Raw genomic sequence first — 261672 nt, 5'->3', positions numbered from 1 at the left:
GCTTCAAATATTCTAGTTCACTATGCCAACAACACATGTATGCACGTTTCTCAGGGGAAAAAAATGGGTGATCCTCATAATACTCTGCAAAGATTAAAAAAAAAATAAATACAAATGTGCGCTATACGCGAAGATAGCGCAACGCAAGGAATAGACATTGTTTGGCGCAGCTAGTGAACATATAACACGAGCATTTCCATGGCGACCATGGCGACCATGGCCATATATCATATGTCAATATCGTACAAGAAATTAATGAAAGAAGCACTACGCGTACACCACGTAAAAGAAATTAAGTAGCACAACGCTAAAGAATTAATCGACACCACCGCGCTGCGCGCACACCTAACAGCAACAATCAGTGAACTTATATATACCTCCACATATGATGCACATTTCAGAGTCAGCTGGATCATTTTCATCAGCTTGCGACTGCAAACAAAAAATAAAGTTAAGGGCATGCTTGTGTTGCTGATAATTTTTAATTTAAAAACTTCTAGCTCTCTGCCACCTTTGTGCAAACATATATGCAAAATGCTGCGGAAATGCACAATTCCTTTCCTACCGCGCGTAGTTAACACGCGTCAAACCTAATCTTTAGAACAGTTGAACAAGCCACATCCGAAGCCTTGAGTGAGCTCAAGTGTAGCACCGTCATTTTTTACTGTAGGTATAGTATTTAGAAACGGGCATACCAAGCTCCTAAAGAATCCATTTGCGGGTGGAGGTGGTGGTAGTCAGTGTATATGTTAAATAGGGCGAGCCTAAAGGTCATATTCTTCAATCGTGTTGTGGAGGCCTACATAGAGCTAAGAGTGTCTCCAATTGATATGCATCTCTTGTTGTCCCCTCGGATTAGGCAGTGAAGTTGGTTGAGGTTGAGCAGGACGAAGGTTTAAACACGGTTGCGAGACTATAATGTCCCGCAATATGACCATGCGCTTCTGCGCTTTAGTTTCACATTTACATAACAGTTCCAGTCGCGAAATACAAACCGTGCATTGACTGGTATGCCGACTTATAGAACTGGTTATGCTCAGCTTTTCCTGTACCATACATTTGCTGAATTTGTCAAAAGTGTGGGACGCGGAGGTCGCTGGGGCTTCTGGCCGCCTGATTCACCATCCATACTTTAATTGCTAATACTGAAGCCTTCATCAATCAACAAATCAGTCTGAACAAAAAACAAATTCTCTAAAGCCATATGGCGCGAAGAAATATAGGGATTTTTTTTTTTTCTGCGCACAAAGCAAACGCGAAGAGAGCTGGGAGGAAATGTCATGTCTGCTGACGTTATAGTGGTTACGGCATCTACTCTGCTGTGCTATGCATTTAGTTTTGCTCCGTAGCTGTAAAGAAAATAAAATGACAGACAAGCATGCTGCTGGCAATTACTGCTGTTTTCCTTTGCTATAAGCTACAAGGCAAAAGAGTGAACATGACGTGGCACGATAGCTCAGCCAATTCTAATTGGACGCCGTATATAGACAATATGGCACGTCATCAGCGGAATCGTGTTTCCGCCAAGCTTCCTCTGCCACAGAGAGTGTATGGTATAACCACTCCTGCCACGCGCATTCACTAGTTTTCAAACCCTACACATAAATTTGGGTGATCCCGCGCTTTCCACCAAAGAAGCTGCAGATAAACAGCAGCGTTTATTGTCAACAATAAACGGCCCTTCACCACGGAATAATAATAATAATAATAATAATTATTATTATTATTATTATTATTATTATTATTATTATTATTATTATTATTATTATTATTATTATTATTATTATTATTATTATTATTATTATTGGTTCACAGGAAGGGAAAGGCGGAGGGGATGAAGGGTGGCACTTCCTGGCCCTACGGGGTTGGGACGGTAGGTCAACGCCGCTTGCGGCGGGGGCTAGCCAGCCACCGAATATTTATCTGTTGTAGGCCGTCATTGCACTCGCCACCGCTTAGGTGGTGGACGACGGCTGTTGCGGCGCGCGTCTTCCTCCCTCTTCTTTTTCTTTCTTCTCTATTTTATCTTCTGTCCGCACGAGGCAGCGGAGGTGGCTCAGCTACATGAGCCAGTAGCAGGCCCGTGCATTTTATTTTCCTTCTTCCTACAGCCACAACAACAACAACTGACATCGCACAGCACACGGACGCCTCTTCGTTTCACCTCCATCGAAACGCAGTCGCCGAGGTCGGGTTTAAACCCGGGTATTTCGGACAGTAGTCGGGCGTCTTGGAAGGCCTCCGGAAATTTCGATCTCCTGGGGTTCTTCAACGCGCACTGACATCGCACAGCCCGTGGGCGCGCCTTAATTTCCGTCTTCATCGAAAAGCGGCCGCATCCTTGGGCAAACCGCGCCCTAACCTTTTCATTACCGCGCCGGGGCTTTTCTGAAAGCTAACAGTTGTAACCGAAGCGGCAAAGGCGCATCTGCAGGCCGATGTACCTAAATCAGTGAGTGGTCGGAAATCGGTACGCGTTAGAAATTTTGTAAGGTGCACTACGCTATTCGGTGAAGCTACCCCACATTGAAAAATGTGCTGAATAGAGAAATGTCCGTCAAGCCTCCTCCGATTTGCTTTCCTCAGCAAGCCGTTCGCGCCGTCCCTGCTTACGTTTGACTGCCGCAGGCATTGGTCAGTCGACAACATACTGTCACGTCGTATTGACAAGGCCGTAGCAACAGTTGAAGACGCTAGTATTTCATTGAAATAAACTTTTTATTGGGGCTGTCTTGCGCCCGTAAAAGAACTAAGCAATTCGGCGTCGCTGATAGCAGGAAGAGGGCTTGCCGGTCATCGAAGTACATATTTCCTTTGTCGCTGTATGGCTATGCTCGAATGGATGTTAATCAGTAATTACTTCCTTATTACAAATTTAATCCACCCTGGGGGATTCCTCTAAATATTCGGCCAGCACGAATGCCCGTTGCACTTGTCAGTGCTCAATTTTAAAGCCGTCGCAGAAACGTCTGGATAAAGACGCAAGAGAGGACTAGCACAACTTAGAACATTGCGGAAACAGACGCGAGTGGCTTAAACCTTTCGGGATACATATATCGGCGCATCTTGCGTGATAAAAAAAAAAAAAAAAAAAAAAAAAAGAAATTATAAAAGCAACATCTCGGCGGCACTGAGCTAGACGAATAATCCCAATATATTTATGCGCTGTACACACAAAGTGGTAAGGATTCACGCAGGCTACTGCCAGTAGCAATAAATAAAGATTAGAAACGGAAGAACCGGGAATGGACATGGAAAAGTCCTAACGGAGAGACTAAAAATGAAATCGACTTCATAATGTGTTCAACCCCCGCCATTATCAAGATGTAGAGGTAATCGGGAAAGTGCGATGCAGTGACCACAGGATGGTGAGGTCTCGAATCAGCCTAAATCTGAAGAAGGAACGCAACAGATTAGTAAGAAAGAAACCCATCAACGAATTAGCGGTGAGGGGAAGGGCAGAAGAGTTCAGGATCTCGCTACAGAATAGGTTTTCAGCTCTAACTGAGGATGGCGACATTACCCTAGAGGCAAGGAACAATAATTTCAAAGATATCATTACTGAGTGCGCGGTAGAAGTAGGCGGTAGGATAGTTAGAGAGGATACCGGCAAGCTGTCTAAGGAGACGAAAGATTTGATTAAGAAACGCCAAAGTATGAAAGCTTCCAATCCGACAGACCAGATCGAATTGGCCGAGATATCAAAGCTAATCAATAAGCGCAAGGTGGCCGATATAAGGAAGTATAACATGGAGAAAATTGAGCATGCTGTAAAGAACGGGGGAAGCCTTAAATCGGTAAAGAAGGAATTGGGCATAGGCAAAAACCAGATGTATGCGATAAGGGACAAGGCGGGCAACGTCATCACTAATATGGAAAAGATAGTCAAAGTAGCCGAGGAGTTACAGATCTCTGCAGTAGCCAAAGTAGTCAGGATCGTAATGAGATTGGCGGTAGGGAAAAACAGTCGGACGTTCCACCAGTGACGAAGGACGAGGTCAAGAAAGCACTAGAAAATATGAAAAGGGGGAAATCAGCTGGAGAGGATCAGATAGCTACAGATTTGCTGAAGGACGGGGAGGATATCGTGCTAGAAAAACTGGCCACCCTGTATACGCAGTGCCTGGTGTCATCAACGGTACTGGAACCATGGAAGAAAGCAAACATTATCCTCATTCACAAGAAAGGGGACTCTAAGGACCTTAAAAATTACAGACCAATCAGCTTACTGTCTGTTACGTATAAGGTATTTACTAAGGTAATCGCTTATAGACAACCTTAGACTGCAATCAAGCAAAGGATCAAGCAGGGTTTCGGAAACGGTACTCTACTATCGATCATATCCATACCATCAATCAGGTGATAGAAAAATGCTCGGAATATAACCAGCCCTTATACATAGCATTCATTGATTACGAAAAAGCATTTGACTCTGTTGAAACCTCGGCGGTGATGCAGGCGTTGCGAAATCAGGGGGTAGACGAGCCGTACGTGAAAGCGCTGGAAGATATATATATATATATATATATATATATATATATATATATATATATATATATATATATATATATATATATATATATATATATATATATATATATATATATATATATATATATATATATATAGTGGCTGCACAGCAACCATAGTTCTGCATAAAGAAAGTAACAAAATTCCCATAAAGAAAGGTGTTAGGCAAGGAGACACAATCTCCCCAGTACTATTCACAGCTTGTTTAGAGGAAGTATTCAGAGACTTGGGATGGGAGCAGTTAGAAATAAGGGTAGATGGAGAATACCTCAGTAATCTGCGATTTGCTGATGACATTGCCTTGCTAAGCATTTCGGGGGATGAACTGCAAATAATGATTGATGACCTAGACAGGAAAAGTAGAAAGGTAGGCTAGAAAATCAATATGCAGAAGACTAAGGTAATGTTCAACAGCCTCGGGAAGGAACAGCAGTTTACATTAGGTAGCGAAATACTGGAAGTAGTAGGCGAATATGTCTACTTAGGACAGGTAGTAACCGCAGATCCGGACCACGAAAAGGAAATAACAAGAAGAATACAATTGGGATGGAGCGCATTTGGCAAGCACTCGCAGATTATGACTAGCAGCTTACCGGTATCGCTCAAGAGGAAAGTATACAACAGTTGCATCTTTCCTGTACTCACCTATGGGGCTGAAACGTGGAGGCTAACCAAGAGAGTTCTACTTAAGTTGAGGATAACCCAGAGGGCTATGGAACGAAAAATGGTAGGGGTAACATTGAGATAGAAAGCGTGCAGAGTGGGTCAGAGAAATAACTCAAGTTACCGACATTCTAGTGGAAATTAAGAAGAAGAAATGGACATGGGCAGGACATGTAGTGCGAAGAGAGGATAACCGATGGTCGCTGAGGGTAACAAACTGGATTCCAAGGGAAGGAAAGCGTAGCAGGGGGCGGCAGAAAGTTAGGTGGGCGGATGAGATTAAGAAGTTCGCAGGGGTCAAGTGGATGCAACTAGCACAGAACCGGGTGAAGTGGAGAAATATGGGAGAGGCCTTCGCCCTGCAGTGGGTATAATCAGGCGGATGATGATGATGATGAGAAGGTTCGTGGCAGTATACATGCCTCCCTGGTTTCAGTTCCTTGGTTTTGTGGGGTTTAACGTCCCAAAGCACCTCGGGCTATGAGAGACGCCGTTGTGGAGGACTCCGGAGATTTCGACCACCTGGGGTTCTTTAACGCGTGCACTGTCATCGCACAGCACACGGGCGTCTTGCTTTTCGCCTCCATCGAAAAGATGCCGCCGAGGCCGGGATTCGATCCCGCGCCCTTGGGAACGGTGGTCGGGCGCCGTAACCACTGCGCCACCCCGTCTTTTTTTTTTTTTTTTCTTTATTGCCGGTCATCGCCAACACAAAACAAAACCAACAAAAACGCGCTACAAACAGAATGCTCACAGCAGAGCGGTTACCACAAGCATGACACTGTGAATACAGAAGCCGGCCGGCAGGCTCATACAAGTCGCCTTTGTCAAGTTAAAATTCCTTCTGCTCGCATAGTGGTTCGACTCTTGAAATCCAGTCTGGCACAGTGGTCTTCAATTTGTGTATTTCAACCAATGCGTGTATACTCTCGCGAAAGTAGAGCCTTGCAGGGCGGGCGTCAGGGTCACAGTGAAAACCCGCCATTCTGGACCGCCATAGACTGTGCAGGCCTATTAGCATAACCGTATCAAGTGGAATCCCATCATTATTTTCAGTTGGCAGGAATCTAATCCCGTATGAGTCTAATGGTAATTCTTTCTTAAAAGTTCGTTGCAGCACATCCCAAAAATAGACGCCCTCCCAACGTGCAGAAATACATTTGTCTCTGGCTGTTTACATATTAAGCAAAGTGAACCCCATGGCAGATAAAAGCCCTTGCTTTCAAAAAACGTTTGTACCGATAATGTTCCTGTATGTAACTTAAAGAAAAACGTCTTTACCCCAGGAGAAACTGGCATTCTTTTGACACGCTTCAGTACGTCTTGACCTAGACGGCCGCTATACAAGGCTCTGTACACAGGAACAGAGAAGTCGTCACAAACAGCTTTATACAGGTTCTTCTTTTTCACTGAACTTAAGTATTCTGTCGAGAAGCGAGCTGACAGAATTCGAACACTGCAGACAACCTCTTTGAAAAAACTAGAAAGACGCCCTGGCATGCTTTCCGTGGCAACCACGAAATTGGGCAATGCCCGCGCGAGCCTCACTTGGCACACAGTGCGCAAAAAGGGGTCGGTAACGTCGCGAAAGAAAATAAATCTGTTTACAAGCTGGCGCACGAATAAGTGAGCAAGCCCGAGACCTCCGTCTTTAATTGGCCGGAACAGGTTATCACGACTACATCTTTCCCAGCTTGATACCCATACAAACACAGCAAAGATTCGGTGTAGCTTGAACACTCAACCTAGAACAATGAAGTGCTTGCATGACGTACCACCCCTTGGCAACAAAAAATAGATTACACACAGTGGCTCGTGCAAAGATAGACAGTGGCACTCCTTTCCACTTGTCAGCCTTCTCCCGTATTTCCTGAACTTGGGCGCGCCAAAATGGCTTGCTCTCTTCATAGAATTCTAGAGGTACGCCCAAATACTTCACGGGTGTTGTAACCCATGTAGCGCTGGCAAAAAAGTCAGACGTTGATGTCCACGCCCCGTGCCAGAAGCCAAGACATTTTCCTTACTGGACTTCCTGTGGTCGCACTAAAATCTTTCACAACTTCAACTGCGGCGCGAATACTTTCTTTGTTCGCACAAAACACAGCTACATCATCAGCGTACGCCAAAAGTTTGACCTCAGACATGTACAGTTGAAAGCCCTGAACAGATGGATTTTGCATAATAGACAGGCATAAAGTTTCGATATAAATGCAGAATAGAAGAGGGCTGAGGGGACAACCCTGACGTACCGAACGCCGCACATTTATGGGTTCCCCTAGTACTTTATTAACAATCAATCGCGTTGTGCAGTTTCGGCACTGACCTGCGCCACCCCGGCGGGGTGGTTTCAGTTTCTCGCGCCTTGACATTGCTCGGTGCTGATACGGAGCCGCGTCCTGTGTAACATTCAAGATCATATTAAATTATGTTCCATGCACTTAATGAGTGCGATTAAAACACACTATAAGGCACATCCTTGCGCCACGAAATGGAAAAAAAAAAAATTCTCAAAACGTCGAGGACTCGGCAACAGCTTTAAACATCTTACGTCCGCCTTTGAAAGCTTGCATGCGACTGCTGGAGGCAAGAACGATAAACGCGCGCACCTGCATGACACAGGCACGACGAAGCGAAGCGCGTATCAAAAGCACGATCGTAAGCAAGATCTTGGTATTGCTTAGTCGCGCCACGCAAGAAACAGACAAAAAAAGCATCGTCTGGCCCTTGGAAACGCGACTGCGGCCGTCTGTTCACAGGAGCAGCGGCGTGGCGATGTGCACTGTCACTGTAGCGGCCAGCGCCAATGTCGGCTGCTGATAACGCAGAAGAGACTGCCATCCTTAAAAAAGAAAAAAAAAGACATGTCTGAATCTGTCTGTTACAGCAACACGCATGCGCAAGTGGCCGGGCTTGGCGGGAAAGGCAGCATTCCCGCTCAGAAGCCGCGCTGACCGTTGCAGTGGTGGACGAAGAGCCGGGAGGACTGATCGTCGCCATTATGCTAGCGGCAGCGCGTCAAAAGTAGGCTACTGCGCACTTGGACTGGAGGGGAACTGATGTTCAGGAATAATTATTTCCTGTGCGTATATATGCAGTGCTAGACACTGCGGAGGTTTTGGAATTGCCGGAGAGACCAGGAAATGACGCTGCACTGTTTTCGCTGAAGTTGGTTAGACTGTTGAAAGCTGAAGTAGTATTTTTCTTCCCTGTTGGATACCGCTGCCCTGAAAACAATGAGCTCCAGTCGGCCTTGCTTCGGCCGCTATGAGAGGAATTTGCACTGCCGTTTGAATTGACTGGGCAGCGGCTATATACGCGGAAGTTTTCGACCGGTGACTGCGTCTGCACCTTTGTGGTGGTGGTGTGCCAAACTTTGTAGTGTAGTGCTTAACGTGGTAGTGAACCTAACTTTGTGGCCGTGCTCCCGAGTCGCCTCAATGCCTTTCAACCCTGACTGACGGACTGGCCTGCGACTACCGAGGAATATCTGCTAGCCAGGCTCGTCGGCATCGAAGGTGAGCGCGAGCGAGGGCGACTTGTGTTCGTGGAAACCTCTTTTCGGCTATTGGTGCAAATTTAGCTCAATTTACGCGAGCATTGCATAAAAGTGAACCAGTAACAACACACAGAGGTTTCCTGGACCAGCGCCATCGGGTTTTTTCCTCCGTGACGGAAGCGCGGTGAGCAAGCATACTTGGTGCGCAATAGCTTTAGGCTTAGCTCGCACTGTAGGCAGGAAAGTGTAGGCATTGAGGCAGCTAGCAAAATGGGACCTGTAGTGACTTTGGGATCAATACAAAAGTGCGAAATTCTATTAAAGCTGAGCTGAACTAGCTTATTCTCTCCGTGCACGACTCCCCGAGTGACGTCCTCAGGTGCGCCGCTTGTGTGTTGACTTTGCAACTGCCTCCTCTGTCAATTTTCGTATTTGCTTCAAGACCGTCGCTGTATCTGATTAGGGTTAGAGCCCCCATCTCTTCTGCTTCTTGGATGGCTTTCGCTATTACTACCATTGAGTATTGGCTTAGCCGTGAGCCCTGCTTGGACTTTATGATGAATTTGATGTCGCTCTTCGGTAGAGGTTTTTTTTTTTTTTTTTTTTTTTTTGCTCGGCCTTCCTGTTGTATATTCTCGGCCCCCATCCACGGTGCGACTTTTTTCAAGCTGTCACCTCTCTTGCTTCTCCGGCTGTCAGCTTATCCATTCTGGCCTTTTGTATTTTTTCGTTTTTACTCTTTTACTCGTGTCTTCTGCATAACGGGTATTCGGTTGCCAACGTTTCGACTGCCTAGAACTTTGTCTCTCTCCATAGCGCCGGATCCTTGCTCCCAGATGCCATTTGCGGCGACGAAGTCGTCACAGTCTCCACCCTCGTTTGATCCCGCTTGGATATTGTTCCACATCTGTTAGGACTTGCGAGCAATTTATCAGTCGATTTGGTCTCGGCCTGGTAGCCGATGCATTCGCGTTCATGACCCTTCATGGCTTTCATGGCCGCCTTTTGGTCTATCCACTTCGCAGCGGCGTGGTTGCTCCGGAAATTTCTAACTCCGTAATAGGTCGAAGAATTGGCCTACCGTTGGAGATTGTATAGCACACAGGTGTTCCGGTCGTTGAGTTGTTCATAAAACTTGCCAAAATTTCGAGAGTCGGCGTTTCATGATGCGAACGCTATGGAGCACTCTCAAGTACCCTGCATAGACAGGAGGACTAATCGAGTTGTCACTCTAAAAGTGGCATTGTTGTCGGTTACCGTCAGCTCTTGACGAATCTGGGGAAAGGCTTCAGAGCACTCTTCCACCGTGCTTCAGAGTAGGTGTTTGTTATATTTTGTCTGGTGGCTTCTTGTCTTCCTCCTGGGCGGCACTTTTTATTTTAGCTGCTGCATCAGCGCGTCATCCTCGTAGGCCTTTTCTACTTCATTGTCATGACTTTGGGTATCTGACATGCTGAAAACAGTGCATACTCTTGAGTGGATTTACAGCCTGTTTTTTGGGGCTGGTATTTTTTACATGCCTTGAAAATATGCTGCCGGGCTGTCTTATCCTGGTATGAGCTCCACTTTGTAGGCAGTCTGGCTGATAGTTTTTCGCTAGAGTTTTGAAGGGTGGAGACGAGCATTTTGCGGTTCGTCTAAAATGTAAAAGCTTCGCCAGCTGGGTACAATAATAAAAAAAAATGCTTCGGCGCCAACACCATGGCCAGCATTTACTTATCCATTTGAGGATAGCACCTTTCTGTAGGTGTCAACGCTCTACTGTAACATGACAGTATACTTTTTTTTTTATTCTTTTGAATCAGCACTGAAACTATTCCTCTGGCTCTGCATCTGTAATAAGGCATGTTTCTTTGTCGCAGTAGTTGAGAGAATGGCTGGCAGCCAATTCTTGCTTGACATTATTCAAAGCCTCACCCTCTTTGGCGGTCCATTGAAATGTATTCTCTTCTCGATTGAGCTCCCGAAGCGGTTCCACGATCTGATCCAATTGTGGGATGAATCGGCAACAGTAGTTCACCATCCTCAAGCTTCGAACTTCAGGCTAGTCAAGGCCAGCTGCCTCACTTGAAGAATGTGTGTTCGAAACACTTTGCTGTAGTTGTCGCGATCGCCCACTTGTCCAAAGTCAGTCCGGCTTCTTTGAATGATATTATAGCACAAGTAGTTTTCTATAGAACGTCCGGACACTAAAGTATCATCGCTTATATTGATTCCCTCTTCGTCAGGTGGAATCTGTCGGTGGCGTCTTGGAAACTTTCCGCTGCTGCGTTTACCTCAAAGGGAACTGTTGCACCTTCTCAGTTTGCTGTGAGTTCCGAACGCTGTTATCTCTCGCGATGTCTCTTGAAGCTCTAGCTGGTGGTTGCCCTCATTCGGCAGTGACTTCGAGAGGCCCTTTGCATCATAGAGGTTTATGATGCCTTCCGCCGTCGGCGTGACGCGTATTTCTCGTTTTATGACAACTTTTGGCTCCAGCATGTCCATGCTAATCCTAACTGCACCCGGATCACTTTGTTTTGAGACTACCACCATTGGAGAAACCCACGTGGTCGGTCACGTTGCTGCATTATGTCGAGTTGTTCTAGCCTCTAGACCTTTCTTCACTCAATTTCGAATTTTGAAATCGATGCTTCTGTGTGGGCGGGCTACATGGTCTCAAGCCTGCCTCGATTTCGAGCTTATGCATGTTTTCAGTTTTTCCGATACCTTGAAGAGGTTTGGGAATTCTTTCTCAGAGTTCACACGAGAGTTGTTGACAACTCCGTTTAGGACTCGTATGAAACGGGTCCTATGAAGTTTCGCAGCTCACTGCTTGCTCCCTTTGGATGACGTAAAGGTTTATTTCAACCTGCTGCTCTCTGGCTTTCAAATTTTGCTCTGAAGACTCTTTACACCGTAAGGACTGCACTCACTCCGTATGACACGAGGTGCATGCTCGTACCTTGCAAGGGTGCTTTCAGGAGGTCCCTCCAAGCATTTCCGCCAATCACACTTATTCCGGCTCCCGAGTCTAGGCAGAATTCCACCTAGACTCCATCGAGTCCTATGCAGTACTGTCGTAGGAAACTTGCACTTCTTGCCCTTTCTCAGTGGATCTCGTTTTCAGGAAGTCTGTGGTCTGCTCCAGTTATTGGAGTCTTCGCTCTATAACCTCTGCGATGTACTCAATTGAGCACAATGATTTTTCTTCCTGTGTTGGTAGGCGGATTCCCATGCTGGACATTTATATTTTACTCCAGCATGTGATCTCTGTCTTTTACGTCACAATAAGGGTTTGTTCTGTGCATTTTCTTTTTCTGCTGGTGGTTGTGCCAGTTGCTTCTTATTTGGTACTACCTACCTTAACGCTACTGTTGTATGTTTCTCTGTACCGGTAGCTTTTCTTTTGGCATTCTCTAGGCTGCGTCTCTCGCTAAGCAAAGCGGTTCAGTGCGAGTCTCCTGCTCTCGAAGGGTGATTCTCCTCAACCTCGATCATGCTGTGCCACGTCTAATTTTTGATAGACTTTCTACATTTTGCTCAACAAAACAGCACGTGGTTGCCATCTGTCCTACACGTACGTGAAGCTGATCGATTGTTTCGTTTTCCTCCTGCTTCGCTTAGTGGAACACTAGACGCTCGAAGTCTTCTCTGGTGAAAAATGATCGTTTAGTCTTTGAATGGCTGTTTCGTACAAAAGACTCGCGTCTTAGAGCGGCAGAAAGATGTTGAAGAGAATCTTCCGGGCAAGAAGCAGCAACATCGTTCTCCTTCTATTGACAGCAGTGGGGTGATTCTCGAATGACACCACTTCCAACGCTGGGTCGGTGACGCGGAGTCTGCGTGCGGATCAAAAGCAGTAATGCACCTCCATGCCTATATTGGTCTGACCTGAGAAGCAGGAGCTTTGTTCCATGTCGGATGCGTCACAACGCCGAGACCTCTGTCTTCTTCAAGTGTGGTGCTGACGTTGCTCTGCTGCGTCGTTATTGGTTCACTTTGGGTATCCCATATTTGTTCCAAGTTTGTGTCGTCTTCAGAGTTAATCCATAAAGACGACACTCTGTTAAATCCGAGCTGTTATATTCTCTGGAATCCGCATTTACAAAGACTCCACTCGCGTCGCGCATCCAGCTCTTCCTTTTTATCTTCCTCCGGCTGGCCACTCCTTTGTGTTTACAAACTCCCGGGCCTCGGGTTTTAGGCAGAGCGGCTCAGGGCATCTTTGGAGGTCGAACGTCGCCGGGGGTTTTGTCGTGTCATTTGTACGATTGGCGCAAAACACTACAGGGCCTACACCCAGCTTTGCTAACTGCCTCAATGGGGGGTTATGCGAGCCCGCTGCCGCTTGCGTCACTGAACAAAGAAACTCGTTCCGAACGCCGTTGCAAATGGTTTGCGCTGCACACGGCGCTCGGAAATTCTCGCCACCCCGTCCAGCAACTCTGAAGAACGGACGCTGCCTGCGGTCTGCGGCACAGCGTGTTTCCGCCGCAGCCAAGGTGGGTAGACACGTTTTCTTTTCCAACTTAGCTGCGTCAGGCTTGTCTCCCGAGCTTCTCGGGAGTCCGGCGAGCTTACTTTGCTGCCACGGTGAGTATGCAAGAATGCGGTACTCTTGTGTGTGCAGCTGGTTGCCTATATCCTTTCTCTCTCTCTCTCTCTTTGCAGGTGCGCTTGCACTTGCAGTAGTTCATTCGGCTGGCGATGACATCTGGAATGATGTCAGTTAAGTGTCGTGCAAAATGTATTTCTTGCACACTGTATATATTTTGCCAGCCACACTGTAACTGTCGGAAGTTTCGACTGCGCTGCATCGCAGCGTCAAGTTTTCTGCGTTTTCGATAGACCTATCGAAACGAGAAGACTTGACACGGCTGCCGTAACCCTAACTCGTCACTAAGTGTGGCTGTAGTGGGGTGGAGGATGTAGCTTGGTCGAAGACGTGGCAAACGCCGCATTTGCTTCCGACAGTGCTGCAAGTGTACAGCGGGACCAAACACACCTCAGCCTTCACTCAAGTATAAACGTGTGCTTTCTTCCACGCTTGTCCTCATCTCTTCATTACTAAACATTTTGCCACTATTTAGCGATGCTTATTATCACTTCCAATAATCGGAACACTGAAAAGTAGTCACATGCCGAACAATCTGTGCATAGCAGATGTTTAAATACTCATCACCGACGGTTTAAAATGAGACATTTACGGACACAAACAATTGCATATCCAGTTCCATCAACGAAATTACGCACCATGCTTGAGAGATAATGTATTTTGGTATTCTTTTTCGTCATTGCCTTTTTTTTTTTTATTTGCTCTCCAACGTTCTGCTACTCTGTGTGAAAGGAAGCCAGAGCACCGCACACTTCTTTTATAGCTTTTTACCTGGCCTACACGCCTTTCTTCTTGCAGAATAAATTTCTTTCAATTCGCAATAGTTTCTAAAGTTCGTGAGTAGCTTTTTTTTTTTTAATTTCGCTCGTGCCAAAGAATCTTGCTCGACAGCTGTTTATTATTCCAGCATGCAACTGGAACTCTTTTGGAGAGCTTACAACTTATTTAGAACCTTCAAGGTACATTTCCTCCACACCTACTACTACACTTCACCATGAATTCCTGCATGGTCTTCGTTGCAATAAAACAGATACCCAGACAATTAGAATGGAAAAAAACTTGTTCCTCTTTCAAGCAGATTTTTGCTTTACACAACATTATCGGCACTTGCGGAGTGATCCTGCCGACTTGTGTGTCGCTAGTGCACTTGAGTACAGCTACATGCCCCAGTTGTTTATACTACAGAAAAATCACATATGCATCGTGTTGCATACCACGTGCATACTCTTCATTCATAAGTCTATAGAAAGTCTATAGCCATCAAGGCTATAGAAAACAATAAAAGAAACGTGACTTCCATATGAAGGCTTGAACAGAACCGCAAACAAGATAATGCTAGTATTTCCATCACAAAAACGATTTTATGAAGCCGTATACAGTCACGATCACGAAGTGGGCACACACATCTAACACACACCTACTTGCTTTCAGGGACACAGACATCGCACTACGAGCACTGTAGGGTCCCATTTTCAGGGGACCATATTCGCTGAACATGCCTATTTATAAAAATCATCGTCGCACTCATTTCAAAAAATTTATTGACTATCGCACACTATTTCATCACCACGTTTTATTAGGGAAAGAGAGCCTTGACCGCCTAGTAAAGAGCAGAGACATTAGTCTGCCAACCAAGATCCGTATAACTCGTGCTATGGTCTTTCCAGTTGTGATGTATGGATGCGAGAGTTGGACTGTGAAAAAGGCTGACCGCCGAAGAATTGACGCGTTTGAATTGTGGTGCTGGCGAAGACTCTTGAGAGTTCCTTGGACTGCCAGAAGATCAAATCAGTCGATATTGTCGACCATAAACCCTGACTGCTCATTGGAGGGTCAAATTCTAAAGTTAAAACTCAGCTACTTTGGTCATCTGATCAGAAGAGAGGAGTCGCTGGAGAAAGATTTGATGTTGGGAAAGGTTGACGGTCGCCGGAGAAGGGGTAGGCAGCGAACGCGATGGTTAGATGGCATCCTCGAGGCACTGCAGATGAAGTTATGTGATGTTAGGAAGATAGTGAGAGACCGGAAAGCGTGGCGTGAAATGGTCCATAGGGTCACGAAGAGTCGGACACGACTGAACGACTGAACTGAACTGAACTGATCTGATGACGGCTTACGTAATTTACATGCAACCGGAATTTTAATGAGTATATAAAGTTTTAATACTTTCATTCTGGGTAATTGAAAAGGGTAACCTGGCACTGACAAGAGCGCGTCGTAACCAAGCACGGTATAGGAGGAAACTCCTCGCCCTCTTGTTCGTGCCAAATTACATCTGCTAGCTTCCATTTGAAGTTTATGATGTCAGTTGCATCCGTTTATTTACACTGGATTTTTGTTGTCGGTATTGACACACAGCGAATCAATCTTCCATCACATCTAGCACATCACGCTCGAGCTAAACATCGTTTTGGAGCTATTTGGGCTTTGTTGCCCTTGCGCCATTAAACTCCCAACTAAACACACAAACAAGGGGCCCCTTTCAACTATTATACGTTTCGCGTCCCAGCCTTTTTTTGTTCTGCATGATCAACTTATCTGGAAGTTCGCAATTCCTTAAAACGCAGTCCATCAATGCCATTAAAGCAACTCAGTTATTCAGTCATTTCGCATGATAGACTCCTTTGTCTGTTTAATTCTACATTGCAGAGTCCTCATCAATGCAGTCATCTGGGATCATCTGTATACTGCTTAATGATTGATTAGTCAGCCTTACACTATCAAGTGCAGTTCTTGGCCAAGAAATGTGAACGTCAGTTCAGCTCTTTTGTGGTGCGCAAGGCTGTTTTCCTCATCAATACACTGTTGTCGTTGTTTGTCAACTCTGCTTCTTTGCTATCATTTCTTGTTCCGTAGCTATATTTATCATATATGTGCGCTTTTATTTCTGCCTTTTCAATTGTACTGTGCTCCAGTATATAGAGATATTGGCTGCGCATTTTTCCGTCGTCAGTTATACCTCAAGATTGACCTATCAGGTTAGGGTATGGTGGAAGACAGGTTGTGAAAGCCCAAGATCACATTGATGATATACGATAACGATGAGGAGAAGAGAGATAAACGAGTGACATTTTTATGCAGTGGTTGCAAGAGAGACAAAGGGAGGAAAATGAGAAAAAAAGGCCGATCTACCTCGAAGGCCCCATCCGTCGGTGGTATAAACATGGCGACCTGCCTTGCCGGCTCCCCGAGGCGGCGGTAATATCCATCACAGACTTTCACGCAGCTTATTCCCGTCAAAGTAACGCGGGCTCGCATGCAGCGCCTTTGGACGCAGTGCATCCTTGACAAAGCACAAGCTGCGTGCACTTAAAAGGTGTCTCAGTAACTTCCCTCTAGTGCATCTACTACCCAACAACTTTGCATGTTGACAAAGCAGACCTAGCAAGGTTGACAGCTCCTGAAGTTAGGGCTATCATCAGCACAATCTTCTTAATTGCATTAATAGCTTGTCAGGTATGCAACAAATATTAAATGTCATGAGTGCGCAAGTGGCACTATGGACACTTAAAGTGCCACCGGTTCCAGCTTGAGAGCGACCTTAAGTATCTTCTGTAATTGGTCATCAGCCCTTTGAAAGCATTATGTCCCATTGTTATAATCCCCGGTTATTATGGACAACTCGAACAATGCACGGCTTTTCTGAGAGGGAAGCGGTGTTGATGTTTTGCGCCGTTTTAATGTGATAACTGGCTGGTTGGATAATGGACTGGGAGAAAGTGCACGCAGCCCATCGGTGCTAATATATTTTTACATCGTTGTTGTGGACAGCGAAGAGAAGGAAAAAATTGCTAAGGCCTCAAATATTTTCCCGTGTTGGCTGCAGGACATCCGCAAATGCAACGCGGAAGTGCATGTGAAATACGTGATGGCTATTTTCTCTGGGGTGTCATGCTCTATAGTGTCATGATTGCAAGTAAATCAGCTGACCATTTGTCACAATGCGTGAATATCTGAAATAATTCAAAGGACGATTACGCTGCTACATGTTGCGAAATCCGAGAGCAAGTGATGCACAGTCAGTCGGGTAGATATATTGAATTATTGCTTCTATCGAACTGTCTGAACACACCCTTAAAAACCCGTTAAAAAGTATAGTAGTGTTCGTGTTTATCGAACTCCCGTTAATGGGGCATTTGATGTATCTGTGTGTGCACCGTCCCCCTGCGAGGGAAGCTTACCCTAATGTCGCCTCATGATCACTCTGCACACGCTGATCCGTCTTAGGCACCTGTTCATAGCGGAGGCGGCGCTAATGCTGTAAAACCGCGTGATGTGGTGATCGTCGAGTCCGCTTGAAATTGGCCTTTAGTCTGCTGTGCTTGCTTTCAACGCGACACTACTGCAATGCGAGGAAGCCAGTATTCGATGCACTCGTTGTTGTGCGGTGAAGCCAGTCTAACTGACCGAAATCTAGAGACGGCTCTCATGTGGCTTTCTTCGCTGCTGAAGGCGACGCAAAGATCAGCAGTAACCAATTGTAACTGATATATTATTGCATTTATAGCGTGCCAGTACTTAAGCTTTTAAAGTCGGCGATTGCGTTTTCCAAAGCACTACCCGACTTTCGACTGTAACGACAATTGTGCCAGGCGGCGTGAGACGCGAGCAGCGCTTGCTCCGATCTGGCTGTCACCCGTTAACAATGTTATTAACTATAAGCCGCTATTGGTGCGCACACTCCCAGACCCTTAGAGTAAGGTTGAGGGGGGCAGCTGTTCCGGTCTCAAGGGAGATGCCCTCGACGTGGAAAGTTCAACCGGAATTCAGCAACCTGTAGTGACAGAAAGGAGTGGCCGTTTCGTGCTCAGCTTTCAAGCCAGAGTAAGGGTCGAAGTCAGAAATAACAAACGAAACAGGCTTTTATATAGAGCAGGACATGATATAGAGGAATTCACACGAGCACTTCAAATACACAGACAAGAGGTTCGCAGAAAGACTCTGCAAGGCATGAAACTAAATAGGCTTTCAATAACACAGAGGCTCTGCAACACTGAATAATACACGAGAGAATCAGACAAACGCCAAATTGTTCACCGAGCACTGTCGCAGTCTGGACAGTCCGGACGTGGTCGTCCTGCAGACGAGCACCGCTCCCTCGCAGATCTCGCGGGCTTTCCAAACAGCTGGTTGACCCTTTGATTGACCGCAACAATCGCTTTAACACTTTCTCTCGCCAACTACCTGGTCGCCTGGCACAAGCGACGGGACCTCAATAAGTAGGGCCCACCGCGTCTGTCTGTTAGAACGCGCCAAGGCCGGCGCGCACTTACACGTAACTTTCGCCCTTAACCGCCCTCTCTTCTTCCCGCCGAGCCGCACATCGTGATTGGTTAGTGGCGGCAGAACCTTCTCGGGAGGTCTAGCACATTATCGGTCGATTGAGTCACCGTTGCCGCCGGGTGATGAGGTGGGGTAATGCCGATGCGCGCAAGGCTGCCTCTTCTCGCGCGGGGGAGGAGACGTTTCTGCAGCATTCTATAACTCTCTATGTGACACCGCGCTGACTCGATAAAAATGTGCGCAGATTTCGTGACACTGGCCTAGGGAGAGAAACGTGAGGGTTAGTCACAGGATAATTTCGAAAATTATCAAATGGCTCAGTGAGGGTGCGCTCAACGCGCACTCTTCTTCGACGCCTGCCTCGAGGTGCTGCTCGAAGCCCATGCAGGACGGGGGGCCCCTAGCCTGGGTGGGTGTATCGTATCTGCAGTGTATGCAACCCATAGCCCAATGTGGAAGTTTTGTCGACAACAATGTAGAGCAATGTAGACATGGTGGTTTAACCAACAAGCCCGTTATCATCGGCGTCTCGCTAACTCCAATCATGCTGTGTCAGCCGCGGCGGCCGTAAAGGCAGTCAGTTGTCAAGAGTTCATGTCGATAGGTGGTGTTTGGTGGGTGAGCACCGTATATATGCGCTTGGTTCAGGTGGTCAGATATCCCAATAATCTAGTACAGACAGATACAGAAGTACGGGTACAATGCATAAAACAGAAACCGGAAGTGGACAAAACCGAAAGTTAAACAGATAAGACAGTACATATTCGATATAACATCTCACTTCGTTGGGGTGAAACAGAAGAATAACAGGCACGCTGACAATTTTTCTTAACACAAGTACAAGAAAAAGACTTAATAATTTAGAAATGCATTTCAATTTAGAATTCGGAAAATAAATCAATTATTTTTCCACATGAAATACACAAGTTTAAACATGGTACATTCTCTTTCTTTGTGTACACTGAAAAGTATTTAAATTTGTTCAACAATTTATGCAATTATACCTATTCGTGACAGCAGAATTATCAAGCTGTAGTAATACATTCTCACTCACATAGCATGAGTGGGTACACAGGCGACGGCCACGGAAGACGGCACACGACGGTCGAGTTAGTGGAGTTAGTGCGAAAGGTGAATGACCTTTGTTATTGCTGGCTAGTGGTCTGCTGAGAATCCGACCCTTTAGACACTGCAATCACTACTTACTATTGGAAGCACTTTGTACTGCTCACTGAAAAAGAAAAAATGACGTGTGTATTAGATGTAGTTTCAATAGCATCACTGCACTGTGGCAACAGTGTTTAAATCTCTGTGGAATATCTTAAAAGGAAGGTAGAAGGGCGTTGTTCCTGTCTGATGTCCATCGAGCCTGCTTCGGTAGTCCGAAGGGAAAAGTAGGATTCGGTCTTGCTAGTCTCCACGAGGCTCTGGTTGCCTCCTTGGCTGTCATTTGTAAGAGATGCGAGCACAGGGTGCTAAACAAATTGTCCGCTGGTTCCCTACTACGAGTAGACAGTATACAGTCTGCATCTCATGAAAGCTGTTTTGTGTTTTGTCATTGAATCGAATTTCTTTGCACTGATATGTTCTTGCCCTGTATCTCTCGAACTACTTGGTGTTGTTTGCATGCAGAGGTCAAATGCCCTATTTTCCCGTAGAATAACATGTCTTGCCTTATGTAGGGCAAGTTAATGCGGCAGCTCTGTCTGTTTGACCCGTATATGTACCAGTGGGTCTGTCGTGAACTCTGTTCTGGACATTTTAAAGGCATTGCACTTAGCGTTTTTGTCAGTGTCGGACTTGCATTATAAGCAACGCTTGGAGCAGGCGGTCTTGCGGGTTGTTGTGCCTTTGAGACGAGTCCAGTTGACAAAAACTACAGAAATGTGTCAAAAATATGACAAGATATCCTGTAGTTCTGTCGTAACCATCAGACTTTTCTGTAGTTCTGTAGTTCTTCTGTAGTATATTTCTGTTATCTGTAGTTCTGTTGCACTTTTCTGTTGTAACTACAGAATGTTCTGTTGTCACAACAGGTTTCCCGTCAAAAACCGCACAGCAATTCTGTCGTAACATAGAAAATTTTCTCTACTTTTTCCGACTAGGGTACTACATTTTGACGCGGACAATAACACGGGGAGGCTTGTCGCGAGTTGTACGGTCTTGGCGTACAGTCTTCGAATCTTGGTATTTTTGATGCAGGCTGCCGTTGGTAAATGAGTTCTTGCGGAGGGAAGTGAGGGCGAAATTGCTTTGGCATAGCCTTATGGGGTGAGACTGGATGAGTTGACATAGCTCTTGCTTTACAGGTTGAACAGATGTTAGAAATTCCCGTACGTCATGGACAGCCTGTTCATATTGCAAAGCAATGTCAGACGCAGTCGCAGAAGTGACATTGACATTCTTTGCTTGTACTATGGCTGCTTGTACGTCTTCTTGTATCTATATGTTCGAGCGTTCCCAAAGCACTTTTTCTTGAGTGCTTGCATCAGTTCTTCTATCCCTGGGAAAGTATTCACCAGCTTTTCTACGGCTTTGCTACTCTAGCTGTCATGGCTCAGATGTTCTATGTCCGGGCCGTACTTAATGTTCCACTCAGGGACTCGGTGAAATATTCCTAGTTTTGCTTTGCTGTTTGATACAGATATTCAGCCGGTTTTCTCGTGACTAGGGTTAATTTTAGTCAACGCTGTGTTATATTGTCCTCACCATCTTAAGACTTGGTCATGCTGCTCGAAGATACAGTAGGTATCTACTTAACGCTGAATTGTGCGGCTGATAGGCTTAGTATGACTCTTTTTCAGAATCTTTTGGCTCTATTCCCAAAAGTTTTAGGTGGGTCGCGTTGCTTCTTTGCGACTTTTATAATGAGAATAAAGCGTTCGCTTCCCAGTTCTTTCATGGTTTTTCCCATGGCGCTTCCGCGCAGCCGTTCACAAAGGTGAGGTCTGGCGTTCTTGGTTACATTATTCAGATCCTTGTTCGGTTGGCTGTGTTTGTGATTGAGTACAGATTAAGCATTTCGGCTCCTTTTGCCACGAGTCTTAATGTCACTTCTTGTTTTCGATAGCCACAGCTAGAGTTAATACGCTTGAAGTCCCCCAGAACCATGAGCGGGTTTTTTCTGATCATATTGCTAACTCATTTGATCAGTTCTGTTAATTTCAATTTCTTTTGTATTGAAGGCCTGTAGACACCATGAATATGCCGCCTGTGCCTTTCATATTTTAGAGGCACGATTTGTACAGCTGTATGACGTCCATGGCTTTGACGCTAGTTTTCTTTATTGCGACGAGCACATTATTTACGATGGTGGCTGCTTTGCCCGTTTGCCTTTCTTCGCATCTCTCGTATCCCGCGATATTTACTCTCCACTGGGGCCTTATCCCTGTATGACAATTACAACTGTTAGCATTGCTTGTTTGTTTAAGCGGTACATTACCTGAATTTTCCCCTAGAAGTTTTCTGCAATTCCACTGCCATATTTCGTGAGTTACCTTTTGTTCTTGCCTAGCTTTTATGATGCTACCCTTCTGTCGGGGCTGTCATTCTATTGTAAATCTTTAGAACGCCCTGTACAGGCCCGGTCTGTGCCTCGACAATATTTTGTCTTTGGCGGTGTCATTGATGCCTTCTGGCTGTTGTAAATTGTGTTCTTAAAACATGTGTATTGTGCTTGCATTTGTTGGAGTTGCCCTTATATCTGGCAATGGAACTATCCTGCATCATGTTTCATTTTATGCTCCCATGCGCCTTTTCCTGCATTCTCTTCGGTTGGCATTCCCTCCTCCACCCTCGGGAGCTCTGCATCCGTTTTTAGGGCTGCCGTAAAGCTCTTGTTTTGTTTCTCAAGCTGTAGGTTGTTTTGTTTTTGTTTTTTCGCACGTACAGGATGTTTCTTTGGCCGTGTATGAGTTTCGCTGGGGTTTCACATTTTTTTTTCTAGCTGATAAGATCCGAACGCGACACAGCGTTGAAAAAGCTTTGGCAGTACAAGCTCACCTTGTTCTTTTCTTGTTCTTGAGGGTTGCGTTCTCTTCTTTCCTCCTTGTTTATTCCCTCTGTCTGCAGGCTTGGGTAGTAGGCTGCCTTTGCATTGTTCCGGTCACTGACTAGTATCCGTGTCTGGCTCTCGACCTTACATTGGTTTGGCTTTCGTTGCCTTCATGTCGATTGGAGCCGAGCCATCTTTTCATCTTGGAAGAGTTGTCTTTTGCTCTTGTTGGCTTTTTATTTTTTTCTTGGTCTTCCCCTGTCTCCTGTCACCGTTTTTGTTGCTTTCTGGTTACATTGCAGTGTCTGGTATTTGGTCATTTTCCATATTTGTTTGCGACCTCTGTCCGGTTGAGGTTGCCTTTTTCGAAAATTGATCATTTGCTATTAGTGCAATCGTGCATTCGGGATCACATTAATTTCGAGGTTCTGGGTGCCGCATTCTGCAAAGACCTTTGTTCCCGAGCATTGGCATAAGTCCCAACTTTGTCCCGGTTGCAGCCAGACCTGGGAGAACTGCCCTTTCACCTGCATTCCGTTCCAGCATATCTGAATTTCTGGGGAAAATATTGATGAGAAAACTGATCATGTCTGTGGTTAACCCGCCGAGCATTTATGAACCGACAATATCTACTCCTTGCTTTGGAGCCTTCGTGGTGTCGCTCGTTGGTAGAGGGTAATTGCTGTTATTGTTCCTTTGCTCTACCTTCTTCCTATCACTCCGAATCTTTCCTTGGTCCAGCCTTTACCAAGCTGCCGCGCCCTGACGTCCCCGGATGCTTGCTTGACCATTGTGGCCTTTTCGGGTTTTTCTTTTTGTTTTCTCGCGCTCGTATATAGCGGGCACCCAGTAGTCCACGTCTTGACTTGGTAGGCCTTCGTCCCCTTCGCTCATCCCGGCTCCTTGCTCTCTGCTGTTAGAAGCGACGAAGTCCACGCAATCTTTAGAATCGTCGATTTCAATTTCCGAATCCTCATTTGATCATATCCCAGTAATGTTTCTACTATCGACGGAGCTTGCAAGCAATTCGTCAGTCGCTTCGCGCCTCGGCACGGCCACAGAGGTAATCGTTTGGTAGCGTCACAATTAGCAACGGTGAGGCCGCTGCGGATGTTTTCTGCTGGATAATGTGCCAACATATTGGCCCACCGACGAGAAGTTTTTATTCGGATGTGTCGGTCATCGAGTTCTTTCAGTTTACCAAAAATGCAATGGCCAGACAAAAGCTTTCTTGCCCTTTGCCGTAGATTGTGCTGGTGTGTGTCACATCCTTGCGCTGCTGGGTATTTTGCTTTTCAGTTTGATTTTTTTATTTTCTCCTTTTTCAGCATTTCCTTCGTTGGATTATCCTTCTTCGTACTGTTTATTTGTTGCCGGTTGCACTGTTCGCGGTTCTTCCTCGGAACGCTATATGCTACGCTGACCACGTATGATCTGTAATCGACTTTTTTTTTGTCCCGGTTGCTTTAGACCGTGGTCTGCTCCGAGTAGGTCGGACAGTATCTTGCCCTTAGTTTAGGGCTGAGAATGTTTGGTATGTTTGTCATCGTAGAAGATTCTTTGCCTCTTGCCCATCCCTCACTGGTCACGTTTATTGTTTTTGCTTGCAATAGGAAATGTCGTCCTTGTGCGGCGATCAATGAGAAGTTGTGCGTTCAATCACGGCAGTGGTGTGTTTCGGAAGTGATATTTCTCTCGTTTCACAGCGCTTCATTTAGCGCTTGTGATTGAATTGATGTCAATCTCTGCCAAGATTTCATCGAGAAATATCAACGCGTGGTTCTCTCGTTTCAAAGCGCTTCATTTAGCGCTTGTGATTGAATTATTGGCTTCGCAATCGAGAAATATCAACGTTTAGTTCTCTCGGTTCACTGCGCCTCAGTTAGCGCTTGTGATCTCTGACAAGACATCATCGAGAAATATTAACGTGTGGCTCTCTCGTTTCACTGCGCTTCATTTAGCGTTTGTGATTTGATTGATATTGGCTTCCCAATCTCTGCCAAGATATCATCGAGAAATACCAACTTGTGGTTCCCTTCTTTCACAGCGCTTCATTTAGCGCTTGCGATTGAATCAATATTGGTTTCGCAATCTCTACTAAGACATCGTCGAGAAATATCAACGTGTTTTTTTCGTTTCACTGCGCTTCATTTAGCGCTTGAGAGTGAATCAATATTGGCTTCGCAATTTCTGCCAAAACATCGTCGGAAACATCCGTGTGGTTCTCTCGTTTCACTGCTCTTCATTTAGCGCTTGCGATTGAATTGATATTGACTTCGCAATCTCTGCCAAGACATCATCGAGAAGTATCAACGTGTGGTTCTCTCGTTTCACAGCGATTCATTTAGCGCTTGTGGTTTTGATATTGGCTTCGCAATCTCTGCCAATACATCATCGAGAAATATCAACGTGTGGTTCTCTCGTTTCACAGCGCTTCATTTAGCGCTTGCAATTTAATTGATGTCAATCTCTGCCAAGACATCACCGAGAAATATCAACGTGTGGTTCTCTCGTTTCACAGCGCTTCATTTAGCGCCTGTGGTTGAATTGATATTGGCTTCGCAGTCTCTGTCAATACATCATCGAGAAATATCAACGTGTGGTTCTCTCGTTTCATAGCGCTTCATATAGCGCTTGTGATTTAATTTTTATTGGCTTCGCAATCGAGAAATATCAACCTTTAGCTCTCCCGTTTCACTACGCCTCATTCAGCGCTGGTGATAGAATTTTTATTGGCTTCGCAATCTCTGACAAGACATCATCGAGAAATATCAACGTGTGGTTCTCCCGTTTCACTGCGCTGCATTAAGCGCTTGTGATTGAATTTTTATTGGCTTCGCAATCTCTGACAAGACATCATCGCGAAATATCAATATGTGGTTCTCTCATTTCACAGCGCTTCATTTAGCGTTTGTGATTTGATTGATATTGGCTTCCCAATCTCTGACAAGACATCATCGAGAAATACCAACCTGTGGTTCCCTCGTTACACAGCGCTTCATTTAGCGCTTGTGATTGAATCGATATTGGTTTCGCAATCTCTACTAAGACATCGTCGAGAAATATTAACGTTTGGTTCTCTCGTCTCAGCGCGCTTCCCTTAGCGCTTGTGAAATATTGGCTTCGCAATCTCTGCCAATACATCATCGAGAAATATCAACGTGTGGTTCTTTCGTTTCACTGCGCTTCATTTAGCGCTTGAGAGTGAATCGATATTGGCTTCGCAATTTCTGCTAAAACATCGTCGGAAAACATCCAACGTGTGGTTCTCTCGTTTCACTGCTCTTCATTTAGCGCTTGCGATTGAATTGATATTGACTTCGTAATCTCTGCCAAGACATCATCGAGAAGTATCAACGTGTGGTTCTCTCGTTTCACAGCGCTTCATTAAGCGCTTGTGGTTTTGATATTGGCTTCGCAATCTCTGCCAATACATCATCGAGAAATATCAATGTGTGGTTCTCTCGTTTCACAACGCTTCATTTAGCGCTTGTGATTGAATTGATACCAATCTATGCCAAGACATCATCGAGAAATATCAACATGTGGTTCTCTCCTTTCACAGCGCTTCATTTAGTGTCAGTGGTTGAATTGATACTGGCTTCGCAGTCTCTGCCAATACATCATCAAGAAATATCAACGTGTGGTTCTCTCGTTTCACAGCGCCTCATTTAGCGCTTGTGATTGAATTGATGTCAATCTCTGCCAAGACTTCACCAAAAAATATCAAAGTGTGGTTCTCTCGTTTCATAGCGCTTCATTTAGCGCTTGATTATTTTTATTGGCTTCGCAATCGAGAAATATCAACGTTTAGTTCTCTCGTTTCACTACGCCTCATTTAGCGCTGGTGATTGAATTTTTATTGGCTTCGCAACCTTTCAAACAACATCGAGAAATATCAACATGTGGTTCTCTCGTTTCACTGCGCTACATTAGGCGCTTGTGATTGAATTTTTATTGGCTTCACAATCTCTGACAAGACATCATCGAGAAATATCAGTGTGGTTCGTTTCAAAGGGCTTCATTTAGCGTTTGTGATTTGATTGATATTGGCTTCCCAATCTCGGCCAAAACATCGTCGAGAAATACCAACCTGTGGTTCCCTCGTTTCACAGCGCTTCATTTAGCGCTTGTGATTGAATCGATATTGGTTTCGCAATCTCTACTAAGACATCGTCGAGAAATATTAACGTTTGGTTCTCTCGTTTCACCGCGCTTCATTTAGCGCTTGTGAGTGAAATATTGGCTTCGCAATTTCTGCCAAAACATCGTCGGGAAACATCCAACGTGTGGTTCTCTCGTTTCACTGCTCTTCATTTAGCGCTTGCGATTGAATTGATATTGGCTTCGCAATCTCTTTTAAGACATCGAGAAATATCATCGTGTGGTTCTCTCATTTCACAGCGCTTCATTTAGCGCTTGTGATGGAATTGATTTTGGATTCGCAATCTGCCAAGACATCATCGAGAAATATCGTGTGGTTCTCTCGTTTCACAGTGCTTCATTTAGCGCTTGTGATTGAATTATTGGCTTCGCAATCGAGAAATATCAACGTTTAGTTCTCTCGTTTCACTGCGCTTCATTTAGCGCTTGTGATTTAATTTTTATTGGCTTCGCAATCTCTGACAAAACGTCATCGAGAAATATCAACGTGTGGTTCTCTCGTTTCACAGCGCTTCATTTAGCGTTTGTGATTTGATTCATATTGGCTTCCCAATCTCTGCCAAGACATCATCGAGAAATACCAACTTGTGGTTCCCTTGTTTCACAGCGCTTCATTTAGCGCTTGCGATTGAATCGATATTGGTTTCGCAATCTCTACTAAGACATCGTCGAGAAATATCAACGTGTGTTTTTTTCGTTTCACTGCGCTTCATTTAGCGCTTGAGAGTGAATCAATATTGGCTTCGCAATTTCTGCCAAAACATCGTCGGAAAACATCCGTGTGGTTCTCTCGTTTCACTGCTCTTCATTTAGCGCTTGCGATTGAATTGATATTGACTTCGCAATCTCTGCCAAGACATCATCGAGAAGTATCAACGTGTGGTCCTCTCGTTTCACAGCGATTCATTTAGCGCTTGTGGTTTTGATATTGGCTTCGCAATCTCTGCCAATACATCATCGAGAAATACCAACGTGTGGTTCTCTCGTTTCACAGCGCTTCATTTAGCGCTTGCAATTTAATTGATGTCAATCTCTGCCAAGACATCACCGAGAAATATCAACGTGTGGTTCTCCCGTTTCACAGCGCTTCATTTAGCGCCTGTGGTTGAATTGATATTGGCTTCGCAGTCTCTGTCAATACATCATCAAGAAATATCAACGTGTGGTTCTCTCGTTTCATAGCGCTTAATTTAGCGCTTGTGATTTATTTTTTATTGGCTTCGCAATCGAGAAATATCAACCTTTAGTTCTCCCGTTTCACTACGCCTCATTCAGCGCTGGTGATAGAATTTTTATTGGCTTCGCAATCTCTGACAAGACATCATCGAGAAATATCAACGTGTGGTTCTCCCGTTTCACAGCGCTTCATTTAGCGCTTGCAATTTAATTGATGTCAATCTCTGCCAAGACATCATCGAGAAATATCAACGTGTGGTTCTCTCGTTTCACAGCGCTTCATTTAGCGCCTGTGGTTGAATTGATATTGGCGTCGCAGTCTCTGTCAATACATCATCGAGAAATATCAACGTGTGGTTCTCTCGTTTCATAGCGCTTCATTTAGCGCTTGTGATTTATTTTTATTGGCTTCGCAATCGAGAAATATCAACCTTTAGTTCTCCCGTTTCACTACGCCTCATTCAGCGCTGGTGATAGAATTTTTATTGGCTTCGCAATCTCTGACAAGACATCATCGAGAAATACCAACGTGTGGTTCTCTCGTTTCACAGCGCTTCATTTAGCGCTTGCAATTTAATTGATGTCAATCTCTGCCAAGACATCATCGAGAAATATCAACGTGTGGTTCTCTCGTTTCACAGCGCTTCATTTAGCGCCTGTGGTTGAATTGATATTGGCTTCGCAGTCTCTGTCAATACATCATCGAGAAATATCAACGTGTGGTTCTCTCGTTTCATAGCGCTTCATTTAGCGCTTGTGATTTATTTTTTATTGGCTTCGCAATCGAGAAATATCAACCTTTAGTTCTCCCGTTTCACTACGCCTCATTCAGCGCTGGTGATAGAATTTTTATTGGCTTCGCAATCTCTGACAAGACATCATCGAGAAATATCAACGTGTGGTTCTCCCGTTTCACTGCGCTGCATTAAGCGCTTGTGATTGAATTTTTATTGGCTTCGCAATCTCTGACAAGACATCATCGCGAAATATCAATGTGTGGTTCTCTCATTTCACAGCGCTTCATTTAGCGTTTGTGATTTGATTGATATTGGCTTCCCAATCTCTGACAAGACATCATCGAGAAATACCAACCTGTGGTTCCCTCGTTACACAGCGCTTCATTTAGCGCTTGTGATTGAATCGATATTGGTTTCGCAATTTCTGCTAAAACATCGTCGGAAAACATCCAACGTGTGGTTCTCTCGTTTCACTGCTCTTCATTTAGCGCTTGCGATTGAATTGATATTGACTTCGTAATCTCTGCCAAGGCATCATCGAGAAATATCAACATGTGGTTCTCTCCTTTCACAGCGCTTCATTTAGTGTCAGTGGTTGAATTGATACTGGCTTCGCAGTCTCTGCCAATACATCATCGAGAAATATCAACGTGTGGTTCTCTCGTTTCACAGCGCCTCATTTAGCGCTTGTGATTGAATTGATGTCAATCTCTGCCAAGACTTCATCGAGAAATATCAAAGTGTGGTTCTCTCGTTTCATAGCGCTTCATTTAGCGCTTGATTATTTTTATTGGCTTCGCAATCGAGAAATATCAACGTTTAGTTCTCGTTTCACTACGCCTCATTTAGCGCTGGTGATTGAATTTTTATTGGCTTCGCAACCTTTCACAAAACATCGAGAAATATCAACATGTGGTTCTCTCGTTTCACTGCGTTACATTAGGCGCTTGTGATTGAATTTTTATTGGCTTCGCAATCTCTGACAAGACATCATCGAGAAATATCAGTGTGGTTCTCTCGCTTCAAAGGGCTTCATTTAGCGTTTGTGATTTGATTGATATTGGTTGCCACAATCTCGGCCAAAACATCGTCGAGAAATACCAACCTGTGGTTCCCTCGTTTCACAGCGCTTCATTTAGCGCTTGTGATTGAATCGATATTGGTTTCGCAATCTCTACTAAGACATCGTCGAGAGATATTAACGTTTGGTTCTCTCGTTTCACCGCGCTTCATTTAGCGCTTGTGAGTGAAATATTGGCTTCGCAATTTCTGCCAAAACATCGTCGGGAAACATCCGTGTGGTTCTCTCGTTTCACTGCTCTTCATTTAGCGCTTGCGATTGAATTGATATTGGCTTCGCAATCTCTGCCAAGACATCGAGAAATATCATCGTGTGGTTCTCTCATTTCACAGCGCTTCATTTAGCGCTTGTGATGGAATTGATTTTGGATTCGCAATCTGCCAAGACATCATCGAGAAATATCGTGTGGTTCTCTCGTTTCACAGTGCTTCATTTAGCGCTTGTGATTGAATTGATATTAGCTTCGCAATCTCTGACAAGACATCATCGAGCAATATCAATGTGTGGTTCTCTCGTTTCACCGCGCTTCATTTAGCGCTCTTAAGTGAAATATTGGCTTCGCAATCTCTGCCAATAATTCATCGAGAAATATCAACGTGTGGTTCTCGTTTCACTGCGCTTCATTTAGCGCTTCAGAGTGAACCAATATTGGCTTCGCAATTTCTGCCAAAACATCGTCGGGAAACATCCAACGTGTGGTTCCCTCGTTTCACTGCTCTTCATTTAGCGCTTGCGATTGAATTGATATTGGCTTCGCAATCTGCGCCAAGACATCGAGAAATATCAACGTGTGTTTCTCTCGTTTCACAGCGCTTCATTTAGCGCTTGTGATGGAATTGATATTGGCTTCGCAATCTCTGCCAAGACATCGTCGAGAAATATCAACGTGTGTTTCTCTCGTTTTACAGTGCTTCATTTAGCGCTTGTGATTGAATTGATATTGGCTTCGCAACCTCTGCCAAGACATCATCGTAAAATATCAACATGTGGTTCTCTCGTTTCACAGCGCTTACTTAGCGCTTGTGATTGGATTGATGTTGGCTTCGCAATCTCTGCCGAGACATCATCGACAAATATCAACGTGTGGTTCTCTCACAGCACTTCATTTTGCGCTTGTGATTGAATTGAGATTGGTTTCGCAATCTCTGCCAAGACGCCATCATGAAATATCAATGCGTGGTTCTCTCGTTTCACAGCGCTTCATTTAGCGTTTAAAAGTGAATTGATATTTGTTTCGCAATGCGCTGCCGAGACATCATCGAGAAATATAATGTGTTGTTCTCTCGTTTCACAGTGCTTGATTTAGCGCTTGTGATTGAATTGATACTGGCTTCGCAATCGCTGCTAATACATCATCGAGAAATATCAATGTATGGTTCTCTCGTTTCACAGCGCTTCATTTAGCGCTTGTGATGGAATTGATATTGGCTTCGCAATCTCTGCCAAGACATCGTCGAGAAATATCAACGTGTGTTTCTCTCGTTTTACAGTGCTTCATTTAGCGCTTGTGATTGAATTGATATTGGCTTCGCAACCTCTGCCAAGACATCATCGTAAAATATCAACATGTGGTTCTCTCGTTTCACAGCGCTTACTTAGCGCTTGTGATTGGATTGATGTTGGCTTCGCAATCTCTGCCGAGACATCATCGACAAATATCAACGTGTGGTTCTCTCACAGCACTTCATTTTGCGCTTGTGATTGAATTGAGATTGGTTTCGCAATCTCTGCCAAGACGCCATCATGAAATATCAATGCGTGGTTCTCTCGTTTCACAGCGCTTCATTTAGCGTTTAAAAGTGAATTGATATTTGTTTCGCAATGCGCTGCCGAGACATCATCGAGAAATATAATGTGTTGTTCTCTCGTTTCACAGTGCTTGATTTAGCGCTTGTGATTGAATTGATACTGGCTTCGCAATCGCTGCTAATACATCATCGAGAAATATCAATGTATGGTTCTCTCGTTTCACAGCGCTTCATTTAGCGCTTGTGATGGAATTGATATTGGCTTCGCAATCTCTGCCAAGACATCGTCGAGAAATATCAACGTGTGTTTCTCTCGTTTTACAGTGCTTCATTTAGCGCTTGTGATTGAATTGATATTGGCTTCGCAACCTCTGCCAAGACATCATCGTAAAATATCAACATGTGGTTCTCTCGTTTCACAGCGCTTACTTAGCGCTTGTGATTGGATTGATGTTGGCTTCGCAATCTCTGCCGAGACATCATCGACAAATATCAACGTGTGGTTCTCTCACAGCACTTCATTTTGCGCTTGTGATTGAATTGAGATTGGTTTCGCAATCTCTGCCAAGACGCCATCATGAAATATCAATGCGTGGTTCTCTCGTTTCACAGCGCTTCATTTAGCGTTTAAAAGTGAATTGATATTTGTTTCGCAATGCGCTGCCGAGACATCATCGAGAAATATAATGTGTTGTTCTCTCGTTTCACAGTGCTTGATTTAGCGCTTGTGATTGAATTGATACTGGCTTCGCAATCGCTGCTAATACATCATCGAGAAATATCAATGTATGGTTCTCTCGTTTCACAGCGCTTCATTTAGCGCTTGTGATGGAATTGATATTGGCTTCGCAATCTCTGCCAAGACATCGTCGAGAAATATCAACGTGTGTTTCTCTCGTTTTACAGTGCTTCATTTAGCGCTTGTGATTGAATTGATATTGGCTTCGCAACCTCTGCCAAGACATCATCGTAAAATATCAACATGTGGTTCTCTCGTTTCACAGCGCTTACTTAGCGCTTGTGATTGGATTGATGTTGGCTTCGCAATCTCTGCCGAGACATCATCGACAAATATCAACGTGTGGTTCTCTCACAGCACTTCATTTTGCGCTTGTGATTGAATTGAGATTGGTTTCGCAATCTCTGCCAAGACGCCATCATGAAATATCAATGCGTGGTTCTCTCGTTTCACAGCGCTTCATTTAGCGTTTAAAAGTGAATTGATATTTGTTTCGCAATGCGCTGCCGAGACATCATCGAGAAATATAATGTGTTGTTCTCTCGTTTCACAGTGCTTGATTTAGCGCTTGTGATTGAATTGATACTGGCTTCGCAATCGCTGCTAATACATCATCGAGAAATATCAATGTATGGTTCTCTCGTTTCACAGCGCTTCATTTAGCGCTTGTGATTGGATTGATATTGGCTTCGCAATCTCTGCGAAGGCATCGAGAAATCTCAACGTGTAGTTCTCTCGTTTGACAGTGCTTCATTTAGCGCTTGTGATTGAATTGATATTGGCTTCGCAATCTCTGCCCAAGACATCATCGTGAAATATCAACGTGTGGTTCTCTCGTTTCACAGCGCTTCATTTAGTGTTTGTGAGTGAATTGATATTGGCTTCGCAATTTCTGCCAAAACATCGTCGGGAAATATCAACGTGTGGGTCTCTCGTTCCACTGCGCTTCATTCAGCGCTTGAGAGTGAATCGATATTGGCTTCGCAATTTCTGCCAAAACATTGTTGGGAAACATTCAACGTGTCGTTCTCTTGTTTCACTGCTCCTCATTTAGCGCTTGCGATTGAATCGATATCACCTTCGCAATCTGTGCCAAAATATCATCAAGAAATATTAACGTGTGATTGTCTCGTTTTACAGCGCTTCATTTAGCGCTTGTGATTGAATTTTTATTTGCTTCGCAATCTCTGACAAGACATCATCGAGAAATATCAACGTGTGGTTCTCTCGTTTCACAGCGCTTCATTTAGCGCTTGTGATTGGATTGATATTACCTTCGCAATCTCTGCCAAGACATCGAGAAATATTAACGTGTGGTTCTCTCGTTTCACAGCGCTTCATTTAGCGCTTGTGATTGAATTGATATTGGCTGTACAATCTCTGCCAAGACATCATCGAGAAATTTCAATGTGTGGTTTTCTAGTTTCACAGCGCTTCATTTATCGCTTGTGATTGAATTGATATTGGCTTCGCAAACATATGCCCAGGCGTCGTCGAGGATGGGCAACGATTGGTGCTCTCGTTTCTCTGCGCTTCATTTAGCGCTTGTGAGTGAATAGATCTCGTCTTCGTATCTCTGCCTACTTCGGAATCTCTGCCAAAACGTCGTCGAGAATTATCAATGTGTGGTGCTCTCGTTTCTCTGCGCTTCATTTCGCGCTTGTGAGTGAATGCATCTCGTCTTCGCATCTCTGCCTACTTCGCAATCTCTGCCAAAACGTCGTCGAGAATTAACAATGTGTGGTGCTCTGGTTTCTCTGCGCTTCATTTAGCGCTTGTGAGTGAATGGATCTCGTCTTCGCATCTCTGCCTACTTCGCAATCTCTGCCAAAGCGTCGTCGAGAACTATTTCAACGTGGGATGCTCTCCTTTCACTGCTTCATTTAGCGCTTGAGTGAATGGATCTTGGCTTCGCAGACATGCCACGACGTCGTCGAGATCGGGCAACGTGGTCGTTTTCGTTTCATATCTTCATTTAGCGCTTGTGAGTGAATGCACACTCATGTTTTTATTTCTGTTCATTGCCAGTACAAATAGGCGCGCCCACTGGGTTGGGTTGGTGACATTTGTAGCGAAAGCTGCATTATGGTATGTTTTCAAAGAGTCAGCGTGGCACGGTGGCACTGTGGAAGGCGAAGAAAAAAGAAAAGAACGCTAAGTCACCCACTGCTAATGATTTCGCTCCACATTCGGTTCAGCAGCGTTTAGCCCTACTCACGTTTTCTTTACGACTGTGCTGCCATTGCTTTTCAAGTTTCCTTCCAGTTGGATTTTTATGCTTGTAGGATCTCTGCATCTTTTATTGCTTTCAAGAATACGTCTTGTTTAGTTACCAGATACGCTCTTCCAGGTAGTGTCCCTGAGGCTTTCCTAAAGACGTCTGGAAATGTTTTGCACTAGTCCCGCTGGGGTGGCGCAGTGTTTATGGCGCCCGGCTACTGTGCCCAAGGAAGCGGGATCGAATCCCGGCTTCGGCGGCTGCGTTTCGATGGAGTCGAAACGGTGTGGCGTCCGTGTACTGTGCGATGTCAGTGCACGTTAAGGAGCCCCAGGTGGTCGAAATTTCCGGAGTCCTCCACTACGGCGTCTCTCATAGCCTGAATCGCTTTGGGACGTTAAACCCCACACACCAACCAATGTTTTGCACTAGGCGCGTGAGGCTTCCTTCTGGAGCTTGAAAGGTATAGCTTCCGGACCATAGTCGAGTGTTATTGGACCTAGTGTTTCTACTGTTTTCCTTCTAACTAGGGGTGCTATCTCGTCAAATACGAATTCCATGACAAGCGTTTCTCTGTCATTTTTGGTAGTGACCTAGAATTTGGCTTTCCCCTGCGAAAACTTTGCTTCCTTTCCACGTCCGGGGTGTCGTTGCGTTCGCTCTCAGCTGCTGCGGCTGGACTTGTTTTGCTCTGTAATCCCACTATCTGCCGCTACATGGTCTACTCGAAACCTTTCTTTGTTTCCGTTGGCCGGAACGTGCAGACTGTTGGGCTTTTCGCTGTGGATAATCAAAATCTCCTCTTCGTCTCTATCGACCTCCAGACTAGCCACTACCTTTGGAAACTGCTGCGAAGTGGTTCGGCTTCTTGCGCTTTATGCATACTTGCTTCCAAGCTGGGTAGGCTGTTATTTTGCGTTCGTTTCTTTTTCTGCAGTATTCTCTTTTTTGAGGGTTCGCCATCGACGCAAATTTTTTGCGTCTTCTAAGCTCTTACGGCCATAGGCGCGACGGTTGTGCTTTTTCACAGAGTGCACTTTGCTTTTTCTTGCAGCTGATGCCTGTATGTTTTTATTTGATGTTTTGTAGCTTTATGAGCAGGACACACTCTGACCACTCTCTCGGATTGGGTCATGGAGCTTTAGAATGTTAGCTCGCACTCTATGAATTCCGCAGACGACCAGGGCGCGCATCAAACTGTCTCCGTTCCCGAGCATACAGTCGTGCGCTTTCAGTTTCAGGTCGGTGAGAAAATAATCTAACCGCTCTTCCTGGTTCTGCATTCGTGAGCGGAAGACGTGTCGCAAGTTCCGTTCGCTATGCTTTGTTAAGAAGTATGTGTCAAGAAGGGTTATCACATCCATCTAGTCAAATTCTTGGCGTGGTATTTATTTCGTTGGTTTCCCGAAGTCTGAAGCGTTATAAATGTCAAGAAGTGTAGAGCCTCCGACTCGCAATGGGAGTGCTACTTGCCTGTCGGGTAGTGTTTTAATCGCTATGTTTGTTGCTTCGAGGTAGTTTGAATCTCTCCATTTTTCCACTGCGTTGCCAGGAGATTCGAATTTCGCATGTGATGGAATCTTATCCACAGCTGAGGCGCTGAGGGTAGTTTTACACTTATACTCTGTCCTGAAAATTTTTTCAGCGCCACTTCAACGCCCGTTTGAGTTGGCCCTCTGTGGCTATGTCGAAATTCATGAGGCAAATGAAAAGGGTAGTTGTGTTGACTGCGGGTTTTGTGGATTCGAAACGCAGTTTGTACGCCACATTCTGGTGCGAACTGAGGGCAACTTTTTCCCTCGTTCTCTATTTCATTCATTCGGTCACGCAAAGCTGTTCTGCTTTTGTGTCTCCAGAATGGTTTCCCGCATGTTTGCCAGCGTCCTTGATTCACTGGACAAACTTTGGTATAATGGCCCTTATGCGTTTTTACCCAAGGCCATCCAAGGTGCTCTTGCCATCTAGATATAAATCCTGGTATTTTTTTGGGTTGTCTCATCAGCATGCTGAGTAGTACATGCCGATGCTTTCTGCCCTTCCTTTTGCGGTGAATCAGATCAGCTTCCATATTTGTGTGCCACCATGTATTTGCCCTCTGCGGTTTAATACTAGTTTTAGGTAGTCTCTGCCGTTGTACTTTCTTAGTGTCACTATAGAGCCACCTCACAAAATCTTCATATGTTTCAGTGTATTTCCTTCGCCTCATGTTCACGTGTCGTCACCACTGTGTCCACTTCAGCATAATAGTGGACAGCCTGTCGGTTCGCTTGACTTTGGTACAAAGTGTGGATGAGGATCCAAACTGAAGTGGTCGATTCCAATGTTTTTCTCAGCATAAAGGTTTATTTTCATGTCTTCAGGTAGAGGGAGAATAGCAAGGAACCTGAGGCAGTAATCGATATAGGATGTTCGGTTTCAATCTTCCCGAGCGGTTATCAAGCGGAAATCAAGTACGAGCCTGTCTGATCTGTCAGTCAGCCCATCCAGATATGTGTGCATTGAAGTCGGCTTCAATGATAGATTTAGGCCTGGAATCTTTCTCCAGGCAAGCCATCGTCAATATGTTCTGTTGCCACGCATTATTCCATGGCCACAAGTACACACCTCCCCGTGCCACTCTCTACAAGTCAATCAGGCCCATCAACCACATATGCTCTACACATGGTATTTGGGCTTTTGCTCAATTTGCACCAGTTCTAATAAACAACCTATACCACCCCATTTCCTCTCACGTTCCCTACGGTGGAGGCTTTCCCAGACATAATTCTGGCATTGAGGGGTCTCGTATAGGCATCGTAAGTGCGCCTCGGGACTGTGAAACAGCTCTTCCCGTTTATCTTAACGTCGATCGCCAAAAATGTTGATGAAAACCTTTCTGCGATTTTTCCTTAATCTTTGGAGTCTTCGTTTTCTTTTAGTCTTCATATTTTCTCTCCTTTGTCTCTTCTATACCTGAAAACCATCTCATATGTGCAAAATTTGGGTTTGTAGCACAGTAATTATATCCAGAAAGTTTCTTTTTGCGTGCCTTGTTAATCAAAGTTGCGTGACTGGTTGAAGAAGAAAGTTCCCAGCATTCGGAGACAATTAATGCAGTTCGCTGCAGGCTGGCCAGCTGGCATGAATCGCGTTTCCATGCGGATTGTCTTCATGCTAGCTCCATCTTGTTGTGCTTCTTTCCCTGTTTGATGCTGATGTGCATGGCGAGTCATCTGGCGCATATCCAGCCCTAAAAAGCTGTCCACGTAATCAAAAAATCCTGCATCGGCTACTACGATCTTTTTCTCGGGCTACGTTATGCGGACACCTTCCTCCACTTCCGCCATGGCATCTCTAAATATTTCTATAGCTACTGTATTGAACATGACTCGGCTATCATTATCCACATAGCAAAGACAGCAGGCTTTAACTTGTAGGCTTTTAAGTCTCCCGCCACTAACTGTGCTGATGCTATATAGATTTATCCTTAATTACTTTGTAGCCTCTCACTAGGCATTGGCGGTTATGATTTCTTTCCTGTGGATGCCTCACGTTGAGTACGCTGAAACGTGGCACAGGTCGTCGCGTTTCTGGTTGCCCGGAGTTTCTTGTTAAAGCCTTCCGGCCACCAAAGTGGGGAAATCTTGATCTCGCTCACTTCGAGCCGCTGAGCCTCTCGGCGTTCTCCCGTAAGGCAGCACTCTCCGAAGACAGGGGAAGGGTGGGTGTCAGGTTTCACTTGATAGGAAGCAGTGTCGGTCCTGCCCGTCGTTCGATTCCTTCTCCCGTACAGTGCCGTGAAGCTTTACGTCGTGCTTCGGGACAGGACTCCTGTCCCTACCTGCCCGCCTGGGGCCTCGCGCATCTAGGGCCTCGCACAGGTTGTGTTCCACCTGTAGACTCTCTTCTAGCGCCTTTATAGCTTTTCCGCTTCTAAAATAGCCCTAATATTTTCAAGGGTGAGTTTACGTTCCTACAATATCTGTTTTATGCGCAGCCTGAACTCTTATCGGGAGATGGTATATTCTCTCACACGCTTGACATATAAATGACATTGATTAATCTGTCTCCTCCATCTACTCAAATGGGGTGTCGGTCTCCACACTATTAGTACGCTGTGCTCATGACTCAGGCCTCAACGGCAGCATCATCGTTCGCCGGCTTGCTGCTAGTCTTCACTCGCTGTGATCGCGTCATGAGTATATGCAAAAAACAAAAAAAATATTCTTTGCTACTCATAAAACCTCAAGACAACCATGTTTGTAAGATAAATAAAGGTCCGGTGTGCTTTTAATGTGCGTTTAATACATAAGTGAGCACTGAAATCAACCTAGAAAAAAAGTGGCATCAAAGGTCACCTGCGGTACTCCTACTTTCGAGAGTCCAGCATGCGGACAATCATAGCCAGTCTTTTTCTTTCTTGTTCGCTTTTTAAAAAAGGAATGAGGAAGAAGAAAAAGTGTGGGTATGTATTGTCCACGTTTAGACTGGTCTTTTTCTGCCCGGCTTCTGGACTTCACTCCAATTTTTGAAGCGGAGTTTCTGGCGGTGGTACTCGCTTTACGGAAACCAGACTCCTCTTTTTCTAAAGTGGCTGTAATTTCCGACTCTCTATCCTTGTGTTCATCTCTCTCTTCGCCGGTGGATTCTACAATAGTAAAAACCTTTGTCTCCTTGATTCCTAGACATTTGAAAATTGTACATATGGTATGGGTGCCAGGCCGCAGCAATGTGACTTTAAATGAATATGCTGACAATTTGGCAAAATAGTCCCTTAATGGCCCCGTATTATCTATCCTTCCGACGACAGCGTACATTACCGCAGCGAGGTTTCGAAGAAACGTTCTATTAAATATGAATGGACATCTTTTAAGATCTGATGACTACCTGCATCTAAATTATTCTTGGAATAGAAAACTATGTCATTCACGGCAACTTGAGATTTCTCTAAGGCTGAGATGCCGTATCCCACCTTTAAATTTCTATCTTTGCAGGTCTGGTTTGGCACTGTCATTTTGCGGTGAACAAGAAACATTAGATCACTTTTTATTGTTTTGCCGCCGTTTCACTACGTTGAGAAGACAGTTGATGGAAAGGCCATTGCAACCGCTTGGCCTTAGTTTAAGCAGCCCGACATCGTTATCATTTGGCGCCACCATCCTTGGGCACAGTCACAGGTCTGTTTTTACCGCCATGCAGAATTTTTTACTGCAATCAAATCGTTTGCCTTGTTAAATATTTAAACATCACTTGTTCTACAATTGTAGTGTCAATCTCCCGTGAGTGTTACCACTTTTCATTTTATATTTCACTTATTTCCCGTTTTGTTTCCTTTCCTCTACCCCTCAAATATTTTTTTATGCAAGTATGTACTTAAAAAAAATTTCTTTGCTACCCAATTCTTGGCCAATCCCTCTCTGTGGGTATGTGCCATAAGTTATTTGGACAACAACAACAACCGCTGTCACTGCGGTCGCTAGGATCTGTTGTAGCCGTTGAAGCTGTTCTCATTGCTTCGAAGTGCTCGGTTGCCCGAACGCGCGCCTATCACAGCCATTTCAACGCTCTTCTCTGCACATGGGGATGATTGTGCCTCAGATGAATCCAGTTGATAAGCCATGCACTTTCTTCTTCGTTCAGTAATTTATCTCAACGATAGCAGAATCTCGTTTTATGCGCTCTTGCTGCGTAAACCGTAGTTTGTCCAGAGGGCGTTGCTTTGCCTCTGACCGTGAAGCAACATGTTTTTCTTTATCTCGGCAATAATTCACAATTGTTATTGCGACAAATATTGTTATTTACGGTAGTGGTTGGGGGGGGGGGGGGGGGGGGGAATGAACATTTGGATGAACAGCGTGCGTTTTGGAGATTCAAGTGTGTGACCACTGACTGATCCTATATGTAAAGTCATAAACGAAGGCATGCTGCTATATCAGACCCGTGAACCGATATATGTAATGGTGAGCTAGACAAATACGTGCCAGAATATATGATGTATTTCTCTACTGGTTTAATACCTTTCATATGCAACACACAGATAAACTTTTTAAAATCAATGCCACTGCCTGTGGGACAATTATATGCAGTAGTCTGTCCTTCATTGGTCCCATACGAATTGCAGATACGGCCCAAATAAAACATACAGAGAATACGGGTTTTAATAGAGCCAATAATTTTCACTATTGCTTTTTTTGCTGATGCATTCACTTTCGCTATTGAGAGACTGCTGTCAGTAATCAGTTTTATATGCCAAATGTATGTGCGTGCAAAGATAAATACGAGTATCAATTGTCTGACTGCGCACAAAAATACACTGCCTGAAAAATCCTCTGATCAACAGCTGTATGAGAACTGTGAAGATACGTCCGAAATTCAGGTTCAGCAATAGGCAATTGCTTGTGGCTGCTTTCGTGTCGCTCTAAGCGAGCAGCTGGGGCCACCAAAGACTACTTGGATTTTCCATTTGAGGGCGGGAACTTGGTCGACAATCGTCAGCTTTGTGGGTGGCCGTAGCAGACCATCTTTAATTGGCTTCCAACTCTGCCCTGACCGCACGAACAGTCAGTCATGTTACGTGCAATCCACCCATGACATGCTTGTCGCCATCGCTACCAAGTAGAGTTGAGTTGGTTGTTGTATCCTACAGGTGGAATTAGCCTTGCTTATTTTGCCGGCATTTGCTCCACCGTAGCTTCACGATTCTGTGTTACAGTCCTAATATCTATGAACTCTGCCGCACCATGCGCACAGTCACTCATAACAGTACATAATCCACTCCAGAAGTCACCATCTATGCACACATTCACTCACAGTATAACATAGTCCACTCCAGACGTCACTATCTATGCACACATATTCACTCACAGTATAACATAGTCCACTCCAGAAGTCACCATCTATGCACACATTCACTCACAGTAAAACACAGTCCATTTCAGCTGCCACCATCTATGCACACATTCACTCACAGTAAAACACAGTCCATTCCAGCTGCCACCATCTATAAACACATTCACTCACAGTATACCATTATCCACTCCAGAAGTCACCATCTATGCACACATTCACTCAAAGTAGAACATAGTATATTCCAGCTGTCACCAATAGAGTTAAGTTTAGTGTCCTGCCGAAATTGTAATAGAAGGCGTGAATCCTGTATTCTGCATGTCTGGCTTCCACTCGGGTAGACAATGTCCTGAAGTGCACTTTGAAGGGCTCCTGTCTTGAAGGAAGCGAGCATCACAGACCTTTCCGCGTTGTACTCTGGACGGCACATAATATAATGTTATATATCTCCGCACACACGACACATAGAACATAGCGGAGACGATGCCATGCCCGTCTTATGCATCCATCGCTACCAACGCGGACACACCATGGCGCCAGTAACACAGCCTGTATCCTCGAAGCGGCCTATGGAACGCAACCATAGTGTGCTCTCTCTTCGATAAAATGTTTTGCAGCACAGGCTGCACTTTTTGGATTTTAAGGGAATGGGGCGGGTCTCCTTTTTGGTAAACCAGGAAAACGCTGGACACTATATAAATTATATATATAGGGCGAGCGTGAGCACTATACGTACAAGATGCTTGTCTTCATGGGCGAATTATTAGTACACTACATAATGAATTAGTCACTTTGTGGCCATGAGCGGGATTCGAAACCCGCAGCACCGTTCGCATTTCCTCTCCTTGATCTCACCTGGAGTGGACAGGCAGAGTTTCCTCTCCATTTGGCCTCCTCTCTCTCTCTCTCTCTCTCTCTCTCTATATATATATATATATATATATATATATATATATATATATATATATATATATATATATATATATATATATATTTCCACATTTCCTCTCCTTGATCTCACCTGGAGTGGACAGGCAGAGTTTCCTCTCCATTTGGCCTCCTCTCCACCTGGGGGTTCACATCAAAACGCCGGGAACATTCTGCGAAAGCAAGATAGCGCATTAAAACCATATTAAACAGGAGAAACGCAAGGATTTATTCAATATTCCACGCACGAAAGGGAAACTTTCTACAAAATATAAAGCAGTTTAAGCTACTCCTCTGTTGCACTAGCAGCTTCTGAACGCGCAGCTTCCCTTCCTGTCACGTACCGCAAATGAGCGCGTTGAACACGTACTTCTCTGGCTGCATTGCTTGCAGCCTGTAGACATTTTAACCCACAAAAAGATATCAAAGCGAAAAATCTGGACTCTCATGTGTGACACTTTTCGCCGAACCTTTTCTTGCTTACAAACGCTACAATTAGATGACTTGATGCGAATGAAAGTCCTTTTCATTCATCTTCTTTCTTCTTGCTTTTATCAGCACCTGACGCAGATGCTTCAGGCTACTGCTTCTCACTTGCAGGTGGCGCACAGGCTTCGATTGAAGCTGAATTTTGCTTTGCGGTTTATCATTCCCTCTCTTAGAGGTTCCGGGCTTGCTCGTCAGGCCTTCTTTCCGGCCTGCTGCATAGCTAAGTGGTCCCTGAATGTGCCGTGTTATAGATACCTCATGCACCTTCGCACTCTGACGCATATATGCGTCTTTCTGATATAGCATAGCGTGCATTACAATGGGATACCATACACCGCACGCAAAGCGTGCTTGAAAAAAAAAAGTGAATTCGTCTTGTACACAGCAAGGATGTTTCTTGGCACTTGTTGTGGGCGGAGAGCGTGATCCCCACCCCTGTCCGCAAATATCCTCTTGACGTTGTAGAACGTCCTTTGGCCATATGGAATGGCGGCTGTCTCGCCGTTCTCTTGATCTGGTTGCGTATTGTTTTTTTTTTTGCGACTTATTTTCGGCGAGATTCATAAAACATATTTGCAACTACCGCACGATTGCGCTTATTTCGCATGCTAGCAGAGTGATGTTGAAAATCCTCCAAGGTAGGCTGCAGCAGTATGTGGATCGGGAGCTTCCGGACGTGCAAGCTGGGTTTCGCAAGGGAAGAGGAACTAGAGACCAGATTGCCTACCTTCGCTGGATCATGGAAAAAGCAATAGTTCAGAAACCCATCTACTTCTCCTTTATTGATTACGCGAAAGCGTTTGACTGCATAGATCACAGCAGATTGTGGCAAGCTCTCCAAGAGATGAGTTCCAATTCACCTCATCTGTCTCCTCAGGAACCTGTATGAAGGGCAAGAGGCCACAGTCAGAACTGGGCATGGTCTTACTGATTGGTTTCCGATTGAGAAAGGAGTGAGACAAGGCTGCATACTGTCGCCCTGCCTATTGAACATAAATGCTGAGTGCATCATGAGGAAGGCCGGTCTGGACGAGTCTTCAGCTGGAGTGAAGATTGCTGGGAAACGTATCAACAACCTTAGACGTGCGGATGATACCACTTTAATGGCAGAAAGTGAAGCGGAACTCAAGAGACTTCTGATGCGCATACAAGAAGAGAGCGAGAAGTTTGGGCTTAAACTGAACATTAAAAAGACAAAGATCATGGCGTCTTGCCCTATCAAGTCCTGGAGCATCAAGGGACAAGACGTGGAAGCTGCGACCGATTTTCTCTTCTTGGGCTCCAAGATTACCCCGGAAGGAGACTGTAGCCATGAAATTAGGAGACACCTGCTTCTGGGAAAGAGAGCCATGGCTAGCCTTGACCGCCTAGTAAAGAGTAGAGACATTACACTGGCAACCAAGATCCGTATAACCCGTGTTATGGTATTTACAGTTGTGATGTATGGATGCGAGAGTTGGACTGTGAAGAAGGCTGACCGCCGAAGAATTGACGCGTTTGAATTGTGGTGCTGGCGGAGACTCTTGAGAGTTCCTTGTACTGCCAGAAGATCAAATCAGTCGATATTGTCGACCAGACCCTGACTGCTCATTGGAGGGTGAAATTCTAAAGTTAAAGCTCAGATACTTTGGTCAGCTGATGAGAAGAGAGGAGTCGCTGGAGAAAGATTTGATGTTAGGACAGGTTGAGGGTCACCGGAGAAGGGGTAGGCAGCGAACGCGATGGTTAGATGGCGTCCTCGAGGCGCTGCAGATGAAATTATGTGATGTTAGGACGATAGTGAGAGACCGGAAAGCGTGGCGTGATATGGTCCATATAGGGTCACGAAGAGTCGGACACGACTGAACTGAACTGAACTTGGAAAATCATTAGAAGTTATTTTAGCCGCTTCACATTTCACTAAGGTTTCCATGTTAAAATTACGTACGAAGCCAATTTCGGTAAAATTTAGGAGTCGAATTACGGAGGTCCGATAGGCCAAATTTTTAGAAGGTGGCTAACATAAATTTGAGTCGCCACTAAGTTGACAATACTCAAATTACGTTGACACCGATTTTGGTCTAATTCGGATGAGATATACTGAGTGATGTCAGCATGATACATTTTGTGCTCACCTTTCTGCGGACACCTTTTCTATCATGACCCGTTAAATGCAAGTGCGTATTAAAGAGCAGTTATGCTGCTAATTACAGCTTGTACGTTTAAGCAAGTGCATCTACCCGCATGGCCTTCACACAAAGCAGATTTTGCAGTGGTAGCTACTGACCAGTAGCCCAAATGCGAGGCAGGTAATAAAATATTCAACACAGAGCGTCAGCCGTGTTTAATCAAGCAGAAAGAATAGGGAGCCTTATAAACGGTCCCGTCACTTTTGGAGGTCAGCTCCCATCCGATATTCTTCCACGCTTTGATCCTTGGTGGGACCATCCCTTTTGGCCTTTTTTTTTTCTCTTCACCCGTCTTCTCCCTTATAAGTTTCCTTTTCAGTACTCTCTTCCCGGCCTTCATATTTTCACGGACGGTTCCTATACATCCCGCTCTGCGGGCGATGCCTTCGTTGCATTTTCATATTGTGGCGCGCTACGTAAAATAGCTCGGTTCCACCTTGAGACAGCCTTCAGTGCTTTCTGCGCAGAGGCTGTTGCGTTTCACAAGGCTTGTTGTTATGCCCGGCACGCCCCTTCTCCTTTACCCTTGCACATCTACTTTGTCTCCTTCAGGCAATCCATTCTCTTTCCACCCGAGATTTCCGTATCCGCGACATAACATTCACCCTTGCCACCATTTCTCTTCACCGTCCTGTATTTTTACATCATCTCCCAGCGCCTCTCTGGCGTCGGCGCATGGCCTCTTACTACCGTCGTCGCTATCACCTTTGTCTGTGAGCACTCGTATGCGCACTATTGTTCTAAAGCTGTGAGCATCCATCTGGACCGCAGATCACTCAGAAACTCTGTGTATTTTTGTCCCCTCCATTCTTCGTCTACCCCTCTTTCCCTCTGCCCCGTTATCTTGTTCCTCTCCTAACGGGCCACGACTGCTTTCCTTCGTACTTCCATCGCTTTGCACCTCTCTCTTCGCCTTCCTGTCCATGCGGTGAAGCTAAGGGTGACGTGATTCATTACTTACGCGCCTGTCCACTCACTGCGGATATAGCAAAGATGCTACTTGGGTATCCGAACTTTCTTTCCCCTCAAGACTTCCCATCTTTATCCTCCGCTCGTTCTCGCGTGCTGCTTCTTTGCTTCCACCTGTCAATCGCGTTCATTCCCGCCCGAATGGTTCTAGCCCTACCGGTCAATACAAAGCCTATAACATGTCTTGTGTGGTCGGGGGCGCCATATGGCCGATTTTGGTGGGCTGCGGCCCTGCCCCTGCCATGTGGACATGTGGCTTTCCTGTTTGATTGCCCCGAGTGCCCTCGTTAATTTTGATCTCTATTAATACATTCCGTAATGACTGTTAGCTGAACTTTTTTCGCTTTTTTTATCGCAAAGCTGCTATACCGTGACTGTAGGTTGAGAAGGGGAGGGAAGAATTTAACCATGAATTAACGATGATGAGCTCCTCGTCTGTCTACCAGGCGAGGGGCTCCTGGACCTTCCTCTACGAAGGCAAACCAGAGGCGACATAATATAAGAAACCTTGGGCATTACATGTCTTATGGGTAAACCTGCTAAAGGACATGATCGGTCCCTGATCGCACCGATATAAAGCAATTGATGCCGCAGAAACCATAAAACTTCCCAAAGTTTCTCATTACCACTTCCTTGACTGATGAGTCACTGTCAAACTTGTCCGCATTTGTCATTGCCAAAACCACCCAGAAATACGTTAGCCGACACTACAAATCCAAAAAACAAAGAACCGGAAACCTTCTCGAAATCTGCATCAAGGATCAAGCTACTAAGTTGCTATCCTTGCAAAATCTTGAACTGAATGGGAAGATGGCACCTCAACGCACCCTAAGCTACACAAAGAGCGTTATTTCCAAGCAACAATTGCTACAAAGCACTAATGGAGAACTGGAAGAACTAGCTGATCAAGGAGTAGTCGCTGCCCGCCCAATTACCATCAGGAGAAATAACACAAGATTCAAACAAAACATATTGACATTCAATAGCACAACTCTACAAAAATACATCCAAACTGCGTACCTTAATTACAAAGTCCGCCCTTACATACCGAACTCGATAAGATGTTTCAAGTGTCAGCGCTTCGGACACAACGCGTTAGCTTGCCGGGACACACACACTTATGTCACATATGGAAAAGACAAACATACCGACGAGAGATGCGAACATACATCAAAACGCATCAACTGCAGACATGGCGCATACTCTAGACAATGTCCAATACGGAAAACTGAAGAAGAAGCGATCCACTTGAAAACTCCCGAAAACCTGTCATACCTTGAGACAACAAAACATGTCTCCCTGCAACAGAAGCTAGGACACACACTCTGGCAACCACACTTAAATCAAAACCAATTGCTTTGTGCTGTATATATCTAGAACCACGCTATTTAGTTACGATCCATGATCTGGAAGAGAGTTTGAATGAACTTCCAGAGCCGTTCTCGGTAGCAGATTTTAACGCTCATTCATATTTCTGGGGAAGTGAGAAAACTGTCACTAGAGGGTAAGCCATTGAGGAGCTTATATCTAACAATAATCTTTGCTCACTGAACACATGTAGGCCTACCTACTGCTCACCGAGCTCAGGGAAAATGAATTGTTTAGATTTATCTCTAAGTTCACCCTCCATTTGTACTCATCTTAAATGGAATATTTTAGATAACCCTTAAGACAGCGACCACTTACCCGTGCTAATCAGCTCATATTCACCAAAATTAATCCCCACAAAACCACGCTGTTGGAAGCTGCATTTAATAGACTGGCCTTTCTTCCAAGAAAAAGCTAGCTTGGAAGAGGTTTTTTTCCGAGGACCTTAGTATCAATGGTCTAAATGAAATAACTGCTGCATGTCTCGTCACACCTCAGTCATATATAGTTGCAAGACAAAACAGGAACATTTCGTATACAAAAGAATGTAGACAAGCAAAAAAGGCTCAAAATAAGGCCTGGAGAATTTTTCGTAGACACCCTACGCGGGAGAACCTCCAAAACTTTAAAAAGGCTCGAGCCCAAGCAACGGCGCATCCGTCGCGATGCTGAAAAAGCTTCCTGCAGAGCTATGTATTCTCCATGAACAGTCCGGTCACATCAAAATAAATGTGGGAGCTAGTTGGAAAGCTAATCGACAGGTTCCCTCGTTCCCTCCTTTCAGAATCCCTTTCCTTGACAGCCTTTGGTAGACAGACAAGTATTCAGGAACAGGCAGATATATTGGGACAACATTTTCTGAAGTTTCTAGATTCGTAAAAGAAAACGTCCTACACAAACTATGATTTAAGTAAAAAAAGTATTTTAACACAACTCACTCAACCTTGTGTTTGTCGCATGATGACCTTAGATGCCTATGCACCATAAAAAAAAAAAAAACACAACACAAACATTTATCGTTTTCTGACACGCTTTATGTTAGTCTATGGCTGCATAGTATACGGTTCAGCAAGACAATCCTACTTGAAACGATTAGGTCCAGTTCATATTCTTGGTGTACGATTATCATCCGGTACATATAAAACATCCCCAATGAACCTGCCTTTATGTAGAGACCAATGAACCTGCCTTAAAATATCGTAGAACTGCACTAACTTGCACAAACGTCCTCAAAATCCGTTCGCAGCCTAAACATCTCTGTTATTGCGTAGTCACGAAATGTCTATCCCGAGTAATCTTCAACAACAAACCCCAGGCGATTAAACCACTGCTCTTACGGTTCGAGCAAAAAATATCAAGGGTTAGGTCAAATGAATGAAAGGCAAAGTATTGCCTCAACCCATACTGCCGTGATATAGTCTCCCCACAGTTAATGACCTCACGATAACACACTTTCGGAAAAATGCATACCACAGGAGCCTATACTACACGAATGCCTCACGCTGCAAGAAAAATAGAGATATTATATGGCATTTCACACTGATGGGTCAAAGACTGAAGCTAATGTCGCAAGTTCAATAATACAAGACAAAACTGAAATTGCTTAAAAAAAAAAAGGCAAATGAGAAAATCAGAAAGAGCATCGTTTATACAGACTCCCTGAGTGTACTCTCCGCTTTAAACCCAAAAACTGCTGTCAACTCCTCACTAGGAAGCATCATACGCAATATAGCAAAAGTCACGACAATGCGACATACCATAAAATTATACAATTCTGCTGGGTTCCCGGTCAAGTTGGAATCAACGGTGATGAGAGGGCAGATGCATGTGCCGCGCGATCCATAACGATAGAAATAACACGTAAGCATGCCACACAGATATTGCATTACGTCTGTGCGCTGCAAACTAAGAAGCAAATGGCAGGCTCCTTGGGAAAATGAAGCAAACAAAAAGCTTCGCTCCGTAAAGCGTGCTTCATATTAGGAAAATGGAAATCATGCCGCCATCAGGAACGTTCTATCGAAGTCATTTTATGCTGTCTACGCATAGGACAGCCGCATCACCCAGTTTAGTGCTGACAAAAAAAGAAAAAGACAAAACTGTTTGTGGAATGCGTGGCGATGAGCTCACATTTGATCACAATTTATTCTCACGCTTACATCTTGAAGCATTTAGGAAATATATCTTAATGTATTGTACAAAGAACACATTTCAGCATTGCTTTTGTGGGAAGAAGCACTCGGCGAGCTTTCTCCTGTTCGCACGTTTCTGGAGAAAACCAACGTTTTATATCAAATATAAGTATACGAAGCTAGCTAGAAAGCCTTAAATCCTCTCTAAAACTTAAAGAACAATTCTACAACTGATTTAGTTATCAAGCATACAGACAAAGGTGGCAGCATAGTGACTCTCCTAGTTGAAAATCTGCAAGTGACAGAAAATATAGAGGCATATCTAATCCATAAATTTAGAACATTGGAATCAGCAGGAATATATATCTCTAAAGAAACGTTAGAATCCCTTAAATATATTCCATCCGCACCGTAACTAGACGGGAAAACAATCTCATATAGCGTTAATTGTAGTTTTTTCACAGGGCGTGTACAATCTGTCCCCCCTCCGCAGTAGCATTAAGCTGTAGACGTTGCTCCAAATACGTTTCACTTCCTATTTTAGTTGGAACTTGAACTTTTTGTGGGTCATTGCCCTTTTATTATTTTCTTGCTTTGTCCTTCTTCCCCTCTTTGCAGAAAGCTTTTGAGAATTGTTCCCCTGTAGGTATAAGAACCCTTTGGAATGCCTGTTCCTCTTTAAGAAAGGTGTCTCTGCAGGTAACCTGCTTTAGGTGGTGACTGATCATCCACCCCGCATTGTTGTTTTTCCTGGTACTGCAGCGTTTATTTCTTTTCCAAGTCACAGGATCACCTTTTTCAGTCTTAGGAATACATACTGAAGAAACATTTTTATTCTTTTTTTTTTACCCCTTGACCTACCTACTATCTCTCTCTCTCTCTCTCTCTCTCTCTCTCTCTCTCTCTCTCTCTCTCTCTCTCTCTCTCCCCCCCCCTCCCAGCTTTTCTTCTTCGGAAGCAAAGGCGTATTTAAACCCCTGCCAGTGATGATCGCTCTGCCACGCCCACTTGTCGAAACGTTGGCTGGACCTGCGAACTGAGGCTTCCCCCTCTACCCTTGTTCTGTACTCTTTCATACCGTGTAAGCCATCTTCTCTCGTTCTACCCGTATCATAAGATCTAGGCCCTTAACAAATCATGTAACCTTGTGTTTGGTGCATTATAGCCGAAGTCGGTTATGCGCCATAAAGTCCATATAACTAATTAATTTACAAGCGTTGCCAGATTGGCCAGATTGAAGCCTAAGAAGAAATATAACGTTTACTCTTTGTACCGTCAAACGAATAACTGAGTGTACGCGAACTAACCATGGAAGGCAGATGCTTCGCCTTCCGGTTCCGTGTGTTTGTGACAAATACAGCAATGAAAACCACCTTTTTGGTCAAGTACTGTAAAGGCCAACTTCGTTCAAAAATCGGAGTGGCCATTGATATTCCTCCAGTTAACTCGGTCCTGTGATAGCTGTATCCACTTGACCCCAACAAATTTCTTAACCTCATCCGCCAAACTGACTTTCTGCCGCCCCCTGCTCCGCTTTCTTTCCCTTGGTATCGAATTTGTTACCCCTTTTGGACCATACATCTGTTATCCTCTGTTCGCACTACATGCCCTACCCATGCACACTTCTTGATTTCCACTAGAACGTCACTAACTCGAGTTATTTATCTGACCCACTCTGCACGATTCCTACCTTTTAACGTTACGCCTATTTTCTGTACCATAGCTCTCTTTGTTCTTAACCTAAGTAGAACCCCCTTTGTTAGCCTCCATGTTTCAGCCCCATAGGCGAGTACAGGTAAGATGCAACTGTTATATACTTTCCTCATGAGCGATACCGGTAAGCTGCTAGTCATAATCTGTGAGCGCTCGCCAAATTCGCTTCATCCCGGTCTTATTCTGCTAGTTATTTCCCTTTCATGGTCCGGATCTGCGGTTACTACCTGTCCTAAGTATACATATTCGCCTAGCAATTCCAGTGCTTCGCTACCTGTTGTAAGCTGCGGTTCCTTCCTGAGGCTGTTGAACATTACATATCGCCTTCTGCAGATGGAGTTTTAGCCCAGCCTTTCTGCCTTTTTTTTTTTTTTTTTTACCAATCATCCTTTGCCCTGTGCAACTTCGCGAGGCAATATGTCATCCGAATCGCAGTTTAGTTTTGTATTCTCCATCAACGCTTATACTATAACTGTTTTCATTCCAGGTCTGTGAATACTTCATCTAACGTAGATGATAACGCATATTAAGATAATGTTAGATTCCGGTACTGTCGATGTCACCAGACATTGCGTACACAGGGTTGCCGTTGACGCAGTTTTCCCCACCTCCACCACGAGCGTCCACATCATCGCCGCGCGCTAGTTTTTGGTCGTAATTTGTATTTTGGCCGTTTACTGTGCTACTCTGATCTTTGTATCCCTGAGAATGCAGGACTTGTTCACTTTACGCAAACAAAAAAAAGATAAGTCAATATTTCTAACATAAATGTACTGTACCGTTCTTGGAGTTGAACACTTGAATTTGAACTTTTTTGCGAATAAAAATGCCAACTAATCATGAGATTACAACTAAAGTAATTGTTCAAGGCAAGAACAGTGTCTTATTTATGTCGGGCTTTTACTAAGTCACGAACGAAAACAATGATTTACTTCCGAAGGCCGGGACCTGGCCTTCGTTTCCGTGACGAAAGCAGAGTCCCGGCCGAAACGTCGGAAATAAATCACAGTTTTCGTTTGTGCGCCCTTGCCTCTTCATATACATATTTCTGGAGTAATTTTATTTTTTATTTCAACCTGCTGTCAGCGTCGGCGTGGTTATTACAGGAGTAGGTTATTGCATTAGATTGGAATACATTGTAAAAGTATGGGAAACGTTGCATGGAGACATTGCCAGAAATAACCAAAACGAAAGACTGGATTTTCAGCAAGTTTAGCAAAACTGTCAAAAGATGCATGTGCAGTAATAGACGGATGCAATTCATCCCATTCTTGTATAGATTATGAAACATAGGAGTAGTCAAATTCGTCTGGTCTGTTCGAGAGTATCTGTCGTGTCGGGCGAGTACATTTGAGTTTAATAAATAGAAGATGCCGCCGTTGCTTCCGAAATTCAACGAGGGTTAACCAGAGCTATATACCACATCTAATTTTATTGCATTGATTTTCCTTCCTTATCTTCCAAGATTACAAAGTACCGATACTAATGTCCCTAAGATTGGTTTTGGTTTGGTTTTGTGGGGTTTAACGTCCCAAAGCGACTCAGGCTATGAGAGAAGCCGTAGTGGAGGACTGCGGAAATTTCGACCACCTGGGGTACTTTAGCGTAAACTGATATCGCACATACAGCACACGGGCGCCTTGGTTTTCGTCTCCATCGAAAAGCTGCCGCTGAGGCCCGGATTCGATCCCGCATCCTTGGGAACAGTATTCGAGCGCCGTTAACCACTGCGCCACCCCGACGAGGTCTAATGTCCCTAAGAGGCACATGCACTATGAGGGATGTAGTAGTAGTAGGCTCCGTATTAATTTACTCCACTGTGCTTTTTAATATGTGTCAACAGTTCGCACTTATACTGCATATTTATGCTACTGCTCCCTTGTGCGTATGTCAGTAATAATCTGACTAGCACCAAGCAGTTCCCTTATTCAACAGCAAGCTGCATTGTATGATAAGTGATCTTTCTGTCTAATAGCCCTTCCGAGCCAGCCAGCCCATTCCAGCCCAGCAGGCCTGTCGATACCGCCAACCCCGCCGAGCTCTCCGAGCCCACCAGACGTCCGCCACCAGGGCCACCATCCAGACGCAGTCAGAAGCCCGGTACCATAATTACTCAGCAACCATGACGACCGTAAGTTCATTTTTCTTTTTTTTTTTTTGCATTGATTTTTCTTCCCTTGCCAAATTTCAGAGTATAGGTATGTCCCAAGAGGTACATGCACTATGATGGATGCAGTGGAGTGGGCTCCGGATTAATTTACTCCACTGTGTTTTTAACATGTGTCAAAAGTTGGCACTTACATTACATATTTGTGTCACTGCTCCCTTGTGCGAATGTCAGTAATAATATCGCGTAGCAGCAAACAGTTCCCTTATTTAACAGCACGCTGCATTATATGATAAGCTCTGTTTCTCCTTTTATAGTCCCTCAGAGCCAGCCAGCCCCTTTGAGCCCACCAGACCCGTCGAGCCCACTAACCCTATCGTGCCCTCCGAGTTCGCCAGACCCTTCCAGCCCGCCACCAAGGCCACCACACACACAGTCAGCAGCACAGTAACAAAACATGTTCGATCTTATTTTTTTGCATTGATTTCCCTTGCTTTCTTCTGCAAGATTGCAAGTTACAGGTATTAATGTACCTAAGATGCACATGAACTGTTAAGCATGCAGTAGTAGTGGGCCCCGGATTAATTTACTGTTTTTTAACATGTATCAACGGTTCGCACTTACATTACATATTTGTGTTACTGCTTCCTTGTGTGAATGTCAGTAATAATCTCGCATAGCAGCAAACAGTTCCCTTATTTAACAGCACGCTGCATTATATTATAAGCGCTGTTTCCCCTTTTATATAGTCCCTCCGAGCCAGCCAGCCTCTTCGAGCCCACCAGACCAGTTGAGCCCGCTAACACCCATCGTGCCCTCCGAGTTCGCCAGACCCTCCCAGCCCGCCACCAAGACCACCACACAGACACAGTCAGCAGCACAGTAACATGTTCGATCTTATTTTTTGCATTGATTTTCCTTGCTTTCTTTTGCAAGATTGCAAGTTACGGTATTAATGTACCTAAGATGCACATGCACTATTAGGCATGCAGTAGTAGTGGGCTCCGGATTAATTTACTGTTTTTTAACATTTATCAACGGTTCGCACTTACATTACATATTTATGTCCCTGCTCCCTTGTGCGTATGTCAGTAATAACCTGATATGGCACCAAACAGTTCCCTTATTCAACAGCACGCTGCATTGTATGATAACTGCTGTTCCCCCTGATAGCCCCTCCGAGCCAGCCAGCCTCTTCGAGCCCATCAGGCCTGCCGATCCCGCTAACCCCGCCGAGCCCTCCGAGCGCGCCACTCTCCAAGCCTGCTACCAGGGCCACCACCCAGATGCAGTCAGCAGCCCAGTACCATGCTCATTTTTTTTTTGCATTGATTTTCCTTCCTTCCTTTGCAAGAGTGCAAAGTACGGGAAAGTAACCAGGCAGCATGCTTTGCTTCCCGCTTCAATACTAAAGTCAACATGGAATCCAACAGTATCAAAACTTGTTAAAAATTCAGGACAGGAGCTCGCCTTTACTTTGCATATGTTTAGAGCTTCAGAAGTAGTACGAATTCTCTACTACCAGACTGAGAAGCGGCGCACGTAGCCTGGTTACTTTTGGCAAAGAATGTACCTTAGAAACACATGCACTATGAGGGATGCAGTAATAGTGGGGTCCGGATTAATTTACCCCACTGTGTTTTTTAACATGTGTCAACAGTTCGTACTTGCATATTTATGTTAATGCTCCCTTGTGCGTATTTCAGTAATAATCTGACATAGCACCAGTTTCCTTATTTAACAGCACGCTGCATTGTATGATAAGTGCTGTTTCCCCTCCAATAGCCCCTCTGAGCAAGCCAGCCCCTTCCAGCCCACCATGCCTGTCGATCTCGCCAGACTTTCCAATCCCGCCAACAGGGCCACCAAGAGGCAGTCAGCAGCCAGTACCATGTTCATGTCTTTCTTTTTTGCATTGATTTCCCTTCCTTCCCGTGCAAAATTGCAAAGCACAGGTATTAATGCCCCTAAGAGGCACATACACTATTGTGGATGCAGTGTAAGGGGCCCCGGATTAATTTACTCCACTGTGTTTAACATGTATCAACAGTTGGCACCTACATTACATATTTTTGTTACTGCTCCCTTGTGAGAATATCAGTAGTAATATCAGATCTAGCACCAGTTTCCTTTTTCAGCAGCGCGCTGCATTGCATAATAAGTGCTGTTTCCCCTATAATAGCTCCTCCGAGCCAGCCAGCCCCTCTCGAGCCCACCAGGCTCGTCCTCTTAGTTAGCCAGATTCTCCAAGCCCGCCACCAAGGCTACCACCCAGACGCCGCCAGCAGCCCAGTACCATGTTCTTTCTTTTCTTTTTCTTTTTTTTTTTTTTCGAAAGCAACGCTATGCCAGCCAGCTCGGCTCGTCGCGTTTGCTCCTTTGCCGTTGCCGCAAATGGCAGGAGCTGGCAACTTGGGTCTCTTGTTTCACTTGGGAGGGTTATGTCACAATCAGTCTGCCAAGACCCTGTTTTTCATGTTACCCTTATTGGCCACTAAGGCACGTTCATACGGCATTGTTAAAGGCTTGGTTCCAGCACGCTGCATTTTATAAGTGCTGTTTCCCCTCTGATAGCGCCTCCTAGCCAGTCTGCCCTTTCGAACCCACCAGGCCGGTCGAGCCCTCCGAGTTCGCCAGATTCTCCAATCCGCTACCAGGGCCACCATCCAGACGCCTGCAGCGGGCAGTGGAGGGAGGACCAGTGCGTCAGCTGTTTAAAGGAAACGCAACGGCGCCAGCAGCAGGACGCCGCGTTTCGTCACCACCTCCTCAGCACTGTGGAGAAATTGTTTCATAGGGCTGGTAGGTATACGCGTAGGCAGCACCCATCAACATTGGCACAGCTGAACCTGCGCAATGCAACATGATGCAGCTGCATTAATTTTTGAGCATGTTTGCTTCAAATTTTTATTAATCCCTCTTATAGACGTGCTAACTCACATTTAACATGTTTGCTACCTCACATTTAACATGGAGGTAAAATGGTCCCTCTATATTTATTTTGCAGCAAAAAAAAATTTCGTTGATGCAGGACAGCGCAGAAGCAGCGGCGTCTACGCGGCGTCTTACCCTGACACTGCAGGGCATTGCAGCGGCAATGCGGGAGGTGGCTGCTGCCACAGAGCGCTTACGAGTTGGCTATTGAGTTGACAGGTTGACGGGCACTAACATCGCAGCGTACACGAGCCTCTACTATATTGCCTCCATCGAAATGACACCGCTGCGGTTGGCATCATACCCGCATCGTTCCGGTCAGCCGCCTAGTATCAAAGCCACTGAGCAACCATGTTGATCGCATGTTCATTTCTTTATTTTTACGCATTGTTTTTTGCTGCCTTCCCTTGCAAGTCTGCAAAGCACGGGGGTTAATGTCTCGAAGAGGCACATGCACTATGAGGAATGCAGTAGTAGTGGGCTCCGAATTAATTTACGCCATTGTGTTTTTTAACATGTGCCAGCAGTTAGCACTTATATGGGCATCTTTTTTGTTTCACCTCCATTGAAATGTTCCCACTGTGGTTGAGTGTAATGGGCCCTCCAGCTCGGTAACTAAGCACTCCAACTGGGCTTCTCATTTTATGGCCGCGATGTGCATTGTTATGCACTATGTATTATGTACAACGTGGCTTGTCTTGTACTCATGGTTACCTTTGCTCACATACCGTCTCCTTGATGTGTGTGTGGGATTTTTACAGTTCTCTGTGCATGTTTGAGGAGTTATTCCTGGCCATGTTACGATCATTGAATTGAAATATGTGTGATACACTTAGCTGCTCAGCGTTCTCTTCACAACTGCTACAGTGTTGTCCACCAATGAGCAAAGCTTGCATCCACGCACAGTGTAATCGAAATAAGTGAATAATTATGCATTACCATCCACCCAAGCGCAGCCATCTCTACAAGGCAAAGCTACACAACTTTCACAGAAACTTTGACATACTTTTTCCTGGTTAGCTCAGCTGGCAGAGCTACTGCTTCGGTGAAGCGGTGGTCCCGGGTTCGAACCCCGGACCAGGATGAATTTTCCTTTTACAACGAAGTTTTTTGTGCAAGTTATCTAGCTTTCCTTTGTAGCCGTATGGCTGGGCTCACATGGATACAGACTAACAATTCCCTTATTACAAAAACGAACTCCACGTTGGTTGATAACCTGGAATTTTGTACATGCTAAATGTTTTGTAGTCATGCGCAAAATATATTCGATATTAAGGCGAAATCCTTTAATGCCTCATTGTTGTCGACAGAAGGTTGTCACGAGAGTTAAAAAAACCGTGGCGGTCGATATCGAACCCGCATAGTCCGGCACAGTTGTTGGGGCACCTTATGCCCGCAGAAAAAAGTGAGATACTGTGCCTTTTTACTGTAAATCAATTATTAAATATTAAGGCCTAATTTGTTAATTAAGTAACAAAGTTAAGTAATGGTTAAATAACTACATACTTGATGGCCAATTAATATATTAATTACTAATTAGTGCCACTTGTGTAGCAGAATGCAGCACTCCGGCTTTCGCCTTTCATACAGTCGCTAAAGTCCCTCGTAACTTTTTTTAAATCACTCTTATGGCGGGCTGTCACGTAGGGCAGCGAATACGTGGTAACTGAAGACACCTATAGTTAATTGTAGTTGCATGTACGTGTCTTGTAAAAATTTATTCAGTACAAGATGCACTTCTGGTGGCTTGAAGTGGGTGACCCCGAGCATTGTGACCCCGATGCATGAGCACTGGCAACAACTGTGATTGGCGTCGACATTAAACTTGCCTCAGATGATAAGGGCTGCGTAGAATGTCCGCGTATTGCATTGGCCGCGTTTCGGTGGAGGCGAAACGCTAATACGTCCGTGCGCGTTAAAATAATAATTGGTTTACAGAAAAGGAAATAAGCAGTTTCTGTCACACTTGCTTTTGTGGACGCCTGACCTGCGCCGTAAGGGAAGAGGGGAAGATGGGAGTGAAAGAGCGCATAGACAGAGTTGTAGTGAATGGTTACGAGTAATCTCGTCCACCCGGGGATAGTTAACGTGCGCAGGCATCGCACAGCACACGGATACCTCTCCATTTCGCTCCAATCAAAAAGCAGTCATCGGAAGTCGGGATTGAACCTGGGTACCCCGGAACAGTAGTCGGGTCTCTACGGGAGGGAGGGGGGCTGAGAGTCGAAATTATCAGAGTCCTCCACTAGGGTGTTTCTTTCTCAGTTTGAATCCCACCTTCCTCCCTGCCTTTAGATCTCAGTTCAGGTGTCCACGATGATGTGTGACAGATACTGCGCCTTTCCTTTCTCGTAAACCAATTTACGGTTCTGGAACACATGCGTTCGATTCTTTCGGATTGTTCAGCCTATTACAATGTCGTAGTTGTTGGTAGCAATTAAAATATCCGTTCGTATACAGTTAGCGCACTTCACGCTATTTTTGAATTCAGGCTTTGAAAAACATCAAAGAGAATTTTAGAAATTTCTCCGAGCCTGACCAGGGCACTTATGGTTGTCCTGTAGCGTTTTGTCGACGGAATCCAAAGTTGGAAATGTAGCATTAAGCTGACTCTATATCATCCACACGCCCTATGTACCCAGCTTTGCAGAGGCTGCGCCTCGTCATCAGGAGGTATCTCTGGACGGTTAGAAACGGATGGCGAGACGCGGTTTCTGCGGCAGTTGGCACTTAACGCTTCTATGTTGTGCGGGGGAGCACACTTGAGATGCCTGTCGTGCTTTATTAGACCCCGCCCCCCCCCCCTCCTCCCGTTATTGTTTTTCCCTCTCTTGGGAATGTTGTTTTAACGCGTTAGCGTTAAGGGCCCCGTGTAGCAGAAAAGTCGCTGTCGTCGTCGCGGCCGCCGTCCCACGTTGGCCGTGAGCGAGAAATCCCAGAAGCATTAATAAATAAAAACGATTAGGAAAATTCGCCGACCTGAGGAATCGAACGTTGGCCTCCGGGGTGCGAGACGAGCACGCTAACCACTCGGCCACGCCAGACTTTTTTTATGCGAAGCATATTACTAGAGGTAAGCCCGAGCGCGATGGTGTCGCCACCATTAACCTTTCATGACCTACCACGTGATGCGTGACGTCACGACAGAAGAGACCGGGCTGCATCTCGCGCCGTCGATCGCGGCGTAGCCACCAAGGAGTACCCGTGATGCGTGACGTCAGAGCAGAGGATAGATGGGCTATAGTGCCTAGAATATAGATGGGCCGCCGGAGTTCCACGCCGACCAAGCTGGAGAGCGGACGTGCAAGCGATGGGCTTCATCGACCACGAACGTTTGCGCTCTATTTCGGCCACTGGATTTCGGAAATTTTCTGGGATTCGACTCTATTCAGAAAGCGCTCACCGCGGATTATCAAGACTCCAAGGTGGGCCGATTCTTTCGCACATTTTTGAGGCTTTGAAGAACTTCGCAAGCCACGGGGGACACTAGGCCTAGTTAGGCCTAGGCAAACAAAAGCACCCCCGGCCGTTTAGAATTTCGACGAAAATGATGGAAACCGTGGAGGGAACGAGCATAGACCCTGCGGAGCTGAAAGAACCTGGCCAGTGGTTTATTGCCAAGAAAAGAGGAAAGGCGGTGCCACTTGAGAACGAGGGACGCAGCGTCACCGATGATCAAGGGAGAGAGCGAGCCGCGTCCAAGCTCGCCGGAAAGTGATTGGCAGCAAAGTCGGTTGAAAGGCAATCGATCAAGATACCCGATGGAACTGACAAAATAATTCTCCGCCCACGGGGAGGAGTCAGCCGCCTACTTAAGTATGGCAACATTGAACTTGCGGAGTTGATCGCTCGCACCGCGAATATAAACATCAGAGAGGCCGCGGAAGACACCTTCTCGGTCAACACAAAACAGCAGTCTATCCTCATCGCAACAGACAGCGAAGACTGGAAAAGAAAATACGTCGCACTACGCGTCCTCGAATTCGAGGGCCAGAAAATTGAAATCACGGCGTACGTCGCTATGCCCGAAGACTGCAGTGGTACACGACATTCCCCTTCGCATCACCGAGGAAGAAATAGTGCAACGGCTACGCACGATCAAAGGCAACCCCCCCGTGCTAGGAGCCAGGCGCCTGGGCAGGAGCTCAACCACCGTGCTCATACTGTTTGAAAAACCAGAGGTGCCGAGGTGGGTGAAACTCTCACTTATGGCAAAGATGTGTATTATACATAAAGGAATACGAGGTTTGCAACGCATGCGGGCGCCTAGGGCACCGCGAAGATGTCTGCCCAGATCCGAATAACGCTAAGTGCAGAGGATGCGGAGAAGAGCGCCCAGATCAGGGACACACCTGCGAAATAAAATGTCAGCTGTGCGGTAAAGACCATCCGCTTGGCGACAAGAAGTGCAGAGAACTCTACAGGACTCCCTACCAGACCAAAAAACGTCAATGGGAGCAGAAAATTGCCGAACAGCAGCAGCACAACGAACAGCACCAATATCCCAACACCACACCTGAGAGCGGCCGCACAGGACGCTCGAAATTCAGAAGAGACCGCTTGGCGACAAGAAGTGCAGAGAACTCTACAGGACTCCCTACCAGACCAAAAAACGTCAATGGGAGCAGAAAATTGCCGAACAGCAGCAGCACAACGAACAGCACCAATATCCCAACACCACACCTGAGAGCGGCCGCACAGGACGCTCGAAATTCAGAAGAGACCGCCGTGACCAACGCGGATATTCTCAAGACAGGGACGGAGGCTTCCGGGCGCAGAGCGGGGACTTCCCGCAGTTGGAGGACGCCAACCGACGTCACCGTTCAAGCTCCCGCAGCAGCAGGGAGCGGTCCGGATCCAGGTCGGGGTCCAAATCCAGAGTCACGGCTAACTCCAGGGACCCAAGGAACCCGTCGGCCACCCAAAAGCGAAGCCTGAGCGGGGACAGTAAAACCGTGAGTTTCAGCAGTGGGGTTCCCCAGGCTAAAGATGAGCAAAACAAAGAAAAAGATAAAGAAATAGAAAAGTTAAGAAAGGAAGTTGAGGAACTGAGGGAGATAATTAAGAAACTCACCCAGGACCAATACCAATCCAAATCACAGCCAAATTCCGGGGCTCCCCCTCCTCCACAGGCTCTCCCCGCAAAACAAGTAGCCAAACCGACACCTCCACCTGAGACGCCAAAGGTGCGTAACACCACCCGCGGCGTCAGACACGGAGGAGGACGCAATGATCACTGAACAGTGCAGGCCACCTCCCCCGCAGAAACGAAGAGGCGGGGAAACGGATCCGCTGGCGGCAATAGAGCGTAGACTAGACGTCAAATACGGGGCGAGACTCGAGCGGCTCGAGACAGGCATGACCAATATCATAGGCGCCCTGAACCGAATTCAGGAACAATCTAAACAAACAAACGCGGCTCTTGCTGCTATGGCAGAAAGGCAAACAGTGAGAGAAGGGATACTTGACCAATTCCAACATGGGCAAAACGCAACCAAAGATTAATTCGACGGTATGGCAGTGGAACTGCCGCGGATTCCCGCGCAAGCAAGCGTTAGTGCAACATCTCGAGCAAATAGTTGAAAAACCTCTAGCCGTAGCCCTACAGGAAACTGGCAAAGGAGTAATTAAATTATCAGGATATCAAGCGTTTGCTAGTGGCCGGGGAGAAAAATCCCGGGTCACTACATTCGTCAAAAGGAACGTAGCGGTGATCGAACATGAAATAAGTTCTCGCGACATTGAGACGGTTTTCGTTGAAATCATCACGGGCAGGAAGAAGGAACCCAGTATTTTCGTCCTAAACATATATAGCCCTCCTCAGCAGCGCAAAGTTAGGTTCAAGACATTATTTCGCAAAGCAATGAAGGCAGCCGGAGCTAACCCCCTGCTAATTGTAGGAGACTTCAACGCCTGCCACCAAGAGTGGAGATATAATAGGCAAGATCCGAAGGGCAGGCAGTTATGGGAAGATTTTCACGAATTAAACCTCACCCTGCAGACAGACTCTGGCTGCCCGACGAGGGTGGGAAACAGTGTGAGCAAAGACACAACCCCAGACTTATCATTTACCAAAAACATAGAGGAGCTTAGGTGGAAGAACACAGAACTCAACTTTGGAAGCGATCATTACGTCCTCGAAATAACGCTTAAACGGGGAGTCAAAGTAAGACAAGAAAAGATCATCAGCGCAATCGAATGGGAGAAATTCAGACAAATCAGGGAATCTGCCAACATGGACCAAAATATTGAAAATATCGACGATTGGGCAGAAACCCTCATGCACCACGTTAAATCCGCTACCATTACCCTAGAGGGGGACGATGCACCGAAAACAGCCAACAGGAAACTCCTACACATGTGGGAAGCAAAAAAAGGTATGGAAAGACGCCTCCGGTGTCAGATATGGAACCGAAACCTAAGGTGAAAAAAAGCCAGGCACAATAAGGAAATTGAGGATTATGCAATTAAACTCTGCGAGCAAAACTGGTGTAACAGGTGCGATGAAATGGAGGGCAACATGAGCCTTTCAAAGACGTGGAGCCTGCTACGATATCTTCTTAATCCCGACTGTTCGAAAACACAGTCAAACACAACATAGCAAAGGCAAGACACGCGTTCGAGGGGACTGACGCGGAACTAATAACTAAACTCTTAGACACATATGTCGGCGATACAACATCCCTTCCTCTTAGGCAATACGCGGGCCCACCGAACGAGGCCCTCGACGCGCCCATCTCAGAAGCGGAAGTTAGAGCCGAAATCCTTAGCTTAAAGACGCGATCAGCTCCCGGCCCCGATGGAATAACAAATAAAATGCTACGAAACCTAGACGACGCTTCCATAACGGCACTCACCAACTACATGCAAGAAGTATGGAGTAGCGGTCGTCTTCCCCAGCAGTGGAAAACTGCAAACGTTGTGCTAATTCCAAAACCTGGCAAGCCCCCGAAATTGGAAAACCTCAGACCTATTTCTCTAACCTCATGCATTGGAAAGCTTATGGAACGCGTAATCCAAACAAGGCTAACTAATTTCATGGAGAAAAACGACCTGTGGCCGCATGAGATGGTCGGGTTCCGACCGGGCCTGTGCACACAGGATGTAATGCTCCGATTACAACATGACATAATTGACTCGAAATCCAGAGACGCGAAGGTAATTCTAGCACTAGATCTAACAAAAGCATTTGACAACGTAAAACACCAGGCAATTCTCGCGGGACTGCAGGAATTAGGAGTCGGCGAGAGGACATATAGTAATGGATTTTCTGACAAACAGGACGTTGAAACTAAAGTTTCAGGACCTAGAATCCCCCACTGTCCACCTGGGAAGTAAAGGAACTCCGCAAGGCTCGGTGCTCTCCCCCTTCCTTTTTAACGTGGTGATGAGAGGCCTTCCTGCCGCCCTTAAAGTCATAAAAGACCTGAAGTTCAGCATTTACGCGGACGACGTTAATCTCTGGATGAACAACGGCAGCTATGGCAGCATAGAGGAACGCCTACAGGCGGCGGCGGACACCATTGTGTCCTACGCGGCCGAAAGGGGTCTTTCGTGCTCTCCGCAAAAATCCGAACTTTTCATATATAATCCAAAATCAATGAGGTGCAAGGGCGACTTTAACGTAGAAATAAAGGTCGACGGCAAAACCGTACCAAGAGTCCAGAAAATCAGAATCCTCGGACTTTTTATTCAAGAGGACGGGTATAATGACGGAACGATAAAAAAACTCACTACCTACGCGACGCAAGTAACAGGAATATTTAGGAGGATTGCATTCAAAGGCAGAGGCCTCAAAGAGAGAAGCCTCTTGAGACTGATGCAGGCGTACATAATAAGTCGAATATGCTATGCCACACCGTTCCTCAACATCAGGACCAATGAAAAAGATAAGATAGACGCACTCATCAGGCGTTCCGTCAAGAGGGCGCTGGGTCTACCCATCTCCTCTTCTACGGAACGCCTGATAGAAATGGGAGTGCATAATAGCTGGACGGAACTTGCTGAAGCGGTGAGAATCGCCCAACATGAAAGATTAAGTAGGTCGAGCACGGGTCGAGCCATCTTAGAATGGGTGGGTCGAAAAATAGATAGGGGCACAGCCGACAAGGTTTCCCTACCAACACAATGTCGCGAGAACATCATTGTCCGTCCTCTCCCCCGCAACATGCACCCAGAATACCACAAGGAGAGACGGGAGAAGAGAGCAGAAGCACTGGTTAAAAGTGCAAAAGAATTCAGAGTAAAAGAAGTTGCCTACGTAGACGCTGCAAGCGGCCTATCAGGGGCGCCAGTCGCCGCGGTAGTCGATGGTAGCGGCGCACCAGTCGTCTCCGCCACCATCCGAAGTAGAAACATAGACACGGCTGAAGAGGTCGCAATAGCGCTCGCTTGCGTCGGAACGAAGGCTAGATTGATCTTTAGCGACAGTAAAACTGCTCTCTGGAATATCGGAAAAGGCAAGGTCTCGCAAGAAGCCGCCCGAATTCTAAAAGCTGCAACTAAAATTGATCGCAAAATCACCCTAATTTGGGTCCCAGCACACACGTCCGTCCCCGGCAACGAGGCGGCCCATGATTTAGCCCGAGATCTCTACTTCCGGGCAAACGCGGAGCCGCCCGACTGCCAGGCGATGGACGAACGTTTGCAAACCTATAAAGAAATAATCGAAAATTACAGATTAGGAAGACGTCTGATGCCGTCACCGGATCCTAGCTTAAATAATAAAGAGGCCATAGCCTGGCGGCGATTACAAGCCGGAAATTTCCCGAACCCTGTCTGGTTGTTTCACACCCAGATATAGGAGAGAAAAAACGATAAATGTAAAGCCTGCGAAGCGAGGGGGACCCTCGACCATATAATTTGGGAATGCCCTAAGTCTCCGGGCGCTAGGGACAACATTAAAAGTAGAGAAGCCTGGGTAACCCTGCTGCGAAGCGAAGTCCCCGCTGACCAGCAGAAAGCCGTCCGCCTGGCGGCTGAGGCCGCGAATAACCAATGTATATTCGCCAGTCCTTAGTCGCGGAGGTTCCAGCCCCCGTTCCTCAGGCCTGCGTGCCAGGAGCGGGGAGTAGGGGGCCTCCTAAATCGGTGGAAATTAAAGTTTTAATCAATCAATCAATCAATCAATCAATCAATCAATCAATCAATCAATCAATCAATAGATGGGCCGCCGGCTCGCGCGGTCGAGCGCGGCGTCGCCACCAAGGAGAACCACGTGATGTGTGACGTCAGAGCAGAGGAGAGATGGGCCGCCGGCTCGCGCGGTCGAGCGCGGCGTCGCTACCAAGAAGTACCACGTGATACGTGACGTCAGAGCAGAGGAGAGATGGGTAGCCGGCTCGCGCGGTCGAGCGCGGCGTCGCTACCAATGCGCCTCCCACTTCTACCGTTAGGTGCGCAGTAGTGAACACGTGATGAGAAATGGAACTTAGACAAAACGTAAACGCAAAATTAAACGACGATCAAATAGCGCAGATAGCAGCACACATAGAGGAAGCAATATAGAAAAGCCCCATGGAAGACTGGGATTATGAACAGGTAGAACTACTCATAAGGAGGAAAATTCAGGAGATTAACTAGCAAACCGCTGGAATGGAAAGAGGAAGCCACGGAGCTGGTGGAATAAGGAAATCAGGGAAGCTATTGAACAACGACGGGCTGCTTCAAGGGAACACCGAATGGCAAAGAAAGCACAGGTATCTCAGGAGGAAATCGACCAAAAATGGGAATCATATCGACAAAAGAAACTTCAGGTGCAGGCCCTCGTCCAAAGTAAAATAAGACAGTCCACCGATCGCTGGATGGCTGATATACACGATGCCTCTAGAGGCGGAGCAAGAAAATTGTGGAACCATATAAGCTGGCTAGGGAAGAAGAATCAAAGAAAGCAGGACCGGATTCAAGATAACGAGGTAAATTGTTTAAAGGGAGATAACGCAATGAACTACATTACATCAGTTATAGCCGAGTCATTTAAGAGCGACGATAGGGTAATCTCCGCAAATCAGGAAGCAACACAAGGTAGAATACAAAGCAGCTTAGAACTGGCCAATCTAAACTGAAAAAAGGCAGAAAAAAATATTCCTAAAAACACATCTACAGGAATAGATGGAATTCCGATCAAGCTGATTAATGAACTCGGTCCAAAAAGTAAGGAAACGTTGTTAAAAGCTCTGGAAACAGTCATAACGAATAAGCAAATTCCGGACAGCTGGCGGCAGAGTAAAATGAATTTGATTTAAAGGGAAAGGAGACAGGATGCACATAAAATCCTACAGGCCGATTACCATAACTTCTGTTATGTACAGGTTAGCCATGCAGGCGGTGAAATTAAAGGTGCAAGCATGGGTTGAAAGTAACAAGATACTCGGAGAACTTCAGAACGGCTTTAGAAATGGCAGGCGCTTAGATGATAGCCTGTTCGTGCTTACCCAATGCATCGAAATATCTAGAGTGGAAAATAGACCTTTGTATTTGGCCTTCCTGGACACAAACGGGGCGTACGACAACGTAAGCAGGGAACTCCTGTGGAACATATTAAAAGAAGGTATCGGTTATGAGATAATAGAGTTCCTACAGGAAATATACCGGGATAACAAAGTAGAAATTACGTGGGAAGGGATAAGAAGTACGGAGGATGTCAAAGTATGCAAAGGATTAAGACAAGGCTGTCCTCTATCACCGGTGCTGTTCATGCTTTATATGATAAACCTGGAACGGAGGATACAAGACAGTAACCTAGGTTTTAACCTGTCATATAGATTAGGTGGAAAGGCGGTAGAGCAGCGCCTCCCCGGTTTGATGTATGCAGACGATATTGTGCTGCTAGCTGAGAGTCTGGAAGAATTGCAAACTCTAGTTAAGTATTGCGGAGACGAAGGGGACGCTCTAGGCTTCAGTTTCAGCGCAGTTAAGTCGGGTCTGATGATTTTCAACGGCTCAACTGATCAGGGTCTTAAAATACAAGGCCTTGAAATACCTAGAGTAGCAGAATATAAATATTTGGGGGTATGGGTAAACGAAGGATTGGCATACATTGGAAAGCATGGGCAATCACTTAAGGCCAAAGGGCGAAGGAATGCCGGGATAATGAAGCATAAGGCATTGTGGGGATACAATAAGTATGAGGTTTTGAGGGGTATTTGGAAAGGAATTATGTATGGTGCCCGGACTTACTTTCGGAAATGCGGTTTTGTGCCTAAAATCAGAGGTACAGTCGACATTAGAAACAAATCAGAGATCCGTTGGACGATTAGCACTGGGTGCCCACGGCAAAACAACAAATGAGGCGGTACAGGGAGATATGGGCTGGGCATCTTTCGAAGTGCGGGAAGCTCAGAGTAAAATATTATATGAGGAACGCCTGAGGAAATTGGACAGTAACAGATGGGCAGCTAAGGTATTTAAATACCTGTACCTAAAAAGCGTTGACTCACAATGTAGGAAAAGAACTAGGAAACTAACTAGTAAGTATGCTAGTCACAAGGACAGAGAAATAAAGAGCATTAAGCAACAGGTGAAAAACACAGAACGTAAAAATTGGATAAATTCGATGGAAAAGAAACAGAGTGTGGAATTATACCGAAAGTGGAAAATGCAGATCAGGAAGGAAGATTTCTTTGATAACTCAAGAGGCAGTGCCCTACTTTTTGAAGCTAGATCAGGGTGCCTTAGAACACGCAGCTACAAAAAGAAATTTAACAATGGAGATGACGCATGTGCTGTATGTGGAAAGTCCAGTGAAACAATTGACCATATTATACTCGAATGTAATGGTATCCATCCGGAAGTTGGTGCAGGCGCAATCACTGTTCCTGAAGCTCTGGGGTTTAGATAACAGTGGCCGGGTGAATAAACCGGCGGTGGAAACCAGCAAAATATGACTGGAAGATTGGTGGCTTAAAAGCAGAGAAGTGACAAAATGTTAGTAATGTAGGAACAAAATTTAATAAATAGAATGCTGGTTTAGTTAACCATTCTAAATCAATAATTAAGATATAGGGAGAAAAAATGAGAATGATAGCTACTGCTACCACCCCGTTTCAAAGGGGACGCTCCTATATTCCATCCATCCATCGATGCCGGAGCGGCGGTATATAAGGGGGGTGCGTCTGCTTCTGCTAGGCACACACGGGGTTGAGATGCCTCCTGAAGACAGTGCTGCCCGTTGGAATGAGAAACGAAAGCTGCGGCGTGCTACAGAAACCGATGAAGAGCGTCAAGAACGTCTAGCCAAGCGGCGTGCTCAATATGCGGCTCGGCGACAACGTTCTACAACAACTGAAGAACAAAGCGAGGAACTTGTCAGCAATGCTTCCAATTATACTACCGTATTTTCGGGATGAACGAGTCATGCTATTGCCGAGTTTAACCAAGGAAAACCGTGTATTTCCGAGTTTAACCAAGGAAAAACCGTGCATTTCCAAGCCTAGCCACCAATATGCTTCGCATCTGACTGGGCTTAACCTGAGCTAAGCCTCAGCTATTTTTTTTTCTTTATTACCAATTTTTTTAAGCACACAGCATACACACAGGCAGAACGTGCCTAGTGCTTTTAGCATTTCTCGGCTACGCCAGATAGATGGTTTCAAATGGACAAAGGCGCGTCTATTGGTTGCGGTGTTGGCTCAGAAACGTCCCTTAGAGAAGTGTATTGTGGCGTATAATAATAATCATGAGCATGTAAATTACAGAATTACAGAACACGCAGTTAAGCGAGTGGCAAATTACTTTTCCGCTGTATTTCCCCTTCGCTTGGCGTGCACGTAGCGCCATCATGCGTGTGGCGCACGGAATAAGATAGGGCATGGCCTCAGAGATCTTCATCGCACCAGCTCGGATCGGCAATGATGTTGCCGACGAACTACGACTGCAACTTGAGGCCCGCGCGTTTCGGCAAGGTGGCTGGCAGCGCTTCTACATCCCAGAATCACGTTTCAGAAGAAGTAATAACAGTCATAACAGTCATGCTTTGGACAAGTTAACGTTGTTGGAGTTTATTTCTTTTTTTTTTTACAAGAAAGAGGAAGCCAAGGCAAAAGGCAACAACTGTGAACTACGTCTTTGTGTCACTCAAAAGCGCGATAAGCAAATGAGTAGACGGTGCGAACCAACACCACCTAGACTTGTGGTGTGGAGACTTAGTCTAGGTGGTGTTGTGCGAACGGGGCGCGATAATGCTATCGCGTTCCATTCTTAAAGGCGAAGCTTAAGCGTCCTCCAATTTTTTTTGTTTATTATGTATATGTACCCTATAGTGTTTTGTATAGTGCTTTGATGTGTAATTATTGTGCGTTTCTGTATGTATGTATGTATGTATGTATGTATGTATGTATGTATGTATGTATGTATGTATGTATGTGTGTATGTATGTATGTATGTATGTATGTATGTATGTATGTATGTATGTATGTATGTATGTATGTATGTATGTATGTATGTATGTATGTATGTATGTATGTATCCAATAAAGTCTCTATGTGTGACGTGCTGCCATGTTCTGCAGGTGCTCTCAATATGAGCGATCATTTGCCTGTGCTTGTAGCGCTGCAAGCAGCGCCTGGCCGCTCCAACAGACCCCTGGTGTGGCGGATGGACGCATCAGTACTGTACGATGAAGATTGTCAGAGAGAAATCCGCGCAGACCTAAAATCTGCAATTGCGGATATGACTTCGGTGGCAATTGTGGTGTGGAATGAATTTAAGATACACTACCTAGCTGAGATCCTTGCGCGCGCGGGGAAAGCACGGCGCGTTCGCATCATCACAGCGCTAAATGAAATTCTCCGGCGCATGCGCATAGTTCGCGACGGAGGACAGCTTACTTTCGCTATGCGCGAGTACGTCGACATGCTCCGCGTTCGGTACCACCGAATAATGGAGAATAGCTCGCGCGCGTCACTCACCGCGTGAGCGTACGGTCTGTCGCTCGAAGGTAGCGCCGATCTCGGACACGCGAGAGTTCTAAACTAAGTCAACGCAGCCGGAGGCCATGACGCAGCGACCGTCGCACTCGTGTAAAATCTGTCGCTCGTGAGGATGGCTTCACGTCCTCCTATCCTGCCGAGATCAGAAGCACTTTCAGCACGCATTTTGCACGCCTTTTTACATCCCAAGGTCTTGACCAATGCGAAGACTACGAGGAAGCTGTAGGGTCTTTATGTGGGCCCCTTCCTCAGCTTCCTGCTGACTCGATTAGGGAACTTTGCTCGCCAGCAACTTTGGAGGAGGTTCGGAGTGGATTAAGCGCCATGAACAGTTCCAGTTCGTCAGGCCCAGATGGCCTGCTGACGGGTTTCTACAAACCGTTTTACGACATCCTAGGTCCTCTCTTGCTCCAGATAGTAAATACCTTTCTGGAAAGCGGGACTAAACCACCCTCATTTAGCTCGGGACGCAATGTGTTGCTCCCAAAGGAGGGTATGACCGCAGCGAGTCAATCATCGTGGCGACCAATAACCCTTCTCAACACTGATTACAAGCTGGTGGCCACGATTCTTGTTCGGAGGCTACGGGTCCACTTGAAGGACCTGATAAGCCCGTACCAGTCCTGCTCGGTTCCTGGACGGTCCGTGTTTGCTGCACTAACTCTAACGAGAGATGTATTCTTTTACGCTTGCGCTAAAGGCCTGGCGGGAGTCTTCGTCGCTCTAGATCAGGCCAAGAGAGGGAGAGAGACTTTATTTGTCAGTGGTCGGTATTTGCCTTGGGCTGCATTCAGCTGCTCCAGGTGGCCAGCAGTCCAAGTCTGTCAGTGACCTCTTGCGCTCTTGCCGAGGCCCGGGACTGGACGTCTGGGTCCCGGCTGGCGAGAACAGCTTCCCAGTGTTCCAGTGAAGGAGATGGTACTAGATCTGCTGAAGGCGGATCCTCCGCGCAGTCCCAGATTATATGGTATAAGGGGGCAGGCTCGCCGCACAGTTGGCAGTACGGATTTACTATATCGGGAAAGATCGTGCAAAGTCCAAGGGGTCTGCAGCCGCCGCCACGTGGTAGCCTGATCTCGGCTGAGCGAAGCGTGCGGAGGAGGCAGGCTCGCCCTGAGCTCTTTGTAATAAGTGGTAATGGCCTGGTAGGTATCCAGAGTCTCAGGCCAAAGCCTTCGATAGCATACTGAGCACAGCTATGTTTGCTGTGCTGCGCTCCTTTGACCTGCGCGAAGAATTTATCCCCCTTGGCCGTTCGCTCTATGCGGATCTTACTAGTGAGCTCCTTCTAAGTGGCTGCATTGTAGGCAGATTTCCTGTTTTACGGGGAGTTCGGCAGGGGTGTCCGCTATCGCCGGCCCTCTTCATTCTTGCACTCGATCCGCTGTAGAGTTACAGCTGACAGGCGCATTCGTGGTTTTCCACTTGTTAGACAGGAGACTGCACGGCCATCTCATGCGTACGCGGATGACATTTCCCTTTTCTTGTGGGATGCTGATAGCTTCCTCATTTTCTTGAGATTGTTTTCCGAGTACGCGGCGGTGTCCGGAGCTCAGCTCAACACAAAAGTCACGCGCTCCGATTTGGGTCATTTCAGGGTTCACTGCCAGCCGAGGTCCCTTTTGTGAACGCAGACCACGTACTTGGAGTACTATTAGAATCAAGCGGAGTATTGGCTCGCGCGTGGGGCGCAGCAGTTTCACGCACAATCCGAATGCTCGCTGACGCCGCGCGCTTCGATTTGTCGCTCAACTCCAGGGTCGCGCTCTCGGGCGTGCGCATTCACCACGACGCTGGAAACTTCATATGGCAGACTGGGATCTTTTAAAATGGAAGCTAATTTAGACGAACTCTTTTCAGAAACTTATATTTATAATTATTATTTATAATTATAATTATATAATTATAATTGCATAATTATATTATATAATTATATATAAACTTTTTCAGAAACAAATTGTTCACAACTTGTATCAAAAATGCTGCCCGCCTGGCTATTCCACAATCCACAGGAATGGTAAAATGCCACCACAAAGTATGGTGGTCCAGCGAATGCAGATATGCAAATTAAAAAACTACAAAACAAAGCTTGGGGAATACTTCGAAGGTATCCGTCACATGAAAATCTAATACTTTTTTAAGAAGGCGAGAGCCAGGGCCCGGAATATTCGCCGAAATGCGGAAAAAGCATCCTGGAATAACTACATATCCTCTATAAATAGCTCAATCACTTCCAAAAAAATGTGGGAACAGCTACACAAACTAAACGGTACTTAATCTCCCTTCACAGTTCCGGTTTTAACACCCCCAGGAGTATCAACAAGTACAGAACAGGCGGATATACTAGGCCAGCACTTCTACAATATTTCCAGTTCTTCCAACTACCCAGAATCTTTTTTAAGGTAGAAAAGCACAGCTGAAAAACAAAGACTTCCAACAGACAGAGGTAAAAACAATAGTTTAGTCACACTTCAAGAGTTACAGGAATAATTTTTGACAGAAAACTCACATTTTGTACCTCGTATCAACAGACTGCGCCTGGCAAGGATGAAATACACTTCGAAATGCTTGCACATCTATCTGATTCCCCAGTGCACGTACTTTTAAAATTCTTCAAGATATGGATACATGGTGAAATGCCAGAAGCCTGGAAAGAGGCTCTTATTGTGCCTTTCCTGAAAACCAGAAAGCCACCAACCTCCCCCGGTAGCTACATGCCCATAGCTCTCACGAGCTGTCTGGCAAAATCTTTTGAAGTCATTTTAAACACCAGACTAACCTTCGTTTTATAGTCTCGCCAACTTCTCGATAATCATCAGTGCGGTTTTAAAAAAAACATTCTCAACTACAGATCACTTAGTCCTACTCGAAAATACAATTAGAGATGCATTCATGCACAAACAGCACTGTCTTGCTGTCTTTTTCGACTTAGAGAAGGCGCTCGACACCACGTGGAGATACGGAATACTGCGGGACCTCGGAGATTTAGGCATACATGGCAGGATGCTGAAAGTTTTGAGCGACTTTCTTTCCAACCGTAAATTTCAAGTTCGTCTTAGCTCAGTCCTGTCAAAAACCTTTACCCAGGAAAACGGTGTCCCTCAGGGCTGTATTTTAAGTCCCCCACTTTTCATTGTAAAAATGAGTTGAATTAACAGAGTAATACCTAAATCTATTATCTATTCAGCCTATGTCGATGATCTCCAGATAGCCAGCACGTCCTCAAATGTATCAACCTGTGAAAGACAAGTACAATTAGCAATAAATAAATTAGTGATATGGACAAACAAAAATGGGTTTCAGTTCTTTCCGCAGAAAACAGTGGCGGTTATGTTTTCGCTAAAACGAGGCAAAAACGTCAATCTCACTCTGCACATAAATGAGAATGAACTACCAGTTAAAAACAAACAGAAGTTTATAGGGATAATTTTTAACAGAAAATTCACATTTCTACCTGATATCAACGCCCTCAAAAAGAAAGCTTTAAAATCACTAAACATACTCAAAGTACTTTCACGAAAACACTGGGGGTCTGATAGGAAATCTCTGCTACTCATATACCGATCTGTTGTACGGTCTTGTTTGGACTATGGCTCTATGTAGTCAATGGGTCCGCAAGACCATCCTATTTGAAACGATTAGATCCGGTGCATAACCTAGGCTTGCGTCTGTCAACTGGCGCTTACCGCACATCTACTATAAACAATCTCTACGTAGATACAAATGAGCCTTCCCTCGAATACATCATCATCATCAGCAGCAGCAGCCTGACTATACCCACTGCAGGGCGAAGGCCTCTCCCATATTTCTCCAATTAGCCCTGTTCCGTGCTAGCTGCATCCACTTGACCCCTGCGAACTTCTTAACCTCATCCGTCCACCTAACTTTCTGCCGCCTCCTGCTACGCTTTCCTTCCCTCGAATACAGAAGATCGTAACTTACTTGCTCGCATGCTTTGAAAATACAATCCCTGCCAAATCATATATGCTACCCCATAGTTACAAAGTGCACCTCCAGAATATTGTTCCAAGACAAGCCACACTCAATCAAACCTTTATCTCTCCGTTTTGAAGAAAAATGCCTAGAACTAGGAATGCTGAAAAGCCTTCCAAACATCACCCTTAGGCAAGACCAATACCACCCTGGAACAGTCTTCCCTGTTTATGTGACTTCACATTTACAGTTTCAAAAAAACCTTTCTCCACATGAACACATGCTGCAAGAGTTCTTGGCTCTGGAGGAAAAATATAAAAATTACAGGGCTTTTTATACTGATGGTTCTAAGACAGCACATCATATGAGAAGCGCTATAGCGCAAGACAAATGAAAAAAAAAAAAACAGTAAGACTGCCTAAATGCTCATCAGTTTTCACTACTGAAAGTTATGCCATTTCCGTAGCCGTAAAACATATACTGAAGAAAAACATAGAAAAGAGCATAATCTTCACTGATTCCCTCAGTGCTATCATAGCCCTACATCCCAGTAAAGCAGTAGAGCCCTTAGTTGGAGACATAATACATACCATAATAGCAGCAGAAACACGGGGGCAGGAAATAAAGTTCTGCTGGATACCAAGCCACATAGGGATCAGAGGCAATGAGAGAGCCGATGCAATTGCTGTAGCTGTCTTCAATGTAGAAATTCAGAAAGAAAGTATACCATATCGGGATGCAAAAAAAATTGTACAAACAGAACTGAGAAGAAAATGGCAAGCTTCATGGGACAATGAAGCAAACAAAAAAACTGCGTGCATGATAGCCTGTATGACAAATGGCGCATGATAGCCTTAGTTGCTTATGTGCCGTTAAACCCAACCCAACACAACCGAGAAGCTTTCCGTTGCGGTTCCTCAAGACTACCATGCTCCGAGCTGCTTGTATTTTTCTCAGAAGGTAGTATTAATAAGCTGATTAGACCTGTCTTAATGATTGCTGAAAGAGCTGGAGAGCTCGGAACCACGCAACGCATAAAGAGTCAGATGGATCTTTCACCATGCTTTTTCGCAGTGTGTGTAAACACGTTAGGCGCCCAGTGGACCTAGGTCCCAAATGATGATCACATTTATCTCAAAGCCAAAAAATAATGAAATAAAATGTGCAATTATATTGCAACGTCAATTCCGGAAGAATTCATTCTTTGGTTGCATTTTAGCCTTGGGGACGCTTTTTCCCCAGTGGCCGCTTTTTCAGGTGTCTTTTCTTCCGGGGGCCTTTTTTTCCGGGGACGTTTTAATCTAGGCTGTGGCAAAAGGTTGTGGGGATTCACAATCCCCTTCTTCCATTATAGCGCCCGCGCGTAATTAACACGCGTGATTACGCGCGCTGGCAGAGAGGTTGGCGGAGGAGAGGGCATGCTGGCCACCCCCCGCCGCCTCCCGGGCCTGCGGCGACGCAGCCGCGGGCTTCCCTCTTTCCTGCCGGGGTAACCGGGAGACCTCCTCTCCCGTTCCGTGTCGAGAAGCGCGACTGTAGCAACTCGCTCGGGTTCTTCGGCGAATGGGCGCGCACGCGCGCGGTTCATGATTTCTGCCGAGGAGACCACCGCCGTCACCGAGAATCGCACACTGACCGTAGGCACTTACCGCAACGGGATGTGAGCGAGAAGCTGTGTCAGGTGAGCAGACACTTCCTCTCACCTAGTTGACGCGCTTCCCTATTAGGTGGTTGTTATTTCACCCCCGTACGCGGCGTTCGCTCGCTACACGGTGGTTGTTCTTCATTGCTATTCCTTTGCCGTGTACTCGAGCAGTGCAATAAACTCTGTTCGAGTACGGAACTCGGTGTTTGTCCCCTCTGGCCCGAACCCGCGCAGTGGCGATTTCTCGCACCGCGGGTTGGGGGTCACAGCTCTGTCTGCTAGGGCTGGCACGTCGGGGCTAGAAGGCGACTGTAGCGTCTAGCCCCCCCCCCCCCCCCCCCCCCCCCCCCCCCCTCTCCGTGGCGCATTTTCTCTGACGAGAATTAACCCCCATAAGGTACGTCGGTCGGACCCGATCAATGGTCTTAAAGGTACGTCCTACGGACCGGTGCGTTTTTCTTCGGGATACGTCAGACGAATCCGGGCTGTGGGTTCAAGTTTAACGTCCGACGGACACTGTGCATTTTTCTCCGGGATACGCAAGGCAGATGGCATTTGACATACAGGATACACACTTTGTACGGCCGAATGTTCTGCACGGCGAACTGTGTGTGTTGTGCCTGCGCTCGATCTTCGGAGGTCGATGCAGGATCTAAGACAGCGTAAATAGCTCGTTTGCATTACGGGTAGATCAAGGTGACAGTTTAGTTCGAAGCGAAAACTCGTGAATGTGCGTGTCTCGGTGCAAGCTGCGGTGGAGCTGGTGCAGGAGGTCGCATCGCCTGCAGCTATGTGCGTGACAAGCGATGCTTGCCGTACACAAACTGTGATGTATGTTAGAATGGGTAAACTGTTTGTAACATATCTCATCGAGAATCGCGGCTAGCTGGATCATAGTGTAGCAAGCGGAATGAGGACATACGCGTTCGACGTGTATAGCCGTGAGCCTGTATATCGACGTCCGCCGAATCTTTACGAGAGTCGAATGGGGGTACGTCGGACGTAGGGACGTATCTTTAGACACTTCGTTTTTTGATAAGTTGTAGTAGTAGTAGTAGTAGTAGTGTATAAAACATTCGAGACATCACGACATGCCTAAGAGAGAGAGAAAACTTTATTGTCGGGAGAGTGAAAGAGCCAAGTGACCGTTAGCTGATGGTTTGCAGCGACTTCTTCCAGGATACTAAAGTCACTGGAACTCTGAAAGTACCGCAATCAGCGGGCGGCACGTGGGCAACATTGGGTTGTTGTCTCCAGGAATGCTCCAGCGCGACGAACGTGTCGTCTGCTAGACCACGGCCGGTCTCGGGGGAGAGCGCGCGCCTCTCTCCCTCGAGACCGGCCGTGGCTAGACAAGTTTCCCCCCGCAAAGGCATCGTTGATTGATTTTGCGCTGAAAAATAACGAATGGTGGTATTAAAGAATGAAATCTTACATGGGACGAGAGTTTACGAAAGCATTTAAAGCGTCGCACGACTGCCATATGGTAGAAGCGACTGCTGCGCAGCCCCGATCGTGCACTTCACTCCTCATGCGCTCACAGCAAGATGCCAGCTTAAGCTTGTTCTATGGCGCCTCGTTTGTTGCAGAACAGGCTATTCTGCTTTATATAACGGAAACGAGTAATTCTAAAAGGCTCGCAAACGCATGTTTTTGAGACCAGGCAAACTGTTTATAGCAGTCATATATGCCGCGTTCACGTGATAGCTCGCCTGAAATGTGAGTTATTGTCTTTGCGCTTGCTGTCTCATTCCCGTCGTACTTCCCTTCGTCTTGTCGCGTGCTATTCGGAATGACATGTTATACGGCTCCAACCACGCTGACGCGCGAGACCAACGCTCTCAATTCGCGGCTAGATGGCCGCCTAATGAAACCTTTTCGCGACTACTTACAAGGGGTGGAGAAATGGGGAAGGCGCCGCTAGTAGTAAAGAATTAAAGCGCCAAACCAAAGAGATTATTTGGGCAAGCCTTGCCGTGCAGACAAGCTGTGCGAATGAAAACTGAAAGAACGGAATACTCCAGTAACCGCGATGATATGATGTGCTCTCAAAGTGACTCAAGATGCGCAACCCATGCTCGCCAGCATATTAGCTCATTCGTACCGCGCTCAAGCCGTCGTACTCGAAAAGTAATGTGATGCCCCCCCTCCCCTCCCCTGACCTTTCCTTGCTGTCGGCTCCTAATACATGTAAGTCGTTTTGAAGAGAGGGCGGTGTGGAGCCAGGATGTATGAAGAAGTCAAAAAGTGCAACCCATGCGTTCGAGCGCTGAATAAATACAGCTGGTCATCAGTAACCAATTATTAAGCCCAAAAATGGTATATATTCCGTTGATTGACATGCAAACCATGCCGACTACATTGCGTCACCTGAATCCACTTAGTCGGCATTGCAGATCGATTGAATTAAATATAGAGTACCCCGCTGAAGGTATATAGATGATAGCAAGGAGATGAAAAGCGAATGACAAGCAGGTAAACAGGCTATTGAATAACAGAACACAGTGGGTCTGGAAACGTGGAAGAAGTAGGAGGTAAAGAGTGCAAAAAAAAAAAAAAAAAAAAAAAAAGGTGTCGCCTAACAGGGAGAGAGAAAGGGGTGTGTAGGAGGCATGCGGCATCGTGAATAGAGCGACCGTGAAGGTGAAGAAAGGGTTGAAAGTTTTGTGCGGCACGGCAAACGTACGGCTCAGAAAGCGGACAATTAAAAATGGATATATGAAAGGCAATAAAGAAAAACGAAAACAGCCGAGCTTAAAAACCAATTGGAGGCATGGGAAGACGAAAGCAGTGCACAAACAATTAAGCTACTATTCGGGCGTGCAATCGAACGCGTGTAGAGGTATGACTGTCAATATTTAGGAGTCAACAACTTAGTGAAAGTGCACGTTAATCTAAAGACAATGTCGATATTTAGGAGTCAGCAACTTAGTGAAAGTGCACATTAATCAAACCTTTTTTTTTTTTTTTCTTTCAATAAACTAGATTTTCTTGTAACGGATGGCTTTAAATACCCTGAGATGAGTGATTACTTAAGACATTTAATCTCAGTGCGTTATAGCTTGACGGTAACTCAATTCTTCCAGAGAATGTTTTCTTTCTAAGTAGCTTTTTTTTATTCTGCGTGCTCAAGCAACAGGTAATATGCAAGTGATTCTTACCACTGGAAAATCGCTCTAGGGATGTTTTGGTGCACATACAAAATGAAAAACAAAAAGAATAGCTTTGAGAAAAAAAAAAAAAAAAAAACGATGCATAGAGGACGCAGAAGCTATAGTATGCGCCTAATTCGCTGCCGCTAGAACATTATTATAACGTCGAAATGTTTAGTTTACTATATGGTGGGATTTTCGATAAGCTCTTAACACGCTGCGAAAGAGAGGTTGTAAGGCCGGCACTCGGTTTCTCACCATGAACAAAAACTGCGCAATAGGCTCGAAGCTAGGTCACAGTCTGTCCAACAATTTGACTGCGCTTGTGTCTCGTCTCTTGTCCTTAGTGGTCGTGTGTGTTTGCGCTCTATCAAAGTTTTCCAAAAATGAACCAACTCGCCCAGAAAGAAGTGTTAATGAAATTTCATGTGCTTTTGCGGCTTCGCTTTTTGCGAAGTCAACGAACCGCGACAACAGTTCCCAAAGGAAAAAATAATTAAATTTCTTTGGAAATATTTCACGTGTAATATCAACCTTGTTATAATTTTCTTAGGGAAACAATTATAGCCTGATTAGTTCTGTAAAGAGTAGTCGGCAAGTCGCCCCATTATAGTCCTTTAACCAGTACATTCGATTACTCATATTTCGTACCACACACTCGAAAATAAACACGCATTAGTGTCCGGATTTGAATTTAGCATTATATTAATTACTGGCGTATTAGGTGCTCCTCATTTTTTTTTCGCATTTTTCCGTTTTCTCTCGGTGCGCGACAAGAACCGCAATACCTGCCATGACGACACGCAGTTATGTGTTTTTTTTTTATTTTGCTCTGTACATCTACCATTGATATGCTATTAAAGCGTCCGCACTCAAGTGCCCACTATAACCGCCTTTCCTCGTAAGTGACTGGTTTAATTTTTCGTATTTAATTTGAAGCCTTGCCCTAGCTGTACTTGACTTTTTTTTTTTTTTTTTTTTTTTTTTGGCATCTGTGGAAATGTTTCACCCTTTCGTGAGCGGCACGTAAACAAATGTCCGTGACATATGTATTTGTTAATCGCTAACAAAAAATAAATCCTTGAGTGGCGTATATACTCATTTATTTTTGCCGGTAAGCAGTGTAATGCTTCAATTTATATGGTTAAAAATATATATATTTTGCTCGCGCACTGTAATTTGTGTAAGCGGTGATTAGGGTGCAGAAAGAACACCAATTAAGGAAATGAATTAAATTGCTGATGATTTAAGATAAACGTTCAGTCATACATTGATTAGCGCAAGCTGCAAAATATAAGCAGGTGTTCGTAAAAGATTCGCAAAGAGCCCTCATAAAGCTCAATTAAGCTTTGATTCTCACGTATATTGTTTTCCTCCGCGTATAATACCGCTCCGTACGGGAAGAACAAATACAAAACACCACACTTCGTGGGAAACAATGCGTACAAATATCTCATCTAACGATTTGTGGCTGTCCGCAGGAATAAGAAGCGTTGAAAGAGTTTTAAATAGCGATGCAAACATCGCGCGCTGCTCTGAAGGAACATCAAAGCGTGCAAGGCGTCTCCAGAGAGATGTAAAGGAATTGCATGGATCAGTTTAAGCCCCTGGAATAAGTAGTCTCTTTATCAAATACTGCACCAATGGCGTAGCGTTAGAAAATAGCTCCAAACAGAACAGCGCCCGCTCATCTGTACCTCCGCTGTCCCCGCAGCGGCTACGCGCCAAGCGCCGAACGTGGCACCCCTGTTGCAGGTCGCGCCCTCTCGCGGAAGTCGGTGCCTGTCATCGCAAAAGCGGCCCGCTCTCCGGCGCCGGTCGTCACACTGCTCAATCTTTTAGAGCACTATACCACAGGATATGATTAGGGTCGGCTTTATTCCCGCACTTAGTACATGACGAGCTTATGCTGTCCGGAAACATGCCTAAATTTTCGCGAAACACTATCCCCCCCCCTCCCCGCCTCCCCCCCCTTTTTTTTTTGCTTTGCAGATTGTCGCGTCCTCTGTGGACTATGTATTCAACTAATAAATGATTGAGCATTCAAGCAATCAAAGTATCATAAGTTCTTGTTTTTTTGCTTACTTATATCGTGAAAAAAGAAAAGATTCGCAAAGGATACTTTGATTTCAAATACTATTTTGAACTGAAACAACGTTGTCCCACGTGACCTGTGGCGTCACGAATTTCCATGACGCAACTTTGACACGTGACGCAAACGCTGCTTTGCTGGAAAAGCGACCCTCTGTCGGCGGTAGATCATCTGTGCTGCATTCTGCCGTGTACGATAGGCGTTGATGGCTGCTTACACAGCTGTGCCGTGACAAAATCATCGCCGATAGCCTTCAATGTCAGCGGCAGGCGCCAGCGTTGGCGCTCGCTGAAGGCCCCCGACCACCCACGGGACCCGAAGATCAACTGCCGCTCAGCTGGGAACCTCAATCGGTGTCGCGGTAGGCCTACTTCGAACCTCTGTCTGACCGGTTGTTTTTGCTTTCTGTTGCGAGCATCCCGGCGTGATTCACCCCGCGACCCCGCCGACACCCGTGGCAACCAGATCACGAACACGCAATCTCGTAGCGGGGACGAGGTCGGTCATTCTCTCACCTGGATGGCACGGCTCCGGTCTGACATACGAAACGCCCATCCACCGTCTCGCGTGACTGTCCTGCGTCGCGGATTTTTGTTTTTGCGTGTGTTACTGGTTGAGAAGTAGCATGGGAGGGCGCGACGAATTCTTCCGCACCGGCGTTGCGCCCTTGGCTGCAACAGGACGCCGCCGAAATATCGCAGTGTACACAGACAGAAGTCAGTCATTTCGTTTCGTTTCAGTTTTGTCAGAATTCGATCATTGGCCTTTAGAAATGTTTGTTGTTTCCATAATATCTCCATCGCACGAACAATTAGACATTGCTATCGGCGACCAAGTGGTCTAACCTGATTATACGCCCGAAATGCCCATCTTGCAGCGAACGGAAGCAGGCTTCATTGAACATCCCAGCTTCCAGGCGCGTATCGGGTGTCATAGCTCGTATTGATTAAATGCCTGTGGTCCGGGCGCTGATTGTTATATTATTGCGTTAGACGGCATAAATCAGATTTACTATTGTATTTACCTTTGCTGCTGTACCGTTGGCAGCCCACTGTAGCCTAGCGCAGCACTTGCCCTGAAAAAAACTCCCAAAACTGTCACGTGCTTGGTAGTACAGCTGCCTTCACTCATCTGTTATAACCCTGTCACACTGGAACTTTTGATCCTAATTGCTCTCATCTTTATCAAAGATCTCAAGCATGACTGAAGCATCCGATGCTACACGGGAATTGTCAATAATAAGAATTGGTCCTCAGTTTATGTCATTGTGAAAATTATCTTCTTTTTTTCATGCTGACATACTTTTGCCGGCCGTGTGAGAAGACAGCTAAAACGGTCGCAGAGTTAGCTGACGAAATTTTTTGTGTGCACTGGTTGTAGACCCGGGTACTGCGATTATTTTTAAATACTTTGTATAAACAGCCTGGGTGCACTAAAAATAATCTGTCATGCATTTAAATTAATTCATAACATTGGTATTTGTATTTAATTAATTCAATTTCGCTTTTAAAGCTCGGAAAGAGCAATGGTTTTAACACCACATTCTGTTGTGCTTGAAAACCTCGTATGCTACATGGGAGTCGCAACTGAACCATGCAGGAATGGGCTTGAATGCACTTGAAAGCACTTGAAAGCGGTCATATTACAACCTCCTGACCTGCATTGAGTTTGATGACGATTGAACACACTGTGTGACAGGGGTAGTGTGACTCCTTCTCGTAAGTGTTGGTGCAGGAACTATACTCATGTGCCATTGTGCCATATAAATTTGTTCTTTCTTCATCTGTTCAGGATCACACCAAAAAGGACGACAGAAGGCTTTAAAATTGTAGCCGGTCAAGATTGCCAACTGCTACCATGACTGGGAGATACGCAAACTTCAGCACCGGATCCGGGAATGCCGGTATGAATGCAGATTTATTCTACGTAACACGGATCATTAAAATATTTCATGACCTCTGTAGCCTGTGCTGATCTGTGTCATTGACTAACCTAACCAACGCTCTCTTGCAGGCACATCAAACACAGATTTTCAGAGCTTGGCACAGACAATAGGGACGAATGTCCAGAAGATAACTCAGAATGGTGAGAACAGAGTCTCTCGGTGGAGGGTATTTTTGTGTTGCACATTGTCACCCGGTATAGTGCAGAAATAGTGGATGGTATGGTAAATGTAAAAGTAAATTCACTTTAATTTCTTTCAGTGGGGTCTATGAAGAAGATGGTTCAACAGCTGGGCACCTCTCAGGATTCTGAGACCTTAAGGTCGCAGCTGTAGGTACCACTTGACCAATTTTTCTTTCACTTTTGGTGTGCATATTTATCATGCTTATAGTTGGATGGTTGTTTGCTAAGACCTTTAAACTTGTAGTCAAAAACAATGAAAGATGTGAAAGATAATGGCGCTGTGCACAGAATTAAATAGGCAACTGCAGCTATTACCGTGGAGTTCATTTTGCACGGTATAGGTGACAGTTGAAAGTGCTCAGTTTTATTGAAGGGTAGTCATCTGCACATTCCTTTAGAGGTCAAGCACACACATAGCACGTGATATTGGGTGTGCCATACAAATATTTTCATTATCTAAGTGTACAACAGTACCTCAACATAGTGTTCATCCTGTCGGCTCACCTTGAAATTTAACGTCCTATTTTGTCTCTGTACCATATAACCTGAAATACAACTGACACACAATGGAGATAGTAATTTGTGTGCTTTATATAGTGTTTTAGAAAGAAAGAAAATGAATATTTTGGACGAGGATATTCAAATCACTGTTTTATACGTTCAAGGATACAGGGTTGATTAGTTTCACGGCAGAGCCAATGGGAATGCGGGCTTTGAACTGTGTTGTTGTAGATTTCCTCCTATATACTGCTATATAGGAAAGCGTAGCAGGGGGCGGCAGAAAGTTAGGTGGGTGGATGAGGTTAAGTTTGGAGGGGTCAAGTGGATGCAGCTAGCACAGGGCCCGGCTAATTGGAGGAATATAGAAGAGGCCTTCGCCCTGCATTGGATAATCCGGCTAATGATGATGATTAGTGCTCCTTAACAGCAGTGTCATCTACCCTATCATCTTCAGTGCTGACCAGACTTGTGAAGGATCTGGCCATACCACTACATGCAGTCACGTTGTGCCCGAGCGCAAGTCGAGAAACAAGACAGCATCTCTAAATCAATGCTTTGCCGCTGGAAGTGTTGCTGAGAGTGGCGAAACTGTCGAAAGGTATTGTGTGACAGTGTTGTCATTTCTGTGGCATATGGTGCAGGCACCAAATCCAGCAGTACACCAACCAGCTGGCCAAGGACACCAATGCCCAGCTCAAGTCCCTGGCAGCCATGCCCCATGGGGAGCAGGGCGCTGGAAGGCTGCTGCGCGAGAAGCTCACCAACGACTTTTCAGAAGCCCTGCACCACTTCCAACTGGTGCAACGCGCAGAGGCTGAGAAGGAGAAGGACTCGGTCAAGCGCGCCCGCGCTGCCTCCGGCATCGGGGTGCGTCCCCCATCTTCCCCTCTTTCCTCAGCATCTGTGTTTGTAATCCATTGCACGACATCTTGCACTCTAGTGTTCGACAGAACACCATCTAGTCTTGAGGGAAGTGTTCGCATAAGTCGAAGCTTGAACCACTTTAGTAAATTGGAAAATTGGGCAGTTTGGATTGGCTTGGTTTTAAGAGAAATGTGGAGTGGAAAGGCACACAAAGAAGGACAGTGCAATGCGAGCACTTCTCGCATTGTTTGAAGAACACAAACATAGGTAGATCACTCGGCAGAAATGTGAGTTCTGTTTACTCTGACCCAGTTAGAAACCACAATTTGATCATATGTAAAAATGTCTCGCAGTGTGCCTCGCAACCAGTATTTTTGGGAGAAAAAAAAATACTTTTGTCGAAATAAAATCCACAGTAACAATCTTGCTCATCGGTGCACACCTCAACCTTGCTGTGAGGGAAGGCAGGAAAGTGGGAATGGAAGAAATAAGGATGTGTGTTTGCGGAGCGCCCTAGAATAATTTAAACCACCTGGGCACATTTAGCATGCAACATTTTATACACCCCTAAGTGCTATGGTATTTTAGAGTGCTATGGGAAGAGAAAAAAACAAAAGGCATCAAAAGCAGGAAATCTACACGGTAAATGACATATTGGGTTTTGAAATAAAATTAGTAATGCGTGTCGGGAAATAGATTGTAATACAAATGCTAATAGAGGTAATGAAATAACTCGTCTCAAAATGTAAATGCTTGCAAAGCTAAACAACTCTGAGACTAGATGAGATAAAATGCTGCTAGGGAAAAAAACAGAATAGACTTATCGCTGTGTGAAATTGTATTCTTAAAACTGTAGTGTAGTGTGTGGAGATTTAAGGTTAGACGTTTCTGTGGTGATTCAAATGACCAAACGGCCTTTTAATGTGCGATTTGAATTGAGAGCCTCAGTTCTGACTGGGCTGCGTCAAGACTCCCTCCCCAGGTGGTCGAAATTTCTGGAGTCCTCCATGGAATCTCTCACAGCCTTAGTTTCTTGCGACATTGAACCATTATAAACCAAACCATACTTTTTGTTCTTTCAGTGAATAATTCATAGATGTAAATTTCTGTCCTTCTTTGCAAACTGACCTGGCTAATAGTGCTGTTTTCAACCAAACTGATGCCACAAATGGAAAGGCTCCTTTTCTTTTGCATTTGATCTGGTGCATTTGTTGGCAGAGTGAGTTTGGCCACTGTTTAGTATTGGATCCATTGTATGGATTATAATGTCTTTAGATAACAAGTATTGTAACACACTGGGAAGGGGCTGACAAGGATTGTGTCGGAGCCCATTTGTAGTAACCACTCCTGATGCCTTTTCTTTCCCCCGCATGGTGGTGCAGTTTGAGTCGTCGAGCGGCCGAAGCGGTGCGGGCAACCTGATTGAGTTGGCCTCGCCAGTGCAACCGCAAGAGCCCTCACGGCAGCAGCAGCAGGCGCAGAGCTTCGCGCAGATGGACGAACAGGTCAACCTGGAGATGCTGCGGGAACGGGAACAAGCCATCCGCAAACTGGAGGTAAGAGGTGCACGGCGCGTGGCTCTCCAAATGGAATAGGTGCCAGGGCAGGACATGACATATCACATGCAGTGCTTGCCCATTGCACGCCAGTTGTGTGTCATTAGGTCATTTTTACAACAAAGCTGTTAGTGTGTGACATGCAGCATGGGTGGTTTTACTGGCTCAGCACATTGCATAACCCTCTGACTGTGATGTCCTTATCGTAGAACCAGTGGCACCATTAGAATTAAGGAGCCATATAAACATACTTCAGATGGGTGTCTGTGGAGTCGCTTCATTTTAGTGCAGATTTTAACTTTGTTGGGGAGTTTGTCGGGCCAGTCGACAGAGTTAAACTTGTGTCGGGCCCGACACAGGTGTATCTTATTGGGCCCAACACCGGGCCCAACATGGTGCTTTAGATGCTCTGAATTCTTTGCACTACGCAAGAAGCTGGCGCTTCGTTTTGCCTGTACCCAGTTTCGTCTGTATCGTAAAGAATTCAGTGCGTCAAAAGCAGCAGTGTCTTGGCTGTTGCAACCACAATTTTGTTTGCAGCATTAAAATTAAACACTTGTATCGAATTGTTGGCAGTGCTTGAGCAAGGTACTTGGTGTCTCCATACAGAAGTCTGTGTGCGAGTATGCGAGAACTGAAGTTCATCATTGCAGTTTGCGTTTGGTTAATAGTGAAGAATAATGTTTGTGATAGTGAGGACCATCAGATACTGTGCAACTTTGTACAAATACAGTAAAGTTGGCAGATTTTTTACAGTTCACTCTGCACTTCCTTGATATGTATTTCTCTACGATTTTCTACATTTCTGTGTGTGCTTTTCTAGAGCTATGCTCTAGCCTTCCTCATTCTTGATGTGTACTTGAGTTACCACCCTAGAATATCATGTCAGATGCGTGAAAGGAAATTGGAGCTTGAAGTGGACAACTGAAACAGGGACACGGAAGCACGAAATGTTAGCTGTTGGTAAAGAAATACGAGCAGAAGGTCTGTTAACACTTCCATAGAGCAGTGTCCTCACCGTTACATAGAAAGTCTGCTTCACTAGTATTCAGTCCTAAAAGATCTCTTTTGTGCTTGCATTTCAGTTGTCTTGTTTTCATTTCTGTTGATGCTGATATTACATTAGTAAGCAAGTCTGCTTGTGTTAACCCAGGGATGATTTTGTTCACTGAAATGTACTGTGAGTAATTTAACCCTTTCACTGTCACGAACGTACCGGTACGTATTCGCGTTTCCTCCCCGCAGTGTCAATAACGTACCCGTACGTATTCTATCTTGCGTTCAAATCTTCGCGCCTCACCGTAAAGCTGCCGCGCTTGGACTTGCTCCGCCATCTGTTGAATCTTTCTACAAGCTGATATGCTCGCTCCGTGCCGATAAGACACATATATGGAAGAGTATGGTGCAACCGCGCCCGCCCGTTCTTTGCTCGTGGGAGGGGGCGTGGTCGCTCCGTGACACTACTCTCTCGAGCGAGCGATCCTTCGGCGCGCGCGTGCGTTTATGGGTTCAAAGTTTGTTCTGCCATCTGCGGCAGGTTTGGAGGTTTTTATTTTTATTCTTTGTCGCGCTTCCGCTACGGCGTGGCAAGTTCAGGGTCGCACGTGGTTGCCTCTCTCCGACTGACATATGACTCGATTGCTGCATTCGCTCTCTCCACGCGCCCTCGCTTGAGGACAGCTTGCCGTTAGCAGCAGCAGCACACGAGTGTTTTAGCCCCTTTCCATCTTTTTCTCTTTCGACTTCACTACGCGTCGTTTCTCTCCCTTGTGCTGGCCACTGAATGTGCGCCCTCCGCGCGCGCTTACTTTCGGATGGCGGACCGCGCGGGACCTTCGACGGCTGACTGGAGCGATGGCTCTTCGGGTTCTGATTACCAGCCAAGCTCGGATTCGGACTCAGGATCCACCACACTCTGAAGAAGTATTGAGCGTGTTTTTTTTTTTATTTTATCATATATCATTTATAGTCAGACTGATGATGATGATGTTTATTTAAACACCTGCAGAACACTGAAATGTGCAAATTGCATTGACTAATTTATTTGTATACCCACCATGATGCAAAATAAATCTTTATGCTCGTTCCCTGATATGCTCGTTCTCTGAAACCAAGCCGACACTGGGGGTGCGTCCCAGTCAGAAACAGCCGACAGTGAAAGGGTTAATTGACCAGTGTGTAGTTTGATGTCAGTGTGTAAACGTAACGTAAAATGCTGACAGTGCTGCCTTTGATCTGTTTCATGTCAGTGTCTTAATTACACTGTTTTTTTTTTCCCCTTGCATTGCATGTGCAGAATGACATTGTGGATGTGAATGCGATATTCAAAGATCTGGCAACGATGGTTCACGATCAAGGAGACATGATTGGTAAGTGTTAGTGAGCGATACATCATCTTTAGAAGTACACGTAAAGTCTAGCTTCCGGGCTTATTTTACTGCAGGTACGCTTATAATAATAACGGATAAAGTGCTGCTATTTCTTTAGTTGGTGCGATTCACTTTTAACGTTTATGTGAATGAGTTTGTCTTCACATCTAGTACTTCTCCAACCGGCTCTACTGTGCTGTACCTGGGCTTGGATGCTACTTAGCACAAAATAACTTCATGCATAATTTGGTGAATATGTATAAAACTAACATCAGCTGTTCCCGCCCAAAATGCAGACGCAGAAGCTACGTCCATTAAAGAGCCCCAGGTAGTCGAAATTTCCAGAGCAGTCCACTGCAGCGTTCTCTGTAGCCTGAGATAGTTTGTATCTTTTTAAACCAAGTCAGACCTGGAAAACTGTGTGCGCTGTCAGTTGGAAAACAAGACCCTTGTCCTGGAGACCTTTGACCTACGCTGCACCTAAGCCTGCCTGAATTGGACCATATCAGAAAAAGTCTTGGTATGAAAGTGAATCAGACCAGTGTCAAACTTGGGAGAGGGCAGAGTACTGTTCTTCCATAGGTCACCACAGGCAGTCTCCGACGGTTGAACTCTTCTCAGGGGCATTTCTTCAGTTCAGACTCATTGGCTATAACTAAAGGAGTGGGTTTCTTCACTGGGTGGCCACAGATAATATTTATGAGCGCAGCAACTTCTCTGTTGTGTTTGTAGGTCATGACATCATGCAAAGTTTTTGCGGGAGGTTGGGGAACTCTGATATTTTGCACATCCTTACATGCTGTTCAGCTTGGCGGCCTACTAAAAATACTATTGACCATTTCTTGCGCTCTCTTCTATCTTGTCTTGTTTTTGTTTGTTTGGCTGATGAGTGATACTTCAGTGCTGACATATGAACTGACATCTGACCCTCAAGTGTCCAGTGGAAAATTGCGAGGAAGACGACCCTCGCTATCAGCTTTTGGCACAGCGTAGATATGTTGTCTCTCCATTCCCTCCAAGGGTTATCTTTATATCTGACTCTACAAACTAAGAGAAAGGGAGGGGGGGGAGGGTATATATAAGCGGCCATTATGGAAGTGAACGGCTGACTTCTTCCTGCTTGAGCATGAGACAGAAATGTTTTCTGCAGCCTGCATCAGATAACATCAAACATTTCTTAACTTGCTTGTCTAGTCTGTTTGGCCCACACCAAACTAGATAAATTTGTCAACAAACCATTAATGTGTGTTGTGGCCTTAACATGTATTGGGGCCACTGGACTCGGTCGTAAGTGTTGCCATGGCAACAAAATAGCTTAGTTTCTATATTGTCTAAATATGTATGTGGATAGGAAAAAAAAAATCTTCCCTCACTCAGTTACTGCCGCCTACATTTAGTATTAGCAGTTTTTTGTTCTTAATTTCTTTTTTTTGGCATCGCAGATAGCACGCTGTTGTGTTCCACATTTGCTCACAAAATGACTGCACTTTTTATTTCCGTTAAGAAAAAATGGAAATTTAGGATCACATTCATCTTTCCAATGAATGCTTATATAAGCATGTCGCAAGTTGCGTGCAGTGGACTTGGGCACGAGTCGTTTTCAAAGTTATCAACCTTTGCACCCATCGGGGTGCACGTTTCTCATGAGCGTTTTGCACTGTGGGGCCAAATGAGTACTCTTATAGTTCAAGACTAATGTCTTCTCTCAGCATCTATTAAACTAGTACAGCTGTTAAAACACAGCGCTAGTTGTATCGGTGCCTGTTACTGCTTTTAAGCTTCCTTGGGCACCAACTTATAAAGCCTTTTTAAGCAGCATCGCTCGCACTGCATAGCATGTTCCTGAAAGAGTACAGTAAAACCCCGTTAATTTGAATTTCACGGGCTTGAAGGAAATGTCTGAATCAACCTAATGTTGAATTATCGAAAGGGGCGAGAAAAAAAATACGCTGCACATCGACATACCTTTATTTTTTGAAGAACACTCAGGGCCTCAACAGCTTTGGTCACAGTGTGGTGCGGCAGTTCATCACAAGCATCATCTACATCTTCGAAACTTGCCTGTTCAGTCCCTAAAGCTTGTTCAACGATTTCACTGTCGGTGAGATGGCCATTACTGTCGATTGCGACATAATCGCACAGTCATACATTCGATGGCAGAATGCTTGTATAGTCTCTTTCTTCCTCCTTGTTGGTGTCCAGGTCATCCACATCGGTGGTGTCAACACCCTCAGTGAAACCACAGTGTTTGAAGAAGTTTGCAATAACTGCAGGTAGTGTGTTGCTCTAAGCATGCACTAAAATGCGCATTGCACTAAGAAGAGAGATGTCATACTTGCGTCCTGCTTCCAAGCATGACAGCATCGTACGTTCAAGCATCTGCTTGCGGTACCGGGTTTTCAGGTACCGAATTATTTCCTGGTTCATAGGTTAGTTAGGTTAGTGGTATTAGGAGGCAGAAAAGGCAGCTCGTTGTTTTCCAGCCCCAACATGTTGTTGTGCGTGCTGCAATTGTCGAGGACAAGCAGTACCTTCCGTTTTTTCGCAGAAAAGCTACGGTCCAGTTGGCTTAGCCAAGCTTGAAATATTTCGGACGTCATCCAAGTCTTTTTGTTTGATTGTTATCCTACGGGTAGCTGTTTTATGTTCTTGAAGCGCCACGGTTTCTGCGACTTTCCAATAAGCAGCGGCAGCCGCAATGTGCCAGTCATATTCGCTCAGAGGAAAACAGTCACCCTATCTTTACTCCACTTGCCGCCAACTCAAGGGTCTCCTTTAAAAGCGAGTGTCTTATCTGGCAGATTCTTATCAGAGTCTTGCAGAAGAGCGCCGTCTCATCTGCATTAAACATTGCAGGGCTCATAGGTGCAGCCACGCGCCTCGGAAGCGCACTTCTCCAGTCGTTCTCGACGCTTACACCCATAACACCTTTGGCTGCAGACACTGCGGAAGACTAAATTATGCCTCTTCTTGAAGCAGTGAAACCAACCTTCTGATGCATTGAAACCTTCAATGTCTATCATTAGGGCATACCATTCTGCTTGTGTGAAGATTAGAGGTCTGCTAAAGTTGTGAACTTCACGAGTTTGCAATCCATTGAAGCAGCTTCTTCTAGCTTCGGATGTGCTGCCGTTCGGAGTCTCTTCCACTTATTAGAGAACTGTTGTCCATTGTAAGCCTCCAAAATTTGGGCTTCGATTTTTTTTTTATGTACGAGCTCAGCATGCTACTCTTCTCATTAAACTTTGTCATGATGGCCTGTTGCGGAATTCCTTCCTTTACAGCCTTCAGTATTTCTACTTTTTCTGCCAAGTCCTTGGCAACGTACTTCACCCGCTTTGCTAGGGCCACGGTGGCCATCGCAGGAGCCGAAGAATGCAGCGCTGTCGGTAGAACGCTGTCCACACGCGCGACAATCACACTCCATGCCACACATACGCAAACACACAAAAGAAAATGACGAGGCGCAGCCACGCAATAAAAAACGATCCATCCCATCATGCCTTCTTGGCTGATGTTACAACGATGAGAATGGCACCACCTTTCCATTTCGGTCGAACAGCAGCGCAGCTCCCGCTCTAATCGCCAGCATTATCACCTCATTTCTTCTACCCTTATGGCCGCCCTCTAGACATGCAAGCTCTGCGGCTTGTCCGAATTAACTGAAGGGCAGCCAAATTTGTCCAAATTAACGAGTTTCATGCCATAGAATAGTATATATGGCTGCCGGGACAGGGTGGGCTGTCCGAATGATGCAATTTTCTGAATTAACGAGGTTTTACCGTATATTGCACTGTTAATAGGACCATATTTGGAGGACGGTGTTAGTTGAGTATGAATAGAGAGTGCCGAACACACGTCTGGTGAAGTCTTGAGTTTGGGATCCTGCTCTCTTTGGACAGCGTTGCAATGCTCTTGATGTGCTGTGCATCTTCAGACATGGAGACAGACACCACATTTTTAGGGAGTGTGGGAACCGAGTCTCGGTGCATTCTGTTCTTGCCTTTTCTGCATCTTACAGACAGCATCGAGGCAAATGTGGAAAGCGCGGCAGTGCACGTCGAAGAAGGAGTCCAACAAGTCGCAAAGGCGAGACAGCATCAGGTGTGTTTTTGTTATCTTTAGAGAGTTAACGAACACTTGTCTTGCAGCTACGGCGCTCCCACTAAACATGAAGAATATCGGGGAGTTGTCCTGCTCTTGTAGGGCTGCCACCAAGGAGCAACAGAACAAATTTTCTGTTCTTTCGTCGCAGTGATTGAGGAGTCATAAAATAAAGACTAGCCAGCAGTAAGGAAGATAAGTGTTTGAGCATTTTTTTGAGGACAGTTTATAACATTTCTGTCATAGAGGCATTTCAAAAGCCAATAACTTGTCGGCTCATAGGCCACTGAACACTGTTAGAGGGGTGGTTTCGAGCCATTGATTCAACAGCCTGTCAAGTCAAATAGTGCAGAACTGTGCCAAGGTTTTGAAGACCTTCGTGTGACAGGAGCATGCCCTCTCGGATGCAAAGCACTTAAGTAACACGCTTGGTGGTGGAATCAGAGCAATAGAATTGCTGAAAAATTGTGGAACTTCAGAATGTAACTTGCACCTTGCTACTGTTAACAGGGATACAAAACAAAAACAATTGCTCGCTGAAAAGAGCATGAACGAATTTTGCTTTAGGAGGGCCTATCACCACTGTAACAAACGAACATCTAATTAAAAGCTTTTTCTTGGCTAAACTTTGTAGTCTTATTGTTTGCATGCCTGCAACGGTGATCAAGTTTGTTGTGTAGCAGTGGCGCAGTTTGTTAGACTCCGATAGCAATTGAGGATCTTCAAGGCTCTCAACTGCCTTTGAAGCTACCAGTGTCATGGAGGTATAAGCCATACATGGCACCAAAAGGCATACCTTTGCGTATCTCTGGCAGGTGCCCTAACCCACCAGTGAAGTCTTGATGGTAAAGATTTTATTACTACAAGTTTTTACAGTCAGCCATCAAGTTCGAACTTGATGGCTGACTGTAAAAATGTGTCGTAATAAAATCTTAAACTATTATGGAATGGCAGTGGCATGTTTTGTCTTCTGCTGTAGTAGCAGTTGTGAAAAGTAATGCACCTAACGTGCGAAGTACCCGCTTTGAAATGCAGTTAGTAGTTTGCAATGTTTTGTACTTGCTCTAAGTACCTAAATCACAGTTTGTTTCAAAATGCCCTTTTCTTTTTTTTCCTCTTTGCCTCTTCGGAGCAGGAAAAAGCGAGGAAGAAGATGTTCTGCCTGTTCCTTATTGCTGTTATCGTGCTGGCCACTCTGATAACCATCATTGTAGTGTCTGTGAAGAGATAACGGAAGACAGCATCACGGGAAGCCTGCTCATCTGGCCTTGCGTCTGTGCCAGTGAAAGAGGGAGGAGAGGATTGAGAGAAGGTGGAAAAAATGAAACCATCTTCATGTTGCCTGTTTGAAGATCTTTTTTTTGTTGACAACCCAACGAACTGGCTAGCAATCTGCCGGAACCTACGACAGAAGTTTTGGCCACTAGTTCTGAGAAACATTCCACACATATAGTTGTCCAAGGAGATCTAATGCTGAGTTGAAACAGGGATAGAATGTTAACACTGGTTAACATTCTTTAAGCGGCACGAGCAGATTTGCTTAGATGGCACTGGCACGCAATTTTCCCAGCTTTTTTTTTTTTTTTTTTTCTTCTTTCTTAAGGAGCCGGCTCAGTACTGGCACTGAACGAGGAAAGCTAACTGCGCATGTTCTACCTTCCCATCGGCATATTCGTTTTGTCGAGTCGTGTTCCATGTATTTTTTTTCCCCTGCCTTTTTGGCAACATAGCCAGTGATGTACATACACTAATATATTCTGGTTGCCCCGCTGTAAAAGCCTCGAGACAAGGGTATACCACAGTCCCATTGAGGTGATCAATAAACAGTATGCAAAAAAAAAAAAAGGCCTGCTGTTTTTTTTGTTAAATACCTAATTGGATAGTTTTGTCACGCTTTGACACTGTTTTTGGCATGCCACTTATCCAGCTCTCTAAGGCAATGTCACGAGAGTGCTTTCCTGTGCAGTAAACTGTGCTAAGCTTTCAAGGTTGTCTGCACAACATTCTTCATTGGTTTGGCTAAGTCCATTTTGCTGTACAAATTGGGAAGCTGATCTCAAGTGCTGCACTTGCACCTTTAGCCACACAATGGGGACCAGTGGCTGAAGTTAATGTTATGTGGAGTCGCTGTATGGCTGATTTTATTCTCTCAGCAGTAGCCGCCCAGGTAGATACTTGCGGCTAATCATTTGATGATGATAATGGTGTGGCAGTCCCTCTCAGTCTGGCACCAAAGGGATAAGGTGCAACATGATAAGAAAAACACTTCCATTGCTCTAAACAGCACCTCTTGGCAGCTAATGACAAAAATTTTACAGAATGAATGAGCACTTATGCCAATCTGTTATTAGGCATAACAAGTTAGCGCTGTGTTGTAGGGAATATTTTTCTTTTTTAATTTTAACACCAATGTATAGCAGTATGCAAATTGTCATCCTTCTGAATGGGCCGGGTGCATCGTCTTTTAGGTTTAACTTTGAGATGTTTCTGAGTAAAAAATGCCCTTTAAAACTGGTTGGACAATCCAGGATGTAATAAAGCATTTTTTTTTTTAATATTAGCAGCTAACAGCATGGAAATGATATGCTGCCTGCCCTGTGTGTGTCAGCTTTTTGGATACTTTCAGATATTCTTCGGTGTGAGAATCGCTGTTGAAAAATCTGACGAGCCATGAGGGTAGTCTGGTAGTGGGGGATCACGCTGATCAGAGAATGGATTTGTGCTCGTAAGGGCAGAGACTTTAGCAGTAGCATCATTATCCAGCTGCAGTGGATCTTTGGGGCAGCTTTGCGATAAAATTTGCTCTGCAAGTTACCTAGTTTAAACCAATCCAGGTTTTGGGGAAGGTTCCCATCAACCCTGAACTATGCTAGCTGGTACTGTGCTTCATTGCAGATCTCTATTTTGAGTAAGGGGCAAGTCTGAGTTTGTTTGATTTATGTATTGAATTACTACGGTATAAGAATTTATTATTATTATTATTATTATTATTATTATTATTATTATTATTATTATTATTATTATTATTATTATTATTATTATTATTATTAGTGTACTAATTCCTCGTATTTTGAACTATGTAGAGGTGTATTTGATATCACATATGTATAAGACCTAATATTTAATAGGTAGCTTTGTAGCATGAGTGACCAGCTGCATTAAAAGAGTTAATTGTGAACATGGTTTCGTTTAGTTTATGAGGTTTTAACATCCCAAAGCGACTCTGGCTATGAGAGACGCCGTAGTGGAGGGCTCCAAATATTTTGACCACCTGGGCTTCTTTGACATACTCTGACATCACAAAGCACACAGGCAACTTGCTTTTTGCCTCCATCGAAAAACGGCCGCCGCGGCAGGGATTCGAACATCATGTACATGAATAAAGGTTATAATAATAAATGGCTTTAACTGATGTACGATTGGTTCAGATTGTTCAAACGAAATGCTTTAGGACTTGCTGCAGCGGTAACTATATAGTATCAGGTTCGCTGTGATTTAGCTTGCTAGAGTTGAAGCATTTGTCAAATATATTCAAGTGCAAGCAGTTGGAGGCGAAGGGACCTGAAGTAAGGGAAGGTCGCAGTTCCCCCTGGAGAATTGATGGAGCAATCAGCCTTTTTGCATGCGCCCATTTCCGGAGACCGTTAATATATTCCGCGAGTGTCTTGTGTTAAACGAAATAAGTGATCTAAGCGAGTTCTGGTGCTGCGGCTTTAGTGCCTGTGCTAATTGAGAGACGGGAAAAATTGACCCCTTTGCATGCCGTGACAGACTGACTCGGGCAATAATGTGACTGCTCATGTTAATTGAGTAACAACTCCGCGCCATTTACAGGTAAATGTACGTAGCGCAACATTTTGCTGCGGAAAAGGATGTGAAAATATAAAACGATGACGCAAGTTGGAATTTTGTTCGAGGCAGATGAATGTGTCGTCGCGTTCATGACATGAACTCGACGACATCGCATCGCATCTCGCAATTAAAAAAAAAAAAAAATACACACTCTTGAGGACAATATGCAGCGTGTAACAGAGACGGGCACAGAGTAACGGTCGATACGTTTATGACCAGGAATGCCAACAAACACTAGCCACTATATAACAACACTCACGTTTATTGCATCAAGACGATTGCACACCGCAGGATTTAAGCGCGTGCGACGCGGTTTTCACTTTCGGTTTCGCTCCGTTTTCAAAAGGCCGCGTGATGTCGCGAGCGAATGTCTTGTGACTTCCTTGACGTCACATCCGTCAACAAAAAGCACGCACCAACAAACTGGCGGAGAGCGCGCAGCGCAGTTGACGGGGGTCCTGACGGCGCGGAGGTTTGCGCGAAGGGAACGACCAGTCGCCGTTTTATTATTTCAGTTCGCCTTCGTTCTTTATTTTCTTTTCTTTCTCTTCGCGAGGTGCCCGTCGGGTTTTCTTTGTTGCGAGTGTAGACTGGTTAGTGAGTCTGCTGTTGGCGGTGCGTCGTCTCTCCGTGCGAAAACGCCACGCGACAGTCGCTTAGACCCTGCTGTTTTCTGAACACGCTGTCGCACGGATCCATCGAACAGCAGCGGCGGCTTTTTCAGTTGTGCTTCACGCAACGGCGCGATGCCATTCATCGGCCGAGATTGGCGTTCTCCGGGAGAAGCTTGGGTGAAAACTGAAGAAGGCTGGGAAAAGAAGAAGATCCTTGAGTTCTACTGTTGCTCTGATGAGAGGTGAGAAAGAAAGAATAATATTGCGCCGCGCGTGCGATTTTGGCCTTGCGTTTTTTGCCTCTTATTTGCGTACGCGTGTGTGTAGTACGGAGCCGACGTCTGTCGCTGGGTCTCTGCCAAGGACGAGCAATAACGGGACAGGCCATGTATCGATTCAGACAGACATCCGAGATCGAGAGAGAGACGGCGAAGGAGAAAAAAAAAATGTCCAAAAATGTGGTTCGCTGTCTACCTTCGCTTTACAGGCTGTTATTATGCATAATTCTCGTTCGCGATAGTCTGGTAGTCGTCTTGCAATCGTTGTCCGCCTTTGTTTTGCTCAAGGTGTGCATTGGTTGAAACAGCTGTGAGTGCGAGGAGAGAGGGTTACGAGACAATGTATGGGAGCCTGGCGTGACTGGGTCCGTCGTGCGCACTTCACACCAGCGCGCAAACATCGCGACTCGACGTTAAACCCGACAAAAACAAAGGCAGCGCGCGATAGGCAGTCTCAAACGACTCGCTAGCGCGTTTCTAGCGGCTCTTCGCTATCCCCTCTCCTCAACCGTTGCGCCAGCCAGCTGATCCCGTCAAGATGGCGGCTTTCGGTGGGCGCCCCTGTCAGAAAGGCGAGCAGCGCTAAATAACGCTCCGGCGGCGGGTTATTCGCCTCTCCCTCGGCAAGCCGTCAGCTGAATGGCTCAGCTGTTGCTTAATGCGCACTAATGTAGCTCCAGCGCGTCGGGCAGAGCTTCTGCTTATGCAAAAAGTAGGCCAGTTCCTCGTTCGTGAAACGCGCAGCCCAGCCTAGCAGTATCAAGTGCTTTCTTTTTTCGCGCCGGCGCGCCTTATTCTAGAGCAATGACAAAGGCTGGCACGGTCTGTATGTATACAAGTGAACTGTCGCAGGCAGCGCCTGTCTGAAAGTGTGTTTGCAGAGATACCAGGCTTTCCTTTAATCGTTTTATATTACTCACTAGGTGTACATAAATGTGCGGGCCGCTAGCTTTCGTCCGCATTTTCTGTTCGTTTTCCTTTTTTTTTTTTTTTTTTTTTGTCCGAAGGCAGATATGCTGTTCTAACTACGGGCCTCTGTTCTTGATATATTTTTCACTTGGGCGGTCCTTCTGGCCTGTTTGTGCTTTCAACCGCGAGACCAGAGAAAAGAAGTTTTGGGATTAGCACCAAGTCGAGCGCAACGGCAACTGCTGCTGCATGGTAGGATGACAGCAGTCGAGTCGCTTGGCAACCGCTGTTTAACTTGGGAGGCGCAATCAGCGTTCTTCATGATCGAGCATGGCCAAAGGAAAAGAAAAAAAAAAAATGAGAATGAGGCGCGCATCCTCGTGGTCACGGTTGAAATCGTTGTATATATGTGCGGCAATTCGATGCGCATTCACCGACTTGGTCGACACGCAAATTTTTCGAGTTTAACTTTCCCCGTTTCTATGTTTTCCACGTTTTGCTTGATCGGCTGGACAATTTCGGGAACCTGCCATTCTGGTCATCATATTTAAAATAAATAAATAAACACGAAGTGCAGGTTCAAACATGTCACACGCGTCCGTACCTCTTTTTTGCTCTGCCACGCATGGAGGCATATATTTTCCGTCTTCGCAATCACTGTTTCCTGACTTTGACAAAAGTAGGTGAGTCGCTCATGGAACAATAGTGACGTAGGTTGTGGAGCAGCGTCAAGTTTTAAGAACGAGGATTTGAAATACTGTGTGTTCGACGCGCGTCGTCTGCTACTCGCGCTCTGTTCCGCGAACGCTCTCATGGGCGGTCGCGCACGAAGTCCACGTCCGTTTTCTTTCTCTTTCCCACAGCCCGCTTATTTCCCAAGTCCGTCACATCCGAGAGATCGCTGTTGTTAACCGTTTCCGCAGGTTCCCAGAGCCAAATGCGAGGTCCAACGGAGCGCAAAAGACGGAAAAAAATAAAATAACGCGCATCGTTAGCAAGGACGGGTTGCTCGCTTCCTGGCTGGCGGACCCAGTCCTGTTTCTACGGCGGGCACTGCTATAGTCGCTGACCTATTTAGCCGTGCACGAGGATTATTCACGCTTGCTTTCTTTCTTGGTGTTACTGGTTTTTATTCCTTTTTCGTTTTTCCCGACGCGGCAGTGCGCCAATGCATCGCCCAGCCAGGCGGACGCAATACCGGACGAGAGAGTCGCTGTACTATTATATGTATAAATATACAAGCCCGCCGCAACGTGTGTGGAGCTACGTTGCTACCGGAGCTCTTTTCCGCGGTCGAAGAACGCGCAAGCGTTTTCGATCGCTCGCATTTAATTATTTCCCTTTCCCACAGACGCGCGCGCAGTTCAGAAACGACTCTCGATTGCGACGAGCGCGCGGGACGACGAATCGGAAACCGTTGCCTAATCGCGGGCTCCCGAGGTCAACACGTCGCGCGCAGTAGGCTTTTTGCGTGTGTATGCCGCACACGGTTGCTGGGGCGCGCGCCAGTTGCCAGTTTTTCCCAGGGCAGCTTTTCTTTGCTCGTTTCGTACATTCAACGGAGCGGGCTGTGGTGGACTGTATATCGATGATTGAGTAGGGGGATTAGGTTAAACACTTGGAAGTTTGCGCTCTCTTCAGAGGGTTTAATTTGATGCAGAGGTGGTCTAGATCTTGCCGCTTAAGTAGTAGCTGTGGTAATGAAGGTGTGGAACATTTAACAAAGTGTGGATCGAGTTCAATAATCTGTGGCATATGAGACATGTGCTGCCTTTCTTTTTTTGTGTGTGTGTGTGTGTGCAATCACTTTGACTTGGCTTGTGGCCAGCTAACTTGCATTCATATATATACTTGCTACAGCTCAACTGCCATCCAGTTCTCTTTGCTGTGCGATGTCAGTGCACGTTAAAAAACCTTAGGTGGTCGAAATTTCCGGAGTCCTCCACTACGGCGTCTCTCATAGCCTGAGTCGCTTTGGGGCGTTAAACCCCACAAACCAAACCATCTTTGCATACAAAAATGTGTGTGTTCTTTATATATTTTATAAGTGCATTAGCAGGCAGCGTACCCGATTTACAACTCCGTTAACCCTTCCCTTTCCATGGAAAAATAGGTTATTTCAGGGTGATGTGCATAAAACAATTATGGTCATTCATAAATTTTAACACTTCGTTTATGGCAGAATATCGAAGTGTAACTGTAGCGTCCTTTTAGATGGCGTGAAGAAAAAAAAAAAAGCTGGTATAATTCATACAAAAAATATCTGATTGACAATATTTGAGAAGTTGAATAAGGATCTAAGCATATGTTTTATATATTTCTTTGTCAAAAATGAGTATTCAGCATTACAGAATCTCACGTGTTAAACTTTTTCGTCAGTAAAAGAAACAAGTCCTTGCTCGAAGCATTCTGGTCTACTTGTCTATTTCGCATTGTCAGAGTTGACTTCAGGCTGTCTTGTAGAAAACTCGATCCACTTCACTGCTGGTGGTGGCAAATCTCATTGGCAGCAGCAGAAACAAAAGTTAAGGTGGACACCTGTCGATACCTGTACTCACCTATGGGGCTGAAACGTGGAGGCTAACCAAGAGGGTTTTACTTAAGTTGAGGACAACGCAGAGGGCTATGGAACAAAAAATGGTAGGGGTAACATTAAGAGATAGGAAGTGTGCAGGGTGGGTCAGAGAAATAACTCAAGTTACTGACATTCTAATGGAAATCAAGAAGAAATTGGCATGGGCAGGACATGTAGTGTGAAGAGAGGATAACCGATGGTCGCTTAGGGGAACAAACTGGATTCCAAGGGAAGGAAAGCGTAGCAGGGGGCGGCTGAAAGTTAGATGGGCGGATGAGGTTAAGAAGTTCGCAGGGGCCAAGTGGATGCAGCTAGCACAGAACTGGGTAAAGTGGAAAAATATGGGAGAGGCCTTCGCCCTGCAGTGGGTATTGTCAGGCTGATGATGATGATGATGACCTGTCGATAGTTTCAGCTGAGCAGTCTGGAGGAGTCACCTCTGTTTGAGCAGGTAAAGTCAGATGAATAATCTAATCTTTTCTCTCAAAGCTATCACTTGGATTTACAAATCGAGTGCAGTGGAGTGTAGCCACAAGAAGAGAGCCATTGCTGAGTTGACTCGGTGAGAGAGACCGCCACCTGGAACACAGCACCGCTGGAATCAATAATCATGTTGACATGCTTGGCGGAGGGTTTGATAGTACTCCCTCATACACCTGACTTAAAGAGAGGAATTCAAAACTGAAGTACAGCTCTTTTGCAACATATTAAATTTGGTACTTGTCCGCAACCAGCCCCAATTGTGCAAAACAGGCTATTTTAGGCTAGCATCCAAATTGAATGAATCAAATAGGCACAGTAAAGAAAGGGTTAAATGTTGTCTGGTGAACAGAGATCCTACAGTTATTGCTTTGAAAAGCGGGCGTGATGTAGACCGTAGTATATGCTAAATGATTGTGCGGATATTTCGTTTAGACTTTCTTTTTCACAGTGGTGCCACCATTGCTTCGTGATGAGAAACTGAGATGAGAATATAATGTATTCATGCTCTTAAAAAAGATCATCCGCTTGCTGTGTCCTTAGCAGCTTAAGGTAGTGACCTGGCTCTTTCAAGTTAAATAAAGGTTTACTGTGTTGGTCGAGAGACATTCACAAGAGGGTATATAGCATCACAGCACTCATGCTGTATGTGCTGCAGTGTGTCTGTTATGTATAAAAAATGGAAGTGTCGCTGACAGCCTGTCAAAGCTATCATTATCAGCACAGGGATTGTTTATGATAAGGGTTTTCTCTTTTGCATTCTTACCGCTCGACAGAGCAGAGAGAACTGTTTTGTATATTGCTGGAATTTTATTTGGCTCGAGCATTTCAATAAGCCACATATAATTATCAACTCACCTTCTGAAAGTCATATCTAAAGACTAAGATTCTGAATATTGTTGTAATGTACAAATACAACATTATAACACACACCTTATGATATAGGACCATCAAAATCATGTTGTTGTTGTTGTTGTTGTTGTTATTGTGTTGGGTTTTTTTGGCACATAGGCAACTAAGGCCATCATGTGCCAAACACTAGGTTGCTGAGCTTCATTATAAATGAAAAGTAGGAAATTACAAGCCAGCAATAAATTACATCAGAAAATGTAATTTGCTTCGCGCTACTTGAGCCCCAGGCTAGGGACCCCACCAACGTCAATTTCTCTCCCAGACTGTCAATTAAACATTTCCATTGTCGCCATTCTGTGACTTGCTTTAAGCATTTAAACTTGCTTTGCAAGCAACTAAAGAAAATTGTTGGTATTACCAGTGCCGTGATTACTTTCATTTGGCTTTGTCTGTCTTGTTTCTCATGTGGTGACATGAAATGCTGCGTGAGCTGGCTTTTTATTGCAGTGTCTTTGTGTGTATTGATAGCTACCTACCACTCCAGCGTAAATTCAGCAATGGTTAAAGTGATACAAAAAATGGTACACACGACGTGATAGAGATAACCTGACAGTATCTTATTTCTCATCTGTAGCAGCCCATGCTGCTTAAGGAATGCTGCAGGGAAGGTCAGCGTGGTAATCTCAGCTGTTGGAGGTTGTTTAATGCGCCTATAGATTTTGTCGTATAAGCATTTCTATATTTTACCACCGCCACTACGTCACTCAGGTGTGACCACAGTTCTGTCTTGCTTCTCATGTGGTGACATGAAATGCTGCGTGAGCTGGCATTTTCAATGTCTTTGTGTGTATTGATAGCTACCTACCCCTCCAGCGTAAATTCAGCAATGTTTAAAGTGATACAAAAAATGGTACACACGACGTGATAGAGATAACAACCTGACAGTATCTTATTTCTCGTCTGTAGCAGCCCATGCTGCTTAAGGAATGCTGCAGGGAAGGTCAGCGTGTTAATCTCAGCTGTTGGAGGTTATTTAATGCGCCTATAGGTTTTGACGTATAAGCAGTTCTATATTTTACCACCGCCACTACGTCACTCAGGTGTGATCACAGTTGGGTATCATATCCAAAATATTGGGTTAAGTGGTGCAACATTGATAGTACTGAGCCACTTAGCGGATGACGTGACAAGAACGGCAGTAAGGCATGGAAAGGATGTGCACAGCGATTAGGTGAAAATGCCTGCATATGCTGGCTTCACAAGCCAGCACCAGTTATAGCTAGCTGCTTTTTGCAGTTCTTGCTTGTGTCTAGGGCTTAAAGTCAGGGGGTTCCAGGTGGTCTGAGCCCCCCCAGTAATACTTAAGAGGGATCAGAGACACCCCCAAATTTGAAAGTATAAGAACTGTATGAATACAAAGCAGGCAGCAATTTTTTGTTCTTGTCAGTGGTGTACTTGGAAGATTTCTTCTCTATCGTTTCGACAGTTTTGCAGTGAGTATAAGTAAGAACCAGTAACACATTTTCGAAAACCAGAGATGGAGAAAAATAATGATTTCTCCCTTTTGTATAAAACGATTTGAAAAACAGGCAGCCAGCCGCTTTCTCTCTTTTCCTCTCTTTCCACCAGTGCTCGAATCACTATAGACCCCCCTCCGATGGAGCCAGACTAAGCACTGCTTGTGTCCCAATGTTAAGGTTAAAACACAGGAAGACGTGGCATACTATTAGAATGCCCAAGCCTCTATCAGGATTTCCACACCAGTAGATTAGGAATTTTATTCTCGTACTTTTATGTGGTGTGAAATTTAGCATGGTCGGTGCCTCTTCGCAAAGCAGCACTTGTAACATGTTCGCATTTCTCCTGCATTCAATTGCATTCACCAGATGAAGTTTCACCATTCAGCATATCAGCACAGTGTTTCTGTAAGTGTGTTATGCAACCAACTTTGATAATGGAGGGGTCCTTTTTTTTGTTTTCAGACTTTCTTAGTTTTGCATTCTTGGTTTCTGCAATGCCAACTGTTTCTTACTGTATGGGAGGGCGCTTCCTGTAGGGTTTTCTTTTCTTCTCCAGTTCATGTCAGTGCATTTAACTACTTAATTCTATGGTGAGTGGCTATGGCATTTCGCTGCTGAGCATGTGGTTGTTGTGAGCTCAGTTGCTGGTGACATTTCAATGGAGCCGAAATGTAAAAGCAGCTGTGTGCATAGCTTTTGGAGTGTGTTAAAGAATGCCAGTTGGTCAAAATTAATCTAGAGCCTTTCACTACAGCATGTTTCACAACCTCTTCTACGGCTTCAACATATAAACGTGCGGTGGCCATTAAATTTGAACTTCCACAGATTTGTTTCCCCACTGGCAGATTTATTCTACCATGTTCATTTGTTCTTGCTGCAAAACAACGCTGTATAAATGGTCATCGTAGAAACAGTTGAGAGTCAGCAGCGCAGAAGCAACACTGTGTTTTGACACACTGTGTAATTGGCATAATTCAGTCTTGCACCGTTGATCTCCCCATGCAAAGGGATTGCCAGTAGCATCATCATTGTGTTTTCTAAAGTGGGCAATAGAGTGTCGTAATGAACTAATTTTCCTTTCCTGGGTAATTCATTCTTGAGAGGTGCTGTATAGCAAGCATGCAATTTTGTGATGAAGGGAACTTCCCTCATGTTTTTCAGCCTCGACTCATTGGAACAGCCCACAGACTATGACCTGCAACCGTCATCTCCACCGAATCTTGCCGGTGGGGAAGCGGGAAGTGCCGATGACTGCCTGGACACAGATTCCAAGCAGCGCAGGCTCTCTCAGCAGCCGTACTGCCAGATCACGCTCAAGTGTACTCGAGAGGTAATACTTCTCACACCAGTTAGAAATTTTACAGCCTCTGTTCTGTTGATAGCTAGCAGCTATCACAGGATATAAAGCTGGTAAATTGAAATCCGTAGTGTTAGTGGCACACATCGTTGTCTCGACATATTTGTAGCGAGAGCTGCATTGGCCAGTCTCGCCATTTCGCCATGCCTGTTTGAAGAAAGAAGAAAAAAAGAAGACAGATAAGAGAGAGAGTGAACTTTAATTGTTTAACGGAATAGCGTGGGTGGTTTCCTCAGTTCAGGATACCATTGGCCTGGGCTGTCTCCCGGACCCTGGTGAGCAGGCTGTGCTGCTCAGAGAGTCCCATATGTGCCAGCTCTGCCTCCCACTTCGCTTGGCTGAATGCTCGAGCTTTATATTTCTCTAATTGCTCTTTGCAGTTTCATATCATGTTAAGGATCTCCGAGACTTCACTGCATGCAGTGCTTGTGTTATTTTTGAATTTTTCGGGCCAGATTTTGTGGTACTAAGACAGATAACTCGGTAATTGGTAGAGGCTAACGACAACAGCGAGTTGCTAGGACATAAGGTTCATTCGAACGTTGTGACAACGGTGTGCCTCAGAGTTTGACGTAGAGACGATGTCATAGCACTAGAAGTCTTCTACACCTGAATTAAAAGGGTCAACGACAAGAGGCAAGTGCTACTCTTACGTGAAGTGATTCCCCTATGGCATTAAGCTGAAACCATAGAGTAAACTACTATGTGCAAAAACCATGTCTTTACTTTCAAGCCGAACCTAAGCGCAGACATGCAGATTGCTCATAACTCTAGTTTTAACCGTAAGCTAAACCACAGCTAATTTTTTTCCGTTGGCAGCTTTTGGTAAATTGTAGGTTTTTACTTCTTTTGTTGGCCATATTTTTGTACTCGCCAAATTTGTCGTGTGGCAATCTGTTGCTTTACTGCTATCTGTGACTGGTGCTTCTGGCTTTTTGAAGAGTGATGCGATCTCTCACGCTGATGATAAGAAACTGCCGGGTATGGGCGCACATGTGTGTGTACTTGTATTGTTGGATGGCATTTAGATATTTATGGCACGACTGATTGTTTTGCTTGCTGTAATAATCTGATCGGTTTCTGTTGCACTTCTTCACATAGTGGTTAAGGAGTCTGTACGGGCTGAAAAATATTTGCAGGCACCCTTTTGGTGTAGTCAGTGATCACCTTTTATCACTTGCAATGCCTGATGAGATGAACTTACATAAAGTGCATTGTTACGTGCACTTATTGGACCAAAGAAACTTGGCTTCTTTATATTCAAAATGTCTTTTTTTTCTTTACGACATGTCAATATCCAGTGGTTATCTTTGAAATTAGAAGCATTGATGCTTGTGCTCTATACTGATGAGGCAGGTTAACTCGCAGGCCTTTTCTTTCACATTTTGCTAGCCTAGGCATGTTCTTCCAAAGTTCCCTTGCATAATTTCCGCTAAATAAGTACAGACAGAGTGTTTAAATGACCAGCAAAGCACACAGTTTGTTTTTTCTCAATGTTAAGAAATGCCACTCAGCTGATTTTAATTATAGACATTGAGTGAAATGTCACTTCATGTGGCGAGCAATGTTTGTTGATGAGCAGCTCTGGTGTTTCCATCTGCATTGAAATCGATGCACGAGCAGCATGTTGAATGCAATAAGTTTCAGCAAATACATGCACAGACTCGAGAAGCCTTCTTAATTCCTTCATTCATTGTGTAGTCAGCTCTGCTGACTACACAATTATGCAGACAGCATTGCTGCTGTCTGCATAATAATGAATTTGATTTGGCACGAATGGCATCAAGAAAAAGCAATTTCAACTTGCCTTGAGCTTCAGGAGCTTTACAGCTTTAAAAAAAAAGTCAAGCACGTGCTTGGCTCTGTGGCCCCAAGATAATGAGATAGCAGTCACGGTTGTGTGACTAATTAGTCTTTGCCAAACTCTACTAAATGGATTAGTCTCAAATCGTTGCAGTCTTCAAGATTGGGATTGCAGTATGGGGAATATAGGGAACAATTAAATACTTTCAAGCAGCACATTTCTGCTAATTAGTCACAGCTGTGACTGTTAACTCATTATTCCGTGTCCACAGAGCACATACACATTCAGTGAAGGCAAGACCCATGTGACAATGAGCATTATTTTTTTAATTTTGTACCATGCCGTTTGTCTGAAATGTTTTCTCTATAAAGCTGGGCATGGTTTCCAAAACATGTGAAACAAAAAAAAAATTATTTGTGCAGCTGTATGGAATGAAGCAGTGGGTCTCTCTCTCTCTCTTTTATTTTATTTTTGTTTGTTTCTTGAGAAGTTTTGGCCAGTACACCTGCTCTCAGCATGCTCCGAGTCCTGTGGCCATAACTTCGAGTTTTCTGTGCTTGTTCGCAGGTTGCTGGCTACAACACCATCAGTGAAGCATTCCGCAGGCTAGACTTCCGTAACGGCATCAAGGATGTACGGAGGTTCAACTACATTTGCAAGGTGAGTTTATGCGTAAGAGTATTTGTCCTTTTCCATTCTGAAGCACTGCCCATTACCTCCTTCTTTCTGTGCAAGTCACTAGTTGCTTTCTGCAGTATTCATGCACCAAGGCAGATATACATTCCAATGCACAGGCAATTTTCAGTCTGAAAAAGAGAGCGTTGTGCTTTAACAAGTGTTGCAACACTAAACGCGAACCGTATAGTGATTGAGTTGGATTACTCACTTGATTATTCGTGCTGAAATACAGCATATGGACAGCATACAACTGTGTATCGTGTTTAAGGCCAATTTGGATGATTTCCTTGCTTGACTCGATCAAAATTCATTAGAAGCCCGCGTCATCTGCAGCATTTGTGATCCTTGGTAAGCCTTCTTTTGGGTCGCCAATGCTGCAGACGATGCGGATTTCTAATGAATTCTGATAGAATTCGACAAGTATACATTATCTAAACTATCATTAAAAACAATAGAAGTTTGTATACTATCTGTGTGCTGTATTTCAGCCTGTATAAGCGAGCAATTTAACCAATATAAGCGTCTTACAGTTCACGTTTAACGCTGCAGTGGTCGGTATGAACTGAAGAAAGCAGTTGCCAGGTCAAAGGTATTACATTGTCATTTGAAAAAAAGTACTATATATTTAAAGGGAGGACAGAAAGGACTTTGCTAAAGGTGTCAGTGCAGGGTGGCAAATATGTCTAACAGATATGTGTTGTGGCCCTCTTTACAGCTGCTGCACCTTCTGATCACAGAGAACCTGACCACGCTTAGCGGGTGCGCCAGTCGAGTGCTATTCACTATGCTCGAGGAGGTGGCATCCCAGGTGGCCGACAGCCGCCAAAATACTCACATCCTCCAGGTGCGAAGAAGGCACAGCCGTTTTTTTCTGCCTGAAATGCCTTGAGGCGGTTTGCAGAGCTCTTGCCGATTGAGCTTGCAGTTGTCGGCGAAGCAGTCTTAACATAAATAAGTTTGAAACGCGTCCATTCATGGAGCTTCCATTATTGTACTTAAGAGAGGACAAGCAGGACTTCGAAATGGCCACTACAAAACTAACACTTGGTTTGTTCGTTTCATCTTGTAGGGTGCACTGGTAAAATTAAATAGGTTTATTTAGCAAGGAAGGTGCGAAGCACCCTGAACATAAAAGTCACTGCTAACAGCCCGCGGCTGCTTAAACAGCATAAACTGTGTAACGGATTAGAAAGTAATTTGCCAACTGTGATGGGCCATGGAAGCTGCAGACTACTGTATCCAATTCAAGAAAGGCCTCTAGTTTACATGTCACATTGAAAGATACTCTTGGTTCATAAAGGGAAATTCAATACAGAGATGTAGGAAGCCATGCGAGGGACCAGTCCCATAACTTGGTGTGGAGTTGCCTAAACTATTTTCTGTATGTGAGACTTGACTGTGAGAAGGAAAGCTTATAGGCTTGCGTGAGAAGTGTACTTAGGCCAAAAATGACTCGCCGTGTCAAGACCGAACTGGGCATATGTGCAAGTGTTGTGGGTGCACGGTTGATGTTTCTGTCCCCACATTCCCAAGCAATGATAATAGTTCCATTGTCTTCGAGCAATTTTTACCTTTTGTATACAGTCATGCAGTGCTACTAAATTGGTCATTTATGGCATAATGTTCCGATCCTTTGTCGCACTGATTATTCATGCTACATTTGCCCTTGATAATGAGACTACTGTTTCCACCATGTTATGTTGGTTAATGTCGGAGAGACTGACGACACGGACCAGCCCAGTTGTGAACAGAAAAGGAACTAAGGTTTATTCAGGATTTGAACTTGGGTCGCGGTTACGTAGGTGGCGCTGTCTGGAGCCTTGTTAGGATTGAGGCGGCCACGTAGAGATGGCGCTACAGGATGAGAAACAGAGTTGCAGTTGTGCGCATACATAACACGCCCTTCTTTAACAAAAATTGAGAAGGTTGCACACGGAATATCCTTGTTATCTGAAGCCACTGATTGGGCTCGGATAACGTACAGGAGGCTTGATCCTTCTTCCTGATCGAGTAGTATGAGGTGGGCGAGAAGGTACTTGAAGTGGTTGGGTAGGAAGGACCGGATATTCTGGGTTCTGTTGAGGAGTGCTTGAGTCGATTACCTCGTAGTCTTCCGGCGAAGTTTGGGCAGTAGGACGTTCCGCCGTTCGAGGTCGCAGGTGGATTCGATTTCTTACAAAAATGCCTCCGGTGTCTGTTTTCACGGCGTACCTTCTAGGCTCTGGGCCCACATTTACCACGGTGGCTTTTGTCCAGTTGCGGCTATTTCGGAGCCATACGGGTTGGCCAGGAACAAGCGGAGGAAGGTTTCTTGTGTGCAGGTCAGCATGCTTGTGTTGTTGTTTCTGCCTTCCTTGCAGAAGATTCTGCTGAGCCTCAGTTGGAAAGCTTGGTTTCAATGCACTTGGTAGTGTTGGTAGGAATGCGCGAAGCTTTCTACCCATCAGGAGCTCAGCCGGTGATTTTGCTCCTGGTATTGGTGTGGAGCGGTAGTTGAGGAGCACTACTGCTAGGTTGTTGCCTTCCTCGGCTGCTTTAGTCATCATAGCCTTGATGGTCTGTATTGTTCTTTCCGCTTGACCATTGCTAGGGGGTACAAGGGAGAAGACGGCTGGTGTGTCACGTCCCACTCACGGAAGAACTTTCTAAACTCGTCGCTGTCGAAGGGTGGTCCCTGATCAGATACGATTGTCACAGTAATGCCAAACCTGGCAAATGTTTCCTTCAGTACCTGTATCAGCGAACTTGCTGTGGTTGTTCTCATCTGCCGAACCTCTACATACTTGGAAAAATAATCGACAATCAGCAGGTATGTCTTTCCCTGCAGATGGAAGAAGTCCATGGCGAGTTGTTGCCAAGGTCGATCAGGAAGGGCTCGGTCCAATAGAGGCTGGTGTGGATTGCCAATTTGATGTGATTGACATATGTAACAGCTCTTGACCAAAGTCTCGATGTCCTGGTTTAGAGTTGGCCAATACACACTCTGGTTTGCCAAACCCTTGCACGCAACGATTCCGCGGTGTGCTTGGTGGAGCGTGCGAAGCACATTTGCCTGGCATGCAGCTGGTATAACCAAGCGTTGGCCGTAGCACACGAAGCCTTCCGTTGTATAGAGCTCGCTTCTCACATGGTAGAATGGTTTGACTTTGTTGTCTACCTGTGCGAGTTTTTGAGGCCATCCTTCTTTGATGTATTTGGCTACTGTTTGAAGAGTCGAATCTCGTGATGTCTCCTCAGCGATCTTGCGAAGTCTGCTAGGAGTTGCTTGAACCAAACTTGAAACGTCAAGTCCGGGATCGTGATCTGCTGTTTCCATTCTTGTTGACCCATCGGGAGCTCTTGATAAGGCATCTGCAACTGCTAGTTGTTTTCCCGGAACGTAAGTCAGAGTCACGGTGTACCGCTGGAGGCGCAGTAGTAGCCTTTGAAGTCGGGGTGACATTTTGTTCAGGTCCTTATTCTGCAGGCCAATCAGAGGTTTGTGATCCGACTGTATGGTCACTTCTCGTGCGAACGTGTAGTAATGAAATCTTTCACACGCAAACACGACGGCTAGCAGTTCTTTCTCGATTTGCGCATACTGCTGCTGGGTGGCTGTGAGAGCTGCTGAAGCGTAGGCCACGGGTCTGCCTTCTTGCAGTAAGACTGATCCCATTCCGTAGGAGCTGGCGTCCGTAGAAATTGTCACGGGCTTTGATGGATCAAAATAGCGAAGAACGGGTGCCGTAATCAACCTTGACTTCATGAGCTTGACGATGTCGGTATGTTGTTGCGTCCAGTGCCAGTGAACATCCGTCTTCAGTAGTTCACGAAGAGGGCTTGTGAGTTCCGAAAAGTTGGCAATGAATTTCGTCAAGTAGGTAACCATTCCAAGAAATCTCTGCAGTTCTTGCTTGTTTGTTGGCAGTGGCATAGACTCGATGGCTGTCACCTTTGCTGGGTCTGGAGCAATCCCATAGGATGATAGTTGGTGTCCAAGGTATGTAATGGACGTCAAAGCCAGCTGGAGCTTTTCCTTGTTAAGTTTAAGGTTGTTGGCTCTGGCGATGGTCAGCACTTGTCTCAGGTCGCCCGCATGTTCTTCAAGGTTTCTTGATGCCACAAGGATGTCGTCAAAATAGGGCTTGACAATTGGTTGCTGCTCGAACACCCTGTCTATGGCTTGTTGGAAAAGTTCAGGAGCTGTTGCAAGGCCAAATGGAACCCGAAGGAAACGATAGCGTCCCCAGGGTGTCGTGAAAGTGCACAAGCGCGAGCTTGGCTCGTCTAGGACCAGCTGGTAGAATGCACTTTTAGCATCGAGAACAGAGAAAATCTTAGCACCATTCAGCGTTGCGAATAACTCTTCAGGGACTGGAACCTGATAGTGCTGTCTTTTCACAGCTGCGTTAAGGTTGCGAGGGTCCAAACACAGCCTTACGTTGCCATCTTTTTTGTGAATAATGACAACTGGGTGAACCCACTCGGAAGGCTCTGTCACCTTCATTATGATGCCGTTCTCTTCCATCCGTTGCAGTTCGGCCTTCACTTTGTGCTCTATTGCGCAGGGTACTCGGCGTGGAGCTGACACCGTAGGAATCACTCCTTCTTTCAGTTGTATAGAGCACACCCCAGGCAATTTCCCAATGCCTTCAAATACATCAGAAAAGTCGTTGAGCACGTTCCTTATGGTCTGGGTTGCTGTGCATGCTGCTACAGTTGTTCGCTGCGGCTGTACTCTTTTGATGAGCTGCAATGCCTTGCATGCGTCGGCGCCTAAGATTGGCTTTAGCGGCTGTTTGACGACGAGGAAATTCAAGATGCAGGAGTTTTCGCCCGCTGAACATTTCAGTTGGCATTCAGCATATATAGGAAGTTCCTGCCCGCTGTACGTCGTCACTCGTGCATGCGTCGGCTTCATGTCTGGTTGCATACGCCAGTTTCTGATTTGATGCATGGGCATGATGTTCACGTCGGAGCCAGTGTCCAACTTGAACCCGATGCTGTGACCATTCACGCAGACTGTTTCGAACCATTCTGAGGCATTGTTTACGTTGAGGAGATCGAGGCTCTCCAGGAAGAATTCTTGTTGTTGATCCTGCTGCTGAGGACCTTCAAGGAGCCCGATTCGCTGACTTGAGTTGCTGCCTCGTTGGCGTTGTTTACACATGCTCGAAAAATGCCCGAATTTGCCGCAGGCGTAACAGTTGTGACCGTAAGCGGGACAGGCGCGCGGCTTGTGCGTTGTTCCACAGCGCGAGCATTTGCGTTGCTGCTTCTGCTGCGGGATCGAATGCGGGGTCCTCGAAGCTGGTTGTTTTGACGAGTTCCATCTTTTCTGATTGTTTGCACTTCAAGCTTGGGCTCTTGCAGGTCTTTTACGTGCTTCTTAGAAATCTCTGCTGCTTTGTACGTTGTAATTATTTTGTCAAGCGTGAGGTCCCGTTCACGGAAAAGTCGCTCCCTCAATGCTGCGTCTCTAATTCTGACAACGATGCGGTCCCCTATGAGCCTCTCTGCTTTTTCTCCAAAGTCGCATTTTTCTGCTTGCCTCCGGAGGTCAGTTACAAAGTCGTCGAACGGTTGGTTTGCTTTTTGTTGCATGCTGTTGAAGACAGCCGACGCCTGTATTACGTTTTTGTATGGCTTGTACAGAGCGTCGAACTGCTCGAGGAGGTAGGTAACTTGATCCGGCGTCTGCGCGCCGTCGGCGCTCGGAGGTTGAGGGGGGAATGTCTGGGCGACGCGGCGGCCGCGGGGCCCGAGAACATGGAGGAGTAGGGCCTTGCGAGTAGCGGGAGGCTTGCTGGCGTACTCACATGCGAGTTCGTAGATGTTGTAGGCGTCTTTCCAGTCTTCCCATGCCTGATGCGGGTTGTCGCCGGGCTCGAAGTGAGGAGGTGGTTGCAGAAACACACTGGCCATATTTTCGGGGTTCTAGGTTATTCTGACACCATGTTATGTTGGTTAATGTCGGAGAGACTGACGACACGGACCAGCCCAGTTGTGAACAGAAAAGGAACTAAGGTTTATTCAGGATTTGAACTTGGGTCGCGGTTACGTAGGTGGCGCTGTCTGGAGCCTTGTTAGGATTGAGGCGGCCACGTAGAGATGGCGCTACAGGATGAGAAACAGAGTTGCAGTTGTGCGCATACATAACACACCACTGTTGCCGGCAGCTTCTGCTGGAGGACCTTGAGCGCACTCTTCGCAAGTACCACTGCTGGGGTCGGCCGCTGGGCTCGAGCCAGCTCTGGGAGCAGCACCTGCAAACGCTGCAGCGCATCTGGGAGGTGCAGCGGCACATTGACCTCTCCAACCCCGAGCCAGATGAGGACACACCTCAGTTTCCTCACTTGCCTCCTGAACTGCTCAGGGAGGTACTACTGCGCCTGGCTGACTACAGGTGTGTATGTGTGGCTCCATTTGACTTCAGTGGAGCTGAAATAGGGAGAGGAAAGGAGCATGCACATCTATTATGCTACTGTAGAGAGCGTCACCCCTAGCGACACCCATGCCCTTATTCCGGCACTACACTGTCGGGTAGTCGACGCTTGCGTGATATTATCTAATAACCAGTGGGCTGTGCATTTCTCTTATTTATTTATTTTTTCTGTTTACAGAAAACACATCTTAAATAAAGAAAATGTCATGGTAAAGAACCTCTGGCCGTAGCACCATATTAGTGCAGGTGATGGCAATGACACATGCACAGTCTAGGATATTTGGGAGCCACAGGCATATACCGTATACGCGCGTGTAATGGCCGCACTTTTTTTCCCGAGATTGGGGTGAAAATCGGGGGGTGTGGCGATTACATGAGAAAAAAGACAGCGAAAAAAATTATTTGCGGTGGTACCTGCCTTTATTATTGTCACAAAACTCCTCGTCCTCCTCCGCTAAACTCATAGAGATTTCAGGTTCGTCTGAACATTTGTTTTCCTGAGGGCATCTTGGGAGCACCATCGCCGTACACATTTTTCGTCAATGCCGAACTTTCGTCTAGTCGCTCTTTTTCCTTCTTCAACTTAAAGTGAGCGGTATAACTAACGTATTTTCCCATCGAGGAAAAAGAAAATCTTCAGCTCACGAGCGCAGAACAAATCAGGGCAGCGATGCGTTCCTATTGCTAGATCGCACATGATATGCTTCGGACGATCGAGGAAATGGCTGTAAAACGGAGGAGTGAACAGACTTAGATTGGATTGGATTGGATTTGCTGGCCTCACCCTTTGTAACGGGCGGGCATCGCTGCGGCTAGGAGCGCCCCCTTTGTAACGGAGGTGGTGGCCGCTGCCCCCATGCTCGACTTTTTTTTTCCTCAAATATTTTGTTCTTAATTCTTATTGGCAATTCTACTTCTAACCTTGCACTTCATTTTGGCTTTCACTTGATTTTGGGCCCCACCTGGCGGCAGTAACCACAAAACGTTCCGTATTTCTTGCACCGCACAGTAGACGGCACTGCCCAACTTCCTGAAACTCGTGGTGCGGCTTTTACACGGGAAATTTTTTAAAAGTTTTTTTTCCCAGTTTTCATTCTAAAGTTCGGGGTGCGGCCATTACATGCATGCGGCCATTACACGCGTGTATACGGTATGTAATGACAAAATCAAGGGGCCAGTATTCGGGAAAAAATAAACACCGAGGCCATGAAATGGGGCTTTTTAAAATGGCATAAACACCAGTCTTTCTTTTTTCTATTCGCGTTGCAATTGAGAAAGTGGATTTTTCACTTTTATAGCAGAGGAAATCGCAGAGAAGTCGGGGTGATGCTCTGTATTGAAAGCTTGGTATTACACTCAAACCCGGATATATCGAACTCGAAGGGGATCGCGAAATAGTTCGATATATCGATAATTCGATATACAGAAATCTGCTTGTGACGGCACTTAGGATGCGAAATAAGATACTGTATTTGTCGCGTAATCAACCCACTCGCATAATGAACCCATCCTCCACTTTTGCACCCGAAAATTTGAAAAAAAGAAATGCGTTAAGGCCAGCTCGCTCACATGCAAGCGACTGAGCGATCTCAGCGATGAGAGGCAGCGACAGAGCGAAAATTTTCAAACTTGCTGGAACTGCGTCCCTCTCGCCGTTCGAGCCACCGCGGCAGCTCAAAACACGGTTCCTGTGTCGCCGCGGCGGCAGAAATCCCGAGCATTTTCGCTTGCATGTTGATGACGCGCGTCAGTCCATTTGAGTCGTCTCATCCACAGCTCATTGGCAGCGTGCCAAGATGCTGCACAGCGATAACGTCAGGGCGCGTTTATCTTTTGATAGCTCCTGCGGTGGCGGGGAGCGAACTTGGCAGAGTGCCCGTGATGGCTTGGCACAAGCCTCGATTTATCACGCCGCGCTTGGGGCGGGCGTCATGATCGCAGCAGCTGACCGCGTGCTTTCGCCGATTCATACATGCAAGGACAAACGGTAAAAAAATAATAACAAACATCCCCGCAAAAAAGAAAAAAAAAAAAAAAAAAAAACCTGCCGCTTCTTAACGTCCGCAGCCGCCATATCTTACGCTACGCCGCACGTACAGCACAACGATAAGAAAGGATGACTCTCGCAAAAAAAAAAAAAAGAGCTGCCGCTTCTTAAAGTTCGCAGGCGCCATAGCCACGTCAGCTGCCGCGCCGCCGCACGCAGAGGGTTCGCAACACATGCTGGAGAAAGCGTCCGCCGTCTGTCTGAAAACGGGCTGAGCTGGCTTGGCGCATGCGTTGCGCGTGCTGAAGGAGAGAGATAGCTCGGCAAAAGAATGGGCACACCCATGCACATTGCTTGCAAACGTCATGTGTTGGCGCACGGGAAATGACAACTGCAGATGCGCGCGCCTTTGGGGAATGGGCGCGGCGCTGCCCAGACCAGCCGTCGCCCAACTGTCCCCTCTTTCCTTCCGCGCGTGGCTTGAAAACGTCACGCGGCAAACGGCCAAGGATGATGCGATCTTTGGGGAAGGCACACTTTCCAGTGCGTGGTGCGGAGTTCGATATATCGAACGACCGGTGAAATTGAGTTCGATATATGACGCGGCTTTCCTATACTTTTACATGGGATTTTCAAGGGGATATTTCGTGAGTTCGATATAACCAAAATTCTATATATCCGGGTTCGATATAACCGGGTTCGGCTGTATTGTGGTGCTTTACTGCGTGACCACATTTTGGTAAGTTATAATTACATGTACAGCATTTTCTTTTGTTCCAGATGTGTTTATTGCACAGTTGAACCCCTGCAGTGGCGAAAACCACAAGTACAAATTTCTTGGCAGAAAATAAAATATATTAAAGGCTCTGGGCAACACTGCTAAAGTTCATTGCATTTCATTTCTCTTACTGAAGCACTGTCAGACTTCAGCCCACAAAGGCTTCTGAAGAAGCAATCCACAATTATTCGTCATGTATAAGACATGACAGAAAGGAAAAAAAAAGCACTGGCACACACTTTGCTCCTTCAACATTTCAGACGCTTCCTCGATACCAGCATGAACATTCACGGGCGTGGCCATCTTTGTTTACAAATAGCTGATGATGATGACTGTGAACAACATGTATTTTGAAAAAAGAAATTGCTTTTGATAGGCTTTGATTTGTTTGCAACTGAATCAAAAAGGCACGATCAGATTAGGCGATGCCGTACGTTGTGGAAAGAATTTATGAGGACTTAAGAGACTGTTGGGTCACGTATGTAATTAGGTTGGGACGTTTGCAGATGAATTTTGTAAGGACCGCTCATTACAAAGGAGAAGCCAGATATCGGGGGTCTGGCATGCAATATGTGCATTGTTTGGTAAGCTGGCCTGTTTAAAAGATGCCTCATCAAAAATTTCAAAAATCGAAAGTTTTTGATGCTTCAAGCAAAGTTTTAAGAGAAGCTTGAAGCATGTGGGTGGTGCTGATGGGAAGATTGCAACAGCTGCCGTGCTAGAGTTGGAGGTACCAAGAAAAAAGTAAACATTGGTGAATGCAGGGAAGGAGCAACACAGTTTTTGGCGAGACAGTACTGGATTTGGAGGCTTCAGTCAGTGTATCTTAAGAGGTAGACCTGCAGAAAAGCATGAACAGGTCTTACGATGTACTAAAACTGCCTCCTCATTGTCTGTCAGTGAGGGCTCCATTAGTTTTTGGATGCTCACTTTGCTGGCATGCAGTTGCTGCTAGGCATCTTTATCTTGGTTTCCAGCTCTGAGACACAAAATGTGCAGATCCAACAATATAAATATCTCCATCAAAAACCTCTGTCAGCCTCTACACTGAAAACTTTATGGAATTCAGCCCTTTGGGCATGGCCTTTTTCGTTTATGTCATTAAAATTATGGCCCCAAAATTCAGTAAAACGGTCTGCCTTTTTAAACACTCTTTGCTTATGGCATTCTGATGTTTGACTGTGTTTATTTGGGTGTGTATAATGTGGTTGGATATGAACGTGCAGGCTTCTTTACCAGTCATTCCACCTTGAAAAATTCAAGTGAATTCAAAGAGGGAAGAAGAAAAGCAGCCAGGGTTACAACCTATAATGAGTGATAAGCTAACAACTAAAGCAGGCACTTTGTGTGGACTGAAGCTGATGTTTATGAGTAGCGCCTTATCGAATGATGAATGCGCACAATGGGCCCGTGCGATGATTCAGTAAAAGCTGACTAGTAGGGCCGGCAAGGGAACTGATTCATTCTTTGCAGCTTCGAGACGTGCACAAGCACGCAAAAAGATAGAGTGAGGGAAGCGAAAAGAAGGTTGCAGTAAGTTGAATGCAATTAAATTTGAAATAATCTTATCTTTACCTGCTGAGCTAACCGGTACGGCTGGCAGAATGTGAGACGAGGCCAAACCGGTCTAGATCACGGAGCAGACGCAAGACGAACTGATAGCCAGTGTTTATATGGCTATTCCTCATTGAAGGGTTGGTGAGGTAGCAAAAAGGAAAGCATTCACAAGCCTATGCGCTGTCCTGAGCAGCATCTTTGAAGCGACGAGGGTTCTCCTATGATGTGCTGCATCCTGAAAATGTACTATGCATGCTGTGCCCTTGTCCTTGTTTAGGGACCTCGCCCGCAGTGGGGAGGCCCACCCCGTGCTGGCAGCCTTGCTCCAGGAGGAGCATGTGTGGCGGCGCCTCTGCCTTTTTCACTTTGGGCCCCAGCTGGTCGAGCAGTGGCGCCGGCAGCCGCCCGAAAAGATTGACGGGGACCCCGGGTGGCAGCGGCTCTTCCACCGCCTCCGCAAGAAGCATGGCCTCCGCGAGGAGTACGCAGACAGCCTGCTGCTCTGCCGCCACTGCCGGTGCCTCTTCTGGAAGGTGTGTTCCTCTTCATTCGTGCCAACACTACGCCTAAAGCATGGATGACTACTTTATGTTCTGAAGTTAGGAAGGTTTGCAAACCCGCCCCGCCTACCACAGTTTTCACCTTGTTGGTGATGAGGGAAGGCTCCCGCCAGTTTGAAGGCGGTAGTGTTGCAGGCTCCTTTCACCGAAAATGCTGCGTCAGCACTGGCGTTGCGAGCATGGCGCTGGCAAGTGGTAGCTGGCAGCTGACATGGCCGAGCCTGGCTCTTGCTTCATCGGACGAGCGATAGGCAGGGATGGAAATGCTGTGCCAAGCTGCACGTTAACGGCAGTTTATGCGATAATTGACCATTACAAGTATACAGTGCCAAATTTAGCTGGGTATTACTGTTGGTTGAGCAACACTGGGCACTCGATACAAAAAGACCCTGCATCCACATCCACGACAATTTGGTTCACTCATGGTGTTTGTCCTGAAGCTGTTACCGTCGCAAATTTCGTGAAAAACTCGTTGCACAAGCCTTTCTGAATTGAAATTAACAGCAGCTATAATCGATTCCAGTGCTGTTTTTCTGTCATTCGTCTAGTTTTCTTTCATGAACTTGAGCAAGAATCTTACAACCATTGCACTCCTAAATAATCCTGACCAATAGACTACAGAATCAATTTTCGTGCAGTTTTAGGGCTAAGGTATATTCTCTTTATTTTGAACCTCGTTAATTTGGAACTTGGGATAATTTCAACTAGCAGCGCGTCCAACAGAATGGATGTCAACGACGGGCCACTTACAGCAAACGCGCTTGTACTGGCGGCCGGCAACATGTTGATGTACATCATGCTCTGCCAGCAATCACCGAAATAGCCCTCCTCAAACCTGAATAACATGTAACACTTGTGCTCGCTTGCTTCGGCAAGTATGACGACGATCGGAAGCTCGCCATTTTCGAAATAAAGCTCAATCGTATAGTTTTGCATTCGCTTTTACTTCATGCCATCCTGTGACTGCGATTGGACGCTGCTCGGGGCGTCACTGTTTTTTATTTTTGCTTCGGGATAGTGTCACGTTCTAACGCATACACACATGTCCACATTCTGCTAACAGCTGGTCGTGCGTACTTTCACCTCACTGCGCACTTAACCGCAGTGCTTCACAGTGCAGTGAAGAATTCTTAAAATGCCACAGCACCATTTTGTGCAGAGGCATCGATACCACTGCATAGCTTTGCGAGAAGGGTAGGGAGGCTTGTACGCTTTTGGAGAAATCCTTGAACCTTCCTGACAGTGTGTGCCAAGCAAACCGCTTCACAAAACTGGGAAAAAATGTTTTTACTTGGGTTTCATCTCAAATGCAGACAGGCCACAGCTATCAGGCAGCTAGGCGTTCCTCGGATAAAATTACTGTAATGCAAACTAATGCAAACTGTTTTTGGCAATTTCTTTGAGTCTATTCGATAATTCGAATTGTAGGGTAATTCGAACATTTTTTCTCCTCTATTGGAGGCTAAGTTTAATAGGACTTACTGTAGCTGTGGACAGAAAAATGGGTTTAGCAATATTTAATGCCTTGTCAGCCTGCTCCAGAGTGTTTTGAAATAGCCCATAAATTGCCCCAAACATACTCCGAAATCCACTAAAGCTGCTCCAAAATAATACTTTTGCCTACCCCCGTGCCTGCTCCAAAAAGCTAGAGCCTGCTTCCACCCTTGGGTAGGCAACGCGACCAGGATCCTTTGATAACCTCCAAGGCATGGTTTGCACCGTAATCCCAAACTATAGGTGCAGTTCGCGGTTTGTGTTTCCGCTAATCATTCAGGTGTTAGGCAGATATGGAAGGCTTTATCTCTGTTCCCTATCTCTATACCGGACACCCACCGGTAAAAATGGGTACAAGTGTCCCCCGGCCTGGCGCCCGGCTCTCACAGGGGTGTGTGCTTGGAAGAGGCTCTGCAAACCCCGCTGCGCTCCTTCTGGGGCAAAATAGTTTCGAACACTTCAGCCTGTAAAGGTGGTTTGAGTTACCGTGTTTCACGGGGTTCAAAACTGAAAACGAGTCGTGTCCTGCAAACTCGAAAACTCAGAAAAGCCTTGTTTCAAGTGCGAAACGCTCTAAGCCAGCGTGTCGAAAGACGTAAAGGTTCACTGTCGCTGATGAAGTTCACTTCTCAGAGATCACTGCAGTCCCATGGCAAGTCCGGATTTTCCGGCTGTCTGACTTTGTACAGTCCGGCAATCAAACTGTTACTCTTTCATTGCTTTGAGCTGCGTGCGCACCGTGATGGCATCTTTTGGTAAACTATAAAGCAATGTGCGGCTAGAAAAGGTCAACTTATATTTATAGGCAGCTTTTTCTCTTTTTTTTTTTTTGCCAGCTAGAGCTACGAGTTTCGGGCCTGACCTTTCGCCGCAAAATATGATGATCACAGAGTTTTTTCAATAAAGGCAGGCAATTCCGATAATGAAATTTGTTGCCGGCATGTGTCCCATTTTTTGCTGAGATTATTAATTAATTCTAATGTTTTTGAAGTTTCAAAGATTTCAAATTAATGAGGTTTTACTGTACGTGCTAAGGTTTGGTTTCATAGTGTTTTCTTGGGAAAGTATTTAGAATTTTTAAACATTAAAGTTATGAATTTGAACTATAATTTAAAATATGATGTGTATCTAATTTTTATTGCAAAATTAAATTTAAATAACTTCATCCAATAATATCCGTCAGTATAAATTGATTCTCTGCCTTTTTCTGGCTGTGTCAGCGTTTGTTAGGCAATAAAGGATGCATATATGTTGAAAAGAATTTGATATAAAAATCACGGCGCCAATCGGTTGAAACTGATGATGTTCATAGTGCAAGGGACGGATTGCCACTAGTTGAGAATGAATGGTGGCATAGTGTGGCGTCTGATATCCACACCCAAAAATCGGGTGTCCACTCGTGTATCTTGCTCACCAAATTGGCCATTGGTGGCCACTCCTATATTTTGTAGTTTCCTTGGTATTTTCTGGGTTCTAAAATGTCTTTTTTCGGTGAGGACGGTTCTATTCTGACCAATTAAAATGTGACACCCCATCAATAAGCATCGGTTCATCTTCAGTGACTCTTTAAGGGTTTCCAGTTTTAAATTCAAAATTTTAAGTGTCATTTATGTTTTAAATTTACATTTACATTAAACTTCGAGTTGGTACTTTTAAAACATTTATGGTTCCAGTTAAATTTAAATTTGCCAAAGTAGGTAGCCGAAGCGTCATTCTCCCTTGTGGATTCGCTGATTTCTTTTGTGGTTCAGGGAGGCTTCCTATATTGATTGTTACTGTAAGCATTGCTTTCTCCTTCTGGGTCTTTGGGTTGGTTTGAGGCCTTTGATTGAGTCTTAAGCACTACTCACAGTAGCTGCACAAGATGGACGAAATGCTAATGTTGACACAGTTTTGGTATTGGCTTTCAAATATTACATTATCATTAGCTAATGTGACATGGAGGTGAAGCTTCGTTATTTGGGCATTTTATGGTTGGAAATCCCTGTGTGCATTTGGGCCACTGTAGTCAATGTCACTTTTTGCTAGAAAATATAATCTTAAGAAAACAAAATCTTATCATAAAGAAAAAGTAACATGAAAATGCTTAAAACAAAAATGTTACAAAACGTAACTGTGACAGTTAAGTCACCAAGCCTTATGCTGAACATCATTTTTTTCCCCACTTCCTGCCACAGTCCTTTGGTCACCCCTGCCTCAACTCTTCGCGAGAGGAACCTGCGGAGGACAACGAAAATAACGCGGTAACGTCACCGACAAGCGTCCTGCCCATGTGTGTCCCCGTCACGCCTCAAGCCTTCCTCCAGTTCTTCTCTCTGTGAACGGCATGGTCTCCCGAGTGCCAGTGTTGTTTGGAACCAAAGCCACCATTGCGATGTCGGCCGTGCTGGCAGCTGACGAGTGCCACAGAGGTGGCGCATCTATTTTCCCCCCGTGTCCTTCTCTTTCAAGGCAGTCTACTCAAACTCGTTATATACCCACCCGGTGTTTTGGCTCTACCTTGTCAACTCTTGTCGCCAAAAGTGCGCCGTATGCCTGTAAAAGAGAGCGTGATTGTGTTCTTTGTCGAGCTGAAAAACACGGGCTGATTGTGCTTTAGTAGTGTTGAACGTTGAGCTAGTTGGTCACACATCTCTTGGAAGAAGGCAGCAGAGCAGGTGTTTGTGTGTGCTTCTTATGTTTTGTGTTGTCACCTGCTCTGCTGCCTTCTTCCAAGAGAGTTGTTCTTGCTCTGGTGTCATTCTCTGAAGAATCGATTTTATCAAGAACAAAGGTGGAATTATCCTCAGTCTTCTTTTAAAGAGTACGAGCATTGAGGTGAGAGGGTGCACATGCAAAAGAAAAATTAACTTTGTCTCAGTAACCAGATGTTTGCTCACTCGATAATGATGGAGTCTAGTTTCTGCTAGTCCTTGATCTCTTTAGCCAATTATAGAGATGGGAAAACAATCTGGTTCCACTAGGAGATACAGTTCAGCACTCACTCAGACAATTTTAAATTTCACTAAATAGCTTATAACAAAATTTTGGGCAGCTCAACAACAAACAATACGTTGAACATGATGGAATTACTTGAAGCCTTGTTTTTTTTTGTGTGTGTGTGTGCAGCGCAATGTTCGGACTTCATGAAATAAGTTTGAAGCTGTTGCAGCACCCTATAACTTTGTCATTCTGGTAACATTTTTCATTTATTCACTGTGCACATCTTCTTATTTAGAAAGTCCATCATTTCCTCACCTAGTATTTTGTTTTTTATGTGCTCCGATCTCTTTGAATTAAAGAATTGTGCTCATAAATGTAAATTGAGCTCAAATCAACTGCATATTTTCTTTTACAAATAAGAAAAAAAAAATACTAGGTGACAAAACAGTGATAATGATAACTGAGGGCGAAGACTCAAAGGCGATTTAGTCTCAAAGCACAGAGAATGACACTACAGCAAGGGCTTAGCCCGAGGTTAGCTTGTTTCCAAGTAAGAGCCCTATTTCAATGACCGGTGCTTTAGAGTTTGTATATATGTATGTAGGGAGGCATATACAACTACTATTTTCTATACAGAAATCTTATTTCAGTATTTAAATGGCATAAAAAAATTATTATAAAAATTATATATTTATATGTTTGCTTGCAAACTGAGCGTGTTTGTTGAAAGGAAGAAGAATGAACTCGGGTGTGTGCAAGGTATGTTGTTGAAAGTTTGGAGGTCTGTGCATGTTCGCGAGACTCAAGGTGTTGAAAGTATTCACCTAGAAAGTTGCATTCCGTAGTTTTTCTTTTCCCTCTTCTTCCTTTTTTTTTTATGTTTGGGTGCAAGTTGAGTGAGGTCCAAAGGAGTGCTAACACCAAAACAATGATGGCTTCCAGCACCAATGATTTTTGTCCTGATTACATCTCGTTCATAAGGCACAGCCGGATGAAGCTGTAGAGTGTATAACAGTTAAATGCCTAAGCTACTTAAGTTTTGGATCATGGTTTAACTTTAGCCAAAAAGAAAAAAAAGAGTTGCAGCCTTATTTCGTTACTTTCAAAGTTTAGTGGTCTTTGATAGATCCACGAATTGTGAAGATTGGGAGATAGCATTTTGTAATGGAGCATGTCACGGGAACGTGGTATGTACTGTTTATTGGCCCTTGGTAGCAAGGGTTATGAGGTATCGCAAAGACGCAAGTGCAGAAAGAGATACTTTAAATTATGCGCCGAGTCTTCGCTGTCCACTGTCCCCAAAGTATGATGATGGCACACATTCCCTGGTGGATAGATGCATGAAATCTGTGCTGTGCCTCTATTCTGTAGTGCAACCCTGTAAAGTTAGGTTTCGACTCGTACAGTTCCTGACCAACCTGCAAGGCTGATGTAGTCCTCCCTTGCTGTGATTTTTTTGAAGGACCATGAGAGTGTGGCTGGCAATCAAACCTGCACAGAGGTTGTAGATGCAGGGTTACGAAACTTTATCCACTTAGCTATGAAAAAATACTCTAACAAACAAGGCCCGCCACGTCAGTCCACACTGGTGTGAAGTGGGATATTGCCCTATCTGAAAGTTTTCAGCTTTTTTGGAACCTGCTTGTGCTATTGTCGGTTAGGCTAAAGGAAGACATTTATCTTGGCTGGTGGCATCTGCTGCTCCACTAAATATATATACAGCGCGCTGCACAATTACAGGCGCGCTGTAGAAGGCTTTTCCCAGCTAAACCGCGGAATCCTCGCAGCTCAAATTTCGTACAGAAATGACATTTGGTCATCAGTATTTTTTAATACCAAATTTGTTTGGGGCACTTGCCTGTTCAATCAGAAGAAGCCAGATGTTCTTATCATATTTGGCAGTGGCGAAGCAAAAGGAGCCTGGCATCAGTGGCGCCGTCTTGTGCTGCTTGGCACAACCTTCTGTCGCCTTATGCTGTGACAGAGTTGGGGAAAACAGTACAAGATGGCGCCTCCAGTGCCAACCTTGGGGTAGCAGCTTGTCTTGCTTTGCTGCCGCCAAATACAAAAGACCATCTGGCTTCTTCTGGTTGAATCAGGCAAGTACCCCAAACAGATTTGGTATTAAAAAATACTGACAACAAAGTGCCATTTTTGTGCAAAATTTGAGCTGTGAGGACTCCGCTGTTTAGCTGGGAGAAGCATTCTACAGCACACCTGTAATTGTGCAACACGCTGTGATAGAACACTGTGCCAATTACCTCGCCTTGTCTATGTGAATCAAAAGTATCATGATCGTGTGGTTCATTGCCATGTTTAAGTGCAAGTGACCTTGCAGTACAGGCACTGCAAAGTGTGTCCATGAAACTTCACTTCCTAGCTGGCTGTCAACAGGCAGTTTGTGGTGCGCTGTACTCGTGGCCTCTCACACTGTCTGATGGCTTGTTGCTGTTCAAGGCGTGACATATCGGAAGTCTTATTTTTACAGCACTTGAGAGAGGTGGCACTTCTCATGTTGCCGGTATGGAAATGCTATGCTTTGGTCAGTAGCGAAGGCTGATTCCTCACAAACACATAGGGCCGTACGAGCAAACCATGGTGACGTGGATTCTCAGCAAATTCTTCAAGGATATTTAGCACCGCACATTGAAAAGGTCACAGTTTTTAATGTGGAATTAATTAGTATGTATTGCGAATTGGCAGCTGAGATATACCAAGACATTATAGCGGACTCCTTTCAAGGCAAACCCTGTGAAGGTTAACGATTCTGGTATTTAGTTTTGCGGCTATGTACAATGCAAAAAACCCGGTTAGCACAAGCCACTACAGTTTTGCATATTGAGTAACACAAGCTCGAGATCACCGCAAGACTAATGATTATATGCATTCTGCCAGGCTCGCAAGAGCAGCGATTTATGGGGAGTCTTGTATGTGGCACATGCTGTATTTTCTAGTGCATATGTTGCAGTTTTGTTCTAAAGTTCTGCCGCTGTGTCTTAAGCGACACTGCTTTTCATATATGTGGCGCAAAATTACGTCCTAATGTGCACCACCTTTTCTCGTGCCCAGTGACAATGTTGAAAAAAAAAGAACTCATATGTAAAGACAAAACGCACACTAGTACCACCACAGTCGGTCCAGCCATATTCTTGAAAGTTTCAAGAATACAGTGGTTGATACATTTTGACCCTTTGGATTAGTAAGTTTCCTATGAGCATACAAGGCTGGCAGTTAACTCGGGTAACATTAGAAGGACATTCTTTTTTCAAAGCCGTGGTTGTTACAGAAATGGTCGAACTGCGAGTAGCAGTCTGTAGCACTGCAAGGGATATTTTTCTTCCAAAGAGCTGAAATAACATTCCCTTATGAAATGATTCATATTTAACGCTTGCCTTATTATTGATTTAGTAATGGTGCCTGAGCAGTTTCCTCGCAAAACATGTGCCCTCCTTACAGACTGTGATTGTTAATGCACTTATAGTGAGCCTAACCTTTGTTGAGATAGACTTCATTTAATTTGTCTTAAAGGGAGTCTGCCATAGTGACCGCACATGAAAGAGCTGAAAAATCTGCGGTATTGCCAAAGAATGCTGTAATTCACAGCGAGTGAGCATCTGACTAATATTGTAATTACTCAATTCTAACACACACCTAATTTTGCATGTCTCATTGGTGTGCATTAGGAATGGGTAAGTGCAGTATCTTGAAGAGAGAAAACAAAGCTGATGCTACAAGAAGCAGGCCAGCACTGTGCAGGTCTACACTGCCTATAATGCCTTCACTTTGCCAAGGCCATGAGCAATTCTTAATATCAAGTAAAAATGTCACTTTTTTTGCAGTAATCAGGTCGTTGCTTAATGCGCAAACATGTTGACAAAAATTAGGATGCTAGCGGTTGTCTAGTCAAGCAGCAAAATCGCACCTAACTTTTATTGAGACACAACCTTGTCTTTTCTCATTACTATGTGCGCACAGAAAATGGATGTTCTACAAATAACCACTTGTTGAAAGGCTTATTTGAAAATAATTTTATTCGCACAACAGTCTGCGAGCTTCTGTTGTTGTTGTTGCTGTTGTATGTGCTGGGATGGAGTGATAGCCTTGCAGATAGGAGAAATATAGGTGAAGAGGTGTTCTTGTGCAGCTTTTGAAGGTTTCTTTGTTTTTGTTCTATAACAGAACCAGCATTTGTGTGTGTATGCATTTATTTCAGTTTTAGTCCTTTATTTAGTTTTAGTATTCTCCATTTTAGTCTAGGTCTTAGATGGACAGTATATATACTCATTGACTGCATATATATGGCTGTCATTTTGTTTGTATAGAGTTTATATTGAATTCTAGTTGACTAATGTTTAGAAAGTAGTCTAATTTACTTGTTAAGGCAGCTTTCACCTTTTTCGGCTCTTCCTTAGAGCGGATATCAAGAGCAATTTTTTATTATTATAACCAATTATCAGTGTGTGCAATATTTAACTGCTGCAACTGTCTGTTGGGCTATTTTCCTCTTTAAGCAATCTTTGCTTGGTATTCGAGTTGGAAACTTGTATACACATCTTATACCTTTATTGCTATGTAATGTGTAAACTAACCTTGTAATGCCTCGCTGATGTGTGCTTGCTTGTATGTTGACAGCTTTCTAGGTATGATGCAGTGCCTATGTGTACAGAAAAAATGCATTGTACAGTTTGAAACATGTTTGTTTCTTTCTTGTCATAAACTTTTTTCTTTTTGCTGAACTATACATATTCCTCAGAAATATATCTGTCTGACCTCATGAAGTTGTTTTGGCAAGTCGTATATGTGATGTGTGTTGGTAAATGCATACAGATATCTAAGTATATATACTCAACAAATATATTTTGTTTTACGGTATTATGTTTTCACAAATAAAGCTTACGGCTCTATCTCAGTAGGCATATATGGATTCAGTCAAGTATTGTCTTGCTGGGGCTGAATTATGCGATGATTACATAACAAAATTGGCATTAGGGCTAATTTATTTGTTTATGGGTTTGTAATGTGATCATTGTGTAATATGTGGCCTCTGGTGTGGTCTTGCAACTCCTATGGCGATCATATAACGCCGTATTCGTTTGAATATAGGCGATAACACAACAGCAACATAAAAAAAAAAAAAACGAAAAAAAAACGCAGGAATACATGGTCATCCAGTTTGTTTCGATTCAACGATGAATTGAGATATAAGGTTCCAGCTAGCTTTGATAGTTTGCTCAGTTGAAAGTGCGTGGCCTTTTTTATTATTATTACACGAAACTACGCTTGCTAGTTTTCCACAACGCGGTTTCAATTTAGCGACAACTTCGCTACGTTCTATCCGAACCCGACTCCATATCGTTGTCTAAGCATGAGCACGCTTCCTGCGTATAATGTAAGCACAAAAGCAACCACTGCGAAAAGCGGCTGTGTTGGTATTGCTACTGTAAGCGTAACAGCGAACTTCGCCGACCTGCGGTCGAAGCTCGAGGAAAGCGGGCGAGCTGCGGCACCAGCAGAAGCGGCGGTGGCGGAGGAGAGGGAGGACGTGGCGGGCCGGGAGAGGGGAACCCATAGAGAGGCGAGAGTGTGCGTGAGTGAGGAGGTTTTCTTGCGAAGCTGCTGATCGCGGGATCGCGGTTCAGGCGTGGGCGGTTGAACGTGGGGGCTGGGGCCGCGAAAGGGCGACCGCGCACAAGGCTCGGCCCGGCAGCGGCGTGTACAGAAGGAGGGGGAGAGAAACGGCGCCGGCCCATCTCAGACCACACGGCGCCTAACGGCACTCTCCCGAGTGCTGCTGTTCCCTCACGTCCAGCACAGCGTCGACAAACTCCTCGAAACTCGCGCCACCCCCACCCCTACTCTCCCTCTCCGTCCTACGGCTGCTGCTTTTTCGTTTGGGTTTTGTTGTCTCAAGCTACGCGCCGCCGCCGTCTGCTGTGTGCTCTCGTCACAGACGCAACAAGTCAAACTTCACACACGCCGGCCGTACTTTTCGGACCTACTACTAAAGCGCGCGGTGGCGCAGTCGTGCGTCCGTGTCGAAATTGTGAATTGTTCGGCGAAAAGGCAACGAAGTTACATCGGCTGTCGCACCGCGCGGATCCCCTTTTGTTCCTCCCCAAATGCTGCTTTCTGCGGTGAGTGCAAACGTTTTACTCTCTCCCCCTCTTTCCTTCCCCCAACCATAATCCTCAAAAGCGTACGGCGGCAGCAGTGCTCTCTTTGAACCTGTCAACACACCGCGCTGACGAATTACAGCGCCGCGTGACTGGAGATATGCGTGATCACACCGGATACATACTGTTTTACGGGAAAGAGGCGACTGAAAAATGCTTTACGTCGTCCGTTGCTTCTCCGAAAGCAGCAGCAGTCGTGTGCGCGACTCGGCTTTGTCGATCGCTGCACGCGACTTCGAAAGATTGGTTGCGAGTGCCCATTATTGGGGTCAGAAAGTAAACGAATATGAAAGGAAAGCCTTAATTATCGCCTGATTTGGTTAGTGTGGTTCGCAGAATGCGTGCTTGGCTTACCACGCGCGATCAAACATATAATCCAAATCACAGGTGCATATCACTATAATTTCGTTGCGACAGAACTACGAACTTCTCGGTGCATCGATATTTCCTTAACGAGCTGGGAGCAAATTACAATCACTGCGCTTTTTTTGTCATTGTAGTGGATAGCTATGCATGGTTACTTGCGCATAACCATGTTGCTCAAGAGCACGATGAGCAAACCGCGATTCGCGCGGGTGTAGCACAGGGGGACCGCGGAGGAAGTGAAAAAAGAAAGAGCACGAAACAGACCCACATAGAGGAGAACCGGTGCGAAGAAACAGAAGAGAAGAGAGCAGAACCGAGCCATCCCGGTACTCCCACTCGTCTCCAACTGGCCAACTTTCGTCTCCTATATATGGAGAGTTCGCCCCCACGGAATGGGCGCGTCCGCATCGTGCTTGCTCGCAGTCCGTTCCGATTTCGGCACGTCCGGTCGACGCCGCGTCGCTGGTGGTGCAGCCAGTGAATGGGATACATATCGCGCAGAGCGACCAGCTGATAACGACGGCGGCCGGCTCGCCTCAACTGACTGCATGAGGCCACGGAAGCAAGAGCCCCTCCCAAGAAACACGAGTGAAAAAGGCAACCAGTCGCGCATTTTTCCTGCAGTTGGTGAGCTGTGAATTAGTTGGAAACAATTCAGCTGTCATACTAACAAACTCGATCAGCACGTGTGCAAATTCGTGCTGAGTGGCGCTAAAATCGAGTATTCCGCCAACAACCCAGCCCACTTTCACGCTTGGCGCGAGAATTGCGCTGGAAAAAAGTTGCCGGGTTGTTCATTAGCGACGTCGAGGCCGCAGCTTCGCTACCTTTATATCAACAGAAAGGCGAAATGAAAGACAGTGTTGCACAACACCGGGCCAACGATGGAGGTTTAATTTTCGCTGCATTAATTTTCCCAGTGCTTGCTACCGCATGCAGTGAGGCATGACCCGGTCTTCCAACTTTGTCGTTGCCAGGCGCGGTGTACGCAGCTTCGTACTCTTCGTACGTTCTTCTAGACAGATCAGATAAAAAGACGACGCAGCATCCGCACCACTTCACCCCGGAGTGTGCCCCGAGCGAACCCCCACATCTGCAGATATCGCTGGAATCGCGTTATCACGCATTGTAAGTACTGCAAGGAAGGCAGAAGGCACCCCTTCGTCATCGCAGTTACGCGATGACCGCACGCGGAATGTATCCGCGAGACTCTCGAGAGATCTTATATAACACCAAGACATCGCCGCTGTAGACTAGTGCGATGGCGACACCGTACGTAGTGAGGTCGTGGTAGTGGCAATGACTCCTTCGGCAGATTATGATGGCGTTATCAAAGCCAGGCTCCAGAGCTCACCGGCGCTTCCGTTGCGCCTTCCTCTCCCTTCAAAACCTCCTTACTAGGAGCTGGCCTTCTTTTTTCTTTGCGTTTGTTTCACGACGCAGCGGCGTGCGCGTATCCATTACGCGCACGGGTAACCCAACCCCTGTGGGTAAAAAACTGAACAGCCTTGAGAGTTGCTGCTTTCACGCCACTAGCATGCGCCTTAGTGCGCTAATCGTCTCTCACTCATTTTGTCACTCACTTTGGCGTCGAGCTGCTGCTGCTGTACTTGGTCATTTCTCACACGTCCCTCCGTCAGACTTTTGTTAGTATGGAGGCCCATTCTGTGAGCATCTTGTGAAGCTAGTGTGAAACAAACAGAAAAGTGCAAAACTATATCCAGCCGGTTACTGGAATTAGCCTTAACCCTCAAACTTCTGCAGGAACAGTGACACAGAATGTCATCTCTCAAGCTGTCTTGGTTGACAGCATCATCAAGGCAGTACATACGATTGCTCTCCATCGCCTCACTGCTGGTCACTGCGTCATATGCAGGTAGGTGTTCATGCCTCTTGGCAGTATTACTGCTGCAAACCATGCTGCTCATTTTGGGCTTTCCGTTAGATCAGGGCGTGTACTGGTAGTATGAAACAGTTGATTTCAAGTTAAGGTTCTTTGCAAGGTCACTCCTCGTACATATCTTTTAAGTTTTTACCTTCTTGCTATTTGTAGATGAAGGTAATTAGCATTTAAAAAAGGTGAAGTGTCCTTAAAATGGATTATTTGTTCGCCAAATAAAATACTAGTTTAATCTAACCTATGGAATGTGAAACGAGTTCCGTAAAGCAGTGAATGATATGTTTTTCAGCCACGTACTCAAGATCTGACACTTGTGACAAACACTATGGGGCCATTTTTTTAACCTACACCATCTACACTAGTGTAGCAGAAAAACCGTTCAGATTTTCTACACTGATGTAGCTGGTGTATGTTCAAAAAATGGCCCTTATGATGACCATCCCCATGTAAGAATCCTTGTGCATGACAATGTGTTTCTGGTCGGCACGACAGTCTGTTGTCGCCACACAACAAGTTTCATGTTTGCAGTGCTTGATAATTTACCTCATATGTCAGAGCATGATTCAGAGTTCTCAATACTCAGCCATTTTATACATTATTCAGGATCAGTTAACCCATGCTATACATTTCCAAAGATAGCTACTGACCATAGCATATACCTGTTGATAAATAAAACTAAAGTGTGCTTAGCATCAATAGTTAATCATTAGTATGTTATACTAGTGATATTGATCAACATATCATTCAGTAAAAAAAAAATTAAGTGCTTATATGTTCTTTAATAGGTATAAGTGCAAGCTTTTAGACACTCTCTGTAATGTCACTGAGAACCCAAAAAAATATGGCCCTTATCACATTGTGTTAGTTAAAAGAGAAAGAAATGCCTTCTTCAAAAAAAGGCATTTACTGTGAGTTACTTGAAGTCTCAAAGTGCATAAGCAACAGTTTGTACATGTGTTCCAACGTATCATTTGAATTTTGTTTCATGTATCTATAGCTTTTGTTAGACATTTTATAAATAAAGCTTTATATTTTGAAATTATTTAATAAACAAACTGCTAGTTCCAAAGCAATCATATCACAATTTCACAAATGCCACATAATTTGAAATATCTTTTCCCGTAGCCCTCCACTATGGTTCCTCTTTCTCTCTCTCTCCACTTTCTCTCCCACCCCCTTCCCTTATGGCTGGGTTCAGGTGTCCACAGAAACAAGTGTGAGAGATACTGCACCTTTCCCTTCCTGTGAACCAATTATATTATATATATATATATCTTTTTAAGAAGAATGACCCTGACACTTGTCGCCTTTTATGCATAAAAATGTCTGGTAAGAAGAACTGAAACTGAATTTTTAACTCAGCCATTCAGAACTCTATCAGAGCACAGTTCATTGAACTTTCTTTCCGAGCAAAAAGTAAGGAAGTCTTCAGTAACAAAGTGATCCGATCTGTCATTATAAGCATGAGTAACATTGTAACTCTGGTCCATCAAAGTCATATGTGCGCAAACAATACAAGCTGCATTTGCTTTTCACGTTGTGGTGCTCTCTTTACTCATCGAGCTTTCCGAGGTCGGAGACTTTATGTACCAGGAAAGTGATAGCCCATCTGCAAGCCGGAACAAGAGCACGGTAGAGGCAACACATGCATATCGCTCATAATAGAAGAAAGTGCGCCGCTTGTTTCAGCAACCTTCCGCTTTTCCCAGACTACCGTCGTGGCCTTCTCGCAGAACCCTCTTCCACTTGACGGGCCATGTCACGGCTGGGGGAGAGCGTTGTGACAGCGTCTTCTAATGAAGCCTCTAATTGGATCAAATGATGCTTCCTGTGAGGAAGTGGGGCACTTCTGGAAGCGAATTGATAGCGGCAAGGGCATCATCTAGGTCGTGCTTGCCCCTTCCTCGCGGATGACGAATGCGACGTGTGCACCACGTACCAGGCCAGCTGGCATAAGCAGCCAATTCCCCCCCTTCTACGTCAGCTCCTCCTCTCATCGCTCGCATTCTTCACATGTTAGAAAACTGGCCTAAAAGAGTGGAACGAAAAGTTTCAGAGCCGTGAGGTTGAACTGAAGTTGTTAAGGAAGTTCAAGGCTGAGGACTTGGAGCTCTCGTTTTTAAGTCAAAGCTCGACTATGTGACACTGACTGAATTATAAGCACTGGCCTTTGTCAATACTGGTTATTTTTTGTTAATGAGTTAGTTGAGTAACAAGCGTAGGCACTTAGACGCAGATTGACAAGTGAAAAGAAAAAACAAATGATGAAAAATGAATTCCCGACTTTTGAGAAACTAACAAGTTTGGTGAAAGAACAAACAGTAACAAATAAAAATAAGTAAATTGCTTTATATCTTTCAGTCATTGATTGTATCATTCATTGTTGTGCACATTTTTTCCGGCAGTAATTAAAAATATTTGTAGTCTTTTAGCCGGGACGGGGTCAGGAATATTGCTGATGGATGTCACGTCTTTACCAAACGTCTCCCCTAGTTAGCCCACATCTGCGCCGTACTCCTTGTGGACTGTAACGTGACCCAGCCTCATTCTGTGCTGACGGCATATCATCAGACACTTCTTTTTTTCTGTGCCTTTCTTTTTAATTTTTTTTTATCCTGCAACGGCAGCACACTTTTAATCGCGATAGTTTAGGGTTTCGTCGGCGCTGCGCTACATAGGGAGTCTGGCGCTCCAGAGAGCTGACAGCGCACTCTTTTCTTTTAGGTTTTTTTTTTTTTTACTCTGCAATTCTTTATTTGTGCACAGGCTTTTGCGTTGACACGTGGTCATGTTGCAAGGGTGACAGTTGGAAACCATGTGCAGCTGTGACCTTGTCGTGTTTCAAGTCCCAGGGTCATTTCCATCTAGCCCTATGTGAGATTGAAAGACTCATTCTTGTCTGCACTGAGCATTTTCCGCATTAGATACGGCAAGGGTCAAGGTCTTTTACTACAGTAGTTGCAGAACTTCTTTCATCATGGTAGTTAACACTGCTGTCATTGTTGTAGCATGCTCTAGGTGAAAACAATCATGTTCACTGATTATGACCAGCCAGTAATAATTTTACTGAAGGGGATGAAAGGAGTTATTTTGAGAATGAGTTTTATATGGTCATGTGATATACGTGTGTCCCATATGTAGTCTTTGGCATGGATGTGGTCACTTTTGCGACTTGTGTGTAAGGAAGTCGCATGCCTTTGCCTGTGAGCTATGTACAGTCTTTGTAAAAAATATACGGCTCACGGATGTTTGTTCCAAGCCCCGTAACGAGGCTCATAAAGCAACTCTAGCGTTCGAAATCTCGTAGATGACAAATCTCGCTCTCGTTCTCCTCTAGCTTACATTCATATTTCAGTATTGCTGCCAACAGCCGCGTTACAGTGCTTAAAAGCAAACCTCTTGGGCCGTATACTTTTGACAAAGACTGTACATGTAAATGCCCAGTTTCAAACATTAGCCAGATATGTGAGCCAATTAAAAGTATCTCTCTACACATTTCATTCATGAATGCAACAGTTGCTGCTGTCACCCAGGTTTGAATTGGCTTTCTGAACTGCAGGGAGAAACTAAATGTACTGCTTTGAGGCAAAAATGCACATGCGAAATGTCGCAGACCCAAAAAGCGACCACCCCCAATTCCTGCAAAAAAAAAAAAAATTATTATTATTTGTTGCCAATTGTGAGAAAGGCTTTCATCAAGGTATATTTCACAAAATAAATTTTGTGGTGACATAAGCACTATTATGAAGTTCCCACTAAGAAGCAAAACCTGGTCTAAGAAGAAAATTTTTATGCTCTTTGTGAAGCAAAATACAATGACAAATATTATCTTAGAATACTTGTGTTGTTGTTTTGTGTGAGTTCATGAATGGAGCAATATAAGTAACAATTTTTTGAATTTTCTTGGGTCACTAAAATTGGTGTCTTGGGAAATTTCTTGCATTAATATCAGTAACATGTAAGCTGAAACTGTTATTTTACACTTTCCCTGGTTGCTGTAGCTAATGCTAAAAATAATTTAGACGGGTTGAAGAAAGCAGTTCTTAAAACAGGTTTTCCGAACTTTGCGAAAAGTGATTTTTTTTCTCGATATTCAGACATTTACTGGGAACCAAGGCCTCCGAAATAAAACCACTTGAGATGGCTCATTATGGACATCAATGCCTTAATTTTTATTTGTGATTTTATGCAAGTAAATTTTGTTTTACAGGAGAACTTATTTTTTTAAGTTCACAAACAGCCAAACTGTGACTGCAAAATTCATGCGTCATATTATTATGTTTCGCGTGTTTAGCTTGAAGTTTGTGCACAAGTCATGAGTCGACGGGAAAAGAAAAACGGAGAGGAGACTACCTTCACACTTATTTCAGCCATTTTTTTTTGTTCAGTATGTTCGAAAGTATGTTCAAAGCAGTAGTTGCGGAGGGGAACAAGGTCGTCCTGAAAAAAAAATATATATATAATGCTTTTCTGACTGGGCTTTATGAAAATAAACAATGAAAAATAACGTTTTTAACCTCTACTATCATGAAGGGAGCCATGATGTGCTGTCAAAATAAAAAATTTTCGGGACTTCGAATGCATTGGACGCTGTCTTCGGCACACTGAAAGCTGTGGCTACAAGAGCAACTAAGCTTGTAGAGGTGATATCATGATGACAGTAAATTACTAGAGGGTGTATTTGTCTAAGCCAGAAATAACACATAGAAAAATAAAGTAATCTGGCTGCGAAGTGTTAAAATAGAAGTACAAAATAGAACTGCCTTCGAAATTTCGCCATGGTAATTGCATATGTCATCACAGTTCATTCAATTCAGACGGGCTACGGTTTCAGCGCGTCGTGCTCGATCCTTATAGTACTCAATTACACTCAAGAAATTCAGTTAAATAAATGTATCTGAGAGCTTAGGTGGCGTTACTGATCTGACGCTGATTCAAGCATTGAAAAATTGAACATAAGTCAGTGATAAGACTAAAATCTGAGGAGGCATGCATCGAAAGACATTTTTTATTGTAACTGCCGTACTCCAAACCCACCCCTCCTGTAATAACCCTTAAATGGGGCATTTGAGGATTCAATAAATAAATAAATAATAGACAATCAAGTTTGTAGGTGATAACCGCCTGTTGTGAGCGACCGTAAATCCTTTAATGCACAGTATTATTCCTGCTGTGAAGCAGAAGGTAAATTGTTCCGCTCCATGCCATACAGAATTGAGGAAAGATGGGCACTGCCACTGCAATTTGCTCACACTCATGCTGTCTGTGCTGGTTTGACTACGCATTCAGTGCACTCAAAATGAGATGTGCCCAGCTGACGAAGATGTGTTTTTTGCAACAAATTTGCATGGACGGGAAGCAACACAGCCACAAATTCGCTTCACAAAGAGCACGAATGCATGGACTTCAAAAAATAATTTCTCCTGGCAGACAAAAATTTACTTGCATAAAATCTTCTAGATTAAAAGCTATGACTTTGATGGGCATAACTAGCCATCACAAGACTTGAAAGATTGCCTACAACTTTTTCAGTAAAAAAAATTCAAATTCTTTAATTTCGCATGTTTTCTTGTATGCTATATTTCCTGTGCAATGAGCAAATTGTAAGTAGGCTGTTTTGTCACTATCTCAGCAATCTATTGGTCTCCCATTACGACAATTAATATAATTCAGCAATTAAAATTACTTCTGCAAAAAATTTGTTCACTGCATTCTCTACCAGTTATATAGCAGAATAAAAGTTCCATAAGGATGTGAAAATTTTTTTTCAAACCAAAAAGTATGCCGGTAACTGCAATCTTCAAGTGTAAGATTTTTTCCAACGAAATCCATGATGGCAAAAAAAAGAAATGCTGGATCGTTTGGCGAGGAATGACCCATGACCATTGCACAGTAGCGGCTTTTGCGTAGAGTGTGTGGACTGTGTAGTTTGACATGGACATGTTAGGAATTGGAAACATCTGGCTGTATTTTTCAAAACTTTGAGCATTCTGAGAACTTTATTGGAAATTGCCCTTTGCTTTTTGAATGTAAAGCTACACGAGCTCTAGAAAAACTCTCATAGATTGTGCTTATTTTGAAATGCTTACTCTAAGCAGCAATGATTTGGCGTGTTTACAGCTGTCATATAGATGAAAGTAGAACACAATCATGTCTTGCTTATAGCTTGATAGTGTGGAAATGATCAAGGACATCAATTGAATTTAACATATTGAAGCACTGCTTGTTTCTAAGAAATCTGTGCAGGTATCTGGGAAAGAAGCAAACTTTCCCTGTTGCTTGCACAAATTTTCCAGAAAGGAATGGTTATCTTGTAGTTGTCATGTAGTTATCTTGTAGTTATCTTGTAGTTATGCCGGCACCATGTCTTACAAGAGCTAGCAAAACCGTGATTTGGGATTGTGGACTAGGGAGAAAGTAATACGCCTCTGGCTCTGTATACTATTGTGCTTGAATGCATCCCTTTGGTGTTATTAACAGCTTGTTGTTATCTTCTTCTTCCAGAGAGAACGAGGCCTGAATATCGCCAGTCGCATTACTCTCGACAAAACACAGGTAGGAGAAGAAGGTTGTTCTTTAAATGCACAGAATTTCTCTCACTGTCTCGCAATTGCAAACCAAACCTATGTAGCTTATATATATATATATTATAAGGAAAGCAAGCAGATATGTAATCACTGATAGTATGAAGTTCCTTAATTGGGCTCTCATTCTGCATGTAAAACATGTTTTATCGAAAGTGGTATCAACTATGACTCTGAGCATTTGTAAAATGTTTGCAACAAGTTTTGTTTGAATCTTTGAATCCGTTCAGTTTGCTTGTATTGTGATTTTCACGTTTCAAGTAACCCATTCTAAGCATGCCGTACGCATAACACATTTTTGTTTTATATGCCTAGCCATGTGGTAGGTACTTTATGTAAATGCTGGTTTATTTGGTTGGTGCTCGACATAAGGTGGCGGGCCACACATGCTTCATGTTCAGTAACATTACTCAAGCATTCGCACATTTCTTCACTGAAGTCACCTTGCTAGTGCTCGGACTCTGCATACCCCAGTAAACTCCATCTGGTGTTTTTCACCGTGCTAGCCAGCCTATGCTACTCAACTCAATGCCACCATGTTTGCTTTGTGAAATGCATTGGCCGTTGAGGTTACAGGAGTGCCTCAATTTTCACATAATTTTCTGCATAATACTTTAAGGCTGTGATTGGCATGAACATTCCAGACATTTTGGAACATCACGCAATGTCACGTCATGAATATTCTTTGCAATGTACCTAGCTCTCTGACCTCACAGTCAGAAAAGACTGATTGGAATTTAGTTGGTTCCATTTGGCTTTCAATTTGTCCCAGCTTTGCTCCTGGAAATTTGGGTATGTTATTTATGACTGGTTCTGATTTGAAGGCCTACTGTGGTATGCAGTTCTCACATGGCACATACATACTTTGCCCTTTTTCGTACTGTTCCCTTGGTGACAGATGCTTTGGCTGACTTAGGTCAGTGCTCTGGGCTGTGGTTTTTAGGTTAATACTTCCATGTCATTTCCTCTGTACTGTTTCATGCGGGGCTGGGAAAACTTTGCTCCTGACTTTCTCGGTACATTGACATATCCGCTACTGACCTCATCTGCACCACTGTACACAGTGCTATAACCCATTTCATCGGCAACGGGCTTCCGGTGAAGGGATCTTGACACACGGCTTGCAATATCACTTGTCTCGCCAGCGCATCAAAGGCAAGTCCATAACAGCTGACCTCTGACCCTTAACACTAACGCAGCTGCATTTAAAGTCTTGTTAATCTTCAAAACTCTGCTCCTGCTGCGACAGAATCAGACGACGATGACAGCGTTCAGCAGCAAAGAGTTGTGGAGGACGCACTAGATTGGGCTCGCTCTTCGAGGCAACGCCATATTGAAGCAGGCACTGGAGGCACAGCTGGGCACACCTCCGAGGTTGAAGTCCAGAGAGTGTTTGAGGAGCAGAAACCAGGCTCACACAATTTCACCGCACACCGATACCGGCAGACACCAGAGGAATCCGAAGAAGAGGATTCTGATCGCCAGGCGACAAACTACACGCGACGGATATATTCCGTGTCTGCGTCAGGTACCAGGGGACATCTGAGCAGAACAGATTCAGGCACAAGGCATCTGACAGATGATGAACGGTTGGCTGGTCGCCGGGGCTCAGCACACTTAGACCGATGGTCGACCACCAGAACAAGCACAGAGAAACCAGACGACAAGGATGCTGGCAGCAGGTCCACGTACCTTAGGCGGTATGAGTCAACATCAGCACGGCACCGATGGTCAAGCCGTGGCGGCACCGAGGGTGATGGAAGCACGTTACTGCAGTCGAGGCGCTATGGTTCCAGAGACTACTCAGCCAGTGGGTCGCGCTGGTCGTCGACCACTGAGCAACCCGGACACGACAGCAGCACTTCGGTATATGAAGGTCGGCTGGGGTCATATGACAGTTCGTCCTCTCAGCACCGTTGGTCTAGTCGCTACAGTACTGAGAGACCTGAACGTCCCGTCTATACGCATCACCACTCATCCATGGATCGTTCGTCCACCAGCAGACAGATGTGGTCGGCTCACACATCCACTGAAAGATCAAGTTGGTCTACAAGTGAAGCAACAACCACTGACGTACCAGAAGAGGAAAAGAGTGGGTCCACTTATGTCCGGCAGCAGTACCACTCTATTACAGCCGGTAGACATCCTGCTACCACCGACCGTACAGTAACATCTCCCGAAGCTTCGCGCCGTGAACACTGGGGAGCAAGTAGCCAGCATCGAGCTGAAGGAGCAGGCTACGGAAAAGAGAGCGATCGTGACGAGTCAAGAAGATGGACATCACACAAGGTGACAAGTGCAGAGGACACAACGATTCGGAGACAGGAAGAGAGGCGGCTGAGTTGGCATGGAGGATACACAGCACGTTTTGGAGAACATGGGAACACTACTCGACGTGTGGACGTTGGGTCACGAACACGCTTTGAGCCCACGGTCATTGGGCCACCCAGCAGAGGTGAATATGATGGAAGCTCGGTCGATCAGAGGCATCGCCTGACGGCCTGGCGCAATACCAGCATTGTTCAGGGAGAGCCTACCCGTTGGTCTGAGGACACGCAGCGGCGATATGGAGGTCGTGATGACCTCAGGAGAGAGCATGATGGAGACACAACGTATACAAGAACGACATACACACGGCGTATCAATGGAACAACTTATTACGGTGCAGGGCACTCGTCACGCTGGTCATATGGAAGGGAGAACGTAACAGGTGGCAGTTCAGTGTCGTACGGATCTAGTCGTGCCAGTGGTACATATGGAGGCATCGACAGTGAAACTGAGCCGCCGTACGTTCGGCCCCGACCTACAGAGACACACATAGTGACCGGAGGTGTGGACATCCTTGAAGAGGAGAGACATCCTCTGACTGGTAAAATAAAACCTTTGAGAAGTTTGGATTACACTAACTGGGTGGAAGGTGTAAGAACAGTTACATGAAGAACATACCAACTAACACATTACTTCATTTGATGCTGGATTGCTCAATGTTTGCAAAATTATTTTGTAAAAGAATATCTGCTCAAGCAGGTGTGATACTGTGTATAGGACAACCGTGACCCTATGCTGTTGAGGCACAGGAAATCACCATGCATATGTGATCACACTTTAGTGTTTTTCTGCTGGTACCTTCTGGTAATTTTGTAGAATTTTTTATCATCTTGCTTTGCCATTCTCTTGGAAGCAAAAATGGAGTTCAGTTTAGTATGCATAACAGGCTAGACAACATCATACCAAACATAATTTTGCTCATCATTATAGAAAAAGTGATGATTTCAATTATATTTCCCTCTTAAATTTAATTATATGTATAAGTGTTTCATTGAAAGTAAAATTCAAAATGGTATAGTATATTTTATATATTTAATTGTAATTAACAGCTCTTCAGACAGTTGAATGTAGGCTAACAGATTGCTGTATGACAACACGTACACCGGTGGTTTTGCCCAGGAATTGAAATTAAGGGGTACGTCTAAATATTTAGGGGTGTAGTGAGGGGGTGTTGAGCCATGAAGAGAAGCGGTATAGTCATATTTGGTCAGCGCAAGAGAAAAAAAGTTTGCTACAATTTGAATGGGTTCCTTCAGAAAAACAGTTGGGTATGTGAGGGAACCACAGTTGCACACCATGTCAAAAAAGCTGCATTGCATATTTTTACTGTGCCAGGCTGATAATCACATGCTGTATATGTGATCGGCTACGGATGATGCATAAACATGATAGCTTGCCCTTACTTTTTCACCAAAGTCTAACAAAATATTGAAGCTTTGACTAGAGGGACTGGAAATTTTGTCATTTATTAGGAAAGGTCATGGCGCCAAGGTCATGGCGCCACATGTTACAGGGAGGGGGTGAAATGCCTGACAAAAGCAGAGGCAAGAAAAGTGGCGAGAGTCACTTTTTGCCCTCACTACAAACGTTTTTCTGTTTACCAAGGCGTACAATTTTAGTAGTGGGAGTCACTTTGCCCTGTGCCTACAAAAGTTGCTTCGGTATAACCAAGACGGTCAGGTTTTAATTTACCTTGGATGTCAGACCAATGCAATGCTCTGTATTTGGTGAAAGCAGGCACGTGAAGGGACAGAAATGTATTATATATATAGTATTGTGCAAACTGCAACTGCAGGTGCCACTCATAATTATTTGCATGCAAACAAACCAATGCTTTGTGTAGAGGAAGCATTTATGCCTGAATGCAATATTAGTGCTAAGTTATGTTTATGTGGCGCTGAAAAAGTGGGCTGTTCATCAAAATAGCTAAATAGAGTTAGTAAGGCTTGAAACAATTTGTTGCAGGCCACATAGCAAGCTATGGAAAGGGAAAGGATAGGTGTAATTCTACAGTCAAGATCAGAAGAGAGCAGAGCAGGTTAAGAGAAGAAACTTAAATTTAATGATATCCTAACTGAAACCAAGAAAAAAAAAAAAAGACATAAATAAGGCATTTAATATGCAAAAAAAATAAAAGGATAACTGTGGTCACTTATGGTAACAAAGTGCAATTTGGGAGAAAATGAACAGAACTGAGGAGACAGAGAGTTAGCCAGATGACATTAGAAAGTTTGTGGCAGTAGGGTAGCTGTAGCTGATGCAACTTATATTTATTGCATATTAATATGAGAGGCCCACATTCTACAGTGGATTGATGATGGTAATGAGCTATATAAACAGTGGCGTGCTGCAGAGTGTCAGAAAGCCATCATTTACTAGTGCAAAAATAAAAATGAGGCTCGTGAGTGCTGTATGTCTCTGACTAACCAGGGTATAATGAGAGGAAGGAGATGGCTACACAGTATGAAAGAGCACTGAACAAGGGTAGAAAGGCAGCCACAGTTTGCATGTTGAATCAAAGTTTTGACAAGGAGACTTATTGGCAAGTCCCGGAGTCCTCCCAGACGAAAACAAGTCCCCTTGTTGAAACCTTGGTTCGGCTTGAGAACTGAGGCTTCCTTTCTACCCTTGTTTAGCTCTCTTTCTCACTAACCAGGAAATGCATGCCACTACGCACGTTGTGACCTGTCTGTTCTCGACTGCAGTGCTGACACGAGGTTCCCAGCCACACGCCTGCGAAGAGTCCAGCTGCTACCCAGCGACAGGCAACCTTCTCATCGGCCGAGAGGACAGGCTCACAGCGACATCCACATGTGGCTTGCGCGGCGTTGAGACCTACTGCATTGTCAGCCACCTGAAAGAGAAAACAAAGTGTTTTCGATGTGACTCAACGAGGAAAGGGAAAGAGCACCATGGCATTGAGAACATTGTCTCTCGGTGAGTATATATCCTTGCCATGTGAAGAAGGAAGCATAGCTTGTTTAGACCCTTAAATTGATTCTGTGTAGGTTTTGTCTGTTGTGCAAATGCAGGGAGGTAGGCATCATTGTGCCATATTTCGTCTCCTTTGCCGTATTTATTTTTTTCGCACTCATTTACCATGAATCAGGCTTAAATAAATCATGAAAGTATTGACTTGTTGGACATCCCTTTCTCTCCAGTTACTCAAGAATGCACTTACTGCATTTCAAACATGTGCTGTAAACACTGCATGTCTCAAAGATGGCACTTAACATTAACATTGATGCACTGCTTTCAGGAAACTTTGTGTGTAAATGCAAATTATGAAAATGTACACAAGTGCAGCTGTCTGTTTCTGGGAACTGCTTTTGTTCTGAGTGCATTGAGGTTACAAGTGTCATTGCTGCTAGTTTTATTTTGTTGATGTGTTTGCATTATCTTCATAGTGGTACCGTACTAGTAGTGGCGCTGACTAATGGTATGCCTATGCAAATTCTGACTGACAGTGCTACATTTTTAGGGACATAAATATAATGTTCTAGTATTTTATCAAAGGCTTCTTACTAATACTTGAAAACAATGTCAATCTATTCAAATATATTGACTGGTATGTAGTTCAAAGTGTGTATGAACTACTGAGACCTGTCTTTGCACATTTAATGTATTCACTGGTAGTTTAAAATGTGTATGAACTACCGAGACTTACTGTGGCACTTTTAACACAGCGTTAAAGATCCTGTTGTGCAGAAAATCCGACATTGTTGGCATTGTGATCTAAATACTCATAGGCATGGCTCACTGGTGGTAGTTGGCAGGTGACATGGCCAGGTACCGATTAGACGGCAGGTTGTGTGACGTCATGAGACCACATGACTTGGCAGGCACTAGTACCAACTCGGGCGTCTCATTTGAGATGGAGGGGTCAGATAGGAATCAAACCTTCCAGAGCTCTTGGGTGAGGAGTAAGGTACACTACTTCTAGGCCACACAGGCACGTCTGCACGACTTGGTCAAAGTGGGGCTTTATAGGCGGCTATATCGATTGGTCTTTCATATACTTGGGTGGCTAGCGAATATGTGTGTGATGTCAGACGCATAGATTAAGGGGTTAGCGATTAAGCGCGCAGCAAAGTACATCTCTGTGAACAAGGTTCACAAAAAGGCCCACAAATGGAAGCCATTATCTCTATTGTGTTACACTCTAAAGCGGTATCACAAGGGCAATGAAATCCCCTCTAAGTGAGGACTGTGCTCATGTCATGCCTTTGAGAGGTGTGTCATAGCAGCTTAGAATTTTCTGCTACCAGCTGCCATCTCAAGGCAGGGGGACATCTCGGCCGGCCAGCATGAACGCTCCCCGATTCCCCGAGAGGGAAAAAAATAGCACGCGATGGGGTACGAGCAGATAATATTTACCCCACCCCACGCATTTGTATTCGACTTTCTTCTGCATGTCCCTTTCCTTTGGACCAATTTTTATGCTTTTTGTTTTGGTTTACGCACTTTTTTTTCCACTCCTGTGCACTTCGCTGTTATCATGCTGTGTGTGGCTGGAAACAGCGGCGTCTCTCTCGGCGACGCTCCGTCGTCCTTGTGAATGTGTCGAGTTCGGGAGCAGGGGCAAGTTTGCCCGGCCAGTGAAGTCGTGCACCTCCTTTCCGCATCCATCGTCGCTTGAATCTCCCTTTATTGTAAACTCTCGAAACTCTCACTTGAATCCCCTGTGTGAATGACGTTTAAAGGTGGAACTCAAGTTTAAGTCCCCTCAATTTTCTTTTTTTCACTCCAGGATTGGCAAAAAGCGCAAGGCAACATGGTGGCAATCGGAGAACGGGGTGGAGGCTGTGTCAATTCGACTCGACTTGGAAGCAGAATTCCACTTCACTCATCTCATCATCACATTTAGGACATTCCGACCTGCCGCCATGCTTATTGAGCGGTCGCATGACAACGGACGCACTTGGAAGGTAAGCAAGACCGATCAAGTACAGTCAGACTGGAAATGTCACAATGCGCATAACAAAAATCTTGAAAAAAGCTTCACTCTCAGAGACATGCATTCCGGGTGCAGGGATGGGCAGTTTGCTCAGTCGCTCACAAAGGTTCTTCCTCACTCTCATATCCACTCCTTCATACTCATGTTCACTCGCCCTCATATCCGCTCACTCACATTGATGCATTGGTGGATGAGCTGAGGTGAGTGCACGCACGAGTGCCCTTTTTGCCCCGTGCCCTTTTTTTGTGTGCGTTTGGGGTTAGGCGACTGTCTGCTAATGCTTGCACTAGTCCAGAGAGTCGCTGGCTCTCTATACTTTGCTCTGAGACAAAAACAGCAATTGTTCAGAATTTTCACTATTCTGTTCAACAAGAAGAGCTTTATTCTGCTTTTGTGATTGAGGTTGAAGTAGCAGTAAGGTAGTCCAGCTGTTCCGCCTATGCTTGCATTTGTGAGACGTTTGCTGCTCATAAATATATAGTTCTAACTTGTTAGCTCTTTTCTATACTAGCTTTCTTTTATTATTTTAATAAGGCGTAGTATTATTGTTTATGCAGGATAACATCTGCATCTTTCTACCCGTTGCTGATAATCCTTATTGGTATCATATAAAATGCAAAATTTTATGGTTTTTGCTGGTCAATGTAAGTTCCCAAGTTGCAAAAAAAAATATCTTTTTCAATAATATCTGAACAATGCTCTTTTTCCTCCTGCTTTGCAATGTCTTCCTTTACAAGAAAACTGTTTGTTCTCTATTTCATTCTTCAGTCAGTTTCTGCAGCCATGTGGTGTTATTGTGCTTCTTTTCTTGATATTTGTCTTGAAATCCAAATGATTTATTACTGTTTTTATAGCTTTATCGCAATTTTTAAAATATTACTGCAACATTGATTTTATTGCTGCTTTGAATGTGTGTTTCTCTCTTTTTAGTTAACAGCTTTTTGGTGCCTAATGCTTCATTAAAAGGAATAAAAATGATGAGATCAAAGTTAGAGATGCGCTCTCAAAGTGTCCATTGTGACTTGCAGGTGTACCAATACTTCGCATACGACTGTGCCGATGCCTTCCCTGGTGTTCCGACCGGGTCACGGCGAAACATCTCCGACGTAACGTGCGAGTCCCAGTACTCGGGTGTCGAACCATCGACCAACGGAGAGGTCATCTTCCGTGTGCTGCCTCCAAACATTGATATTGGCAACCCACACAGCCCAGATGTTCAAAACTTGCTCAAGATGACCAATCTACGTATCAACTTCACTCGCCTGCACACTCTTGGTGATAACCTGCTAGACTCTCGACGTGAGATCAAGCAGAAGTACTATTATGCCGTCTACGATATGGTTGTCCGTGGCTCGTGCTCCTGCTACGGCCATGCCAGCCGCTGTATACCGGAGGAAGGGGAGTCTTATAATGCACCGTCTGACATGGTATGTGTTCTTTCATGGTGTGACTTTTTGCCTCTCTGGTTTTCACAGTGCCCCGTCGTGGTGCAGTGGTTAGGGCGCTCGACCGCTGTGCATAAGGATGTGGGATCGAATCCCGGCTGCGGCGGCCACACTTCGAAAGAGGCAAAAAGCAAGGCGCCAGTGTTCTGTGTGATGTCAGTGCACGATGAAGAACCCTAGGTGGTCAAAATTTCTAAAGCCGATCAAAATTTATAAAGCCCTCTACTATGGTGTCTATCACCGCCTGAGTCGCTTTATGATATTAAAGCCCATAAACGAAACCAAAACAGTTTTCACAGTGATACCTCTTTCTCGGAGGTTGTGGCATTATCATTGTTGCTCATTGCCTTTCTTTTTTAAGTTGTTTAAGCATTCTTCATTGGGAAGTTGGTACAGTCACCGGTGTCACCTTTTTCTATGTTCGAGGAAAGAGAGAAGTTGAAGTTGAAGCTTTGTCCCAGTTAGCCTGGGAATGTCGACTGCCACTGCACATAGTTTGTGCCAGAGTCAAAAGTTCTGTATACTATTCTAGTTTTAATTTATAAGCACAGACATCACAAAATGTTGGCCCTTAAATCTAAAGACCTTTAGCACTTGGCTGGGCTAATTTAAGGAGAGTGTACTAATCTGGTTAAACAAATTCGGAAGACTCGCATGATCAGCAGGGAAGACTTGCATGATCAGCAGGTTGGCATAATGCCATTGATTATGCAGTCTTACAAAAATGTCATAATTACATCCTTAGATGTGCATATCGAGTGAAATTAAATCGGTATAAGGAACACATAATGTACGAAGTTAAAGTAATGGCACTGACAGTGGCCAGTTCGAGGTCCTGTAATTTTCTCTTTGCCTTCTTTCATCTGTTGTTCAACCTTCTTGGCTCTAGGCTCCTGTTAGTGTGATCAACTTCACCGCGCTGTGCTCTCTAGCACAAGGCAGGTATTTCTGTATTCGTCATGTGATGGACAGGGTGGAGAAGCTGGAGCATGACGGGGTCTGTTATCTGAGCTCTCTGGATTTTGGCGACAGGTATTTGGCAAGTGCCAGTGCACCCACAACACAAAGGGCCTGAACTGCGAAAGCTGCGAGGACATGTTCAACGACCAGCCTTGGAGGCCCGCCAGCGAGAGGGACCCGAATCCGTGCAAACGTAAGCCAGTCTTTGTCACTAGTCCTCATTCTGCTGGTGTTTCTAATAGCTCAGACGAAGTGTGCCATGAAATGTGCTGTGCTGTCATCATTGGTTTTCAAGTTGTATGTGAAATGTTCTCTGTCTACAGAACTTTCATATTTTGGCTAATGAGACGTAAAACAGATTGCAGCCTATATATTTTTTTTTTTTTAGCACGTAACCTTCATCGGAAGTAGATGAATTATATTCATTCTTGCAGAGGGCATGTAACTGCTACCAATCAGCGGCATGGTTGGAGTGAATGGAATTTAGTTTTACAACCGACTTCTCATTGCTGGTGAACAGTCAAGATTAGCAAGTCTCGTTTCGAACAAGACCAACTCTGGAAAGCAACCCGCGGGTTTCCTTTGCAAATGTGAACATCGACGAAGCTGAGTGGCTCCCTGGTTGCAAGCGACAGCTGGTCACGTGACAAGCCTTGCCGCTTAACTTGGTTCACAGTGCACACTTGGAATAACCAAGGGTTTCTAACATCAGAGAACAGCCACACGTGCACATCACTGAATGCATGCCTAATAAGTGGGCATGTTTTCGTGCACGACATGGCCTTTTTTGTTGCTCTAACAGCCCCAGCTTCTTTTACCATTTTGTTTGTTGAATGAAGGGTTCTGCTTTCGATTGGCAAACTATTCTAGTTGATTTTTAGTAATCTGTATTTGCTTCATGCTGTTAAATTGCCTTTTTTTCCCCATCTCGTCTCACTGCAGCCTGCAACTGCAATGGACATGCCAGCAGGTGTCACTTCGATGCGGCAGTGTGGGAGCGTTCGGGCCGCGTGAGTGGTGGCGTCTGCGATGACTGCCAGGACAACACCATGGGGCTCAACTGTGAGCAGTGCATGCCCTTCTTCTTCAGGGACGCTCGACGAAACATCACCGACCCATACGCCTGCCAACGTGAGTGCGACCTTTCTGTTGGCATCTGAGCTTATCAGGTCTCATCTTCACGCACAACTGCTACTGGTACAAGATAGATATAGCATTCGAGAATTCTAGAGTAATGTAGCTTCTAATTTCTGTTCTTTTTTTTTAACCTTTTTCCAGCCTGTGACTGTGACCCTCGTGGCTCCTTGGACGAAGGCGTCTGTGATCCCCAGGATGATCCAGCTTCGGGGCTTATTGCTGGTCGTTGCCACTGCAAAAAGAATGTGGAATCTCGCCGGTGTGACCGCTGTAAAAAGAACTTCTTCAACTTCCAGGCGGCTAACCCTGATGGCTGCGAGCGTAAGTTTACTTTTCCTTGCAGGCTTTGATGATTTTTGCTAGGGCTCCAGTGATTGAGGCTTGCTTAACTCCAGTCGCGAAAAAGCAATGAAATTGTGTCGGTGTTTTCTTTGTCTACAGGAAGGAAAACTTAGGCGGTTAGGCTGTGACAAACCCTAAACAGGCATTTTGGCTAAGACTGCTTGCTACTAGCGAAGAATCAATGGTAAAAGCAAGCAAAGTGGTAAAAAAGAATGGTAAAATGGTAGGTGTAAACAAACAGTTAAATGGTCGACCAAAAGAGTGGTAAAAACTCAAATGCCAGGCATGAAAGGAAAAAAACAGCCGCGAAGCAATAAAAAAAAACAAAAAACACACACACAATGAAGAAGCCAACATACTGCTCAAGCCACTTACAGTGTTCTGCAACTTTACTGAACCCCCGTTTGAAAAATTCTCCAACCTCAACCAGAGGCTCATTTGGGCTGAAACTGCACGAAAAGCTTGTGAGTTATTGTCCCCTTCTTTACAAGGTAAGTTCGACCATGGTGCTTACTTGGTTTGGCCGCGCATGATGAGAAACCAGAACCGTCTGCGACAAGACAGAGAAGCAAAAAACGCCAGTGCAGAGTTTCTAGCAAAAGGCAGCTGTGGCGCCATCTGGCGTCGCTGGAGGAAAGCGCTGCGGTTCAAACGTGCCGAGGCAAGCGTGGCACGTTCCTGCAATGGTGCTAGATGGCGCCACTGCTGCCCTTCGTCGGAAAATTAACGTTTTCGTCTTTTGCTCCTCAGTTTCGTCGCTGACTGTTCTGGTTTCTTATCATGCGCGGCCAAACCAAGTAAGCACCATGATCAAACTTACCTCGTGAAGAAGGGGACAACAATGTGGAAGCTTTCTGCGCAGTTTTAGCACAAATGAGCCTCCAGTTGAGGTGGGAGAATTTTTCAAACGGGGGTTCTATAAAATTGCAAAACACTGTATACTACGCTGTCGCTATCATGCAGTGAGAGAATACCACTCGCATTATTAGGCTTGGCGGAACCCATAGTCAAAGGTTAGTCAATGATCAGTTGTCTGAAGATTCGTTTAGGCCAGTGCCTGCAAGGGCACAAGGAAAGAAGAGAGACACGACCTGCTCTTTCTGCATTGATGATGCAGTCTTAATATTGTAACTCTGAAACTATACTATGCATTGATGCTCGGAAACTGAGTGTGTGTATGTTTATGTCATCCAGCATGCAGCTGCCATGATCTCGGAACAGTCGACAATGGATGCAACGTCTACACGGGCGAATGCACCTGCAAACGTAATGTCATTGGCCGCGACTGCAACCAGTGTTTGGTAAGACCCTGAAATACAACTCATTATTTTGCGCACATTTGCGTGGCTTGTTATAATCTATAATTATAATAATTACTAATTATTATTGTGGTATCCCTGGCTGTATCCCTAAGCCGTGCTTGACTCAAGGAGCTATAGATGCTTTTTTTTTTTTTCATCATCATCATCAGCAGCCTGACTATACCCACTGCAGGGCGAAGGCCTCTCCCATATTTCTCCACTTAACCCGGTTCTGTGCTAGCTGCATCCACTTGACCCCTGCGAACTTCTTAATCTCATCCGCCCACCTAACTTTCTGCCACCCCCTGCTACGCTTTCCTTCCCTTGGAATCCAGTTTGTTACCCTAAGCGACCATCGGTTATCCTCTCTTCGCACTACATGTCCTGCCCATGTCCATTTCTTCTTCTTAATTTCCACTAGAATGTCGGTAACTTGAGTTATTTCTCTGACCCACTCTGCATGCTTCCTATCTCTTAATGTTACCCCTACCATTTTTCGTTCCATAGCCCTCTTCTTCTCTTTTACCTGCACTAGAACAATATTTTTTCTTCTTTCTATTTTCAGTATAATTTATAATTGAGTAGTAGTTTGTTTAATCATCAAGTCATGCATTTTACAATAGAACTGCATGAAATCAATCACAAATGTGATTCCAAGTGCGTAATTACCAAAATAAACTTGATATGTGATTCTTGTTTCGGTCTGAGACTGTTCACAGCAGGCACCGAACAAAATTGAATTCAAGGGTATCCTTTGTTTGCTTCAAGAGTGCCTGTTGTAATGTCCTCTTTAGTTTTGTAGATTTTGCATGAGCAAGTGAGGCAAAAAAATCCTTCTCGTGTGGTGTATGTGACAGTAATGGGCAGTATCTGAAAAAAATGATATAAGAAAACATTGGACTGTGACACTGAGTTTTTCTGGTTACTTTATGTTTAGCCTATGTGTTTTATAAGTTAACACCTAATGTTAACTGCTTACTTTCGTAACTGTAGGTGTTCAGAGCCCAATTTCATAGCACTTATTACATAATGAAGCATGCAGCTGAATAGATGACAAAACATAGAAGAGGTGCGCATGCACGCACACACACACGCGCACGCACGCACGCGCACAAATAAGGACAATGCTACACTGACAACTAATTATTCATACCTGCGCACCTTCTTCTTTCATAACTTCTTCTATGTACACATCACTTCAGTTTTCACTGTCCTCCCAATGATCTGTCTGTCTCTGTGTGTGTGCGTGTGTGTGTGTGTGTGTGTGTGTGTGTGTGTGTGTGTGTGTGTGTGTGTGTGTGTGTGTGTGTGTGTGTGTGTGTGTGTGTGTGTGTGTGTGTGTGTGTGTGTGTGTGTGTGTGTGTGTGTGTGTCATCATGTCTAACCAACTAGCTCCACGTTCTACTGGTATTATTGTTGGCTAGATGAGGTCCTGCATGTGTTAATTGCTTTAGATAATGAAGAGACACAGTTATGAAATCTTTAAGTGAAAAATCTGGAAATACCAATTAAATTGCTCTGGAACATTGTTTCACTCCATTTTTGTTGTTGTATCAAAACTTATAGTATGAGCTTTAATGTTTTGAGTGTGCTTCATTCTTTTTGGTGTGTGGATGAGCACACAACAGCCAAGCAACGTGAGTGGTTTCCTGCTTGCATTTCAAAAGAGATGGCACATGGGGGCATTGTGCAGATAGATTTATTTATTGATTGATGATTGCACAAAGAATCATTTGTATATTAGTAGTTGGAAGGTTGCTTTTAATTTCGTAGTGCAATGCACTGATTGGCGAAGCTGTTGTAACATCTGTATTGATTTTTTTGCCACTTGTCTGCTGTGTCACATCTGTTTAGGATGCTTAGGTGGCAGAGTATGCTACTTGCTTCCAAGGAGCAACTGATATGGAAAGAACTCCGCAACTGGTACTACATATGTGCGATGCAACATTCTGTGACAGCATTTTTTGTCAGTGATGAAAGCAGTGCAAGCAGTAGATGGCTCTGCTACTCACACAGAGAGTTCCACAAGTCCTTGAAGCAGCACAGCACCGTTCATCTATTCTCTCCTCCTTTGTTCTCACATTCCTCAGAACCACTTGCCACAGAACCGGAAGCATACCCCCAACTGCCGTTGCAGTTAAAAGACGTTTAATTTTTCTACCGTTTCCCACCCTCGATAGCCAGAGTTCTGGGGACTGAGCCAGGACGACGATGGATGCAAGCCATGCGACTGCGACCCTGGTGGTGCGTACGAGAACAGCTGCGATGTGGTCACGGGTCAGTGTCGCTGCCGGCCAAGTGTCCAGGGTCGTCGCTGTGACCAGCCAGAAACGGGCTACTTTGTTGGCAACCTCGACTTCATGGTCCACGAGGCCGAACTGGCCAAAGCCAGCCCTGTAAGTACATTTTGTTAAAATTGTGATTTCAGCGACCCACGCTCTGACAGTATAACCCGATTTAATGTACCTGAAAAGTCTTTTGAGCCCAATTTCGGGATGGACTGAGCATAGCTAAAGCCTCTAGTTTCTCGCAGTTCTGCATAAAATTGCGAAGTTGAATGTTTTTATGGAATAATATTTTAGCAGCCATAATTTTGTTTTACCTTATTGTTGTTACTTATCGAGCAAATGCAAAAGTTCTACAGGTAGTCCTCTTGTCGTAATTATTAGTAGGAAAATGAACTGGTATGGAAATGATTAGTTTTCAGTATTTGCGCAAACATAACGTAAAGGCTAGCTAGACCTCAGTGAAGCATAAAAGACATATTGCATGTATTGTGTCTGTCACTGAAAAGTTTGCTTCTCCTACTGACTCACAAGATTGGTGGCGAAGGTTGCCAGCTACCTTGAGCAAAATTGACGCCATTGTGGACCAACACTTGAATGCACTATATTCATACCTTGATTCTGAATAGAATGGGAAATGTAAGCTGGGGGAAAAAATATTTATTGTTATATTACTAGAGATACGGCAGCCTAAATTCTTTTGAAAAGAAAGTAAGAGCATGGCTTGTCAAGTTAGTCTTTTCTTTCTACTCCAGCAAACTTGCATGCCAGGCATGGCAGTTGTTTTCTATAGGATGCTGGTGTCCTTTGAAAGTACAATTAGTAGTAATAGCAAAATATATATATATATGTATTACCTTGCAATCTTCTCGCTTGCGTTACATGATTTGTTGCTTACTACTTCTTATAAAAAGCGTTGTCATGAAAGCGTTGTCTCGGACATTATGTTGGCTTGTGATCTCACACAAGCTGTTAATATTCCAACGAGAGTACAGGGCACATCATCCTCAATATTAGATCTGATTTTCCACAGCCGATCACTTAGTGATGTTAGTGTTGAAGTAGCAGATGGCATCTCCGATCACAAGTTGGTACTGTTTACATGCAGTATGCGTATAGCTAATTGCCCACCATTTCGGTGCAGGAAGACCGTTAGGGATTTTACCAGGGCTAACGATGAATCTGTTCTTGATTACCTCGAAATGGCCCTAGATAACTTTTCTGAGGGCGATGTGAATGACCTATGGAACAAATTTAAGTCCCATTGCCACTTTTGCATAGATAACTTCATCCCAAGTAAAACTAAAACTGTTCGCCGAAAAACTCCATGGATTACCCTCGAAATAATTCATTTAATTCACAAAGTCAAATGGCTTAGAAAACGCAAGACTAGTAATTGTGTACTTCAAAACCTAAGGCGTGCATTGGCAGAAAAACTTCGTGTCAGCAAACAATATTTTTATTCCAATACATTAGCTGAATTCATCAAAAGTAACCCTGCCAAATTTTGGCGCCACCTTAATCATGAAGGACGCAGAACCGTCGATCGTGTCAAGGTCGGCGAAAACGTTGTTCGCGACAGGTCACAAATAGCCAAGGAGTTCAGTCATTTCTTTCAGTCAGTTTTTTCGGATCCTCGTCCCCACCCTAGTTCTTACAATAACACGACCAGCGTTAGCCCGGAATTCATAGCATATGAAGGAATTTTTTCAATGCTTCTCAATTTGAAGCCAAAATCATCTTGTGGCCCTGATGGCATCCCAAACGTATTCCTGTGACGTTACGCTGAATCACTAGCACACTTTCTTGTTGTTATATTTCGCTCATCACTTTCTACTGGCGATGTTCCATCTGACTGGAGGCTTGCCCGTGTTGTGCCTGTTTTCAAGAAAGGCAACCGCGATCAGTTAACCTACTACCGCCCGATATCTCTCACCAGCACTGCATGCAAACTTATGGAACATATTATTTCGAACTACATATCTGACTTCCTAGATAGAACAACGTTCTCTCCCCATTTCAGCATGGTTTTCGCAAAGGGTTGTCTACAACTACTCAACTGGTTTCCACAATACATTCCTTTTCTTCGGTACTCAATAATGCTGGCCAAATTGATGTAATATTTCTCGATTTTAGCAAAGCATTCGACATGGTTATGCATTCCGGTCTATTATATAAACTTGACGAGCTGGGTATACCTCAAACTGTGCTTAATTGGATTTCATCATATCTAGACATGCGCCAGCAGTTTGTCGATTTTGAAGGCCATTATTCAGACTGCCTTTCCATAACCTCCGGTGTTCCGCAAGGAAGCGTGATAGGTCCTCTTCTTTTTTTAATTTATGTGAATGACTTGACTGCCTCTATCCATGAAAGTGTGAATATTCGTTTCTTTGCGGATGACTGCCTGCTCTTCAGGGCTATTAATAATACAAGTGATCAAGTGGTTTTAAATAAAAGTATTAACGCTGTTTCTGACTGGTGTGAAAAGTGGGATATGAAACTTAACGTCAATAAAACCGTGTTCATGCGCATCACGAACAAAAAATCGTACCATTCTTACCGATACACTATCAAGGACACCCTTATAATTGAAACCGACAGCTTCAAATATTTAGGAGTTACAATTAACAATCACTTGAACTGGTCCCCCCATATTCAGAACATCTGCTCATCTGCCCGTCTCAAACTAGGCCAACTGAGACATAGGCTCAAAAACTGCACCTCCGATGTAAAGCGTCTAGCATACAATTGTTTAGTCCGTTCCAAGCTAGAATATGCCTGCGAAGTCTGGGATCCTTATACAAAGCAGGATATTATTAAGTTAGAGCAAGTACAAAGATCAGCAGTACGCTTCATATATAACCGCTTCCGCAGACGTGATTCACCATCACAGTTGATAAGAATAAATGAAATCGAATCATTAGCATCTCGGAGAAGGCTAGCAAGAATAAAATTCCTCTTCAACATCTATTATCGCACGCTCCGTATGAATCCTTCGTTGTATTTTCAACCCTCATCGTCCAGAGTTACGAGGCGTCATCATCCTCATAAACTAACTCCTGTATTTGCCCGCACAAACCAATTCAAATATTCATTTTTCCCAAGGACTTTAACCGAGTGGAGTGGTTTGCCTTCGCATGTGTTTGAAGGTACAAATGTCCTCTCCGCAATTCAACAATTTTTGAAGCAATAACGTCTATTTTTTGTAATATATCAAAATGTGTTCTTGTTCTTTCCTTCTGCTCTCTTCTTTCCACGGAAAAATGTACTGTACATAGGTGTGTATAACGATGCTCGATTGTGCCCTATTCCTGCCAGGGCCTTTTTATGGCCTGCAGTATTGTATAAATAAATAAAAATAAAATAAAATAAATAACTCTCTCTGCATTGCGATATATTGTTTATTATGGATTTGTATAATTACCACTGTTTTCCTGTACTTGCAATTGTGATTTTGTTTTTTAACCCACTTCGCAGATACCTTTGTATTTGTCCCCCCCTTACACAATGCTTCTCTGGAGGCCTGTAAGGTATATGTAAATAAATAAATAAATATATGCATTCTCTGACATAAAATCACAGCATTCACCTCTGATTCTGGTTGAGGTGCATTCCGAATATATGAGGCATGTTTTAAACAAATATTTTGATTGCAAGTCTCCCAAGGAATATTGCAGATTATTTGTTCTCACTTTGTGGAATATAAAATTTTTCAACCGTGGCAAGTGAGTAGCGGCCATAGAGTTACGGCGATTTATTACCTTCTGCTAGTGCTTGGAGGTATCTGAGACGCATTTTACTATATACATCTACCAAAGCTTTAGGCATCTCTGATCCTGTTGCCTTTATCGTTGCCGCGGAATTTTTCCTCCATAAAAATTACTTACGTATAGTCTGTCTTGCCGAGCAAAAGAGAGATTATTTCTTTGCAGGACTGCCAAGTTCTGGTGCGGGAGCCTTATGCTGAGCGGGAGTCATCATGGACTGGACTAGGCTTCATGCAAGTTCACCAGGACTCTTACCTGGAATTTGATGTTCCTGATATTCCTACCTCTATGGACTATCACCTTGTCTTCCGTTACGAACCCAAGGTAGGTGGATTTTTTTCCTCCTGCAAGAATTTTTACTGGGAGAAATGCGAAACATTGTGGAGTGTCTTGAGCGTACAAGGGCTCGCCAAGCAGCACGTGCAATTTTAATTTTTATTTCGGTGCCTTGATATTGATCTCATGTGAGTTCAAGCCTAGTTCTGCACATACAGTATGTTTCAATATGTGCACAAAAGGCTGAATGACAACAGGAACATATTTTGCTCATTGCACACATCTTAGTTTGGACATTGATTTTGGAAGTAGTAAGTTCTGATTAAGGGGGGATGCAGGGCTGAAATCACAATTTCCACCAAAAAAGAAATGATTTCTAAATTTTTGGAGTTTTGGATTTTCCACATATTAAAGGAACTTCTCGCCAAGTTTGACTGTCACCTACACAGTTGAAAAATTATTAAAATTAATTTTTTTGTGAGATGGGAGCTCTCACCACCAAAAGTGCATATGAAAACCAATTTCAATATGGAGCCGCATTGCGGGCAAAAAAAGTGACCGTGGAGTGTATTCCCAAGTTAAAATTCTCTAGCCAAAAAGGACCCGCTTTCGAGAGTACAGCAGACAGCTAAAACGAAAAACAAAGGAAAGGCAAATTTTAGGCCGTGGCAACAGCAAATTGGATAGTAAACCAAAATAGAAAATTGGACTGACTAAAATGCAATGCGTAACCTTTCAATGTTGTTTTTGTATTACTGGGGAGCCTGGCAAATCAAAGTGCTCGACAAGCTGAAGATAGAATAGCGAGCCTAGGCAAAGAAGTGCGCCCAGCAAGTGCAGAGCTGTTTTGTTTCCAGAGCTGAAAACAAAACAAAAAAAAAAGAGGCAACTCGAAGCAGTTGCCACAGAGAAGTGTTGTGTTGAAAAGGACGGCCAAACGTATGCACCATACTACTTTCATTTATTAATTTAGGCCCTAAATTTGAATAGCATGTTCTGAAATCTTTGAACTTATTTTTCTTGATTTGCACTTTTTGCAAGAGCACAACTCGTAAGAAAACTACCATTTCCAAACTCTTTTGCCAAAGGCTACTTTCACGGTGATTTCTAGACAGAAATTTCGTTGGGAGTAAGATAAGGTACTATTTTTTGGATTCTTAATTATTCTCTGAGAAAAAAAGTATCAAATATGTGACATATAATTACAACAGAAAAAAATGAAGTTTGTTTTTAGAGTGCTCAGATTTTTATAAAAGTGTCATAAAGAACTCACAATTGGCCTTATCCTGCACAATGAACTACTGAAGAGTTAGCTAAGCACAAATGGTTAGTATATATTCATGATTTTTGAAATGATTTTCTTTAAGAGGCATACTTAATTACTCATTATGACAGCCACAACCTTTACTTCTATTTGTGCTAACGTAATGAAGCTTAGAATATATTCTAGAAAGAGGAATATAAGCCATCCCTGAAAAATTTATAAAAATTGGTGCAACAGGTCAAACGTTTACCCTTTAGCCCCGCATCCCCTCTTTAACCATTTCATTTTTTTTTTATCTCTCTTTTAGCTTTGCAATGATTATAGTCATGCTGATAACATAAATGTGACTGGAATGTTTAAAGATATCTCACTAACATGAAATTAGCATTAGGTCAAGGGCAAGTTGCATGCAGCAGCGCGTCTAATTTGTAAGGGGACTACGAGATACAATTCACCAACTTTAAGTAATGGAACTAACGAATGCCACTCACTTACTAAACTATATACACAGGTTCTGAAAGAAAAATCTAGTGTAGAAAAAAAGATATTGTAGGCCAGTATTTGCCCCTGACTGTTTCTTCTTTCTAAGACTAATTTCATCGGACTGATTATAATATTTCATGCAAAATATCAGACTGATTATAATATTTTATGCAAAATAAACTTGGCTTCTTGGCAATGTTTGCATTAAGAAGGATGAAGTCGTATCTAAGGCCTGGCTGTTTACTTTCAGCTTCCCCAAGGCTGGGAAGAGGCTATTGTGACTGTGGACAGACCGGGACCAGTTGATCCCAATGGCCCCTGTGCCAATGCCATCCCTCAGGATGACCGGCAAGTTATCAGGTTCTCCGGCGGTAAGTTAATCTTTTCTTGGTTATGATTTTGATGATGGGTGAATGCTTCAAGAGAACTGGTTTCAAATGTTTTGTGCCCTGTTCTCGACAGGTGACCGGTACGTAGTTGTTGCGCCACCTGTCTGCCTGGAAAGGGGCAAGCACTACAAGGTGCGAGTGACCTTGAAGCAGTACGATCGCGAGGTAGACACGCCTTCGGCATCGATCCTAATCGACTCGGTAAGCCTTGCATTTGTAGATTTTGTCATCTGGAATGTGCTTAGAAGAGTGACAGAATTTTGGGAAAATTCTACGATGCTCTTCTGAGAGGAGCCTAAGTTGTTCTATTGGAACACATGTTGATATACATCAAAACGGAATGACAAGAGCACGGTTTAGCCTAAAGAGAAAAAAACGAATTCTATAGTCACTTTTCATATTCGGAAAGAACGAGCGAAAAAAAAACAGCAAAAAGAACTGGTGAAAAAATTGCTGCACTAGAACACAAAAGCACCGTCTCTGTCTGGTACCATTATTTATTTCAGTCAATTATGCAGTCAAATTTGGTTAATGCATACTCAAAGGCACTGAAAATTTGCCCGATTGAGGAGAGCTGCCCAGATAACATTAACAAAGCTGAAGCACTAACTTAAACAAATTGGTTATTTAAATTGCGTAAACGTGAAATGATCAAGGGTTTGCAGTTCTATATAAAAAATTTCATAACACAGCAGACATTTTTGTCCTCAAAAGCCATATTTAGTATGTCACTGTCATGTTTACATACATTTAAGTAATTTTGTTTCTATGCTGCTGGTTATAACTCGCCTAAATTAGATCCTCAGAAGCCATATTGAGTATGACACTGCCATGTTTGCATACATTTAATAAAATTTTTCTCTACGCTGCTAGGTATAACTCACCTAAAATACAGTCTCTCGGTATTTGAAACGTGCACTCACTTTACATCACTAGATGCAACAGACTCAGACTGACTGTAAACACTTGTCCTGCTCTTGCAGATGGTGCTTATGCCAGACATAAATGCCATCCCATTCTTCCACGGAACACCGGCAAACGAGTACAGGAGGGAAGAATTCGAACGCTTCCGATGTGGCCAGGCATTTTATGCAGTGCGAAGAGGTGGAACTCTTCCTGATGTTTGCAAGAAGTACCTTTACAGCATTGGCTTCTACGTCTTCCAAGGAGCTCAAGGTAAGACAGCCAGTAGTCAGTGCTGCATAAGGCTCTTACGCTGAAGCCCTGTGCTGAGTGGAGTCGACATGAATATACATGTGCTGTCGCGCAAGTGCAGTAATGCCAGACCTATCTATAATGGTGGTCAGGGGGGCATGTTGGGGTGTGTTGGCAATACCCTGACTCTACATAGGACCAGCATATAGCCAACATACACCCAATATTGTGCCAATCGTGTGGGCTGTCTGGGTATTTGTTTGCCAGGCCCATCTACAGTGGTGGTCAGCAAGCATGTGGAGTACATGTATCACTTGGAATGAAGTCATGAAATGAAAGTTAATGGCATCGCAAAGAATAGTAGTAACATTAAACCTTGATCCTGTTGCAATGTTTGTTTGCATGACTCAGTTCATATTGTGAGCATTTTAAAACCTCGGCACCAGTTGAAGAATTAAGCTGATTGCTTTGTGCCTAATAAGTAGTGGTGTCTGATAGGCAGCAAGGCCTTCGGCTTCTGTTTGCAAAATGCTCTTCCTCTGCTAGCTAGCTAAACTGTTTTTAACAACACAGACATAACAAATCGACATCCCCTCTGGTTTGGAGTTGTAAATTTATTGAAGTCTAGTTTGTCCCTGAAGGCATGAGAGAGGTGCTAGAAATTCCATGCTCAAAGTAAAAAAAAAAAATTAGAGCACATATTACAGGCAGGAGTGTAACAGCAGTGTAGCGGTTATGTCAGAGCGGCAGATTGCTTGCTAAGCTACCATCCAGCAACCACTTCAAGCTTGCACCAGCTGTTAAATTTTTGTTTCTTTTTTCTGCTTTCAGACTGCAGGTGTGATCCACAGGGCTCACACAGCAGCGTGTGCAACACTCTGGGTGGACAGTGCCAGTGCAAGGCCAATGTGGTGGGCCGCAGCTGTGACCGCTGTGCCCCCGGAACATATGGCTTTGGACCCGGAGGCTGCAGGCGTAAGGGTTTTCGTTTTCTAATTAGTAATGATGTCTTAGGTTATTTTTCGAAAAAAATGTGACTCACCAAGTGTCTTCCAGCTGGCACGAAACACCAGCCCAATGTTGGTATTGTGTTGACAATACAGTTGTTCTGTGATGGCTGATATTAGGCCAGGGGTTTAAACTGTGACTTGCCTCTGCCTCCTAGACTGCACAGACGATTGGCCGAACATCGGTACTGTATTAGCATTATATTTAGTCCTATGTTTGACCAGTAATTACCGATACAGTACAAATATTGGGCCAGTAGTTAACAGTGCGACTCACAAAGTGTCCTGAGAGGTGTTTTGCCCAACAGCCTGCGACTGCAATGGAATTGGCTCCCTGGACAACTTCTGCGATGCCCAGACGGGCCAGTGCAAGTGCCGGCCCAACACGTATGGCCGGCAGTGTGATGAGTGCCAGCCAGGATACTGGAACTACCCTAGTTGCCAACGCTGCGACTGCCATGGCCATGCCGACACGTGCGACTCCAGGACAGGACACTGCATCCAGTGCCGGGACTTCACCACGGGACCACACTGCGACAGGTGAGTTGTCATGCGGTGATTATATTTCCCCCCTTCTGTGGCACCTCTGGAAATACTCTGTCAAATGCTTTTTTGCTATGACTGTGAAAAAAAATTTCATTTCTTTGTGTTTAGTGTACATTGTGGTTTCGTACTGCACTGTATGATACTCAGAATAAGGCCACATATTTCTACTCCAGCTTGCTTACATTGAGGATGATTATTGAAGTTTCTTCACTAACGGAGTGTTCCGATAAATTTTTGACAGCATGTATATCTATGCCATAGACTTGATTGAGACTCAGGTCTTATGTGGATGTCAAGTGCTGCCCTATCTGAAGTTCTGTTTGAAGCAGTGTTTTTATTTTATTTTTTTGTCACAAAAGCACCATCTAAAAGCCCCAAAACAAAAAAAAAAAAACTACAAACAGGAATTCCTACTCTGAAATCTCGATGCTGCAGATCTCATGGAACATAGTGGAAGAATACTTGCACATACTCTTATTACTTTGGCCTCAAAGAAACCAGGAAAATTTTTCGAATTAACAGCTGGAAAAAATGTCCAACACTGTTTGCATCACAATAATTTTATCTAATAAATGCATTGAATACGGTTGTCTACGTATTTAAGATGAAAACTAAGTGACAGCGATAATTTTCCACAGTATCATCAAAATTGCTTTGCTTTTCTGTACAAACTACTGTACAAAACAGAAATGGAGAATCCTTATCAGAACTAGACAATGCTCAGGTCTTATTAAAGCCAGACACTCATTTTTGTGATTAAATCTGAGTGGCATGCCTCTGAGCTTGTGATTGATTGGGTGCAGGTGTGAGATTGGTTACTATGGAGACCCCCGCTATGGAGTGGACATCCCGTGCCGTCCATGCCCCTGCCCCGGCACTGCAGACAGCGGTGTGAACCATGCCACCAGTTGCGACCTGGACCCACGCACGGGCAACGTTATCTGCCACTGCGCTCAAGGATATGTAGGCAAGTTCAAGCCTAAATTCGCATGCATATTATATGAAGAAGTGTCTTAATTGTATTCATCTGCATACCACCGCCTCCACACTTATAACTTCTGAAAAATCTTATTCTCGTCGAAGGCGAAAAGCAAGGTGCCCGTGTGCTGTGCGATGTCAGTGCATGTTAAAGAACCCCAGGGGATCGAAATTTCCGGAGTCCTCCACTACGGCGTCTCTCATAGCCTGAGTCGTTTTGGGATGTTAAACCCCACAAACCAACCTTATTCTCGTCGAATTTTACAGGATTTTGTCGACTGCTCACTTTGCACAGTGTTTTCTTTTTTTCCTTTGACATTTCCCAAATTTTGTTTATTGCGTGCTTTATTTTAGTACAGGTACAGTCATTTAGTGTGAAAGTATTCATACGATCATCAGAGCCGAGCAAAGGATTTCTTGTGCCTCGCTGGCAGCCATAGCAAATGTGACACCTGTGCTAGGCCTAACCTAGCCACGTGTGGTACAACACTCCAACGCTGAAGATTCCTTGGCGCATTACTACTTACCTTCGGAGTTTTCTTGACGTGTTGCAGTTGGCACTGCAACACCATGCCAAACAATGTTTTTGCACATTTTAATCTAAGGATTAAGCAGAGCGGAGACCGGCCAAACATTCTGTGAGGCAACTTGAGCTTAACTGTTTCTGTCCCAATGTAAAAAGAGAAATGCCAGCATGGCTGGTCTACTAAGTCTAGTTCTTAGAGTTGTGACGTTCGCATAGCTAATTGTTTGCTCACAAAGGCTAGGTTTATGATGGGGAGCATGATGAATTCTTGACACAAACGGAAAAGTAGCACATGATATCTAACACTATAATTATTGCAATCAAAGTTGTTTGTACCACAACTTCATTAATATTCATAATGACTTGAGGACTTTTTTTCTTAAAATATTTGCATTTTTTTTTTAATTGCTCAACACGTTTCATGCCTTCTGTAGTGTCACAGTGTCTCTTCTTTGTATCGCTAAAGCAAAACACCTTGGCTAACTGGCTTTATCGTCGAAAAGGAAAGGAAATTGTTTGTTCATGTGTGTATTATTTAAAAGATTATGAAATTAAGATGCAGCGCTAAGGTGTGTAATTGATCAACAGTCAAATAACCTAAAAAATAGCAAGGCTTGCTCTTGCATGTCTCTTAGCATTCCTCTGTATGAAACCTGAAAGGGTCTTCTAGTAGGTTTCGAAAAGCACTGGTTTCCCTGTAAAAAAATTGAGAGCCCCCGTTTAAAGGTTACAGTAATGATTATTGTGTTGTTTCCTTCCACACTTGCTTTACTTTGCTTCATTCGAAACAGGTGAGCGGTGTGACCGCTGTGCCAACAACTACTACGGCGAGCCCAACGTTCCCGGTGGCTCATGTCGACGATGCGAGTGCAGCGGCAATGTCGATGAGACACAACCAGGCAACTGCGACTCGCGCACTGGTGTCTGCCTTCAGTGCCTGTACAACACGGAGGGCCCCCACTGCGAGCGCTGCAAGCCGGGACACTACGGGAACGCCTCGCGTCAGCAGTGCATGGAGTGCGTGTGCAACCTGCTTGGCCAGGACCCCAACCAGGCCTACTGCGACGCCATCACAGGTAGGTGCTTTAACCTGCGACCATGGCTTCCGGTATTGTGATTGGGTGCAGGAAGTGGAACCTTACGGGGAAACTTCAGATTCTTGTATGTGAACTTGCTCACTTTGAACCGGCAATTTGTCCAAACTGATTCTCTGGTCACGCCGACGTGAATTGCGAAGCTAGAATATGGAATGCAAAGAACAAAAAATTGCAGACAGTGCCAGGGAATGACCTTGGATTTGGAACATTGGGCTGTTTCTTGACCCTCAGAGTATACCGTTGAATGCTAAGACACATCTTCATAGTTCCAAGGGTGCATGTCACTGCTCCAGTTCAGTAATATAGTATGACCTCTGGTCTAGTAAACATGTGGAAAGTTGCTTAGAACACAGTACGTGTGTACTGGGCATGCTGTGTGAAGAATGTCTAAGGGAAGCGTAGACCACAAGATACATACTAGTACACAGAACAAGCGAGATCATCCACTGCCTTCAGGAATTTGCTGTCAACTACTATGGTCACTATCACTTTCAGAGAGGCTGCATTCTAGCTATGCTACTTTCCAACCACTCCTTATTGAATCTTCGCACCTTTTGTGCTGCTCTTTACAGTACCGTAGTAGAGGGGTAACACATTGTAATTGATTCCAATTTTAATTTGAGCATCTGGAATAAATGGTCATTGATTCAAACTTCAAGGGACCAGAGATTTTTTTTTTTTTTAATTATCAGAAGCACGCACTGTAATATAATCCAAGACACAGTGCATTTTGTTTTATGGTTACCTCTGCATACAGTGAGTAATGTGGATCGTATTCTCTGTGCCAACATGGCTATAAGCACGGGCATAGCATAAAATATAAGTGAAATGCACTGGTTTGTCTGCTCAGCCAGCAGCCTTCCATTAGTCATGTGGCTGTGAAAAATGCTCCTGATAATGTGCTGGTTTTCAAATAGAGTAAAGCTATGTTAACTAGGACTTGAGTGGACAATCGGAACAATCACTTGCCGTGCTGAGGTACTACTGGCAAAATTTCAGCTGACACTGCTCGGCTAATCGGACTCATTCGGCATTCGGCAAGTACCCAAAAGTGTGTGTGGTACAAACTGCATATGAATTAAATGGCTGTAGAATGCATGGATAATATAGCTGCCTAACCAAAATTAAAATGTTCTTAATGAAAACTTTAAGTGAATGTGCTGCTATGCTGATGTGTCAGGTAACAGGTTTTTCTTCCGGTGTTCTTGTGCAAACTAGGGATGTACGAATATTGAAATTTTTGAATACGAATCAAATATGAAAAAAAAAATGCCTTCAAATATCAAATTTCTGATCAGATAAAAAAAAAAAAAAATTATAAATAACAAACTGTTCATCTTGTTTACTTCAAAAATGCGCATGGCATTTGAAAACAAAATTAAACTAGAATTGCACAGAAGTGTATACTTTATAGTTTGTACAGAATTTCATTTGTTAGTTATGATGAACTCATGCACGTTGGTTGCCTGCGTTTGAGATGAAAACCAAGTTGTAACACTTGTTTTTTCCTGTTTCATAGTGCAAACCAATCAGGCTGTGCTATGCTAACAAAGCAAGGCAGTGTTCCAACTTATACAGCCGTCGCACGGGCACTTTGGATCGCGATCGGTAACGATTGAGATTAAAGTATCAAGCATGGTCGACATGGACCGTGCTACACATACCCACTCAATTCTGATCAACAAGTTAAATCTCCACGCGAGAGATGGCGCTGCAGGCACAATAATAATCGTCATAAGTTTGTCATATGTATAAAAATACAAGCTGGATTAAAACTGTTATGCAACATTTCAAATTTTGGGGAGAAAAAAAGCAAAACAGGTTAACGACTTTGGTTGCACACTGCATCGTTATTAACTCTAAAGTGGCCAGCCTGTTTGAACTCGCACGTATTTTACCACTGCCGAAATGCATATGTGATGTCAAGAGTATGAACAAAGCTTTGCAATTCAAGTCACGTAAATTTAAATACAAAGTTATTTATTTTCAAATTGTTTGTTTTTATAATGAACCTTTTGAGTGATGTTTACTTTTTAATTGGCGTATTCAATTAACGTCTGGAAACAAGGTTTGCAACTGCAGCTCGACCGCTGTAGAGGTGGTACAGCAGGATCGTGGGTGATCGCGATTGAATTTGCTGTATAACAATGATGGATTCACCCTGAGCTCGATTTAGATCGACTTGATCACGATCAAAACTGCCCTTGTCGTCACAGGGGTATTACTCTGGGAAACTCGAGAGCATGTATGACAGGGGTATTACTCTGGGAAACTGGGGTATTACTTTGACAGGGGGTGTTACTCTGGGATTACAATACATTAGGAATAAAATACCACTTTGACTTGTGTGGCATCCGTGTTCCTCTCTTTATCGCCCACTTTCGTGCTCAATTTTGTGTCCACCTCATTCAGGCCAATGCCCATGCCTGCCGAATGTGGTGGGTCGCTCCTGCGATCGGTGTGCCCCCAACTACTGGAAGATAGCCAGCGGAGAAGGCTGCGAGGAGTGCGGCTGCGACCCCCTGGGCTCGTACGAGCTGAAGTGCAACGAGTTTGATGGCCAGTGCCCATGCAAGCCGGGCCATGGTGGCCGACAGTGCAACCAGTGCCAGGACAACCACTGGGGCGACCCTCGTGTCCGCTGCTACCGTGAGCATACTGCTTTTGAAGTATTGAATACTTTACGTAGTTGCATCCTCAATGTTTCAAGGGCATTATCATAGTTGCATTCTCCAGGTCAGTCAAAGTTGCCAAATGTGGCTCTGTAGGCTCTGTAGTGTAGGCTAATTGATTAGACAGTTGAGTGCTATCAAAATGCAGCTATGGGAGCCTGTGACATCATAAGCAGTGTGTCCCAGTTAAATGCAACCAAGGTTTTAAAGCCCAGGGAAGTCAACTAGGACCTCTACAGAGTTGCTTGTCCTTTTTTCTTTCGTGAAGGTTAATTCGTAAAGACTAATAATCTAACGTGTAATTATTGGATTGAGGAACTTTCGGTGTAAATGCTTTTTATCTTTTTCAAAAACAGCTAGTTACATTGTCTGCGTCAAGCTAGTGTTTATGGAGAGTGTTTTTGTTTATGGCCAGAGACGATACTTTTGAACAATTAAGAAAGCTTCTTCATGATAGTGGCACCATTTTATAGTCTTGAGACGCATCCCAGATTACAAAATCTCTTTTCTCGGCAGCACTCTCTCCAATGTAACTTTGTGGTGTGCACACTGGGCGAGCGATTTATCGCATCTGGTTACATGACAAGTTTCTTTGAAGGCCAATAAATAAAGCTGCGTAAATCATTCCGTGACAGAAACAGCAATGCTAGCAATTTTTCAAGGCGGCCTACAATTTTTGCATTGACACTTTCTTTCCTATGCCAACAAATAAAAATTAATACCCATTCCAATTATTTTTCTTTTCTGATTTATTCTAATTATTCTTTATTGAGTAATTAATATTGACTAGTGAAAGAAGTGCTACAGAATAGGATAGACTACTCTGAAGACCTCTTTATTAGTTTCTCTGGACTCTGGTTTGCTGGATAATTGTTATATTTAGCTGGGACACCCTGTATAATGCAGCCAAGTTCTCTTACATAGCACTAGGGGGTGGTAGTGTAACCGCTGCTTATTGTTACTGAAGCACAAGAAGTCTGGATTTTTCTCTATTCTATTCTTTTACATGCAAATAGGGATGGAAATTTTTGCCCTCTGAAGAATTGCAACATTTCTTGCTGTGAAAAAATACCAGTCTGTTTCTCAAATTTTTACTTGCGCATCTTATCTGACAAGGGACATCTGTCTTTGTCAATGCCAATGTCACCTGCAGGACGTGCTAGTCATGAAAACTCTTGTAGCAAGAGAGAGCGCTGCACTAACGAGGCAATTTGTTGCAGTATTTCAAACTTGAATATTTGAAATTTAAACAGTGGCCTGTTTTAATGACAGTGAATATCAGCAGATTTGTTGGCATAGCTGCATTATATGGAGTGTGTTTGGATGAAAGATACAAAAGAATGTGGCTTATGTACAAAATATTTACACAATTGTAACCTACCTTCTAAAACTTTAATATCCGAAGTGGGGGAGGGGTCAACTTACCAACATTCCAAACCAAAGCATTACACTACCTTAATAAAGGCGATACAAAGTAGAAGTCAGGGATGCTGTGGTGTCATTGCAATTTTATGCTTGTCCAGAGGGATTTTTCAATCAGTTTTTATTAACTACATAAACAACACTCACATGATTGTCGACAGTTGATAGAAGGGCCAGTTTTTCAATCACGGCAGCAACACTCAAAATGGTGGCGATGGCGATGGAAGAATCGACAGTTGCTTGAAGAGCTGACACTGCTCGTTATGTTTTGATGCATTTGACTTCATTGCTGGGCATGTTTTTACAGGAAGAGGTGTGATCTTCCTATTGCGCGAGTGTCTTAGTCTCTTCTGCTGCTTCTCCCAACAGCCTGCGAGTGCAACGTGCCTGGCGCGGCTACCAGCCAATGTCACCGCAACAACGGGTCCTGCGTCTGCATTCCCGGCGTAGCGGGCGATCGCTGCGAACAGTGCGCACGCGGTTTCAAGGGGAGGGCACCATACTGCGAGCCCTGCGGAGAGTGCTTCGACAACTGGGACCGAATCATCCAAGAGCTTCGCGGTAATAAAAAAAAAACATGCGGTTAGCTGTGGTTGGCAGCTGAGCTCTGTAATTTCTTTTATTTAACCATTTTGCTGACACTTGCTGTCAGACTTTGCTGAGCAGCTGTGGAGTTCAGATAATCACTAAAATACATTGTGTAAACTTTGTGTAAACTTCTAAGGCAAAGGCAAACTTTTTGTTCGCCCATACATATGGTTGTTTTCCCTTGGCAGAGGAAACGCAAAACATGATTAACTCGGCGCGGCAGATCAAGCAGCAGGGAACGACGGGCGTGTACACGCGAGAGTTCCAAGAGATGGAGGACAAATTGCACGAAGTGGAAGAAATCCTGAACGGTGCCAACATCACTGGCCTTGACCTCATGGACCGGCAGTCGCTCATTGAAGAGATTCGGTCAGTGTCTATACTCTTTCATATATCTGTAGCAATTAAGCTTGAAGCAATGAACAGTTGATGAAGGAGCCATTGATGATGTCACTACTCCTTGTCTGTTTCACATTAGCTCAACCATCAATCTTTTCTTTTTGTTATTGTGCTAGATGCTTCATTTCTCACATAGGCTTTACGTACCTGCTACATAACTGAAAGACTTCTGCTTCTGAATATGTGACTTGTCATGTCTTTATGATGTGGTGAGCTCGCACTGGCAACAAAAAAACAAGTTTATTAACCAAAGGAGCACATGAAACGCAAAGCATGGAAATTAAGTGCTCAGTTGAAAAATGCATGATAGAAGGGTGAAGAGCAGTTGTTTTCTTGATCGATGTATTGATAGACTCTTCTTTTGTTTGTCTGTTTAGAGTCTTCAAGCTGTGATAAACACCTTCACATTTCATTTCTGTGAATGTCAAAAACTGAATGTGGAGATGCATGATGCTTACCCAGTTGCATAACTCAAATCAGTGCCTATCCTGTGTGGTTGTGTATTCCATGAGCCGTTGTCTACCTTAGCTCTGCGCTATTTTTGGATAGATATATGCCTGATCCATTGCCCTTCCTTCACCAATGTTAGGCATTCTTTTCTAGTTTTTACACTTTCTTCTTTATTAAATTTCCCACTTTTTAGTTGGGGTTGCCTTTTCCCACACACCCCTTTCTGCTACACAGAGTAGTGTGTTTTGGGGTTCCTTAGATGGTGGCAAACAAACTCTGGTTTTTAGAAGAGAGGTTTTTCTTTTCTCAAGAATTTATAGGGGGTCCTTGTTTTGATAATTAATCAAGAAATTTTCTGAACCTAGCAGTCCATGGCATTACACTATCTCAAAGGGAAAATACCCTCAGAGGATGTCATCTACCTTCATGAACTAGGAATATCTTCTAGAGGACAAAAATTTCTTCAGAACCAATTTGATGACCACTGATCAGGAGTATTTCCTGTTGAAAATGTTGTGGAAAACTGTAGCACTCAAGTTTATTGAACTTCCATTCACCGAAAGATTCGATACAGCAGCACCACGCCCCTACAAATAGTGCTTCTCTTAGCAGCGCTCTTGCCCACCTTGTCATGTGGTGAAGCCACCTAAACTGCCTGTAAGCCCAATGGTGGCCATTGTCTTGCTAATTTTGCGCTAAAGGTGTTGTGAGAGATTATTCTGTTATACAATGTTGGTAACTCTAGGTTAGACCTCTCATTATAGGCAGTAGGTAGCTCAAAAGCGCCCTTGCGCTGCTGCTTCGAAGCAAAGCAGGCTAAGCCTAGTGGCACCTCATGCGAGGCACGCTTCCAGCTGACATCAGCGCGAAACACATTGCTGTGAGAAGTGCATCGCTAGCATGGGTGCAGTGCATTCTTGCTCCTAGGTTACACATCATCTTATGCGTTGCCATTTTTTTATATGTTTAATGTTGTTTTTATAATTTAATTTTGAGGACAACGTAGAGACTTATGGAACAAATAATTAACTTAAGAGATGGGAAGCGTGCAGAGCGAGTCGAGAAATAAATCGAGTTAATGACATTCTAGTGGAAATCAAGAAGAAATGGGCATGGGCAAGACGTGTAGGGCAAAGAGAAGATAACCAATGGTCACTTAGGGTAAAAAACTAGATTCCAAGGCAATGAAAGCGTAGCAGGGGGCGGCAGAAAATTAGATGGGCGGATGAGGTTAAGAAGTTCGCGGGGGCCAAGTGGATGCAGCTAGCACAGGACCAGATTAATTGGAGGAATGTGGGAGAGGCCTTCGCCCTGCAATAGGTACAGTCCGCTTATGATGATGATGATGATGATGTATTTAATGGTCCATATAGTGCGCTCTTTGTAGTTCTTTTTGAGCATTTTTGTCTCCCAAGATTGATTACATGTCGAAAAGAGGGAATTCATCACAGGGTATGTAATTGCAACTTTTCCTCGGTGCAGACGAAACTTGACCGAAAGTCAGATGCAGCTGGAGGAGATTGGCGATCGATCGAGCAACGTGACGCAGCGTTCATTTGCTGCCAACCTGATGCTCTCGAGCCTCCACGACCGAGCGCAAGCACTCGGAAGAGACGCCAAGGCTTTGCGAGAAAACACCACTGCCCTGCAGGAGGCAAATGTAGAGGGTAAGGAGCACACAAAGAGCAGCACTAATGCCCCACGGAATGCCAAAAGCCGACATTTCAGAGATCACAAATACACATGGCACTAAGCCACCAGTTGCTAAGTCTCTCTGCTTAGGGTATAGATGGTACTAAACTACCGATTACCAATCATTACTAATAGCTGCTGGTGGGGTTTAGGACTGCCATTTTTCTGGTGCAATATAAAATGTGATGCATGTACCGTGACCTAGATTGTTGCAAGCATGGATGTAATCATGCTACAGCAATAAATTTGGCATTAATTTTGATGCTTCTTTGAAATTGTGTCTTGCAACAGTAGTGAACATTAATTGCTTGAGAGCTTTTCACGCTGAATGTCAGGACGTCCATCAAACCCATCAAGTGGTTGGAATTTGAGGCAGCTTTACTTTACACATGGTGATATTGAAATTACGATCATGCATTTATTTGTTAAAAGGTTGTTCTGGTGGTTACTTGTCCAACAGTGTGATGCAAAGTCTCTGTCATATAACTTTGAGTACTAATCTTTACCTGAAAGTAAAGATCGCAGTAAATTGGACGACAGAATATAATAAGCAGCTGAGCTGACCTGGAAGCAGCTCTTTTGCCTAAGTCCTTAATTTTTTTTTTATCAACCTTTCACAAACCTTCAAAAACATGCATTGGAAGTGCTCATACTATTCAAGGACATCATGCCAGTATGTTTGTCAGCATTTATGCTCTCTTGCAGGAGCGCTGAACATCACAAGGGAAGCCCAGAAGCGATCTCAGGCAGCTGAGAATCGAGTACGGGGAGCACAGGATGACATCTCCAAGTCGCAGGGCACACGTCGGGTCACTGAGCGAACCCTGGAACAGGCAGCCAGCCGATACAACGCTACCTACCAGGAGAACGAGAATGCGCTCCGCAAACTTCAGCAGGAGGTGGGCATCTATGGACAAAACCCTGCACAGCAATATTCATCTTCACCAATTTTTGCGGCAATTCAGCATTAAAAGAAGAAAAACAAAATTAGAGCATGGAAGGCTGAATACATGCATGTCCACTATCGTAAAGTAATGCCGCAGTCAACAAGCTCCTGTTACAAGAGGTTCAGTGTTTGTTTTTTGTTGTTGTTGTTGTTATTTGTAGATTTGTAAAACAAGCCACATAAGATGTCCTCTGTCATCATAAGACTAGTAGTCCTATCCTTGCACATACATTGCTCAGAGCTCCTGATCTAGAATAGAGCATGCGTCTAAACACTAACGAGACAATTAAATATGGTATACTAACGCAGGTAGCAGACTTGGAAGACCAGATCTCGGATGTCAACGAGCTCGTGTGCTACAGGCGGGGAACTGTTGATCGCTGCGACGCACTCTGCGGAGGTGCAGGGTGCAACCACTGCGGTGGTCTTGGCTGCGAGGAAGGTGCTCTCACCCGTGCCAACAATACTCTCATGGTGGCTGTGGACGCCAACCAGATTCTCGCCAAAAAGGAGAAAGATGCCCGAGAACTGTTTGCCGCTGTGGGTACCAGTATAGTTGACAGTCATCATTACTGCATACCCCTGCCTCGACTTTGGACGAAAGCCTGCAATGGGTACACTTGGAAATTTGTCGACGTTGGTTGCAACTCAAGTTTTTCACGCAATTTTTTATTGCTCTCTTGGTATTTAAAGGGAGAAACTGGCACCTCATTATATCTCTGACTGCGTAGATCACAGCTTCAAAGTATGGGACATTGACTCGAAAACTGATGTATTTCGATTCTTTTTTTTTTTTTTTCCCTGAATCAATATGTGATTGGAACAAATTGCCTTCAGACACTGCTTGTACAATGTCCGATGATGTCTTTTCTGTGTTATAATGAACATTTCAGTTTTGCAGTGCTGTGAGATTTTTAATCTCTTTTATTGCGAAAGCAATACTACTCTAGGTTTCGAGCCTTCAGCGTAGCACGGCCGGTAGCCACGTCTTACCCACATGACGCTGTGACGTCACACCCTACGTGACAGTAGGGCGTGGGCTGGCAGGAGCTGCCAACTTGTGTTTCTCATTTCACATGGGATGGTTATGTTAGACTCAGTCTGCTAGGACCCTGGCATTCACATTACCCCTATGGGCCACTAAGGCACGTTCATACGGCTTAGTTAAAGCAGGGTTTTATATGTGGGCTGAGGAAGAAGAAAAAGAGAAGAACGCTCGGTCACCCGGAGCTAATTCCTTCGCTCAATATTTGGTTCAGCAGCGTTGAACTCTTGTAATTTTTTTTTGTCTTTGCTTTGTGATGCGATGTTGACTTCTTTCTGTGGCCGACACTGATTATGTTACGTTTTCTCTTATGTATACCTTCCCCTCCTGTAATGCTACTTGGGGCTGTGGGTAAATAAATAAATTAATTAGTAACAGAAGAAGCTGTAGCCAATGCTTAAGGTGTGAAAGTTGACTTTCTTGCTTCTATGCCCATCTACCTTTGCTCACTGTACATATTTATGCATGAACAAGAAATGATTCTGAAGATGTGTGTCTAACATGGTTAAATGACCGTGCTGTTGACGCAGGTCGGTTCAGCAGAAAAGGAGTCCCAGCGTGCCCTTGAAGAAGCGAAAAAGGCCTTCGAGCGTTCCCAGATGGCAAAGAACCAGTCGGAGGATGTGAGCACGGACTTGCAGGATCTGCTGGATCGCATCGACAAATTCCTGAGCGAAGTTGGAGCACGACCTGCTGAAATCCGAGTGCTCGCTGAAGAGGTGCGCGAGTTGAAAACTAGCAGTGCGAATGGGTTTGGATTTCGAGGTGCCCATTAACTTCACAGCTTTTAAACCTGTTGATTAACACCGATTTGTGACGTAAACATGATGCAGTAGTGCTACTTGCGCCAGGCTGGGCAGACTGGGGGTGGGAAAAAAAGGCTTAATTCACATAGGGATACGTGGAAGTAAAAGCTTTCAAAAGCAGTTTTTTAATTTCAAAGCACGCCTATGGTACCAGAGCAACCGTGAACGTCGTAGAACAAATTGTGAAAGTATGAAACCTCATTACAGAGGCAGAGTATTCTTAAAACAGTGTGAAATGTAGGATTGTACCAGTCGAGAGCATGACTCATAGAAGCGTATGCGAGGAATACTTGGCAAAATAATTTTCTGGCTTCAAAGGGTACACTTTGCAGTCAACTTATCTATTTTTAAAATGTCCGGATAAATGTTTATTGTAAAGACAGACATACCCCTGAAAAGCTCATTACTCGCAATTATGACAGCTTCTCGTCTTGTTCAAAATGCTCCAGCTCAAGCTACGGTCCCTCTTAAATACTGCCGCTCAAATGATACAAACTTTTAAGCTGAAGGCAGTCCTCGCTCAGCATGATAGATGAACCGCATGCAGCAACAATGAAAATCCCTCGTCTACTATTACAAGTTGCATTTGCAGACGACGACCAGAGTGTCGTCTGCATTGTCATCTGCTACAGTGGGCCATGACATTTGAGAAGTGCTTTTTGAATACAGTTTTCTCTAAGCTGCACACCTTTGAACAGCCGGTATTAGTAAGCAAATTCAGTGCATGTGGAAGCGAGAAGCTTGTGCCATTTGGAGGAACACCCAGCAGATAGCGAGCCTGTCGGTGGTATATGTATGGCTCCACAACACATATTTATAACGGCTTATTAAATATAGATTGCCTCCAAAATTATACAGCACATTTTATCACACGTTTTTTTTTTCAAACCACTTGTTAACTGTTAACAACCAGCAGGCTCCATTGGTACTCTGCAAAATGAGAAAAATATTAAGGGAAGTCTTGCTTACACGTATTTCTGTGAGTAGCGCTCTCGTCTCGTACCTCTGCATTTTTTTTTGTGTGTGTGTTTCAGAAACACTACCCCTTCGATATCGACATTTCATACTTTCTCAATCTGTTCTAGGATGTTTATGTACCTTGTGAAATCAGAAAACTGCTTTGAAAACATCGTTTTCATGCATTTCTATGGGAGCTAAGCCTACACTCTACCCCAAGTCTGCTTCAGCATCCACAAGTGCCCCCTTTTGTTCGTAAATGCGATGTTGGTCTATAGCAGGGGTTCTCAAACTTTTTTGCTTCGAGGAACCCTAAAAGCCTTCAAATAGTTCCAGGGAACCCCCCCCCCTCCCTCCTCCTCAGAGCCAGTCTCATATCAGCTGCCGGGTCAAGACGGCTCTGTGCTTGTTCTTCAGATAGGCGAGGGCTGAAAATGCCTGTTCACATGCATATGTAGTTGCAAAGGGAAGCAAAATGTCCACTGCCCTTTCAAAGAGGCATGGAAACAGCGGAGCAGTCCCCATCCAAAATTTCACCAAGCCTTCACCATTAAATTTTTCTTTGAGAGCAGTGCTTGCCCTGAGCTCTGAGGATTCTCGCGGAACACAAGAAGACAGCCTGCGGAACCCCTGTGTTCTGTGGAACCCAGTTTGAGAACCCCTGGTCTATAGGCTTCAAACTGTTAAGTTTTCAGCACCTGCATTGCAAGTTGGTGCATTGCCAGTAACAGATTAGTGCCTAGGGCAGCGATCCTCAACATGTTGTGGTTGAGGAATATGACAGCATCATTGAATTAATACAAGGCTTGTTGTGAAGGCATGCAGGGCCACTAATTATTTGGATCTTTAAAAGCCTTATGAAAGCGAAAAAAAGTAAGGATCAATGGCAAGTCATTAGGCGGCGCAGAGCAGCCAGGTAATGCCAGTCACTTAGGGGGTTGAAGGATAGAAAGTAGCAGGTGTAGTCTTATTAAATAAAAACACTGAACACATCCTACAGCATGCATTCTTCTCACTTGGGTTTTACAAACATTTGAGTGACTGATGATTGATTGTATGAAGGAGCACTGAACAAGGGTAAAGGGGGTACGCCTCAGTTCGCAGGTCGAGCCAACGTTTGGACAAGTGGACTTGTCTTCATATCAGCAAAGCGATCATCACTGGCAGGGGAGGGGAAAGTGGGTGAGAAGAAAGTAGGTGAAGGAGTGTGGAGGGGAGGATGGGTGAGAAGAAAGTAGGTCATGGAGTGAACAAAAAAAAAAAAAGAATTTTTTAGTATGTATTTCTCAGCCTGGAACCAGGGATCCTGTGGCCTGTAAAAGAAGTAAAAGCGGCAGTACCAGGAAAAACTACAATACGGGGTAGATGATTAGTCACCACTTAAGCGGGTTTGGTGCAGATACACCTTACAAAGGAACAGGCTTTGCAAAGGGCCCTGATAAGGAATATATCTAGGGGGGACAATTCTTAAAACTTTCTGCAAAGGTGGGGAGGGGCGGAGGGGGGGGAGAAGTACAAAGTCACAGGATAATAACTGCACGGTGAACCACAACTGACATGCAAAAAAAAAAAGTTTGAGGACAAACTCAAGCAACAAGTGACAAGGAGGAAATGTGTTTGGAGAAACATGTACAGCTTATGCTATTGCGGAAGGGAATAGAGTGTACATGTGTTGTGAATAATCTACAATTAACGCTATGTGGGATTGTTTTCCCGAATAGTTATGATGCAAAGGGAATATATTAAGGGATTTTAACGTTCCTTTAGATATATTTATTCCTGCTGGTTCCAATGTTCTAAATTTATTAATTAGATATGCCTCTCTATATTTTATGTCCCTTGCCGATTTAAAGCATGACTGGAGAATATATAATTTAATTTTTTCGAACTTATAGTCTTTCTGATTGGAATGCTGGGAAACTGCTTTCGGGAGGTTTTTATCTGTGTCTGCCCGATGTTTGGTTTGATTGATTGGTTTGTTTAAACCTAGATGCTGAACAATTTGTATTAGCAGCGCACACGATTAGGAAAAGAAAGAGAAGGTGATAGGACAGAGCGCTGAACTTTCAACTTTAAAATAAAGTTGAAAGTTCAGCACTCTGTCCTATCACCTTCTCTTCCTTTTCTTAATCGTGTGGGCTGCTAATACAATTGGATCACAACCAACTAGCCCGGCAGTTCGTTTTAAGCTGAACAATATCCATTTGACCTTCTTGCAGTGTATTGGCCTGTCCATCTCCTTGGAGCCAGAGCAGATCCGAGAGTTGGCGAGAGAGATCAATGACACAATAGCCAGCCTGACTGACATTGATGCCATCTTGAGGGAAACTGGTGATGACCTCAGGCTTGCCAAGGATCTCAAGGCTCAGGCTGACCGTGCAAGGTACACCAGTAATTAGAAAAGCCTTCGTGCACGTTCATGGTACAGTTGACAAGCAATTCTGTGGTACCGTGCCAATGTATGAGATTTCGGCTAATATATACATGCCACGCAAACCCAGAGACATCATCCGCTTAACTATTCTGTTGAAACCCAGTGAGTAGGAAGGTGGCGGACAGCTGCTCCCATTTTATGACCGCATCATTATGCGTGGGTCTGAATTACATCGCTCAGGTCAGAATTATCAGAATCCAGAAGATTGGTTTGGTCATGTAAATGTACAAATGATATCCCACAAAAAAGTGGGAGAAACATTTGTTTCAAACAGTGCAACATCATACGGAGCCATGAGTTCATTTAACCAGTGCATGTGCCGAATGGACAAGCTACACTTGCCTCGTTGAAATAAATGAAGACATACCAAACTTCGTGAGCCTTGCTGACAGCTCACTCACTTTAAACGCGCACAGCCTTTTTTTTGTTTGTTTTTTTCCCTTGACGTTAGGTACACTAGTCCTACTTTGTAAATGTGTTCATTCTCAATTTACAAGTACCATTTTCATTTGGGTGTAAAAACACATGCAACTCATCTCTGTCTCATGTTGCTATTCGTGCAGAACAATGGCCAACAAGATTTTAGACACTGCCAAGGAGGTCTTGCAGAACCTGGACGATGCAGCTGAAGCCCAAGGCCGAGCCAAGCAAGCCATCGATCAGGCTCGAAAGCACATCCAGACAGCTGATGAGGATCTTGCTCAGGCAAGCCTCACCTCTTTTCATTATTAGTGTAATCACGGCATTATAATTGCCAATAGTATAATACCACTGTACAAAAGAAGCGCCCAGCATTCCAACCAGGCGTAGCAGACTGCTTTTCACTTCAGAGCTCTGTTATTTCATTTGGTGGGATGAAGCACTCTACTGATCACCTGGGCGAAAGGTAATCGATATTTTGAAAGCCCACTCTGTTGAAAATCGGATGTGTTGCAGACATATCTTGGCCAATTTGACGTGCTCTGAGAAAGCCCAAATTCTCACTTCTGATTTGTTGGTCCCGGAAGGCACTGTTTCTCATTAAATATTTGTACCGTAACTTGCAGAAGCGAGATATGCATGTACAGATTTTAAGGAAGTGGGTTATTTGGAGATAGGAAGGCAACACTAGTACTACTGGTGGTTAGGAAATGAGGCAGAAAACTGAGCGTCTCAACAGTATAGCCTGTCTGTTTGTGGCTAACTTGTAGTTCATTTTGGCTGGAGATGGCGTCTCAAAATAATACTGTTGGCAACAAATTGCAGTGTTAGCGTTTCAACTCGCTGGCAAATATTGCAAAATTGTTCTTAAGTGGAGGCTTCTATGTCGCTGTCTATCTGCCCCATAGATGTGCAGATAGTAGTAGATAGATAGTATTGCTTGTTGAGATAGGTGCATGCGCAGGATACTCTCACAGACACTGTTTGCTACATTTCATTATGGCATGCATTCCAGAAGCAGGTGTGGTTTGCCTGTGGTTGAACCAAAACCTTAAATGAATGAATGAGGAAACATTGTTATAGTATTCTTTTGGTCATGCGGTAAGTGAAGGTATACGCAGGAGGAGTTTGTATGTTCAGAGACTGCATTAAAGCCTCCTGTATTACTATACGCGCAAGGTACAGCCTTTGTCAAAAGTTTAGAGCCCATACGGTTTGCCTTTAAGCCATATATTACGAGTTCTTTAACAATTATGGAAGTCCCAGCCATTGGAGAGGATAGGACGAAAAATCTTCTTGTCTTCAGCAAGTTCGGAAACCTGGGAATGCATTACAAGCCACACAGTATGGCTCAGAAGTAAACCCCATGGGCTCTAAACTTTTGACAAAGTGTGTACTTGTAATCCTTACAGCGCCAGCAAACTTTCAATATAGCAAATAAAACAATCGCATATGACACAAAGGAGTTGAAAGAAGTTGCATGAAAATACTGAAAAACAAGAGCGATAGTTGTCTGGTATGCAGAAGATCACATTATGATGACAGGCGCAGGGCTCATGCTGAAACTATTTCATTTCCTTTTTTGTGACTTCTCTAGCGCTTCCTGACGTTACCTGATGTGATTTGTTGGTGCTACAGATCGAGGATGCCACCTACAAGGCTCAGGGAGTGGCCAACCGATCTTTGGACCAGGTGGGCGGGCTGCAAGACCGGCTGGCTGAACTCAAGAAGCAGTACACCCAAAACAACCTGGACGCACGCAAGGCAGTCAACGAAGCCAAGGGTGCCGACCGTCTGGCAGGACAGGCCCACAAGGTATGCGGATCTGTTACAACCCTGAAGCGCACGATCGGCATCGGGCACTGCATTGCGAGATTGCTGCTCAAAAGCTTTTTTTTGTTTGGATGAGGGATGTAAGAACAACTCTAGCCTCTGATATCTCATTATTACTAAGGAAGTATTGTCAGCACGCATAGTCGGCCTGTTTTGCTGTAGATGTTATGGGAAAGCCATAGTGGATCTTGGAGGTCACGTGATCTCTGGAAGTGTGCAAGTGACGGTACTTGCTGTCTGTGTGTCCTCTTCTAACCGCTTAAACTTTATGTCACGTGTATCCAATAAATGATCAGCGCTAGCATCCAGCATCCAGCACATAAGAAAGGATAGATTGTAAGCACGGGATGACAGGTGTGCCAAAGGCTCAGGTAAAATATTTGTCTGGAATAGTTTGGCTTTTGCTCGTATATCTTGAAGAAATGGCACAAATTTCGTGACAAGACAGTGTCCTGTATTTTTGCTCACAGTGCCAGTGTCCTGTGTGTTGTCAGAGCACATTAAAGAACCCCAGGTAGTTGAAAGGCCGAATTGTAGTCCGAGTCACTTTGGGAAATTAAACTCTGTAAACTAAATCGAGCCGATATTTCACTGTATGAAGTTTTGTAATGAATGTCATCAAATTTAATCTTCTTTTGTAAGGTTTGTTCTGTTCCTCTTTGCATTGTATCTATTTCTATCTGTTTGTTTATGTACTGGGTGCATGAGGGAAAAACATTTATGCCATCTTTTGGACAAGAATGAGCTTCTTTTATATTTAGACAGAGAAACCTATGAATTTTTGTTTACTGTGAGACTTGGGGAGAATTATCTCATCCGTGGCATCCATTATTTTAAAGAAAAAATGCACGCTGAAATTTTTCCTTATACTTCACTATGCTGTACTGTTTTTGTAAGTACGTAGTAGGACTGTTTCAATCACCAATGCACCCTCGATACGAGTACCAGTGCCATTCAAGCAATTCCAGTAGGCCATCTAGAACATTATTTTTGTTGCTATTTTAATGTAGGAGGCTGGGGAACTGGAGGCCGAGTACAATCGAGTTGTGAAGGAACTGGGAGGTCAAGTGACAGCCAGCGGAGACATGAAAGACAGGGCTGAGAAACTGCGCGAGCGAGCCCGGAAGCTAGCCGAAGACGTCAGCTCCAAGGCCCAGCAACTTCAAGGTGAGACTCACACTTTCGAGGTCTCAAATGCAACGCAGATTGGATTTATCGATCGACAGCTTCTTGTCTTCTTGTATGAGTGTATATGAAGTACTATAAAGTGGTTACTATCTAGCCTGAATAAAGCCCGACACATCTTAATTCTATCTGATGTGCCCGATTTAATAATAGTCAAGTCACAAGGGCATGCTTTGAGAGATATGACTACTATAGAGTTCATTGCTTTGTGTAGGGCTGTAATCAGATCTGCCGCTGGGCGGCATTGATTTTGATATACTGCTTCGTGCAAGAAACAATCCCTGCAATGCAATGATGGCCATTTCTTACTGGCACGACCAGGCCAAGGAAAGGGCATAGAAACAATTGTTTTGTTTTTGCCAAGAAAATAAAATTTTGAGTTTCATCAGGTGTTCCTTATGAACTGGGGCCTCCTTTCTACATCCCAGTGTAACAGTTTGAAGCACTCGGGAAAGCGAATTGTTTGCTACGTCTTGCTAGAGCGCAATCATAATAACTTGCACAATTGATGTGCCTTGCAGGCATGGAGGACGAATTCGACGAAAACGAGCAACGGCTGAAGGACTACTCTGACATCTTGGAGCAGCTGAACCGCGAAATGATGACGCACTTGGAACGGATTGACCAACGATCCACTTACTACCGCGAGTGCCAGAACTAAGACGCTCTCAGACTGCACATGTGCAGTCACACAAAGTGCCGAGCCACACAGAGTGCTTGGCTCAGTCTTTTCTTTCACTGCGCAGTTCAAGGCAGCATAGTACTTGTCCTCTAGTGGGGCACGAACTGAAAAATTTCGAGCCCGACTAACGGCCACCCACAATAATGCACTCACCAGGGTGATTCTTTACCTTTTGGTTTGACTGATGGTTGTATTGGTAACTACAGTGGTTCCCTTCGATTAAGCTGAAACATTTATCCAGGTAAGGTAATTGTGAACTGTTCAGGAAGGACTGGTTAATGACTGAATTAATGGAAAAGAAGCTTGTCGTTTTTGAAATTGCATATTAGTGTCAGAGTCTCGAGTGGGGTTATGCTTCATGTTTGCTAACCGTGCTGCCATTGTGAAGGAATAAGTGTGCAAGATGCTGAATGACTGATAAAATTTTCAACAGCTTTTATAGCCTGTTTCATACCTGTGCGATTGCAGCAGCAGCAGCATTTTTACTCAGAGGTCTACAAAAGCTGTCCATTGGAATACCTACACCACTAGTAATTAGTACTACACTAGTTTTTTCCCCCGTGTTTTAAAGTGTAGGGACAGAAATAGAATTTTTTGCTCAAGGATGGCAAGAAGCAGACAGCAAAAATTCGCTTGTTCAATAGAAAGATGAAACAACAGACTAAAGTTTTCGCTGTTGCTTTCTTTCGGTTACATATTTGAATTTTGAAAACTTGATATAAGTATGCTGGATGTCAGAGTTAATACCAAACCGTAGTTAAGAAGAACGGCTGCATAGTCTTGACAGTGCATATGTTTTCTTTCTGAAATCTCGGTGATGAAACCTCGCCCAGCGTTCCATCCAAATCAATGAACTCAGTAATTTCATTATCACACGAGTGTAAAAGGACAGCTGTAGTGTCCCCATCAATTTTATTCCAGTCTTACTTGATACACTTAATTTGCTGTTAGCCAGGCATCGAGCAATCGGTAAAACTTGCTGCCTCACTGTCATTTGTACGTATTTAAGTAAACCCAACTCACATAATCAAAGTATACGTGCCTTTAACTGCGGAGAGCGGTGCATAAAAAAAGAATTCTGGCATCTGTGGGTCGTTCATTCTGCTTTGTTGTGCAGCGAACAGTTTGCGAAGAACCTGAGGAGCGCGAGAATGTGCATGAACAAGACAACGTTGCAAACCAGGGTTCTATTTTTACACACTACCGGAGCAGTGCAATTTTCGTTTTGTTGTGTTGTTGTTGTTCTACTCTTCCAGCAATATGCTCTGGCCGATATAGTTAGATCGGCAGGTCTAGTTTGCTTCATAGCATCACATTTAGAACGCCAAGGAGGCATACTACCTTATTTACTCAATTCTAGGCACCCCTTTTTGTCATGATCATGATGCCAAAAGTGAAAAGGATGCTTACATTCAAAAAATCTTCAGCGACAGAAGAAGCCGGAGATCGCACCACGGACACTGCGCCACCTTCAGCCTTGTCTACATGCTCTTCCTCGTAAAAGAAGGGGGATGCTTAAATTTGCATGCACATTTTTGTTTTTATTTGTAAAATTAGGGAGGTGCTTAAAATGAGGGGATGCTTAGAATCGCGAAAATACGGTATATTTTTTTTTACATCAGAAGCGTATTACACTTCCTTATTATAGAAATGCTTATCATTCACTTTGAGGTTATCCATTACCATCTCTTTAATTGATAGCTATGCAGAACCTCAAAGGCTACAGAAGAGTTTCACTCGACAGTGTTTGCAAGAATTTCTTTTCGATAAGAAGTTGGTGGTCTTTCCCTGTGCTATTCCCTAGTGTAGTGCCATTTGGCGTGGTGTACTTGTCAACTACGTTTTTTTCTTTCACAACGGAGGGCTGCCTTTTGTGCCACTGCCACCTGTGCGCCGCTTTACTGCGTGCATGAATGCATGCGAGTACAGGAAAGCCCTCCACCATGTTCTATTTAATACCCGCTTTGGTGTATGCTCGCTCATTTGTCCATGTGTGTGGAGTGCGTTTCCCTTTTTGTTTTTGTACACCAAGGTTTTCTGTTCCATGCTTGGATATATACTTGCATATCGTAGAGATCCACTATGACAAGATGTGTGTTCACAACTGTTCAGGCAAACGCCACATGCCGTGAGAAATGGTTGACTCCCCACAGCTCAGCGTTGCACTGGTGAGAACCGAAGTGCCTTTGTTGACCGCCCATGTTTGTTGGAATAAAAGAAATGTGTGCCAAAATGGGTCTTCGCTATTATTCTGAACAGATGAAAACAATCACAGCAATTTAATATGCTTGAACCAGTAATTTTTGCAAAAGTACAGTCCACTTGATGCATTTACGTTGGCCAAAATTTGGGGGTGGCTTGGCCCAAATCAGGGCGCACTGAACTGGGAACAATACATTGTACTTGAATGTTGATTTTGGTCCAGTCTGGCCGAGATCAATTTTCGAGTGAACAGGGGTAACTCGAGGGTATAGTGAACTAGAATATATTGTCCTAGTGGCGCGAATGGAGAGGCGCAGGCGTGCTCCTTGGCGTAGAAACCACGAGATGGCGCCACTGCAACTTCTAGTGGCGGCATTGCTGTTGCTTCACACACTTGTGCGTGTTTCTCTGTGTCGTTGCCCCATTGTAGTGAATTTATGCTTCTTTAGTAAAGACACTTGCAAGCCGCTGCTTTAATTAGCTTCAGTGCAATTATCTAAGCATTTTTTTTCGTACCTTGGCTTTCTGAGCAGTTCAGCAGTGGAGAAATATTGCGTTGTTCTGTGTTGTCTGCTATCAAGAAGGGGCGGTGTGAAATGCTCGATTTGTTGCTGGATGTCAGTTATTTACATGCACCTCCCAGGCTAAATTTGTTTACCTGCAGATAATGTTCTAGTTCCCTATACCTGTGCATATGGTGAACTATACATGCGATTCATCTGTCCGTGCACCTAGGCTCATGTACATATACAGATTTTTTTTTCTGAAACGGCTCAGTGGCCTCTGAAACGCATTTAATTCACTTTTACCCAGGATTGAAAATATTCCAAACCCAATTTCCGACAAGTCTTACTTGCGGTGTGTGCATGCCGTTGCCAGGGTGAAGATTCTGTCAGTGGTTTGTCCTCCCACTGTCCTCCCTATGAAGATTGCGCTTCCACCTTTTCCTGAAGTCACCGTCTCCAAGAGTGGCCAACAAAGACTCCTTAGGAGCGCTCGGATAACCAGTCCGACAGCCCGGCGCAAAGCAATGAGTGTCCGTCTTCCTCTTCGACATTGTGCTCCTCAGCACGGACTACATAACACTACAATCAGACCGACAGAACACAAGAGACGAGGTATTAATGTGAAAGCATTACTTCGCTATGATCACAGATTTCTGTCTGCAGACCGCGTACGCATGCAGAGTCCGCAGGCCGGGTCTAGCCACATCGAAATGTAGAGTGACCGTCCGAGAGCCATTCCGACTGCCCTCAGGAGCACGGAAGCAGCGGTGCGGGGCTAGAAAAAGGCGCGGAAGCGCCCCTTGCGGGAGGCGAGCCGTTTTGCTTCAGCCGTTCCGCTGGCGCGTGCCTCCGTTCGTGCCACTAGTTGAGTATTCTAGTTCACTATACTAGAGGGTCATGTCCACCATGGTGGACAACGGCTCACAAGGTCAGGCTTCACATCCCACCAGGCTTTTGCAGCTTCGATTGTGGAGTGAAGTTTTTGCTCTAAAATGATTTTGGTCGCAAGTTGCTTATATACAAAATCTAATTATAGTACACCTACACAGAGTGATACTTGCCCAGCTTAGTTTACTTGAAACAACAAAAAGAAAACCTCAATAATTAATAATTCACTCATAGGAAAGGAAAGGTGCAGTATCAGTCACACTTGATTTGTGGACACCTGAACCGCTCTTAAGGGAAGGTGGGAGTGAAAGTGGAAAGAGAGAAAGAGGAGTCTTAATGGTTCGGAGTAATTTCGACCACTTGAACTCACAAATTCGAAAATGTTTGGTCCGTGATTTCTACACAATTCGAAGCCGTGGCATGCACCTGTTAGTATGAAGGTTTTTCGGTGCTTTGCTGGAATGCTTGATCCCAGTTCTGCCACAAACCAATGGCGCCTTGCCTAAAACCTTCATATCGACTGAATTTTTTCACCACCAGTATTGATTCTGTTGGCACAAAACCTTGTCTCGTTTGTCTCCAGCTGCCTTTGCCATCTGTTGCTGAATGCTTGATCCCAATTCTGCCACAAACCAATGGCGCCTTGCCTAAAACCTTCATATCGACTGAATTTTTTCATCACCAGTATTGATTCTGTTGGCACAAAACCTTGTCTCGTTTGTCTCCAGCTGCCTTTGCCATCTGTTACCAATACTATGTCAATAGCCACCTCATTGGCAAAAATTTGTTGGTCACTGGCTATCAGTTTTTCCGCACACAGCTTATAATAATGGGCGGCACTGAAATGACAGAGATGACAAGGGACATGGAAACAACCAGTACATGCTATGGCATGTAGGGTTTAACCAATTCTAGCTACTGCACAGGCCAGAATTATTCTGCCGTTACATTTTTCCACATTTTTCTATTGTCAGACGGTGTCCGAGACATGACCGGAAAGGATTCAGGTCCTGACATAACAATGGGCTCTAGATGAATTTGAACCACATTGAGTTCGTCCAATGTGAAACGAAATTACACAGTGCATGGACGTTTTTGCCACCATCAAAATGTGTCTACCGCTGCAGTTCAGAAACAATCATAATGGTGTTCGTGAACCACCTCTAGGAACACAGCGTAATAAATGAGGAAACGTGCATTGCATAACTTTATTTGTTGCTCATTAGCGGCACAGCGCTACCACTTGAGGAAGCAGACAGTTGCTAGGCAAGAAAAGTGCGCCTTACTTTGAACATATATGAGAAGGGACGGAAGTCGGACTTTGGTAACACTGACACATGCAAAAAACATTGCACTGGTCGGCAAAAAATGCCACGTGGTACCAAGAAGAAAAAAAAAAAGAAACAATTAAGTTAAACCCCTTGCATATCCAAAGCACGCACATTTAAATGCATTCTCCAAGCTTCTATGCCCACTTTTTTTTCAGTGCAATCTCTAGTAACTTGTATTTCTCCTACTTAATGCTATTTACTACGTAAACTATAAGCTAGATCATGCTTGAAACTAATAGACTCTTGTTCAACAAACTTCACTGAACAGAAGAAAGGAGAAATACTTGCAACTAGCTAGCTTCGATCTTAAGCAACACTACAACAGAGTAAAACGGCTAAAATGTCAAAACCTATGCACTACTAACACACACAGTAGTTTCATCTTCTTAACCACAACCTTACAATGTAGTTTACAAACCTACACCTTAAAGGAGCTGTGTGGAAGGTACGTTTTAAGCCATGACTCTGAAACACCACCTATGTGGTCTCAAGCAAGAAAACAACTAACCCAAGGGTTACCAGATGTCGACTGGAAGTGTGGGTTGCTTGCGTGACCCAATAAAGTCACCAATCTTATGCTTCGCCTCCAGAATAAACATAGCATGCATTTTAAATGGAATGAAATGCCGCAGTACAAAGTGCTAGAGCCACCCCACAATAACTGCACCTTGGACACAAAGCATGCATTTAAAAATAGGAAAGAAAAACAAGCTCGTGTGCTGAACCGAATCCCAGTTCATGTGCAGAAGAAAATTTGCATGCAATCCGCCCTTCTTTTTCTTACAGGACAACAACGCGCTTTGTACAAAAGTGACCGCAGTCACGACACACAACTTCAGAACGAACAAGGCAACATACAAATGCTGACGAAGCAGCAGTGCACGGATCCTAGTAATATAAACTCCCAAGACTCATGTAGTAGGGGGCCTTGTTGGTTGCAAACAGGGCATTTGTTCCCAAACGATTATTCTTAAATGCTCTAAATTATGAACACATATTTAGGCAGCCCAGGGGAAAAAAAAATGAGCATGTAAATCACAAATCCAGTTGGCTTCAAAACCACTACAGCAATGCTGTGCTTCTGTACTGAGCTTAAAGCACCAAGCCATTAGCACGACTGACAACAACAAAGCAAAGCACAGCTTCTATGAGCTACAGTGTCAGAGACTGCCAACTAATGATCAGAATCTTTTCTTTTTTCTATTTTCACTTTTCCCTTAACATCACCATTTACATTAACAAATAATTTCGGCAAATACTATGTCACCATTGTCACCGCTATGTCACAACAGCTGTGACCGTAAAACAGTTAACTAAACTGTGTTTCATGCTTAAACGACCCACATCTATGCACAAAATATTATGACCTGAGAGCTGGCTTGCAGCTTTATCTTGGTAGAGGTAGAAAGGGAAGCTGGCTCACTGCACTGTAATCGTGAGAGAGGATGGATATGCAAATTCACGGACAGGTGCGTATCAACCCCTGCTATAATCCGTGTTTCGCTAGATTGAAAAGCAGTCCCAACGCAAACAGTGCCAAAAACCCTTTTTGAAATGAAATAGATACACAACCAGTGGCGTCACACGTTTAAAATAAACTGATAAAAAGAAACACCTGATAGAAATTAACAGCCCAAATATTTCAGGAAGCAGCCCATGGCCCGACACATGAAAACCTTAGTTGTAACACCTAGGCAGGAATGTTAAACTACCTCAAGTGACTGTAACCAAATCACGCAGTGGCAGGAATTCGCCTTACCGCGACACTGATGGACACCTAAAGCTTCCAAATTTGAGCACACAATGGATGCGTTTCACTCACGTGCATAGAGAAAAAGAATCACTTGCACGTTTTCCATTTCAGTAATACAAACACACATACAAATGCAGTTGCTACCATATTGATACAAAGAGAACTCGGACTGCAGGCAAAGCTGAAGCAAAAACCCATTGGAATTCATTTCGTGCCTGAGAATCACAACCAAACACCTTAAACACTATATGAAACATAATGAAGAGTCCGAAGAAACAGATGTAAGTGAGCACAACCATCCCTCTAAAGCCATATGTATATTGACTAATCATAGTTTCCTGCCCTATAATCACTGTTTTAATTTTCTTTTTTCAAAGGAAACAATTTATACATGATATGTAGTGGCTGGACTTTTGTCTTTTTTAAAAGAAAGTATATAGAGGTATGCTGCATTCAGCTTTTTTTAAATTGTGGGGAATGATCTCCCAATGTCCCCTGTAAAGTCGGTTTCCCCCCCCCCCGGTTGTTACTCTAGCTATCATGAGATGGCACCAGCAGAGGTAGTTGACCTTAGCTATCGAGAGACGGCGCCAGAGTCGCGGCAGAATGAGCAACACGGACAGCTTTGTCACTGCACACGCGGGGAAAGCAGACTTTGCAGGGGACGATGGAAGATCGTTTCTCGAAAAATTCAGTTTCAAAAAGAAAGGCCAGAGTCTTTGTGCAACGTCAGTGCATGTTAAAGGCCCCTGGGTGGTCTAAATTAATTAGAGCCCCTTAATAGGCCATCCCTCACAGCCAATGTGACATTTCTTTCGGAGTTAACATGTAGGCTAACTCAGTCATGGGCCTCTGCACATGCAGTCCTCCACCCGCTTGTCAAGTGTCATTGACTGCATAGCCCTGTTTGCTCTTCGGACTTAAGCAAGTATTTTCACTACATACACAGACTCTGTCGCAAAATCATGCATAAGTGCAACAAAAAAGTGTCATATATTCTTTCTACTGCCACACACAGACCTGCATGACACACCGGTCTTTTGCTCAGCCGAGACCACAAAGAGAATAGTATTGCATCACAGTCTTTAGAACTTGCACACGCGAATTTCTTTGAAAATTAATTCATTTTGCTCCTACACTGTTATGTCTATTCACAATAATACTTTCTGCAAGCAGTGCTCTAAATATAACCGTCCTTGCTTTTGTTAGTGATAAAGCTACTGCTCGAGCTAGAAAAAAGGCAAAATATGTTCTACATCACTTCTGACCCCACGGTAGGTACTCCATTATATCACAAAAAAAGGAGAATAGTAAGTGACCTGCAGGAAATAATATTCGAGGGAAATAAGGTTCAGTCAGATCAACAAAAGAAATAAAAAAAAGATGAATTTCCAAAAAATAAAAGCCAGAAAGTCCAACAGCTAATGATATGTTGGACGCAAAGTTCCTAAGAGACCAAGTGGGTTAGGTGCCATCATAAAAACTATTGAGAGAAACAAAACAAGAGTAACAAACTTACATGCTCAGCCTGTACCAGCTTCAAACACTGCAGCTGCAGCAGTCAATGCTCAAAACAGAATTTCCAACATTTAGATTACTTCCAGACGAGCACTTAAAGTTATTTCCCTCATCTTTCTCTCTTTTACTCTGGAGGTGGAGTCAAATAAATAGTGCATACAAATGCCACTAGCTTCTTATCCGTTAAAGTGCACTGTCTTCATAAATTTCACCTGCATTAGCAAAGCCAGTAACAAAGCGTAATAAATTTACAGCGGTGCCACATATAGTAGATACCTCAAATCGGTGCAGCGATCTCAAAAACTACAAAACTGGCCTTGGCACTGCTATCCATCACCCGAAATGTACCACTACACACGGTACCACTGGTACACAAACACTGCGACTACTTGCACATACTGGTACATAATTACTGGTACAGCTAGTACCATACTCAATGCTCTCGGTGTACAGCACTTACCACACAGTGTACAAAGCAATGCATAGAAAAAAAAAATCTCATCACAGATGGCAAGGTCTCAGTACAGCCAACATTGGCTTAAATGGCAAGCCTGGCACTGTTGTTGGGGGAACAAAATAATCTGCATACGGCAAGCACTATGCACTGAATGGCAAGATACAGCAAAATTTGGAAAAGGGCTGCGGATATCCTGTGCAGCAATTCTTTCTAATTTGTCCATTTTTTATTTATATCCTTTGTTTTCAGCGCCTGTCAATGAAAACGACATTGCAAAACGAAACTGGCCAAGTCGTCAGATGCAATAAAAGCAACTGTCCATCAAAGGAACACAGCACCCAAGGTCAGAATAAAGATAAGGGTTGTCTCTTGGTATAATCAATGTCAACCCCCCTTTCTGACAAAAAAAAAAATACACAGTTACGCGCCTCCAAATGCATTACCTTTTAGCAACACACAGCGATTTGCTATGCAGGAGACTTGGGCAAGAACAAAGATGACCCACTCATCCCAACATCCGTCAGTTCACCATGATGGCGATCAAGGCTGTACTTAGGTAATAAATTAGAAACTTGACAATCATCATTTCAAAACTAATTTATAGCTGTCATGCAAACTGCATCCTACAGGTAGCTACACTCGGCCCTTTGCAGTTATTATAAACAAAGAACATATAGCCTTTATCAAAAGTTAACAGCCCAGGGGGTCTACTTCTGAGCGATACTATGTGGCTCGTAATGCATTCCCAGGTTTCCATACTTGCTGAAGGCAAGATTTTTCGTCCTACCCTCTCCATTGGCTAGGACTTCCATGATTATTACAGAAGTCATATTATACGGCTTAAAAGCAAACCCTCTGGGCTGTAAACTTTTGATCAAGGCTGTACATGTACTGCAAAGTGCCATGGTGTTTGATAAAAGCAACTTCCATTAACCATCGATTCAGCCAAGTTAGGCTGCAGCCTCAAATGTAACGAGGTAGCCATCAACTAAGAAATGCGGGGGTCATGCATAAGGACGTTGTGCACGGACATCATTGGTCATGTAGATAAAAAGCAGACTTTGCAAATGGCCCAGGCATTGGCCAAGTTTGAGGCTAACCTACACAATGCATCTAACGATATACAAGTAAATGCAACATGGTGAGCTTTTACCTCTGCATAATATTCGATTACAAAGTGAACATTCAATCATAGTATGAGGGGTGACTTTTCACATCTGTTTTTGGTAAAAAGCTCGCGTTACACGCACGTAAACGCTGTAAATCACCGAGATAGATAGTGCTGGGTTATCCAAAAAATTAACCCAGCATAAAATAACACCAGCTAGAGAGTGCTGGGTTAGCCAAAAATATCGACCAAACATAAAATAAAATGCTTCAGCATCTCAAATCACCCTTCAACCAGCGCCCACAAAGGCAAGTACTGTGATTGTGTTTTTGGATATAAATCACAAACTACATGCTTTGACACAACAACCAGGAGGGTTTGCTCAATGAGCCGGGTACAAATGACATGGATCTACAACTTGCCCTGTTACAACATACAGTGCCAAGCAAAAAACAAAAAGTAAACACAACCAAGTAGAGACAATAGCAGGCTGAGATGCTTATGGTGACCACTGTTCTGAGAGCAGGTGGCATGTATTGACTTATGACCTGACCAAAAGCATCCCCCATTCCTTTTCACATTTAAGCTGTCAAGCTTAGACCAAGGAGCAAAACGTCAAGTATAAAACGAGTGTAAAATGCAAACCTATGGTTAAAGTACACAGCCAAGAACCTTAACGATGGTACCTGCATCACATCTGCCCTATATTTGGTTTGGCGTACGGGGTTTAACGTACCAAAGCGACTGGGGCTATAAGAAATGCCATAGTGGAGGGCAGCTGCCGCGAATCAAATTCCAGAGGCTGTCGCAGCTGGGATTCGATCCCGCATCCTTGGATACAAGAGTCGAGTGCCCTGAGCACTGCACCATGATGACAGGGCTCTGTCCTGTATTTACAGTAGAGCCTCATTGATGCGTTTCTGGTTCATATGATTTCCCATTTCTATGCTCGAAATCAGGGGCAGTAAACCATCTCCCAGAGTTACTATGTTCGAAAGTTCGACCAACTGTGTTCATATACATAATACGTTTTGCGCTTAACCAGACATGTGGTAACAAGCGCTCGTGACATAAAAAATGATCAGCGAAGCTCACCCGCCACATTTGCATTCCTGCAGTGCCTAGATGCACACTGGTGAAGCATCAATAATAATAATAATAATAAAAAAAGTCAACGAGGTCACATTTGAGGCGCTCGTTCCCATGGAAACATGAATTCATGAGGAGAAACACGATGGTTTCTTTGTGGTGCCTTGGGCACTTAGGGAGGAACCATTTGATAACTACAAGTATTCGCTTGCATACGAGCGGACTGGGCCTAAGGCATGAGCAAAAATGCAGCGACTGTCAGCAATCATGATGGCTTCTCCACATATCAACGGTGTAATGGGGCGAAGCATCCGGAAACGACGAAGGAAGCATTTCCAGCTTGTCATAGCCTTCTACGAACCAGATTTGTTACATTTCTTCTGCACTTTGGGAAAATTGCAAATACAGACAGAACTATGCGAGAGCTCAAAAAAACGAGTTGTGGATACTTGATGTCTATAAATTCTAATTTACACTTTTATGCAGTGAAAGTTTCAATTCTAAATACCTTTGTACCTCATTCAGCAGTTAAATTTTTCAAAATAGAGCAGTTCGGATTATACACATTCCTAAATAATATGTTTTTTTTCCCGCATTTTTAAAAAAACGTATCAGCGAGGTCTTACTGTATTTGGGTGGCGTACCTGATTTGCTATAATAGAATTGGCACCCACAAAGCACATCCCACTGGCACCTTAGATGTAGGCAAGGCTTCAAATGCAGAACATCACACTTTGCAACAGCATAACATAACTGATATGAAACTGCGAAAGAAAATTCTGGTCTCCCAGTCGTATTTTCGTCACTTGCTTAAAAAGCCAATGCAACGGTTCTTATGGCGGCATTACATTGAATAAAGCCTACTGAGAGTTCATACCACATGAAGCAAGTCACTAATTTATACAAAACTAAAAAAAAAAAAAATCCCATTCGTATACCTCATGGCAACATCTTGTGCTGCTTTTCTGTGCAAATTCTCCCTTTCATCTTCATAAGGCACACATGATGTTATCAGTGACGGGCTGTCATTGGCATCCGAAAAATAACCAATGATGTTCGTACACAACACAGGTGTGGCGTGCATGGCTGGCCATAGATTTTGCTCTCGTTTTCCCTTTACCTCTCTCTCCTACTGTGGTGTGGGAACTCAAGCAACTCTGCTGTACAAGCCTCATGAGAGGGAAAAGCCGAGGGGAAGTTTTAATCGATGATAAGCTTCTGCACTGCAAGAGCTACGTTGAAAGCGGTTGCAGGAGGATGACAGGAGATTCGACAACTATCAGCAATATTTTTTTTTAACCGTGGTGAAAACTAATGCACAGACCCTTTAACCCAAAAGTACTAAACGCGCTCTTGATCTTGAGCTTCATGAAACACAGCTGTTTACATGCTGCCTGCAAAAAAAAAAAAAAATTACTTCAACATTCAAGGCAGCAGCCTCGCAGGAAGTTGCATGATGAGTAAATATTTAGGAAAGATACTGACAAATGGGAGCATTCTCCTTGTCAAAAAATTTCCAAATGCAGCCGCAGTGATAATTTGAAGCTTCAAGGCCAAAAAAATATGTTTCCGTTCTCCATGGGGATGTTGGACAAAAAACTAGAGCGTTATATTTCCCTACTGCAGCCACTGCATGAAGCAATACTCAACATTGCACATATAGTCGTAAACAGAGAAAGGGACATACCAACCGATCAACACAAACAATAGAACATGCCACTTCTTTAAACATATTATTCATGCATGCACTTGTTTTAGAAATGAAATTAAAGAAATGCTGTGTCCTGCCATTTGTATCTGTCCCATTCAGCTCTTCCTTTCGAGCCTCTATTCATCTTAAAGCAAACATCTCTCAGCTTTTCAGCACACGGTGAAATCCCAGAGCTTGACCGTCTGGTCATAGGAGCCCGAAACAATGAGGCAGTCGCTGAACTGGAGACAGGTAACTCCGTCTGAGTGGTTCCGGAGGGTTACAAGCCGCTGCCCGGTCTCCAGCCCCCACACCTTGAGGGCACGGTCATCACCGGCACTGACAATGCGCCACTGGTCGGCCTGCAGGCAGCGGACCACCCCGGTGTGACCCTCGGACTTGATCCAGTCCAGTGTGCGCAAGCAGTGGCCACTTGAGAGGCTCCACAGCTTGATGGTGCGGTCCAAAGATCCACTCACCACCTGGCAAGGACGAAAGGGATCGCAAGCAGCACTCATAGTGTAAACAAAAGTCTGGCAGAAGAGAATGTCAAATATTTAGGACAGGTACTACTACGCACTGCATAGGCACACTAGGGACAGGTGTATACAGGTGTATAGGTATACAGGTGTATAGGTATATAGGTATACAGGTGTATAGGTGTTTATAAGTGTGTATAGGGACTGGAAATGTTGGCATAAATATGAGACTTGTCTGCCTGACTCTCTCTGCTGACTCCTCCGGTGTTTACATCCTCTCAGAATCTGCTCCACTACCTAATCTAATGAATCACTGGTTCCCTCTTCTCGGTAGCAAGTGCCCTCTACAAGCCACACGTCCCCACCTGCATCGAGTCAAACTGCAGGCAAGTGACGGCGTCTTGGTGCCCGTGAAAGGTTGCCACATGGCGACCGGTACCCAGCTGCCAGACGCGGATGGTGCGGTCACAAGAACCGGACACCAGCCGGTCTCCACGATACTGCAAGCACAGGACTGCGCCTGAGTGACCAACGAGCGTGCGCAGGCACCGTCCCGTCCGCATGTCCCACACCTGCGAAGATAATGTACAGAAAACAATACACTAAGTGTGACACTGCTAAATGTGACACATTTAAAAACGCTTCTGCTTGCTTATCAACAGCATAACTTAAGTTGAAATATCAAATACATCTGGCTTATCATGGTAAATTTCATTTTTAATGACATATCCAGTGGCTTCAACCGCTTCAGCATCATTCCAAGTAAATAAAATGATGGAATTCGCTGCAATGGTAGACACGATGCCTGCAATTTCTTGACTTAAATTCACGTACTTTGCTACAAACACTTTCCTGACAGTGTCTAGAAATATTGAAATTTTGGCTAAAATTTCAATATAGCATGAAAGTGATGCTACATAACATTTTGCTCTGTTGCGTAGGTTTGTGTAGTTGGCTGAAATGAAAGACAACATCAGCGCCATACTGTGGAGCTTGCGGTTGCCTCGGTGTCGACGCTAACATCAAAAGCGATTTCACATTGTCAAGGTCAAGGTCAAAGGACATGGTCCCAGTCAAAGGTCAAGTTGTGGTTTGATATAACTGACCCAGGTCATGAATGTCATGTATAGTCACAGTGTCATGTCTATGCTTGGCTAACCGTTACAGCATTGCTGTCCAGCTGCTCCACACGCAAGACAGGATTTTGCTTGGGGTTTAGTGCTCTCGTACTAACATACACTTCTCATTTCCACTCTTGTGACATCGATACTTTCTAGCCAATGAAAACACTCCTGGCCTGGTGATGTCACTTCGCACCAACCAATCAGAAAACTCTGTGAAAGACAAGGCATTCTTTTTTTTCAATGATGCTATGCTTTCCAATGCTACCACATAACAAAGGTGTCCGGAGAATTGCAAAGAAAGAAAAAAAGAAAGTAACGCACCTTGAGTGTGCGATCATAGGAGCCACTAACAACCTGGCGCTGGTCAGCCTGTAGACACCGCACGGTGTCAATGTGTCCCACCATGGTGCCCTTGCAGGCAATGCTGGACCAAGAGTGCTCCGTGCTCAAGTCCCATACCTGAGAGAGCACAAAAGCAAGACCATCCTCAAAAATCTAAATCAGAGGAGCAGATCCCTGAAAAGATAGGGAAGGACTGAAGGTTTTGAAGCACTAAATCAGTTTTTTTCAAATGGGGATCCGCGAAGTGATTTTCGGGGTCCGCAAAACCCACGCTCACGCGCGCGCAAACACACACGCACACACATAAAAAAAAGAAAAAACTCTGGCCTTGCTAGACACACTTTTCGGATTTAAAAGCATGGAAGTTCAAAGCCAACTGAAGTTCCTCAAAGTGAAAGAAACATGAGAGGAGTGTGGAAACAGAGAACGCGTGCGAGAAGAGCAGGAGAAAAAGAGCGTCTATGGCATTTGTAGATGCCGGCATCGGTGAAACAAACTCCAACTGCATTGCTGGACGGGACAATGCAAAGTGTCTCGGGTGCTCGACGAGCATGCGGCGCGATGTTGGAAGGGGTCGAATCTCTTCTAGCAGCATGCATACCAGCGCTGATGCATCATCTCTTCCCCATGCCATCAGCAAGCTGTGGCATGCTGGTTTATCAAATGTGCGTGTTTTTAAAGGCTACTTTAGCCTATACTCAATATCAATTCCCCAACCTGCTTGCGGAACTAAGGCAGCAGTTCACACAAGGTGGCTACACAAGATCCCCCTTCCCGGTCTCAAGGGGTCCCCCGCCACTTTCACTGGTCCACTAGGGGTCCCCTAGCACATCCATGGCTGAGAACCATTGCACTAAATCATGCAAAAATGGGAGCAGAGGACACGGCACAATGAAACAGAGTACACCTGTAGCAAACTGGAACAAGTCTGGTTGCTATACTTCACCAAAATCTGTCTCCTACTTTTTGCATGCAGCATCCAGAATCAGGTACAGTGAAACCTCGCTATAATGAAACTCTTTATAATGAAACTGTTTATAATGAAAGAATAGCCATTTCCTTTGGAAGCTCCCATAAAAGCCCATTTGCTCATTTGATATCTCATTTTTACAAAGTAATATATTTCTTAAAAGGAATACTATAGCCACCTTTAATCAACCCCATTGGCTAGCTGGCCAAAACAGATTTTTGAAACAAAATTTTCACTGTGTGCTCCGTTTCTGATTCGGTCCTCTATGACATTATTCCTCCTAGACCTGTTTTCTGGTACGGTATATGTGCTCTAACATCCCAAGGCAACACGGGCAGTCAGGGATGCTGCAGTGGAGGGATCCGGAATAACTTCGACCATCTGAGGTTCCTTAATGTGCACCGACATCATACAGTACATGGCCACATTGCGTTTCGCTGCCACGAAAAAAAGGGCACCAAAGCCGGAATCGAATGTGCATCTTTAGGCTCAGCAGTCAAGTACTCTAACCACTGTGTGACCGCAACGGGGCAAACCTGTTTTCTGCGTCCTAAAGTGTTCGAGGTCTGTGGAAAACATAAACGGGCAATGGCAAGGTGCATATATTCTACCGTTGTAATTACATATTCGTTCGGCTACAGGATGGGTGCTCAGTGCACGCGTTGAAGGCTACTGGCCCACAACAGTAACTTTGACATGAAAAAGACAAAAAAAAATTACTGTAAAGGGCACATATGCAGGCTGAACTTAAAGGTGCACAGAAAAAAAAATTCTAGAGGACACTTTGGACCTCTGAAGTGCGATGATGCGAAAGCCATTATAGCGCTGTGTATCGTAGCCCTCCACTATGGCACCTTCTCTCTTCTTTCACTCCCACCTTCCTGCCTTCCTTTACTGCGTGGAACGTGTGCGTCCGCGGAGAATTGTCACAGATACTGCGCGCCTTTTCTATCCTGTAAATCAATTTCAAACGCCGCTGATGCCTGCTTTACTAACGCCTCCTAAACATCTGGGTCTGCTTGTTTGCTGTGTGGTGTGGCGTTCGAAGAAGCGGCAAATGAAAGGCATCGCACGGACGCATGAATCGGACGCCCGGTGGGGTCAGCTTCGCATATGCATGAATCACCTGGTGACGTCATGATCTGTCGTGACAGTACATTGCGCGCCCCTTGTCGAACACAACCACCATTTCACTGAAGGCATCAAAGTTCACCGGCGTTCTATAATTAATTTACAGGAATTAAAAGCGCAGTATCCATCACTGGTGAAATCCCACTATCATCCTCACGGTAGCCAAGGAGAATTATAAAGAGCGTTTCACGATCCGGGGCGTGGCGCAGTTGGTAAAGCGCTGGGCTGGGGATCCAAAGAATGAAGGCTCGATTCCCGGTGAAGACAAGGTTTATTAATTTATTCTTAACTCTCACTCTCGAAAGTGTGACACCTCAGCTGACAACCTTCTGTTGACAACGATGAGGCATTAATGGCTTTTGCCTTAAAAGGCCGCTGGAACAACCAGTGGTGGCAAGAATTGCAGTGTGGTGCACCTACCTTGATGGTGCAGTCACTGGAGCCCGAAACCAGCCTGTTTCCACTCAGGTGGAGGCAGCGGACAGTGCCTGAATGTCCGACCAGGGTCATCACTGACCAGGGGCTGTTGGTGCGCATGTTCCAAACCTTGATCGTCTTGTCCGAGGAGCCGCTGACGATGCGCGTGTCATCAAACTGAACGCAAAACACAGCCTGCACCAGAGTGAAAATAGAGAAGGCCGTAGCCATACAGAGCTACACAACTGACAACTTTACAGAGAAAAAAAAGAAACAGAAATACAGCAAAACCTTGCTTTAGCAGGAGTTCGGTAAGTTCGCTTTAGGGCTAACTGTGTTCAATATATAAAGTGAAAATTACACATGTATTTAAAAAATATTTAAAACAGTTTGATACAGTCAATAATTCGTGTTTTTTATACCAAAGCTTTACTACACTACGATTTTCAGTATGCAGTCTGTGGACTATGTAAGATGTTTTTAAAAGTTAAAATTTTGCTATTTGCACACTATCCTGAGACTTCATTGAGGGTTTTGTTATCAAAGCTGGTCATCATAAAATGTCACATCAAATGCAATTTTCAGTGTCACAAGGTTCATTTGTTGCAACTGAATTTATGCTGGGCTCCCACTGCCATTGCACAAATAATTTATTGGCTTACACACACAGTTTGCTAGTGCTTACAGGCATTTTGATTTCTAACAGTGCCACTATCTCTACTTTTATGTAAAATGAAAACAAAGCAAATGTCTCGTTAACAGGTGCTTGTCTTTTATTAGTATACTACCATATGCTTGTATCCCCAGGCAGAGCATGATGAAGCTATTGATATATAGTGACATGATTGCAATACAAATAGTCACCATCCTGTAGTTTGTATGTATAACTCAGGACGGTGTACAATTACAGACCAATAGTTAACACATAAGAGGGGTGAAGAACCCTCCATATACTGCCTCTATAACGTACCACTAGAATCTGTCACTAGATATAAATACTTGGGTGTCCACATTTCTACAGACCTCACCTGGTCACACCATATCGAGTACATTATTAACAATGCTAACCGTATGTTGGAATATGTACGTCAAAACTTCATGAAAATTCCATCATCTCTTAGATTATTGTTTTATAGAACACTAATCCATTCTAAACTGGAATACGCAGCTATGATATGGGATCCCCATCATGATAAATTAATTACTTCACTTGAGTTGGTCAAAAATAATTCCGCATGTTTTATTTTGTCTAACATTAATCGTGGTGCAAGCATAACCCAGCATGAAATCTTTCCTCTCTTCAAAACCCTCAACGCGCCATCGGAAAACTGTTTGTCTCAGTCTTTTTCATAAACTGCACCATCATTCCACTCTACGGAATGCGCCGATTCCTATTCCCCACTATGTGTCGCACCACACCGATCAATGTCAGAAAGTTGGAATTCAAACAATTAACACTGAGTCAGCATTTCAGCCTTTTGTGCCCCATACTTCACGCGAATAGAACCACCTTCCCGCTGAAATTGGAGACACCCAGCATTTTCACAACGCATTAGCTAACATTGTATGAATAGCAGAATTACTTTTGTACCACTCACTGTTCTTGTTTCTGTATTTTACTATATCATTGTTTGCAACCACTCCCCTCTTGAATGCCTCCTGCCCTGAGGGTTCAATAAATAAATAATAAAATGATGGAAAATGACAATGTAAAATGGCCCTATACTCCTGGACAACTTTTTAACGCAAATATTATTTTGCTATGTTCACAGAATTCTGCTGATAACTGAGAAGTGATAGAGGTTAATGAGACAAAATAATTAGGCCAATAAGTTAATTAGGTAATTAATTAGAATAACTGGTTCACAGGAAAAGAAAAGTGCAGTATCTGCCACACTTGTTCTGTGGACACCTGAACCGGAGGAAGGTGGGAGTGAAAGCGGAAGGAGATAAACGGGTGCCATAGTGGATATGACGTCACACAGCCAGAAGTAGAGCCGAAAAAGCGCATAGGAAGGGATTGGCACGCAATTTGAAAGTACCGAAGATTGGTTTGGTTTGTGGGGTTTAATGTCCAAAAGCGACTCAGGCTATGAGAGACGCCGCAGTGGAAGACTCCGGAAATTTCGACCACCTGGGGTTCTTTAACGTGCACTGACATCGCACAGCACACGGGCACCTTGCTTTTCGCCTCCATCGAAAAACGGCCGCCGAGGCCGAGATTCGATCCCGCATCCTTGGGAACAGTAGTCGAGTGCCGTAACCACTGCACCACCCCGGCGGGGTAAAGGTACCAAAGACTAAAAGGGGTAAACAAGAAGTGAATTAATGTGAGATAGAGGATGTGACATCACGCAACCAATGTAGATTCTGCAGTGCTCTTTAATTTTTGTGGCTATGCTACCAAGCCAAGGCTACAAGGGCGGAGCTTTCATCGCGGTGTTACTACACCATGTAATTCTGGCATATTTGACCTCGGTTACAGTTTCGGTTTCAATTCAGCCTTTACTTGAAATAATAATTTTTGTGCCGCCAAGGAAGCAGAATTGTCTTTCATTAGGCTACTTAAAGTACCATCATCATCATATTCAGCCTGACTATACCCACTGCAGGGCGAAGGCCTCTCCCATATTTCTCCAATTAACCTAGTTCTGTGCTAGCTGCATCTACTTGGCCCCTGCAAACTTCTTGACCTCATCCGCCCATCTAACTTTCTGCCGCCCCCTGCTACGCTTTCCTTCCCTTGGAATCCAGTTTGTTACCCTAAGCGACCATCAGTTATCCTCTCTTCGCACTACATGTCCTGCCCATGCCCATTTCTTCTTCTTAATTTCTACTAGAATGTCAGTAACTTGAGTTATTTCTCTGACATAATGTCAGAGAAATAAAGTATAAGCAAACATAAATTCGCAGTTAAAAAATATCATTTACATACGTCCCCGAAACAAGCGCATTGCAAAACTGTACAAAAACTGGTAGGTAGACACAGCAGCAGCAGGGGCCGTATTCAGAGTTCGCGTCATTATCGAAAGTGTCACAATCTTCCTGACCTTGAGCCTGACTTTGAGTCATATGATTGGTGGAAACACCGGAACCGGATGTCAGTTTGATTGCCGCCACTTTCGGTTCAGGCGTTTCTATGAATCAGATGAATTGAGGTCAGGGAGATAGTGACACTTTCGATAACAACGCAAACTCAGAATACACAAGCAGCCGATGTAGGCTTCGGGAGATTCCCGACAGATGGCACTGCCCTCCTGTTTGCTCAGCATAGCTTACTGACTTGAAAATGCACTAAACTAATGTTGTACTGACTTGTGTTGTAGTAAGATCGTGATGTAAATATAACGTCACCATTTCCGCTATGTCACAACAGTCTAGAGCACGATCCGCGAAATTTGTGAAGGGACTATATTCTGCTGTACAGTGAGCCGATGCATTTTGGCTCTGTAGCTTTGGCTGGATAGCCAGAAAAAGTTGTCCGGGAGTATAGTAACTAAACATTCGTTGAAACGTCGCAAAACTTTAATAGATCAAGAGCAGATTGTGATGGTTTATTAAAATAATAATCAAAAAGGAAGGAAAAGACTGTTGCCAGTCGCGGCAACTGAATCTGTCTTAAGCACGCGAGCTGCGGCCAGCGAGATAGAAAAGGGATAGGGAGAGGATAGCGAGGAGAAGTACAGAGGCGAGCAATAGCAAGAAAGTACAGGAGGATCTTTATACTACATTTACCATGAATGTCTTGGGCAAACTTATCAGTTTGAGGAATCAGATTTTTTTGCATGCAGAGAAATTCCCTGCGTGTCACTTGTGGCTCAGTTGTGTTATTTATACACTCAGAATTAGACAGCACATATTTATTCCAAGCTGCACATAAATTTAGCGATCAAATAGAGTTTTTCTGACTCAGTAATAATGCACTCCCATTAACCTTCAACCATGGGTGTACGTGACCGAAGAAAAGCCCTTGGCTTGGCTTGATTTGGCTCTTCACCTGTGTGTGTCCATGGAAGGTGCGCACATGGCAGCTTCCCCGCAGCCAGTTGCGTCGCAGACGGAAGCGCTGGCAGAAAACAGCACGCCAGTCCACCTGGCCATCGAGGCGCCTCAGCAGCTGCAGCTGCTTGCGTTCGGTGGCAGGGCTCACGCGCCACTGAGGCTGGGTGCAGAGCCGCTGCCAGAGATAGGGGTCGCGGGTGAGATCGCGCCACGCACGGCACACGGAGGCACAGCGCAGCAGTGACACCGGATCCAGGTACGAGAAAATGAGCAGCAGGGGACCTGGAAGAAGCGGGGAAGTGCACGAGAAAAGCCCATTGGTGAAATTCACTTGTGCGAGGGAGCACGCTCGCACTGACAGCAGCGCAATAAGGAAAACAATTAATGCCCACTCATCGACATCTGCTAAGGCATCAATAAATAATTTGGTGGCCTCACATGGTATGCACTCGGAAAAAAAATATATATGAGAACTCAAGTGTAGTTTCATGACAATATGTACGAAGTGTGCTGAGTTAAAAGAGGGCCACACAAAAGGCAACACGAAGGCCCTAGTGAAGTACAATTTGTAACCACTGTATTTTTCAGTGCATAAGACACTCTTCTGTACAAGATGCACCCCTCGCATTCAGAGGCCTTTGCACCACATTCTAGCTGTTTTAAAAAGATTTATAAAGTTCAATGCTATCATTATTGTAAGAAAATGTGCAAGGAAGGGCCACACAAAAGGCAACACGGAGACCCTAGAAAAGTGCAACTTGAAACTACTCTATTTTTCAGTGTGTAAGATGCATCCCTCGTATCTAGGGGATTCTGCACCATATTCTAGTTGTTTTAAAAAGATTTAAATAGTTTAATGCTATCTGCAATGCACCCACATTTCATCTAGAAATGTTGCACAAAATAAAGCAAAATAAAATGCATATTAGACACACCACTGTATAGAATGCACTAATAAAATTTTTGCAAAAGAATGCGTTCTATAGATCTTTTCAGAGCCCTAGGAGAAACCAGTTACTGGGCTGTGAAGCAAGTGCGGGGGCAGCTTTTTCCTGTTTTATGAGCACGGCCCAGTCTCCAATATGGCAGCACCCTTTGGCCAATTTTGAAAAGGCCTATACACTGGAAAATATGGTATTCCGCTTTCCTTGGCTTGCTCACATCTTACATAAATTCCGCTTCCTTTAGTACCTAAATGAAGCGGAACATGCACTAAAACATGCTTTTAAGCGTGTCAGGACGCATACCCTGTGGTAGTGAGCTGAGCCAGTCCTGGCAATTGTCGGGGCAGTGCTCGTGCAGGACTGGCTGGAGCAGGACGGACAAGAGGTGGTTCTGGGACTGGCCACACAAGCCCTGCACAGCAGTAGAAGCAAGTACGCTAAGCGCAAAGTCACATTCACTCATTTTCATTTCCCATCACAGTTACTGTCATCCATCAAATAGCTCAACATCTACTTACTGCACCCTCCAGCTAAATAAATAAATAAATAAATAAATAAATAAATAAATAAAGGAAGGAAGGAATGTGCATTTAAACCATTTTAGACAGGGAACATTCCACAGTGAGAAAAAAATATATATGTGTATATTGGAAACCCGTAAAATCCAGTGTTCAGTCCCCTATCCCCTAAACACCCAACAACAGCTGCCTGGCTTCGACAACAGCAAAATGAAAGTGCACCTATGTCCCAACTAAGGTGTACACAACAAGACCCCACAAGGTGCGCTATTAATGCCCTTATGATGCCCTTATCAAGTGGATGCAGCTAGCACAGAACCGGGTTAAGTGGAGAAATATGGGAGAGGCCTTCGCCCTGCAGTGGGTATAGTCAGGCTGATGATGATGAATGCCCTTATCGTGCTCAATCATATACTTATAATTTTTTTTTTAATGAAGGGTTTGGTATGCCTCTGCACTGCTTTAGGATGTGATAACAGTGTGGTTCACAATTTTATTCATTTTTCATTCCTGTAATAATTGCACCTGAAACTGCTTTGTGAATGTACTGTTTTCTTTTCAAGGAGAAGGCACCTGCATTTAACCGGTATTTCCTCCTGTATCCTTCCTTCCAACAATAATGCCCTCACAGGGCACTGCAGGCATTCACATTCACATTTAGGCATCTAAATAAATAACTAAATAATGCAGTGAAATGGGCTTGCTGGATGTTTCCAGTGGAAGGAGTGCAGCCCATTTTTAAGCACTTTGTTCTGCACTTTGCTGCCTCGCAGTCGTGCTTGCACACGGAGTTCCGTCTCCATTCAGCACCTGCGTTTGACCCGTCTTTCAGCCTTCAGCTTCTATTTGTTTGAACCATATTCATTAAAGACAGTGCACCACGAGTTTGAAGCATGTAAAAGAACTACATATGGCACTTTGGAGCCCTCCAGTGCAGTCTCTCCACTTACTATGCTCAAAGCCTACAATGCAGTTTTGAGATTTAAGACACCTCAAGCTTACCGCAACAAAAAGGCAATGGCAACAAGATGGTGCATGTGGAACTCAACATTTCTGCAATATGCTCACATAGTGAAACTCATTAGACCATGTGGATAAGTACTACACAGCGAAGCAAAAGGAAAAAAAAAAAGAAAATATCATATCCACTCAAATGCTCACCAAGAGTGCTTTCAATGTAGCATTTTTCTGGTCATCCGTGAAGCAGCCAAACCACTCTTTTATGGCCTGTAATTATGCAAATGATTAGGATTACTTTTTCAATGAAGCAAATGATAATTACGCACCTGAAGGCACGATAAGGACAACACCCCAAGCTTACATCTAGGCGTGACTTGAAGTCCGAAGGGCCAACTACTTCAGATGACTGCCTGCTCAACAGTGGCGTCGTATGGGCAGGTGGGGTAAGCTTGGGCTGGTATGGCCGGAATTTGAAGTTTCGTGGTAAACTATGGCACTTGCGGGGTACTTGCACCTTCTGGAATGCCGGGAGCACCTGTGGAATGTAAATAAATGTGACACCATTGCTCACACCACTTGGACATACACAGCACAGAAGTCAAAAGTGTACACCACATAGCAAGAGTCTGGTCGCACATCTAAATACCAGTAAGAAAACAAAGGTCAGCAGTAAGAACGAGAATGAGGACAAGATGGCATGTTCCTGTCCTGTTAACTTTCCTTGCAACACATCATTCAGTGGTTTTCAGTTCTCAATGAAGAAAAGCTGAAATAATGGCAAATTATCCAGAAAGAGTACCACTCACTGTCTCTCGGCAAGAGTAATGCAGGTACAACTGTCAAACGGAAGTTTTTTGTTCAAACAGCATGAATATGCACTGCATGAGCCTACAAAGAATGAGGCATGGATTCACGAGAAATAAAATGGAAGAAAAACGAATGGACAACTGTCATCCTGTGCATATCATAGTGCTTTCTAATCTTGGGTTTCGAGGCAGCTGATATTTTTTTTTTTTTGTATGCCAGCATTTTTTTTTTGTCACCTCCTCCTTGACCCTTTAGAGACATTGGAGCATAACAGTACAAGCTGATGGACTTCTAAATGAATTTACTTTTCAGCTGATAGCCTGCACGCACTTCTGCACATTGTGTTGTCTGTCTCGAATGTGCTTTATCTTCACACACTTATCCAATCTGATTATCCCATTAGCCACGTACCAAAGTGTACACTTGACTGGCTGTAAGGTGCTATGATATTAAAAAATCCGCGATAAATAAAAGAAGGAAAAGGACTCTCACGAGATGTCTTCCCCACCGTCCTTCAACAAATCTATAGTTACCTGATTCTCTCCAGCTGCTTTCCCCCTTTTCATAGTTTTTAATGCTTGCTTCGTCCTTCGTCACTGGCGGAACGTTTGACTGCATTTCCCTTGAGATAATGTCGCAGTCTTCAAGATTTAAAAACGCCACATGTGCCTCCTTTAGTCTCTTCAAATTTCAAACTCAACAGTTATAGCATCACGATCCAATTTAATGTGAAATAAATTTTTCTCTACCACCATCGGCTCAGCTTTGAAACTCCGCACCAGGGCACGTGCCTCAGTGCCAATAAGCGCGAACACTATCATTCACACTTGCGATGTTTATAAACAAGCTATATGCGTAGGCATGTAATCGCGTCTTTAAGGCGCAAAACCAGCGTCACAAATACCTGCTCGACGGTAGTCTTGGTCGCAGAGGTGTGCGAGGAACATATAATGTGGGGATACCCGTTGGAAACCAAGTCCGCGACACTTTTGTGATGTCCGTTGGCTGTGAGCAGTCGGCACGGCTGCCAGCCGGGCGGTTCCGCGCCGACGAACGGCGAACTGTCACCTCGAGCATCTCTCATGCCGGCCGACGTCGTCTCACAGAGCGGGCAGTCGAGCCGCTTCTCGCCAGAGTCATTGCTGGTGCCCGCGTAGGAGCGCAGCTCCATCGACCACGACGGCGAGCTGTTCTCGCTGCCCTTACCGACACAGGGACGACGCACACACGCTGCAACAAGGGCCTGCGCAGATCGCAGCCACGCGTCCCGCTGACCGCTGCTTCGTCCGAGGCGGCGTCGGCTGGCCTTTCGGTGCTCTTGCCACGGCGCTTACAAACGGCAATCCCATTCTCTTCCGACGCATCAGAAGCGGATGCAGCGGTAGTAGTGTGACAAGCGATCTTTCCCTTTCTTTCTCCCCCTTTCTTCGGATGCAGGCGATGAGCACGGCGCTAATCCACTAATCCTAAACTGTTTGCACCCGCAGAGACAATCCGCGCATAGTACATCCGAGATATGCGCAGTTGCCCGCTGAAAGCTTGATTAGCTCAGTGAACTAATAATTGCATAGGATGCATATGCAGCCGCGCCGCGCCGGCGATCGAGCCTGCAGAAGCTACAAGTCACGGGCCCGCGCAACAAAACAGCAAGCAAAGAAACAGCTGCTGCGAAACTCTGATTGACGCCGTGAGCGGCGCTACAAACGTTTCCGTGTCTGTGGCTATTTTGTTTTTGCACGCACTTACTTGTGCATTGTGCGTTGTGTGTGCATTACGTCCGTGCGCATTGCGGGCCTTCCGTGGAAAAGGGAAGAGGATATGCCGCTATGTCTGCTTAAAAGTGCTCGCTAAGCGTTGGGAGACTTGCTGTGATTATGGATAGCGCAGAATTTCAGTCCATTTCGCACAGGTGGTTTTGCCTTGATTTTGTAATTTTGTTGAGAAATGCTTCTCATAGTTTCTTAAAGTACTAGTATATTAACTCTAGATCCCGAGAGCAAGAAACCAGGACGAAATAAACGCCGTCTGAGGTCGCTGTAAGCGTTAGTTCTGCCTACGTTAGTTTCATCGGCGTTGTAAAACCAGCGCAGGTGTCATCAATGGTTTCACTCTGAATTTGGTGTTTTGTATGTGTATGTGCAATACTGAGAATAACGGAGATAAATATTTCAGAAGGATTTTACGCACTTAACTGCTAGCTGTAATAAGATTATTGCATACAACAGGAGGCTGGCAGCTAGGCTGTCATCCGTACTGCTGATGCAGACGCGTGCGTGTGTGGACCAAGAAGACGGTATGGCATGTCTTTTGGGTCCGTGCATAGATCGAGAATGGAGCATGCATGGGTGGGTATGGGTAAATTCTCCTACCTCTGTAATGTAGCGCCAAGTTTTTAATTTACACGAATAATAGCTAGGGCACCTCCTGAGAACGCCGGAGTAAAAGTAAATTAAGATAAGCAGTAGCGCAGCTAATTTTGCAAAAGAAATTCAGAGGGTCTTAAGAGGAGAATGGCAAAAGCCTACCCTTCATATTCTATAATTTGCCTCCCATCGTTAGCCTCTTGTCGGCATTCGGAAAGGCGCAGTATCCGTCACATTTCTCCGACAAATGTGCGTTTGACGGTACAGCATATCGCTTCTGATGGGAGGAATTTTTTTTTATCGGCGTTCGTTGCAGTGCTACATATAATAATTTGTTTACAGGAAAGGGAAGGCGCAGTATCTATCGCACTTTCTCTGGCAAGTGTTTGGACGTATACGTACACCATCGCTCCTGTCGTGTGGCGTTTATTGGCGCGCGTTCAAGTGTGGCATATTGCGAGGGACGCATACCGCTTCGACCAATCAGAACGCCGCAATAGCGGGACACACTTGTCCACGACATGAGCCATTATAGGTTTTCGCCTTAAAAAGGTCAGGAGATTGATTTCTTATTATAACCGTACTTGACGCGTAGGGAAAAAAAGAAGGAAAGTACGTGTATTCTGCTAAGGGCCGCTCACCTCTCAGTTTTTCAAAAAAGAAAAGAGAGACGAGAAATTTGTCTTTCTATATATGTCAGTCTCAAAATTCGTAATGTTGGTGCCACTAACTACTCAGAAATGTCTGCCGCATGGCTACTGTCGTGGACAGTGCTTTTGCGGCAGCTGTCGCGCGGCGTTCCTTGGCGCGCGTTCAAGTGTGGGATTGCAGATGGCAGGAACGATAGACAAGATGAGACTTCTGGAGGAAAGGCGCGCATTATCTGTCACATTTTCTCCAACAATTGTGTGGTTTGGATGGTACGCCAACGTTGGGTACGCCATCGCTCCTGTCCCGTGGCATGACAGGGCAGGGACAGGTAGGTCACCGCTGCTTGTGGCGGGGGCTGGCCTGCCACCGAATTTTTATCTGTTGTAGGCCGTCATTGCACCCGCCACCGCTTCGGCGGTGGACGACGGCTGTTGCGGCGCGCGTCTTTCTTTCCCTCTTCATTTTCTTTCTTCTCTATTTTCTCTTCTGTCTGCACGAGGCAGCGGAGGTGGCTCAGCTACAGAGCCAGTAGCAGGCCCGTGCATTTTCTTTTCCTTCTTCCTACAGCCACAACAAACGCGTGGCATTCCTTGGCGCTCGTTCAAGTGTGGGATTGCAGATGGCAGGAACGCTAGACAATATGAGACTTCTCAGGCTTTCGCTTTTCACTACTTTAGTAGCTAAAGTTCCTCGTAATTTTTATTTCTAGAGAACGTCACTAAGTTTGGCATGACTCAGTTTCGATATCAGTCTCGCGCACCGAAAACTTCTAGGGGATTTTAGATAAAATGAACGCTTTACGAAACCTGTTTTGACCACTAGTAGGGCAGCCAATCCAATCTACCTTGGGGCAGCCACGGCGTGACGTCACGGCTGTGCGGCAGCCATACTTTTTGTTGTCGTCAGGTTCCCAGCTGCCGGTGGTGTGTGCATGTGCGCCTCTCTTTTAACCTGTGAAAACATTGTAGGAAAAAAAACGCGCCGAACTGCTGCAAAATGAACTGCAGCAAAGAAGCTCTGCTAGATGAGCTTACAGGTGAGTGTGCCCACACAGCCCGTCGGACATAGTGGCCCTGGGATTCGGAGGCTTGTCATTTCCATGTCTGATGCTCTCGTTCTCTCGAGAACCTTTTTCGTGTTTGGGACACCGTGGCGATGACGGGCTGCTGCATTCTCTCGAGAGTTCGTCAGCTTCGAACGAACACTCACTTTTGCTGGGTGTCGTTCAACTTGCTTGATGTCCATGTTCTTGTCATGCTTAATTTTTTTTCTTTGCTTGACAGATTTCTCAAACCAGAAGCCCGCGGAAATTCCTTCTATCCTCGACGAATACTTGTCCCACATTGCGAAAACTGGCGACACCTTGTAAGTGCGCGTTTTTCACTCTGGTTCTGCGTATTTATGCGAGGATTCAAATTTTATGCCATAAAAATTTCGAAGTGGTTGTGGAGTCCCTCCGCTTTCGTACGTGTAGCGTTTTAGCGGGTCTTTGCAGCTCTTAACGTCAGCGTTAGTACTGGTACTACCAGAAATATTTTGAATGCTTTCAGCATCTTATTAGCTGACTCGCTTATTTGTTTGTGATGCAATAGTCGGGTGTTATGCAGCATTGTATGCGGGATACATCCAGGGCAGCTGCGAGTGGCCTCCTCTTGTGTTTCCGCATTTTGTTGAAATAGCCTGAAGTGCGGTGAAATTGTTACAGGAGAATTACAAATTTAAGTAATATGGAAGAACATGAATCTGGGTAGCGTGAGTCTCATTGTGCATGAGGACAGCCGAACGGCTGTCGAGCTGTCATGATTAGCATTTTGTTAAGCATTTCGGTCTTTGGTCTCATCGACCCGCGTTAGGCAACTGAGAGCCAACTTGCAAACCTTTTCATTACCCTTAGGTTCCCATGGCACAAGTTAAAGCCATTGGTCTGTCGAAAACTGGAACTTGTCATGAACGAGTTCCACAAGATCTCGCCGACAGATGACCTGCCAGCCTTACCCAATGTTGAAGTGTTCAAGTATGAAGATATGAAAACGAAGGTCTTAGAAGCTGTCAACAGCTTCAACAGGTAGGTGGCTGGCATGCTAACCTGAGACATTCCTCATACAAGAATCTAACACTGAGTTTCATCAATATGATCTGGTGGTCATGTCTTTGATGCGATCAGAGATCAGGTAGCTATTATGCTAACTGATGCATCAGTTAGGTGGTCGAACAGCTGTCAAGTCGAACCTTGCAAACAGTATTTCAGTGCATGTTTGTTATTTATAAAAGGGGACAAGTACAGACTGGTTGGTACATTTTGAAAAAGGGAATAAAACAGCATGAGGCAAGATGGGACACATGAACAGGCATGTGCACTGTGTGTCTGTCCTTCGCATGTCCTGTCTTGCCTCGCGCTGTTTCATTGCCTTGGTAATTAGTATCGTCACACATACAATATGAACAAGCCAACAGAACAAAGCTTTGCAGCATAATTACGAAAACTATCTGAATGTTCCCGGGACTGGTTCATGGGAATACTTAAGTGCAGTTTCGCTGTATGGAAATTCCTTACACAGTCCGAAGCATGGACGGCACGCAGTGTACTGTAATACCGTGGTAATGCTTGAGGCTAGCAGATGACCAGGCCTGCACTCAACTATTCATTTTAGAAATAACCAGTACCACGCTGCATGAACTGCCTTAACTGGGGCTGCATGCTATGGGTTAAGATGACTCTAGCAATCTTTGTCTGAAGTAAGCTGCTTTTTTTTTATGTCCATTAGCAAATGCAACAAAATGATATTGCTCAAGGCAGTGAACCTGGTGTCACATCCTCTGGCATTTGGTTGGTTGGTTGGTTAGTTCATAGGAAGGGAAAGGCGCAGTATCTGTCACACTTGCTCTGTGGACACCTGAACCGCGCCATAAGGGAAGGGATGAAGGTGGGAGGGAAAGTGGATAGAGAGAAAGGGGAGCCATAGTGGAGGGCTACGGAGTAATTTCGACCACCTGGGGATCGTTAGCGTGTGCTGACATCGCTTAGCACACGGACGCCACTTCGTTTCGCCTCCATCGAAACGCAGCCGCCGTGGTCGGGTTCGAACCCGGGAACTCCGGCACAGTAGTCGGGCGTCTTACCACTGCACCACCCCGGCGGGGCAACCTCTGGCATTTTCATGCAGACAGGTTATGCAAACTGTAACCGTATAATGTTCTTTTTTTCCCCTTATATATGCACCATTAGAGTAATATAGGTAATAGATCCCCTGACCCTTTGAGTACTCCTTAGAAAAATTCTGAACTTGGTGTTGGTTTCAAGGCACTGTTATATTGTATAAGGATTTCATAGATGCCTGTAGAACAATTGCTTTTTTTTTTTTCCACTGCAAGCCAGACTAGCAGTTTTCTTCATGGTTTGCATAAAGGCAGTTTTCACAGAAAATTACAATAATAATGGCAAGAAATGACAAGTTCATTTAAATGGCTCAATTAAAAAAGAATCTGGATAGGATCAAGACATTTTGCATTTTCAGTGACCGATAATGCTTTGCTTGCTGAGCAGCTGAATTGTAGAACTTCTGTTCATATTGTAAGTCAAGGTTCAACTTTGACCCAGGAAACAGTTCTTATCCCTCCAGAAATTTATCTGCATTTTTTTTTTCCTTCTTACCATAGTATATAGTGGTTTATTCAATCAGATTTGCACAGAATAGTTGGTAAAGCAACAAGATGTGGTATTGCTTCATGACCGCCATCATAAACTGGCTCTGTATAATACTTCTGTCTAAACATGCTACAAGTTTATGAAAAAATGTATAGGCACCTAATTTTTGGTTGCATGTATTTTTTTGTAATAAGGCGTGAAGCATTACTATACACGGATATACTATACACAGTTGCCTATAACCACGAAATAATTTGTGATCTAATTTCTTTTCTCACCTGTTTCAGTTTCAGCAGCTGATGATGACAGTGGTGTTGGAGTTAAGTCAAGGTCATATGCGGAAGCTGTTAATGTAATCGCTGCTTCATTGTTTTAATTCACTATAACGCTAGAGCCAGCCTGTCTTAAGAAAAGGAATCACAACGAGTTAAAAAGCAACTCTTATACCGCAGATGTTTTTCATCCCTCGAGCGACCTCAACTTATCTTTGACTATGTAGCCATCACTGCACTACTTAAACAATATTCAGTTAAAATTTATTTAGCAGCTGTAGGTAAACACCATATGGTAGTCCATGTACAGTAATGTCTTACTTATTGTTATTAACGAGAAGGAAATTGTAACCAACATTTTTTGTCTATAATTTTTGAAGAAGAGGATCTCTTGCTCTTTTAGGGAGATGAGGACTGTTTCCTACAAGCTTTACAAGGCATGGTGCAGATATAGCAAAAAATTCTGAGTACCAGGTTTCAGCTTCTTTTTTAATCCTCTCTGCAACATGGGGTGGAAACGCCAGACGTGGTAGTGACATCTGGTTCTGGCGTTTCCACCAGACAGATGACTCGAGGTTGGGGAGGTAGCGACACTTTCAATAATGGTGCAAGCGCGGGTATACGAACCCAGCAGCCATCACCGATGATAGCAATAGCGCTGCTATGCACTGATTGTCGATGGTGTAGCAGTTGGTGGCTGGAACTTTGTGTCAGCGATCGCAAAATTTCATGTTCTGCTGTTCGTGGACAGTTTGATAGACTGCAATAAGCCCTTTATATACTTTTCTCATCTGTGCAGTGCACCGTTCACCATCCAACGGCTGTGCGAGCTTGTGGTCGACCCCAGGAAGCACTACAAACGCACTGACAAGTTCATGCGAGGCATTGAGAAGAATGTCCTTGTCGTGAGCACAATCGAACCAAGATCTCTTACGTATGTTAGTTTTGTCTTACAGTCTGCCAAAACCGTTTGCGTTGGCTACAGGGGAACTTTGTCTTCTTGGCTGTGCGTTGGCTGAATTGTACTGGAAATTAAATTACTAGGCAACAACTGCTAGCGAGGAGCTGTTGCCGAGTTTTGTATAACCACCTAACAGACTTGAATGAGCCAGACTCGTTACAAGCTGGCTGTTATATTGACTCCTGACGAGCCCAGCTCATCCTGTCGTTTACGGCACTCTGTGTCTAGTTTGCAACGAGTAGGGCCTGTTGAATACAAATATTAATTGAGCCGGCAGGTGCTGATATCGGTACTAAAAGGTCGTTTTTGAAGTTTTATTTTTAAAAATGTCTGTTAGGAGGTTAAGTGTGTATTTGCAACCTGCTGACATTTCTTTTACTGTCAGTGCATTTTCAGAAAAACCAAATATCATCATTAAATTTTTAAAACAATATGTATAGTCATACAGCGAGGAACAAGGCTACCCAGCTTTGAGTTATAACTTTTCTTTGAGAGTTAATATTTGATTGCACTCAGTGAAAGTTTATTTTATTCATTTCTTCATTTGACTGCAGTTGACAAAAGTTTGCAGCTTTCTTGCGTGTAGAGACTGCCGGAACTTGAGTCCGTACGCCCAGTGAGCCCTGCATTGCTTCTCTGAATTGAAACATTTAAGTTTATGAAATGTTCAAAAGTTGTGTAGTCTAGACTGGAAGCAAAGTCAAGGTTGTGTGACGGAGGTAATGAAATGACAAGTTTTTGGTCGTTTGCTACAGCTTTCTTTCTTTCTGGACGATTGCAGCCCCCTGCAGCAGTCTAACACATCTGCTGTGCCCATGGTCAATGGTATTCCGGGAGCGGAAGATGGCGGGATCAACGGTCATTTCGCAGACACCACAGAGGATTCACTCGGTCATCTGGACGCAGAAAATGGCCACTGTGAAGATGAGGGTATCTGTGCGGACGACCCTGGTACCAACGTGGAGGTTCCTAGCTCAGCAGCCGACGCGACAAGCTTAAGTATTGCAACATTTGCTGTGCGCGATTTAGCACCATTTCGCGAGGCTTGCAGTTTTGGCTGCTTCCTTACTGCTGCTTTCTTGTGCCCATTGGGTTGAGAGTAGGACCCATATTTTAGAAATGTTTCTTAAGTAGATGTCTCTGAATTTTGGGAGTGACTTATACTGGGCACAAAAAAAACATAAGACAAAACAAACCACACCAAACACAGCCTACATTTTTTTTTATCACCTGAGTTGCATAAAAGCATCTACTGCCTTTAAATCAAATGCAATCACCTGGTTCTGCTGCCTTTGAACTTTCTGAAACTATCTGTTAAATTAGGTATGGGTCACTTAGCACTGCAGCACGCAGCACTCAAAGCTGCGTTAAATTTGGGATAGTTATAGATGCCTTTCCACACCTGTGGGTGTCTCGGCCTAGCTTTAGGCATAGCCAACAAACAGACTTCATCTTTGGGGCCTGGGTATTGGTGGTGCATGGCAATAGCTTAAATGCCTACAGTTGTCACATTCTAGTATTTGTAACGCAAATTTTGTCTCCTTAACGTCTTGCACTACAGTCGCCAGTGCAGTGAAAAGTGTGGTTTCAGCTGGTGTGACGTAGTAGTAAAGGCAACTCGGCCGTTGTCTGCACAGATCACCTCGCTTTTTACGCCACGGACTGAAGGGGACATATCCACTTATTAAAAAGCTATAGAATACATTCCCAGTATATTTGGTTCATCGAAATGTTCTTGCTGTACTAAAATCTTGCTTGATGTGCACTCAGTCTTTAAGCTTGAAGCTGTCTTCTCAAACACATTACTTCAGAGCAGGGTTGCTTAGTTGCATTTGTGCTTGGCCTTATTTAATGACCTCAAGTGATTAAGACAGGACTGCATCCAAGATTGTCACAATGATGTTCTAGGCTGTCGTAGCCCCAGCACTTGACCCTGGCAGTTGTGGTTGCGTGAGGCCATAATGGAAAGGTACTTGGATTGTTTTGAGACTACCATTCCATTGAATGTGTGCACTGCATTTTGGCGGCCTCCTCGTGTTATCAACCTGGCATTTCCTTTTGCTGTAGCATCCTGCATTCATACCTTTTTCACGGTAGCTCGTATTTACACATCTGTTTCACATCTTTAGTGGTGTTCGTTTCGCTAGTGCACTCTGTTTCAGGCAAACTGTGTTTGTTTCTGAAAGCTGCAACTAGACACTAAAGGTCTTTTTGTGAGCTCTCACGTTTATATTTTGTGAACATTTCATTTTTTTTCTTTTTGCCCATCTCACTGCTTGCCTTGAGTGTCCCGTCTTTTGATGGTGTTAATTACCGTGTCGTTTTGCTCAGGTGAGGCGCCCCAGCCTGTTTCGGAAGAGGTCATCGAAGGGCAGCAAGAGGTGGAGCCATCGGAGTCCACAGAACGGCTTGAAGCCGAGCCATCCAAGAGTGAGGAGAAACCGGAGGCAGAACCGTCGACAGCGACAGAGTGCGCTGAAGTTGAGAAGGAGGAGGCACAACAACCAACGGAAGAAGCAGCCCCATCAGAAGCGCCAGCAGAAAATATCGAGCCTCCACCACCTTCAGTTGAAGACGAGTCTCCAAAACAAGCCGAAGCACATGTAGAGGAGTCGACACTGGAGGAAAGCTCTTGTGATAAAGACGACTCGGAGGCTGTCATCACAGCAACGGCAAATGAAAGTGACCTGGGGCCTACTTCTGACTCTGCTGAGGTGGAAGCGCTGCCTGATGCTACAACTAAGGGTGAGTAACATCAATTAATCAATCAGTCAACAGATTAAATTTTAGTATTTATTAACATTTACTGCCAGAAGTGAGTGCGGAAAGCTAATTATTGCTGTAATGCTATACATTAGAATTGTAAGGCATCTGCTATTTTTATGCCCAAGAAGGGTCATTTACATTAGCAAAGCTCCAGTAGAACGTAGTGTAATGCTCGTGCACTGAACAGAATTAAAAATGAAAGAGCTGCTAGATAGTTTTTAAGTCCGGTTACTTTGTAACCCTCCTTAATTGAGCTCTTGGTCTGAAATTTATAAAACCCAGAGCTTAAATCCACCTTATAATGTTATGTTAAGATATAGCCCATGCTCATTATTATGCACATTGTTAAGAGAGTACAGTCAAATCTCGATATAACGAATTGCAGAGGACTGCCTAAAATTGTTAGTTATTTTGAAATGTTGTAATGAAAAACTTGCTGCTATAAGCCAGTGGTCAAACCTAGGTATGAAAATGATGTACCTTGGCTATAGACTCATATGCAGACAAGCAAAAGCTCAAATGAAGTGTTGCACTAACTTCAAATCTGCTTTATTTGAAGAATAATTTTCTTGTGGCGCGTGCAGCACACACTACAGATTAAAAGCTCTCCACACCTTTCACTTTGCACAACACCTCACCATGTACAGCCTCATCCACTTCTAGCTATAACACGGTCGCTGCTTTCAAACCGTCATTGCGGCCGACCCAACTATTCAATAAAGCTAAGTGGCAGACCATGTGAAGCAGCACATCCGGCTCCCTATGGCTTTGCATCGATATGTGCCTGCGTCGGACGCAATGCTTTGAAAGGAGTGGCAGTGTTATAGCTATAAGTGGATGACCCTGTACATTGTTACACCGAGCAATGAAAGTGCAGACTTCATTCATGCGCAATAAAAACACAGAGTTCGATATGACCTCATCTTCAGTGTTCAGTGAAGTTCGACATTCTTGTCGTGGTCTCTCAAAATGATCGCGGCGGTCGATGGGTAATGCCAAGCTCCCTGCAGAGGCCGATTTGCTTTTTCCTTGCGTCAATTTCTTGCTACTGTTTCCTAAAACAAAAACTGCTTTAGCTTCTTGGCACCATCACTGGCTACATTCATTCTCGGATCTCACATGAACTTCGCTATAAGGTTATCAGCAACAAAAATTTCTGCCCGCACCTACAAATGGCACGAACGACCGACCAGCAGACAACACAACACAGAGAGAGAAAAAATGCAGGTGACTAGGCCTGCTGGATACTGCATATGAAACCACAGCTTTTTGGTGGCGCTAGATGTTGGAACGAGATATAATGATGATGATAGCTATAGCCCGCGGCATACACACAGAAATGGCGGTTTCTGTTTCACGCGACAGTTGTGGCACTGTTATTTTTAGACGAATTCTAATACTGATGTTCCTTGATTATGGAAGAAAAATAAATAATGTACGTTATTTTGAAACATGCACATATTGAATTTGTAGTTCTGAAATATTTCTACATTGAAAACATTGGAAATTAGTTGGGGTTTTTCAAAAAGTTCGTTAATTTGAAAAATTAGTTACTGTGGCGTTCGTAGTAACAAGGTTTGACTGTAGAGTGCTGCATAAGATTGTATGTATATTATTTCATGCTGATAGTCTGTTATTTTGACGCTTGTCAGTTGCAGAGCCATCTCAGTCAGCATTGGACCTGTCAGAAGCTGATGCCATGCCCGTCGATGCGTCCGATCTGAAACCAGCAGACATTCCGCCGGGTGGAGATGGTCCTTTGGAAACAGACTTTAATGGCTGTGACTCGAGCATTTCTGATATGCCTGGTGGTGACGAGGAACTGAAGGAGCCACCCTTAAAGAAGTTCCACCCAGAACCAGAGGCATCCTCAGAGGCACTGGGAGCAGATCAACAAGAGCAGCCTTCTTCGACATCAGCGCCAATGGATGACAGTCCTGAAGAAGAACCAATGGTATGCTTACAATGGAGCTTACCATACCTAACACAGAATTTGAATCTAAGGTGGTATGAAGGTCTTGGAAACCTTTCTTTTTTCTTTAATTTTTCTGTCTTGTTAAAATTTAGCACACAAGGGGAGAATAGAATGCTGATTTTATATATGCATCTAGATCTCAAATATCTCAAATCGAGGATAAGATATGGCAAAATAACTATCCTAATTGGATCGTCTCTTACGAGCCATTAAGGTCATTTCTTGTTAAAAAGGCCTCTTTTAGAAACATGCAGACATTTCAAAAGGCCTGTTGCACATCCTAAAGCTTTGCTTTATTCCTAAATTGAGGTATATTAGCAGTTGGACCAAAATTTAGCTAATTACTGCTGCATAGTTTTTTTTTTTCAACTATTTATGATCAGCAAAATGACATATGCATTGAAAGGTGTGCATGTTCCTAAAAGAGGTCGTTTTTAATGAGAAATTACCATAGAAGCCTGTAAGAAATGGATATGTTATTTTGCCATGTCTTCTCTTCACGATGAGGTATTCTATGACTAAATGCATGCCAAGTTTCGACAGTGTGTCGAAAAATGTTTTAGAGACCCTCAACCCCCCTTAAAGAAACCCATGTAGTGCACCAGGGCTGCAGTGTTGGTTGAAGTGTACTGCCAGTTCGAATTGAGTGAGTTCAAATTGCCATCTACAATAAGTTTTCGATGGTACGAATTTTGGGTTGACACGAAATCGTAAAGATTCCTCGGCCATAGAGTGCAGTGGGCAGCGTTTCTGATCGCCCGGACACACTAGCATTTCGCAGTGAAAGAAGATAAAGCACACCATAACATCTATATAGCTCAAGCTTGGAGAAGGCAGAAAATTCAGAGGACACAGGGTTCGAAGTGCTGCTCCATTTTTCTCCAAAATGCAGTATTGCTCCAAGACTGCTCCAATTGGCTGCCTCGATGCTCTGCCATCAACTTTAGCAGAATGCAGGTGTTTGCCGTACGTTGGGTGATTAATGATGTTACCCACAAAAAATGTGATCTGATCAATTTGATTAAGCAACCGTGAGAAGCACAGCAGGGTAGTGGCATGCTGTGAGTAGTATGCACATGCTTTATAGGGGCCGTTGTAGTCGAAACGATGGCAGCACACCCGTGGTAGAGTTTAAATGCATTTCACGCTGGTGCAAATTTTCGTAAACTAGAAAAGCATAGCGTGTAATGTTTGTTCACAGGAGAATGAATTGGGAGGAAATATTCTGTGCGCTTAACGTAGCACCTTCTAGCTTTTTGAATGCCCGGCGGTGAGAGAAGTGAGAGTGGTGAGCAAAGCAGTAGTCATTGTGGGCTACCTGAGCCGTTAGGGAACTTGTCTAGAAACAAAGAACTGCATGAGTTGTTCTGCTTTTTTTTTTCTACGGTGAAAACAAGCAACTACTTCAGCATTGACTCTCTTTGTTAATTGCAAGTATGTTGATCCCGCAGGGGGCACCTGTTAAAGCAGGTGTTTGTGTGTACTGTGCGACACCACGGACCCTGAGCACCCACGCTTAGCCGTGCGTGGCATCGTCGTTTCTGGGGAAAAGAAGGGATCCTGGTGGTTAAGCCGATGCCGAGTGTTAGGACCTTCAAGCCCCTCGGCGGAGGCAACACACCACTTTGGCCCCCGCTTCCCATAGATGGCACCTCCGGGCTGACCTGACCGGGGGAAATCGGCAGTCGCCTTTTCCTATTCTCCTCTGCCTCTTTCACTTTCCCATCATCTTTCTCACAACTCTCCTGTCTTCTACTCCCTTCTGGTTTTTTTTTTTTCCTTCTTTTGCTGGCGGCTAGGGTTAACCTTGTGTGGCTAACCACCCTGTGTTACACCATATTTGGTTATAGTCTGGGTGTACGGCTGGCGTAGGCAGGACTGCTTTGCAAGTTCCAGTCCTGTCCCCTCGTTGGGCTCCGTGGTGGGTGGCCGCCACCCCGGCCGAACAAAAAAACTTACCGTATGGCTTCTTCTTTGCTCTCCAATGATCATTTTCAAAAAAGGGGATGAACCAATGAAACTGCAAAATTCTTTTTAAAGAATGCAAACCGATTCCCACGCTTCCACGTGGTGCACAGTGAAGACCCCCAAAAAACAGCTAGGCATATCTCTCCTTTCGTTGTGACAAAAACATTGACTGAAGCGATAGGCCAAGGATACAATGTCAAAACACTTTCGAAAACCGGAACAAATGCTGCCGTAATTTAAGGCTTTTTTGCCTCAAGCAAGCTGAACTGTCTTCAATATTTGCACGAAACCCAACTGCACGAACAGCTGCACGATCTATCTATCTGTTCATCAACTGATTTATATGCGGCTTTGACGCACCACATCACATTACTGTTCGCCGATCTCCAACGTAGATTCAAGAAAGCTGTTAACCGTAATTTTACCTCTATTGTTTTGTATGGAATAAATTATGCCCGGTGTTCTTTTTCCATTGTTGTGAAATTCTCTTCCCCTCTGTACTGTACCCAATACCCTGAGGATAAAAGAATGAGGGAAAGGAAAAAAGAAGCTAAGAGAAGTAATGGTATAGAGGAAGTGAGAGGGGGGGGGGGGGGGGGGAATTCAGTGGGAGCTGGCAGAATCCAGTTAGGGGACCTCTAATTTAGGGAAGGAATAAAGTAAGGAGCAAACTAAGGATGAGTGGGCACACTGATGGGCGAACAAAAGATACAAAGTCAAAGAACAAATGAAACGACCGAAGGTTAAGGCTTTGTTGTCAAAGTGCCACCGCTTATGCGTGCAGCAGGTTCAAATTCCGCGCGAAACATTATTCGCCTTCTGCGCTTTTATTTAAGCATTCACGAAGCCACAGATTGATAAAACTGCGCTGACTAATGGACCTAGACAAAAACAATGCGGCAAAAATATTTCTCTCTCATCATCGGCCACAGTTTACGAGAAAATGGCTCTCAAAAAGCGTGTGTTCACCATAGAAAAGCATTGCCTCCCACTACGTCACAGTCCGCTGAGCGAACTGCCATCTCGTACGGCTTAGATTAACTAGGGGACTTTATCTGGAACTGGCGCGGTACGCTGTGTCCCCACCTATATATCTTGCACCGTGACCAGTACCCAGGAATTAGCACAGGCATAGGATCCAAAAGGACATGCACAAGACAGGGAGCACAAACGTGTTCTAGTGGGGCTGCTTTTAGTCAAACTTAATGTTCAGGCACGAAGTGTTCAAGCAAGCATTCTGTTTGCCTCTAGTCTGATCCAAACTGTTGCTCAGGTCAGTTGTGTTATTTTAAGCATTTGTGCACGTTTTGGCTGTTTGTCTTGTCAGAGATGTCAGATAAGAGCATTGTGAACGTTGAATAAAAAGGAATCAAATTGGATGCTTTGGAATGTCAGGAATAAAGATGCAGCTATTAAAAGTGCTTCAGCCTGCTTCCATTCCCGAGTACATGCTGTATCACGGCATGTATAGACAGATGTGTGAGGTGTAACTGCTGTAAGCAATCTTCAAAAGAAGTCAACTTCAGAATATTACAGCACTTCTGTATGGGTTACCTCTGGCTGTCCGACTTTATGAGGAAACAAACAGAAGCTGTCTGTGAAATATTCTTTGGCGTCTCACCATAGTTAATGTTTAAACGCTCAAGCTGCACACTCTTAACCGTCCTGTGATTTTTTTTTTGCATTCTATTTCATTTTTAGGACAGTTCAAAGGCGGATGTTCCCACTTCTGCAGACGATCCCACAGAAGCGATGGACACGACTGCAGACAGCTCTGTCGAGAAAGACTCACCGCCCTCTGGGGAACAGCAAACCACAATTCCCGATGAGTCTCCAATGGAGGAGAACTGAACCACCCTGCTATGAACAATGTCGGCTCCTGTGCTTACCCTTCTGTCGTGTATCTCATTTTCCCCGTGGTTCGAGGGCCTCAATTTATCCCGGCAACTGCGAACATAACGTCACACTTGCATTTCTTGTTTCATCGTATAGCAGCACATCAGGCAAGAAAGAGTGAGGTGGGTTCCGGGTAGTAAGATGTGTTTAAAGCAGCTAAGTTTGCCAAAGTAGCAGTTCTGAATTTGTTGTATGATTCCCTAAAATACTTGTAGGCAGTATATGAACTTCAATAGCAGTACTCACACCTATTTTCTTATGCATTCTAGCCTTATCTGATTATTTTATTTCGTGGAATTATAGCAAGTAGTGCGAGAACAATGGGAGAATATGTGAATAAATTTGGAAACTCGCAAGACTTACAGTACTTTCACCGTAGTATGCGGGCAGTGTAGGAGTATATCATCATTGAGCAGAGTGCGTGTTATAATGATTATGCATGTGGTCAGAGCGCATTAATGGGCTTTTCGTGCAGCCTGATAATCGTATCAGTGTGAATATTTCAAAATGGCCATAAACATCACATCGGTCCAGCAAACAGCAGAATGCACTTGTCACCTAGTGTTGTAAGTGTTGCAGCAGCAGGTAATGTTGTGACAAGCTCTCATCAATCCAAATAACACGAGGCTCACAATGAATTTCAAATTACTGTGCTATCACAAACTTCAATGTTGCCTAGTAGTTTGTAACCACCCTGCCGGGTTGGCACAGTGGTTACAGCGCTCGACTACTGTTCCCAAGGACGCGGGATCGAATCCGGCCTCGGCGGCTGCTTTTCATTGGGGGGAAATCAAGGCGCCCACGTGCTGTGCGATGTCAGTGCACTTTAAAGAACTCCAGGCGGTCGAAATTTCCGGAGCCCTCCACTACGGCGTCTCTCATAGCCGGAGTCGCTTTGGGACGTTAAACCCCACAAACCAAACCAGTTTGTAACCAGGAGAGAATGAATGAGTCAGAATTGGTTGGACATTACTCTTTTTGTGCCGAGTATAGGATATTTATAAATTTAATTGCAGTGCACTCAGGTTTGTGCTAACACAGTATGTTATTGCATTCGAGTAAGGGCATCTCAAAGTAATTGTGCTTTCCATAGAATTGCTTTGACCATGGGGAGGCACTCAAAATATAACCACCCCGCCGAGGTGGCGCTGTGGTTACAGCGCTTGACTACTGCGCCCAAGGATGTGGGATCGAATCCTGGCCTCGGCGGCCGCTTTTCGGTGGAGGCGAAAAGCAAGGCGCTCGTGCACTGTGCGATGTCAGTGCACATTAAAGAAACCCAGGTGGCCGAAATTTCCGGAGTCCTCCATTATGGCGTCCCTTATAGCCTGAGTCGCTTTGGGACGTTAAACCTCACAAACCAAACCAAAATATAACTTTTCTTGTTTGCAAGAGTGGTGTATAATATAAATGTAGCATCCTGTGCATGAAGGAAAGGACTCCAATCAGGCCAAGTTCTGACAGTTGTGTCGACAGCAGCTTCCTCAGTTCATGTAGAACATTGTTGTCTCATTGACCACCCTGGTTCTTAAGTTTCCGCATGTATACTTTGCTCGCTAGAGGCTTCTGGGAAATTATGTGTGCATATTTAATGTTACAGACATCATGTAGTATATATATATATATACTTGTTTTATATTAGTATCGTAGCATATGTTGCAGCTGCTTCCATCACAGGTGTACACATTGGGCAGCTCATCTTCATTTTTAAATAAATTTTCTGTTTATGCTTATTTCTATATGCCCTTTATCGCAATTAAACCTCATTTCGTCATTCCCTGTTCAGAGCCTTTGACGTTGGCAAACAAATAAAAATAAAACTTTTGGTTTATGCTGTGGCAAATGAGCAATAAATTTGCAGCTTCCTTGGAGGGGCAAGAAGCTGGTGAAAGCAGCATACAACATTGGCCCCAGTTCTCATGCTCCGGTTTGCTACTGGTTGAAAGCTGAGTTCTGAAAAAAAAAAAAAAAAAAAAAAAAAAAACACGGCAGAAATGCACCGGAGGCCGCGGTTTCGCGCGTGCTACATGCTCAAGTGCTGTCGGAAATTGTTGCCATGGTGATAACGGGATGTAAACAAACCCCCGCAACGTGCTTCTACACTCTAGTTGGAGCTTTCGGAGCATGTGCGGCTAACAGCTCCCAGTGAATCAATGGGCGAAAAAGTTTTTTCAATTCTATTCGACTCGTCAAAGAACGAGCTTTTCAACGTCGGCGATGGCTACAAGGTTCTGCAGAGGCGGCTCAAAAGCATGTGGCAGGTACACAGGTGAGCGTATGCGCACTCGTAACCACAGATCGTGCAGATTGCGGCAAATCCGTCGAAAATATCAATCGCAACGTGACTTAACATGGCATACCAGCGGTAATTCGCAGATATCGCCTGATGCGTTGTCCGGCACTGACGTCCTAGTGCTCGGCGGTCCTCGACAAAAATTCACGGAAACCGAGGTGAGTATACACGGGCTCTTTTTAACTCCGATAGAAACTTGGCTTCACAGGTAACAAAACAGTGTTCACTCGAACGTAGACGAAAGAAATTGGTGATAGCCGGGGAAGTTTAGCTACGTGGCTAGCTGCTGCACCTATTGCAGTGAACCTTGAAATCCCAATATGGGGCGGCTGTTGATGTGGGCTTCACTGTACAGCAGCGCTGCACACCTCAGGAGTGTGTCTGTAGGGGCAAGAAAATGTGTGGTAGCGTGACTATCTCGTTTTAAACCAATAAGCAAACGACCCCCTCCACTTAAAAAAAAAAAAAGAAAAGCTTCGCGCAGAGAGAAGCAAGGACCCTACCGCAGTTTGATGTATCTGCAAAAGGGGATGGATGGAGTTGTAAATACCGTTAGGATAAACTGCCACATTAAAAGGTCACAATAGGTAAGAGAAAGGTTGGTTGGTTGGTTTGTGGGGTTTAACGTCCCAAAGCGACTAAGGCTATGAGAGACGCCGTAGTGGAGGACTCCGGAAATTTCGACCACCTGGGGTTCTTTAACGTGCACTGACATCGCACAGCACACGGACGCCACTCCGTTTCGCCTCCATCGAAACTCAGCCACCGAGGTCGGGTTCGAACCCGGGTACTCCGGCACAGTAGAAACTTTTTATTGAAAGTTAGTGGAGGAGCTGAAAGGAATTTTATTCTTTCGAGCAGATAAATGAAGACTAATAAATCTAATAAAAAAAAAATGCTTGTAGCGTTTACACCCTAGCGTTATTGCTCCGCCGCATAACAGCTGCGTAAAAGGCGAACGCAGAGTTGCAGGATATGAAGAAGAAAAGACGTGTGCGTCTAGGGGAAAAAAAAAAAAAAAGAAAAACCACTCATTATTCGTGCGCAGCAAATTAAGTGACCGTGTACGTGCTCTGGATTGACGCGCACGGAGTTGACTTATTTCACATTGCAAAATTCGGTCAAAGCACATTGAGACATTTTAATTGACAAACATGGTTCTTGCAGAGGTCTATTGTTTTGTATCGCTGTACGTGGGTTCGAATCCTGCTTGCGGCCATAAAGTATTGATAATATTGCAAAGTGGTGACGTCAATTTGGTGGCGTCATGATTTTGCGAAGCCATCGCTGCCTCGATGCAATTAGTCAACAGAATAATGTCACGAGACCTAGCTTGTGGCACCCTTTTCGACCTATCAGGAAATTTTAATACGACTTCCAGTACGTGCACGTCAGGTTTTTTCCGCGCTGTGATGTCTATATATATATATATATGTCACAAAACTTTATAGCAGTATATACAATATGAAGCAAGATTATAGTTTCCTTTCCGCAAACTCTATTTGTGTGGTCAGGATAGGCAGGTCAATGAAAAGCATAAGGGGGGACATTATATATATGCACATGCCGAATCCCCTGGAATATCCGCTGAGTGCCCAGTGAGGCGAAGAAGATGCTTCTTTTCCTGTGAATTCACATCTTCATAACTATGCATTTTTCTTACAATATATATATATATATATATATATATATATATATATATATATAAAAATGTATTATGCTACCATATTCACTCATATTGGCAGCATATAGATAAATCCCTGCCAACCTGCTGCATAAACCTAGGTTTATGCAGCAGGTTGGCAGGGATTTATGCAGGTTGGCAGGGAGTAGAGCTCTACCACACAATGAATCTTTTTTTTTTTATTTAAATAGTTGTTTTCACAAAGTTGCCCTTGTCCGAAGAAATTTTAAGAACTGTGCAATATGCATCTCTTTATCTGAGCAGCACGATATACATTCGGCCTTTATGAAAAACCAAAATGTTTTTTTCACAACAGCTAATTAAGCAATTAAGTCCACGTTTATGACTATGCTCTATTTCCATATTATTTTAGATAAAACGAAAAAAAAATAAGAATTAAACTAGCCAAACTGTAATTGTTTTTTTTTTCTTATAGCAAACAATGCATTATTAAATGTGCACGTTCAGAACAGTATAACGGAGCATATTTTCCAGTTTTCAGCCCTCCGGGAGTTTGTAGCACAAGGAGGCCGACTGCTGGTCTTGCTTGGCGAAGGTGGAGAACGTCGTTTTCAGACCAACATAAATTTCCTGCTTGAAGAATATGGCATTGTTGTCAACAGTGGTATGTAGAAGACATTCTCAAAGAAGCAACGTTCCCGTAGAACATATTAATGAACATATTCATGTTCACACACCAATTGCCCTTCTGTGGTGTCCACAGAGACTCATATTAACATAGGCCTGCCAAAGGTATTAAAAATGTGCACCTTTAATTTAATTCATGCACCATTCATATATTGTGCACTTTGTTTAGAACATAAAAACCTTTTGCAGAAAGACTAGCAATAATAAATTTAGGCTATTTCCAGTTGCTTTTGGCATATTTTCATAATCTTCTTGTTGAAATTGCGCATATGTAGATATCCTGCTGTGTAAAAGCAGGTAATTGATATAACTTCAGCTAGTTTTGTAATCAAGTCAGCATGATTCAGAAAGGATTCTTGTTAGCTTTGAATGAATGCCGATTAATACTGTGCTGTGTTATGTATTTTTGCAAAATAGCACTGGCTCATGTTAGCAGAGACAATATTTTATAGTTTTGTCAGTATTTTGCATATAAGCTGGTTGAGTAATATATTGCATACACTGAAGTTGCGCTTACTACGTGAACAGACGCTGTGATCAGGACGGCATATCACAAGTACCCCCATCCAAAGGAAGCCCTTATATCTGATGGGGTCCTCAACAGAGCAGTAAACAGAGCTTTGGAGGACACAGCCCTAGACTCTGACAGCAACAATAATCGGTAAGACTGTGGCCACCTGTGTCACATATGCTTTTCACAAGCTGTTGGTTCCACTTGAAACCAACTCAATATTGAACTGGTCCCAGTTAATGAAACTGAGTAAGAACTGTACACTTGACAGCACAGTTTGTTACATGGTATTCGATCATCATGTATAGCTTTTAAAACCATGAGCACACATTCTGAATACTGATCAGCTGCACTGATAAAACTTTAAAGATAGCTACAATGGATGTGGTATTATATATACTGTTAGCAAAATATACTTGATGGTGCATCTTTGCGTCTAGCTTAGCTAGCACAAAATAGACGCCAGAGAAACATGGATTGCAATTCAATGGTTTAACTTGTGTTTTGTGTTGTATACAGGTCAAACAAAGCTTTTGTTTTTGCATTTATGTACCAGATATATAGCATGGGCCTATATCATAATGGCCACTATAGCAGGCCTGACCATTATTTATGTCTTTGATCTTATTTAATTAATACATTTTTGAACCCCTTTGTGTGGGCATGAAAATGACTCAAATTAACTGGGGCCGGAGCCCTCCATATTGGCTTCCCTCATAGCCGACGTAGCTTTGAGATGTTAACCTAATGTCATGCCTCATTAATATGGACATTTTGGTTCCTAAGCAGAGCTGTCCATAGAGCGAGTCATAGATCATAATAAGGTATTGCAAGAAGTATATAAAAAAACACCTGTATCTTCAAGATCTGCTTTTCTGCATAGTGATATGGCCAGTGAAGGTGAAATTACGTAGAAAATTTTTGGATCTAAAAGTTGATTATACTGGACACTATTACGACAAAATAATGTGGTGCAACTTGATGCGTCTATATGTAGTGATTGATCTATGCATAGTTTAATGGCATGTCATAGATAAATGTGTTAACTTCTACACCTGTTAACATGTAGGTATCAACCTTCAGTGGGCATTTCTTTTGCGATTGTTGTCAGTAGCTTTATGCTGTAGCAGAATGGTGAGTGCATGTAGGTTTCGTTATCTTGAAGTGAACGTAAATAGTTAATATTGTGTTGCTTGAAGGTAAAATGAACAGCTTCTTCTTTGGAGACATGTCACAATATGCATTCACGCAGGGGACTCACGTTCGTCTACCCATTTGGTGCAACACTCAATGTCGCTAAGCCCGCAGTGGCCCTCCTGTCAACGGGAAGCTGCTCTTTCCCTGTGGCACGCCCAATCTGTGCACTCTACATCGGACAGAAGGTGCAACATCACGCATATTTTTTGAACAGGGCAGCAGTAAGCAAATGAAAAAGGGGGTCAGATTTAGTGTGCTCGCTGTAAAAGGACAGCTTTTTTCTTTTTCATGGATATGACATGCATTGCTGTCCCAAACTACATGTTGTTCATTTGTAGTTGAGGACATGAAATGCTGGGAAGCTATAATTAAAATGCTATATAGTCGTCTTTAAGCTTATGAGATAGGAGTGTTAAATCGTTACCTCTTTAAGAACTTAATTGGGTCATCATTTCCGCAGCCTTTACAGGAAAGATGAAAGCTTTCAAAGGCATAAGTTACAATTCCAGTCTAGGTGATGGGGATGGAATGTGCACGACGCCCTGTTTCATTTCATTAAACTTATTTGTGTCTTACTGTGCAGGGGGTAGCAGGAAGAATAGTGGTCCTTGGATCATGCCACTTACTCGCAGACCAATATTTGGACAAGGAAGAGAACAGCAAGGTCAAGGTACCTTACCTGCAGCAGTTTTTTTCTTTTCTTGCAATTAGCTCACTGCAAACGGCCACTTTGATGCATAAAACTGGAGTAGTAAAGCTGGCTGACTGCAGTACTTGCGTGAGTGCTTGTTTATTGCTTCTGTTTGTGGACGCTGTAATATGCAGGACGTGCTGTTCCATTTCCTGACTGGCGACCAAGTGCAACTAAACGCCATCGATGCTGGGGATCCTGAAGTGTTCGATTACAATCCCATCCCATCAGTGGGCACCATTGCCGATGCCCCGTTCTGCTGCCTCCAGGAGGGCGAAGAACTCCCTAATGACCACATGGAGCTGTTCCGCAAGCAGCTCTACACACTCGATAACTCAATGCTACCTGCAATCATTAGGTGAGAACACAGCCAGCATCACATGCAAGATGCCCCGCCACGGTGGTGCAGTGGTAAGACGCCAGACTACTGTGCAGGAATACCCGGGTTCAATCCCCACCGCGGTGGCTGCGTTTCGATAGAGGCAAAACGAAGAGGCGTCGTGTGCTGTGCGATGTCAGCACACGCTAAAGATCCCCAGGTGGCCGAAATTACTCCGTAGCTCTCCACTACTCCCTCCCTTCCCTTACGGCATGGCTCAGGTGTCCACAGAAACAAGTGTGGCAGATACTGTGGCTTTCCCTTCCTGCAAACTAATTATTATTATTATTATTATGCAAGCCCTAGCAAAGACCCTTGTAGGAATCCGAGTTGTTAAAAAAAAACTATGTAGTACAGTCCGTATCAGAAAAATATATTGCTCATAACGGGCTTTATCTTATCACAACAGGCCGAATTTAGTCTATTATGCTTACACAAAAGCTAAAGGTCTCACAGACCTAAAGAAAACAGTCTGTACATAAAGCTACTGATCCTTAGTTTTTCAATGAGACGCACTGAAGTCTCACACAAGAATGGCTGTTTTAGAACTGGACATGCAAATCAGCGGACCACCTGAACACGGCCATACTTATAGAACGACACATTAATGACTGCTATGAGTGTTGTCCTATCAGTATGACCCTATTAATATGGTGTTCACCAGAGTGTATATCACTATGGTCAACACCATATTAACAAGGCGTTCACAAAAGTGCATATATCATATGGGCTGTTTGACACAGAGCTTATATCTTCAGCTGACATCTTAGAGCTTAATAGATCAGGTCATGCGTCACAAATACAAAGTGATAAAGACCATGTGTTCCAGTCTCGGGACTCTCCCTGCTCTGCTCATTCTATGGCAATTCTTTTTCCTTTGAACTTACTTGAAGGAATGTCCCTAAACACCCATCAGAATGAAGACAGTGTAACAGTTTGTAGCGAACTTGTGCCGTAAAATAGATGTAAAAGGAATAGACGTAAGGGAGAGCTTGAAGAGAACAAATGATTTAATGTAACTACCGAGAACAATGTCAGTATATATATATATATATAGAGTTAGCCCTTTCTCCCATCTCTGCCTGATTAAAGTGCTAGAAGACACACACAGCAAACCCAGCGTAATGTATGCATTACTAGCATAGCAGTACACTGGGCAGATCACATGGCATGGTGCCCACGTCGTAGACTAATAGTTATTCAGGAGGCATTTTTTCCGTCCACTTAAACAAGTGTTCCTTTCCTCTTGAGTTAGGATACTGGCCAACAAGGTGGCACATGAAAAGGCTTTGAACAAATGAACAAATATATCACAAAGGTTAATTGCAAATTCCTTGAAGCTTATTTAGTAAATGATCCCCGAAACTTATGCAAAGCACTTAATATATAAAAGGTTTTGCAGTATCTTTCAAGGCATGTATTATACAACCAACATGGAGACACCTTGGCTCCCGTCGACCACCTGGGGTCCTCTAACATGCACTGACGTCACACAGCACACGGCACCTTGCTTTTCACCTCCAGTGAAAAACGGCCGCCGTGGCCAGGATTCGATCCCGCATGCTCAGGTACAGTATTGGATATTGTTAATTCTGTTGTGAACACAACTTATGAGACCAATTTCTTATGATGCTATGCATTTTTTTAATCTATCTTTTATTTTATCTATTTTTATTTTGACCAACTAAGCGAGGCGGATTTATGAGTCACGGTCACTGTGGTCTTGAAATGTCAAATTTTTCTCATCTAAAAGAGGAGGGCAACCATTGCTTGCACCCCCCTCCCCCTCCCCCTCACTGCTCCCTTAAATTCGCCCCTGCACTAACCTACTTCCACAGCTCCAAGGTCACATTAAATCAGAAGTTACGTAGTAATTTTGCTTAAGGCTCTCCGGGAGACGTTGGGATAGATGCTGTAACTTAAGTGAAATTCCATCTTCTGTGTCTAGTGCCTATGAAGAACTGGGAGTACCTCATGAGCCCCTGAGACTAATAAGCCCACAGTTCGAATGCCCCCTGCCACCTCTTCAACCTGCGGTGAGTCAGAAACCATGGTTGCACTCATATACCATTTCAAATCACAAAAACTCACGAAAGACTTACAAGCATGCCGGAATAGCATGCCAGTTACAGGAGATGATGCTGGAGAATCCTGCCAATGTTATACCCAAATGTGTTTAACATCCAGCATGTGTTACTGCGGCAGCCTTCAACCAACCAAGCTTGCCAAGACCTCTGTTGTGCAACAATAGTTTTTCACTCGTTCTTTCTATCCAATTCAATATATTAAAGGCTTCCTCGATATTAAAGGCAGCTAAGCAAAACTGTTCTCCCTCATCCATAACCATGACTCATTTTATTTTTGTGCAATTCTATTGTACACAATTTGGTAACACAACAATGAATGTCAGTGTAAGGATGTTTATCCATCAGCTACTTGGACCTTTCCCATTGTTAATAGACTGCGGCTCGCGTGTTTACACCATTGCATGCACCGAAGCTGAAAGGAAAATACACTTTAAAAGGCCTGCCTTTCTATTACCTGCTTTGAAGGCATCCTCCCATTTTTTTGATGATCTTCGGTGTCAACATCTGTGCTGGAATGCTAAGTATACCTCACTTGTGTTCACCTGAAGTGCACCTTGTCACTGACTGCCCTGTTCAATACATTGCTTCGAGTATGTGTAAAAAGTATGTTTAGCTTTGTGACACACACTCCTTTGGCAGGTTTTTCCGCCCTGCTTCCGAGAGCCGAATGGGCCACCTCTAGAGCTATTCGATCTGGACGAGGAACTGAGCTCGGAGAGTCGACGCCTCGCCCAGGTCGCCAACAAGTGCACCGATGCTGACCTGCACTACTTCCTGCTTCAGAGTGGACAAGTGCTCGGCATTGGCACGGCCACGGGTGACCCAAAGCACATCATTGAGCACGTGTTGGCACGCCTCGTTGAGTTCCGAAAGCTAAACCAGGTAAGTGCCGTCGTGCCCTTTGAATTTACATTTACAACATTTGTCAAAAGTTTAGAGCCCGCTATGATTGTGGCTGGAATGGCATCACTGCCTGCTCCTTGCCAGGAGTAGGCAGCTCCATGGTTAAATGTTAAAATAATGATAACAATGATTGGTTCACAGGAAAGGAAAGGTGCAGTATCTGTCACACTTCTACTTTGGACACCTGAACCACGCCATAGGGGAAGGGAGGAAGGTGGGAGTGACAGTGGAAAGAGAGAAAGAGGAGCCGTAGTGGAGGGCTGCAGAGTAATTGTTTTTAATATTATGTATTGTGACATGCTGTTTGCAACATAGTTCTCTTCTGGCGTCGAGCAGTTTACGAGCTCTACGAGAGCACTAGCTACTGTTCAATTCAATGGTTATCACATGATTATCACATGCATTCTCCCTCCAACCCACAATGAAACAATATGCCTGATCATTGGCACCTGTGCACGCATTGCTGGTATTATAACCAGTAACTGTAACACTGCTGTGTATGTTTTGCCTTACAAGTTGAAACATTGTGAAGTCAGTTTTAGGGATGTCTGATCTCGATGAAAAACAATGTCAGCAATACAGTAAAGATATAAATGTTTTGCCAGTTTCGAAATAATTAGCCTTGTCTGTTTCAGCAAAGTCGCATAGATCGTGTTTGTAGCATAATTTTTTTTCTGACTGGAAAAAACGAATTTGCCAAGGAAAGTGGGAACAGACTGATGCAGTAAAATCTCAGTAATATGACCCCCTTAATTTGAACTAAGGGTGCAGTCTAAGCCGATGCCCATGTAAGTCCATATTGCCAGGTGCTCGTTAATTTGAACAATGGGTGGACTTTCTCCAGTTAATTCAGATGAAGAATAGCGTCTAGAATAGCACTGCACACTTCACTGTGATGCTTCGTCACTCGGATTGTGTGGTGAAGCGAACGACAACCAATGGTAGCGGAGGCCTTTACTACTTTGGAGCAATTCAACATTCCCAATTAGTGTGTGCAAAGTAGAGTGCTTGAAGGAACCAGGAAAAACTCAGTTTTTTTCAGGCCAATCTGATAATTTTTGCAGTCTATGAACCTGGCCCATGTGCACTATCTGCTGAATACAAACAAGGTAGTGAGGAACTATTTTACAAGGAAGATTAAGCAATGCAGACGAAGCACACGGTGTGGACTACATTAATAAATAATTTCTTATGGCTGCCTTTTGATGTATGAAACTTTTCTTTTGCAGTGTGGAGACCCAATGCCTGGGACATTAGAAGAGCACGACATCATAGCAGACCAGGACAATTTGTGATAAGGACAAAGAATGCAAGACGTTTTTGTCAGAGGCATTTTCTTTTTATTACAAATAGAAAGAGAGCGGACAACAGTGGGAACTGTCCCTGCATGGACATTTGACCCTTATGTACACAGCTTTGTCGTCGATAATCATTATATTATAACGAGTTGCTCTCCAATAACGGGGTAAAGTGTGAGGCAACTTGGAAAACATTCATTCGTCTCCTGCATTTATCACAACTCCTTGCAAACTTAAAAACGAAACAATAAGGTAATGATAGAACCCATGCAACGTGTTACAGCACGACTGGAAGGCGTAGTAAAAAAAAAAAAAAAATAAAATAAAGAAGATTAGGAGCGGGAATTGTTTTTCAAACCATTTGCACCTTCATGCCCACACTGACTATTTTTGCATGATAAAACGACTCTCGATAATGAGTTCAAAAGGACATCGCACGATAACACTCTCCCAAGTGATAAAACTGACAGGACTTGGGTGCGGTGCGACTTTAAAAAACGGAAGACGACGAAGTGCTAAGAAGGCTCCCAAACATGGTGCACAAAGGATCGCCTCGCCTCTTTTCAGTTGTACTAGGACAAAAGGAATGCATAAAAACCCTTTCCGCTTTGTCGGCGCTCCTTCGATAGATTAAGAAAGCTTTCTTTTCGCGGAAGAAAAAAAGACGCGTCTGAGAAAAAGTGTGTGGCACATCACAAACGTGGAAGAAGCCACCACGTGACCCTGCTCTCGTGACGAACAAGGCGAAAAACAGTGGCATCGAAAAGGCAGTGCCCATCTACAATGGGAGAAAAAAAAAAAAGTGAACGTAAAGGATGCTCGTAATGTAACCCATAAACCATGAGAAATGTGCTTATTCTCAGATGAGGAGAAAAAAAAGGGCCGAGTGTGTAAAATGAAATGATAGTAACGAAGTGAAAAAAAAAAAAAAACGTAATCAAGAAATCCACTTTCATGAAGCAAAAAAGTTGAGCATCGTTGACCTTTGCAAATAACACCGCAGAGATGCATTTGCTTGCGGGACCTTTAACGAAACTATACTACAGTGCTGTCAACCCTACGAAGGAATAAAAGAAATAAAAAAGTGGCCTGTTTAGGGGTAGGAAAACCCATCGAAACAACAAAAATCCAAGTCGCAAAAAAAAAATGAAATACCAATACGAAGGTCCCCCTCCTCTCACAGCAGTCTATGTCCCCCAAGCACATGCTGAAGGCACACATGCCAAGCTCCACGGGACAGCAGCATGTTTCGCATCATGTTGAACTGTGCAGTGTCTGCTCCTCTCCAAGCACCCGGGGAGAAAATGGGAAGGGGGAACTAGTTTTTGTTTCCTACCACCACACCCTACAGACGGTAGTAAAAAATAGAGGAATAAAACAAGATGATGATGCCAGTAGGGTGCAGTGGCAGAGCTTTGCATACTCCTCCACCTGCCTTTGCAAGACCAATATATACCACCACACAGAGGTGACCAGAGTGACACAGCAACTGCGAGACGATCGCCTGGCTTACTGTGACGACGATGATGCCACGGCTTCAACAGAGTCATTTTCACGAGAAACGACAATGGCACGGGCAGAGTGGACAACTTGGAGACGACGTCATCGTCCCTGGTGTTGGGCACCATCTTGCCGTCGTCGATGCTGCCGTTTAGCCTTGTGGCATTTTCCGTTCTCTTGCTGCGGGAACCCAGTAAGTGAAACGGTGCGTCAGCCCACGTGGATTCTTTTTTTGTTTTGTTTTGTTTTTTCTTCGCATTGGCGGTTTGGTCCCGTCGCAGGCGACGGTCGCTCCACCTGGGTTTGCAGGGCGACTAGGGCACTGAGGCACGGGGCAGGGCTTCAGTCTTTGCGGGCCTTCTTCTTCTTCTTTTGGGGCTTGGCCTCTGTCCAGGCATCTGCACGATAGAGGGCAGCCAATGAGCCACATGAAAAGATATAAACTAGAAAGGACAAGTGAAATGTTACAGCGAGAGCTGTTAAGGTCACATTTCCCGGTTCTGCGGCATCGTCGGAGTAACAAAGGGGGGGAAGCAAGCAAGGGGGAGTGGCGCCAATTGGCATTTCAGCTGCCACGGATGCCGTAACCACCGTGGAGTGACATGCCACCTGGTGCAGGACAATCAGACTTTTTCTGAGTGCCAACAGTGGCAGTAGTGAAAGACACCTGACTTCGAATGCATTTTACACGACATTGAGGCTCTCATGTCATAGAAAAGTCACTGCATAGTTAGCTCTGAGTGAATAATTCTAACCGGTCGACAGGGCCATGGCGTCAAAGCCACACGACAACGTTCGGAAAATTTCAACTGCCGAAACATTTTGGAAAAAATATCCACCGCAAAAAAAGAATCGCCTATGCTTTCCTTGGTTTCAACGGCTGTTGGCTTCCTCTCTCATAAGAAGCCTCTCATTTTCCCTACATTTCTTCTGTCTAGTATATGGGGTTTAATGTTCCAAAGCGACTCAGGCTATGAGAGCCGCTGCAGGCGAGGGCTCCGGAAATTTCGACCGCATGGGTTTCTTCAACGTGCACCAACATCGCAAGCCCACCGGCACCTTGCTTTTTATCTCCATTGAAAAGTGGCGGCCGAGGTTCGATCCCGTATCCTTGGGTACAGCAGTCAAGCTCTCTAAAAGCACTGTGCCACCATGGCAGGGCCCTACATTAGTTTGCTACCGCCAATGGCTAACCACACAAACTGTGAACAGCAGCGCAGCTGTCAGCCACTGGGTAGCAAGGAGCTTTGCTACGACACCTCGCAACACTCTGAATAAACCGTCAAACGATTTCAATAAATCCAAAAAAAAGCAGACTGAATATCTGGACAACTGTGGCTCTTACACACACCATGCTCCTTATCATCTTTATCATTTCAGCCCACCTTTAGTGAAAGATAAACAGTCAACCCTCTAAAAGATGCTAGAGCCAACTCACCGCCCAGTTCGTCAAAAGCCACATTGGACTCCGCTGGCGGTACGACTTCGCTGCTCTTCGGCTGTGCCGTCTCCGAACTGCTCTCTGGCTTCACAGGGGACTCTGCTACACAGAGGTCGCATTAAAGAGTCAATAGATATGAAGTCGGTCTTCACCAAAACCAATAAGCGAGATTTTACCAACACTCAAGAGAGACAATAGGGTAAACAACAGCTGCCCATGACATTTCACCATACGCTTCTATGCACCACCAATCACGATGGCTTTGGGAGGACAGCCAATTACAGGACCTTAACAGATTGTAAAATGTAACACTGACAACAAAACAAGATACTACACAGCTAAGAGCACTCATTATTTTACAGTGGTATTTGAATAATAGAGTGAAAAACGTAAAGTGAGAAAAACGATGGAATGCACGCCCCTGACAATGTTGGGATGTGTCTGGCCAGCGCAATCATAATGTGCGTCCACCTGATGCAAGGATTCGAAAGCTGTACAGCAAAAACACAACGGCTTACTGAACTGGGATGGAGTTTGTGTGGCACAGATGGAAACAGCCTTCAGTGCCACACAGACAAAAAAATAAGAAAACTGTGGGTTTCCCAGCTAGTGGCTGTTCTAGAGCCAGGGTGTTTAGCAAACCCCTATTATTAAAATCCCCGACTTTTCCAGGTTTTCTCCGATTATTTCAGTTTAATTTCCCTGGCAAGTGAAGAGGCTCAAAAATGTGGCTGCTGACAATAATGAGCATAAAAATATAACTCACAACAAAAAGCTATTCATTAACCATATTCTGCAATCTGCAATAGTGAAAATGAAAATGCACTAGAGTTAATGGCCGTTAAGGACATCAAAAGTTTAATGAAAACTGAAAGCACACTGATGCCAGTCTCAGAGCACACGACCGTCCACCCCGCAAACAGCCGAACCAATCCAATCCAATATGGCTGTGCACGCGTTTGTCACCACAGCTCGCCGATCGCTTTTGCACTGGCCGCTGCCGGCGCGATTATTCCTGCTTTTGCTCACATACTACTCTCACACAACGCTTCTGCATATTTTATTGAGTGCCCACCTCATATACGTATTGGTTCTATTGTGGCAGCTGAGCTATGTGCTGGCGTTGAAGTAATATATCGCCCCTCGCCTTGCAGCGTGGCTGCCACGGCGGCCCGCGCTGGAGAGACAGAAAAAAGAAACTGCATGAATAACATACTTGCACGCCAGCTGAAATGAAAATGCACTACAGAATATATCGTCCCATTTTCCCTGACTTGGCGAAATTGTTTATAGTTTCCCTGATATTTCACTGACTTTTCCTGGTGCATAAAATTTCTCTGAGAATTCCTGGTTTTCCCTGTTGCTAGACACCCTGAGAGCACGCAAAAGCTATCATTCCAAGTGAGAAACCTGTGCTCCTATGAGGATTGAACAGTCCACCAATAGCGTCCACCACTGGCCAGGAGAAAAGAGTTACCGGTGGCGGGCGAGCTCTCTTGCGATGCCTTTTTGGAGGCTTCGCTGGGCTTCGACTCCTCGGCCGGCTTCTTGTCGGCTTTGTTGCCTTTGCCCTTGGCTTTGGCCACACCATCTTCAGACTTGGCAGCATCCTCTGAATACATAAAAAGATGGTAATTAAAAGCCAACAACATTGCTGTTCTATTTCTTTTTCCCCCCCGAATTTGGCTAATTTGTCTGTACATTCGCTCAAAGGGAAATTTATAGTAAAAATGATGACATTCTGCCTAATCCAGATAAGCAGATATCCAAGCTTAAAATCGATACCTCAGCATACTAAGCATTACTTCAAGCCAAGTCGAGGATAAACTTGACATCCAACTAACCTTGAACTAAGGTCAAGCAAAAGCAGGTGCCTAAGCGGACTCACTCTTAGCACCTTCCTTCTTGACTGGGCTCTTTACTGGCTCTGGTTCTGGAGGCGACTTGTCTTTCTTTTTGTTTCTTTGATCTTTGGGATGCTCCTGAAACAAGGGGGCCATGCTGTAAGACTAGAGGTGTTGTTTACAAGCATTAGGTTTTCAAAAGTAGGATCTTTACTGAATATCTGCAGCTCTAAACTGACACTCATTTATAACACAGAACATCACTTACATTACTAAAGCCCAAAGGCCCATGCAAGGTAGGGCCGGTAGTACGCGCACTTAAGTAATAACGTTTGGATGCATTGTCATGCCTCTATGACTGTCGACAGACAAAACTGTCACTTGCCTTGTGCACAATGCCTTGATAAAGAGCAAACTGTGGAGAAAAAGTACCCATTAAAAGCTTCACATTTGCATATATATACTTGTAACACTTACACTTGATAACACTACCACACTTATACTATACTATGCTATTATAACATCATACCAACTGCTGGCAATCACACAGCAAGCCTGTAGGTATTTTGACGCCGTATTTCATCGATTATGACAGCATAAACCTTGCCAGGTTCTTGAGAGCACACGGTAGTTACCTGCACCTCCCCAACTCTTCAAGTTTGTGTGTTTTAATCTTGGAGCACTACTGATTTAATTCCAATAAAATTTTTCAGTGCATATATTAGCAAAACTGATGCGTTAGCCTCACTTGTAGGAGTGCACAAGTGATTTGAAAAATACAATTCTCAACTCAAGGAATAGAGAGAAATAGCGGTAATCGAGCCAGAAGTACCTCTTAACTGATATCACAATAAGCTGAACCCCGTTATAAGAGACATGGATGTAACAGTCGGCTATAGGAGACACCATTCACCCAAACGGGTGGCCACCCTATGAGTTTCTTTAATTGGACCTCCTTTTTAACAGACACTGGATGTAGAAGACAATTGGCTATAAAGGACAAATTAGCCTTAAAGTTTGGTACTCAGTCTTGCTTATAACAGACATTTTAACAATATATGCGGCACCATCCATCGCCAGGTTCAGTAGCTGCTACGGTGAAAATAAAAAAGAGACACACCTGTGCCGTTATTATTAATTACAACTTCAGAAAACAAAGAACAGGTCAGTCAGCTATGAATTGACTAAAAGAAGCCCCTGCAGTGGGAATGCAACATAGAGAAGCTCTTCAGGCTTGCCACGAAGAGCACAAGTGCGACTGCATATGCGAGCATTGGGAGTCCGCGTTGGGTTCTCCAATTTGTAGAGCTTCCTATCACAAATTATCATAGGTGTGTCCACTAGTGTGAAGAATATAGCGAAAATTGTCTATTACGTTGCATTTCAGTACGAGTGACAAATCTACCTAGTAAATGCAAAGAAAGTGCTTAGCTGATGGCGCGGACATAAACAAGTCATTGTGTCTAGAAAGTGAGACATAGCTAAGCCAAGATCAAAACAAATGACATAAAAACACAAGTGGGTCTGCTCTGGTGAGGACAAATAGGTAACTGCTCTGTTTGTTGTTCAACCAGTTTCAATTCCACTCAGAAATGCCTCGTTTGCTTTTCATTTATTTTTTATCTCAATAGCGACACTTGCAGACAAACTTGTTACTCACAGCCACTGTTACCCTTTGTCAAACAAGCATAAATTTCTGAGGGATATTGCTGCTAGTGATCGTATTCAGATATGTGGCGCAAACAAACACAAACACAGGAGAAGATACACACCACACGATGATGCACCAACTAGCCCTTCAAGCCGTTATTTTGAGATACCTGCTAGTGATGTTTTATAGCTTTGGCTGCTTCTAAAACCTTGGTGGTAAGCTAGTTATTTTTACGATTTCATGACTTTTTTTTTTTTAAATTAAATTCTTGTAGTGCTACCAGACACATAACTTAGTTTCGAATCACTAGTTGCGGTGCCAAGTCAAATCACAATCGCACTTTGCAATCGCTGCAAACATAGTTTGCACATCGGCCATGAGGCTCTTGGCCCGATTTTCAAGCTTGGAGAGGCTGTGTTGAACAGCATCAATGCAGCCATGAAGCAGACGATTTACAACTATTTCAGCAGTAAATAAATGTAAGAAAGTTGCAAGGTGTATTCAGTGTGGTGGTCTACCAAGCAAATGCATTATGTAAATGAAAACTGTAATAACGCTTTTGCGACATGATGTATCGTTCTCTTTTGCGTATTTTAGCCGCAAGATGCCTGCACCGAAATGAGGTCTTGTTAAAAAGTTTAAACATGGTACCCTGCTTATAAGGGACCTCTCATATAAGAGACAAAAAGTGCTCCCCAGTGCATGTCCCTTATAAAGGGGTTCAACTGTATTAGATGTGCGCGAATGCTTTCGAAATCTTGAATACGAATTGAATGTGTCTGTTACCCCAAGTCATATTCAAAAAACTAATATTTGTAATTTTTCTAACATTAAAAAAAAAAAAAAGAAAAGAAAAGAAAAGGGAAAAAAAAGAAACCAATATACCGAAAATTTTTGAATTCACTAAAGTTTCCAAACCACTGCATTTAGTGAATTTGAAAATTCACTAATTGTGCAGTGAATTCGAAGCTTCACCTCACAACCATGTGCAGTGAAGTTTCGAATTCATTGCAACAGGGCCGTTTGTGAAGAGTGACCTTCCCAATGGTGTGCGCAAAGTGAAACCTTCGATAAAACAGGGAAAAAAAATGTCTTCACTTCAGTTCCATCTTGCATGCAGACAGTCATCGTGCAGGTGTTCCAGATAAAATTAGTGACGAAAATGGTTTTCGTACGTTTCTTCAGGCCCACTCGATAGTTCGAGCCTTCGAGTACCTTCGACAATATTTCTGGTCCCTTGAGGACCGAATTAGCGAGAATTTACTGCATTCAGCAGCAGTATTACAGCTCCACCTGGTGTCATGCAGGCTTTTCCTGTATAAAATCTGGTATACAGAGTCCCGTATAAAATTTATACCAGATTTTTCCATAGAGTACACACTTCTGTGTAATTCTAGTTCAATTTTACTTGTAGATTCTGCGCGAATCCTAAAATAAACAAGACGAACAATGCTCGCTATTTTCTGAAGATGTTTTTTTTAACACTGATCAGATATAAGATATTCAAACTAATATTTTTCCCTTATCCGTATTAAATTCTTCTTTCAAAATTTCAATATTTGCACGCCCCTACAAGATATGCACGATACGCAACCATTTGAAGTTCTCTTGTCTACTTCCTTCAGAGACCTCGTTTAAAGATTTTACACGCTATGCACATGCCAATCGTGAGAGACACAAAGGAGAACAGCAATTCAGAGGCAATCATTACCTCGGGATCAGCCGCAACAACGGGCTCGGTGGTTACGAGCTCCTGCGGCGCTTTGGCCTCAGGCTCGGCCTTCTTGGCTTCGGCTTCTTTAGGCTGCTTCTTACGCTTGGCAGCTGGGCTCTTCGACTCTTCAGCTGCAAATGTTGCCAACAGTTCTCGCTATCACGAGACAAAAATATGCGCACAGCAGTACTGTGAACGGCTTGTGTTAGATTGGTGTGTACTGATAACACGCTACTGCTAAGTATTTACTAGCTAGATGCAACCTAGTGATTTATTCCGTGAGGCTTACTGTATGGTTAATTATTGGTGCACTTATTAGTAAGTGTACAGTCGTCTACCTGCTCTAGCTGGAACACGGCTTCGTGAAGGACCTCTAGCGGACTCCTGGACAACTACTCTGCAGGCACACAGAGAGCTGCAGATGCATGCACGGCTCCATTGTCTGCTACAGTAAATCACCATGCTTGCCAAACTGCCTTAGTCTGCAGGAGCTGTAGGTGGTGCACTCATCACATGCATTGATTGTCATTCATTTTAAAACATAAAAAAATACCGTTTTGTTGATTGTAGGAAGGCAAGCCTCAGTGCTGTAGCACCTTAACCTACACAAAGCATTTGCCACACAAAAGTGCAGCTGGCGGAGTCTGTATCACACGGAGTCTGTATGTGCCTCATGTCGTGAGAACAAAGGAGACGACAGCATCCTGTGAGTGTTTGAAGCACTTTTTGCTTTGACAAGGATCACCAACTTTTACAGCAGCTACAGTAAAATACCACTTGAACGAACTTCATTTAAACGAAGTATTCAGTGTAAGAACTTTTTTAAATTCCCCCGCTGAAGCTGAATCGAACGCTAGGCAAACCCCCTTCACTTTAACGAAATTCAATTGTTGCTCATTTCAGTTCTACGAACATTTTCTATAGCGCCATCCTGTGTCTCCTACCTCATACTGAGCATTTCAACCAAAAAAAAACATGCACTTTTTGCTGACTATTTCGACGTTGAGGAACACATTAAGCTTAACTCGCTGTATAAACAAGCTTGTAGCCAGTGGAATCGCTAGCTAGCTTTACATGCCCCACAGTCATAGTCACAGACATCCACAGTCATGGTCACCCATACTTCAGCCCTGCAAAGCCTCTTAGCTCCAAGAAAGGCGTACGTATGCATGCTGGTTAATCGTGGTCTGCTGAAGGAATGATCTGCTTGGAGGAAATGAATGCCTCTGCTGCCCAGCAGACCGCTGTGCCGGACGAGGTTTACGCGGGAGCTTGCACACAGTGACTAAGGTGAAGACAACTTCAGTCCTAAGTTCAAAAAAGTGCTGCAAAAGGTTACTGCATCACGACTATAATATTTATTTCAAAACGGCAGGACGACAGAAATACAGGGCAAATACGAGCGCTGTTCGTCCTGTATTTCTCTCGTCCTGTAGTTTTACGCTAAATATTATGCTCATGATGTCAGACTTGAACAAGTACAACATTTCACTCTTTTAAAGGTTACTGCATTCTTCGTTTGCAAATGAGTAGGGACAAATTGAAATTGGGTCGAGATATGATGCAAATACCGGATGTTTCTTGGAGCTAATGGGAATAAGCTTCCGCGCACTTATTTCAGTTCAGCGAACTTTCACTTCAATAAACATTTTCTCAAGGTCCCTTGAAGTTCGTTCAAGTGAAGTTTCACTGTATTGTGCACAAATGACTGAGCTCCTAAAAGTTCCAAACCGCTACTTATTCCACCATATTCGAGTTGGTTAAGTTCACAAAAGTGTCAGACATTGCACACCAGTGAAATGCTAGGAAGGTAGGCAAGACATGCTCAGTTTCGAGAGGAGCGACAGCTATCGGGGCTCAAACTGTTAGCAAAGAAGCCTAGGCTCACTGATGAGCACAGAAGACTTGCGTATGTTGGAGACTTTTTGCACAATGACAGGCATTCTGGGTTGCAAAGTTTACGGTGCTTACTGGCTGTTGCCTTGGCCTGGCTCTTGTCGGCCGACACACTGGTCTTTTCTTCTTCTTTGCGCCGTATCTTCTTCTCCTTCTTGCTCAACAGCTGCACCCAACCTTCTGCAAACAAAGAAGGTCACGCCAGACAAAAAAAAACGGTCACTTGGCAATGACATACAAGCTCACCATACAATTACCCGAATTCGTGACTCTTTAAGAACGAAAGTGAAGTTAAAAATTCTCTGCGAATTTCACTCGCCAAACATAGAAAGCACTGAAAAATCAAAACAGCAACACACGGAACAAAACCTGCTAGGACTCCTACTTTACCATATCTTGTGCTCAGCATCCTACTCTGAAGCAGTACATAAAATCCCTCGCAAAAAAGAAAGACAGAGCTAGCAATATTCTCGAAAGCAACAAAAACAAAAGCACCAAATTGCAAAAACAAAATAAGGATGGCAGAAATGGCTTTTTATAAAATTGCCAGATGCATACCATCAGTGTCCTCGGCAGTTTGGGGTGCAGGAGTATGCTCCTCTGGTTGCTTTGCAGCATCCTTTTTTCCCCTGGTTGCAGCTGGACGCTTTTCTTTCTCCTGGGCGGGCTTCTTCTGTTGTGTAGTCTGCAACAGGTGGATAGGCAAAGTTAAAGCTCCTTAATTTTTTAATGTTAGTGACAACTGCATGCACACCATCTAGACAGCTCCATAAAGAAGTGATAGGCAAAGATGTGCAATAGGCCAGTTGTGCAAGAAACTGCGATAAGATCAGTGCATTCATTATTGGAAGGTGACATGCGACCTTTTCAGCTTCACACTTTGCCCCAAGGGTACAGCAGTGATCGCGGCAGCTACTTTGGAAACAGAGGGGTTGTATTTGAGCATGCCAAATGGTATAATTTTTATCTCTCGCGAGAAGGCTGCTTAAAATGAACATTATGCCTTAGAAATATGTGGGGGGAAATGCACGGCATGTGACGCGAGTGCGATGGTGCCCTGCTTTCTTTGTGCCGCTAAGGAAGCTTCACCCCAGGAAAGAATGAGTGCTCCCATAAGGCAGCTTCTCTGTGGTTTTGCATGAAATGCGGGGAAGCCATCTTGTCGGAGGCGAGCTTTCTTGCTGAGCAGTATTTCGTACTTTTCTTTACTTTGTGCCACACGGACACTCCGTGTGTGCCATTACAAGAGGTGGTCATGATTCGCATTTGCTGCATACCTTCGTCTTAACCAAAGCACGAACGAAACAGTTCACTTTAAGGTAAATGCCTTTTTTTTAATTGAATTTTATGGGGAACCAGGGAGTTGGCCTCCCATTGATCAATCTAACTGGGAATTCACCTCAAAAAGGTCTATTGTGTGGTTAAGCCTGACCTGAAACAGAGGAGACATAACTGGCTACTGAATACAACACCAGAATTGCTGGCCTAAACAAGCTCTTAAACATTTTTCTTCTTTACCACTCTTAACAACCGCCATACCTCTGATGATTCAGCACACTTATGTACAAGATGTCCAATGAATTGATAAAGAAAGCTGTATTGGTTAATGTTTAACCAGACATGAATTGCAACTTCACTTTTAACTTTGCCTTTTGCTTTCACATTGTTACGGAAGGCATGAGCTGCAACAAATCTCCGAATCTCGCTCAAAAATATATCCTGCAGCTGCTGCGCAAAATATCACAGGAGGTTGCGAATGATAAACAACACTCTCATTAGGCTAGCCCAAAAGGTTGAACAGACTATCTGCTTGCAGCCATACCTTTGCATCTGTTTTGTCAAGCTTTTGCTTCACAGGAGCAGCTGCCTTCTCTACTTTCTCTACTTTTTGCTTGGCTTGGCTCACAATTTTCGGAGATGAAGTTGGAGCATGACCGTTGGCTTGTGCTTTGTTCTGAAAAATTAAAACCAAGGTTATGCCACGGCACTCACATCATTTATTCCAGCGCAGATTTTTATATAGCGATGACTGAAATGAAAGAATTAGGCATGCTGCTTTAAGAAAGCCAGCGTTACGCATGTAGAAAATAAAACTACCATTAAAATATGGTTCTATAAACTCCAGATGCAAAATATAATTTTGTGTACAGCACAGAGCTAAGTGTCACATAGAAATTGGTGTATAGGTCATCAATAAACCTGACTGCTATATACCAGTGACAAGTTCCTAAGACTCGCGTTGGTATATATTCAGCCATGATAAAAAAAAAAAAAAAATGTAGTCCAACACAATAAACTAACTGTGTTGAATATTAGTAATGGTAGCTATAAAAATCAGCATGACATGGTGTGGGAAGCCTGACGTCCCAAACTGACACATGGCCTATAAGAAATGCTGTAGTGAAGGGTTTAATCATAATCAACTTGAGTCTTGGCATTGCACAATGCAAGGCTGCAACTGCATTTTGCCTCCATCACAACACGCCATCAAAGAATCAAACGAGCAAAGCTGCTAAACAATGGTTCCTATAGTGTGCGACAGTGTCTAGCAGATTTGTCTCTTACTATTAAAATAAAGCCCACATGAACAAGTATGCTGCACATAATATCATGGTATACATATATAAAAAATATGGGAATGACTTCCAGATGAAATTACCCCTAAGTAAACGTGGACTATGTTTGCATGTGCCTAGTTAGTTGATAACTGAATTTCTTCTTTGATTCCATTTCAGCAGTGGAACAGTGGCTATATATACGATGTCAAAGCTTAATATGGGTCGCATAAAGCTTAAGTGACTTTATAACTGCTGCTTTATTTTGTTCACTAAAGTTGTTACGCCAGCCTGTCTTATTACCTAAAATGAATATGACAGAACGACTAGGTATACTATCAATTTCTTTTATGCCTCGCATGAACTTGGTTAGCCCCCAATTGGTTGTCGAAACTGAAAACGTGCTACAAATTAGACTATTATTCAATTTACAAGTTATTTACTCGCTTAAGCAAATTTTCACTGGTAATACATGTTTAATGTCATGTATCACTTCTAAAAAAGGAAAGCAGCCAACGTTTAGTGTCTGTACCTTTTAACAGCTACATCGGAGGTTTTTTCGGCAACAAAAAATGAAAACAGACAGTAGCATGATTCAAGAAGGTGCACACGATCGAAGGCAGTCTTCGCGACTTTGCGAATTTTGAAGTTACCCTCAAGAAAAAAAAATAAATAAAAAAATAAAACCACGAACACTACGATAAGCGTTCAAACGTCTAGTTGGCTGCGTGGCAGTGCAAAGAAGTGGTCCGAGCGTGCATCTAATCTCGCTACTCGGTCGCTGTCCGCAAAAAGAGGCGAGCTCTACTACTGGTCAGATCGGGGTGCGATACGAGGTGCACGAGCTTCTAACCCCCCTCCCCATACCACCCCCTCTCCCCAACTCAAGTCTCCGTCAAGCTGAATGCGCACGTATTCTGCCAACGTGCCGGACACGTTGTGCCAGCGCGGAACCGCCAGCTTTTAATGCCGGCGTCGTCGGAACATGGTCGCTGGGCACGCGGTAGCAAGAGCGCTGTCCCTGAACCAGCCGTCTGGCTCCGTCGCCCCAAATCGGCTGCACATCCGACAGCTTTCATCCATCGGAATAAATAAAAGAGGAGCAAAGGGGGACAAGCGATCGAGGGAGTTGGGCCGCCGCCACTCTGATCGGGCCGGTGGTTTTCCGCATGCGGGCGACCGGAAAGCCACAGAATAGGGAAACAGGCATTCTTTTTTCCCGTCTGCTCAAGCAGTTGGTCACTACGGCTTCGTGCGCGGTTGCCGAAATAAACTACGCGCGCGTTCCAAGTCAATATGCAACTCCCTCCTCTCTTTAACCGCCCCTTTCCACTTTTCGCACAAACAAACCTGGGACCGTGTTGGAAGAGCAGCGAAAGGGCCGAATTCCTGACCCCTTCGTTTTCATCGCGCTTAACGACAATTCGTGTCAGATAGCGGAAGCAGTGCTGTAGGCGACGCCGGGCCGAGCTGCGCGGCATGAACAGTCAATTCGTAGAAAGTGCCGATACACTATCACAAGCAATCACTTATCACATTTGCGATTTCACTAGTCGCCCGATGACACAGCATGGCCTCCTTTAGCAACTTTCGATATATATGTATATATATTTTTTAGCAAGCAATTAAGCCGCGCGCTTTAAACTAGGCGACGACGGACAGCCGTATTTACATGAACGCGCTTGGAAAACGAAACACGCGACGCGGCAGCGCTCAAGCAGCATGGCCGTTCGGTTGACATTTACGAGCGCTTTCTTCCGAGAGCACGGAAAAAGCCGCGGGTGAAACGGGTGATCCGGTTTTTGAAGCTCGCATATGGCAGCTCCGACGAGGCGGGCACACACGAGAACTCGTTTTCACCGCCTGATCGCGATCAGCCAGCGGACAAATGCAAGTGACCCCGCGGGGCACGGCGTTTGGGCAGGCTGGCCCGCATCTTTAACACACAGATGCAGCTTTAATTCACCGCGTCGGAGTCGCAAAGGGTGCTATTAACTAGTCGCCTAAGCATGCCAGGGTGTCCTCCTTCGGGAGCTGAGCGCCGTATTACCTTCTGGGACTCCTTTGCTTTCCGCTTCTTCGACTTCTTGTCGTGTTCGTCGTCGATGCTTCCGAAGCTCGGCGGCTGGCTGGGCGACTTGAACCCGAAAGCGAAAACGAGCAGGGCGCACAGTATGACGCCGACGATGGGGAACGCGTAATGTGGGATCACAACCGTTGTTCCCAACGGTAGCTCCATGTTGCAGCACTCCGAGTCCTGCGCACACCGCCGGCAATGCTCCGCATACAAGCTAGCGCAGCTTCAGCTCCTCCAACGTCAGCAGCAACCATCGGCCACGAAGCCAACGCAGCGACGTCGGCGCCCCCAACTGAGTCGCCAAGGCGGCCCGCATATCTACAAATATCGATTTTTCTCTGCTTGCATAGGTGGCGCTAGCTACAAGTCACGCGTGCTATCGTCGTTGATATTTTTTTTAAATATTGACTGAGTCCAGTGCTATGTTCTTGGAACATTAAGAAAGAATAAATGTGGCGTTAACCTAACCACCTTTATGGTTATAAAATGTATGAACATATCAAGAGATTCCTCTCATTGTGTTGACCGTGAAACGATGAGCACGTGCTGGCCTTCATGTAGCGCGGTGTAGTAGTTTTTCGACAAGGTAGTAGTAGTACATACAAATATAGTGCGTATAGTACAAAACTGAAATCATATGCGATGTCAGCGCACGTTAAAGAACCCCAGGTAGTCGAAATTTCCGGAGTCCTCCACTACGGCGTCTCTCATAGAGTCGCTTTGGGACGTTAAACCCCACGAACCAAACCAAGCCAATATGTAAAATGTCCTTAATACTGTAATCAGTTTCATAATGGTATCATAAATTTTTATCATGGTTTTTACACGTCATACGGCAAGCTTCGTCCACTTTCAATCATGTTGCCCATTCTAGAAATGTTCAAAACCAGAAGAACTTGTAAGGTTTTGATATTTTTCTCGCTTTCTACTCCTCAGTATATCTTAACGGTGATTGTGCTGTACTCTAAGCCCTAGTAACAGGTTCCTCGAGTTCTATAGTACGTGTTCTCAGACATCCGCAAGGAGCTAAGAATTCTTATTCAACGCACGTACCTTCCTCACAAGCCGGAAGGATAGTCGCGATGTGCAACCTTTGTTAAAAAAACGGATCTAGGGACTTTAGTGCAACCAGCAGGCTACAAGCTCTTTCGACGCAATGCAAAATAAAAGAAAATAAAAGTATGCAAAAAACAAAAAGGCTGCCTAATACGCATTTCAATGATCCTCTTTCACAAGTCTGCAAGCCGTTCGACCTAGTTTTTACGAAAAGTTTTAGTTTTCTCTGCACGCACCTCATCATTTTAGCGGAACCTAATATGTTCCACAACACCTACAAAATAAGCACAATTCGAGTTCTCCGCCACATTTAAAAATTAGAGGGTCTCACGAGAATGGCGAAAGCCTACCGTTCCTAGCTTATATCATTTGCCTTTCATCGTTTGCCTCTTATCGGCGTTCGTTGCAGTGCTACATATAATAGTAATAATTGGTTTACAGCAAAGGAAAGGCGCAGCATCTAACACAATTTCTCCGACAAGCGTGTTTGTACAGATAACTCAAGGAGACGCTGGTTTGTACGGCACACCATCGCTCCTGCCACATGGCGTTCCCTGGCGCGAGTTCAAGTGTGGGATTGCAGATGACAGGACGCTTGACAAGGAGAACACATCTCGCGGAATATGACAGATCTCGCGCACAACTCTCGCGCTCGGGATTTTGTTCCATGAGCATAGAAAGGACTTCGCTTTAATATGGCTCGATCCTTCCTTATTCTTATAATTTATTAGGGCAAATACCTAACTATAGGCTATGTTGGCGCCAAACGTACGTGTTCGCGAAAGTGGAATCAATATGGAACGCCTGATATGAACTTTTTTTTAATTAGGAAGGGAAAGGCGCAGTATCTGTCACACTTGTTTCTGTGGACACCTGATACGCGCCGTAAGAGAAGAGAGGAAGGTGGGAGTAAAAGTGGAAACTACAGATGATGGAATTGGGTTGGGTTATGTTGTGGGGTTTAACGTCCCAAAGCGACTCAGGCTATGAGAGACGCCGTAGTGGAGGGCTCCGGAGATTTCGACCATCTGGGGTTCTTTAACGTGCACTGACATCGCCCAGCACACGGTCTCCTTGCTTTTTCGTCTCCATCGAGGAGCGGCCGCCGAGGCCGGGATTCGATCCCGTGCCCTTGGGAACAGAAGTCGAGCGCCGTAACCACTGCGCCACCCCGGAGGGGCAGATGATGGAATTAGTAATGTCCGAATGTGCATGGCATGTGGTACACAAACAGTATGTCATGTCGTGTGAGTCACTGTAGTTCGTCATGAGTCATGATCTAGGAATCATGGCTAAAGATATGGTTGAGAGTTTGTGTTGAGTCATATAAAACTCATGAGTTGTGGGCCTCAAAAATGCCGCGTCATGGGTCACAAATGTCACGTTACTATGAGAGTATCATATGGCAAGGTGACGTGACAGTCAAGTTTTATGAGAATGTCAGGTGGGTATATTGTTACGGACTTGTTCTCAAACAGAGCACGGAGGAAGAAAGAAGAGGAAGAAGTGTGCGCGCCCGTTCGACCTTTGTCTTGTGGCACTTGTGTCGTTCCCGCTAGCCGTGTGTACCTAGCGTACTGAACCGACTAGAACGTCTCCGTCGCGACGCCAAGGGCGTAACATTGTGGTGGAGGTGCGGGGTACCGATCCCTGGCGCTACAGACAGCACCGACACAACTGGAGCCTCGCCGGAGTCGTCGCCTTGCGGGCCTCGAACCGCAAACCAGCGCCATGCAATCGGCCAATGACCCGCAAGCAGCCCGTGGTGACGCAGTGATCCAGGCTGAAGACCGGCCTGCGGGCGCAGCGAACAGTTCTTCGCATCACTATCGGGAGCCCCGGACTTTCGCGGGAGCGGCAGGCGAGGACGTTGACGAGTGGTTGATCCACTACCAACGGGTGAGCCGCTACAATCGATGGGACGCCGCGGCTAAGCTCGCAAACGTGGTTTTCTTCCTAACCCATACCGCTCTTGTTTGGTTCGAAAACCACGAAGACTCTCTTACCACCTGGGACCGTTTCGTTACTGCACGAAGGAAGCGAGCTGAGCACACGCTTACGCACAGAGCTCAGCTACCTGGGGAAACATGCACAACTTACATAGAGGAGGTCCTGAAGCTATGCAAAACTGCAAGCGCTAATATGACCGAGGAAGATAAAGTAGGACATCTTCTGAAGGGCATCGCAGATGATGTTTATAATTTTCTAATTGCCAAAGGTGACCTGAACGCCGTCTGTGATGTAATTCGGCATGTTCGCACATTCGAGACATTGAAGACTCGTCGCATAACGCCAAAATTTGGGCGGCTCGCCAACGTTCCATCTGTGGCGAGCATTGAGGACAACTTCATGGACTTGTCGTCGACGATCCGGCAAATTGTTCGCGAGGAACTGCAGCGGTTTGAGCCCCCTGTACGGTCTCCATCATCTTTGCCCTCTGACGTTGTCGGCTCTCGAGGGACTCCCTCCTTGCTCCCTTCGATGCCCGTTGTGAATTCTATCAATACGGCACACGCGGACGCTTACTCCAACAGCCCGACGCCAAGGTTCGATAGCCCTGGTCACCCGCCTCGCTACTACTCGCGCCAGACTAACTTCTTGACGCACTATGATCAGCACTATGAGTACCATCCTCAACCACCACCTGCTCGCTATTTCCGGCGTCCAACCCGAAGACCTGAAGATGAGTTTCGCTACCCAATGCACCCTGTCTCCTCGGAGCCCTCCAGGGAACAAGTTTTTCGTCGCACAGCCTCCGTGTGCCGACGCTGCGGCATTGAGTGGCACATAGCTCGATACTGCCGCAGCCGCCCACTCACCCGTTACGATCGGCCCGTCCAAAATGCTCCGCCACGTAACCGTTTCTACGACTCTAATTGGCAATGGCCCCCATCTTCGTATGAATATCCCCAGACCAATGGACCGCGCAACAACTCTCCTGCTTCCGAACGAAGTGTCTCACCACCACCTGCCTCTTCTACGCGCCGCTTTCCGTCACCACTGCCACGACGGCGGTCGGCATCGCCTTTGCCGGAAAACTAGTCAGCGCGGCCGCTGGAGATCAGGCCGCTGGAGACTGTGCGCTGCCTGAAGAAATTCCTCCATCTGTTGTTATGTTCAAGAACACGGTCTATGTGCTTGTGGAAGGTGTGGCGACAATGGCTTTAGTGGATACCGGGGCAACCATTTCAATAATGAGTTTATCGTTTAAGAAGCGGTTAGGACGCAAAGTTATGTTTGTTTGAGACAGAAATGTGAATTTTCATGGCGCGGGTGGTGAGGTGTTGTGTCCCCTGGGAATGTGTAGTGCTTCGGTGTCCCTGGGTGGAACGGTATTCGCAGCGGAGTTTGCAGTGCTTTCGCGATGCACGCATGACATAATTCTAGGTATTGACTTTTTGAGAATGTGTGGCGCTACGGTCGACTGCCGCTCTGGGGAACTCTGCGTTGATGGTTCCCTTCCTTCTGGACTCTTAGAGAAGCCGCATGTCCGTGAGGATGTGCTCTGTGTAACAGAGGATACCAATGTGCCAGCCTTGTCTAGGGTGTGCGTCCCAGTTTTGTGCCCCAGCCGTGCTTCCGACACCTTCGACGCTCAGTGGCACCGCTTCATTCTAACTGTGCAAAGAAATACATTCTGGTTCCTCATTGCCTACTGTCGGTGGTCAAGGGCTGCTCACGGCTGTGGGCCATTAATTGTTCTTCGCAACCAGTAGTTTTGCCTGTGAATATGAAGATTGCGACCTGTAGCCAAGACGACGCCCCGTCGGTCGCTTTGGTTACTGATGCACCTGGCGAAAGTGCTGCCGCTCCAGCCCCTGACTCGCAACTACATCGGATGATCAGCCGCTCTCTAACCAGGGACCAGCGTGACGCTTTGGAGGCCTTACTGGTCAAGTATTCTTCCATATTTGATTTTTCCGAGCCTAGCGGCTCACGGTGCATTCCCGTGACACGTACCCGGCATCGCATTGACACAGGCTACTCACACCCAATTCGACAGAAGCCGTACAGAGTGTCACCAACAGAACGCCAGGTCATCAGTGAGCAGGTTCGGGATATGCTGGAAAAGGGTGTTATTCAAGAGTCATGCAGTCCCTGGGCCGCCCCTGTAATTCTGGTGAAGAAGAAAGATGGTACATGGCGCTTTTGCGTCGACTATCGCCGTCTGAATGCTGCAACAAAGAAGGATGTATATCCCCTTCCGCGGATCGATGACGCCATAGATTGTCTGTTCTCGGCATCATATTTTTCATCCGTCGATCTGCGATCGGGATATTGGCAGATCCCTATGCACCCTGACGACAAGGAAAAAACGGCATTTATCACATCCGATGGCCTGTTTGAATTTAATGTAATGCATTTCGGGCTCTGCAATGCTCCTGCAACTTTCGAGAGATTTATGGACGCTATCCTACGGGGTCTTAAATGGCAAATATGTATGTGCTACCTCGATGATGTCGTCATTTTTGGCCGGACATTCGAAGAGCACAACGAACGCCTCGCTCTCGTGCTCGATTGCTTCAAAAACGCCGGTCTAGTACTTAATTCGAAGAAGTGTCGCTTCGGTGAGCGTCAGATTTTGGTACTAGGACACCTCGTCGATCGTGAAGGCGTCAGACCTGACCCTCAAAAGACCGCGGCCGTTGCATCGTTTCCAACACCTCAGAACGTTAAGGAACTCCGAAGTTTCCTAGGACTGTGCTCATATTTCCGCCGCTTCATTCCCCGTTTTACTGACATTGCTAACCCGCTTACGTGCCTTCTCCACAAAGACGCTCCCTTCGAGTGGACATCAGAGTGTGACTCTTCTTTTTGCCAGCTCAAGTTTTTACTAACGTCACATCCGATTCTCCGGCATTTCAACCCTTCTGCTCCAACGGAACTGCACACGGACGCCAGTGGTGTTGGCATTGGTGCTGTGCTGATTCAGCGTTACGGCGACAGAGAACATGTTATTGCTTACGCCAGTCGTTCCTTAAGCAATCCTGAACGCAATTACACAATCACTGAGCAAGAATGCCTCGCGGTAGTTTTCGCCGTTCAGCGGTTTCGCTGTTATCTATACGGGCGGCCCTTCACAGTGGTCACTGATCATCATTCCCTGTGCTGGCTGATAAACCTCCGTGACCCATCTGGCCGTCTTGCACGGTGGGCATTCCGTTTACAAGAGTTTGGTTATACAGTTTCGTACAAGAGTGGACGCCGGCACGCTGACGCGGACTGTCTCTCACGTTTACCGCTTCCCACAACGGAATGTGACGCCGACAATTTTGATCATTACATCGCTGCGGTTGTACCTCCATTCCCCGATACCCGTACGTTCCGCACTGAGCAGAGGAAAGATGAGAATCTCCAACCATTCTTTACCGCTGAAAGCGATCCTACAGCTTCCACTCCCTATTGTATACGAAGTGGTCTTTTGTACAAAAACGACTATTCTCCCACTGGTCTCCGCTACCTTTTGGTGGTGCCCGTCAGCCTACGCTCCTCTGTTTTGCGCGTTATGCACGACGACCCCACTTCGGACACCTGGGATCTGCGCGGACGCTCTATCGCATCCAAGAACGTTTCTACTGGCCCCGAATGCGTGAAACCACTGAGAAGTATGTGGCTAGCTGTGCTCAATGTGAGAGTCACAAACGCCCCGCCGGCACTCTTCCTGGTCTTCTTCATCCGGTGACGCCTCCAAGATCCCCTTTTGAGAAAGTCGGGGTAGACCTCTTGGGACCCTTTCACAAGTCTCATTCTTGCAACCGCTGGATCGTCATCTGCACTGATTACCACACTCGTTACTGTGAGACGGCAGCCCTTCCATCGGCTACTGCACACCAAGTCTCCCTCTTCCTGCTGCATTTTGTTATACTGCGCCATGGGCCTCCCCGAGTGTTGATCAGCGACCGAGGGCGAAAGTTCACCGCTGATGTTGTCGAAGAACTCCTTCGTTTGTGCCAAACGCATTTCCGACATTCTACCCTGTATCATCCGCAAACAAATGGGTTGACCGAGCGAACCAACCGGACACTCCCAACATGCTTTCAATGTACGTCGCCGCCGACCACAGGGACTGGGACACTGTGCTACCATTTATAACATACACATACAACACCGCCCAACAGGAAACAACAAGTTACAGTCCATTCTTTCTCCTCTATGCCCGGTCTCCTCGACACATCCTCGACACCATCCTCCCGTTCTCCACAGATGACGAACCTGAGATTGCTGAGATCCTGTGCCGGGCTGAAGAAGCCCGCCGGATAGCCCGCCTGAGAACTCTCGCCTCACAAAAGCGCTCGAAATCCCGCTACGACGACCACCATCGCCACGTCACCTACCTCCCCGGAGATATGGTCTGGCTTTGGCGTCCACTAAGGAAGCGTGGCTTAAGTCAGAAACTGCTCGCGCACTATATCGGTCCCTATGTTATCCTCGAGGCAATTAGTGACCTCACCCATTGGATTGCGCGCCTTACCAAAAGTGGCCGACGTTCTTCGCGAACTGAGCTTGCCCACGTCGCGCGTCTGAAACCCTGTCATCCTCGTGCTGACGATTGACTCGCCCGGAGGGCTTCGCCTGCGACGGGGGAAGTGTTACGGACTTGTTCTCAAACAGAGCACGGAGGAAGAAAGAAAGAAGAGGAGGAAGTGTGCGCGCCCGTTCGACCTTTGTCTAGTGGCACTTGTGTCGTTCCCGCTAGCCGTGTGTACCTAGCGTACTGAACTGACTAGAACGTCTCCGTCGCGACGCTAAGGGCGTAACAATATATATAGCCACGTGACATTCTCATGCAACTTGACTGTCACGTCACCTTGCCAAGAAGAAGCGTGCTTAAACTAACCCAAGCTTACGTAATAAGTCGCGTGAGCTATGCCACACCGTCCTTAAATATCAGGTAGGAGGAGAAGAAGAGATTAGACTCTCTCATTCGACGGTGCACAAAGAAGGCCCTGGGCTTACCAATTACCACATCCACAGAGAAGCTCCTTTCAATGGGAGTGCACAATAGCTGGGAAGAAATAGCGGAGGCTCTCAGAGTTTCGCAGCTCGAAAGATTAAGTCGAACGACCGCGGGCAGAACTATAGACTAACATCGTGTTTGCAAACAAAGGAGGCGCTCGCTGCGCCGCAGCCGACTGGAGGTGAAAAGTAGGGCTAGCGCCCATTGGAATACATGTAACCGAAAGGTTCCAAAGTAGTTTTATCATTTGACGGGCATCTATGATGTCGTTGTTCGGTACAAAGCAACTATGAACATCGTAGAACAGATCGTAAAAGTATGAAATCTCATTACAGTGGCGAGGTATATTTAAAACACCGTGCAACGTATGGGGGTGCAAGTTGGTAGGGCGATCCGTATAGAAACGCATATAAATACAACTTACGGCAACATTTTTCTCGTTTCGCAGAGCACCAGATGTGGTGGCCGGTATTAAACGTTGACCAGCACTTTGAAGAAATGTGTGACAAAGTATGCTGCATCATTTCGAAGGCAATCTACTTTTAAAACTCCCCGAATAATCGGTGTTGTGAATCCGGACACCCCCAAAATGAAAGCTGGGTGTATACGAATCGCACAGTTTTGTTTATAGTCTGCTATGCTGCCGCATGGGTAAGTTAGCTTGATAATACTGCCGCTCAAGGGATAGAGTCTAGACAGAATTACATTTTAAGAGCAGCTGTCAAACACCATACGACAATATGGACCGAACGAGAATCGCGCATTGCAGCAGACGACGGCGCCGGTGGTGCATGGTCGTCTGCAACTGTCTGCGGTCAGTTTATCGTGCTGTGAAGAGGCCTGTAAATCGTCAGACTTTCAATGCTTGCAAAGGAATGTAGTGTGTGATGCAGCAATGTCGGACTATATATGTCAAACACTTGTCGGAATTGGATAAACAGCGCTACAATGAAAAGCTGAACATTGGCGGCATTGTGCACCCGGGCCCATTTGCTGCGTCTGATACACATTGGGAAGTCCTCCAGGCTGACGTGGGTGCTCTTACACTATTGGGCATGGCGAACATTGTAGTGTATGTGATTTTTTCTCCGAGTCGCTTCACTGCAGAGACCGTCCAGGCATAAAAGTCCCTGGAGGCATACAATTATTTTGAATCAGGTGGGTGTGCGCAAGTTCATCAACGGGCATATGTGCTAGCTAAATATTTTTCGTTTACTTTTCTTTTACCCCACGGTATCGTTATGGCTGTCGTATATCGGTCTGCTCCTTCTGTGCGGTTTCCTGGTCGTTTTTTTTTTTCTTCCCGTACGGCGCAGACCATGCAGCGCGTGCACGGACGTCGGAATATGGAGCCTGTCAAAATGTTTGCTTACGATACGACTTGCTCACCGCATGTATGTATTGCGACGCAACTACATTTCCATTCATTTTAATACTTACCGTCTACTTATCCACGATCGATGTTTTGAGGAAGGAATGACGTCGTGCCAATTATTTTGCGTTTTATTCCTTTCAATTAACAAAATGAACAGTGTCTCGACGTCATCATTACTGCCTTACTTGGCTCGCGCAAACCACCAGCCCTTGCAATGTTTATTTTTTTTTTCTTTTTTACTTCCGCCATACCTCAATATGTCAAGGCGTGGTACAAGACGTTCATCAAAAAAAAAAAAAAAGTAGCTGGGCGACTCGTTTCAGACGTGGGGGTTCGTCTCGAAACGCGACGCACATATTTATTGATCAGTATGTTTTACAGAGATGTCAGATCCGAAATGTTGTTGCATACGTATATTAATGGCCTTAAAGTAATGCACCAGCTTTTAACAAACGACTGCTTTCGTAGCAGCAAAAGTCAGCTTCTTTGCGAACCGTTCTTTACATATATTTTACATGGGCCGCGCTACAGCAATGCATTTCCAACTCTGATTCTAGACAAAGAGGTGTTTTAAAAGTAGACTGCCACCGCAGTGATATAGCATACTTTGTTACACACCTCTTCAAAGTTGGTTGGTTGGTTCATAGGAAGGGAAAGGCGCAGTATCTGTCACACTTGCTCTGTGGACACCTGAACCGCGCCGAAGGGAAGGGAGGAAGGTGGGAGTGAAAGTGGAAAGAGAGAAAGGGGAGACGTAGTGGAGGGCTACGGAGTAATTTCGACCACCTGGGGATCTTTAACGTGCGCTGACATCGCACAGCACACGGACGCCACTTCGTTTCGCCTCCATCGAAACGCAGCCGCCGAGGTCGGGTTCGAACCCGGGAACTCCGGCACAGTAGTCGGGCGTCTTACCACTGCACCACCCCGGCGGGACCTCTTCAAAGTGCTGGCCAACGTTTAACGACCGACTACCACTTCATGGTCTTCTGCGAAACGAGAAAAATGTTGCGACAAGTTGTGTTTACATTGTTTCTATGGGTCGCCTTCCCGACTCGTTTCGCGGTGTTTTAAAAATACTTCGCCTCGGTAATGAGATTTCATACTTTCACTATCTGTTCTAGGATGTTCATGGTTGCTCTTTGCGGAATAAAGACATCATAGGTGCCCCGTGAAATGAGGAAACTGCTTTGAAATATTTCGCTTCCATGTAGTCCTATGGCCGCTAACACTAATTTTCACCCCCAGTCGGCCCAGCCTAGCGACAGAAGCGCCGCCGCATCGTGCTTACGTCACAGATCGGTGTTGGTCTATACTCGAAATGGTAGGCCTGCAGCCTGACAGGGGTCTACGAGAAAAATCAGGTATCCCACAGGATTGCCGAGAAAATATAATCATTCCCCCCTCCCTTGTAACATGCATCCCATATTCAACACAGAGAGGAGGGAGAAGAGAGCAGAAGCCCGAATCAGACGCTTCGATTCGATGGACAGCAAGTCGGTTGCGTATGTGGATGCGGAAAGTGCCAAAACGGGGGCGGCGGTCGCCTCGGTTACGGTGTTCTAGACCTCGGTGGTCGACGGCCGAGGCGCCCCGGTATCAGCCGCCACCATTAGAAGCCGTAACGCCGAAACGGCTGAAGAAGTTGCTATAGCGCTCGCTTGCGCCGGAACGCAAGTCAATTTCATAATCAGCGTTATAGCAAAACGGCTATTTGGAATTTTGGAAAGGGTAGGGTCTCGCCGGAAGCGGCAAGGATTCTGGCCAGTAGACGATTAAATAGAAAAATTCGCCTAATTTGGACCCCTGCACATAAGTCCGTTCCAGACAACGAAGCGGCCCACGAGTTAGCCCGAGCTCTCTACTTCCGGGTAACTGTGGAGCCGCCCGACTGCCGGAACGTGGATGAGCGTCTGCAAAACGATATGGAGATTCTTCAAAATTACAGGTTAAGCAGGAGACTGGTGCCACCACCGGATAAAAGTGGCATGGCGGCGTCTGCAAGCTGGGAACTTTGTAAACCCGGTCTGGGCATATTATGTCCAGATAGACGGTAGAAAAAACGATAAATGCAAGCACTATGGAGAGAGAGAGACCCTCGACCATATAATCTGGAAATCTGCTAGCTCCCCAGGGGCTAAAACAAATATAAATTGTAGAGAAGCCTGGGAAGCCCTGCTGCGGAGCGAGGTCCCTGCTCCATAGGCAACCTGCAATGGAGTTTGCTGAGACATGTGGCGCCACCTGGAGGCCGACGGGATCTAATACTGAGTCGGCGCAGAAGCTGACGCCGTATACGTTGCGGCCGCTGTGTTCCTTCTGCGTTCGCGTTTTGTTATCCCAGTGAGCGTGATTTATTCATTTAGTGACTTCAGTGGTCTCATGCGATGCTTCGACTACTACGGATGTGAACAAGAATAAAAATAAGCGCAAGGGCGGCGAGAAATACTGCCACAATCACGAAGGAAACCTAAGCGTACCGCTTGCTGGGAGAACCTGGGGAGAATGATGAGAGAAGGAGATATTGGCTGCGAGAGAGTAATGTAACTGAAATTCGTTTTGTTATGGGGCCATTGGTGTACAGACACCAAGGAGCTAAAATAAGACGATTGCCCGTGAGCGGAGGAAACGGTATAAACTTCTGACTCGGGGAGTCGCACGCTGGTTGGGGCACACTACTCAGTATGCGCTCCGCGCTGTAAAATTTGGCGTGTACTGGTATACGCTGTGCAAGATCGAGTGGCATACGTCCAGAAAAGCAACAAAGCCGCGCAGCCGCAGCATCGTATTCCAGCCACATTTCAACGGAGGCGAAATTAAAAAAAAAATGTTCGTGGATCTGTGAACCGGATTTCTAATGCGGTGTCTATTCGGAACCACAAAGCCAAAATACCTTAAAAACTTCCAATTACAGATTCCAATAAGCATATTTATCTGTAAATTAGTTCTTAAGGTGCTGAAAAAGTCGAAGTGGCGGAGCGTAGAGGCCCGTGATACTGTGTACGCTGAGAATGGAACTTCGTTCTATCGTTCCGCGCCAAATATTTCTTTCACCGACTGCTCAAGCTACTCAAGATTCTCTTGTCCCAGACGATAGACTATTTCATCATTAGTAGCAACAGTAAAAAATTCTAACTCTTAACGACCCTCCTCTACGAAAGCTTTGCCGTTGAGTGCCAGCATTACCCGCCGGCTTTCCCCAAGATTTAGGTACGGAGGTACAAAATGCATGCCAGTTGTTGTTGTTGTTAAGAGCTTTATTTTTCCAACGGTGTAGGAGACCCCCTACTCCCCGCCCCCGGCACGCGCAGTTTTCGTTGATGACGCACGCTACAACCGCACAGTGCTTGCAATCGCCACATCCGTAGCGGGTACCGCACCATGCCTCCTGTAACTTCCGCGGCACTGTT

General features: G+C 44.6%; 7 protein-coding genes and 1 non-coding gene across 17 annotated transcripts; 6 read left to right on the top strand and 2 right to left on the bottom strand.

Annotated features, from left to right (window-relative positions):
* The first annotated feature begins 57068 nt into the window (after positions 1-57068).
* On the top strand, positions 57069-57142 carry TRNAT-GGU (transfer RNA threonine (anticodon GGU)). The gene has a single exon. It is a non-coding gene; the product is annotated as a tRNA-Thr (tRNA).
* A 23787-nt stretch (positions 57143-80929) lies between these two features.
* LOC146179578 (syntaxin-12-like) lies at positions 80930-93932 on the top strand. Its single transcript, XM_084579244.1, has 9 exons — positions 80930-81169; positions 82600-82711; positions 82822-82893; positions 83013-83082; positions 84078-84303; positions 85683-85856; positions 88153-88225; positions 92247-92329; positions 93465-93932. Exons 2-9 carry the CDS (start codon positions 82666-82668, stop codon positions 93558-93560), a joined length of 840 nt encoding a protein of 279 aa, XP_084435370.1. The 5' UTR covers positions 80930-81169; positions 82600-82665; the 3' UTR covers positions 93561-93932.
* Positions 93933-96587: 2655 nt separating this feature from the next.
* On the top strand, positions 96588-127874 carry LOC146179577 (F-box only protein 25). Its single transcript, XM_084579243.1, has 7 exons — positions 96588-97037; positions 104571-104739; positions 107138-107230; positions 107964-108092; positions 113407-113633; positions 118272-118527; positions 122226-127874. The coding sequence occupies exons 1-7, from the start codon at positions 96928-96930 to the stop codon at positions 122367-122369; spliced, it is 1128 nt and encodes a 375-aa protein (XP_084435369.1). The 5' UTR covers positions 96588-96927; the 3' UTR covers positions 122370-127874.
* Positions 127875-128627: 753 nt separating this feature from the next.
* LanB1 (laminin subunit beta-1) lies at positions 128628-184003 on the top strand. Of its 8 annotated transcripts, none has more exons than XM_084579236.1 (33): positions 128628-129104; positions 131274-131385; positions 137914-137964; positions 139058-139148; positions 139243-140862; positions 143027-143258; positions 145072-145249; positions 146307-146705; positions 147756-147876; positions 148626-148814; positions 148962-149141; positions 150357-150463; positions 152644-152859; positions 156684-156842; positions 158792-158912; positions 159004-159131; positions 159914-160106; positions 160917-161060; positions 161401-161632; positions 162442-162605; positions 163934-164218; positions 166652-166888; positions 168703-168894; positions 169110-169290; positions 171253-171437; positions 172168-172361; positions 172718-172948; positions 173984-174172; positions 177436-177599; positions 178214-178355; positions 179709-179885; positions 180914-181070; positions 181610-184003. In XM_084579236.1, the coding sequence occupies exons 2-33, from the start codon at positions 131380-131382 to the stop codon at positions 181747-181749; spliced, it is 7005 nt and encodes a 2334-aa protein (XP_084435362.1). In that variant the 5' UTR covers positions 128628-129104; positions 131274-131379; the 3' UTR covers positions 181750-184003. The 8 variants fall into 8 exon arrangements, with proteins under 8 accessions (XP_084435362.1, XP_084435361.1, XP_084435368.1 ...); XM_084579238.1 differs by lacking the exon at positions 128628-129104 and adding an exon at positions 130109-130136; XM_084579235.1 differs by lacking the exon at positions 139058-139148.
* Positions 184004-186755: 2752 nt separating this feature from the next.
* On the bottom strand, positions 186756-207652 carry LOC146179575 (uncharacterized). The gene is made up of 9 exons (XM_084579234.1): positions 206911-207652; positions 205561-205734; positions 205401-205466; positions 204025-204133; positions 202773-203059; positions 198779-198970; positions 196237-196374; positions 195157-195363; positions 186756-194794 (listed from the first exon to the last, which is right to left on the bottom strand). The coding sequence occupies exons 1-9, from the start codon at positions 207175-207177 to the stop codon at positions 194483-194485; spliced, it is 1752 nt and encodes a 583-aa protein (XP_084435360.1). The 5' UTR covers positions 207178-207652; the 3' UTR covers positions 186756-194482.
* Positions 207653-209869: 2217 nt separating this feature from the next.
* Positions 209870-224335, top strand: LOC146179574 (uncharacterized). 2 transcript variants are annotated; one of them, XM_084579230.1, is made up of 8 exons: positions 209870-210056; positions 210304-210385; positions 210915-211085; positions 213738-213872; positions 214681-214898; positions 216231-216644; positions 218324-218619; positions 222310-224335. In XM_084579230.1, exons 1-8 carry the CDS (start codon positions 210017-210019, stop codon positions 222457-222459), a joined length of 1506 nt encoding a protein of 501 aa, XP_084435356.1. In that variant the 5' UTR covers positions 209870-210016; the 3' UTR covers positions 222460-224335. The 2 variants fall into 2 exon arrangements, with proteins under 2 accessions (XP_084435356.1, XP_084435355.1); XM_084579229.1 differs by having other exon boundaries at positions 209871-210056; positions 218318-218619.
* Positions 224336-224456: 121 nt separating this feature from the next.
* On the top strand, positions 224457-234525 carry IFT52 (intraflagellar transport 52). Its single transcript, XM_084579233.1, has 10 exons — positions 224457-224773; positions 224868-224955; positions 226977-227106; positions 227658-227790; positions 228893-229022; positions 229421-229507; positions 229663-229886; positions 231856-231943; positions 232634-232876; positions 234127-234525. The coding sequence occupies exons 1-10, from the start codon at positions 224658-224660 to the stop codon at positions 234190-234192; spliced, it is 1305 nt and encodes a 434-aa protein (XP_084435359.1). The 5' UTR covers positions 224457-224657; the 3' UTR covers positions 234193-234525.
* Positions 234215-249171, bottom strand: LOC146179572 (uncharacterized). Of its 2 annotated transcripts, none has more exons than XM_084579232.1 (9): positions 248847-249171; positions 246064-246195; positions 244800-244926; positions 244317-244421; positions 242343-242476; positions 239025-239118; positions 238614-238748; positions 237134-237235; positions 234215-236093 (listed from the first exon to the last, which is right to left on the bottom strand). In XM_084579232.1, the coding sequence occupies exons 1-9, from the start codon at positions 249033-249035 to the stop codon at positions 236038-236040; spliced, it is 1074 nt and encodes a 357-aa protein (XP_084435358.1). In that variant the 5' UTR covers positions 249036-249171; the 3' UTR covers positions 234215-236037. The 2 variants fall into 2 exon arrangements, with proteins under 2 accessions (XP_084435358.1, XP_084435357.1); XM_084579231.1 differs by having other exon boundaries at positions 237134-237238; positions 248847-249170.
* Between the last annotated feature and the right edge of the window lie 12501 nt (positions 249172-261672).

This window comes from Amblyomma maculatum, chromosome 9 (genome assembly GCF_055883805.1).
Source record: "Amblyomma maculatum isolate TAMU_Amacu chromosome 9, ASM5588380v1, whole genome shotgun sequence".
Lineage (NCBI taxonomy): Eukaryota > Metazoa > Arthropoda > Arachnida > Ixodida > Ixodidae > Amblyomma > Amblyomma maculatum.
The sequence above is the reverse complement of the archived record's forward strand: the minus strand, read 5'-3'. Positions and strand labels throughout refer to the sequence as shown.

What these genes read in the sequence shown, in the direction of transcription:
- LOC146179575 (XM_084579234.1), bottom strand. Translation starts at nt 207,177, where the DNA reads ATGGAGCTGCGCTCCTACGCGGGCACCAGCAATGACTCTGGCGAGAAG. An exon ending in ACTTCAAGTCACGCCTAGAT is followed by an intron (nt 205,467 to 205,560) that starts GTAAGCTTGGGG and finishes GCATAATTACAG; the next exon opens with GCCATAAAAGAGTGGTTTGG. An exon ending in CTACATTGAAAGCACTCTTG is followed by an intron (nt 204,134 to 205,400) that starts GTGAGCATTTGA and finishes ACTGCTGTGCAG; the next exon opens with GGCTTGTGTGGCCAGTCCCA.
- LOC146179577 (XM_084579243.1), top strand. Translation starts at nt 96,928, where the DNA reads ATGCCATTCATCGGCCGAGATTGGCGTTCTCCGGGAGAAGCTTGGGTG. An exon ending in TACTGTTGCTCTGATGAGAG is followed by an intron (nt 97,038 to 104,570) that starts GTGAGAAAGAAA and finishes CATGTTTTTCAG; the next exon opens with CCTCGACTCATTGGAACAGC. An exon ending in CGCTCAAGTGTACTCGAGAG is followed by an intron (nt 104,740 to 107,137) that starts GTAATACTTCTC and finishes GCTTGTTCGCAG; the next exon opens with GTTGCTGGCTACAACACCAT.
- LanB1 (XM_084579235.1), top strand. Translation starts at nt 131,289, where the DNA reads ATGTCATCTCTCAAGCTGTCTTGGTTGACAGCATCATCAAGGCAGTAC. An exon ending in ATTGAGAACATTGTCTCTCG is followed by an intron (nt 143,259 to 145,071) that starts GTGAGTATATAT and finishes TTTTCACTCCAG; the next exon opens with GATTGGCAAAAAGCGCAAGG. An exon ending in ACAACGGACGCACTTGGAAG is followed by an intron (nt 145,250 to 146,306) that starts GTAAGCAAGACC and finishes TGTGACTTGCAG; the next exon opens with GTGTACCAATACTTCGCATA.
- LOC146179572 (XM_084579231.1), bottom strand. Translation starts at nt 249,035, where the DNA reads ATGGAGCTACCGTTGGGAACAACGGTTGTGATCCCACATTACGCGTTC. An exon ending in CAAGAAGGAAGGTGCTAAGA is followed by an intron (nt 238,749 to 239,024) that starts GTGAGTCCGCTT and finishes TTATGTATTCAG; the next exon opens with AGGATGCTGCCAAGTCTGAA. An exon ending in AGAGAGCTCGCCCGCCACCG is followed by an intron (nt 237,239 to 238,613) that starts GTAACTCTTTTC and finishes ACCTCTGTGTAG; the next exon opens with CAGAGTCCCCTGTGAAGCCA.
- LOC146179574 (XM_084579229.1), top strand. Translation starts at nt 210,017, where the DNA reads ATGAACTGCAGCAAAGAAGCTCTGCTAGATGAGCTTACAG. An exon ending in TCTGCTAGATGAGCTTACAG is followed by an intron (nt 210,057 to 210,303) that starts GTGAGTGTGCCC and finishes TTTGCTTGACAG; the next exon opens with ATTTCTCAAACCAGAAGCCC. An exon ending in ATCGAACCAAGATCTCTTAC is followed by an intron (nt 213,873 to 214,680) that starts GTATGTTAGTTT and finishes GGACGATTGCAG; the next exon opens with CCCCCTGCAGCAGTCTAACA.
- LOC146179578 (XM_084579244.1), top strand. Translation starts at nt 82,666, where the DNA reads ATGACTGGGAGATACGCAAACTTCAGCACCGGATCCGGGAATGCCG. An exon ending in GCGCTGCCTCCGGCATCGGG is followed by an intron (nt 84,304 to 85,682) that starts GTGCGTCCCCCA and finishes ATGGTGGTGCAG; the next exon opens with TTTGAGTCGTCGAGCGGCCG. An exon ending in AAGCCATCCGCAAACTGGAG is followed by an intron (nt 85,857 to 88,152) that starts GTAAGAGGTGCA and finishes TTGCATGTGCAG; the next exon opens with AATGACATTGTGGATGTGAA.
- IFT52 (XM_084579233.1), top strand. Translation starts at nt 224,658, where the DNA reads ATGGGCGAAAAAGTTTTTTCAATTCTATTCGACTCGTCAAAGAACGAG. An exon ending in ATGCTACCTGCAATCATTAG is followed by an intron (nt 229,887 to 231,855) that starts GTGAGAACACAG and finishes TTCTGTGTCTAG; the next exon opens with TGCCTATGAAGAACTGGGAG. An exon ending in TGCCACCTCTTCAACCTGCG is followed by an intron (nt 231,944 to 232,633) that starts GTGAGTCAGAAA and finishes CTCCTTTGGCAG; the next exon opens with GTTTTTCCGCCCTGCTTCCG.